At 36.2% G+C, this 247101-nt stretch overlaps 27 protein-coding genes across 46 annotated transcripts; 14 read left to right on the top strand and 13 right to left on the bottom strand.

Annotated features, from left to right (window-relative positions):
* The first annotated feature begins 4011 nt into the window (after window positions 1–4011).
* LOC109001413 (non-lysosomal glucosylceramidase-like) lies at window positions 4012–15294 on the top strand. 4 transcript variants are annotated; one of them, XM_018978679.2, is made up of 20 exons: window positions 4012–4102; window positions 5102–5169; window positions 5444–5548; window positions 6083–6139; window positions 6218–6288; window positions 6963–7062; window positions 7818–7888; window positions 8001–8101; window positions 8195–8298; window positions 8391–8444; window positions 8836–8891; window positions 9083–9121; window positions 9212–9356; window positions 10019–10197; window positions 10286–10353; window positions 10812–10884; window positions 10974–11035; window positions 11114–12041; window positions 13107–13397; window positions 14709–15294. In XM_018978679.2, the coding sequence occupies exons 2-20, from the start codon at window positions 5107–5109 to the stop codon at window positions 14989–14991; spliced, it is 2850 nt and encodes a 949-aa protein (XP_018834224.2). In that variant the 5' UTR covers window positions 4012–4102; window positions 5102–5106; the 3' UTR covers window positions 14992–15294. The 4 variants fall into 4 exon arrangements, with proteins under 4 accessions (XP_018834224.2, XP_018834222.2, XP_018834223.2 ...); XM_018978677.2 differs by having other exon boundaries at window positions 8192–8298; XM_018978678.2 differs by having other exon boundaries at window positions 4035–4102; window positions 5107–5169; window positions 8192–8298.
* Window positions 15295–16937: 1643 nt separating this feature from the next.
* LOC109001411 (far upstream element-binding protein 2-like) lies at window positions 16938–24060 on the bottom strand. 2 transcript variants are annotated; one of them, XM_018978676.2, is made up of 7 exons: window positions 23702–24060; window positions 22739–23082; window positions 22215–22400; window positions 21969–22070; window positions 21817–21888; window positions 21597–21713; window positions 16938–18381 (listed from the first exon to the last, which is right to left on the bottom strand). In XM_018978676.2, the coding sequence occupies exons 1-7, from the start codon at window positions 23940–23942 to the stop codon at window positions 17131–17133; spliced, it is 2313 nt and encodes a 770-aa protein (XP_018834221.1). In that variant the 5' UTR covers window positions 23943–24060; the 3' UTR covers window positions 16938–17130. The 2 variants fall into 2 exon arrangements, with proteins under 2 accessions (XP_018834221.1, XP_018834220.1); XM_018978675.2 differs by having other exon boundaries at window positions 21814–21888; window positions 23702–24047.
* A 1034-nt stretch (window positions 24061–25094) lies between these two features.
* Window positions 25095–51675, top strand: LOC109001267 (phospholipase SGR2). Of its 3 annotated transcripts, XM_035688867.1 has the most exons (21): window positions 25099–25912; window positions 26958–27058; window positions 27399–27593; window positions 29127–29282; window positions 29664–29735; window positions 29823–29975; window positions 30260–30310; window positions 32676–32846; window positions 33469–33618; window positions 38960–39025; window positions 39121–39666; window positions 39749–39821; window positions 39905–40026; window positions 40262–40334; window positions 40564–40666; window positions 42111–42204; window positions 42302–42364; window positions 48811–48859; window positions 49256–49359; window positions 50218–50264; window positions 50823–51675. In XM_035688867.1, exons 1-21 carry the CDS (start codon window positions 25684–25686, stop codon window positions 51064–51066), a joined length of 2862 nt encoding a protein of 953 aa, XP_035544760.1. In that variant the 5' UTR covers window positions 25099–25683; the 3' UTR covers window positions 51067–51675. The 3 variants fall into 3 exon arrangements, with proteins under 3 accessions (XP_035544765.1, XP_035544762.1, XP_035544760.1); XM_035688869.1 differs by lacking the exon at window positions 38960–39025 and having other exon boundaries at window positions 25098–25912; XM_035688872.1 differs by lacking the exons at window positions 42302–42364; window positions 48811–48859; window positions 49256–49359; window positions 50218–50264; window positions 50823–51675 and adding an exon at window positions 41273–41350 and having other exon boundaries at window positions 25095–25912; window positions 42111–42202.
* A 1423-nt stretch (window positions 51676–53098) lies between these two features.
* LOC109001266 lies at window positions 53099–53791 on the bottom strand. The gene has a single exon (XM_018978467.1). The coding sequence runs from the start codon at window positions 53789–53791 to the stop codon at window positions 53099–53101; it is 693 nt and encodes a 230-aa protein (XP_018834012.1).
* Window positions 53792–55406: 1615 nt separating this feature from the next.
* LOC109001409 (disease resistance protein RPM1) lies at window positions 55407–58927 on the bottom strand. The gene is made up of 2 exons (XM_018978671.2): window positions 56159–58927; window positions 55407–55721 (listed from the first exon to the last, which is right to left on the bottom strand). Exon 1 carries the CDS (start codon window positions 58925–58927, stop codon window positions 56291–56293), a length of 2637 nt encoding a protein of 878 aa, XP_018834216.2. The 3' UTR covers window positions 55407–55721; window positions 56159–56290.
* A 1162-nt stretch (window positions 58928–60089) lies between these two features.
* Window positions 60090–63472, bottom strand: LOC109020183 (succinate dehydrogenase assembly factor 1, mitochondrial-like). 3 transcript variants are annotated; one of them, XM_035688864.1, is made up of 4 exons: window positions 63184–63472; window positions 62372–62994; window positions 61509–61712; window positions 60090–60475 (listed from the first exon to the last, which is right to left on the bottom strand). In XM_035688864.1, exons 1-2 carry the CDS (start codon window positions 63346–63348, stop codon window positions 62401–62403), a joined length of 759 nt encoding a protein of 252 aa, XP_035544757.1. In that variant the 5' UTR covers window positions 63349–63472; the 3' UTR covers window positions 60090–60475; window positions 61509–61712; window positions 62372–62400. The 3 variants fall into 3 exon arrangements, with proteins under 3 accessions (XP_035544757.1, XP_018834218.1, XP_018834219.1); XM_018978673.2 differs by lacking the exons at window positions 62372–62994; window positions 63184–63472 and having other exon boundaries at window positions 61509–61719; XM_018978674.2 differs by lacking the exons at window positions 62372–62994; window positions 63184–63472 and having other exon boundaries at window positions 61517–61712.
* A 1299-nt stretch (window positions 63473–64771) lies between these two features.
* On the bottom strand, window positions 64772–69557 carry LOC109001408 (TVP38/TMEM64 family membrane protein slr0305-like). Its single transcript, XM_018978670.2, has 7 exons — window positions 68977–69557; window positions 67711–67763; window positions 67493–67585; window positions 67169–67392; window positions 66301–66367; window positions 65174–65284; window positions 64772–64984 (listed from the first exon to the last, which is right to left on the bottom strand). Exons 1-7 carry the CDS (start codon window positions 69443–69445, stop codon window positions 64961–64963), a joined length of 1041 nt encoding a protein of 346 aa, XP_018834215.1. The 5' UTR covers window positions 69446–69557; the 3' UTR covers window positions 64772–64960.
* Window positions 69558–70478: 921 nt separating this feature from the next.
* Window positions 70479–78781, bottom strand: LOC109001407 (bifunctional aspartokinase/homoserine dehydrogenase 1, chloroplastic-like). The gene is made up of 18 exons (XM_018978669.2): window positions 78553–78781; window positions 77219–77286; window positions 76754–77128; window positions 76346–76434; window positions 75944–76247; window positions 75678–75730; window positions 75387–75598; window positions 75160–75247; window positions 74937–75050; window positions 74347–74445; window positions 73890–74084; window positions 73365–73447; window positions 72848–73073; window positions 72398–72543; window positions 72034–72169; window positions 71527–71610; window positions 71350–71442; window positions 70479–71029 (listed from the first exon to the last, which is right to left on the bottom strand). The coding sequence occupies exons 1-18, from the start codon at window positions 78684–78686 to the stop codon at window positions 70784–70786; spliced, it is 2745 nt and encodes a 914-aa protein (XP_018834214.2). The 5' UTR covers window positions 78687–78781; the 3' UTR covers window positions 70479–70783.
* A 3638-nt stretch (window positions 78782–82419) lies between these two features.
* On the top strand, window positions 82420–85857 carry LOC109001274 (probable protein phosphatase 2C 2). The gene is made up of 5 exons (XM_018978475.2): window positions 82420–83286; window positions 83885–84058; window positions 84562–84732; window positions 84895–85074; window positions 85208–85857. The coding sequence occupies exons 1-5, from the start codon at window positions 82603–82605 to the stop codon at window positions 85364–85366; spliced, it is 1368 nt and encodes a 455-aa protein (XP_018834020.1). The 5' UTR covers window positions 82420–82602; the 3' UTR covers window positions 85367–85857.
* Window positions 85858–89942: 4085 nt separating this feature from the next.
* On the top strand, window positions 89943–103946 carry LOC109001402 (histidine--tRNA ligase, cytoplasmic). 2 transcript variants are annotated; one of them, XR_004801188.1, is made up of 8 exons: window positions 89943–91401; window positions 92273–92452; window positions 92612–92869; window positions 98055–98189; window positions 98678–98959; window positions 102072–102212; window positions 102716–103089; window positions 103220–103946. XR_004801188.1 is itself a non-coding variant. In XM_018978657.2 (7 exons), the coding sequence occupies exons 1-7, from the start codon at window positions 90067–90069 to the stop codon at window positions 103013–103015; spliced, it is 2631 nt and encodes an 876-aa protein (XP_018834202.2). In that variant the 5' UTR covers window positions 89943–90066; the 3' UTR covers window positions 103016–103191. The 2 variants fall into 2 exon arrangements, 1 of the variants encoding a protein (XP_018834202.2); XM_018978657.2 differs by lacking the exon at window positions 103220–103946 and having other exon boundaries at window positions 102716–103191.
* A 1532-nt stretch (window positions 103947–105478) lies between these two features.
* Window positions 105479–108195, top strand: LOC109001405. 3 transcript variants are annotated; one of them, XM_018978663.2, is made up of 2 exons: window positions 105479–106630; window positions 107778–108195. In XM_018978663.2, the coding sequence occupies exons 1-2, from the start codon at window positions 105677–105679 to the stop codon at window positions 107904–107906; spliced, it is 1083 nt and encodes a 360-aa protein (XP_018834208.2). In that variant the 5' UTR covers window positions 105479–105676; the 3' UTR covers window positions 107907–108195. The 3 variants fall into 3 exon arrangements, with proteins under 3 accessions (XP_018834208.2, XP_018834209.2, XP_018834207.2); XM_018978664.2 differs by having other exon boundaries at window positions 105504–106630; window positions 107787–108195; XM_018978662.2 differs by having other exon boundaries at window positions 105507–106630; window positions 107775–108195.
* Window positions 108196–109766: 1571 nt separating this feature from the next.
* On the bottom strand, window positions 109767–113319 carry LOC109001403 (C-type lectin receptor-like tyrosine-protein kinase At1g52310). The gene is made up of 6 exons (XM_018978658.2): window positions 113167–113319; window positions 112981–113084; window positions 112833–112890; window positions 111809–112234; window positions 111116–111686; window positions 109767–110579 (listed from the first exon to the last, which is right to left on the bottom strand). The coding sequence occupies exons 2-6, from the start codon at window positions 113071–113073 to the stop codon at window positions 110051–110053; spliced, it is 1677 nt and encodes a 558-aa protein (XP_018834203.2). The 5' UTR covers window positions 113074–113084; window positions 113167–113319; the 3' UTR covers window positions 109767–110050.
* A 633-nt stretch (window positions 113320–113952) lies between these two features.
* On the bottom strand, window positions 113953–117637 carry LOC109001406 (molybdopterin synthase sulfur carrier subunit). Of its 3 annotated transcripts, none has more exons than XM_018978666.2 (2): window positions 117244–117637; window positions 113953–114462 (listed from the first exon to the last, which is right to left on the bottom strand). In XM_018978666.2, the coding sequence occupies exon 2, from the start codon at window positions 114399–114401 to the stop codon at window positions 114084–114086; it is 318 nt and encodes a 105-aa protein (XP_018834211.1). In that variant the 5' UTR covers window positions 114402–114462; window positions 117244–117637; the 3' UTR covers window positions 113953–114083. The 3 variants fall into 3 exon arrangements, with proteins under 3 accessions (XP_018834211.1, XP_018834212.1, XP_035544733.1); XM_018978667.2 differs by lacking the exon at window positions 117244–117637 and adding an exon at window positions 116468–116727; XM_035688840.1 differs by lacking the exon at window positions 117244–117637 and adding an exon at window positions 115724–116038.
* Window positions 117638–117694: 57 nt separating this feature from the next.
* On the bottom strand, window positions 117695–119445 carry LOC109001404 (leucine-rich repeat receptor-like protein kinase PXC2). The gene has a single exon (XM_018978661.2). It carries the CDS (start codon window positions 119295–119297, stop codon window positions 117864–117866), a length of 1434 nt encoding a protein of 477 aa, XP_018834206.1. The 5' UTR covers window positions 119298–119445; the 3' UTR covers window positions 117695–117863.
* A 17623-nt stretch (window positions 119446–137068) lies between these two features.
* LOC109001398 (SCY1-like protein 2) lies at window positions 137069–154027 on the top strand. Its single transcript, XM_018978653.2, has 14 exons — window positions 137069–137781; window positions 138618–138722; window positions 139713–139823; window positions 144410–144592; window positions 145074–145200; window positions 147585–147646; window positions 147765–147851; window positions 148013–148099; window positions 149119–149232; window positions 150166–150294; window positions 150550–150612; window positions 152263–152424; window positions 152546–152664; window positions 152752–154027. Exons 1-14 carry the CDS (start codon window positions 137290–137292, stop codon window positions 153695–153697), a joined length of 2787 nt encoding a protein of 928 aa, XP_018834198.1. The 5' UTR covers window positions 137069–137289; the 3' UTR covers window positions 153698–154027.
* A 1217-nt stretch (window positions 154028–155244) lies between these two features.
* Window positions 155245–156063, bottom strand: LOC118344193 (14.7 kDa ribonuclease H-like protein). The gene is made up of 2 exons (XM_035684284.1): window positions 155475–156063; window positions 155245–155345 (listed from the first exon to the last, which is right to left on the bottom strand). The coding sequence occupies exons 1-2, from the start codon at window positions 156061–156063 to the stop codon at window positions 155245–155247; spliced, it is 690 nt and encodes a 229-aa protein (XP_035540177.1).
* Window positions 156064–160044: 3981 nt separating this feature from the next.
* On the top strand, window positions 160045–162885 carry LOC109001399 (endoglucanase 9-like). Its single transcript, XM_018978654.2, has 6 exons — window positions 160045–160302; window positions 160746–161249; window positions 161338–161487; window positions 161722–161833; window positions 162068–162231; window positions 162344–162885. Exons 1-6 carry the CDS (start codon window positions 160096–160098, stop codon window positions 162674–162676), a joined length of 1470 nt encoding a protein of 489 aa, XP_018834199.1. The 5' UTR covers window positions 160045–160095; the 3' UTR covers window positions 162677–162885.
* Window positions 162886–168880: 5995 nt separating this feature from the next.
* LOC109001400 (endoglucanase 9-like) lies at window positions 168881–172835 on the top strand. The gene is made up of 6 exons (XM_018978655.2): window positions 168881–169134; window positions 169542–170045; window positions 170315–170464; window positions 170712–170823; window positions 171062–171225; window positions 171344–172835. The coding sequence occupies exons 1-6, from the start codon at window positions 168928–168930 to the stop codon at window positions 171674–171676; spliced, it is 1470 nt and encodes a 489-aa protein (XP_018834200.1). The 5' UTR covers window positions 168881–168927; the 3' UTR covers window positions 171677–172835.
* A 104-nt stretch (window positions 172836–172939) lies between these two features.
* Window positions 172940–175249, bottom strand: LOC109001401 (RNA-binding protein 7). Its single transcript, XM_018978656.2, has 4 exons — window positions 175063–175249; window positions 174161–174372; window positions 173523–173694; window positions 172940–173422 (listed from the first exon to the last, which is right to left on the bottom strand). Exons 1-4 carry the CDS (start codon window positions 175094–175096, stop codon window positions 173250–173252), a joined length of 591 nt encoding a protein of 196 aa, XP_018834201.1. The 5' UTR covers window positions 175097–175249; the 3' UTR covers window positions 172940–173249.
* Window positions 175250–177306: 2057 nt separating this feature from the next.
* LOC109001396 (SUN domain-containing protein 4) lies at window positions 177307–182921 on the top strand. 3 transcript variants are annotated; one of them, XM_018978649.2, is made up of 5 exons: window positions 177307–177777; window positions 178743–178960; window positions 180334–181595; window positions 181895–181980; window positions 182631–182921. In XM_018978649.2, the coding sequence occupies exons 2-5, from the start codon at window positions 178801–178803 to the stop codon at window positions 182875–182877; spliced, it is 1755 nt and encodes a 584-aa protein (XP_018834194.1). In that variant the 5' UTR covers window positions 177307–177777; window positions 178743–178800; the 3' UTR covers window positions 182878–182921. The 3 variants fall into 3 exon arrangements, with proteins under 3 accessions (XP_018834194.1, XP_018834197.1, XP_018834195.1); XM_018978652.2 differs by lacking the exon at window positions 177307–177777 and adding an exon at window positions 178015–178047; XM_018978650.2 differs by lacking the exon at window positions 177307–177777 and adding an exon at window positions 178066–178568.
* A 1509-nt stretch (window positions 182922–184430) lies between these two features.
* Window positions 184431–186371, top strand: LOC109001265 (probable glycosyltransferase At5g03795). The gene is made up of 4 exons (XM_018978466.2): window positions 184431–184628; window positions 184725–184960; window positions 185038–185386; window positions 185615–186371. Exons 1-4 carry the CDS (start codon window positions 184431–184433, stop codon window positions 186299–186301), a joined length of 1470 nt encoding a protein of 489 aa, XP_018834011.1. The 3' UTR covers window positions 186302–186371.
* A 544-nt stretch (window positions 186372–186915) lies between these two features.
* LOC109001395 (dynamin-2A-like) lies at window positions 186916–199371 on the bottom strand. Of its 2 annotated transcripts, XM_018978648.2 has the most exons (23): window positions 199243–199371; window positions 198888–199122; window positions 198151–198201; window positions 197923–198043; window positions 197310–197402; window positions 196516–196577; window positions 196164–196281; window positions 195631–195973; window positions 194922–195069; window positions 194380–194481; window positions 194144–194263; window positions 193478–193561; window positions 193164–193291; window positions 192660–192744; window positions 192377–192515; window positions 191765–191841; window positions 191520–191576; window positions 189716–189863; window positions 189450–189598; window positions 189044–189157; window positions 188889–188956; window positions 188398–188570; window positions 186916–187657 (listed from the first exon to the last, which is right to left on the bottom strand). In XM_018978648.2, the coding sequence occupies exons 2-23, from the start codon at window positions 199041–199043 to the stop codon at window positions 187401–187403; spliced, it is 2793 nt and encodes a 930-aa protein (XP_018834193.1). In that variant the 5' UTR covers window positions 199044–199122; window positions 199243–199371; the 3' UTR covers window positions 186916–187400. The 2 variants fall into 2 exon arrangements, with proteins under 2 accessions (XP_018834193.1, XP_035544708.1); XM_035688815.1 differs by having other exon boundaries at window positions 198888–199371.
* A 5551-nt stretch (window positions 199372–204922) lies between these two features.
* LOC109001393 (eukaryotic translation initiation factor 2D) lies at window positions 204923–216357 on the top strand. The gene is made up of 8 exons (XM_018978647.2): window positions 204923–205190; window positions 205623–205734; window positions 210283–210473; window positions 210584–210678; window positions 210759–211190; window positions 211712–211820; window positions 214891–215530; window positions 215874–216357. The coding sequence occupies exons 1-8, from the start codon at window positions 205056–205058 to the stop codon at window positions 215993–215995; spliced, it is 1836 nt and encodes a 611-aa protein (XP_018834192.1). The 5' UTR covers window positions 204923–205055; the 3' UTR covers window positions 215996–216357.
* Window positions 216358–218296: 1939 nt separating this feature from the next.
* Window positions 218297–219653, top strand: LOC109001392 (probable carboxylesterase 18). The gene has a single exon (XM_018978646.2). It carries the CDS (start codon window positions 218407–218409, stop codon window positions 219454–219456), a length of 1050 nt encoding a protein of 349 aa, XP_018834191.1. The 5' UTR covers window positions 218297–218406; the 3' UTR covers window positions 219457–219653.
* A 4884-nt stretch (window positions 219654–224537) lies between these two features.
* LOC109001391 (probable sucrose-phosphate synthase 4) lies at window positions 224538–231112 on the top strand. 2 transcript variants are annotated; one of them, XM_018978645.2, is made up of 14 exons: window positions 224540–225043; window positions 225584–225676; window positions 225794–226014; window positions 226236–226299; window positions 226597–226796; window positions 226913–227390; window positions 227699–227830; window positions 227984–228115; window positions 228210–228386; window positions 228825–228878; window positions 228982–229044; window positions 229393–230235; window positions 230352–230479; window positions 230648–231112. In XM_018978645.2, the coding sequence occupies exons 1-14, from the start codon at window positions 224831–224833 to the stop codon at window positions 230919–230921; spliced, it is 3072 nt and encodes a 1023-aa protein (XP_018834190.1). In that variant the 5' UTR covers window positions 224540–224830; the 3' UTR covers window positions 230922–231112. The 2 variants fall into 2 exon arrangements, with proteins under 2 accessions (XP_035544697.1, XP_018834190.1); XM_035688804.1 differs by lacking the exon at window positions 230648–231112 and having other exon boundaries at window positions 224538–225043; window positions 229393–230252; window positions 230352–230463.
* A 424-nt stretch (window positions 231113–231536) lies between these two features.
* On the bottom strand, window positions 231537–236826 carry LOC109001273. 2 transcript variants are annotated; one of them, XM_035688802.1, is made up of 12 exons: window positions 236617–236826; window positions 236401–236511; window positions 235571–235704; window positions 234209–234267; window positions 234071–234125; window positions 233931–233981; window positions 233318–233357; window positions 232785–232825; window positions 232612–232716; window positions 232329–232376; window positions 231871–231990; window positions 231537–231751 (listed from the first exon to the last, which is right to left on the bottom strand). In XM_035688802.1, exons 2-12 carry the CDS (start codon window positions 236444–236446, stop codon window positions 231683–231685), a joined length of 768 nt encoding a protein of 255 aa, XP_035544695.1. In that variant the 5' UTR covers window positions 236447–236511; window positions 236617–236826; the 3' UTR covers window positions 231537–231682. The 2 variants fall into 2 exon arrangements, with proteins under 2 accessions (XP_035544695.1, XP_018834019.1); XM_018978474.2 differs by having other exon boundaries at window positions 236401–236487.
* A 2538-nt stretch (window positions 236827–239364) lies between these two features.
* On the top strand, window positions 239365–243806 carry LOC109001390 (glycerophosphodiester phosphodiesterase GDPD4). 2 transcript variants are annotated; one of them, XM_018978642.2, is made up of 9 exons: window positions 239365–239740; window positions 239897–239983; window positions 240092–240189; window positions 240305–240365; window positions 241814–241894; window positions 242112–242204; window positions 242480–242569; window positions 243334–243461; window positions 243549–243806. In XM_018978642.2, exons 1-9 carry the CDS (start codon window positions 239537–239539, stop codon window positions 243715–243717), a joined length of 1011 nt encoding a protein of 336 aa, XP_018834187.1. In that variant the 5' UTR covers window positions 239365–239536; the 3' UTR covers window positions 243718–243806. The 2 variants fall into 2 exon arrangements, with proteins under 2 accessions (XP_018834187.1, XP_018834188.1); XM_018978643.2 differs by having other exon boundaries at window positions 240301–240365.
* Window positions 243807–247101: the final 3295 nt, after the last annotated feature.

Here is a 247101-nt window from a genome sequence, read left to right as displayed (position 1 = left end):
ACCGACAGATGCAAAGAATTTTTCTTTATGAAATAAAGTATTGGAAATGAGATTTGGAAAGGAGGAGAGGAATGAAGGGGGCACCACCGAAAGACCTCTCAATGATTGGATTTTGGAGTGAGTCTTGAAGTTGATGAAATGATTTAAGACTTATTTAGATAATTAGATAAGAAGAAATAATTTTAAATGAGTTGAATAAAATATTATTATTATTTTAAAATTTAAAAAATTTGAATTGTTTATTATATTTTGTGTAAAAATATAAAAAAATTATAATGATAAGATGATATGAGATAAAATGAGATGATTTCTGTATCCGTATAGCTGTTACACTCATTTTAAAATGAGGAGGCAATATGATCCATAAAGTCATCATGCCAAAGAACAAAGTAATTGAGGAATGTGGTGCGGATAAAATTATATAGATAACTTTTGTATAACTTTTACACCAACTTTTCAAAAAATATTAATAATCTTTTAAATTTATTTAACTTTTGTTTGATTTTGATGGCTTTAAAGCTTGAATTCAAAAGTTAACAATATTTTTATTAAGAAATTATAAAATAAATGCATATACATCATTTTCCCATAAATTAATGTCGTGCCTTGTTAAAAGAAGCAATAAATGTCACGTTCTTTTTTAATACCATAAATTTATGGCTTATATTATTTATATCATAAATATTATATTCAAACTTATTTATAAACTATGTTTGGATGTTAAACATACCTCAATTAATCTCAAATTAATTATTGATGAGACCAATTATATATATTTTTTATACTTTTCATAAGAAAGTTAATTCCATATCAATTTACTTCATACATTCAAATACATATCTCAACATATATACATTCAAATATATTTTAATGGGACTCATAAAATATTACTATTCATATATAAACTCATATAATCTGAGATTAACTTAGCATCTAAATGCAACATTAATTTTCCCATTCTTTATTATTAACTAACTAATTAAAAGTGACTACATTTTTTTGGCATTTTAAGAGCAAGAGACAGGAGAAATGAAGCCATCATCATGGGTTCCAAGCGGAATAGGTCAAGAGTACTTAGGTGCGGTTTGGATAGTGAGTTGAGATAAGATTTAAAAATTGAATAAAATATTATTAGAATGTTATTTTTAATATTATTATTGTTTTAGAATTTAATAAAAAAGTTGAATTGTTTATAATATTTTATGTGAAAATTTTAAAAAAATTATAATAATAAAATGAAATATGATAAAATGAAATATTTTCACTATCTAAACGGGCCGAACGAAGTCTTGTGATGAATTAGAGTAAACATATAGTACTAATAAAGGAATTAACCAATAAAATGTCGAGTGGCTTTAAAGCAAAATATGTCTTTACAAACGAGGAGGGTCTGCCCATGATCATGCAATAAATCTTGGTGATAAATATGTTTGTTTGGATAGAGAGATAAGATAAAATGATTTTAGATGAATTAAATAAAATATTATTATAATATTATTTGTTAATGTTATTATTATTTTATAATTTAAAAAAATTAAACTATTTATTATATTTTATATGAAAATTTGATAAAATTGTAATGATGAGATGAGATGAGATGAGATGAGATAGATTGAGAGTGTTTCTGTATCTAAACGGATATCATTGTTCCATGCATATATCTTAGAGTTAATGAAAAATGGTTCAATTGATTTCACAAATAATCTCAATTTATCTAATTGTATCTCAATATCCAAACAACATTCAAATACAAATACTTTTCAATTTTAACTTTTTAACTTTTTAGCATTTTCATTTAATCATTATCTAATCATCACAACTTTTCTATATTTTCAAACAAAACATAAAAAATTAATTCAACTATTTCAAATAAAAAAATAAAAGTTATATTAAAAAATTATATTTTAACAATATTTTAATTTTATAATATTTTAATTTAATATTTTTTCTCATTTTCTAAAATTCTATAAAACATCTTAACTTAAATTATTTTATTACTATTCACAAATTATCTTATTATTATTTACAATTTTTTTTTATCTCATTTACGGAACTAAACGACCTGTCAATGTATTTTTCTCTGAGCTGCAACACGCATGTAATACAATTTGCTTAGGATAAAAAAAAAAAAGGATAAGAAAAGAAAAGAAAAATGCATCACCGTACAATTTGATGGAAATGTTACAATTTGCACATAACGCATTATAAAAAAAAAATAATGCTATTACATCTCTTAATTTATATCACTTAATTTATTTTTTGATATGGCATCAATCGTGGTACTATATAACTTATTAAAAAATATATTTAAAACAAAATAGCATCTAAAAATATAAAAAGATGAAAATTAAAACTTTAAATTTTAAATTTTTTCTATACCATTTTATATTTGTGTTTTTAATTTAAATTTTTTAAGAAATCGTGACATATCAAAAAAAAAAAATGATATATGAATTAGGAGGCAAACAACATTTTTTTGAGAAAATATCTTGTCGAATTTAATCAGGAAAAATCTATTTTATAAAAAATAATATTATATACAATCTTGATGTATGTACTACTAGCATACTATTTTCAAAAAACAGTAAGGATAATTATTAAAAAATATTTTTATTATATAAATTCTAAATTTATCGAATTATTTTAAAATAATTATAAAATATTATAAAAAATGATAGTTAAAATTGTGAACATGCTTGCAATCACTTTTAGGGATGAACAAATAAGCTGTGGAACCGACCTGACCCAACGTACCGGATCGACCCGATCAAATTTAACCGACTCGAAACGTAAAACGGGTAGAGAATTCTGCTTCCGCATTTTTTCGTATAAAACGATTCGATATCGGTCATTGTCCGTTACCCGAACTTTCAACCCTTTTCAGAGAGCAACAGCCACGTTTTTGTTCGTGAAAGGCCATTTGCCTTGTCTCTCGATATCTGACATACAAGTAACAACTATAAGAGTTTGGTGCATGTGGGCCCTGTACGTCCAAAAACACGTGTCATAATTTAATATCCTTATCCCAACTGGCCAAAAAAAGAGTTTATAATTTATGGTAAAATGAAATACGTGCTCCCATATACCTTGTATCCGTGTGGCAGTATTATACTATGTATGTCTCTAAGTTTTCCTTTGTTTTTACGGATAAAATAAGATAAAATCAGTTTAGTTGAGATTAAAATTAAAAATTAAATAAATTATTATATATTTTTTAATATTATTTTTATTTTAAAATTTTAAAAAATTATAATGATTAGATGAAATGAAAATAAATGAATTGAGATAAGTTGTAAAAATAAACAAAGCATTGTATGTCTTCCGTCACTCTTTTTCTTATTATTATTACTTTTTTTTTAAAAAATTAATAACTAACTCTTAAGTGATTTCTTAATTTGTATATTGATTTTGTTTTATGAATTTAAAAATTTTGTATAAAATGGTAATCGAATTCTTCTAGATTATTACTACACATAAATAAATAATTAAAATATATATCCAAAAAAAAAAAAAATCTTAAATTGGGTGGAATACCCATTTTCTCAACATATTTTTCGAGTCAGTTAATCGTTTAATCGGTCAAACGAAATTTTACATGTCCAGATCGGGTCAAAAGTGTGCCTTTAGGGTCAGGTGGAATGAACAGTCATAATCATATTAAAAAAAAATAAATATAAAGTTTACATAAAAATAAATTATTTTTTAATAATAAATTCTATTTATTTTTAAAAATAACTATATAACACTTACGATATTCTCGTAAAATTGTATGTATCCTTACTCAAATAAAATTTCAGAAATGATATATTTTTAAAAATATATTAAAAATATATTTTTTAATAATATTATGATTTATTTATTTATTTTTTTAAATATTTAAAAATATATATATAAAAAAAAAAATCCAGGGGAGCCGTAGAGCCACTCATAAAATTTATCTTTTGTCTTCAAATCAATCAACTTTTGACAACGACTTCTCTCCTTTCCTCGGCTTTCTGTCTTTGCTTTTAACCAACAAGAGCTCTACTAAATTCAGAGCTCCTCTCTCTCTCCTCTATGTGACTGTACTGTGTATCCCGAAGGAGTAGTTACATTCTTCCAGGTCAGGGACTCAGGATAGGAGTTTTGCTGTTAATCATTCTTACACATTATATATTATTTTTTTTTTAATTTTTTTAAATTTATTCTTATTGAATTAATTAATTTATTCTACTCATTATTTTTACGTGGATAAGAAAAAAAATAAAAAAATAAAAAATTATGTTTATCATATGATGCGACGAAGATGATTAGAATTTTTATAGGATCAGGTATTATACGTTTTGTTCTGCACTTAGTTCGATATTTGCATGATCCTAGTTTATGATCTTTAGTTGTTGTTGCTGTTTTTAATGTTGTTTTCTGAGAGACGAAATCCTTCACTTTTGGATGCTCCTTGAAGTTCAAGCTTCTTGATATTGGTGTTTGCAAACTTGAGGAAAATTGTGTTTGAAAGAGATGATGATCAATGACAGCAATGCATCATGAGTCTATTCTGAAAATTAACTGCCTATATACTGCCTTTTGCAAATATAATTTGAATTTTGAGTCGAAAATAGAAAAAAACTTGAGTTGTATCAGCGATCGATGTTCCAGTCTCTGATGTCAATGGTCATATCTAGAAGAAAAAAAATTATCGTAGAATTTATTTATTTTGTTTTCATCGGAGAAGCCTTTCCTGGAAACATATTTAATGAAAAAAGGGAAGGCTATAATATAAGGCCATTGTTTGAAAGTTACGAAGCATAGGCAAAAGATCAGACGGTTCATGTTGCTCGACCGTGGTTTTGGTCTGTACATTGAATATGTTTAGCATAGGACAGATTGTGGGTGACAAAAACAATGCAACGAGGTTTTGATGAATGATGTTCTTTTACCACCCAGTGAGATATATTTGTGCTCTTGTTATTTAGGCATAATGTTTTAGCACATAGATAATAGCTATCTTGGATTTTCCATTGGAGAGGTCAGACCAAGATTTATTGACGTCCAATTTCTAAGTATGAAAAGTTAAACTGCTTCGTCGACTGATGTCCTACCAATGTTTTTTCATATTTCTTAGCAAAGATGGAAATTGATTTCAAACATGAAGACGAAACAGAGCTTCCTTCCAGTTTTCCTCATTACAAGGTATGCTATTTGTTGATCCGTGATTAAATAAAAATTCTTATCCTCAGCGACTATTCACCAAACGCTCTTACATTTTATAAAAAAGTTATAGATGTAGAGTGTGAGAATGAATAATAGTTGATGTATAATAAATCCCGTGATCAAGACATACACACGCGGGCAACTTCTGTCCTAACATAAGTTGATGAATGATGTCTCCGAGGTATCTTAATGCGTTCCATTTCCTTCAAATTTTTGTCGAATTGCTTAGTTTGTGCATTCTTTAAATTATTAGGTTGACCCAGGGAAACCGGCCCCACTGACTTGGCAAAGGAAGTTGAATTTTCAGGGAAACGTGCCTTCAGAGTTCGCAGTGCCTTTTCTGGAGAAAATACAAATGGTATGCTTGTGACTGTAGCCCTAACCATCTTTGCACCTTAGAAAGATTTATACACACGAGTCACAGAACAGATTGAGAACTGAGATTAAAAATGATGCCTTAAAAAAGATGTCTGCCAAAATTGTAAAACCTTTTAAGTCGGAATGGATTGTATAGCTAAAGAATATAATGTAGTATGGTTAAAGAATAAAATATATGAGGACTGATTTGCTACTTGTTTGATTCCCCAGTTAAAATAATGTATCAGTACTATATGGTCAAAACAACAATAGGTGAAGTCATACCTTCAATTAGTAAATTGGTAGGGGTGCATAAAGTCACGATAAGAATTCTCTACATTAGAAGAGCTGGTGTCAGTAAAGTCCTGATGGTTGAAGTATAGCTTATCCTGCCTGCTTGAGAGTCACCTCTGGAAATAGGGAGATGGCAACTTGATCAGACTGGAAATATTCTAACTCATTTGGTTAACTTTTGCTTTTAAATTACGGTGTGAAGGATGGATATCTTCTCTAATATTGTTATATGGTTTTGAAGGCTCCGCTTGGCATTCGAATAATGCGTTATTCTAAGGAAGAAGTAGCCAAAGGAAGGGTAATATCACTCACCTTAAATTATGTCGGTATTTTTTTGTTCTTTTCTCTTTCTTACATCTGCTTGTCCTTCTATCAGCTGCCAATATTTGATTTTTTCAATAAGCGTACCACCACATGTCACCATGGTGTTCCTTTAGGTGGTATTGGGTGAGTATATCTTTAACTACTGGAATCAGACTTATGCTGATTGTTGATATTAGCCACTGGATTTTTTTCTCTTTCTGTTTTTTTTTTTTTTTTTTTCATATAGTAGATCAAAGATCTTATAAGCTATTACAGTCTGAAATGAATTATGACCATGTAGTAATTCACGCATGTAAGAAAACTGTTAGCCTATCTTAGTGACCACACCATACATCTCAGGCGGAATACTCAAGAGCACACTTCATTGCTGGAACCTTCCAACAGCAGGTTGGTTAGAAAGGATGTGTCTTCACACAGAGAGGTGTCTCGGCAGAAAGACTTGACCCTTCATTGACTAATTGCATGTGTGTTCTTAAATAAGGTGTAATTTGAACCAAGTTTATAAATCCCCCAAATTTATCCCTCTCCATTCAATTCACTTCACACACGCGCGTCCTCAGGAAGTTTCTATTTGAAAAACCTTTCTAACACTATCTTGCTAGGTGCAATTTGTACCAGGTTTGTAAATACCCCAAATAGTTCCCTCTCCATTCAATTCAATTTGCTCATGACCAAAAATAATTTCTATTTGAAAATCCTTTCTAACATGATCTTGCTGTAAGATTCCTAGTCTATTGTCGATCACATAGGCAAACCCTTGCGCATACCATTCTTATATTTGGAAGCATGAATTGTAGTGCAGGAAGCATTGGAAGAAGCTACAGAGGCGAGTTTCAAAAATTTCAACTGTTCCCCGGACAATGTGAAGACAACCCCATGTTAGCAAATCAATTTTCTGTGAGTTTACATATGCTGATGCCACATTTCTCAACATTTTTTTATTGATACATCTCTTACTTGTCCCCTAGACAGTGGAAAAAAGACCATAGGACAACAATGTGTGTATATATATATATAGGGAAGCTGAACATCATTTTAACATAAAAAGGCAGTCAACTTAGAGCTCCTTTGCATTGCTAAGAAAGTGCTAAGAGAAGTTCCACTAATTGCCAAAAGGATCTGACTTGAAAGAGCTTATTGGATCGAGTTTACTACTGAGATATTTTCATTGTTATGACATAATGGCCGCAGAAGGAATTCTTTTTGGAATAAAAATTTGCTTGGACAAGCTCAGATTATGATGATTATACAACCATCAACATATTTGAATCGTTTTCAGCCAGTATATATCTTATCTTCACTGTCACCTCAAACAGGATGAGTGCAAGTAGCGATCACTTAAATAGTGAAATGCCAATTGAAAATTTCATATATCAAATCCAGGAATCACTGATAAGAATCATAAGATGAAATTTAAACTTTATCACTGATAAGATCAAATCCATATTTTTAGTTGGGGGGACAGGAACTTCTTTATTCAAGTCTTCATCCATAGTTTAATACCATGCAGTTGACTTTCATCATGAACAAAATCTGTCCTCTTATTTTCAAATTTAAATTTATTTGGCTTAAAGAATAAAAATACCAGAGAGTTGTCTTTTCTATATCTTTTCAAGTAAATATTAATCTCTGGATGTCCTTTACTCTTCTAGATTTTTGTTTCACGGCCTAATGCTAAAAAATATTCTACTGTATTATGCTCCGGGAGCCCAGAGGTAACCAAGTAAGTTACAAATCATCCAGGACTTTCGTTTTTCTAATTTTTTGAGATGAGTGTATACCATCTAAAAAGCTTGAGGGAAAATTGCATTATTGACTTGTGAATTATTATGCAGAGAAGGCACTGCTTCTGGCATTGAAACTTGGGATTGGAATTTGAACGGCGAGAAGTGTACATATCAAGCTTTGTTTCCAAGGGCTTGGACAACCTACGGGGGTACCAACTTCATTACCACAGATAACAATTCAAAATTTCAAACTTGTGATATTAATGACAATTTCTGTGTTTTGTATTGATTTTTCAAAGCAGGTGAACCTGACCCAGAACTTAGAATTGTTTGTCGCCAAATTTCACCTTTTATTCCCCAAAATTATAAGGAGAGCAGTTTCCCTGTATCAGTATTTACATTTACGGTAGGAAAATAAATCTGAGAAATTTCATTCGTGGTAGAATTGCTTTTTCTACAATGCTTCAGCTCTAAGGGGTCGTTTTATGCCATCTTCAGCTATCTAATAAAGGAAAGACTTCTGCAGATGTGACGTTGCTCTTTACATGGGCTGTAAGTTAAGAGCTTCCTGCTGCCAATTCCACTTTATCTTTTTAAGTGTTTTAGTTTAGCATGGATCTCTAGCTGATGTTTTATATGGAAGTAGAATGGGGGAAAATCAATACTTTGTAAAAGAGAGAACAGATACACGAAGCTGACATGATGGTCAAATGTGCTCGGTGCATATTTTCCCATATAATCACACTTTAGACTAGACCGTAATTTTTGTGCCATATTTTTCTTCTAGAACATGGTTCAAGTTTTGGGTAAAAACCCAAAATTAATCATTCTAGATTTTATCTTACATAACTGTAATATTTTGAGTCCTGCAGCTATCAGATTGGCATGTCGTATGAAATTTGTTGATACATCTTACCTGAATTTTCTATGCCTGACTTTTCAGAATTCCGTAGGTGGGATCTCGGGATTTTCTGGTCACCACTGCAACTCAAAGATGGTGTAAGATTACCCAGTATTGGGCTTTCATGATTGGTGTCCGGGTTTTATGCATAAGTAGCTTTCATATAAAATTAATATTTTTTTGGCATGAGAAATTTTCTACTCCAATGCCACCTATTATTTAGGTTGTCTACCTGAACTTTAGATTATCGCAATGATTTAGCCATTTAGCAATACTTAACTCCTGCCAGGGGAAAAGATGGAGTGCACGGAGTACTTTTACACCACAAGTGAGTCTTTAAAACTGCAAATGAAACATCCCTTTTTATATAACTGATATCATAGCTGGACGTGTCATCTAAAGAAGCATGAATTTTCAGGACCGCACATGACCACCCTCCGGTTACTTTTGCTATCGCAGCAGAGGAAACAGGTGATGTTCATGTTTCTGAGTGTCCTTGCTTTTTGATATCTGGTGATTCCCAGGGTATCTCAGCTAAAGACATGTGGCATGAAATTAAAAAGGTCAGCTGAACTTCTCCTTTTTGCATGAGAATGAAACAGAAAGGAACTTATGGATATCATATTGATGCAATAGTTGTTTCTGGATCTTCTTTTTCTTTTTAGCTTAATCTGTAGCTTGCGAAAAGAGTGCTTAAAAATTATAATTCATAATGTTCATTGTCTAAGTTAATGAGAGAGAGAGAGAGAGAGAGAGAGAGAATTGTAGAGAGAACTGAGAAAGTGTATGAGAAGAGGATTCTATATTAAGTCTTGACACTGACAAGAAGACTAGTATACCCCTATGTGGTATATTTGTGATAACAATAATAACCTTTAGCAAACCTGTAACATCTCCACACAAGAAACATGTACACATTTCAGGCCTTTCACAGGGTGTAGTTTAAATTGAATTTGATTTTGATATTGGTTATTTGTCAACCCAATAACGATAGTAGGCGGTATTTACATGCAATTTTCCTTCACTTGAGGTGAGATAAATTATTTTCCTTGGAAGTTGTTCTTGTTATTTGCAACTGTGAACACCAGAGTACCCATGATAAAGTAGCTAGACTTGTCTATAATTTTCCATGAACAAAAAATCAAGTAGGAACTAAAATCCACTTTCAGCATTATTATAATAATTTTATCCTCCAAACAAATTCTGACCACTTTTATTCTTATAGAATGGGTCATTCGATCACCTTGACCACAATGAAACCCCAACGCCTTCAAAACCAGGATCATCTATTGGAGCAGCTATAGCTGCCTCTTTGACTATTCCTTCTGATTCTATCCGAACTGTCACATTTTCATTGGCATGGGACTGCCCAGAAGTGAGATTTGGTCAAAAGACTTATTACAGGTTTGTTATGTCAGCCCCCGTAACACATGGGAAAAAACCTAGTCCCTAAACTACACCAACTTTTTCTAACAAAATACTTTTACACCAGGCGCTACACCAGATTTTATGGCACTCATGGGGATGCTGCAGCAAGTATTGCACGTGATGCTATACTTGGTATGGATATATATATCATAACCTACATTTGAATTCTCGAAAGAACATGTTACCTTTCTGCTTTAGATTTTGTGATCCAGGAAATTCTCTGTAGATGCTTATTAAGACTTTGTTTGACCTTTTATTCTGAAAATGATCTTTAAAGTTAATGAAACATTAATTATTCTTTTGTAGGAATCTTCATTACAAACAATAATCCGCCATTTCCATTAAGAAAAATAATATACCTCTTCCCTGGAAATTCCTGATATTATCTTGTAATCAACTTGCCGTCTTTCATATTCCCCTTTGTTGTCAATCAATGTTCTCTATTTTAAGAGAACATACTTGTCCTCCGATCTTTGTTATCATGGTGTAGGATTCCCACTTGCAGTTACCATATTTTGCCAATGGTAGTATATTTGTCAGTGAAAGGAACAGATTTGATCGAGAGTACATGTATTGTGTTTTATATCTAGAGCATGCCCTATGGGAATCCCAGATAGAAGCATGGCAGAGACCAGTTCTTGATGACAAAAGGCTGCCCGAATGGTGAGATAAATACAAAATTGTGCTGGAAAATGGACATAAAATCTTCCCACTTTTTCTCATATTCTAAATGGTTAGAGGTTATTCCCCAGGTACCCAGTCACTCTCTTTAATGAGCTGTATTATCTTAATGCTGGGAGAACAATCTGGACAGGTATTTGTGAAGCTTAAAATCTATTTTAAGAAAATTTGTTTTGATCTTTAAATTGAAGTCACATTCTCATCTTCATAGATGGATCACCTCCAATGCAAAGTTTAGGAACCATTCGTGAGAGGAAGTTCTTCATTGATAGACCCCGATCAAATCTGAAGAATACTGCCGATATGTCTCATCAAAATGACACTGCTATTGATATCCTTGAAAGGATGGCGGCAACACTTGAGCAAGTACATACCCCACTAACATCAAATTCTGCTTTTGGAACCTATTTGCTCCCGAATGAAGAAGAAAATATTGGTCAGCTTCTTTATTCGGAAGGAACTGAATACCTAATGTGGAACACTTATGATGTCCACTTCTACTCATCTTTTGCACTACTCATGTTATTCCCCAAACTTGAACTTAGTATCCAAAGAGACTTTGCTGCAGCAGTAATGATGCATGATCCTGACAGGATGAAAATTATGAGTGATGGAAAGTGGGTTGAACGAAAGGTTCTAGGTGCTGTACCCCATGATATTGGGTTCAATGACCCTTGGTTTGAAGTAAATGCTTATAATTTGCATAATACAGATACGTGGAAAGACTTGAACTCTAAGTTTGTTCTCCAAGTATATAGAGATATGGTTGCTACCGGTGATAAAAATTTTGCACGAGCTGTTTGGCCTTCAGTATATGTTGCAATGGCTTATATGGATCAGTTCGATAAGGATGGAGACGGGATGATCGAGAATGAGGGGTTCCCTGATCAGACTTATGATATATGGTCCGTTAGAGGTGTGAGTGCATATTCAGGAGGGCTTTGGGTGGCAGCCCTCCAGGCTGCTTCAGCCATGGCATGTGAAGTAGGTGATAAAGCATCTGCAAATTACTTTTGGGTTAGGTATCAAAAGGCAAAAGCTGTATATGTCACACTATGGAATGGTTCTTACTTTAATTACGACAACAGTGGTGGTAGTTTCAGTGCATCTATTCAAGCTGATCAATTGGCAGGACAATGGTGAGTACATTATCTTACATATGAAGCAAACATATTATGAACACAAATAAAAAAAATATCATTCTGGTCATTACATGATATGTGTGAGCCATGGTATCAGTTTAATATTAGTGGTCTGAACCAGAATCTCTCCAAGTATCACCATTTAGCATAATGTCAAAAGGTAATATCTCTTGTGCCTTGTCCAAAATCTACGAAGTTTCGCAAATTAATATATTTTTCCTCTATTTTGCATCTTAAACACCTGTACTCACCATAGTATTGGCTTCATTACTGATCCACCTAGATTTTTCTCATTAATTGTTTCTTACTTTTGTTTAGTTAGTCTCTTCTTGTTTTAATACATATTTTCTTTTTTAAATTTGTTTCAAGTTTTCTTTGTAATAAACTATTATGCTCACCTTGCTACTATTATTAGGACATTTTACCCATTGATTGCTTTATAAATCACAGCTGATATTCTCCTGGCCTCTGTCTTTGTGTTTGTCTAAGTTACAAAGATAAATTAAGGTTTGAACCCTTGAATTTACACTCGAAACAATTACCACATCGTGTTCATATCATCTTTGCAATTGACTAAAAAGCTCAGAGTTTGCTTTACTTACAAATTTATTAGGGTGGCAGTATTTCTCTTTGTTCAAGAAAGTTTTTCCCCGGAATAATATCTTGATACTTTAGTCTTGTACATAAAGCCTTGGTATAGATGGTGTTTTATTGAAGAGAGTTTTCCTCTATCTATAAATGTCAAAAAGAGATGTATAAAGACTGATTTTCCGGGCCCCACTTAATCATGTCATGTGGAATTTTCAATGGCGTGCCTTCATATTTATCTATTAAAAACTTCTTACAATCATCCCTCTCAAAATGATGCATTAATATGATCAAGTTCAACCGCCACTTTAACTAACTAATATACTCATTACTCATCACAACAAAGTGACAATAATGGTAAGGAACAAAGAAATAAATCATGATTTCGGTTTGCCTTTCCTTTTATGTTTTAAACTATCTAAACATCATATTTTTTGAACTTGAGCTTGGACTTATGTATAAAAGATATTATAGGTATGCTAGAGCATGTGGTCTTTCTCCAATTGTCGAAAAAGACAAGGTGAGGAGTGCCCTCGAGAAGGTTTATAATTTCAATGTCCTAAAGGTTAAGGGAGGTATGCGTGGGGCAGTGAATGGGATGCGGCCAGATGGAAGGGTTGATATGTCGACAATGCAGTCAAGAGAAATTTGGTCTGGAGTTACATATTCTGTTGCTGCTGCAATGATTCATGAGGAGATGTTGGAAATGGCATTTCAGACTTCGGTTGGTGTCTATGAAGCAGCTTGGTCCCAAGAAGGTTTAGGGTAAGTTGTGAATATTCTTGAGTTCGAATTTTGACTTCACATATAATTTTCTTTCAATTAAATATTAAGATAGAGTCTCACTCACACATGAGGGGTGCATTATATATTTTGATTAAATTCACTTCTTTCCATCAACTTAAATTTTGAGACAAGTGATAATTTAACAATACTAATTGGAATCTAAAAAGAAAATGTCATTTAATCTTGTGTAATTTACAGTAGTACATGTCTCTGTATAAATAATCAATAATTTGAGAACTTTTGGTCCACCCTAAAATACTATCAGTTAGTCCCGTAGCCTTATTTATTCAAAGTCTAATTCATGAAGATATGGTAATGGCATGAAGTGCACATGACATTTGGATTTTGGTCTTGGGTTTCCAATAGCATTTTTTTGGCGCAGAGTATCAAAGTAATAGCAGAGCTGAACCAGCTAATAGAGCACATTGTTTAATTCCTTTTCCAATGCTGAAATCATTCTAACTTGTCTTGTTCTATAAATTTAAGTTAAAGCTAATGTTGTGTTTTTAGTAAGTACATGATACATATGGCTAAAAAATTTCAGACGTCCTCTCTGTGATACATCTCTATATGGCGTTGGGATTTTTTCTAATGGAAACAAATGGATTTTTTCTATGTTATACTTTGGTAGGACATAAATGGGGTTTCACTAGCATTGGTATTGTATGTACATGTGAATTAATGGCGGAGGAAAACTTTTTTCATCAGTGAACATTAACAATAACAAAAGAAAACTTTGGAACTAACTACAGATGTTGAAAAGTCGGCAACCCAGCTTTATCAAGAACAAAGATGCCTAAAAAATGCTGTGGTAGTTCTGCTAAGGATGAAAAGAGAGCATCATGCCCAGCTGCTAGCTAAATTTCCAAGCCTTCAGCAAATTGATTGCCTTCTCTGTAAACATGACTAATAGCAAAGGGAAAAAGAGCAAAAAGAGTCAAAACATCTTCCACAACTCAAAATGATCATATATACACGGGTATTTGTATATTTGAGTGTACATGTGTTTGACTTGCACAATTAGCATTGATAAAAAAAAGAAAGACAAAGGGATTTGATGTTCACTGATTGATCTATGGTGATTCCCATAATAGAAAATTATTTCCAGACACTAACACTGAAGAAAGTAAATTGGTCATTGGTTCCGAGTTTCATGGGATAAATAACTCAGAGATAAAGCTTTTTTGTTTTCCCCAATGCTTCCCTTGATTTATACCTATCCTTTATACACGTCTACACCCTATATGGACCTCCCCTTTCCAGTTCACTTACATTTAGCTCTGGAAACAGCTATTCTTTTCAAACTCCAGAAGCCTGGAACACCGACGACCAATACAGAGCTCTTGGTTACATGCGGCCATTGGCCATATGGGCAATGCAGTGGGCCTTGTCAAAGCCAAAGCTTTGTAAACCGGAGCTCAGACATGAAGCAAGGGATGATCAAGAATATTATAGGCACCATGCAGGGTTTGCACGGGTTGCACGTCTTCTAAAGTTGCCCAAGGAGGATGCTGCTGCTAAAAGTATGCTAGAAGTTGTTTACGATTCCATTTGCAAGAGACTCTCATTCTAATAGCAGCAAATGTGTGTGATGGTTCCTACAAGGTTGGTTGTGATGTATTTATCAGATATGATACTGCTTTATAGGCTTCCATATGCAAATGCAATTTTACAGCTCTATAATAGTGAAACCAGAAAACTTTGCTATTTTCTTCCAATTCTCAGAGAAAAGGCTTTCCAAAGCACACAAAGATCAAAGGAAAACTGTTTAGTGTAACAAGCATCCAATGACTTTGCATGATAGCCAGCCCCATCTCAGCCCACTGAGACACTATTGTAAATCTTTTAAAGCTTTGACATATTCATTTATATTTTTCTATTTTGCCCTGATCAAAATTCATTTTCTTTCAAAAGATTCCTTAGCGTTGTGAAATGTTGTGCAAAACACACACACACTAACAGTGGCAAATAAAGTAAAAACAATCACGATCAAGCACACGACGCACAATATACATGGTTCGACAAATTGCTTACATCCACAGAGCTGTAGAAATCTTATTAACCAGAAGAGATTACAATCACTCAATCTCAACTCACTCTTTAGGACTTTTTGCTCTCTCATACAATATGCACTTACTAGACAATTGTTATCTCTCAAAAAATGCTGAAAGTTGTACATAACAAGTCAAATATGATATATTTATAGCAAACGGCACTGAAAATCCTAAGTTAGCAAAATCTGCATTCTTCGCTCGAGCGGAGTGTTGAGTGTGCATCGAGCAAACAACATTGGCTTGAATGGGGTGTCAAGCAGGGGTTGAGCGAACACTAGAATTTGTGTTTTGCTCGAGCTCATTGTCGCGCGGTACTCGAGCAAACTCATGGGTTGAGTTTCGCTCGAGCGTACGTCGAGCAAACACTTTGTTTCTCGATTTTCAACTCCAAAACTAATCTCCACATACATCCCAACACCCAGGATGTAGATGGATGGTAGAAATATAATATTAGATTGACCGGGATGGACTTTGAACGTCTGAGAGTTTGTTGTGCTCTTTGAGCTCATGGAACAGGTGCACCGAGTTGTAAACAAGTTGGAATTTAAGCATAGGTACTCGAACTCGACTCACTGTACAGTTTAAGAGCTAGAATCTGAGTCAGATTTTTGTTTTTTGGCTAGTTATAATGGATGGCCGAACTCGGTTGGTTAGTTATAATTGAGTCGAATGCTCAATCGAGCACTCGAATCGACTTGCCTTGTCTAATAATTTGTTTTACAAAATATCAGATTTGACCATCATTATTGATTGTTTTGTGTAGTACATTTGCTTAAACCGTGAAGAAATCGGTTTTTGAACTCTGCAGAAGTTGGAATTGTGAGCACTGTGCTTTAACCGAGCGGTATAGCTGTTAAAGAGTGATAAAAAGAAGGGATTTTGACTATAAAAAGAAGGGATTTTGACTAGTGACCATTATGATTTTGAATTTAAGCCTTCTACATGTTGCACGTGAAAACTTGGTTTCAGAATGTGTCTAAAGTTGCAGGGTCTATTGACAAACACAGAATGGCTTACTCCAGAAACTTCCTCGTCCTAGAGATCAACACTATCATTGCCTCATAATAATGGTGCAACTTGAAGCTCCACCGACAAGAGGTTCTCTTTTCTTTTCACAATTTTTTTCAACTCAACTCATTTCATTTTATTTAATTATTGTAACTTTTTCAAATTCTCACAAAAAAACAATTAATTTTTTTAAATTTTAAAATAAAAATAATATTAAAAAATATATTCTAATAATATTTTATTCAACTTTTAACTTTCTTTCGTAACATCAAAGTCAAATACTAAAGTTATCTTTTATCTAGAATAAATTGCTTCGAATTGAAAATTAAATAACAACTTTAACAATTTGGTCTTATTGGAGACATGGTAGATTGAAGGGGTAAAAAATGTGATTTTTTTTTCTATAATAATTATCAAAACTCAAATTAACTGAAGAGATACTTTGATCTTGCAAGTCTTGACAGAATACTATTCTGGGAACAATTGCGTTAATTCCATCCTAAAGATTCTTTGTTAGTTCATATTTCAAACATAAATATTATGATTACATCTGAAAAAAAGGGGGCCGAAATTCCATCAACAGTCAGAGACCTAGATAAAAAGCTAATACTAGATCGCCATCCAAACTCAATGACACACTACGTCGATGTTCAACGAGATGCACTATACGCTTGGGTCGAGTCGTACTGAGCATAACCAGGCTGAGGCGACAATGTTTTCCCATAAGCAGCCGGAGCACTTGCTGGTACAGCTCCATAACCGCCTGATTGTGGGATAGACTGATCATAACTAGGTTGAGTTGATGCCGGTTGGGCATAGCCCGGCTGCCCGCTCGGAGGTGCACTGTAGGCTGCTGCAGGACCACCACTATAAGCAGCATGATCTTGAGGCCCTTGGTAACCATAGCCTACATTGTTAGCAGCTGCCTGCTCAGGATAACCTTGCTGAGAAGGTGCATATGGTCCATAACCCCCAGCAGCACCAACTTGTGCATAGCCAGGTACCTGCTGTGAACCAGATTGACCATAACCTGGCTGCACTCCTTGCTGTGGATAAATGTGGCCAGATGCAGCTGGTGGTTGACTATACCCATCAGCAGCCGGTGCAGAACCATACGGAGGATATGTTTGCTGCACCTGGGCACCAGATCCATATGGATAGGGCTGTTGAGGCAGTGCATTTGAGCCATATGATTGGGCAGGAACAGAACCTTGATAAGGCATGTCCCCAGGTTGTGTAGCCCTGGGTGGGCCATAAGATTGTGGAGGACCCTGTGATGGCATGCCATATGATTGTGGTTTCCCATACTGTTGTGCAGCATAACCTGGTTGAGTGCCTGCCTGTGGGTAAACTGGCTGAGAACTTCCATGTCCACCGTAAGGATGCTGCGGAGCATGATTTTCATATTTGGGATCATCGTATCCATGCCCATAGCTATGCTGGTGAGGTGCTGCCTGAGAAAAAGGAGCTGAATTGCCATAATCGGGACCCTGTGGATGTCCATAATTGTAGTTTGCATGGGATGGGATTGGACCCATTGCAGCTGCAGGGGAAGGGCCAGAGGCATGTGAAGGAACGGGGGTAGAAAGTTGGGCAGATACCGGAGCATCAGAGAAATGACCTCCTTGTCCGCCATAGTAATCATAACCACCGGTATGTGAAGGTGGACCATGCATACTAGGAGGCCGTTGTTCCCAACCAGCACCATAGCCACCTCTTGGTATCATTTGTTGAGGATAATTCCCGTATGCCGGAGGTGGATACTGTGAATTATGAGATGGATATGATCCTCGATGCTGGTAATCATATGCTGCAGCACTAGGACCCCACTGAGGCAGACCAGCAGATCCACGGGGTCGATAAGCCTGCTGGTTAAATCCACCATATGAAGGTCTCGCAGGCTATTCCAAGCATATGCAATAAAGAACTAAGTTAGAAAACAGAAGCAGTTCCATTCACAAATAAACTAACTCTAATTTTTTGTAAGTACAATTAAATGAAGAACATTAATAAGGTGGACAGAAACAGAAGTTGCTATTAAAGCTTGGTAACTATATCTCCAGTTCAAATCATTGGCGGGCTCCTGGGCATCACATTGGTGCTACAAGAAGAACAAATCTATGGGATCCATTTTACTTGGACAAAATCAGGGGAGAAAGTAAAAGCTGAGATCACTGTGAAGTGAAGAGAGATGTGGTATATATGAGGTTATAGAGATAACAAAAATAGCAATTACTACATCAACTTTATCATAGAGTGTACCATATGCACTATGACAATGTTGACAAGAATAGAAACAAATCAAGCATAAGAGAATAGTAGACGAGAATTGAATGAAATCAACACACAAACTATGAAAACACATCACATTTTAGATTTTTCTAAGCCTTACAAACAATGCAATGCTGAAACAAACCATCAATACAGCATACTTGAAAAAGGATTCCTTCTCGAAGTGAAGGAAGAACTATTCCTTCTGGAAGAACAATAAGTAGAAAAAGAAAGGTTAACCTCCCTGCTGGAATGGATTTATCAACTTTATCTATCAGAATCTAAACATACCATCTATCAATCACATTGATCATTCCAACATGTTCACTCCTCGATGAAACTTCTTTATTCATTCTACAAGACCAATACATCTCTATGAATACGAGACAATGGTTCAAGGTAAAAAACAGCTGGTTTTGGTCCCATGTCTAAAAAGCAAAACCATGCTCCATCTCTTCAAAATATGCAAAAGTGCATACAATGGATGACCTCCACTTGCTTGCTCCTAAAAGGAAACCAGCATGCTTCTAAATAAAATATCTGGTGATAATGACCTACAAATTTCCAATTCTTTAAACATTTCAGTCTTTTTTTTTCACTTGTCTTCTAATTGGGAAACAAAATTTTATTGAGCATAAAATAGACAGGCCCAAGTATATGGGACATATACAAGAGCGTCGCCTATGCATGCTAGTTTAGCGATTTCTCCAACATATAGATGTTATGCTAAAATGAAAGTGTAAATATATTTACCTTCATCTGAAGAGTGACTGAGGATATTACCACGACCACGGTTATATTGGTATGGGATTGTCCACAGAAGTTTATAAGAAAAAAGAAAGTAGGTTTTACTAAAAATGAAAATCATATCCACCATAACCAACCACATGAAAGTGCATTCAACAAGGATATCAAATTACTCTTTTCGAAATTTTAAGTGCCTGGTGATGCTTTCACTTGATAATCAATAAAATTGTAGAAGAGTAGCAAATGCAAAAGGCTTTCTTATTACATGCTTCTAGAGTTATTCTGCTACAAAAGTAAAATTACATGGTGCCACTTTATGGTTCTCTCACATCATATCCTGATGAATATTTTTTATAAGATACATTTATCGCGATAAAAAACGGGTGTAACCTCAGTACACAAGAAGCATACAACAGATCTCTATCCTGATAAATATTTACAGGAAATAAGTAAAATATAGAAAAAAAGATACTGCTGTAAGATGACGGAACTGAAAGATTATACCAAATCATTCAGATGATAATCATGAAAGAAAAAGCATTTCATTGAATACATCATTGAAATTCCAAGCTTAACAATGCAGATCTCAAACGTATTCAAGCGACTAAATAAAAATTGTAAGACACATGCATATACACGCTTCACATTGAATCAGAGCTTAGGCTATATAAGTTACATAGCATGTCATAGACTAGGTCACGTAACGGACTGTAATGTTCTTGCCTATTTCTCAAGTAACCATGCTTTAGGATTCATGCTACTCCTTAACGTATATCATATGATGTACGATATTCTTCATACATAGAATTGGTCACAAGTTTTAAAGTAATCTCCCACACATTTAATTATCATGGCTTCACCAGACATTACACTTTCTTCCAACGCATCTCATTCACAGACCATGGGTGGCACTAATGAGTGCTAAGGTTAATATAATGTAGTCTTACAACATTATATTTTTTTTAACTTTCAAGTCTCAAAGCAATCTTACCAACTATTAACATCCTGCAATCGCGAGATTTAATGCCTGATACCTCTCTTTTGTGGATGGGAATGAAGAGTGGTTGTCTATTGCCACACCAAGAAAGCAATGCTGACCCCATGGAAAAGGCAATAGCCAAATCTGCATTTTTAAAGCCAACCAATTCGAAATTGGCACCTTCATATTAAATAAATCATGGCAACCGACATCTTGGATTGAATATATGGTCTTCCAAACAGCATTCAAATGACCTTGGCATGGATCATATTCATCAATATCACACTCTTATGAACCTTGTTAAGAGATCAATCTCTCACTCCCATGGCAAGATTATCAAACAATTCCAGCCTTAATAAATGGAAATATGTCATCCATACAAATTTAATTGGTTGGATAGATAATCATGTTGCGACAACAGAATATTCTGCTTTGCCAGATGATAAGATACCGAGATGCTTCTCAACCAGTCCAGTGAAAAGAACAGTTCCGCACTAACTCAATGCGTGAAATTTACAAGCAACATGGGAAATCGATAGAAACCTATTCAATAAAAAAAGGACTAAAGAAGATACCAATAACACCAACAATAACAAGATATGCACCATACTACCCAGTCTCTTCAACAGCTTAAACAAAATAATATAAATAATTTGCCACAGAACTTGAATGAAATGCATACAATTATTCTCTAGACGATTTCCATCTAAGCCATACATCTGTGGCTAGCATCTAAACTAGCATATAACTTCAACTATGCAGATCTAACATGTGGCAGCCATGTAGCATCTAAAAATCTAGCTACTTCACCAGAAAGCCTTGCGGGTAGTCTACAATAGATAGATAGCAATACAAACCAATAGAAATTTACAAGCATACTCCTCCCTCAGTGCATGCAAAGTTGTGAACCTTATAATTACCATTTTTTTTTTAAAAAAAAAAAGACTAATTATTTCTCACAAAGTAACATGCCAGGTGCATTTGGAAAAAGAAGAAACTAAGAATAATTTAATACGTTCAGAGGAAGTTAGTTTAAGTATCAGAGTGGAAACATATATATCATAACAGAATTCAGCTGCATTTTTCATTGTAGGAAAAATCAATAGGTTGAGAACAAACCTGATTCATAACTTCCTTTATCAACTCTCTAGCCATTTCAATTTGCTTCTTGTCACCAGTCACCCGTACAGTCCTTTCTTTAGATTCATCTCCTTCTGGAAGGTGTTGAGGTATCAACTAAATGGAAAAGAGAGAAAGTCGGCACACATGATGAAACAATATAACAGAATAAAGAACAAAATAGTCATCACTCTTAAGAATTGGATGCGATATCAACTACCTGGATGCGTGCTCCAGTTCTAGTCTGCAGGCCTTTAATGGTTTCTCCACCTTTGCCTATTATTATACCAACCTGGACCAACAATGCCCAATATGTCAATAATGGGTCAAATCGTAGATATATATTCATCAATAGACAAAGAAACTAGTAACCTTCTCATTTGGAACTTGTATCTCGATTTGTTCAGAGGCTACAGCAGCCTGTGCTGTTGTGAGACCCCTGGCTATAAGGGAAGGAGAACCCCCTGCATCAGCCTGTCGAAAAATACATCAAAGCAAAGAGAAAATCAGGCAATCGGTTTCACATCTCCAGAATATGCATCAACCTGAAAGCAGTGCACATGGTGATGAGGAGGAGTAGCCATCGGAAAATAAAGCTAAGTTCAGTCAGCATTAAACCTCTGCAATGACAGCATTTATAAGCTTCTCAGCCTTGGTTATATTATCTAAACTTCCTATAATTTCCACAGGCCTTGTTGCGCAATAAGGATCAGCATCCGAATCCCTAGTGATCTGGATTTTCGCTCCTGAATTGTACTGCAAGTAACGTATAGTATCCCCAGCCTTGCCAATAAGAACTCCAACCTGCACCAGAATTTATAGAACTTGACTTTATAAAAGTTGAAATACAAATATGAATCCTTTTAACAAAGCTCCAAGAAATGGGCAAACAAAAACACATGGGCAGTTGGGTATGAGAAGCCTCCTTTTCAACCTTCTGTGGTTGCTTGCTTATTTTGATTTGGCAAAACACGGTAAGATGTAATTTTTTTATTTGAGTGGTTATCATCTTCAAAAAAGGACGATGAATGGCACCTCTATCTTTCCCTACCACCTATTCTCTGTCAGGGCAGTCTCATCTTCAGGGAATTAAGCCACGTTAACAGCGGTATATTACAGAAGCAAGTATTTATTCAACCCACCTTGTTGTTAGGCACCTCCATTTTGCGTGTCATGGTTTGAGAAGCATCTTCTTGCTGAGAAACCTCTGAAGACGGTTGCTGACTTTCAGGTTGATGACCTTCCTCTTTAGATGGCTCCTGAGCAGTTTCTGTCAAAGAATCCTCGACCGATGGTTGTTCAAAGTCACCTGTCTCAGGATTTTCCACCGAGGGTCCTTCATTGCCATCAACCACTGTTTGTGGAATTTCTTCAGTGGGAGGTTGAGCATCCCCCAACTGCAAACTCTCCACCGTAGGCTGTTCATTGTTCTCTCTGATAGGTCCATCGTTGTTATCTTCCTTACATTGGTACCCATTCTCAATAGCTGTAACATAAAAAATGAACTAAACATATTACTAATTGAAAACATGGAGGCAGGTTTATACAAGGAAGTATGCTACATTTAGACACATTAGCTTCACTAAACAAAATAAAGGGGTTTCAATCACTGCACGGCGCACAAGCAGAATAAACTTCCGCTCCATATCTTTCGTGGAACTCGTCCATCCACGGGAGGCCTTTCGTAGTGAGGGAACTCTATTTTTAGCTTGACGAGCGACTTTAGTTTCAGAAAAACGCAAAAACCCCAGGATTTTCGTAAAAGAGGGACGAGTGAGAAGGGACTTTCTTGCACACATTTCGTTGTACTTGGATTCCGCCCTTTTGCGCTTATAATAAAATTCTTATTAATTATATAAAGGAATAAAATATTCATGCATCAACTTCCGGTTACATTTTCTTTCATTGGACTGGGGGACATGTTTCCAGCTTCAAATATGATAGAAATAAGAGGGGAAAAACTACTTCAGAATACCATAAACACAACGTATATCAATCCACACGCATATCATACAGATATATATGCGCATATACACATGCACACATACATCTATGAAGCCATGAAAAAACCTAACTTGAAAAGAATACAATTCCTTTTAACATACCTGAGCCGTCGGGTTCTTCATTGAGGCGGGCCCGCTTCACCTCGGGCCCGTCGGAGGGGCCAGATAAATCAGCTTCCTCGTCTGGTGCATCATCAACGGGGTCTTCATTCAAATCGGCCAGGTGCTCGGTGCTTGGCTTGTTGGGTTCAGGGGCTTCGGGTTCCAAGTCCTCGAGCTTCCGCTTGTGATCCGAAGGCGCACCCATGCTCACGTCTGCCACTACAACCTCTTCCTCCGCCATAGGGTTCGTGGAAACTCAACAGTACCACCAGATCGAGAACGGGGTTCAGTTCTGTAAGCGATGTGGCGACCAAGAGGCGTAGATTGTGGCTAAGGGGGTAAGAGAGAGGTTTAAGGGCGTTATAAAGACTCGAGGAATTGGGGCTAGAGATATTTTCTACGACCCACTTTGGGCTTTCTTTATTGGGGTTGGGTTTTCGGTGATGGGTTTATTATGTTTGCGGTTGTGGGAAATATGGGCTAGTGGGCCTATCATCTAGGCCCATTATATTGATTACTCTTGAGCCCGACTGTTCGGCTTCTAATTCGGCTATGTTGTATTCGTGCCCCTGATGGTAGCATTTTACAATTTACATTAGACCCAACTACTTGAAACCAAACTGGGATTCTGTACGGAAACGAAAGTCGGATATTCTGCGTTGGATAGATTAGGGCTTTTTTTAATTGTAAGAAAGAGAAATGCTACGTCATAAAATATAATAAAAGTAAATTTTAGTTTATGAATTTATTTTATAAGATTATAAGAAAAAATGTATTAATTATTATATAATTTTACTGGTATTTTTTATTTTATTATTAAAAATATATGTTTATATAAATAAATTTATTAACAATAATATTAAATACAAAGTTTTGAGTGCATAATGCACAAGTCCGAAAACATGCTTCTAATTTTAGGCTTCATTTGTTTTTGTTTATAAAATGAGATAAAATTTAAAAATTAAATAAAATATTATTAAAATATATTTTTTAATATTATTTTTATTTTAAAATTTACAAAAATTAAATTATTTATTTTATTTTATATAAAAATTTAATAAAATTATAATAACTATATATAATACGAGATGAATTAAGAAATTTATAAAAACAATCAATACCTTATTCTTCTTTCAAATTTGCACGAATTACCAGGCTGGTAGGTTGGGCAAAAGAGAGAGAGAGATAGAGAAAACTGCATAGCCCATATCCACAGGCACAGAGTCGGAGTGCCCATTGCCCAGCCCCCAACTCATTAAAATAGTCAGAAGCCAGCTGCGTGATTGGATCAGCGGGCTCACGTTCTCTGGATATTCCAAAACCCGTGAGTCAAGGAAAATGAAAACAAAAATGAATAAAGAAGGAAAACGGCACCGCAACCGTCACTGTGTAACGTGTTTTTGTTATTTCTACCTGACATTCAATTCAGCGCCGAGCTGCCATTCTTCCTTCCGAACAATAAAGTCGTTATCGTTCCTTTCTATGGGTTCTGGGTTTTTCTTATTCCCACAAAATTCCAAACTTTTCCATCCGGGTTCCCCAAATTCCTTCCCATTCCTTCCCTTAAGATTCTTGCTATTCGAGTTGTATCTTCTTCCATTTTGCTCTATTGTTGTTCCTTTCCTCTTCCTGAGAACGCCTTTCATTTGCTTTTGGAGTTGATATTGAATTGGTGCTTCTTTTGATGGTTATGTTTGATTCACTTGAAATTCCAATTTGAAATTTCATTCTTGGTCAATTCTGTAGCACCCCCCCACCTCTTGCGAAAATTTCAGTCGGTGACTGGAGTTTGTACATTTGAGAACATGCTGAAAAAATGCACATTCTTGCTATGGAGTCGGTTTGATTGTCGATTACATCATGTAGAGTTTCTCTAGTTCATGCTAGAATCTATTGGGGAAGCTTATGTAATTTACATGATCGGACAATTCTGTTTCGGATTCATTGCTTAATTCATAACAAGAATTGCTTAACTGGCTTTCATGGCGGGTTCCGAAGCAAACCCTATGGTGGTTTCCGGAGCTTCTGGTTCTCGTGGGGTTGACGAGACGTCTCCTGACTTGTTGAAGAATACACCGTCAAACATTGCGAGATTGGAAGATTTGATTGAGCACTCTAAGGGTAGGCAGAAGTATCTTGCGCAGACGAGGAGTCCTTCGGATGGGGGCGATGTTAGGTGGTATTTTTGCAAGGTGCCCTTGGCAGAGAATGGTGAGCTATTTTTCGTTTTTCCCCTTACATATAATGCAGCATGCGGTTTATGTTGTGACAGTGTATTGCTTGCATTGTTGGCTTTTCATATAATGATTGGTTTTCTTACTGAGAAGGAAAAGTAGAATATTCAGAATCTTACCATATAGCTGATTAACCGTCAAAAGCAGAAAATTTCTCTCTGTCGTTTATCTTAGTTTGAATTTTATTTATGAGAAAAACTGTTTTTTTTTTTTTTTTCAATCTAAGTTAAATGGCTTGTTTAATAATGAAGAAAACAAAGGAGAGGAATGAAGAAGTTATAGCCAATTATTTTAGAGTATCTTGAGTATAAGGTAGAGTTATGGCATTGTGTACATATTACAGGTTTAATAAGTCTCATGAATGAAGGCTCATGATTTAAAATCTCAGTTCAAGTTTCATGGCAGATATAATTGTTAAATCATTGTGATGCTCAATTCAAATCTCATGAATTTCTGTATAATTAGATGTTAGGAGTTTCATAGATGGTGGTGCATTTGGAGGAAAAGGAATGATAGAAGCTTTGAAGATCATGAGCTGTCAATGGATGTTTTAATACTTTATTCCATTGGATTTTTCTAGTAGATTTTAGTGGTACGAATTTTCATGAATTTATTGTATCATTAGTTCATCAAGCATAGGTGATGCTCTTGTATATGTCCCGTTTACTTGGGCTATTTCCTATCCCTCTTATCAATAAAATTTTGTTTACCAATTAAAAAAACGATAGTTTCATAAGAATGAAATTTTGCTGCAGTGATTATCTGTCAAATATATCACAGGAATGGCAAGCATATGTTCATTTATTCAACATGAGTTCGGAGAGAAGTGCCTCTGAATTAATGAGAAGATTGATATTCCCCTTGTTTATTTGTGCCGATTTATGATCAAACATGTATACTGAGCACCTCTTTATTTGCTTATTTTAATTTACTATCTTTCTTTAGTTTTTAGTTCATGACCATCAGATACCCATATTAAGGACATGTATACCGATGACGTTCAGGTTCTTTTGTTTCTGCAGAACTAGCTGCCTCAGTCCCTCGCACCGAGATTGTGGGAAAGAGCGACTATTTTCGATTTGGGATGAGAGATTCTCTTGCAATAGAAGCATCTTTCTTGCAGGTCATCTTTGTAGTCTTTTTTTCTACAAGTAAATTTTTGTTGTCTTTTTAGTTTTCTAAATAACTAAGCTCTCTCTTTCATGTTCAACTTGGATTGCAAGATGTCTTTTTGAATCTATAAGTTGTGTAAATTTGTTTAGTAATAAGATTGCATACATTTATTCATGCTATGCACTGAGTTAAGATCTTCCAGACATTATCTTTAGAAGAAAAGAGACATACGTTTTACAGATGTCTTTAATTGTTATATCTTTCAGATGATTGTTATATCTTTAATTGGCAGCCATCTGACTGATTTTCTCAATTAATTGTGTCATTTGGTTGTTCAATACGTTTTACAGAGAGAGGAAGATTTGCTCTCCAGTTGGTGGAAGGAATATGCAGAGTGTAGTGAAGGTCCAATTGGACGACCGAGTTCCAGTAAGATGGTAGATAAGCAACTAGGTGAATCTTCTTCAGAAGGTGCTCGATCAGCCCAACTATATGAAGCTGAAGAGGAGAGAGTTGGTGTCCCCGTAAAGGGAGGACTCTATGAGGTACTCCTACATTTTTGCTCAGCATGATGTCTTTACGAACGTCTTTCTAGGAAGCACCTTCTTGAATGAGGGCGACTACAAATTTGATGTACATACTATTCTTTGATCAACAGAGATGAGAACTTAAACAGAACGGTAAAGTAAAAAAGAAAAAGAACAAATCATATGGATTTTTAAACTCCCAGCACCTATTCAATTAAAGAAAATTGAGAACATAATGGATGATAGAAGGGGTCCTATAGAAAATCGGAAAAATAATTCCGGACTACAGTTGATTCTGTACTTGGATGTTGATATTGTGGAAGATTTTGAAATTGGACGAGAAAAGGACACAAAAGTCATCTGAAAGATTGTATGACCTCATTATCGTATGCCAAAGTGATTTTAATATATTTAATCCCATACAAAAAAAGTAAATTGAGGTAGTCCAGTGCATCTTTTCAGGTGACAATTCTTTGTCTAGTTGACCAGTATCTTATTTCGTGACAGTTCAACACCAGGCACCGGCTTCTTGAACTTTTTATGTATTATACAAACCCACAAAAACCTAAGCCGATGCGGAGACTCTCACATAAAGTTCACAAGATAGCACAAAAATTGGTTTTGTTCTCATGGGTAGCGGAAGGTCAACTGCAGTGCTCAAGAGCATGTTTTGTAACGCTGCAATGATTTCAGAGTGTCCGTTTTAATTCATCATTAAAACCAAACTCCAAATATGTAATTATCCTTAGAGATCAACATCTGGAGTAATGTACAGGCCCTTTTTGTTGTACTTGGTTCTGACTTTTGCAGGGGAGGAGTGTATTTTGCTGGATCTGAAACTTATTTTGTTATGCAAGTGGATTGTGAAAGGAGAACCATGCATCTTCCACTGAGGGTCTAAGTTTTCATTTCATCTTAATGCCCTTCTGAGTTTCTCTCTAGGGATTATGAGTTTGGGCTTCAAGATTGGTGAAAAAAGTTGCTTTCACATTCAACTTATTGGTGCCATGATGATATTATACAAAGATTTTGTTTGAAACATGTTAGGAAGCAACCCTTGGACCTGTCAACTGGCTGTCTTGTCTTATAAAATATCTGTTCTCAATCTGATTTTTTTTTTTTTTTATGTTGGGGGGGGGGGGGGAGGTTACAGTTTGGTTAATTAGTTCATTTTGACCAATTCTTAGAGATGGGAAGTTTTTGTGACTTACTCTGTTTGCACTAGTTGCAACTGTGCAATTAGGTGGAAGGCTTCCCTCATGCCGACTGTTCATGCCAAGGTTTCACTACAGGACCCTCTCAAGCATACACTGGCCTTCCATCAACTCTGTGTCTGATTTTGTTTATAATCATCTGTTGTTATTGATTAACAATATCTTAAGCATACACGTTCCTTCACTTTTTGGAAGTTTTGGTTCATTAATTAATTAATTGTAATGTGTGAAAAGTTTCATTGAATTGATATGCCTCAACTTTTTAGGCTTTCTAAATAACTTCATTGTTTTTGTCTTGTGTATGCTTTTTAAAAGTGAAAGTACATTATATATGCAGGTAGATTTAGTGAGGAGACATTGTTTCCCTGTTTATTGGAGTGGAGAAAATCGGCGTGTTTTAAGAGGTCATTGGTTTGCACGTAAAGGGGGACTCGATTGGCTTCCTCTTCGTGAAGATGTTGCTGAACAACTAGAGATTGCATATCGTAGCCAGGTTTGCTACACAGTACTGGGTTTGATATATCGAATTATTAAGTGTCTTGACTAGGAGGATTTATCTCCTGTCCGTTACTAGTTGTTAGTTTTGTTTATGTCATAGCATGGCATCAAGAGAAATGAAAATTTTATATTGATGTTCAAGATTGCATTTTTCTGTCTTTGAGCTTACAGAATTTCAGGTTAGTGCAGCTTTCAATTATTGCAGTTTGCTGTCTTTTTTAAAAAACTGAAATCTTCTGTTATTTTTGAAATATAAATTCGATAAGCTCATTGCATCCTTTGTTGTGACATATAATTAAGCATCTTTCTTCCCCTCATATTTGTTTATGGAGGTGCGAATATAACTCATAAAGATTGATTTTTTTTTTGTATTCAGGTTTGGCACCGAAGAACATTTCAACCGTCGGGACTTTTTGCAGCTCGAGTTGAGCTGCAAGGATCTATGCCAGTATGCATATTGTTTTGTAAATCAGGATTCTGTTCTCTTTGTTGTGAATATTGGGTGCATAACTATATCGCAGGATTGTTCTTGTAGGGGTTGCATGCACTTTTTACTGGAGAAGATGATACTTGGGAGGCTTGGCTCAATGTTGATGCTTCTGGTTTTTCTAGTGTTATTGGTTTAGGTAGAAATGGAATTAAGTTGAGGCGCGGCTATTCCACATCTCACTCACCAAAGCCCACACAGGTTTCTATATGTTCTCCCCTCCAACATTATCATGGCAGAAATTTCATTACCTTTCTTTCATTTCCTGTTACATAATTGTACATAAAATATGCCAATGGACTGGGGACCAAACAGAATCTCCTCCTCCCTGAATAAAAAGGTGGAGTGTGAAGTCAAGTTTTCATTCCAAATGGCTGTGTGAGTGTTTATGCACACAAATGTACGGGAACTGTTGTTTCCACTCCTACAATAGTTGTCTGTAATCCCCCTTGTAATGGTTATTTCTTTCCTTTTTATTTTTTCAGGATGAATTACGTCAGCAAAAGGAGGAGGAAATGGATGATTACTGTTCACAGGTATGTAGTACCGTAGCATGCTGCTCATTTTCATATTTGTTTTTTTTTTTTTAATGAAGTCATTACATAATGTACGTGTGCCTTTTTTTGTTCAAAAAACCTCTCTTTACAAAGACTAGAAAATCTCCTTAATAGTTTTGATCTTACAAATGAGATGTGTGAGAATGAACTTCCAAGGGCATTTGGTTGAACTTCCTATAACTTGAAGAACTTGTATTCTTCAATAAACTCATTTGGCAAGCACATCAGTATGAGCAATAAGTTAGAAAAGCACCTTTTTCTATAGAGAGCATTACTCCAATTTTTTGGCTATGTTAGATGTAACACCCTTTCATGTAGGTATGAAATGTTACATACATTCGCAGCATAATGCCCGGTAAAGAGATTCGACTTCATTAAAATACCTAATTTATAGAATCATAAAACTAACTTAGCATAACATAGTTTCATAATTTTAAAAACTAAAAACATAATAAAATAATACAAACTAATCGTATGTGGCAAAATCACTTATTCAACTGTCTAATCATAACTAACCCATGTGGACTAACACTTATTCAAGGTCTAAGTCTCTAGAAGAATAATCTACTGCTGGCACTCCTGCTATGTATCTACACAATCATCATCTGGGACATTAAAATATAAAAACAGAGAAACAAGCAAATAAATCGAAGACTCAGTAATAGCACATCATACTATAAACTTAACTTAGCTTAACATTAGGCTTAACTTAGAAAACTTTCATGCATCATCATACATATACACATAGCATATAGATCATTCCTCAGTAACATAGGTTGAATTAAACCTAATCATGGCCATATATGTAACATGCATGCATGAATGGCTGACTCCACACATTTCATATCATTCGTACATAACTTATTTATCTTGTCTTTCACTTACTTAGTGGCCATCATACCATATGTGCATTGGTCCAATTGTCGTTGACCGCAAAAATCGTAGCATAACATATGGTGAACCACGCTTAGATCCGTGACACCTCATATATCATGGCATACATATGGTGAACCACGCTTAGGTCTGTGGCACCATATAATTCATATGGTGAAGCACGCTTAGGTCCGTGTCACTGCATAAATCGTAGCTTAGCATATGGTGAAGCACGCTTAGGTCCACGTCACCAAATACATCATAGCATACTTATGGTGGACCACACTTAAGTCTGTGGTTTGCACATCCACCCATAACATAAGGTCAATCTTAACTTATTTTTCACATGAATTCTTACTTATCTTATCATGATGCATATGCATGTTGACTTCATGACTTTCATGGCGTCTTACTTACATGCAGGGCATAGCATTGATCATGGCATATTAACATGAGCATTATATAATCATAACATAAACTACATAACATAACATGACGTAAGCGTTACATGGCATAGCATAATATAAGCATTCCATAACATAACGTAACAGACATACCATTAAGCATGGCATACATAACTGCAGCATAAACATATGATCATAATTCACTGAGGGTTCGTAAAGAGGGGCTAACCTTGAATTGGCCATACATAGCATTAGCATAGTTGCTATGCTAAGTTAGTTTTATGATTCTATAAATGAGGTATTTTTATGAAGTTGAATCTCTTTACCGGGCATTACGCTACGAATGTACGTAACATTCCGTACCTACGAGAAGGGGTGTTACATAGAATCAAGTTCCCACTTTTTTGCATAGGATAATCTCATCAAATACCTTTATACTTAAATCCATAATCATCAAAAAAGGTCTAGACTATGCCTTTCCCAGATCAGTTTGAATGGACCTTGTGATGGGCCATTGGTTTTCCTTGGGCTTTTCATGTCACTTTCTTATCTGGGTTTGTTTGTGACTCTTATGTCCAAAACAAGTGGGTCCATAATCTAAATAGAAGTATATTTAGTTTGACCTTTTTATATGAACTTGCATTTGATGATGGGGATCCGTGTGTTCCTTAGATTAATGAGGCCAACAAAAGCTTCATCTGTTTAAAAATGGCCCAGCCTTGTTGTAGCCCTATTCCTTGGGCTCTCGTAGAACTCCAATAACCCATGCTATAGAAAAGCAGCAAAAAATGTTTTTTTTTTCTTTTTCTTATTTTTTCGTGTTTCCTCTTCTTTCCTTTTTGGCATCCATGGCATGGCACAACCATTTCCAAAAGACACATACCATACAAATGTTTACGTCATATACGCCATGTTTTGTTTAGACATGTTCTTTTGAATTAAGCGACAAGTCCAGATGCATAACTAGGTTTCACGTATATGACCCAAAAACTCAACTTACTCTTTGTTATTTCATTACAATAAGCTCCTATATTGTTTTTTCTGTTTAACTGAAATTGTTGGTCTAGGTACCTGTGCGACACCTAGTTTTTATGGTTCATGGTATTGGTCAAAGGTTGGAGAAGTCTAATTTGGTTGATGATGTTAGCAATTTTCGCAATATCACAGAAAGTCTCTCTGAACGGCATCTTACTTCTCACCAACGTGGCACTCAAAGAGTCATTTTTATCCCATGCCAGGTAACATTCTCATGTGACACTTTTTTCTTGTGTAGAATTGATTCTTTTGTCAAGTGAGTGGAGGTTCTTGTACAATACGGTATGGTTAAAAAATGCATTAGTTGCGAGTGATCTTGATAAGATTAGGCTTGTTTACCATGAGAAAATAGGAAATGACTTACCAAAAAAAAGAAAAGAAAATAGGAAATGGAAAATATGAAGGTATTTATAACTTGGACAAAGCAATTTGTTATCCTCCTTTCCTTTCCTTTCCTTCCCTTTCTCCTTTCTTTTTCTTTTCTTTTTTTTTTTTTTTTTTTTGGGGGGGGGTTAATGTAGGCAGACTATATTGAATCATTCATGTTGCTTGAGTTGAATGGAGTGAGGCGTGGATTATTTCCAATTATTTCCTCAACCCAATATGCCATGAAAATTTGGAAGCACTATCCTACAATCAGAGCATTGTGGCATTCTATATCAGGACCAGTAAAAGGATAATACGTATAGTTTTTTGGCTTTATTCATTCATGTTTTGCAAATAACCACTGACCCCTTTTGTAAGGATTGGAGTATTTTGACCACTGACCCCTTTTGGGTTGGAGTTTTTGGATTAGCATTAACTTTATGGTATTTTTTATTCTAGTGGAGAAAGGGCTTGAAGCTTAGTGGTGAAACTACCGTTGAAAAAATTACTCTAGATGGAGTACGAGGTCTGCGTGTCACGTTGAGCGCAACTGTTCATGATGTATTATACTACATGAGCCCCATCTATTGTCAGGATATTATCAACTCGGTATTGCTTCTGTCTATTCTCTTACTCTCTTGTTTCTCTCTTTTAAGCATCTGTTTCGGTACTTTCTGTGTAATTGGGTTTAAAACATCACATATTGGATAAGTCTCATTTAATCTTGGTGCTTCTGGCTCTGCATTTAATTCCATTAAATATTCTGTTGGAGTCGGTATGATATGAACCCGTGGGAATGTAATCCCTTGAACCCACAATCAATTTGAAAATTCACCCAAAAAAGCAAAAAATCAAGTCAAAAGATTGAGAATCTAGACCCGTTGAGTGGATTGCACCAATCATTGCATTGCCTCCTTGATCTTCTTGGCTCTTGACCTTGTAATTGGCTCATTTGAAACTTGCAAACGATCTTTAAGACTAGGTCCATCTTGGTGCCCATCACAGTATTTTCTATTTTGTGATGCTTAAGCATATTCATCACATCAACAAATATATCAGTTGGGCTATTCTCCTGCCATCTAGAGAATTAGGAACCCATCTTTGAATTCAGTTACTGTAGACCTAGCTCATAAGTGTATTAATATTACAATGGTGGTTTAAGTATTAGAAATTTGAGGTTATTTAACCGGGCATTATTTGGCAAATGGTTGTGGCGATATACCAAGGAACCAGAGGCCTTATGGAAGATTGTGATTGAGACCAAATATGGTGATTTAGGGGAGGGGTGATGTACTAGAGAAGTTAGAGGAGCATTTGGAATGGGGCTATGTAAACATATTAGAAGAGGATGAGAGGTCTTCCATCGTTACAATAGACTGCAATTGGGGACAGGTTCCAAGATCAGTTTTTGGTTAGATGCTTGGTGTAGTAACAGTGTTCTACAAGATCTGTTTCCTTCTCTTTTCTTGATTGCAAGTGCCAAAGATGCCACAGTGGCGGAGGTTATAGAAGTCTCAGGTAGGAACATTCATTGGAACATCAATTTCAACCGAGCAGCACAGGATTGGGAGATGGAGAGTTTTGTAGATTTTTATAGTCTCTTGTATTTTGTTCGTCCAAATATCCAGCATGAAGATGAGTTGTGGTGGAATCCTGCAAGGAAAGTTGTGTTCTCTGTTTGCTCCTTCTATAAGGTTCTCACACAAGTTCCAGAGATACAGTTTCCCTGGAGAAGGCTTTGGCATCATAAGGCTCCTCCCAAAGCCTCTTTCTTTGTGTAGGCAGCGTCTTTGGGCAAGATTCTCACTACGAATAATCTAAAAAAGAGGAGGATAATCATTGCAAATTGGTGTTGCATGTGTAAAAGCAGGGGTGAGTCGGTGAATCATTTATTTTTACACTACGAGATAGCTAGAACTCTTTGGGACGAGGTATTTAAAAGAATGGATTTAGCGTGGGTTATGCCGAAAACCGTTTTGGAAGTATTGGCTTGCTGGACCTCAATTCAAGGGGTGAGACAGATCAAAGCAAGTTGGAAGATGATCTCTATCTGTATTATGTGGTGCTTATAGCATGAGCGCAATGAAAGGATTTTTGAAGACAGAGAGATCTTTGGAGGAGCTAAAAATGTTATTTTTTAGGATTTTTTGTACTTAGGCCATTGCATTAGACTTTAATGGCATGAAATTCCATGACTTCTTAGTTTCTAACGCTTCTTCATAATCAGGGCATTTTTCTTTGTAATTTTACACTTGGTGAATTAATAAATTCTTGTTTTACTTATAAAAAAAAAAAAGTGTATTAATATTACAAAACTTTTGGAAGTATAAAGATTCCCTTCCTTAAATCCGTTAGCCCTAAGTAGGAAATGAATGCTCCATGGAGAAACTGTCCTAGCCCTATTTGCAATCTCCACTATTTCAATTCATGTCTCTATTTTGGAATTGTTGACTCTCTTGGAGCTTTGGATTTTGAACTTTCTATTTAGCTTGTAAATTTGCTTTCTAATTATAAGAAAAAAAAAAATGATTGTAGGAAAAAATGATTACTTTTTTTTTTATAGGTAATCAAAGATATTGTATTAATAGAAATAGGCAAAGCCCAGGTACACAGGAAATATACATGAAAAGCGCCTAACTAGAGGTTACAATAGAAAGAAGAAGATCATGGATACTAAGACCGTTACAAACTATAGCCCCCGCCCATAAGAACAATGACTTAAAAAAGAAAACTTTAAGCTCATCCATTGTTTTCTCTTGATCATCGAAACATCGAGCATTTCTCTCCCTCCAAATACACCAACACAAGCATATTGGTACCAAGCCCCAAATTGCCGCTACCTGAGAATCGTCGTATAGTCCTCTCCAGCTTGCGAGGAAATCTACCAATCTACAAGGCATAACCCAAGACAATCCGACTCTTGAGAAAAAATTATCCCATATAACCTTGGCCATCTCACAGTGTAAAAATAGATGATCAACTGACTCCCCATGCTTCTTACACATATAACACCAATCTAGGACAATAACCCTCATTTCTCCAAGTTATCTGTAGTGAGAATCTTGTCCAAAGATGTTGTCCAGACAAAGAAAGCTGCTTTTGAGGGAGCTTTCGTCTTCCAAATGCTTTAGGTATAAGTTTGTGGAACGACATATTTGCTAGAGTGTGGCTCCATTGGGTGATGCCACGAAGCAGCTATCTGAAAGATGATACCAATCTACCTATGGTGGTGCATATGGATGGAGAGGAATGGTTGAAATTTTGAGAATTGTGAATAGACAATAGACGAGATTAGAACTTCTTCATACCTTATTCCATTGGTTGATAGTAATAGACTTTAATGGCATGAACGTACATGATTTCCTTGTATCTTTAGACACTCATGCATAGGTGTTGCTCTTGTATATGTCTCGTGTACTTGGTTTCGCCTATTTTAATAAAATTCTTATTTACTGATAAAAAAAATTTGCTTTAGGTGGTAGCACAGTGATCTCTTGGCAATATATGGTAAGATTACCATTCAGAGGAACTAATATGACAGTATTAATGACTTTCTAACATTCAAATACCAAATTAGTGTTTGATTGTGGCACCACCCCAGTTAAACGAGATTTATGTTACGTAAAATTCTTGATTGGCATGGACTACCATTTCTTTTTAATAGGATTGCATTCTTTAGCTGCTCCTATCTAGATAGTATTGTGTCTTGCACTAAATATGATTGGGATTTAGAGAAAACTCCATAAATATGAAAAACATAGTCAACATGATGAAAAAAGTCATGTCTGGTTGTTGTTGTAAAAAAGGCATCACTTGTTCAACTAATACAATAGCAGTTGTAAAGTGGAAGGTGAACAATAAAGCAATAAATTATACCAGAAGATGGTGAAAGATTTGAAGTTGAAGCTTGAAGATTCTAAGTCTCTGGGGTCTAGAGACACGAAATTCTTCAAGTCTCACATTTTGGATATCAGATGAAAAGAACTTCTTATAAGATTCTGAAAAGAGTATTATAACTAGACCAATATCAGCCCAATACCGCTAGATACAGGCAAGTTTGTGCACGAACATAAATAATTACTTGCTTTTCTTTTTCTCTTTGTTTCTGGCTACTCCAAACAGCCAAGTGCCATCGACCATTTCATTCTCTCCAGCATGCAGTGGTTTCTTTCTCTCTTTGTTTCTGGCAACTCCAAACAGCCAAGTGCCACCCACCATTTCATTCTCTTCAGCATGCAGTGGGTAATGGCAGAGAGACAGTGTATGGCCGTCTGCAGTAAAATTACCCATCGGATTTCTTTCTTCTTTTAAAGTTTTCCTTTCATTTGGCTCTTTCCTGATATATATTCCTCATTCCTGCAGGGACAGTGATTTATTCCTATTGATTTTTCTTTTGGTTTGGGATTTATTTTTCAATATTTTCCTCCACAAAACCATTTGATTCTCGGATTTTTTTTCTTCTAATTCTTCATTTTTAGCATTTTGGTTCTCATCGCTTTGTAGCTATTTGGAGGTTAGAATTTTTTTATTTGATCTTGAGCTCTGAATCACCATGGATCTGAGAGGAAGAAGGTTCTGGAATGAGTAGCGGTCGCGACGTTCCCGAACGAGGTTCTGGACTGATGGCCAAGTTCTTGTGCTTGGGCAGAAGCTTGGCGGCAAACTCATGCGGGTTCCAAACCACAAAGTTGTTGTCGCCGTCACTCCAGGAAACCACTTAGTTGGTCTCCGGGTTGTCCACCATGGCGTAAAACTTCCTAAAAAATAGCAGCAATGTATCCGTCGCCGTCACCGTCGTCATCGAAGACCCGGCATCATTAACATCTGCCATTCTTTTTCTTCTTCCATGTGAGAGAGAGAGAGAGAGAGAGAGAGAGAGAGAGAGAGAGAGAGAGAACAAAAGGAGAAGAGAGAGCATGTGTGTGACAATGCGTCTGCTTCCAAATTCGACCCCAACCCTCTTCTCTCTCTCTCTCTCTCTCTCTCTCTCTCTCTCTCTCTTTTTTTAAGTCTGAGCAGAACACTAAGGCAACATGGTGCACACGCGAGTGAACCACTGAGCACCCCAACAATGTCCAACATTTTCAGAGACAGAGAACTGGGATCCTCCCTCTCTCAGTTTCCCGCCCAGCCCAGCCCCCTCAGATGGTGAAGAAAAAACAAACAAAATGCATACCCCAATGCGCCCAAAACGCAGAGTTTCATTAATCCCAGTGGCATTCGTGAGCAAGGAGTCCACAAACTCGCCTGCATATAGAGTTTTTCATATCAGCCTTACCGGACTGTTCCAGTATACTTGCAAGTCACAGCCTACACTACCTTTCAGAAGACTATGATTATAAATATTTCCCAAAATCTATGTCAGAGTGAAGTAGTGGCTAGTCCCAAGGGAGCCTGCTGAGCTTTGAGTTTCTATCTCTGAGAAAAAAAAAAAAATTTATTCCACAATATGGGACTAGAAAGTTTTCTGATCAATTAAAGCAATTAAGTTCCTCCAACACCTCCCCCCCCAAAAGAAAAAACCCCCTCTCTCAAAAAAGTGGGGGGCATAGTTTATTTGTACTTTTAAGGTACCTAAGATGGTGAAAAGCAAGATTATTGGTGGAATTCTATTTAAAAGGTGTACCTATGGGGTATGACACAGGTATATAGACATGCAACAGTTGTTAAGGAGTTAGTAGAGTAGTTAATGATTAAATAAGGAAGTATTCATGGATAACACCTTTGTTGGAGATATCTTGAACATATACAAATACAGTGATCTGTATCCTTTGTTTCAAAATGATATTTGCATCAAGATTGCCATTTATATTGTCTTTCTCAGCAACTTGAGCTGTTGCTTTGAAAAAGAAAGATTTTTATTTAGAAGTTACCAACTCTAGCTGTTAAGGGTATTGGAGGTAACAACATTATTAAACCTCGAATTGATAAAAAAATACTTCTCCTCCAGGTGTCCAACCAATTAAATCGGTTGTATTTGAGGTTTCTGAAGAGGAATCCGGGTTATGATGGAAAGGTTTGAAGCTGAAGAACATCCATTGTTTTTTTTTTCTAAAAGAATTATATGGCCTTAAAAGTTTGATACATTTATCTCTGTTTCCATTTGTATAGGTTTCCATATACGGACATTCTTTGGGAAGTGTCCTCTCCTATGATATTCTCTGCCATCAGGAGAACTTATCTTCCCCATTTCCAATGGATTGGATGTACAAAGAACACGATAGAAATGAAGAATCATCTCCTGATATGAACAACCAGTCTTCTCCAAGCAACTATTTGACCAAGCAGGAGGATAAAAAATTCACAGTAATTAATGAAACTCAGGACAAGGTGGGTCACTTTGAAGACAAGTTCAGCGCACGAACAGCTCTTTTGGTAAAAGAGGAAGGAGATTCTGAAGATTTTTCCACAATTGTGGGTCCTGTCACTTCAAATTTAGATGAATGTACCAAGGCTACGGACTCCAACCAACAAAGTGGTCAGAAAGATTTTGATGAACTGCCTTGTGATTCTAGTGACATACTTTCTCCAAAAAGGGAATGTGAAACTACAGACATGAGTTCTGAACTCTTAATTGATGACTTGGAGAAAAAGGCCGAGGAAGTGTGTGAAGATACAAGTAATGAAGAGAAAACAATCAAATTGCTGAGGCAAGAGGTTGGAATTTATAAAAAGGATAATTTTCTCCGTGTCTTTCTCTGTGCACCATTTGTTTAACATCTAATATTTGCTGCTTTAGATTGATTCCCTAAAGACCAAGATAGTAAAATTGGAAAAGCAGTGCAGAGGTGGAGATAGGAGTTTGCATCAAGGTAATTATTGCCAATCATCACATAATCTTTTTTCCTTTTATCTATATGTGGAACTCCGTTTGTGTTAATATTCCTAGATACAGGAAATATGGAGGTTCCTGCAACTATTGCAAAGCCCCTCATACATGAGAAGCAGCTACCTGGGCAAGATGATGCACCAAAGAATTATACTCCATACATTAAGTATACGAAGCTTCAATTTGAGGTAAAACAGAGGGGGATTACTGATTCTTTGATTTTGTTATTTATTTGTTTCCTTTTTTGCATGGTATATTACCTTGGTCTATATTTCTATTTACTGCATGTTAATTTCTAAACAATATGTTTGTAACTTTGAAGGAGAGTGAAACTTGTTCTTTATGAAGTTTAGGTGCAAATCAGATCCAGATTTATTTTGGAAGGGATATTTTTCTGATTTTGCTTCAATCTTTCTACATCAGGTTGACACATTCTTTGCAGTTGGATCACCTCTTGGAGTATTCCTTGCACTTCGTAATATTCGCATTGGGATTGGTGAGATTCAATACATCTATGGATTTAAGATGCTTTTATATGGGTGCATGAATATTGTTTAAGCTGATATAAAATGGTTAGTTTAACCATTACATAGAATATGGACTTGCATTTTATTTCAGTCATCTATAAAATTATTGATTCACAAAAAAGGAGTTTCAGATATGTGGCAGTTTTTGAAACTAACAAAATCTAGATCTGATGAGTTGATTTGTCTTTTTGGTTCCAGGAAAAGGAAAGGACTATTGGGAAGAAGAAAATATAAGTGAAGAGATGCCTGCATGTAGGCAAATGTTTAATATTTTTCACCCGTTTGATCCTGTGGCATACAGGTCTGTTAAATCAACTCTTTTTCATTGCAGTTGGACATCTTTTTTCTGTTTTCGTTTGGTTAGTAGACTTCATATGTAACACCCCTCTTCCCCATGGTTAAGAACAACGTCATTTATTTGGGAAACCGGAGTGCAACTAACCTTGCCTATTAAAAAAAAAAATAATTCAATGAAGCACCAGGTATAAAAGATTTCATAATTTAAAACAAAACATACCTCATTAAAATCTAAAAGAGAGTATGTGGAAGCACTTATTAAAATTTCTCAAACTTTGTACTATAAAAAAAATCATAACTTAAAAGCTTTGTAAATGATCTAAGCCTCTGCCATGCCTCCCTGTGCCAAGTCTCATTCTGCAGCTCTATCATTATAAATATCCTTACTTGGGTGGTTAAAACAATAAAAACATATAAAAATGAGTCGAATATTCAATAAGTAGTATATCATAGAGTAAACATGATAAACAAAGTTTTCATGAAATGCATGCGTGCTTAATACTTATACTAACATAAACATGTAACATAACTTATCTTTCTTTCATTTAATCTTATCATAAGTTATCTCGACTTATCTGACTGACCAACACACCTTAACCCTGTGTGCAAGGTTGTGTACCGGTTCCACATCTTGTGGCCACAAGGGGAACCGCTATGATCATAACATATTATGGTGAACCACGCTTAGGTCCGTGACTTGCACATCCACCCCTAACTGCATTTGTACCATGCATCTCTTATGGCCATTCTTAAATCTTCTTTCATAACATGTCTTTTATCTTTTTTACCGTGTGCATGTAGAACACATAATAGCTTATCGTAATCATAAATGAAAATATATCATGATGCATATAAAACATATCTTAACATGCATTGAAACTCACTTTCATCATATCATAATTTAGTACATAAAAATGGGCTTTCAATGAAGGCATACATACATAATACTTTTTATAAAAGACATGTCGTCTATCTTACATACGTGGAAGGGTATAATCATGCTACTTACCTCATAGCGCTAATCCAAAAATGAAAAGATTTTTCTTTTATGGTAATGTTTATTCTGAGGAATGATTTTATTCCGATTTTTCAGCTAGATTTTAGCAAGATACTTGTATTATTCCGTATTTCATTATTTGGTCATAATTGTAATTTTGCCTCTTTTTCCGTAGCTATTTAAGCCCGGCTTGTGGGCTTCAGAACACATATTCGATTATTTTTAAAGAAACCCTAATCTCAAAGTTTTTCTCTCTGATTGCGTTTTGCTCAATCTCAACTCTAGCTTCCGTTGTTTAGCTTGCCGTCAGAATAATTCTTATTCTGCATTCGGCATCAGACTTTCACATAAATACACATCAAAACACTTTTTCTTTTACGTGTATATTGAAATCTGATCATATGTGGCAGTTTTACAACATATGATAGAAAGTTCCTTGAATTTCTTACAGAATAGAACCACTTGTCTGTAAAGAATACATCGGTAAGCGCCCTGTTCTTATACCCTATCACAAGGGTGGAAGGCGATTGCATATTGGATTTCAGGTAAGCCTTTTGACAATGCATAAATGTGGATTCAACACACACTCTCTCTCTCTCTCCCCCCAAGTGTGTTTTAATATGATCACACACTGTGGTGCAGGAATTTACTGAAGATTTTGCAGCTCGTGCCCAGTCACTAATGGATCACATGCACTCTGTAAGGGTGAGCCCTATCAGACCTTCAAAAGTTGTCTCTTGAGTTTATTGTATTCATGATTCAGATTAGTTGATTTGTAATTCTGGTCTTCTTTGATACTTCCTATCCGCACGAATAGTTCATGTTTATGAGGGGGGGCTTCAGAAAAATGATATAGATATGGACAGCTTGAGTGGGGAAAGTTTCTTGAGCTTTTACCAAGGGAACATAGAATACTTCTTTGCATTTGGTTCCCCATCTGTATAATTTTTGTAAGAAGCTTTTAGAAGTTTGAGAAATAGGTGGTCTAAATATAAGGTGTGGGAAGGGGTAGGCAGGTTGTTGTGGACACTGTACTCAGTAAAATTGAAAGATGGAGTTTCAGGTTGTGATTGGTTTCAACTACATTTGCACACCATGTTATTAATTTAGATTTGGAAGTCTAAATCATGTGTCCAGAAGCAAGAAGCCCCTGCCTGGTTTACTTTCAAGACTAAAACTCAAAACTTTTTTTTTGATAAGTAAAATAAGACTTTATTGAATTACCAAAGTAACATGATACAAAGAAAATGCCCTGTTTATGAAGGCATGTTGGAAACTAGGAATTCATGAAGGTTCATGCCATTTAAGTCTATAGCAATGGCCCAAGTACAAAGAGTTTTAAAAAATAACAATTTTAGCTCCTCCACAGATCTCTCTGTCTTCAAAAGTCCTCTCATTTCGTTCCTGCCATAGACACCACATAATACAGGTAGGGATCATCTTCCACACTGCTTTAATCTGTCTCATCCCCCGGATAGAATTCCAGCAAGCCAATACATCCAAAACTGTTTCCGGCATCACCCACGCCATATCCATCCTTTTAAACACCTCATCCCAAATAGTCTTAGCTATCTCACAGTGTAGAAGTAAGTGATTTACCGTCTCACCCCCTCTTTTACACATACAGCACCAATCTGCAATAATTATCCTTCTCTTTCTTAGATTATCCGTAGTGAGTATCTTACCCAAAGACGTTGTCCACACAAAGAAAGAGGCTTTGGGAGGAGCCTTATGGCGCCAAAGCTTTCTCCAAGGAAACTGTATCTCTGGTTCTTGTGTGAGAACCTTATAGAAAGAGCGAGTTGAGAATACCCCTTTCTCTGCAGGATGCCAACACATCTCATCTTCCTGCTGAATGTTCGGTCGAACAGAATATAAGAGGCTATAAAATTCTACAAAACTTCCCATCTCCCAATCCTGTGCCGCCCGGTTGAAGTTGATGTTCCAATGAATGTTTCTACCTGTGACTGAGACTTCCATAACTTCCGCCACTGTGGCATCTTTGTTACTTGCAATCAAGAAAAGAGACGGAAATAGATCTAAAAGTACACTGGTACTACACCATGCATCCTTCCAAAATCTGATCTTGACACCTGTCCCCAAGTGCAATCTAGTGTATCGCTGGAAAACCTCCCATCCTCTTCTAATGTATTTCCATAACCCCTTGCCCGCTGTTCCTCTCACTTCTCTGGTACACCACCCCTCCCCGAGATCACCATATTTGCTTTCAATCACCGACTTCCATAAGGCCTCTGGTTCCTTGGTATATCTCCACAACCATTTGCCTAGTAAAGCTCGATTAAAAACTCTCAAATTTCTGACACCCAAACCGCCATTGGAGATAGGCCGACATACCATCTCCCACTTAACTAAGTGGAATTTAAACTCCTCTCCCAAGCCCCCCCACAGAAAGCCTCTCTGTAACTTCTCAAGTCTACCCGCCACACTTGCCGGTATAGGAAATAAAGATAAAAAGTAGGTGGGAAGGTTGGAAAGTGTACTTTTGATTAAAGTAGTCCGACCCCCTTTCGACAAATACATTCTCTTCCACCCTGCTAATCTCCTTTCTACTTTTTCAATTACTGTATCCCAAATCATACGAGACTTCGGTGCTATACCCAACGGCAATCCCAAGTAAGACATAGGTAAAGACGCAATTTTACACCCCAGAATGCCCGTCAAATCCCTTATGTCTTGAACTTCTCCAATCGGTACCAACTCAGATTTATCATAATTCACTTTCAAGCCAGAAACTGCTTCAAAACACAGCAGCAATGCCTTCACCGCCCTCAACTGAGCGTGATCAGCCTCACACATGATAAGCGTGTCATCTGCAAACAACAGGTGAGAAACAGTTGTGATACCCCTACTCGGTGATCCAATCTGGAAACCACTGATGGAACCATTAGACACTAAGGCTGAGATCATCCTACTCAATGCCTCCATAACAATGACAAAAAGTAGAGGAGATAACGGATCCCCTTGTCTCAAACCACGAGAGCTAGGGAAAAAACCCTCTGGGCTACCATTAATCAACACCGAGAACCGTACCGTAGAAATACACCATCTGATCCATGACTTCCACCTCTCACCAAACCCACACCTACCCAGTAAATAAAGAAGGAAATCCCAATTAACATGATCGTACGCCTTTTCCATATCTAATTTACACATAATCCCTGCTTTGCCCATCTTCAGTCTACTGTCGAAGCATTCATTAGCAATAAGAGCCGCATCAAGAATCTGTCTACCCTTAACAAAAGCATTCTGTGGTTTGGAAACAATTTTCCCCAATATCCCACTTAATCGATTTGCCAGCACTTTTGCAATGATCTTATAAACACCATTCACTAAGCTTATAGGCCGAAAATCTGTGATCTCAATGGCTCCTACCTTTTTAGGGATTAGTGCAAGAAAAGTCGTGTTAAGACTTTTCTCAAACTTTCCTAACAAGAAAAACTCTTAAAATACCTTCAAAAGATCTGCTTTAATCACCTCCCAACACTCTTGGAAAAAACCCATAGAGAAGCCATCCGGTCCGGGAGCCTTATCTTTTGCCATCTTTCTAACCACTTCAAATACCTCTTCCTCTTCAAAAGCCCTCTCCAATCTGGTAACATCCCCTGGTTCAATAGTGTCAAAAGCTAGACCATCTAACGTAGGCCTCCAACCCACCTCTTCCGTGAGAAGCTTTTTGAAGAAAACAACCACATGGTCTTGGATAACCTCTTCTTCTCTATTCTCAACCCCTTCAATTCTCAGGACTTCAATGTTATTATTTCTTCTATGTGAGTTCGCAATTCTATGGAAAAATTTCGTACTCCGATCCCCTTCTTTCAACCAAAGAGCTCTTGATTTTTGGCGCCATGAGATTTCTTCCTGTAAGATTATCCTTTCAAGATCAGCAACCAACAAAACTTTTTGTGCTTGTTCCTCTTCATTTAGTGGCCTCCCTTCTTGTAGTCTTTCAAAATACTGAATTTCCATCAACTTGGAATTTTTGTTCTCCTCCACATTTCCAAAAGCTTGTTTATTCCACTCCTTTAGATCCTTTTTTAATGCTTTCAGTTTGTTTGCAAAAATGAAACTGGGTGTACCTTCAAATTGATACGACGTCCACCATCTTTTAACCCTTTCCACAAAACCTTCTGACTTCAACCACATATTTTCAAACTTAAAACACCTTCTGCTGTTACGTATACCTCCACAATCCAGAAGAATAGGCCAATGATCCGAAGTTATACGACTCAAACGCTTTTGCCATACATCCGGAAAATGGCTTTCGAACTCAGAAGAAATCAGAAAACGATCCAAACGGGACCATGTCTGATTATTTGACCAAGTAGCTGGACCCCCTGCTAATGGAAGATCTACCAAGTTTAAATCAAAAATAAACTCAGAGAACTCCAGACTTGCTGGTCTCAATCTTCTATTTCCCAAACTTTCACTCTGGAAGCGCACCACATTGAAATCCCCCCCAATACACCATGGGAGGTCCCACCAACTTTGTACCCCTGCAAGTTCATCCCATAAAATACTTCTATTGACATCTAAGTTAGGTCCATACACTCCAGCAAATGCCCACAAGAAATCATCTGATACACTTTTAAAAGAACACGCTACCATATATCTCCCTATGTACTCCTCCACTTTCTCTACTACCCGTCTATCCCACATTATCACAACTCCTCCCGAAGCCCCTGAAGAGGCCAAATATACCCAATCCACATAAATATTACTCCACAAACTCCGGATAATCCTCCTACTAATCATCTTCAACTTTGTCTCTTGTAAACAAACTATGTCCGCTTTCCATTCACGAAGTAGACGACGAATCCGAAGACGCTTCTCTACCTCGTTTAGGCCCCGGACATTCCAAGATAAAATCTTAGGCTTCATTGGAGAACATTCAGCCCCTTCCCATTTGCCTTCTTCCTACTAGAACTTGCTTCCGAGTTCATCGACCGCATTAATCTTTTTAATTCCCTACTCTTCTTTGTGCTCCCCCTCTTTTCTTGATGATGGCCAGCTTCCATAACAGTTAACAAGGCTATAAACTGCTCCTCATACCCAACGCATTCAATTCCCACAACATGTTGAATTTCTTTAGCTTTATGAATAACCCAATCTGATGCTTGATCTGGAAAATAATAATTTAGTGGGGTAGGGTTTCCCATTTTATTATTCTGATTCTGAAATTCACTTCCCATAGAAAAATCTTCCAAACCACATGGGATGAAAAGTTCATCTTCCACAGAATGCATGAAGTCATCAGAATCTTCTTCTACCTCAGCCAACTCTAGGTCTGCTACTGGTCTCCCCGACCCTTCCACTGGAAAGAGAGACATCCCAGCCTCCCCCAAACGCAAGCTCTGGTTCTCCTCTGCCGAAGGAACCCTAGGTTGTACGCCTAACAGAGGATTTCGGGCACAAGCCTCCGGCGAGACCACACCGGCGACTTCCACTACCTCCGTTGGCGCCGTTTGTTGCTCCTCGAACTCTGTCGGCATCGTCTGTACCCTGTCCGGCGCGAACCCGAGCCCGTGACGCTCGATGGAGTGTATCGGGCTAGAACTCGGTTTCGCGAGTTCTGAAGACCCGGATCCAGACCCGTTTACTTGGGTCCTGGATAACGACCCGCATGAATGGGCCTTAGGCTGTGGTCCGTAGCTTTGGGCCTTAACTTGAGACGGCCCAGCCCCAGCTTGATCTTCTGCTTTCGACCGGTGCCAAACATTCCATCCTTTGCTGAATTTTCCTTTCTGTTGAGCCTTTTTTCGAGTGAATCTCAGCCCATCCACCTCCTTCAGCTTATCTGCTCCCTCACAATCTTTTAATGAACCGACAAAGGCTACGATAGTAGCCATATCCTTCTGCAATGCACGTAACTGCCCCTACATTTCCAACAACTTCCTTTGCATTTCCCATGTCTGACAGTCGACAGAGGCCCTGCCATGGGCATGGTTCACCCTACCTTGCCAACGTCCCTTACCTTTGTCCAATCCCTTCGCACCAGCCACAGCAGCCACCTTCTCCTTCGCAGCTCTCGGTGTCGACGTCGCAAGAACCTCTTTATACGATCTCTCTAAGTGTTTCAGTTTCCCTCTTCCTTCATTCGGATTGGCTCCTCCATGCAGACCACCTTCTCTTGTTCTTTCTTTCCTTTGTTCTAACAAAGCCTCCCTCATCTTCCTCCATCCCCAACCATTCTCACCTTCTGGGATACAAAGCATATTTCTTCTTCCCCCCTGAGCATACTCTGATATTTCTACATATCTTCCTTTCCTATTTTCACAACGTTGGGCAATAAAACTACAATAACCCTCGTGTGTTGCCGAGTATACCTCCTTTTTTCTGCTCAAGCTCTCCTCTAACACCTTTCCAAGCCAATGTATAGAGGATAAACCCATCAGCATCGAGTTTTCTGTCTTCCAGCTTCTCTCAGTAACCCTCAGTCCACCACCTCCACATAATGCTATAATAAAGCATTTGGACTCAATAACTAGTTCTATAACACGAGCCATCTAACTAAAACCAATCATCCCACGTTGGTAAAGCTAGATTAATCAAGAACCAGACCCAATATCAAGAAGCAGACCAAGGAAAAATGCATGTGTACGGAGAGAAAATTTTCTAGGAGAGAGAAAAAAGTTATTCCTTTAAACTCAAAACTTTGAAAACCTCTCATCTCATCATTACAACTTTTCCAAATTCACACACAAAATAAAATAAACAATTCAACTTTTTCAAATCTCAAAACAAAAATAATAGTAAAAATATATTCTAACAATATTTTATTCAACTTTTTAACTTTAATCTCAACTCATCTCATCTCATCTTTCTAAACAAACGAGTAAGTTTTTTCAGTCTCCTTTATATACCTATTTATGGCTAGTGTTGGTTTCTTTGCTTGGCAGTTGAAATTAAACATTCTCCTCATTAGCTCAATAAGTAATCACGTAAATGTATATGCATATATAGGCTTTTAAGGATTGATAGCCCTGTATTGATTATTACTTTACCCTGTGAACTTGAGTTATGGTTGGATCTATCAGTGCTTGGTTCACGTTTGCCACATTGAATGTTTGTGGTCTTTGCTTTTTAGTCATGCTCAAGATGTTACAGTTTGGGGCTGTTTTCTGTTTAAACAGGTCAAAGTGCTCACGGTTTGCCAATCCAGAAATGCAGATAGCGCGGAAGGTAACATGATATTCCATCCTTCTGGTTTGCTTTGTTTTATTTCTCCCCCCTTTCTGCCTCAATATTGTCCTCATCCTGCTCATCAAAGTAAGGAGGAATCAGAATATTATGTTAGCAAAGAAGACTTCCTCCCTGCACCCATCCCTCTTCTACCCCCCCAACCCCACCCCCCCTTTCCCTTCCCCATCGTGTCCCACATATGCACATTATCAAAAAGGAGGAAAACAGAAAATTAAATTTAATAATATAACCCAGTACAGCAGAGTCCTAATTCAAACTAGTTGGTATATGTTGCATAAGCCCTTATTTTTCTATTTAAGCATATCAGGGGCTGCAACCTATATTCCTTTTCTGCATTTGTTAATGCATTCCTCCAATTTTTTCTTTATATTGCAGAGTCAGGAGGGGATTCCCAAGAAAAAGAAGAGAGATCATACGGTTCTCTTATGATGGAGAGATTAACTGGAAGTGAAGAAGGACATATTGATCACATGCTTCAAGTACATTGTTTACCAATTTGATACCAATCCTTAGAACCATACGTTTCATGTCTATTGTCGTTTAACTTCACAGACACACTCCAATATGCTCATGCACACACTAATAACTGCATGTATATATCTATTCATAGCTGGATTAGAGTAAGTGAAGAAATGTACTTGTAACAAATTGTAAAATTGATGATAAACTACTAATTGTTTGTACAAGGACCTAATTTGATCTAGGAGCAGCATTCTTGCCATACTGCTCGTGTTCCACCTTGTTGCATCCATCTTTGAAAGCAAAGGTTATGGAACCTAGCACATGTAGGTCTTTGACATGGCAGCCTCAAGATAAATGCCATCATGATGTGAATGTGGAGAGACTTGAGATGAGATGGATGACTTGCAACAAAAGGAAAGATAAAATGAGCAATGTTCATATTTTAACAGAGGTGTGGGCTGCACCAATTGAGGATAATATGTGGGGGAGTTTTTTTTACAAGTAACTTTATTAATAGGTGTGGCCAAGTACACGGTGTATACAAGAGAAAGATGTGGAGAGTTACCTTAGATGGTTCATACTTATGCAATGAAGATATACATGAGTTAATACAATTCAAAGAAATGTAAAGGGACCCAAAACTTATGTGCTTATTTTCAATGATGACTTATGTTGGATTGAATTGTATGCAAATGTTTGAAACATTTGTCACGGTAAAGAATTCTCGATAGTAACCATCTTATTCTGTGACTAGTTCCCAGCTGACGAGTTATGCCTGATTTCTTACTTCCTCTTAATTTGAAACATCCATGATAAATCGAGTACTAGCTATTTATGTTGAGTTTCAAATCAGAGTTTTGATGTTGATCCTGCAGGATAAAACATTTGAGCATCCATACTTACAAGCCCTTGGATCACATACGTAAGTATCCACTCTCTATTTTGTATCGAGATGCATAATGGCAGTACTACCGTGCTATTGAGAAATGAGCATAGGCTAGTTTTATTAATATTAAGACAACAAGCCCATTGTTATGCTTCCAAACTGAAAGTGATTTTGATGAAATTTGTGAGATTCTTTTATTTTTCTGGACGCATATCAATCATATTTTGTCAAATGGAAAGCATGTAATGTCTCAAAGGAATACCTTGAATAATTGTTTGGCTTTCTTTGGGAAATGCCACGTATAAGTATCATTTGGGCTACCTCATAAAGAAGCTCTACATTGGAATGTTCCTTTGCGGCAACTCTTGAAGGTCCGGTATCCCTTTTGCTTGCAAACGGGATGCATGACTTCATGTTAGTTGAAGTGCTTCTGTATATCCACAATCAATGGGTAGTCTGGGGCCTAAAAACTGGCAAACATGTTTTACCCATTGCTATGCTTGTGAATGATAACCTCAGTGTTAACTTGAGCCTGCATGTTTTATTGCTTTTGTATATTGGCTCTTCTTTTAATTTGTGAATTTTGGTGTACAGTAACTATTGGAGGGATTCTGATACTGCGCTTTTCATATTAAAACACTTGTATCGAGATATACCTGAAGACCCTAACTCATCAGAGGAATCCAGTGCAACCAACTCAAAAGAAGAAAGTGGTTCCACAGGCTGGTGTGATCAGCGAGAGACTGTTGATGAAGAGCTTCCTTTGACATTCTCCGACAATATTATGGTTAAAAATTTTTCAAGGAAAGCCAAGAAGATTTTTAAGAAGCGCCGATGATGGTGGCATGCATGGTACTTCTCGCCACATCATGCCTATAAATGCAAGTACAACTGGTGGAAGTTGAAGCCATTTTTGCTATTATCTTATCACTGCATTCTGGGCCAAATTACAAATTATTTCATATACTTTGCATTGCATGAAGTTCAAATTTATTATATGCCATATGGTGATGGGAATGCAAGAATCACAGTACTCAGAGGTACATTGGAAAGGATATATGCCTGTGAATATGAACGGAGTTACATAAGGCTCTCCCTTGAAAGGAAGGAAGGGGGAGAGAGTGAGAGAGAGGCCAGTTGTGCTATGTCCATGGTAGAGTTACCGTTAGTTAAAAACGGCAGAGCGATTTCTCTCTGTACCTTGAAGGAAATATGGTGGCACACTTGCTGGTCAATGAAACCGATCCCTGTGGGATTTATGTGAATTGATGGAAGTATATAACGAGTCATGTGGTGTTTCTCAATCAATATTTATATGGACAGGTTTAAATGATATGGAGGGTTGTTAATTGAGATATCTATCTCTATCCCTCTCTCCTTTATAAACCTGAGATTAATTTTTTTCCTTAACTTTGATTTGGATTTGTTTTAATGGGTTCTCGCATCATACATGTTTAGCAAGGTTGCTTCTATCGACTACTTAAACGACAGTTTCTTAAAATTTATCACATATATAGTAAGTGTGAGTCGTGACGAATTTATAAGGTAATAAATTCTGAAGTGAAGAAGATCATTACTCTACTAATAATATGTTGATGAAGAAGATGATCATTACTCTATTAATAATAGTTGCTGAAATTAAAAGACCCTTATATATGCAAGAAGACTGCTAAGTAGTAAGTACCCTTATTTAATTTGTAATTTTTTCTCTCTCTTTTTTTTTTTTTTTTTTTCTGTGGGAGAGGGAGATTTTCCCTTTCGTTTTCCTTGTCTTAATTGTTCCTCACGGAATAAAGTTGAGGGTTATGCATGATTGGGTCATGCACCAACGCTAACTCGCAGATGGGACGTTATTTGCCATGATTTTTACTGACAGCTGCCAATAATTGATTTATACCGCCCGAAAATTATGCGTAAGACAAATCTTGTTGCCTAGCTTCATGTGCCACGTACGAGGAGATTTTCTCAAAAAGACTTTCCCATAATTAAACCTACATTAATTATAGCACGTACGTACAAGGAAATTTCCTCAAAAAAACATTAATTAATTAAAGAGATCAGTAACCCAGGAGATTCGCCTCTCTCTCTCTGTGATCTGATAATCCTTGAGGGGAAAGGAATTATGGGGAAAAGAAAGTTAAGTGAATGGGTGAATGGCAAAGACGTTCAATCTAGCTACGCGTACAATCTAGCTAGCTAATTGATAGAATCATCGATCATGTAATAATTATATATATTCGATCGATCTCCCATGCATGATCAACTTCAACGTGAATCTCGCTATGATCATTATTACCGTACGTGTTAATATTTACTTTATGGTCATTATTATAATTACCATGAATCCGATTTAATTATTCGATCTGATCAGTTTGGTTAATTAATACTCTCTTTAATTAATTAATTCCTATATATATGGCCAGCTAGCTAGCAGCTCCTAATCGACTTCTTTCATGATAAAGTTCTGAAAACTCAAAATCAAAATCAAGAACGGAAAAGTACCATAATATCAAAATCAAAATGAATGATCATATCATCCCAATATTGTATCATATCTATATATAATATATATGTATGGACATGACATTGCCTGACACGAAAGACTGACTTCACTACATATATATGTACCATAATACCAACAACGTAATTAAGGCAATCAACCTCATGACAACCTTCAAACGAGTAACGACGTACGTACTAACACGAAAAACTTCTAGCTAGACAGTTAACGAGCACCTGCTAATTAATTAGGCAACCTCTCTGATCTCTCTCTACTATTAACCAAAATCGAGAGATTGTTAATTTGTTAGTGACTCAGAATGAATCGCTCGAGATCGATCCCACAACTTCCATCTCAATTCATTGCTCAATTAATTATCATTTGTGGTCCTCGATCTCTTTAAGGGCTTGAACACAGGCATTCTTCTCATGGACAAGACAAAGCAAAGTTCTCCACTGCGAACATGGCGGAACATCCACACCGTAACGAAATCTTCATACTTTCGCAGCTCATGTTCTTTGCAAAACTTATTCCACCCTTCCGTAAGAACGTGAAACTTGGAAGCCCAGCGCTTGAACGTCATCGAACACTCTTTACGGCCATTCATGTCATACACAGTGACCGGAGTTCCCCGAACAAGATCGTCGCTCTTGTTCAGCAGTGGCAAGAGGAAGTTCTCGACGTCTGCTTTGTTGAAAGACAATCTGCATTGGTCAGTCCTCACGTCAGTAGGTGTCAACTGCTTCTCAAAAGGCTTAGAGCACGCTCCTATGATCAGGCCGCTGAGGCTCGGCACCGGGGGGCAGTCTGGGGGACTGTAGGGGCCGAAATGTTGGTATGTCTGTGAATGTGAACTTTGAATGGGTTTTGGCTTGGTTTTTGCATGTTCCTCAGTAAATCTTGATCTTTTTGCACGTTCAAGCAAAGCCATGGCTATCTTTTCGTCTGCTTTTGCATGCTTTATCGCTAGAAGAGTCATAGCAGCTCTGAACTCCTCGCTAAACTCCTCAAGGTTAACTTCTTTGCCATTCACCCATTCACTTAACTTTCTTTTCCCGGCCATAATTCCTTTCCCCTCAAGGATTATCAGATCAGAGAGAGAGTGAGTGAGAGGCGAGTCTCTGAGAGGAGGCCGGCTGTGGTTCTAATTTATAACAAGCTTGAAGCCGAAGCAACAAACTAATTAAAGTACCATTGCGCGCGCGTCAATTAAAATCTGACAAGACTTCGACATTCAATTGGTCAGAATGACTTGGGGTCGTTATCCGTTCGTAACCGAATAAAATCTTCTCAGAATTTCTGAAGTATTTACACCTTTTATAATCAGGAACTCCTTTTTCAAGCTACATTATTGCATTATATAATGCATAGTTCAACTAGTACTAGGGTTAGATATAGTGATATAATATGCAACTCTCGCATCTTCTATTTAAAAAATATGGATGAAATCTATAATTAAAAAGTTTTTTTTTTTTTTTTTATATATAGATCCCATTATGGCCATTGAGGCTTCCATCCTATGCAAGCCCCCAAAAATAAAAGTGAAGGTGTGTTTTTTAAATCTTTTAAAAAAAAAATCCATTTCATTAAATAAAATTTTAAATCATTTTTATATTTTTCAATTTATGCAAAGCTCCATAATACTAAAATTAATATTTAATATAATGAATTATTTATATTTTTAAATAATTTTTTAAGATCTTGCTAAATTGAGGCACAAAATTTACATTGATGCCTCATTTTAACTTGTTGTATTAAATATAAATTCAAAAAAACTTTATTTAAATATTTAAAATAAAATCTCATTTTATTGAAAATTTTGAAAATATTTCATATAATAATTTATATTTTATTGTATTATAATTACGTATTGCTCATTTAAATTTTGTCTTGGGCCTTAATTTATATTGAGTTGTCCATGCATGATCCCATATTTACTCACTTTAAAAAAAAAAAAATACAAAACTTATACATCTTAAAACTACAAACATCGTTTATCTATTTTAATTAACTTTGTTAAATGCAACTTTTGAATTAAGTATTAGGTATCAATTCAATGAACGGATCCTGAAGAGATAAACGAAGCACACCGCTTAATCGATAGAGCTCTGAGTTACATGAGAAACCCGTTTGTTTTCAGAGATGAGATGAGATGAGATAAGTTGAGATTAAAGTTAAAAAGTTGAATAAAATATTGTTAAAATATATTTTTTAATATTATTGTTATTTTGGGATTTGAAAAAGTTGAATTGTTTATTTTATTTTGTGTGGAGATTTGAGAAAGTTGTAATGATGAGGTGAGATGAGATGAGATGTTTTTGGAAAACAAACAAGATAAATTCCTTGAAAAAAATTGGGTTCAATCAAAATTTTTTGCTGCTTGATTCTGGCACAGAATTTGATCATTAGAAAAATAAAAGAAGCGACAAATTATAGAGAAAATATACTTACAACCGTGAATTGTGTAACCGCAGCGTAATCGTTTTGAAAAAAATGAATAAAACATGGGACCTACATGAAAAAAATTAATTTTTTAATAGTGGACCCCACTCTTTTTCAAAACGATTACGCGGCGGTTACGCACTTCACGGTTGTATGTAAAATTACTCCAAATTATAATATATATATATCTACTTCCGGGGATATATTAAGAATATAATATTATTAGGAAACTGAAATATTAATGATAGCTTAAGCTTGGAGAAGACTGCACTAAAACATATATAGCTGTATCAAGTACTATAGTCACAGGGATTATTAACAAGTACTTGTCCCAGACAGGGCAAAGCAGCCATTTGAGGGAGCAGACAGATGGCAAAAATAGACAGCAAAGTGCTACATCCTAGACAATTTTTTTGCCAGAATATATCTAACCCAAGATTAATCATGTACGTAGCTCTACTTAATTTCTGCAAACATGTAGAGAACTTAGCTCTGCCGTTTGATTTTCTTCGCATGAATTTAGCTCAGCCTTCTTTCTGTTTGTCTCCAGTCTGTAACACAAAATGGAATAAATGGCAATGTGGGTTACACAATTCAGACAATCAAATAACATTGTCAAAGAAGCAAATTGAGCTACAGCTAACATACAATCTTAAAGCCAATAGTACAAATAAAGGCTATCATTTCTGTCCAAGCTACAAAAAATGGGTTTCACTCAGATGCAAATTATGCAAAGCAGAGAAGCGACTCCTACCATATAGTGCCAAGTTTCATATGAGAAGATGTACCTGCAGCTAGCTTTCTTAAGAATTAGGATAAGTGTGAAACAAATTGAGCAAACACCAATGCATTGTATATGCAGGTCGTATAACTTAGAAAATCAAACAACATTTTCAAAGAAGCAAACTGAGATGCACATAAACTTTCCTAACAAATGATGCAAAGCTGAGGAGTTGGCTGAAATAGAGAGCATGCAGTGAAGTAATACCGTCATTCTTAGGAATTAGGATAAGTTTTCATAATGCCACCCAAATGATGACCAGTAATAATGGTTAATTTTTGGGATGTGCTGAATCCTTGGGCGATCCACGCTTTCTTCTCCGCGTATGCGTTCAATGAGTTATTGCCGAACACTCGTTAAACTAATTTGTTGGACATTTGTAAGATGCTCGATACCTTGAGGCATCATCTTCAACTCCATGCATTTGCTAAACCATAGATTCTCAAGACTTTGCATAGCCCCTTTCTCAATGACTATGCCAATCAACTGAGGAAAATTACGCAAGATCAGACTTTTTAGATGACAGAAACCTGTACGAAAGCATAGCCAGTTTCCCACATAAGCATTGACAAGAGTAAGCCTACGCAGGTTAGGTAGCGATTGGATGTAAGGAAGTGGGTCTTCAGGCAGTCGTGACCAACTTAAGAACAAAGCCTTAAGGCTCTGAAGTGAGAAAAACCATGGTGGAACTTTGCCCAATTTCCCAATCAAGTTAAGTCTCCGAAGGTTGGGAGGAGGTGATGATAGTGCATCCAGATGAAGGACTTCATCCTCACTTGAAGCCATTAACATTAAGTGGCAAAGGCGATTCAACTTTTCAATTGAAGAGCACAGGACCCTCTCGTCCACTTCTCTTTCTTTCCTAATGCCAATGCAAGTGAGTTGGGTCAGTTTCTCCACATGTCTCGATATAGCATCATTCACTTTGACAAAATGCAGAACTTGAAGGCTCTTTAAATTTCTCACATTTGATGGTGCCGGTGATCCATTTATGTAGTTGAAATCATCAACTAATTCAAGATTGTAATGGCACACGATCAAATACCTCAAGTTTTGCAAATTGCATATTCCTCGGGGAAGTGCCTTTACTTTTGTCTGAAAAAGATTTAAACTCTGCAGGTTGCGAAGTCTCCCTATGGATTTTGGAAGCTCCTGTATGCAAGTTCCCTCCAAGTTCATGTTTCTTAAGTTGAACAAATTCCCTACTTCATCTGGCAACTTGCGGATTGGTACATATTGCACATCTATGACCCTTAGAAGCCTAAAACCAGATGGAAGTGAATATAGAGATGATGGAGAGTCAATTGTATCGAGGAAAACAAAGAAAGATCGAAGCCGAGAAATGCATGGCCATGACTCGAACTTCTTGTCACATTTTTTAGTCGACAATCGACGTGCCCCATTCTCTCTTAATGGTTCGCGGCCATCATGTATGAAACAAAGTTTTTCTCTTTCTGACTTCGTGAGAGCAAGTTCTCGCATAAGATCGTGCATCTTACATGATTTTGGCCGACCAGATGAGTTCTTGACAACTTGAAGCATGTTTCGGTGTCCAAGTTCGATAAGGTAGCTCTCACCAACTTCTTCTGGTGTCAGGCCTCTAACTTCTTCTATAAAACCTTCTGCCATCCAGAGCCTGATCAGTCTATTTCTCCGTATCAGATAATCTTCCGGGAATATGCAACAATACAAGAAACAATGCTTAAGTCGGTATGGCAAATCATCAAAGCTTAGCAACAACACGCTCTTGACTACTTCCAACATTGGATTGTTGCTTAATTCCCAATTCAAGCTATTCAAAACTGTTCTCCATTCCGTTTCAAACTTCTTGGAGGCCATCAGACCTCCTAAAGCTACAATTGCAAGTGGAAGGCCCTGGCATTTGCCCACGATGTCCCTTGCTATGAATTCAAGCTCGAGGGGACAGAGATTAGCAGGATTGCTTGAGAATGCTTTCAGACAAAACAGGGCCCAAGCCTCATCCTTTCCCAATGGTTGAATATGGTGAACATAGGTTTGTACTCCAAAGGAAGACGAAGCAATATTTTCTTTCCTCGTTGTAAGCAACACCCGACTTCCAAAATCACCATCTGGGAGTGATACTTTAATTTCAGTCCAAAGATTCACATTCCATACGTCATCTAAAACAACAACATACCTTAAAGGCCTTAGGAAATTAGCAAGCGTCTCTACCAACTGTCTGAAGCTCAAGGTGTTGAGATCCTTCGGTAAGAATTCCCTTGCAGCTTGGTAGAACTCCTGGATCATACCCCTAAGCAAGTCTTCAATGACATAAGTTTGGGACACCGAGATCCACGCATAGCAATCAAAATGTTGCTTCACTATAGGAGTATTGTAAACACTGGCAACAAGAGTTGTCTTACCTGAACCACCCATGCCAACAACTGAAATAACAGCGCGACGTGGTTCTTCATCCATCAATAACCGTAACAACGTTTCCTTGTCATGCTGAATCCCAACAAGCTCTTCGTTGCCCGTGAAGAGAGCCGACTCGCGAAGGTTCCGAACCCATTTTGGCTCATCATGGAGGGTTACGGTTACCCCTTCGACATGATGAACAGCATATCGCTGGTGTCTCTCCGGAATAGACTTGGTGATAGTACTGATTTTTCGTAATTTGATTGCAAGGCGATGCCTCAGCCAAATGTTCGGAAACTCGATGATTTTCTGGAGCAACCGTGTGAATTTGAGAGATTGTTGTGGCCGACTGATATGGTACATGAGCTCGTCGATGATGTCTTCGACATCGTATGCTACTTCCCTCACGTTCGCCACCCAAACCTTTTCACCTTCGGTGTAAGCTCCTTTGGTATCTGCATCCTCTAGAAAGGACCTCATGCTTGTTAACTCGTGCTTAATTTCGTGAAGCTCATAAGAAATCCCTGCCACCAAGGACACCTCGTTCTCGAGAATGGAAATTACTTTGCTAATGGTGTCGTCCACTGGAAAGGCCATATTATGCTATTTCCCCCCCCCCCCCCCCTCGATCTTTTCCCTCCGAGCACTCGACCTTCAATTGTAATTCGAGACATGATTAAGCCGGAGTTCCAGACTCCACACACACAGACCCACGTCGTTCGCGATTTTCTTAATCTAATTGGTTCCTTTCTGTTCAGATTAGTCGTGATTTTGTTTTGTTTTCTCTGCCTCCAGCATATCACTTCTAAGAATACCGATTTCAAATTCAGCATAGAGGGAGGCTGAGTAGATTTTCTCTCATAGAGTAAAAGAGTAATCATAAACACACTAGCAGTAGCAGCCGAATCGCTTACTTCCGTTGATTAGAATCTTAAAGATGGGGATTCGGTCAGTACCAAGTGTGTAAAATGGTGCACTGACTTCTTTCTTTCTTTCTTCTTTTTTCAATAATTGGAGGTGAGAATTTTAGTATGAGATTTGAGAGTCAAAATTTAATATTTACATGACGTTCTAGCTAGTGACAATAAATTATAGTGCATATGCCGTATGGGTGGGTTCTCAGCGACATTATGACTTTTGTGCGTTACTACAGATTTTTTCCAACACGGCATTGACATTTAATAGTAACACTAGGCCAGCCAGTGCCAAGAGGCAGAGAAAACAATAAGATTTGCCCACCTTGACCCAACAATCTTTTTGTCAGGTGGTGGAAAGACAAGATCTCACGTTTCATTCTTTTGAAGAGCATCCCTTTTTTTCTAACATGGCTCCTTTGGACAGTGATCACCCCATCAATTTTGGCCTTTGCGTAACCCGAATATATCAGTTTTTTTAGTTATGATTACTATTAAAAAAAACATAATTCGTAATTTTCATGTAATACTATAGAATTTTCCATTCGAATTGGGTTCATACAAAATTAGGAGTAAAACCCGAAATCGAAGTTGTCCTGAATTTTGAAATTCTCAACCTAGCTCTAGTTTCCGTACATGACAACAGAATGAGCATAAATAACCTCCAAAATTCTGTTTTGATTAGTTGAATGCCTTAAAACAATGACCTCGAGTGGGGAAAATTGATTTGGCTTTTTTCTCCTGCAAGATACTATAGACATTAAGTGTACAATACTTTTTTCTCTAAAGAATCGATCAAATCAGCTATACGTTTCATGCATATGCAACTTTGTTCGTCATAAAAGTTGCCCTTGAAGGTATTATGATAGAAATTGAAAATAAAAAATAAAATTGTGTTCGTTCAAGGCTCAGGAGATTTGGTTTCAGAGACACTGATGTTCAAAGATGACAACCCAATAGTATCAGGACTTTTGAGCTGATCAAGCTGTTTCTTACCTCGGCGAAGTAAGTACTCGATGTAGAGGAAGTTTTTGCGATCTATTTGCTTGGAATTATGACGGAACTCAGCTGACACAATGGATTCAATCTTTTGTCCATCTTCGGCAGATTTTGACCGAGCAGCTCGCAAAAACCCTCTGTATAGACTGAGTACTTGTTTCTGCATTCCAGAAAACCTCGGACCACTGGAGGCTCCCATGGCATCTTCTCGCCAAGTTTGTAACTGGATATGCTTTTCAAACAGAAGAACCAAAAAAAAAAATGCAATCAACACCCACACTGCAGAGCAATACAAAACAGTGTTTATTTGTTTTGTATACTTTAAATGATAACAATCACCAAGGAAATTCTCAAAATAAACTAAAGCAAAGCCTATTTGTAAGCAAAGAGAAGAGAACTCTTTACTTCTTACAGCTATAATGGTTACAAGAGAAAAGTTGATGAATACCAAAAGAACAGAAGATGTCCTATCCAAACTAAGACAACAAATCCAGAGGCTCAGAATGCGAGCACTGAGCATTCAAACATCTTATTAGCAATGTAAGTTAAAAGTAGTATATTATTGAATCAAGTTTCTCATAATGATGTTTTTTCTTTGAGTAGGCTAAGATAGCTTTTAGGGCTTGTGCACAATCACCAAAAATTCATCATAAGTCTCAAATTATACATGTAACGTAAGCACTTATCCACAAATACAGTCGCAACAGATACATGTTTCAAACTTCTAACCGACACATAAGTACTTATAACAAAACAAATCCAACCCACATTCAAGCTTAGGATCGTGGAAGCGCATCCATCAAAAACAGATAGCGAAAAATCCACAGAAAGTATTGAATCATATCAGCTACCATCTCGTTCTAGTCTCTTTCAATCACACAGCGTTCATAGAGGACTTTCCTCAAATATACGGTGAGCTTTACTTGTATACTTACAGAAGCCACCCGCATAGATCCATCGATCCGTGCATGCGTATATGTATAAATAGCATTCAGTCAGACCCATCAAATCAATGCGTTTATGCCAAAATGGTAACTAATACAAACTCCAAGCAATCAAACAAATCCCAGGTATTGGTACGGTGGTCTAACTTTAAGGGAAAAAAATTGACACTTCGAAACATGATGGCAAATAAACATTTGAAATGTTCTCAAAAAACAAAAAAACATTAGAAAAGGAAGTTATTCTCCACAGTGCATATGTCCGAGTCTAAACGATCTGACACAAGATCAAGAAGAATGAACAAACATGCCACAGACACATACCAACTAACCGTTCAGGCAGCCAGGTCATTCGCCTTCTCGTCAAACTACTCGCTCCTCCTCCTCTGCCCTATCAGTAGTGGAGTGTAGGAGTTAGGACCCAAGTGGAGGAGGAATCTCCTACGCCATCTTCTCACCCGGCAACACGTGACGTGACTACCAAATCTCCAAACCTCGACGCTCGAATTTCTTTGCCACCTGATATATCTACTATTTTTTTTTTAACACCAACTCTATCATATCACATAAATTTTACATTCTAAACACTACTTAAAAAATATATAATTTTATTATTTTTATTTTCATATTTTATATTTCCTATTTCATAAAATATGAAGGTAAAAAATTAGAATTTTTCTATTCTAATACGGACAATTTGCATTGATATAATAAATTATATATATTATTTTATACCCATAATCCATATTGATATTATAAATTATAAATAATTTTATAAATCAGCTGCCAAGAGCCCAGTGACTTGATGATATATAGTCTGATTCTTCAAATAAAAAATATGAATTCGAACCCCTACCTCTTATCAAAAAAATAAATAAATATAAATAAATAAATTAGCTAATGAAATAATATATATATTTAAAGAAAAATTATTTTCACCGGCCACTATTTACTACCTCATACTTAATAAAAAATATTCTTATATTCTATGAAAAATTATAAATGTGAGTGTAAGAGTAAATAATGATTGATGCATAATAAATTTCATGTTTAAATTATATAGTATATATATTATTTGTCATAAATCTCACACTAATTTTCTTGTGTGATATATACATGGGAAGACTTTTCCTAATAATAGAATTCACTGCAGAAACGTAATTATCTTTCCATTTTCCTTTTCTGACCTTGCAAATCTGTCGTCGTGAGATTTCTTTCAATTCTCAAATATTACATGAAATCTTTTGTATGATCTCCCAGTTTCGCGTTTACCGGTTGACCCGATTCTTGTCAACTCCATTCCTTCTCCTATAGGAAGAGTAACAGATTTTACACCGATATTCCTCCCCTTCAGAACTTCAGCAAATGATATTATTCCATCTCTTCTATGTTGTAGATTGCTTACTGCCACTATCGACCCACTTGGATTAAGGTTTATAGTCTTGAATAACTTGATGTGATCTTCAAGTTTGCAGTCGATAACTGCAAAATCAATGCTCTTGTATCTGTTTATCACTTCACAAGGACTCCCATACACAAAGTCGATCGTGTCTTCAAGATCATTCTCTGTAAGCCGAGCCTTGCTTTTCTCGATATCATGATCTTCATGAATAATACAAACAAGTCGCCCACTCGTTTGTTTGGCAGCAACAGCTAGTGCTAGTGTTAAGGGAGATATGCCATTTGAGGTGATTTCCACCATTAGTTTGGCCCGCTTTCCAGCTGCCAAAGCTGATATAAGCTCCACATATTTGGGTTCAATCAATCTTGTACTGGTTCCAAGTCCAAGGGTACAGTCGTGGATCTTACACTGGAGACAATTGCATGGGATCAACACATGTGGTCGATAACCTTGTTAGAAGCAAAGATGCTTTTCACCAACAAAATACAGAACTATTTGAATTATTTTTTGATATGATCGTAAAGCAGAGAATGTATTATTATATGATATGCATGCACTTTATTCACAAGTTAAAAGCAATTGGAAGCAGAAATTTACCAGCTGAATGGTGTGTAGGTAAGCTTTCATGGCATCTTCTGGAGACCAATCCATTGTCAAAGGAAATACAAGTACATGTAGAAGACTATCAAAATGGTCAAGTCCAAGATCGCTTGAAAGCTGGTTTTGGGCAAGGACTTGGGGACATACAAAGGCGATGGGCATATGAACAATTTCTTTTTCTTGGTGGCTTATTTTATAGCATTTGGAAGATTGTTTAATGTAGCCAATTTAAGCTTCTTACAACCAATTAGGGTGTTTTGGCAGCCAGACATATATCCTATGACATCAGGACAAGTGGCCGATCGAAAAGAAAACGAGGCATATTGGTTTGCATGTAGGTGAAGTCATGGCAGATTTTGAGCAGTTTCATGGGACCAATCTGGCTTCTTAAAATTCCTAGTAATGAGATAGGTCGGTTGTTTCTAGGCTATTCCGATTTAAGGAGGGACAGTTGGCACCTCCATACGGGCACGCAAAGTGAAACATGGAGACTTGTGGGCTTCAAAACCGAAGTACTTGCCCGAGAGCTTCAAAGCCACTTCATTACGCAAAGAAAACATAGCTGGATGGTTAGTTAAATCAAGACCCAATAACGCTGCATGTAGGGCTCTAAATGAATTAGTATGTTTAATAGCTCGTTCAGTTAAACTGGATTCGTAAAAAAAAAAAATCGTTCGTGAAAGTAAATATTCACTTGAATTGTAAATAATACATACTGGACAAAACTCGACTCAATTTGACTAAAGCTCGCTCGTTTATGCTCAAGTCGACTCGTTAGCTCAATTCGATTAAAACTCATTCATATATTAATAAATATATACATACACATATGTGTATATATATATACACACAAATATATGTAATAACTAATAATATAAGTATACCACTTTTATAATTAAATATATAATATGTAATCTAATTACTTATATTTATATAGTGAATATATTTCATAAATATATTTTATAATTTATATAATAATTAGTCGATAAAATTTAATAATTTCATATACTAGTATATAAAAACCATATATAAAATATATATATACTATCATATTAAGTGTATGTATTAATAATATATGTAGGCATATAACATATTGTTATTTTGGATAAATATCAACTAGTTAAATATTAATTATTTAAAAATTTTTTAAAAATTTATAATTTAATAGAAGTTCTACTTGTTAGTTGTATAAATTTAATATTAGATTTTTTATTTATTTATTTATTTTATTAATTATTAAATCTTATTCAAAATATAAAAAAATAAACAATTCGAACTCGAACTCAGCTCGACTCGAACTCGTTTGTGGGACGAACTCGAACTCGAGTTCGAGTTGAGAGTTTAGCTTATCAAGTCAAGTTCTTCGAACAAAGAATAAAAAAAAATCTCGAACTCGAGTATTTTGAATCGAGCCGAACTCAACAAGCTAAAGACCGGTTCGGCTCGGCTCGATTATAGCCCCAGCTGCATGGTTTAGTTAAAACTGAGTAGTGAGAGCTTTTCCTTTCCTAAATCTCTTTTTGCCGGTCTTTGTTTTTTGGCTTCATGCAGACGTTCGCTTTTTCCAAGGCCATCGCAAGTCAAGTATTGAAATATAATAACCATGTTTCTTTTTTATATGTACCATATATTGGATGATACACTTGAAAAAATCAAAGGGTTCCCGTTCGATTTGCTTCACATACTACAATGCACATGACCGATGCACCTGCTGCTCATGTTGCCGTTTCAAGTTGTTATCGACTCTCTGGGCATAAGCCACTCATATCTGCGTCTACTCAATGTCTTTTATAGCATCCTGCAATGTAATTATGTAAGTGCCAAAATGGAACGACTCAGCATGGTGAAAAAGTGATGGGCAAGCACTATGAATAGCTTCGGAATAAATAACACCAATCATCTACGTTGGCGAATGAGCAGTCAGGACAAGAACCACAAACATAATAGTGTTGGTGAAAAACAAAACACTGCTCCATAGGGGTATCACCTTTGCAAGCCGTGTCACATAAGTTGCAGCCAGTGCTGTGGCCAATAGTCCCAGCCCAAGTGTCAATAGCTGACCGTTTCCTCCCGGTAAACCAACTTCAGATTCTTCTTGCTGAAACATCACCCAAAGAAAAAATTAAAAGGCACGCTACCGGATTGAATCTGACTCTACCAATCATCCTCATAAATGGAAGTTCTTGATCCAAAAAAAGGGAAGAGTCTTGAATTTGATTTGTAATGTGCCGACATGTAATAAAACTTGAGAACTAAAAGGGAAAATAGTAAATGACTGCTAAATCTGGTAAAAACGAGAAGTCTTGCAGAATTTTATTTTTTCTTTTGATAAGGAATCAACTCATCTGAATGATTTAATTAAATCTAGAAGGTTGGAAGAAATTGTATTTAGCCAAGGTAAAAGGCTCACGCCTACTAAATGTAGGCTTTCTAGTTTACCAACCTATTTCTTATCTACTTTACACTATGCCCACCCATGTTAATCGTTAAAAAGACCCTATACCCACCCATGATGCTAATAAGTTGGGGAGTTAGGGCGGAATTTTTCAACAGAAGTGAATAGTGTCGATTAGTTGGTTAAAGTACTGCTGTGATTATCATATCTCTAGCCTATGTTGACTATCTAAAGTAACAAAGACCACTACTACATCTTAGGCAAACAAATCAGTCGCGTGCCTATAAATATCAGTGAAATTATAACAGGCGACACTCCTTCAAGGTATGACATCATACCATATGCATATATAATAGTATATCATTCGTGGATTTAAACTTTTCTTTTCAAATCTCACTTGAATCAGTGAAGAGTATACAATCCAGAAAACTAAACCTTGATTTTCTAATGTCTTGAATCCATAATTTTCCCCAACTATCCATCTTCTAAGAGATGTTTGCCCTATTGCATATTAAAGCTCTGACAAATGTCCACCAATGTACATTTGAAAAATGGTGACTGCACCAACCTTGCGAGGTGCTGTCTCATCATACTTTAGCCCTATTTGTCTGTGAGTGTGTGTGCATGTGAGTGTGTGTTCGTGTTATTGTTAGTATTTTGTGATTAGAATACATGCATACAGGTCTTTCAGCAAGAGGTAAAACCAATTAAAAACTCACAATAACAGCTCGCCCAAATGCACCAGCACTCACGTAAGCCCAAGTTCCTGGAAGCATCCCCAACCAACTGCACAAAAATTATTGTTTAAATTTAAATTAAAAAACAGTAAGATAGGAAGGACTTTACAAGCTCGTATGAAACCTATTACATCATAACTTATCATGCTGAATCCTATCACATTGTGCTCTTAGTTTGGTACTGTTTCTATCTTATTTATTCACCATGCATCGGCCCAATAGCAAGAATTTATGTTGGGAATTGGTAAGGAAGTTATGCCTGGTTTTTTTCTATAGGAAGAAAGTTATGCCTAGTGATTCAATAGATTACTTTACATAGCACAATCCTCCAGTCTTGGCTAGGTTACAAATCAAATTTCCTCATTTTGGCATCACCACAGCCTCCTAATTTTTTTGTTTTTGATAAGTAATAAGAGAACCACAGCTTCCTAATTCTGAATCGCATTCTACTTTAACAGGCAAAGTTTAATGAATGGACAAAATTGAACATCCCCCTTGTGTGTGTGTGTATTCTTCCCCCCATATATATAAATATATAATATTTGAAAGAAAAAGAAACAATAACTGGAGCCATGATTCAGCAAACAATGACTAGCTAGCCGATGCATAACACAGTCACATTTTAGCTCTTTATTTGCTAGCAAAGATTAGTCGATATAAACATCTCTATGAATTTCAAGCTAGAGGGGAAATTGTTTATAAAGTCTAGAGTGAAATCATCTTGAGGAATTCAGATGTCCATAAGCATGGCATTTAACTTCAGTCACTATAAAATCCAGAATCAACATTTAGAGTAAAGCAAAAACAATATTAGGCAAAAGCACTATAAGTGGATCAACAAGAAGCACACCTTCCCAACACATACGGTACAAACTTCACAGACGTTAATCCATATAAATAATTCCCCAGAGAAAATGGAAGTAAAGGGCTCAAACGAAGGAGGGTAACAATTCTGAAGCTATTTTCCCCTATTGCTTTGTCAATTGCTAGAAACTTTTTGTTTCCTTCAACAAGTTTAAGAATTCGCTCACGAGCAAAATATCTAGCAATTAAAAAGGCCACACTTGCTGCCACCTGAAACAGGATGAAGATATGAGAGAGAGAGAGAGAGAGAGAGAGAGAGAGATGGTTATCATTCATTGTTCTTTCTAACTTGCAAAAGAAAATGACTCACCGTGCCACTGATAGAGACAATGATAGTGCCAATAACAGAACCAAAAAGAAGACCAGCTGACATGGTCAGAGGAATGGCTGGAATCGCAAGTATCTAGGAACATAAACTATTCAAAGTCAGATTTATCAGATAATAGTGTGTGCCTGTGTGGGTGTGGGTGTGGGTGTGGGTGTGGGTGTTTGTGGTGCCATACTCAAGAAAGAGTTTTGAGTGCATACTTCCAATCCTGCATAAACCGCTACAAATAAAGCATATCCAGCAGGACCATAACCTGTTCAGTGAAAGAACTTTATAAGATTAAACTAAAAAGTGCATTCTTCTCTTAAGATGAGCTAATAGTTATATTGTTGTCCAGATACTAGCTGAAAATGTTGATATCAAGGGATGAGAAGAAACACGGTTTAGGAGTGCTTTTATAACCAGAAAAAAAAGCTGAATTTTTTTTCCACCCTAGTTGCTTCTATGGGTAATTTCTCAAACTATCTTCCAGAAAAAAGCGAATGAGGGTATTCGAGAGGGAAACTTTTCACGGGAATGCAAAGTTCCATTTCCTTTTCCTTTTCTCTTGGATAATTGATGCATACGCAAGCGGTCTTCAACTCATGATCTTAATTTCCAATCCATTCTTATGAGGGTAAGGAGGTGTCATTTGAACTATAATTTATTGAAAGGGGAAAGCAATTACATGCACAAAATCCCATTTTTTCTTATTTTTTCTCTTTCTCTATACTATACCTATAATCACCTTACGGGGAGGGGGTGCCTAGACAGAGGCACATGTAGACAGATATATCAAAGGGAATCCTTTTAATAAGGATTCTTTGAAATGTGAAACTTCATGTATGCCAACCATCCCGAAACACTGCACTTATGCCAACCATCTCGAAAGATGCACTTATATGGCTACTAACTACTAAGGATGTAATTATCATACCCAGCGGGATTACATACTGCTTCGACCTTCTGCAGTACTCGAATGGGTCTTGAACTTCGACAAAAATAACACCAACAAAGCAGATTCTAAAAGAATATACCAATTTCGTAGAAATCCTCAAAGAATTCTTGCAAAATATTAATCACCGAGACCCAAATCCTAATAAGAGGCAAGAAAATTATCACTAACTGAAAAATGGGTCCAAAGTTCTTCCACAAAATCCGTGAAACCCGAAGTCACAATTCCAATAGCGATCAATAAAACCGCCCCGAGTTCACATTAAAAAATGTCAGAAGAGTATTCTTGCGAAACTGCAATCGATTAACCAGAACTCCAACATTAAACAATAAAATTATCGCCAATTTCACATAAAGCCTTAAGAAGACGTGGAACTTTAATCAATCAACAGAATCCACATCAAACTCCAGCAAAACATCAAAAGAGTGGCAGAATCTGGAGAAAATCACATGGATAATTCCAGCAGAAACTAACAAAATCCAACCTGAATTGACAATAATTCTCAAAGGGTACAAAACTCTAGCAAAATTACCGTCAATAAAAGTCGAGAATTGACTCAAGAAAGCGTTGATCTGGTCCTTATAGACATACCCAACAGCGGCAAAGCCACCAACAAAACCCACCAACAACACACCAGCCAAAAGTGTACCCTTAAACGCAGTGTCACCCTCCATCTCCAACCCACCCTCATCGCCATCACTTCCTCGCTTATCACCACCTCCACCTCCACCTCCGCCGCCTTCTTCTTCACTCTTTGGATTGCTAAAGAACCACCTGAGGCTCTGTGGGGCAGTGCTGGGAGCAGTCCTGCTCCTCTGCTTCTTTGTCTGTTTCAAAGAAGAGCATGGAGTGAGGAAGTGGAAGCGCTTGTTTGGTCTGAAGCTGAAGAGGAATGAGGAAGAAGAAGAAGAAGAAGCAGGAGGAGGAGGAGGAGAAGGAGGAGAAGAGAAGCTGAAGAGGCATGGCGGTGGAGGTGGCCTGAGAGTGAGGAGGGTGCGCATTTTAAGGAGTAGGTGTGGCGTAGGATATGAGATGAACGCTCCAGTAGAAGGAATTGAAGAAGTAATGCCATGAGTGATGAGAAACGTGTGTTTAGTTTTACGTCCATGGGTTCGTTTAGATTAGATTTGGGGTGAGTGAGAGAATGTGGGGTTTCGTTTTGGGGGTTCCATAAGAAGAAAATTGTTTTGGTTACTGTGAGAGGGATTGGATTTTCATGCTTTTTACAGCGTTCGGCACCACGTGGAACCGTTATAGAAAAGGGCAAAAGGGGAAAGTTGCACGCTTTGTGTGGTGCAGTGAACGCTGGAAGCATTGGTCGAGGGAGTGCCATGTAGTGTTTGCGTCTGACTATGGGTTAATGGTCGAAGCTATGTAATGTTGGCCATCGGTATTCCTAGAAAAATATATCGTTTATAAGGATACGTGGGCTCCGCATATGCTGTCCCAGCCACCTATGGTTGGTAGTCAAGATTTTTTAAAAAGAATTCTAAAGTGTCCTGAAGTATTTATAGAATTTTTTTAAAAAACAAAAACAGTTATTATAATATTAATTCGTTTTCGTCTATTAACATTAGTAGGCCCGCCATTCCCTGAGGTGCGGAAAGTAGGCCTTTTGAGGAAAGGTTAAGAAAACTTAGAAAAGCCATTTTATGGGGCAATTGATGTTGGGGCTGGGCCGGACATACCCATAGCACTATTCAGTGCGGGGACTAACAGTAGCGTTAGAAAAATAATGTTAGAGAAAAATCATTACAACAGTATATATTTTACACTCACTACATGACTATTTATAGTTGATTATTCTTAATACTCACTTAAAAAAATATGTGATTTAGATAATACTACATCATATCTACAAAATAAATACTCTCAATAGTAACTTCTACCAGAAATTGAGACAAGGCCGACCTCGAAGTTGCAGCCTAAGCAACACGTGATAGTTGAGTCCATCACATGTTCATTTCTCCCCGTTGCCTGCGCAAAGTTTTTCATAGAAAACAGTCTTTAAGAAATTACAAAAGCATCGTCGGCTGGGCTAAAAGATGCTCACGCGGCATGTCATATAATCAGGAACTCAAAACAGCACTCACTGAATCTACATTCTTAAAAAGTTAAAAGTTACACTTTCCAATTGGGAAAATGCTTCGTACAGTTACAACCTCTCTGGTCTTTGACTCTTAAAGCCGCTTAGTAGATGAATCTACTATTAGCACCATATAACAAGACAGTGACCCTACAAACTAACTATGAAGTTATTAGCTACCAACACATTGCCCAGCAGGCAAAAAGGCCTGAAGGACAGGGGCTACAGATGGACCGTGCGTGTAATGATGTTACTAGGATGGAGCGCCAAGGTAAGAGGCGAGTTGCAATATGTCACTGAATACTCCACCAGCAGTGACTTCAGCCCCAGCACCTGGTCCACGGACTATCAAAGGCTGGTTTTTGTATCTTGTTGTCGTAAAGGCAATTATATTATCTGATCCAGAGAGTTGTGCAAATGGATGATCTTTCTTGTACCTTCGCAACTCCACCACACCTTTCACATTAACCACATCAACAACCCCGACGTATCTCAATACCTTCAAATATATTGTAGGCTCATCAGAAACAGGGTAAATACCGAAGCAGAATTTCAAAAGATAAAATCAAAAGAAAAATTCCTTAAGTCTCCCATATATGACCAAGGCTGCCACAGCAAACCCGCTGAACAAACCCTGCCCAAAGAAGTCTCATGAACTTACAGAGACACTCACACAATTAACCATGGTAAATCTAGAGATCTATGGCATACCTTCCACACGTCCCACTAACAAAGATACATATTTACCTACCCATTAATTCACCTAGTCTACTCTTTCAAATAGGTTAAAACAATAAATAGCATCTTAAAGATACTCACTTCCCCCGCATCCTCAGCATCCTGTTGGTTTTTAGCCATATCCTGATCAAATTGAGGTAGTTTTTGCATAAATTCCTCAGCAGAAGCACTAGCCTGCAGCCAATCATTGGGATATCCATATCAAAGGAAAATTTTGCTCAGTAAATAAACTCTATGAGCGTCAAAATTAGTTCTTACTCTTAATGGCTCAGGCACAAGGTTTTCAATGGGAATATCAGATAGTTCTAGCCTTAGACCAGACTCCCGAGCAAGAATTATCACCTACAACATGAAAAGAAATAAGAAAATGAGGGTAAAGTGCGGGCTTTTAGTAAGTATTATCAAACAGTCAAAGTAGCATATGTATTCAGACACCCAACTGATCCAATAAGTAGGCATAACCATGTATTCACCACAACGGGGACATGCCAGCCATCTGGCTAGCTCAAGCTCTCCAATGGAAATAATTTGAAATAGCAATAGGCATATGTCAACACAAGTTAAACAGTTTGTCTCAGAAAAGAAACATGTTAAAATTGAATCGTTAGGTAAGCATAATCAATTTTCTTAGGTATTTCAACACATATCACACTGCTTTCAAATGACCCCCTTTCAAATTTAGCAATAAGTGGTGGCTAACAGAAAAAATATTATACCATTCCACTCCACTCAAATTGCAGCTACAATAAATTAAGCATATAGTACCTTTCTAGCGACATCTGTTCCAGATAGATCATCCCTAGGATCTGGCTCAGTGTAACCGGCTTGTTTTGCTTCAGCCACCACCTCACTGAAAGCTCGTTTACCTATAAAGTTGTTGAAGATGTAACTCAAAGTCCCACTGCAATAACAAAATATAAGATAAGTATATCGGTACGCATGTAAAAATGAAATCTTTATTTTTTTAGAATCGAACTAGGTTCCGGTTTCTCTATATTTTTTTTACCTTGGGCCAGGAGAAGGGTGGGGAATGCTCAATATTATTTGAATCCCCCCCAAAAGAAATCTAAAATGCAGAAAGGCAAGAAAAAAGAAGGAAAAAGGAAATAAGGGTTCTACATAACAAAACCTGAAGATGCCTTCAATCCGCAATATTTTGTCCCCGGTTTCAAGGAGACCTCGTAAAGTGCTAATGATTGGAAGACCAGCTCCAACAGTAGCTTCATAGAAGTAATGCGTATAGGATCGCCGTTGAAGAGCTCTCAACTTCAAATACTAGAATATTGCAATATACCCATGATGAATAATTGCAAGGAAAAAGATAGCATTTTTAATTCAAGTAATTATCACTTCCTCTTTTGTAGTATTAAAAATCCCCCTTAGTTGCATTGGTTTACCCTTGTTATTTATTTTCAATCGAAAGTTGGTTTTTTTTACCATGTTTGTGGATCTCTGCTGAGATTTATAGTTGATTCCTTAAAACACAACTCATCATTTGCAAATTCTTAGGTTTATATTGCTGATACAAAAAAATGAGTCTACTAATCTTGAAAGTCTGACATCAAACTACCAAGATTACCTGATCAAGTGGTCCTGAATTTGCCTTTTTGTTGGGGGTAATTACATGAATTCCTTTCCGCAACCAATCATAGTAATGGCTTGCAACAATAGAGTCAGCTGTGCAGTCTACCAAAACAGTATTTGGAATTAAATGATTCCTATGCACATGTTGTGCAAAATTTTCCAAATCAGCCACTTCTCCTTTCTCCTTTTGAAGTTCTCTCCAACTAGATAATTCAATGCCCCTAAAACCAGAGATGATAACAATTCAAGATTAATCATCATAGGATGAGAAATGCCTGAATCACCATGAATCTTATTTGACAACTAATGCATCATTAGTTTAGCTTCAAGTCATTTCCTTTTGCCTTTGTGGTGGGCAATGCCATAAGAATGTAGTGACACAAACAGTGATTTCAAGAGAGAGCAAGATCAAGGAAAAGAGGCAGCTCTGATCAAATTACAATTTCGAATTTAAATGAGACCAAGCTTTAGAAAGTTAAAAGGTTTAATTCAATTGAAACATTTTAACTTACACATCACTCAAAAGCATTGTCCTTGAGCCAATGATTCCCATCACACGCAGATCAATATTAAATTCTTCCTTAAGGACAGCTGCCTGAATTAAAAGAAAGAAAGAAAATTTTTATAAGTAAAAGGAAAAAAAGAAAGAAAGAAAGAAAGAAAGAAAAGAAATAAACAAGATTATGTACATAAGTTCAAAAGGTTGGGGTTAATTAATAAAATTGGGGTACCATCCTCTTTAAAAAAATTTATACAAGTTCAAAAATGTAATAGCCTAAGGTCTATAACTTTAAAATCCAAAACCACTTAAGAATTGTCAGCAATATATACCTTCAGTTACTAGTCAAGAGATCAATAAAGAACAGAAAAGAAAACATTATTATGACAAGAATCGACCCCAAATCAGCACTGTAGGATCTTTCTCAAGTAATTTGATGTAAAAAATAAGACATTGTACGAGGAATTCTGACATATAATTGAAATATGGAACTAAATATTGAAGAAGAGAAAATTTCTCCAAAAAAAAAAAAAAAAACCTGATCCCTTAGCTGCTCAAGTAATGTGCTACCAATCAATCCAGGTCCAATGATACCCATTGCTATGGTGGTTCTTGAAAGATAAAATCTAGAGTGCACTGCTTTTAAGGCCTTTATACAATCTTCTCGCTTGACCACCACAGTAATATTGTACTCCGAACAACCTTGAGCTATAGCACGAACATTAATATTTGCCTGCATTGTTTACATTAAGAAAATAGATGGACAATGAGAAGGAAATCATAGGAAAATTGAAATAATGAGTATGACATGTCACTGATGAAATCAAGTAAACAAAAAAATGAAAAACAGAAAATCCCAACACAAAATTGTCCATTAAGTCTATGATTAGTTGAGCATGCACAGATCAAATAAGCTTAAGTTAGATAACAAGAACCCAAATTTATAAATCAAGACACAGCATATTGATTAATGCAAACATAGATAATACCCTCACCTTTGCCAGTGCATTGAAAAGACTGGCGCTAACACCAGGCGTACTTGCCATTTTCTGGCCAACAGCCGCTAAAATGCTACAGTCTGGAATAACTGCAACCTGACCAAGGGAATTGAAGTAGAAAAATAGGAAATCAGAAATTTAGAAACAAGTACAATTAACAATATAAGCAGGTGCTGCTCTTGTATGCGTCCCGTGTACCTGGGCTATGCCTAGTTCTCATCAATAAAATCCTTATTTATTGATTAAAAAAAACAATATAAGCAAGTGAACAAAAAGAGAGGAAAAATTATATGGCTTTGAGACTCATATTCTAAAAGGAGTTCAAAGCTGAGAAAGAATTGTCCTATGATAGAGAGTTTCCAGTAAATTGAACTCATTTTCTTACTATTATTATCTTTATAAGTACAAAATTTCATTAAAAAGTGCAAAAGGCATAACCTAGGTACATAGGATGTATAAATGAGAAATACTTATCAAGATGTAAATAAAGATATAAGAAAGAAGTTTAAGCCCATTAAACCCATTAAAGTCTTATTAGTCAATCTCTTGTAATTAGGTTGAGAAGTTGAATAAATCAAAGTATCCACCTGAGATAGACGCCCAGCATCCAAAGCTTGACGAAATCTAGACTTCAATGCCTCAGCAACTGCTTTTACTTCCTTCTCGGGCACAGCGAAACACACAGAATGCTCACTACTAGCCTACAACGCAAATTAAAGTGCATCGTCAATGTTGTACCATCACAAATACCATAAAATTAAAAGGGAAGATAAAGGTTTTTTTATCGGTAAAAACTGAAGATACAGTAACCTGAGATATCATAATAACATTAGCTCCCACATCTTTTACAGCACCAAAAATAGCATGAGCTGTACCTGGAACACCAGCCATTCCAGTTCTGAAAAGAAAAACAAAAAGTTAGAAGGAATGTAGTAAGTGGAGGTAAAAAGAAAACACAATACTTTTTATAGTGCAAGTACAGGAAATTTATCAATTCAAAAAATAGGCAGCGAAAATCACTACAATCCGTGGCTCACCCCTCAACATTTACAAGGGCTAAATTGTCTATTGTTGCAAATCCTTTGACAAGAGACTCCACACTTTGGCCATCTTCTTCATTGACCATAGGGTGGCATATCTTTGTTCCAGGAGAGGAGAGGTTGAAAATATTCCTTATTTTAATTGGAATGTTATACCGCATCACTGGAATTATGGTACGCGGGTGTAACACATTCGCCCCAAAATATGACTGCACATTTTTTGAAGTTTGTGTTAAAATGTGTATAGAAATTCTCAACTTTGAGGGAGATGCGTGTGCTCAAGCTCACCATTTCCCATGCCTCTTGATAAGACAGTGTCTGGAGAACTACTGCCTCGCTGACTGCAGATGAGATGATTATCAGCATTAAATTAAAATGACAATAATATTGTTTCTGAACATCCAGAAAGGCATTAACTCAATATTTGAATGATTTTGCAAGCAACATATGGAAAGGTAGATCCTTAGAACTAATAAATTTTTCAGGCATGGATTCAAATCTTAATGTGATTGGTAATACAGTAGACAAGCATCAATATGAGGGCCATTACAAACCTTTTCTGGGATCTGCACTGTACACACCATCAACATCTGTCCAAATTGTGACTTGACGGGCCCTGAACAGAGCACCCATGATGGCAGCAGAGAAGTCACTCCCATCTCTCTTTAAGGTAGTAGGAATATTTTGTGGTGTGCTGGCAATAAAACCTGTCGCAATGATTATCTTAGATGGATTTTGGTGATACCACTTCTCAAGTCTTTTTTCTGATTCCAAGTAATCAGGATCAACTTGGTTAGCACCAGTAGGATTTACTATAAGGACTTCTCTTGTATCCATCCATTTGCTGTCCATTCCCTTCTGCAGGAGCCAACACAAAAATAAACGGGTATGAATAAGATAGTTGGAAAAGTGACATCTAGCAGATTCTTTAAAAAATGGGCGAATAATCACCCAACCTTTCTAATAACAGACGACAACATCTGAGCAGACCACAGCTCTCCGTGTCCAACAACAAAATCCATAAAAGATTCTGTTACATGACCAGCTGTAAGTCATGAAGCATGTAAGTCAATACTATTTGTGGAAACCCTAATCTCCCCAAAATGAACCAAAATATCAATAAATATAGTGTGACTGTGTCAGTAGATGAAATCGGATAACAAAATATAAGAAGGAATCATTCACAAGCAAGTTGCAAGTAAAAGATCGTGAAACAGGCAAGGGTTTTTTTTTTTTATCTTAAGCCGAAGAAGAAAAAATTAGGCATGGGTTTGGCATATAGTAAAAGGATGGAGGTACACAAGCACAGATGTGCACGTGTGTATGTGTGTGAAGCAAAAGGGAGATTGAAAATGGTCCAATACCTATATATATTGCACGAAGCATTGCTTTAAGGTTACTGATGTCATCATGCAACTGTGATAAGAAACTACCAAGCTCATCCCCATCTAGTAGGTCAAGCGCAACTGATCTATGTTTTTCTAAAACAGCATCCAATGCAGATACATAGGAGTCATCTCGTGATTGAGCTTTTTCGATGAGGTCATACATCATATCTGTGACCTTTGACATTGCAGAGACAACCACCAACTTCCTTTCTGAATCATCCTCAACAATAATATCTGCAACATTCTTAATTCTTTCTGAGCTTGCAACACAGGTACCACCAAATTTATGAACAGACCATGTGTCACCTTTGGGGAGCTGAACTTTTTCCGCCGATTCATCCAGTAAAACATCTGCTAGTAAATAGACAACATTAGAATTATAGTCCACAAAATCATAAGCATGAGTTCAAATATCTTGTGACACAGAAGTAGATAAAGAACCTGTAACTGAAGTAAAGATACGAGTATTTGAAGTCTCTTTGCTTCCCCGACAAGAAACAAAACCCATTCTGAAAAATTAAAAGTAAAGAAGCTGGCTTCATAAATATATAAACCACAAAACAATAGAAACACAATATTTGCAGAAAACATAGAACTGAATAGCTTCTTTAGAAGAAAGGACAATATGAGGATGTCTTCATATAATTTACGTATGATATAGGATTTCCCATCTGAACTGCAAGATATTGTTCAATTAAGAAATTGCAGCAACAGATAGTGTTCAATTAAGAAATTGCAGCGACCTAATATGAATAATTGAATAAAACAAGTACAATTATCAAGCATACACATGACATCTTACAACGTGAATATTGTTCAATTAAGAAATTGCAGCAACAGATAGTGTTCAATTAAGAAATTGCAGTGACCTAATATGAATAATTGAATAAAACAAGTACAATTATCAAGCATACACATGACATCTTACAACGTGACCCTAAGCATGATAGTATCACAAACATAAAACATGGAATTACAATTTCGAAATTTGTTCTACAAATTATATACAGTTCAAGTAAAGAAAAGAAACCTCACAAACAGACTTTGATTAGTTTCTCCCTGGCAGCCCCCCCCCCCCCCAAAAAAAAAAAAAAATCAAATTCAAACACAGCTAGACACAGAACTTAAGATCAATTATGATCCCATCTAATGTCATTACTCCATATTAGTTCAGGGACAAAAGTAGAGAAGGTCATTATCTTAAAATCCAATTCAATTATTAGGGGTCAGACTTCCATTCTATCCAAACTATCTTTATAATCTGCCTCACCTTCCTATTTGTTATATCATTCTTCGCTCCATCAATCCATGTTGTTTTAGGACTCTCTCTACCTCTTTTGACTCCTTCAACTGACCTAAATTGCTCTCATCTTGTACGGTAAATCCACTTTCAAGAACTGCTCTACCTTGCATCAGGCAAATGACACCTAATTCTAATCCATCTCCTACATTAGTTCAGCTGTAGCTAGGGTCCGGTTCTACGCTTTGATGAGGTGACTGCAATTGGTATAGCGGAATAACTATAAGGAAACCACAGCCAGTCCATCCAATACTAAAGCTTATATTCAAAATTAACCAAAATCCCGTTTGCTTTCGGAGAAAATGCAGGAAAACAAACCAAACCAAAACTCGAGATCTTATACATTTGTGAGTTTTCCATAAATACCTGAGAACTGTTTGAAAATCCGTTCATTCGTTTCCTTTAGTTTCTCGGGAACCAAGCAGAATCTAAAGTTGGGAAATAATAAGGGAAAGTAAAAACAAAGCGAGCATACCGGAAAATAGAAGAACGGAGAGGAAGGAAGAATGAACGGTATTGGCAGATCTTCTTCGTCTTCGTGTCGCGAGCCAATGAGTTCGGTGACAGAATGTGCGGAGAGTGAGAGATGGCAACTGAGAGCGAAGGCATGGCTGCGTCGCGAGGAGGGGGCCGGGGGGTGGTTTGGCTTCTGGCGAGTTGGGAAACTTGGGACTCTGACTGGCAGCCTTTCGCTATGAACTTTGCTGACGGTGGTGATACGTGATACATTAATTTTATAATTAATAATTCCGATATATTAATAATCTTTCAATCTTTTCATAATTTCTATATTTTGCGGTTCAATTAGGCTAATTAAAATTATAATTTCACTTTAATTAGTAAACAAAATCTCATAATCTTAATGTCTTTCATTTTCCTTTCCATATTACTCCACTGTCCGAGATTGTTTTATAATATATGAACAAATAAAATCTTGCCACGTTAGATTCGGAGCTCAGTCATTCGTGCTACGGTGATCAGTTCAGCACTTTCAGTGGCTCGGATCAGGTGGACTGCTCTGACTCTCTGCGTGGTCCCGTTTGAATGTGACTCCACTTTTATTTCTATATATATATATATATATATATATATATTAACAGTTATATAACGTGTAAAACATGTTTATCTATTTGTTTAATTAAAAATAATGTGTTTAAAAATAATATGATTTATAAAATAATATATTTTTTTAAAGAAAATTAATTAGTTAACAAGCATCATAATGATAACAAAACGTTACAGTAATATGAGTAATATAAAAATTAAAAAATTTTGAATATTTAACGATAATTTTCTTAACAAAATATATTAATTGTGTAGAATTCAACCACAATACTCAATGACTCACGGCGTATTGAAAAAATATTGAATCTTTTATTTTTATATTACTCTTACATTTTTTCATTATTAAAGTAAATCTTTTCTATTTTAAAAATTTTAAAAATATTATAATGGTAGAAAATCAATTTATCTAAATAATTTTAGTTAATTAAGAATATTATGAGATTTAAATTATATTAAAAACTCTAATTATTTATATAATTTTACTCTCTTAAAAATATTTAATAAAAGTCTATCATTTATTTTACTGTATAGTATTGTTTGCGATCACTGTTCATACTGTAGCACTGTTCGGCACTGTTGACTACTGTAGCATGTTCATGCTATTCGCAATGTTTATTACTGTAGCACTATATACTATTTATTACTGTTCACGTCGTTTATAGCCACTTAAAGGAGATACTAGTGGTTATATAACGTGCAAAGCACGTTTATCTATTTGTCTAATTGAAAATGATAAGTCTAAAAAAATAATATGATGTGTAAAAATAATAGGTTTTTGTAAAGAAAATTAATTAGTTAATAATTTATTGCACAAGAGTAGGAAAATAAATTTTAACAAACATTATAATGATAACAAAACGTTACAGTAATATGAGTAATATGAAAATTAAAAAATTTTAGATATTTTAACAATAGTTTTCTTAGCAAAACATATGAATTGTGTATAATTCAACCATAATACTTAATGACCCAGAGATAACTGAAAAAATAGATAATCTTTTATTTCTATATTGCTCTCGCATTTTTTTATCATTAAAGTAAGTATTTTATATTTTAAAAACTCTAAAAATATTATAATAGTAAAAAATCATTTTATCTAAATAATTTTAGTTAATTAAGAATATTATGAGATTTAAATTATATTAAAAAATCTAATTATTTATATGATTTTACTCTCTTAAAAATATTTAATAAAATTCTATCATTTATTTTACTGTTTAGCACTGTTTATTACTATCCATGAGCACTGTTTATCATTGTAGCATATTACTGTAACATTGTTCGATACTGTTGATTAATGTAGCATGTTTCAAACTATTTATTATTATAGCACCATGCACTATTTGTTACTGTTCATATTGTTATAGCTACTTTTAAGTTGAAGGAAATATAATATATATATATATATATATATTAAAGAATTCATTTTTGTACAGAGAATAAAGACTCCATTTGGATTTTTTTTTTGGCTGTAAAAATGGCGTCACCTATATATGCATTGTAATTGATTATATAAATACAATTTTCAAAAATTTTACTAAATATCTGCAATTGATCAAAGCCATTCACTGTGGAGTACGCTTTTTTATCTTAAATATATCTAAGAAAAAAATGTCATTTAAAAAAAAGAAAGAAGTAAAAGGACTCTCACAGTATTTCAAAAATTATAGACAGACTTTTATTAATAATAAACAAACAAAATATGACATCAAATCCACCTAACAAGCTTAGTAACACAGCTACAAAATAAAATTGGGTAAGTTTTGACTTGACCTTTTGCTTATGTAAAGGAAATTAAAATCGAGAGTTTCTCTTAATTGGCAATGATATATTTTTATTATCCTTTTTTCATCACTATATGTAATATTAAATAATAGAAAAAATATCTCTAGTATTATTTGTGACAACGTAGAGCCACAAATAAATTAGATTGTTACTACATTTATCCTCCGTTAATATTTAAGACTCATTTAGATATTAAAATGAGTTGAATCTTTTATAAATAATAATTAATTAAGATGGTAGAGTGAGTTTTATGAAATTCACTTAAGATAATTTTAGATTTGTTTAGTTTTTTTTTTTTTTTAAATAAACTAATATATTTTAATATTAAGATGAATTTAAATATATTTATAAAAAGTTAAAAAAAATTATGAGTCTCAATATAAAGAAGTATTGAGTTGAATGATGTTTAAAGACTTAATTATATGTTTAGACGTTGAGTTAGATTTAAATTTAAACTCAATTCCGATGAATTAAGATGAGTCCATTCTGAACAAGGGCTTAATCGTCATGTATTCAAGCATGCAGCATTGACTATGGAATCGTTAATGAGGTAAAGGATGACGTTTTTCAGCCACGTAGAGAGTCACGAGACATGATTACGTAAAGTTAATGTAGTTGGTGCGTGCAACCATCGGCATTTGACACCATTTTCTTCTTTGATGGGGGAGCTTTGTCAAAAGACAATGGCAAGCAGCTCATTTCAACTAATTCAATTGGCTAAATGGAACGTAATTACAAGAGTGATTTGATTCTTCATCCTTCACTAGTACGTGTTTGTTCATTGCACAATGATCTATGAGAAACATTCAATATATGACCTTCAATAGACTGTTATACTTTGAAGTACACGTGTTCTGGAATAATTTTTTCTTGCATAAAACATGTTTGCCACTCTGTTTTATAGTGAAAAAAAAAAGGATAGACATATATATTAACGAACAAATAATTGACTAGTATGAGTACAGTAGTTACCGGCTCTTCTTTTACTTTATTTCTTAAATAATTAACCTGTCTCTTATATTAATTATTAAGTATCCAACCATTAATTTAAAAATATTAATACTGTTAGATATTAATTTAATTAAATATTTAACCTTCGTAATCATAACTACAATAATACAAGTGTTAAATAAATTAGTATAGATTGTTTTGTTTTTATTGGGTTGGGCTGCAGTATCGATAGCTTGGTCAAACATTTCCTTTCCGGATAGGGCTAAATATCGCCCATAAAAAAATGTAATGGAATTAATGAAATAAATTTGGACATTCCAAACATAAGTTTTTGCGTGACTTCTTCCTTGGCATTGAAAGTTTCAAAAGCTCCTGATTTGGGTTTCCTTATAAAACATGTTTTTGTATTACAGTTGTCAGTTGGATAGGGTCTTCCCCTCTGACCCGTCAATGATCATTGTTTTATGTTTCTCTCTCCCTCCTTAGTCCTGGCCCCCCCAAGCCAATCTATAAGGACCCCTCCCCTGTTCACACATATTTCGTTTTATGAAAACCAACCCCATTCTTCTGCGAATCCCATCACCTGCGATTTTTCTGGGATCCACGTAAAAAGTTAGCACACTTATTTTTACGCATGTGATAGAATTTAATTTCTTTGGGGTTTGCCACTATCCATATCTCTATTGCTTTATACCTTCTTGAAGCCCTCAGAAAGGCCATTTTTATGGCTCTCACCCTTACTTCCCCTTCACACTATCATTTCATGACTCCTCTTTCTCGTGTCGGCAACATTTTTGTTGGACGAAAAGGAGGGTCGTCTTTGATCTTTGAGAGTTTGAATCCTGAGATTTCAAAAAACTCAACCCTAACACGCGAAGAAAGCCCTCGAGGAGATCAGAAACTTCCTCGTGTTACATGCCAACAAGAGAATCCCCTGCAAGAATATATAGGTGGCCTTGGTGATCAAGTAGACGCAACACGTTTTTACGGAGAAAGGGCTCAAGACAAATCTGGTATTTTGATGATTGATATACCATTCCACGAAGAGAAAATCATGCAAGAAAATAAACATCATATAATATTTCAAAAGGGTATAATGCATGATATGGACACGAAAGATCAGAACTCCAGCGCTTTGGTGAATGATCAAGGATCGGATTCTTTTGAAACGACGAAATTTGGGGGGGTTAAGGCCGGGGCTCTCAAGTCGCGGAAGAGGCCTGCCAGGCTGGTTGTGCCGGCTGCATATTGTCCTGAGATCGAATCTGGTGAAATGGGTAGGAAGTTGGAGAACAAGGAATTTGAGGTCGAAGGGAGAAATTTCGTATTGGCAAGCAGGAAAGGAAGAAGAATGGTCATGGAAGATGGGTATGGGGCTATGCTTGATATTCTGGGAGATCCTAAGCAGGTAGGTAATCGTATATCATGTGCTCATAATTTCAGAAGAATGTGATCTTTAAGCTCTTCCGTATCTCATTTATAAGTTAATGATCAAAAGCGTGGCGATTATTAGTCTTGGAAAGCTTTATATATATAATTACTACGCATATATATTCCTTATTTTTGGAGTAATATTTTCGCTACATATATACTAATTATTGCCCTTAATAATATCAATGAATTCCAAACATGCAATGATCACTTGCTCAGTATCGATCTCGATAACTGTAAAACCTCTCCCTTTTTTCAGCTTCATTTGTTTTTTCAGGCCATTTGGTTTTGGAACTTAGTCTATCTTTTCATATATATGATCAACAAATTAGACTAGTTTGATTATATTCAAATGAAATAAGAAGAGATATTTTGTTAACGTATAGTTGAATAAAATATTGTACATTATAATATAATTTTTATTTTGAAATTTAAAAAAATTGAATTATTTATTATATTTTATTTAAAAGTTTAAAAAAATTATAATGATTATATGATATGAGATTAGATGAGATAGTTTAGTTTTGTATAATCAAACCAGCCCAATGAATATGGTACATATATTTCATCTGCAGGCACTTTTTGCCGTGATTGATGGGCATGGAGGTCATGCTGCCGCCGATTATGTTGCCAAAAACTTAGGAAGGAACATTGTAGAAGCCCTTGATAATGTCGGCGAAGAAGATGATCAGTTGGAAAAAGCTATTCGCAAAGGCTACTCGGTCACCGACGAGGAATTTCTCAGTCAGGTACATATAAATTTAACTGCATTTAACATGTACATTGAGCTTTTCAACCCCATCATGAGTTCATAATGGTATATATATATATATATATATATATATATATATGAAGTATTTAAGTAATTAACTTGACTCGGTCTTTATAAACTAGAAGATTCAGTACGCTAGCTTCTGGGCGGGCATTCCACGTACAGCGCATTCAATTTTATATTGGATTTACCGGCACATTCAATATTCGAAAGAACTGGAGAGAGTTGACCACGTCCTTTTCCCTCTTAAAAAAGTCTCGCCTAATTAACAAAGTGCATGCATGCCTAAAACATGATCAGTACTCATGCATGATTACAACATGTATCATAATACCACTCGATCGTAGAGAATATATATGGATTTACGTACGTACGTACGTACGTACGTACATTGAATCATCCATGAATTAATTTACATGATTTGTCGACAATACACGTAAATTTACTTGCATGAAATGATCTTTAATTACCCTCATGCAGGAGATAAGTAGTGGAGCATGTGTAGCTAGCGTGCTATTAAAGGACGGAGAGTTGCATGTAGCAAGTGCGGGTGACTGCAGAGTAGTTTTGAGTCGAGAAGGATTAGCTACTGTTTTGACAAATGACCACCGTCCAAGTAGGGAAGATGAGCGTCTTCGAATCCAAAACTCCGTAAGTATTTATTGATCAATATTCATGTCTCCTTTTATTCTTCGGTTCGTAGCTACAGCCTTTTCTTTTCCCACCCTCTGGCCTCGTAATTAATTAAGTTAAAAAGAGTATATTATACTGAGCTATATTGTATATATTTATGACGCGTACGTACTGTTGCAGGGTGGTTTTGTGCATTGCCGGAATGGAGTGTGGAGAGTTCAAGGATCACTTGCAGTATCTAGAGCCATCGGGGACCTACATTTGAAAGACTGGGTCATATCCGAACCCGATATTAAAAGCCTTCGTATAACTTCGGACTACGACTTCTTGATAATGGCTTCTGATGGATTGTGGGATAAGGTACAGTACTAATATATACCTTTCAGGGCAAAGCAAAATACTTAATTAGCGAAAACATGAACTAGACTATATATATATATATATAGTTCCCTAGCAAGTCGAATTAATTGTCCTTGCGTCTGTGATCGATCAGGTAAATGATCAGGAGGCAGTTGATGTGGTTTCGAGAGAGAAGAATCTGCTAAAGTCTTGCAAACAACTTGTAGATATTTCTTGTAGCCGAGGCAACATAGATGACATAACTGTTATGGTGATCAATCTTCAATATTTTGCTGTATCCGGTTCATGTTGATCACGCATCTCAGCTTGCATGCACCTACGGGATCGCGAAGGATATTGATGGAACAATGCTGTATGTAGATGGTTTTGCACCTACGGGCAAATGCTAATTCAACAGAGTAAAGGCAATATTAAGGGTAAAAGTGTGACTAAGGAACAATCAAGGAAGAAAAGAATTGCCAGCTTGCAGACATTGCAAGAAAACTGTTTGGCTGTGGAAGAGTCTGATAAGGGAGAAAATGAAGTACCCTTGGGTCAATGATGGGAGGAGGTTTAAAACTTGGTTTGCCCTCTTGCTTGTTCCTTTTTTTAGTCAAAAAAGTATCAGAATTTTGATGGATTTGTTTAATTCGTCGTTGCAGTCCATTTATTCAAGTTTGTAATAATATTGATGACTCAACCCATTGTTTTGTTGATGGTGTGGGTTATGAAAGTGATCTAAGTTGCTTATACTACTACCTATCACAATATTTTTTAAGGGGGAAAAAAAAAAAAAAAAAAAAAGGAAGAAGAAGAAGATGGTTTTGCACCGTCGTACCGCCAGACAATTTTGCCAACAAATAAAAAATAATAATTTTTACAGTTCTAAAATAGATAAGTCCGCTCATTTATAAAAAAAATGGATTATATTTTTAAAAAGTAAAAAAAAAAAACTATTCTTTATTAGTGATCAATTCACTTTTTTACAAAAAAAAAAAACTTATACAAAATTTATTTATTTAAAATTTGTACCAGTCATAATTAGATGGGGATAGAATTCAAGTTTATATTTATTTTAAATAATCTTTTGTTTTCTTTTTATTCTCCTATATATTGTCAAATCAATTCTTTGATTCACTTGTTACCGGAGACAAGAAAGTCTTATAGTCAAGATTATAATTTGCAATCCCAAAAGAGTGTATAAAGAAAATGATATCCTAATTTTATGGATATACCGACAATTTTAGCATAATACACGTACTTTTTATATTTGTGAGCATAGAAGTTGAAAAAAATCTCAAAACTAATTAACTATTGTAAAAATTAAATCCTCTTATACTATCATGTACATTAAGAACCAAAATGAAGAACAAAAATATATTAGGGCCTATAAGCCTAAAAGGCTAAACTCAAAAGAGGCATTATTAATTTTGGGCCCTTGGCCATCAAAAGGTCTGTTGATGTCGTAGTTTGCAGTCTAAGCAATTATGCGTTGAGTCAATCCGTTCTTATAAATATGGAGAAATGAGGGCTCGAGATCAATGTTTTGAATACCGTACCGGACGTCGTACCGGTCAAGGCACTAGAACGAAATATTTCGATACCGGTACCGTTTCGGGATAGCGTTTCGAGATAACATTTCGGGATAGTCGATATATAAATAAATTATATATATAAATATATATAAAAATTATAAATAATCTAGTCTAAATTAGGGATTAAAAAATAAATTTGTAGTTTGAAAAAATGAAAAAAAAAAAAAAACATACAGGCCGAAATATCGGCCGGTATTGGCCGGTATTGGCCAAAATATAGGCCGGTACAGGCCGAAATTCAGTCCAAAATAGCCGATACAGGCCGAAATTCAGTCCAAAATAGCCGTACCGGCCGGTACGGTACGAAATTTAAAACTTTGCTCGAGATGGTGAAAATCACCTCTAATCATGCCTAAGTCAGTTTGGGTTCTCAGTCTATAATTTAAACGCATTCAAATGAAAATGCTTATAGAGTTTTTTGCCTCTACGAGAGGGGTATATATCTAGTTAGGGTGGTTTCTTGGCAAGTCGATCGTGGTGGTGTTGCTTTGTACTCAAGTCGTGCCATCTCCCGACATTCTATCATGCGACAGGTCATCCATGCTTGATCGTGGCAGCCGCTGCCAGTCTAGGGTTCACGTTGTGATGTGTCCGTCCTCGACCTTTATTAAATACGACATGGTCTCAGCATGACACACTGATGGGGATCAAGGTGGGCCTACTCTTAAAGATCCTTTGCAAGTTTCAGATTGACCAATTACAAAATCAAGGGCCAAGAAGATCAAGGAAGCAATGCAATGATTGTTGCAATCCACTTGGGATGAAGTTAGAAAGAGCCCAACACTCAAAATGGGTTTGAAAGAAAGAAAACCAGTTTTGATCTACTTGATTCAAACTATGGAATACATGACTTAAAGATAAGGCCTATTGTTATTGGAAGCTTCCAATTTTATTAAATAATTTATTTTATTAGTTTAGAAGTGGGTTTGAAGATGCCTGACCCAGATGTCTTGTTTCTTATGAACTAAGATTTTCGGGAATGCCTTGTATTTTGGCCAATAATTTATTTGGAAAGTTACTTTTTAAGAACTAGGGTTTCAAGAGATTACTGTAGCGTTACTGTAGACGCGACATTGTTCATCCAGGGGCATTTTGGGTAAAATGGGCTTTATTTTGGTTAAGATTTTAATTATGTTTGGTTTAAATACTCTTTTATAGCCTCATTTGAAGTTTTAGACAATATTGAATTTTATTTGTGAGTTGAGTTTACTCCTCTTGTTCTTGATTGAATTTTTGAACTTATCAAAGGTAAATCACAATCTTTGTGGCGTTCATCCTTGTAATTTGAGTTCTTGATACGAGTTATTCAACGGGTCTAGATTTTAATATAATCTAGGTTTTCTCATCGAGTTTAGATTCTCCATCCATTGACTTGATTTTAGATTTCTTATGGAGTTTTCAAATTGATTGTGGGTTCAAGGGATTTCATTCACATGGGTTCATATCACACGCCCACCTTCCAGGTTTGTCCAGTCTTTGGCGCCTAAGAATCAGGATTGTCTCTGACATTGCGTATGTGGATTGTTGGCCAGTAGTGGTGTCAGGCCTTCTAACTCAAGGATCCACGTTCTGCGCGTGCAACTTTACTGCTCCTTTATAGTCTTCCTGGGCCAAACTCGCTCTTCTCGGCCTGGCTCATCCTATCATTTCATACCGATTTTCTACTATCTGGCTACCCTTAGACCCGTTGGTGTCTCATGGACTGGGCCCGTGTGGTTCCGCCAAACCCTGGGAACGGTCTTCCTCACAGGTTGGAATGCCTAGATTATGAATGCCCCCCTTTATTGTTATTACGAGATTATCTTATAATTATTTTCACATACACGTGGTATTAAAAAAAAAGTACTAAATTCCTAGTGCAATCTAAAGGGCTGAAAGTCACTCTTGTAGAAAAGGCTAGGCTTGAACTTGTGTTTTTGGTTTTCACTTTTGTTTCCACCTATATATAATGTTGTTATGTTTCGTACACTTGGAATAAGCTCCAACAATCTGGATCAAGATCTTTTAACCTACAGTCAGAGAGATGAAGGTGGACTTGATGGTGATTCGGGGGAGCTTTCAATACTAAAGTCAATACTTATTCTCAAAAAATTGTAGGAGAATTGAAGAATTTAGAGAGAGTTATTTGTACCTGAAGGACAACTGTTGTACGAGTTTTGGGGGAACATCTCGTACCTTATGTCAAGGGTTTGCGTCATGCTCACTGTTGCCAAAGTATGACCTTTAATGCAGTGTGGCGTTTGCAGTGGAACCATTAATTGGGCGTGGCTCTATGGGTGGCGTCTCGACAGTAGGTGGTCAGTGCTTCACTTCTCATCTCCATCATCAAATAATGGAAGGTTGTCCATGTTCTCCATTTATTTGCTGGCGTAGATCTTTTAATGCTAAGTGTCATATGCGAGTATTAGGGTCAGCGCATCCCGTCTTTCCTCCCGACTTGTTTCCCGTGCAATATATCCTCTTTCTACTAATACAGTTCGTGGATTGGACTCTGTTGGCGATTCTTAGACTATAGGAGAAAATGATTCGGGTCAAGATGGATTTTAGTGTCTTGTCCCGAACGAACCCAATGAGCCAGGAGGAGAATATCCATTCCAAATAAATTTATAAAATCTAATTAATAAACATCAATCTGCCAAACCTTTAGAGGCATACATGATTATTGGAATACTCCCACCCCGCTGTTTTAGCAACAGTCTATTTGACAAGACAATGAAAATGATCATGATTTACATTTGGATGAAGATGCTAAATGCTTTCTTTTTGTCTTCCTTAAAACCATTTTATGGTCAGTATTAAATAATCACTTCAAGCACATGTTTTCCATGGATATATATATTTTTAAATAGAATTAATTTCATTTGTAAGAGGAAAATTAATAACTTAATCGATCTAATGTTTGGTTCCCACTTGAATCAAAAGATATTTGGACTATGTTTGGATGTCAATATCATTTCAAATCAATTATTAATGAAATTTATTATCTTTTTAATTTTTAATAAAAAAAACTCATTTCAATTTATTTAATACGTTCAAATAAATATTTCAATATATTTATATTTAAAAAAATAATTTATATAAATTTTAAATAGATAAATTTCATACAAATTTTTATATAAAAAAAACTCCATCTAAAAAAAATATATAAACAAAATTATTATTTATTAATAAAAGTCAAATTTTTACTAGAATTTTATATAAAATTATACCTAATACTAGTCTTACATTTAAAATGCATGTTAATACAACTTCTTAAATATTACTATTAATAAATCAAAGGATCTTACATCACCACAGCGTCCAACTGACAGAGGGGTCGACTAAAGACAGCGTGAAGCCCAAGTCAAGCGAAACCCTAACGCCTGCACCAGTCGTTGCAGCCGAAACACTCTCATTTGTCTTTGAGATTCGAAAAGCAATGGCGGAAAGAGCCGAAGCCCCTGTGATAACCTTAGGAGGCAAGGGCTCAAATCTCTCATCATCCTCACTATACGCCATCGCCACCGGCCTCGCTCGGGTGAGCATAGACTCGTCTGCGCTCGATAGGCTCGTCGCCGCCTCCTCTAAATGCTGCCCGCCATCTATCAATTACCGAATCAAACTCTCCGAAAACCTGACCCTACCTGAATCCCGCGCTTTCCTCACCGTCGCTATTAACAAGCTCCTCCTTTATGGTTCCTCAAACGTTCGTACGGTCCTTCCAGTTAGAATCTCCGAAGTCCTGAATTACAACTCTAAAACCCTCGAATTCGAACCCCTCTATTGTACCGAGGACGAGATCTTTGTGCTGGAGAGATCATACGCAGCTTTGCACGGCATTTCTGCCATTTTGGACCATGAGTTCACGGCGTTATCGTCCATTGTCGATGCCGTTGCCGCGATTTCGTGCGAGGCAGCCAGAGCCGACGTGGCAGCATTCAATTCGATGGACTCGGGGGACGGGTTTTCGTCCAAGGAGGAAGTTGGGGTTGCCAGTGATATGAAGGTTTTACTCAATGGGTCTAAGTTGGTGGGTAAGGTTGAGAGAGTGTGGTTCTCAAAAATCCCCAAAGTTCACGGGAGTTGGAGGGAGATAGTGAAGTTGGTGCACTCCAAGGTGCGAATCGAGTTGAATTCGGGCATGAAGTTGGCGAATGCGGAATGTTCGGCAGTGCGGTCAGTGTTATTGCCGCTATATGACTTAGGGAAGTGTAGCTTGAGCCGCGCTAAATCGAATTTGGAGTCGACAGATGATGGTGATTTGCAGACGACTCTGGGGGACTTGTTTGGCGGGAAATGCCCGAGGAGCGACAGTTTTACAGATGGTTTTAAGTTGGTCTCGGAATTGGGATTAGAAGAGGATCATGAAAAATTTGTGCACGAGGTGAATGTGTTGTTGGGAATGGTGTGGAAGATTGTTGCGTGGGAGTCGATAACGGGTTTCTTTGCTCTTGAGGGTGTGGAATGGTTTGGAAAGAGTGAAAAGGGCGTTGACGCGAATGGAGTAGGGAATGTCAAGGCGGAGAAGAAGAGCGAGAAGAAGAAGAAGAAGGTGGTTTTGGGGAAAGGGACTAGTGTGATTGTGCAAATGATTAAGGATAGGTTGCAAAGTAAGGGAGGGGGTGGGATTGGGGGTTTGGAGTTGTTGGAGAAATGGGTAGAGGATCTTTTGTTGTTTTTGGATCCCAAGGACCAGGATTTTGGCAGTTTGTTGCTGAGAGTGAAGGAGATTGTGGAAAGCAATGAAAGTAGAAGACTGCCCAAGCTTCCAAAGGTGACAATGTTGCTGAAATTTTGTCATTCACTTTTTTGGAATTGGTGTGCATGGTTTATATTGTACATGCTTTGTAGCTAATGGGAGAAATAGAATACTGAAAACATTACTCTTATCAAATCAGAATAGTGAGGTTTTATTTTATTTTTTCCTTTTTTATTGGAAACAACTACAGCATTTATGTTTCTTCAAATAATTGAGAATGTCGCTTAGAAACAGTCTTGAGTTTAAGCTAAAAGTGGGGATTTGTTTGGGCATATTGAAAGCTTAGCGTCTTTTTTTCTGTAATTATGTTGTGTGACCCTTCGGCGTTTATTACTGATATAGGTGCTCTTTGGAGCTGTTGGTATTATGTCTGATTTTTGGTTCATAAACTTCGAATTAATTGAAACTATGGCAAAGAGCTCTTATTAATTCTCAACTCTATTGAGAAGTTTTGAAAATTGCAAGGATGGAGGTGCTTAAAATACTCTATATTTCTGGGCAGCTTTTACAGATTTTATTGGGCGGAGTTTCTGTGACTTTCTTGTCTCTTATTTTATTATTATTTATAGTCAGACATTCTTCTTGTATACCTCCCGTGTACTTGGGTTTAAGCTAGTTGTATTTTTAAATAAAATCTCCAATAAATTAAAAACAATCCGTACTCTATTAATCAATCAAAATTTCAATGCTCACAATTCATTTTAACTTTTGAAGTGCCTTTTGTTTTACTTATCAAAAAAAAGTTTTTACAAAGATTCTGTTGTGTTGATTCTGTTTTTTTACTTGAGATATTTTTAAAAAGAATTTATAACTGTATTAGTTTTTTCTCTTGCAATGCATCACTAACTAGCATGCTGACTTGTGAGCATATTATTTTACAAATTAGGGTACTCGTGATTTTGCGAAAGAACAGATGACAATAAGAAAGAAAGCTTTTTCAATTATCGAGGAGGTCTTCGAGAGGCACGGTGCTACGGCCTTGGATACTCCAGCTTTTGAGCTGAGAGAAACTCTTATGGGAAAATATGGGGAAGATTCAAAGTTGATTTATGATCTTGCTGACCAGGTATATATTTTATATTCAGTTGGTTCAACTAAAATCACATTTCTTTTTTCATTCTATCTATGAGTTGGTTTAGTTTCCTATGATGATAAAAGGTGAATTAAGTCACTCCATTTCATCTTTTGGCACATAAATGTAATTTTATGTTAAGCTTGTTGGCAGGGTGGAGAGCTTTGTTCTTTGCGATATGACTTGACGGTACCGTTTGCTAGATATGTGGCTATGAATGGTCTAACATCATTTAAAAGGTACCAGATAGCTAAGGTTTACAGGAGGGACAACCCATCTAAGGGAAGATATCGTGAATTTTATCAGTGTGATTTTGACATTGCTGGCCAATATGAAAAGATGGGGCCAGATTTTGAGGTCGTTAAAATTTTGACTGAACTTCTCGATGAACTTAACATTGGAGACTATGAGGTAACCTCAATTTTCCTCCTATCTATGTTAGTACAGAATTTCATTTTTAACACGCTCTTCTTCCTTTCAACAACTTCTATAGACTTTAATGGGCTTAACTTTCATGATTTTTTTGTATCTTTTTCTCTTCCTAGATAGGTTCTCTCTTATATATATTCTGGGCACTAGGGTTGCACCTTTTGTGCTTTTCAACAATATTTTATTAAAATTTGTTATTACTTATAAAAAAAGTGTAATACATGGAATTTAATTACGGGTCACATATTATACTTTATTTTCTCTTTTACATTGATACTGGCTCGTGGTTGGGCATATATGATACATCTAACATTTAGCTGTACAGTGGAATTTTAAACATGAATAAATCTAAAGTATTAAAGCATCAAAGAATAACTTTAAAAAAGTGGAGGAACTTCAATCTGTTCTTGGGGTGTCTTGTCCGTGATTTGAAGAACAATTCAGGGCTCTTCTTGTTGCCATCGAAGATAGTCGTTCGAAGTCCGCCACTAAGAGAGATAGGAAACTTAAAAGGCTTGAATGCTCTATAAAGTATGAAGTGAAGGAGGGGAGTAGCGGAATGGATAGAATGAAAGGGAGGGGAGTTTCTATTGTCCATGAAACCTAAGATCCTCTCATGGAACGTGCGGGGGCTTAATGATCGTAATAAGCGCCTTCGCATTAAATATTTATTGCTATCGTGGAAGGTTGATGTGGTATGTATTCAAGAAACAAAATTGAGGACCATTGATAGAAGACTAATTTGCAGCTTGTGGGGATGATTGTATGTCGGTTGGTCTTATTTGCCTTCGGAAGGAGCGGCCGGGGGCGTTCTCTTAATGTGGGAGAAAAGGGTTGTGGAGGTGACTGAGGAATGCATTGGGACTTATTCAGTTGCTAATCTTTTTAAAAATGTAGTAGATGAGCCTAATTTGGATAGTGAGAGGAGAAGACTTTGGGAGGAGTTGGCGGGTGTACATTGTCTATGGGACGTGCCATGGTGTATGGGTGGAGATTTTAACATCACTTGCTTTCTGAATGAGAGATCAGGCAACTCTCGCATTTCTACAACTATAGAGGAGTTTTCTGAGTTTATGTTTGATTTGGATCTTATGGATCTTCTCCTTATTAGGGGTGAGTTCACATGGTCCAATAGCAGGGGATGGTCGAGACTTGACAGGTTTATTATTTCTCCTTCTTGGGAAGCTTACTTTCCGGACTTGAGGCAGAAGCGGTTGGCTCGGGTCTGTTCGGATCATTTATCTATCTTGTTAGATTGCGGAGGAGTTCATAGGGGCCGCCAGTATTTCAAGTTCGAAAATATGTGGTTAATAGCGGAAGGATTTGGTGAGAAAGTTCGTTCTTGGTGGTCTTCTTTCCAGCTCATGGGTACACCTAGCTTCATTCTTGCAGGCAAGCTTAAAGCTTTAAAGCAAGATTTAAAGAGGTGGAACATGGACATCTTTGGCAGTATTGACAACCAGAAGACTACCCGTATGGAGGAATTACAGGAGTTGGAGGGGCAGGCATCAAGGGGAGATACTTCCGAAGAGGCTCTGTTGAGGAAGAATGTGGTGGAGACTGAACTCGAGAGGGTGTTGTTGATGGAGGAGACCTCGTGGCGACAAAAATCCAGGGCTCTTTAGTTAAAAGAAGGAGATAAATGTACAAAGTTTTTTCATAGAGTGACTAACTCACATAGGCGCAATAACACTATTGAGACACTCAGGACAGGTAATATAGTTCTCTCTTCCCCTATTGAACTAGAGGATCATATTGTGAATTACTATGAGAATTTGCTTACGGAACCGGCTAGCTGGAGGCCGAAGCTCGATTTGCCTTTTGAGTCAATTGACATACATAGTGTGAATTGGCTGGAAATATCTTTTGAAGAGGATGAGGTGTATAAGGTCATTAGCAGTTTGGCTAAAGACAAAGCGCCTGGGCCGGATGGTTTTTCGATGGGTTTTTTCCAACATTGCTGGGAGATTGTGAAAGGTCATGTAATGTAGGTTTTTCTTGAATTCCATGCTTTCAAAAAATTTGAGAAATGCCTTAATGCGACGTTCCTAGCTCTCATACCGAAGAAACGTGGGGCGATGGAAGTGGAGAATTTCCATCCTATAAGCTTGGTTAGTGGGGTTTACAAAATTATTTTGAAGGTTCTTGCTAATTGGTTAAGCGTGGTGATGGAGCAAATTATTTCAAAACCCCAAAATGCATTTGTACGGGGGCGGCAGATCCTTGATTCGGTTCTTATTGCCAATGAGTGTTTGGATCACAGGTTGAAGGAGGGCACACTGGGTATCCTATGTAAGCTTGATATGGAGAAAGCATATGACCACGTAAATTGGAATTTCCTTCTATACTCTATTGGGAGATGCGGTTTTGGTGATAGGTGGATTTCATGGATTCGCCATTGTATTACTACTGCTTGATTCTCAGTGTTAGTTAATGGTACCCCTGCATGCTTCTTTAATAGATCGCGTGGACTGAGGCAAAGGGACCCTTTGTCTCCATTCCTTTTTGTTATTGTCATGGAGGCACTTGGCCAGATGGTGAAGGCTGCGGTTGAGGGTGGTTTCTTTTCTAGACTTTCGGTGGGTAATGAAACAAATGGTTCTATTATGATCTCACATCTTCTATTTGCAGATGATACACTCCTTTTTGTGATGCGGAGTTGGCTCAAATTCAAGCTCTACGAGCACTCTTGTTATGCTTTGAAGCCGTGTCAGGGCTTAAGGTCAACCTTGGCAAATCTGAGATGGTGGCGGTGGGTGAGGTGCCTCAAATAAGCAATCTAGCAGCTCTCTTGGGGTGCAATGTGTCTTCTCTGCCCATGAAATATTTGGGCCTCCCTTTGGGGGCGCCTTTCAAAGCAAGAGCTATTTGGGAAGGGGTTATTCAGAAAGTGGTGAAAAGGTTGGCTTGGTGGAAACGGTTGTATCTTTCTAAGGGAGGGCGGATTACACTAATCACAAGCACTTTATCTAATCTTCCGACCTATTTCTTATCTTTTTTTTTCGTTGCCTGCTGGGGTGGCTAACAGGATCGAGAAGTTATTTCGGGCTTTTTTGTGGGGTGGGTTGGGGGAGGAAAACAAATTTCATCTTGTCAATTGGAATAAAGTTTGTTCCCCAATAGCGAATGGAGGTTTGGGTGTGCGTAATGTAATCTAAGGACTTTCAACAAAGCGTTATTGGGGAAATGGTTATGGAGGTATCATTTGGAGGGTGAGTCTTTGTGGAAGGAAGTTGTTAACTCTAGACATGGAGGTGCTTGGGGTGGTTGGTGCACTAATTTAGTGAGGGGGCAGTATGGTGTGGGTTTGTGGAGATATATTAGGGGGGTTTGCCGTGTTTTGAAAACAACATCCGTTATGTGGTTGGCTAGGGTACTAGAATCAGGTTTTGGCAGAATGTTTGGTGTGGTGAACGCTCTTTGGAGAGGGCCTTCCCAGCGCTCTATAGCATTACAGCTAATAGGGAGGCTACGGTGGCAGATGTGTTAGTGTTTGCTCATGGTATCTATCAGTGGAACATTCTATTCACTCGGGATAATCATGACTGGGAGCTATCTACCGTTGCAGAATTTTTCGGCTTACTACATTCCTCAGGAGATCTCGCAAGAAGTTCTATAGCACAGGTTGATAGAATACAATGGAGAACCAGTAGTAGCAAGAAGTTCATAGTGAGGGCATACTATAAAAGGCTAGCTTCACAAGGTAATGTACCTTTCCCGTGGAAGAGCATTTGGAGATCACGCGTACCCTCCAAAGTAGCTTTCTTTGTGTGGACTGCAGCCCTGAGGAATATTTTAACCACGGACAACTTGCGGAAGAGGGGCCTCATTGTGATAGATTGGTGTTATATGTGCAAAAAACACGGGGAATCAGTAAACCACCTTTTATTGCATTATGAGGTGACAAGAGAGTTGTGGGATGGGATATTTAGTAGAGTGAATGTTGCTTGGGTTATGCCGTCAAAGGTGGCTGATATGCTTGCCTGCTGGAAGGATATTCAAGGTTGTCCCCAGGTGGCCGCAGTTTGGAAGATGATACCTTTATGCATTTTGTGGTGTATTTGGATGGAGAGGAATGCGAGGTGTTTTGAAGATAGAGAGAGAACAATAGCGGAGCTCCAGAATTTTTTTCTACACACTTTACTTCAATGGTTTTCAGCTATTGTCCTTAATGGAAACAATGTGCATGATTTCTTATCTTTAATGTAGTTCTTTTAGAATGTATTTAGGCGTTTTCTTTTGTATACTCCCTGTTTACTTGGGCTATGACTATCTTTCATTCATATCAATGAAACTTACTTCTTACTTATAAAAAAAAAAAACTTTAAAGTTATGAGTTGTAACTAGAAGTAGTTTTGATATTTAAGTCTTTTGGAAGTTAGAATTTCCTTTATTTTCAATGAATAGAAATTGAAACCAAGATGCTTCCTGTATTCATAGATTCCTTTACTACTGTGTGATACATCAATGGTGTTGAGTTAGGCCTCGTTTGAGGAATGAGATGAGAAATCTGTGAATAGTAGTGAAATAATTTGAATTAAGATATTTTATTGGGTTTTGAGAAATGAGAGAGAAAAAGTTGAATTAAAATATTATAAAGTTAAAATATTGTTAGAATATTATTTTTTAATATTATTATTTTTTTTAAATTTGAAAAAATTGAATTGTTTTTGTATTTTGTTTGGAACTTTGGAAAAGTTGTAATGATTAGATATAATTAGATGAAGAAGTTGAATATTTGAAATTAAAAATTGTTTGTGTTCGAGTGATGTTTGGGAAGGCCTTAGGTATCGTTTGTTTTCGCATATGAGATGAGATGAGATGAGTTGATATGAAAGTTGAATAAAATATTGTTAGAATACATTTTTTTAATATTATTTTTGTCATGAAATTTTAAAAAGTTGAATTGTTTATTTTATTTTGTGTGAGAATTTGAAAAAGTTGTAATGATTAGATGAGATGAGTTGCGAAAACGAACGAGACCTTAGTCTTTTCATACTTGCAATCTTGATATAAAGCAATTTGGACCCAGACCTTATCTTGGAACCATCACCTCATCAAATATGCTTATTCGATATGTTTCCTTGCATATCTGGGTTTAAAATCTTACCTAAAGTGCTTTGCTGAACACTTTTTAATAATTGATTTCTTTTGTATTCTTCCACAGATAAAATTGAATCATCGAAAGTTACTCGATGGAATGTTGGAAATATGCGGAGTGCCGCCAGAAAAATTCAGAACCATATGTTCTAGTGTTGACAAGTTAGATAAGCAATCTTTCGAGCAGATAAAGAAAGAGATGGTAAGAGCACTTGCATGCATAGGGTGTTGTCGTCTGTATATATGTGACTATGCCCTGCTGCTGCTTATAGGGAGGAGTATAGACCACAATGTACTAATGACCTATCAATAAATATTGATTTTATTCGATAAGGATTTTTTTATATAGTGATTTCTTTTTGTTTGATAATGATTATACTATGTTCTCTTTTCTTAACTGTTTTTAATATATTTATCAAGAGCAATAATAATGGATCCCAGTTATTTTCCATTTTTACTTCTATAAGGATAGTTCTGTTAATATATTTTTTATAAGAAAATTCTATTTATAAGCTAGTGTGTAGATCATACCATCCAAAATGCTTACATGACATAATTTGATTTGGAAGATAAATTTTGAGAATAGAATAACTCTTTTTATAATATGTTGATTTAATATCTTTTATTATATGTATCTCTGCATGAAGTATTTTTGTTTTATTCATATGTATTTCTTTTACTTATTGTTAGGTGGAGGAAAAGGGTTTAACTGTTGAGACAGCTGATGCAATTGGCACTTTTGTGAAGGAAAGGGGATCCCCTTTGAGCTTATTATCTAAACTTAAGCTGGAGGGAAGCAAGTTCCTAGGACACAATGGATCAGTTGATGCACTGAATGAACTGGATATTTTATTCAAAGCTCTTGAAAGATCGAAGTGTATTGGCAAAGTCGTTTTTGACTTGAGTCTTGCTAGAGGTCTTGATTATTACACTGGAGTTATATTTGAGGCTGTTTTTAAAGGGGGTACACAGGTAAGTTGTAGGAAAAAACATGATTATTAATTGCCTTCATTTTGCTTTCTATGGGAATGTATAATTGGTGTGTTATGTTTCATTTATATGTTCAAACATTGTGCAATAGGTAATCTGCATTCATTTTTCAGAAAAAAGTAATAGGTTAATGGTATTCCTCTAGCATATCTTTTCTCAATTATTTTACATTTTAGGAACTTGAACAACAAAGTTAAACTGACAATAATCTTGTATGCCCATTTATAGTTGTTGTATTTAAAGGACTTTGTGCTGTAGTAGGTTTTCGAGATTTATTGTCCTTAATTTGTAGTGCAAAATGCTCTCTTAGGTCTGATAAGTCTCAAAATTGACCAAGCTCTCTTAGGAAAATGGCTATGGTGTTATGCATATGAAAGAGTGTTTTGATCCAGTGAATGAAATGCTCATAGGGTTAATTAATTAAGTAGTACTCTTCATTATCCCAAAGTGGTGGAGGCGGAAGAGGAGTGTGTTGGTACTTTCTCGGTCGCTAGCCATTTTAAATATGTGGTAGATGGGTGGGAGTGGGCTTGGGCTTTTGTAGGCATTTATGAGCCTAACATGGATAGAGATAGGAGAAGGCTTTGGGAGGAATTGGCGGGTTTATATTGGTTATGGGAGGTGCCGTGGTGTATGTGTGGGGACATCACTCGCTTTTTTAACGAGCGATCGGGGAATTATTGAATCTCTCTAGCCATGGAGGAGTTCTCAGAGTTCATTTTTTATCTAGATATCATGGATCTCCCCATGGTGGGCGGTGAGTTCACATGGTCTAATTGTTGGGGTTGGTCAAGATCAGATAGATTTCTTGTTTCTCCTTCGCGGGAGGCCCATTTTATGGGGTTGTGTCAGAAGAGGCTGTCCCGTATATGCTCGGACCACTTTCCTATCTTGTTAGATTGTGGGGGTATTCATGGGGGGCATCGGTATTTTAAGTTTGAAAGTATGTGGTTAGCAAATGATGGTTTTGTAGAAAAGGTGCATATTGGTGGGCTTCTTATCAATTTACAGGCACTCCTAGTTTCATTCTTGCAGGCAAGTTTAAGGCTTTGAAGCTCAAACTTGGAAGTTTTTGGTAACGTTGACAACCAAAAGACTACTCTTATGGAGGGACTACAGGAGTTAATGGGGATGGAGATGGGAGACACCTTGGAAGAGGTATCATCTAGGAAGAGTTCGACAGTGACAGATTGGAGAGGTTACTGTTGATGGAGGAGACTTTGTGGCGACAAAAATCCAGAGCCCTTTGGTTGAAAGAAGACAATAAATGTATAAAGTTATTTCATAAAGTGGTTAATTCATATAGGTGCAACAATGCCATGGAGATATTTCTTTCAGGTACTCAAGTGCTTACTTCCCCCTATGAATTAGAAAACCATATTGTTCATTACTATGAGAACCTCCTCATGGAACCGGCCTATTGGAGGCCGAAGCTTGATAATCTGTTGTTTAAGTCTATTGATTCACAAAGTGCGAATTGGCTGGAAAGACCTTTTGATGAAGATGAGATTTATAAGGTCATTCTTAGCATGGCCAAGGACAAAGCACCAGGTCCGGATAGCTTTTCGATGGGATTCTTTCAAGCCTGTTGGGATATTATAAAATGTGATGTATTGCAGGTCTTTGGGGGAGTTCCACTCCTTTAAAAATTTCAAAAAGTGCCTCAATGCGACATTCATTGCTCTTATTCTAAAGAAATATGGGGTTACGACAGTTGAGTAGTTCCATCCCATAAGCCTTGTAAGTGGAGTATACAAGATCATTTCGAAGGTTCTTGCTAACCGTCTAAGCCTGGTATTGGAACAAATTATTTCTAAGCCTCAAAATGCGTTTGTTTGGGAGAGACAAATTCTAGACAAGGTTCTTATTGCCAACGAGTGCTTGGATCATAGGCTGTGGGAGGGAGTTCCTGGTATTCCATGCAAGCTTGATATGGAAAATGCTTATGATTATGTGAATTGAGATTTTCTTATATACTTGCTAGGGAGGTGTGGCTTTGGTGATAGGTGGATTTCATGGATTCATCATAGTATTTCCATCGCCCGTTTCTCTATGCTAGTGAATGGCACCCCTGCTGGTTTTTTTAATAGTTCTCGTGGATTGATGCAAGGAGATCCACTATCTCAGGAGATCCACTATCTCATTTTCTCTTTGTTATAATTATGGAGGCACTTGGTCGGATGGTAAAGGTGGCTGTTGGAGGTGGCTTTCTATCAGGATTTTCGGTGGGTAATGGTATTAATAGCTCAATCATAATTTCACATCTCTTGTTTGCAGATGATACTCTACTTTTTTGTGAAGCGGATCATGGTCAGATTCAATCTCTGCAAGCACTGTTATTACGTTTTGAAGCCGTGTCAAGGCTTAAGTTGAATTTGAGTAAGTCCAAGATGGTTGCGGTGGGTGTGGTGCCCAGTATCAATAGCTTGGTGAGCCTCTTGGAGTGTAAAGTGTCCTCACTGCCTATGAAATATTTGGGCCCTCTGTTGGGGGCGACTTTTAAGGCTAGAGCCATTTGGGATGGGGTTGTGGAGAAAATAGAAAAAATATTGGCTGGTTGGAAACAAATATATTTATCGAAAGGAGGTCGACTCACATTACTAAATTGAGAAATTATTCCCACCTATTTTTTTTTTATCTTTGTTCCCTTTGCCTGCAGGGGTGGCGAATAAGATTGAGAAATTATTTCAGACCTTCGTGTGGGGGGGAGTGGAGGAGGAAAAGAAATTCCATCTTGTTCAATTGGGGGAGTGGGCTTCAGAATTTTTTTATACACACTTTAATGCTTTGGTTTTCAGTCATCGTACTTAATGGAAACAATGTGCACGGTTTCTTGTCTTTAATCTCTTGATCTTAGAATTTATTTAGGTGTTCTTTTGTATACTTCATGTGTGCTCGGGCTATGCCTATTTCATTCGTATTAATAAATTTACTCTTACTTATCAAAAAAATAAGTAATATCATCTCACCAAAATATGTTACTCAAATTACAATTTATAACTCTTAATGTCATCTCACTGCTTGCATTGGCTTGTATGTATTTCTAGGTATGTATGTATTTCTAGGTATGTCATTGATTTTTGGATGTCCTCAGGTTGGTGCAATTGCTGCCGGTGGACGTTATGACAACCTTATAGGTATGTTTGGCACAAAGCAGGTGCCAGCAGTTGGTGTCAGCCTTGGGATTGAACGTGTATTTGCTATAATGGAGCAGCTTCAGAAAGACCAGAACCAGGTGATAATAATACTCGGTTTGGTTTTCATAATACGTGCATGTGATTGCTAAACCTGTACTTGGTTGAACTTCTCACACTTACAGATATATGGTATTGTAAAAAAAAAAACCATTAGAGAGTACATTTCTGGACTGGTCTTCAAATAAATTCACTTTCTTCTTCCTAAGAAGGGTTGAAGGTTGATATCATGAGTTATAGGTATGCGGTTTTCGGGTGATAGGTGCACAATAAGAGACATATACATGAATGAACATACATAATTACGCATCATAAAAAAAAAAAATTAAATAACAATTACATCATGAAATTTATGCATGCCGTGGGAAGAATCTTGCAATTGCTCTTTTTTGGAAATCATTCTAGCAACAGTTGCATTTGCCCTTTTGGCAAGTCTCTCATTTGTTTATTTATATATTTTTAGCAAGATAATAAAACATTCCAGCAACCTCTGGTTGAGGCTGATGTGTTATATCTTCCACTTCTTGTTTGGGTGTTTTGGCAGACAACACGAGCTACAAAGACAGAAGTTCTAGTGAGTATACTTGGGGATGACCTGACTCAAGCTGCAGAACTGGCAACCGAACTGTGGAATGCCAGACTGAAAGCAGAATATCTGGTCAATAAAAGAGTGATGAAGCACATTGACCGTGCTAGAGAGTCGAGGATCCCATATATGGTAATTGTGGGTGAGCGGGAACTGAATGAAGGGATTGTGAAGCTAAAAGACGTCGAGGCTGCTAAAGAAGAAGAAATTCCTCGGAGCAAACTTGTGGAGGAACTCAAACGGCGGTTGAACCAATGAAAAATAATATTTGGCCAACCCACAACTCCAAAGCCAGACTTTTGTTCTCTGTATTAAGACAATGCTTTTGGAGGGTATGTACACATTATTCTTTACCCATAATCATTAAGTGGCGTATGTTTGTTGTTATATGGTTTATAGAGAAACACTGTTTATTTTATTTGTTTGGGATGAGAGACCTCATGAATCTAAACTATCAACTAGGCCTGTGCAAAAACACAATGGGCCCGACCCATTCGACAAAATCGATCCGACCAGCTCCGATAAAATCGAGTTGAAATAGATGCTCTCTCGCGCGAGCAAAAAGACCCTAGTGGATGAAACCTCTCTTCGAAAGCCATCTCTTGTGGTTCTCTCCTACTCTATCGTGTGCTTCTCACACATTCTCATCCTCACTGAGACCGGAGCGTTCGAGAATCTTGTGCTGAAACTCCAATGACAAGTTGAAATCCCCAGTGAGTTTGGAGTGCTCCATGAACTGTTGAAACTTGACCTGGAGATGCGACGGCGAGCGATAGCATGAGTAGTTGGCGAGAGGTAAACAGATCTCGGGCGGCTCATGATGTAGCGAATACGAGAACAAGGAAAAGATAACGATGGTGACTAGGTTGTATTGGAGATGGAGTCAGAGTTGATGAACATTCAACTGGGTTGAGCTAGGAGCCTTGGATGATAATGATAGCTATGAGAGGGACCAAATAGAGGGTCAAGAGATGGGTTTTTTGGGATTTCAGATTTGGGTTCGAGATTTGAGGTGTGTGTTTTGGAACTGCGATGGGGCTAATACATAACATTGTTTGACGTATTCGAGATTTGTGATTTGATGTATTCGAGCCTTTGCTTGACGGTTTTATTTCAAGCCTTTGCTTTAGTTTGTTGTAGATAACATTGTTTGCCTGCTTATGTGTGCTTTATTCATGATATGTTGTGAGTTGATCACATGAAAGTTTCCTACTTTTTACACCCGAGTCTGATTCTTGAAATTTCTGAAGCCTGGTTTGACAGTCCTGCAAAAATTTGGGTGTCACACTTCGGACCATGCTTATGACATTGGGGGCAAATTCTGACTAGAAATTGGGACACTTATGCATACACTGAATTTTTAAAAGGAACAGAAGCTATCATGGAGCTTGGAATTTCTAATTAATAAAGTTATAGATACACATTAAAGTATCCTAGGTTGACAACCTCAAGCTCTTTGTATAAACTGATAAACAAGGATGGTACATGATCCACTGGCCTTATCTAGATTCTTATGTTGGGGTTGTTTCCATGGGAAATCTGTTGACGTGCAGCTCAGTAAGAAATTGGAAAACTCCCCTGGTGAAGAAGGTAGCCACGTCCTATTTTCTTTACTGCTTTGATGGCTTATCTTTCTTCATTTCTTTCTAATTATTTCATCTTTCTGAATCATTTTAAATACACATGACTATAAGTATTGGTAGTCCTCAATTTCTTTCTTCCCAGTGTATGTGACAGCAGATTCCCACACCTAGCATGCACATGGACCTGCTTTCACTTTAGTTCTGCTTGCTTTTCTTGAATTTATTATTTAGTTTTGGGTTGATACGCGATAGTTAGTTGGATTAATTCCTTTTATGCTTGAACCACCATGGAAAAGGGCTTACCGTTAGGAGGATACAAAATTGAAAATATAATGCTTACTTATGTTATGGATGTTTATTGTTTATGTCATGAATGGCCTATGGGATGTCTGTTTGATATGATTTTTGAGTTTTCAAGATTGGAAATAGAGAAGGGCTTTTAAGCAATGATTTAAAAAAAAAACAAAAACAAAACAATAAAATTTTAAAAAAATAAAATAAAATAAAAATTTTGAAAAAAATTGTTTACCCAACCTGAATCGTATGGGTCGGGTTATTTTTCATGATCGTGGGTGCGGGCCAAGTCGGGTTGGGCCAATGTGCAGGCCTACGAGTATCAATAATAAGTTTCAAGAACTTCCATTCACGAACGTCCATCAGGCAAAAACGGGTCCATGACATAAACAGCAAAAACGGGTCCATTCACAACCAGGTTCAAGAGTTTTACACATGACACACACACATATAGATGCGGGTGGGCAAGCAGCAAAAACGGATTCAATTGGGCAGTCCAGCGATTACCCGATAGCGCCTAGCCGTGTCATCTACGTTTGTAACAAAAATTTTAAACATAAGCTTCACACTCTACACACCCACTTAAAAATATGTGATTTTATTTTTTTATCTTTATATTTTATATTAAATTCTTTGTATCACAACTCACGTTTGTAATTTACCCGCATTATACTTCGTCGGTTGTCTTGTTCCCCTCCTCTTCGAGATTCCTGTCTGTCAAGAAAACGATGTCCAAGTCTTTCCACTGTAAAATTCCATCACTTGTGATGTCATTCGTCCTCGTCACGTGTCTTCTAGCTATTGGTCTATATCCAAAAAAGTCCGTGTAATTATCTCTGACCGTCTCTAAGTGATGGAGAATCTATAGAGTAAAATCTAGAGAGAATGTGGAGTCGGTATGAAAAGCATCAACTAACTTTACCTTTTCCTACCAATAAGAGGGGCTTCTATATCTAATTGTTAGGGTTAGGGTTAGGGGTTAGGGATTTTTTCCTTTGTTTGTTCGGTTTGATCCTCTAAAACAAACAAACCAACAAACAGGATGGAAGGAGAGGCTGGCGAGTTCCAAGACTGGGAGGTGCTTCACAACTCCGATACTGTACTGGTTAAGTCGGACGGTGCTGCTACTGTTGACCCGTCCAAGTCGGATGAAACACCCAGAAATTTTGAGGGAATCGATGGTGATTCGGAGGGCATGATCAGGTCCGATTACTTCTCGCTTGAGAGTAAGGAGAGGTATGCCAAGACTGCTACAGAGGGTGATGTGAGCGGAGTTGACTCTGACAATCCGAGTTGGATCGATCCCGGGTGCGAGACACGGTATGCGAGGAAGAACTCGGGTGAGTTCTGGTCCGATTCGAGCAGCGATCGTTCCGATGATCGTAAACTTGGTGATTTTGACGCTAAACACGGACTAGGTATCGCAGCAACTGCGAAAAGCCAAATGGCTTTTGAAGGATTTGTGGAAATAAAACCCGAGAATGGAAATTTGGCTAAGTTGGCCACCTATGAGACTAAATTTAGCGACTTTGATGTGATACGGGAATTTGGCTCCGCGGAAAACGCGAAAATCCAAGGTGGTTTTGAAGAATTCGGAGAAATTCAGACCGAGGATAAGCCTTCGAGCAACTTCTGGTCTGATTCTGGCGGAGACGCTTTGGTTTCGATGAAATTTGGGGAAAATTACGAGAAACAACGAGACTTTTCAAAGATTTCGGGTGATTTGGACGGTGGAAATAGTTCGATCGAGCACAAAGCTGATGCGATTACAGAATTGAAATCTGATGCAGAATCGGGCGGCGAGGGAGAGAAGGGGAGGGGAGTTTGGTGGAAGGTTCCTCTTGAAATCTTGAAGTATTGTGTTTTTAGAGTGAGCCCGGTTTGGTCGTTCTCCGTGGTGGCTGCTGTGATGGGGTTCGTTATCTTGGGACGGAGACTGTATAAGATGAAGAGGAAGAGCCACAGCTTGCAGCTGAAGGTTACGGTTGATGATAAGGTCAGTTTTTGCATTTCGTTGACTTTTTATTGTTATTTTAGGTGGCTTTGTTTATTGCATGGCGTGTTACGTGTTTTCTAGATCACATTCTGCTATTGAGGTAATCGAGGAAGTATGCTAGCGTATTGCTAAACACGATGTTTTATGTTCTCATAAGCAGTTGTTTGTACTTGTAGCGATGTATTTGTTAGTCGACTAGAGCAGACTAAGAAAAAAGATACTGTGGTGGAATGAGTTTTACGAGGTCTGTCAGAATACTTTAGACTTTACTTGTTATGGCCGTTTGATGTCTGATGCCTAAAATATGTCTTAAATCCAACTTGGTATGTTGCTGAAGGCGCATGTTTTCCGCTTGACATTTGTAAATTGAAAATTATGAATGGTGGGAGCTTTGACCGGTGGAAATCAAAACAGAGTGGGTCTTTTCTGGTAATCTTGATATATTGATTATTAGGAGATATCCTAGTGGTCCTTGAATTGGGGACTTGAAGCAAAGCCAGTTGGCAAGAAAAGGGAATTTTGAGTTTATGTGGAGTAGTAGTTGTATTGAGGTTCTTATAATCCATGTCAAGTGCAAGTAAGTTGCTGATTTAATCATTCTTTTTCTTCTCTTTCCTTGCCTTTTCTTTTATTCTTTTTTACTTGTTCTTCTCTTTTGTTGGCTTTTAAAGGGGGTGAGTATTTCTCTTCTTTTTTTTTCATTGTCTTCATTTTTGGACAGTAGTTCTACACCTATTTTAGTGAAACTAGGCTCTGGAAACTTTTTGGATCATGGCATATGATATCAGAAATTACTTCAGATACATTTTCCTTTGATTTGGAAGCTGTTTGATAATTATTAGGTACCTTTTTCCTCTATTTCACCGAGTGCTTTTCTTAGTTCCATTTATCTCATCTTGGATTTGACATGAATGCTGAAAGCATCAAGGCATCAAAATGTGTTGTCAGTCATCCAAGGAAATGTGGTTTGTTTCATATTTCGTGTGGGTGTTGCTGGGTCTGATTTTTGATGCAGATTAGTGATTCAATTGTTACGTGGCACAAGCTACATTTTTTGCGATTACTTTCTGTTCAAAATAGTCTTGTGAGATTTGATGAAAGGTAGATTGTCAACCTTGCATATTTTACCGAACACTTTATGCAGAAGATGTCGCAGTTCATGAGCCGTGCTGCACGTCTTAATGAAGCGTTTTCTGTGGTGAGGCGGGTCCCAATTATACGACCTCAGCTGGCAGCCCCTGGCGTGACTCCGTGGCCTGCAATGAGTTTGAGATAAATTCTTGTAGAACAGTTGGGAAAACAACGCAGTATCTACCAAGATGGTATATAAGATTTATATGTGGGTTTGTGTGAGATAGTGTGAACCAACTTTCCCCTTCATGTTTGATCTCTGAAGTCGTCGAGACACTTGCGGATCAAATCGTGTACACGTGCAGACTACTTTTTATTTCTTTCGGTGCACATTGTTTACTTCCTCTCTGTCATGATGCTTAAATTATGCATTCAACTCTTTTATAAGATGTGGTTATTTTATACCAATTTAAAGCTAAGAATGTTATCTGGTATCTGGTTTGTGACATTAAACAAACTCCTCCGGTCCGAAGATCTGTATCTTTGTCCATTCTGCCGTTTCGGCGGAAAAGGATTGTCTTGCAGATATCTTTCAGTCGAGCTATTTGCTCTTTGGAATAATTCTTATTTTTTCTCGAGTGTCTAATGCTATTTCTAAACGAGGCGAGGAAGCTTATTTGGTAGAGAAAACTATAAAATGAATGTAAGGAGAGCTCGGTAACTTTGACGAGAGTATGAATTGCCTAGGGTGATAATAAAGTAAAACAATATGCATTTTGTTGGCATTTGAGCATTCATGGCATTGGGATTTGGGCGGAACTGTTCTAGGATTAGGAAGTGTTTTTCTCAAAAGAAAGGTGGGGTGCGTGGGTGAAGATTGACGCTTTTACGAAAGCTCATTTTTTGTCAACCAGACAAAACGAGTTATATGGTCTTGAGTGGGTGGATTGCCGCTCACAAGCATTTGTTTTAGGTAAAGAAACACACAAAACACTCGAGCAAATGGTTGGCTAGTCTAGCTCAGGCATTTACTAGCCGCCCCTTTTTTTGGCCTTTTTGCGCAGGGAATAGTAATGGTTGATTTTAATGGGTGCTGGTGAACGTGATGGTCGGGGGTGGAATATTAGCCACGTCTCTTCTTCTCAAGAGTTTAGTGGGTGCAACTGTTTGAAGAATAAATGCTTTCAAATTTAAAGAGGACCACCAAATCTGACCTAAATATCCAATTCCAAGCTACAGGAGATTTGACTCCTTTGCTATTACCCACTGATTTCTATCGACTCTTTCTCACGATCACCACTTCCAGATCATTGGACTTGTTCACCTTCCTCAACTGCGTGCTTGTCCTTTTAATAAATTTTCTTCTTTTTCTGTTGTTTTTTTCTTTTGCCGACTACAAATGGGTCCTGAATGATGTATTACAGCCTAACTAGTTGAATGACTTGTCTTCAATATCAGTATCTTTATTTCAAGTTGTTTCTACTTTCTACAATAGACGTGTCGTTTAACATCTTCACAGGCATTTTCTTTTTACCACCTCAACTGCAACGGTGATAAGTATTTTTATAGATAAGATAAGATGAGTTAAAATTAAAATTAAAAGAAATATTGTTAAAATATATATTTTTAATATTATTTTTATTTTAAGATTTGATAAAGTTGAATTATTTATTTTATTTTGTTAAAAAAATTGATAAAATTATAAAGATTAGATGAAATGCGATAAGTTGTAAGGAATTGTGAAAACATACGAAGTCTTGAGAGTTAAATGGACTGGCCAAGACAAGAAAAGAAGGACAAAATATATATTAAAAAAACAATCAAAGATACTGATGGAAGATGTCTCTCATCAATAACGAGATGACCTTCAAAGGAATTCGGTGAATTCCGTCTTTTTTTAGCTTTGATCTTCGGCCAGAGTTATTTCTTTTGATATTGGGAAAGACTTGAACCATATTCATATACTTTTTGTACTCAACTTCAACTAGTTCGCAGAGTAAACAGTAGGAGCTCGGATGACTTTCATAGCCATGATTCAGAGCTACGGTGCCACTGTGGATCTGAATAGGGGCAAAGAGTAACATGGGGCACTTTTGTTTCTAATGACTGAAGATTGTATCCACTTTCTAATTAAATGGATGTCATTTTTAAAAAAATAATACATAGCTGATACTACTATATTACTCACAACACTGCAACAACTACGTCTTACAGAACTACACTAGTGCTGAACCCTAGTTGTTAACATGGTTCTGCAAAAACAACTTAGCTCAGAAAAAAGATTGGGGGGAAAATAATCCCCAATTCATAGTTAGTTATGGAATGCTAAAGAGTCGTTGAACTTAGTACTTACTTTACAATAGGTGTCTGGGCCAACTGTTGCAGCTGATGAACAACATGAGACATTCTGGGACGCATAGATGGAACATGCTGTGTACAAGCATAAACAAGATCTACCACCTTCTGAATAACACCAGCCTCAGGAATATCCAAGGAGGATGAAGAAGATATGTGAGGATCCAAGAGGTCTGGGTACCGATGAGCCTGAACCAGAGGTGTGGCCCATTCAAATATACTCTGCCAACCAACTGAATCAACTGCCTGTGCAGGCCTGCGGCCACTTACAATTTCAAGCAGCAGTACACCAAAACTATACACGTCACTCTTTGTTGTAAGTTCATTTCTGTAGACAAATTCAGGGGCTAGGTATCCATATGTGCCACCAGCCATCACAGTCCGCTCTTGCATCACTTCATATGGGACAAACTTTGAGAGGCCAACCCCCATTAAATGTGCTCCAAAGTCTTCATCGAGTAGTACATTACTGGCACGTATATCTCGATGCACGACATGCGGCTTAACCTTGTCATGCAGGAACCTGTTTCGAATAAAAAAGTGAGACTACAATTTAAACCACATTATGTATCAACTATACCACCACACCAAAATAAAATTATTTGGTCATATTTGAACAACTGCATAAGAAGGAACTTCGAAGCAAGGAAATATAACATATGGTTCACCCATCATTATCGATGTTGTTCTTGTCACTATGGTTACTATTATCCGTTGTGTAATTGTTAATCTGTTGCTACTATCATTATTAAGCAGCTAGAAGCGCTCACTTTTAGCCCTGGAATTTATTATGGCTAAAGATTTCGATGTGGGAAACAGTAACACATTAGAAGCATCCATCAGTTGTCAAAGTTTGGAAACAAGATGCATCATATCCGATTCTTACAGATAAAACATGTGACAAACGCACCGACTCAAGTTCTGTACAAGAATACCATGCCTAGAGACTTGAGAGCGACCATATAGTGTCAACTACCCGTAACTAATATGGATAAAACTAGAATTACAAAGTAAGAAGTTCCTTTTTTACTAAAGAAAGAACTAAGGATGTATACTTACGCAATTCCTTGAGCCAGAGTCGTGGCAATTTTCATTCTCATAGCCCAGTCTAAGCTCCGACCCCCCCTTGGTATGTGGTGTAGCCATCTATCCAAGGGCCCATTAACTATGAACTCATAAACAATGTAGCGATCACCATGATCATAGCAGCATCCTTTCACAGCCACCAAGTTTGGATGGTGAAGCCTTGCAACCCTTCCAATTTCAGAATAGAACTCCTTTTTCCTCTGAAAGCTAGATCTCTTCAACCTTTTAACTGCCACTCTTGAGCCATCAGGTAGAAGGCCGCTAAATGTTCCACCTGTCTTGGCATCTCCGACTAGACGGTTTCCTTCACTAAAGTTCTTTGTAATTGACTTCAGTTCCTCTTTGGTGAAGACTTTCCATGACGGGGGCACTAATGCAGAAGCTGCTGGATTAGATAGCTTGCGAGACCGCCTGCGCTTCTTGCTCCGCTTGTATGCGAGAAGCCAAACTACAACAGCCAACGTAGTACAGAGAATCAATGCACTTACAACTGCAAGGATGATAAGATATTCCTTGTGGCAGTGCATGTGGTGGCATATGCTCCCTGTAAGAAATGGAAAATTAGGTCCACGTAGTTAGCATGTATACATAGAAAATAACAAATCATAACGGATAAGAACAATATTGAAACAAGCAAGCAACTTGAGAGAGATAAAAAGTGCATACCTATATCAAGCATGCATATAAAAGCATGAGACATGTTGCATCTCTCACTAATGAGAGATGTTGATCCATTAGTTACCAATGTACATAGATCAAACGAATTGTTGGTGTGGCAGGAAGAATTGGTGCAACCGGATGGAACAGGTGCCCCAAGAAAGATGGACTCGTTCCAATATGAAGTATTATCTGACCATGTCCAACCGAAACCAACAGTAGAGTTGATGCCTCTTCCTCCAACCCAACAGCCATTAATGACTTCACCACATAGCTTAAGAGCAAAGTTCAGTTCTTGAAATGATGTTAATGCCGCCAAATGCCCACCATATTCGTTACAGAGGGCCTCTGACTCATTCCATGACTTGGGACTTCTCATATAACCAAAGCATTTACTTTTATCAGGGTCAGATACCCAACCAGCAGGACATGGTGCTGTCCACAGGAGAGGGAGAGAGAGGCACTTCAATATAGTAACTAGTGCAAAGTTGAGAGAAACATAAACAGAACACAAATACAATACAAAAAGACATTTCTATATCTGCAATTATTCAGAATACCATTTATTGTGCAAGATATAAATATGTTTTAGCTGCTGAATCAACAGGTTGCATGTCATTAGAGTTGAGGATTTACATTAAAGAACACAAATAAGCACAACATATGAGGAAACAACAGCATTCCTCTCTCAGTCCAGCTGATCGGCCTTATGCGAATCTTGTTAATGTATTCATGCATTGCATAGCTACACTAGCACTCTAGTCTCTCGGAACAGCAAGGGTTTATCCTGTATAAAACTTTTGCTGGTGCAAAGTACCTAATGTGTAATGCAAAACATATTTACCTCTACTTATGCTTATTTTGCCATTCATTATACATAAAAACTACTCTCATTTCATTTTTAGGTGGTAACTAAAAATTTCCGTGGGAAGAAAAAGAAGAAGTAATTTTTCTTAAAGACTTTCAAGTACAAACAAAAAGACTAACTCGACAAAAGAAAAAAGGAAGCAGTAAGTTACACTTTGACAAATACCTTTACTGGCTTGACTCCCTGAAGCAGCAACGTTACCAGGATCCGAACCGTTAAATCCCTAAAAATCCAAGAATAGAAAGTTCGATTCAGCTTTTATGAACAATGTGAATTCCTTCAATCGTAATACACAGAGAATGTTCTTTTTTACCGTATTCACCGAAGCTTGTAGGTGGAGCACGGCGCAAGAAATCAGAAGCAAAAAAAGTTGCATGGCAGATACTTTCAGTTCCATCAGAACCATTTCGAAAAACCCTAGAAAGGAAAATTGGAACCCTCAGTCACCATGCAAGTTGCAGATAAGATTAAAAACAATTCCACAAAGTAAATTACTTACCAGAGCAAGAATATCAGCACAATCCGACTATTTTTTTTTTTTTTCACTTTATTGGGAAGTAAATAGAGTACTACAAGAGAAAATCAGATTGAACGGACTTCCAAGCTCGTTTCCCTTTCTTCCAGTCAGACTGTCGGTACACACTGTAATCAACCATGGGTGGAGGTAGGTCTGACCAAGTGCTAGGCTGGGCCGAGATCGGGCCTACTGTGGCCTGGTTCTTTGAAAACTACCCAGCCCAGTACATCCATTCGTTTTTTTCTTTTTTCGGTAGATATTGAAGAAAAATTATATCAATAAAGCACCCTTCCCACCGATGCGATTTATAGCTTTTCTCATGGAAAGAAAATGATATATACTCTGCCCCAGTTCGTCACATTGCAGTTGCACAAGTCAATATTTAGGAACGCTAGTATATAAGATTATTACAGAAAAGTTATTCTATTCTCAAGTGAGCAGACAGTTCACATCATATTTTTTTTTTTATAAATGACGACGATATTTTAATTTTATTGATTGCTCTCGCTTAAATAATAAAATTTATTATAATATGTAAATTTTAAAATTTATCTTTCAAATTAAATTATATTATATAAATATTTTATTAAATGTACTCTACGTATCGATTTGATAATAGAATTATATCGTCCCAACTTTCAAGCCAAAACGTCCAAACGTAACATCCTTGTCAAGTTGTCCATTGATTATATATGTAGACATGCTGTGTGCTTATAAGTAAGCAAACAAAGGAAAACTCTTCTAAAAGGAAAAACAATGGTTTGCATTTCCAAAACAATAGTAAACAAACTTAAAGTGGCATCGTTTTCATGAAATCCGAGGTTTATTTCGAATGAAATATTGAATGGACACATTTTGCAGTGAACGTTACATGAGGAGAAAAAAATAAATAAAAAAAACTAGCCACCACTAATGGGAGGTATAATTGCCAACTCATCTCTGTCTTTGAGTATTGCCGACTCGGTGGTGTATTCTTCGTTTAGTGCAAGAACCATACAGCCACGGATCTCTTCCAAGCTTGGAAACCTGGCGACGAGATCGTTCAAACAATCCTGGACAGAACTACCTGACGACACCTCCAATGGCATCTCTGTCAAGCCAGTAAGATCTCGAGCTCTTGCAAAGAACAGAATCTTCGTCTTGACAGATGAAGCTTCGTTTCCCTTGTCTGTAGGGTCCGCGGTTTGAGTGTTGATCTTTCCTTCAACTGTATCCATTACAGAAAACACGAACTAATGGCTTATTGGAGATTATACATGTTTCCCCACGACAGTAACTCTGCAATTTCAAATTTAGAAAACCATGGCAAAGATTAATGCCCATAAACTATAGATTCAAATTACAAAACAATCAAAGCAAATGGGCAAATTGATTTTCATGTAGGAGTACCAATCACGAAGATGCTGAATAGATTCTGGCCCTACGACTTGAAGAATAAATTAAAACTCAAGCCTATCTAAAATATGGCTTAGGATCGTAGAAGGAAAACCCACCCAAAAAAATATGCCCACCTTGGGATAACAGGACATAATTTCTACATTATCAGGGGTTCTGACAAACATATTACAGTATATATCATCGGTGCCACAACAGGCTAAAAGTTCCATTTCTTCAATGAAGATAAATTTAAAATGAAAATGAGGGAAAAGCAAACAACACTGCGGTATTCTAATCAGCATTCAACGCATCTTTATCTAGACTACTTCTCAAGATATTTATAGAATGACCACCATACTGGTGAGAACAAATAAAAGCTTGGAGCTTTAGCACAAGCCCGAGAAAAGAATTGAAACCCAACTTTGATTCAACACAGACACTCACATGTATCGTCACGAGTCTGGCACAGAGAGATGGTGCAAACCAGAGAACAATTTGGATTGCAGTAGTCATTGCCCAACAAATTTTTCATAGAGAAATACTACGTCTATACAAGCTTCTTACAAAAGGTAAGTTACTGACTAGGTAAATCTTAACTTGGTAAACATATAAGCTAAAAATTCAACTCATAAAAAAACCGACTTGATAAATCAGTGTATAAAATCTGCGAAGCTCATGGTTTAATGTGCTAGTGATTCCAATGGAAGAAAAAGGATGAAGCAAACTTGAGACAGATTCGATCGTTCACAAGACTTAAGATCAGCTTATATATATGTTTCACAATTATATTATGTCTGAAACATGTAGTGCAGAATCCGAGAGAGAGAGAATTGCGCATTTGGGAAAAAGCTATACACCCAATAATCAATTAGTGTCACAGTGATTTGCTACAAATGCCAACAGACACATAAAGGTTCTCTAAACTCCACCCTGCATTGTGTTTACTCTTCCAAATCCATAATTTTTTTCAGAACACTCTGACTATAAGCACATCCACCATCTTTCTGAAATATCGTGTTCATAAGGCATGTAACAAATCCAACGTAACAAAAGAGTAATTTACCCATAATCTAATTAGCGCATCTGTTAGGAAATATGATTGTAGACGCTTTAATGCACAAGAAGTTTGTAACAAAAAATGCCCATATCACAAATACCTTACCTGAAACAAGAAGAACCGAGAGCCTAGATCTGGACAAGCTCAAACTTGGGTGCCCATATCACCAAATCCAAGAATCACAACTTATGAGGAACAATTACAAAATTATTGGAAGCTCATCCTAATTTTTTTAGGAATTTTTTTTTTTTTTAATAAATGGAAGCTCATCCTAACCCAAGGAACACCTAACCCCACCTCAAAGAAGCTCCCAACACAACTTATGTCCCAAAACAGGACGGCAAGATTAATTCACTTACAGCTAATAAACAATAGATTTTGGGCATAATAGAATTTACATGAGAGCGGAGAAGCCAAAGAACACTCAAATGAAGTTTCAACTTTCAATTAGCTTCAGTTTGGATTGGAAACTCATCTTAATTCATATCATCTCATAATTACAATTTTTTCAAATTCTCACACACAATATAATAAATAATTTAACTTTTTCAAATCTTGAAATAATAATAATATTAAAAAATAATATTTTAGTAATATTTTATTCAAATCATCTAAAACTATTTCAATTCATCTCTAAATCCAAACGGAACTAAATCCCTGACATTTAAAAGCTCTCTTTAAACCAAAAATCTATTACTGAGATAGCTCAAACTTCCACAACTATATAATCGACAAAATAGCATCACAAGTACATGAAAAATTAATACCTAACAAAGCTGCCCTTCTGATCTGAGAAAGGAGAACAGAATCCAAAGGACGAAGAAGTATAGAGAGAGAGAGAGAGAAAACCTGAAACAGCAGAGAAAATATAGAGGGGAGAGGCTGTGTTAAATCTAAATTCCAATCAAGTCCTTTTTTTCCCTTCTTATCCCCTTGCATTATCATTCGATTCATTCCACATCTCTCCCTCTCTCAGTTTATTGATTTTCACATGCTCGTACCGATCTAATTTTGGGTTTTTCCTCTCGAATTGAGCGTCTTAATAAGCTCTTGTTTTCTGAGCGAACCTTGTGATGTTGGTTAGTATAAGAATATAGATCATCTAGTGGACTGTAATTTGTAAAAAGGGGCAAAAACTAAAGCAGGGATGAAATATATATATATATATATATATATATATATATATATATTATAAGTAAAGCTGGGTAATATCGTCAATCGTAATGATTCCATGTTCGGTGAACAATTATCATCAAAACAGAGTAACTGTTTTGCTTAGTATCATTCATAAGTACAGTTTCGGCTCAATTATGCTAAATAAAACAAAAAATTCAAGCTTTAGACTCGATTCAAAGGTGCGTCAGTATGGACAGAGTAATCGTCCCAGTTTCTCAAAGTGCAGTAGCACAAAAGAAAGTCAATTTCTTCACTATTTGATTTCAAGTTTCAATATACCAGCTACATATGTTTGGTGAGACCCAATCAGAAAAAATTACAAATTTTTGTTTCAATAAAGGCAAGTCGGGGAAATCTCAATACCCGGCTGAACGACAAAGTAGAGAAATTTGATCAGTACGTAGTGAATCAGAAGCAAAGAATCTACAACAAAGTGATAGAACGGTTACCTGGAGGCTGAAAGCGGCAAGGGAGGGTAAATGCAAGAGCAAGAGGGGGAACGAGAGGCCACTACAGAATAGAGGTCCACGAGACGATCGGGAGAGGAGTGAGGCCTGTCATTTGTCAGCCGAAGTCTCCAGCTAAAATTAAATTGTATTACCTTCTTTTTTTAATTTAATGGTCTCCACGTTTCATATGCGCATTTAAGGTCCCAGCTAAGGGGAAAAAATCTCTCCTTTTGTTTACTCTTTCGCCAGTGTAGCATCAACGTTTTCCTATCATCATCTCTCCCACATCCATATCTGGTCCAAAAGCTATTATCTTTTGTTCGTGTTCTTTTGTTTTTTTTTTTTTTTTTTTTTTTTTTTCCTTTCCTTGAGACCCAATTCTTCTGTCTGAAAGATCCCCAGCCCCAGGAGCCTAGAAAATGAAAAGAGTCGCAGAATAGAATAGAAGAAATGAATGATAAATGGCAATAGAAATTAGCACTTCTTTCGATAAAAGCATTTCCAAAGACTATATGCCTGTCAAGACCATATTAACTTCAAACGAAAAGGAAGAGCAAACGTGAAAATTTTATTGGGTTTTCCTAGGTTTCTGGTGTCTCCGCCAACATGTTCCACTTTTGCTACACTTTGCAAATAGCTAGCGGAGAGCCACATAAACAGTCATTTCCCAGAAACGCACTCTTCGGGAACTTCGTAACCGGAAGTTGCCCACACAAGTGATTATAACTAACGTTCAATCTCTCAAGCCCGGAAACAGCCTCGGGCACTTTCCCATACACCAAATTCCTCGACAGATCCAAGTGCTTCAACGTCTTTACAATCCTCAAATCCTCCAATTTGAACCTCAGCCGATTCCCCGAGGCCCAAAACCCAACCAGGTAATCGGTACTGTTCAGCAACCCAATTGCACTCCCCGATATCTCATTCTCCGAAAAATCAATATAATCGTAGAAATAAGTCTCCGACGGCTTCCAATCCTCCAAACTCATTTTGATTCCACACTTGGATAGCTTTAGAGAGTAAATTATCCGTGACGACGTTACCCATTTTGGGATTGCCTTAAGATGAAAATTGTTGTACGACAGATCAAGGGATTCTATGCCTTTCACGTTCATCTCCGGGAAAGGGTCGACCAGGTGATTGTAAGAAAGATCGAGGTTAAATATCTTTGTCAGATTCCTGAAGCTCGCGGGGACGACTCCCGAGAACCCGTTGGCTGAGAGATCCAACGTGTCTAGCGCCTTGAAATTTCCGAGAAAATCTGGGATTTGGCCCTTCAGAGCGTTGTGGCCGAGTTCAAGGTAGGCCAGTTTGGGCGCGAGGGCAGCAATGGAGGCCGGGATTTTCCCGGTAAATTTGTTATGGGAAAGTCTGAGGATTCGGAGATCCGGGAATGACTGGAAAAAATCGGGTATGGAGCCGAAGAGGCGGTTTCGCTCGAGAGACAAAAAGGTAAGGTTCTTGAGTTGACGAATCCCGTAAGGTATCAGGCCGTGGAGGCGGTTTTGGCCGAGCTTGAGCTGAGTCAGTCCAGTCAAGTAGGAGATTGAACTCGGGATCCGCCCGGTGAAGCGGTTACCGGCTAGACTGAGTGCACTGAGTCGGGTCAGGTTGCCGATAGATGCGGGTAGCTGACCCGAGAGCTTGTTGTTTTCAATGTAGACGTAATTGAGCGCTGGTAATCCGAAAAGGAGGCCTGGAAAAGGACCTGAAAGGTTACGGAGATTCTGGAGGTAGATTCCCCATACGAATTTAAGTTTGGAGAGGGAGGGTGAGATTTCGCCGGATAAGAATGAGTTGGGCTTGTCGAGTTGGCCGTAGAGAGATAGACTTGTGACCCGGTTGCCCGAACATGTAATACCCGCCCAGGAGCAGCAGTCGGTACCTGGCTTCCAGGAGCTAAGCATCCCGGACGGGTCCGCATTGATGCCGGATTTAAACCCCAAAAGACCAGCCTCGTCGTCGACGTGACAGGTGGTCGATACGACTGCGAATAACTGGAGAATGAAGATAAAGGAGAAGAGGAGGAGGTGAGAGAAACAGAGCTTCTTCATGCTGGTTTTGTTGTGGGAATGGAACTGGAAATGATTTTGGGAGGGAAAGAGCCATGGGCATTTATAGGGATTTTGGGTACACAGGTTTTGACTCCAGTTGCTTCCGAGTTTGGTCCATCCCACCTAGATCTATCGATAATCGTATTGTAATGCTGGAGGAAGGACGCCCTGGCATCTGGCTTCTTAACGCACTTGACTTGAGTTGAATAAAATCTAATGATTGCTAAAATTTTGTTGATTAATTACATTTTGTCTTTTGAAGTCTTAGTAAATTTATAATTTATTTTTTAAATAATGTATTTTTTGAATTAATAATTGTATGAGAAAAACTTGGGCCGGATGATTGTGAAAAATACTTTTCTATCGGCCAATAACAAATAGACATAGAGACAATCTATTTATCACTAAAATGCACTCGTATGTATGAGAAAAACACCCATAGCATCCTCTCCCTCTCCCTCCCATATTCATTCTCTCTTTCTCGCCTAGCCCTCTTCTTTCTCTTCTTCCCATCTGCGACGCACCATGCCGACGGATCCACATCGATCCCATTTTGTGTTTCTCTTTTCTTCCCTTTGTTTGATTTCGTCCGTCTGGCCGAGTGCATTTGTTTGGTCCCTTGGTTGCGATTTCGTCCTTGGCTGACCGAGTACGAGCTCGGTTTCTCCTCTTCTTCGTTCATCAACTCTCGTTTGCCTATTTCTCTCAGAATTTTAGGAGGAGTTTACTTTGAGGAGAGATTTGTCTTTGTAGTTGTTACTTCAGGTGGGTGGGGCTAGCACTATTCATCCAGGCCGGGTTTTTTCCCGGCCTGGTCCGAAACCCAGGAAACCGGATTCCGGTTCCGGGTTTCAGCCCGGATCATAACGGATCCGAAACCCGGACCAACACGGTCCGGGTACGGGTTAGGGACCCGGGTACCGGGTCGGGTCCTTTAAAAAAAACCAAATAAACCTCACATGCAAGCTCATTAATTACTCTCGGAATTCTGGCTCTACCTCTCTCTCTTCTCCTCTCGCTTTCACGGGCTGTCCACGCTATCTCTCTCTCTCGTTTCGCTGCCGAGCAGAAACCCTAGTCTCTTGCCGCTGCCATCGCGACGCCGTTGCCACATCTCTGTCGCCGTCGACCTTAGATCGTTATTCCAGTAAACCCCCCGACTCATATATATATATATATATATATCTCTCTCTCTCTCTCTCTCTCGTTGCGCTGCCGCAGAAGTAGAAACCCTAGGTCCCTAGCCGCCGCCATCGTAATCCCGTCGGGCGCATCTCCTTCGCCGTCGCTGCATCTGTTTGCCGTTGAGATGGGTCGTGCAGTGGTGGATGGCTGCTTTGATTTGCTGGTGACCGTGTATTTTTGGAATGTTTGGAAACTTGTTTTTTGTTTTAATCTGTATTGGGTATCGACTTTCTATATTTTATCTGTTTGGTTATTGAGAAACTTGAAGGAAAAAAACTCAAATTTATTTCCTTCGTCATTTTCACTCTCTGTTTGTATAAATAATGTACTCATCCATGCTTGTTTCAGTCCAAGAAAATTTCCATAAACATCACAGTTGAGTCCAGTGTATCTGGAAATTTTTTTTTTTTTGAAAGTGTATCTGGAATTTGAAGTCAATGAAAGGCTTCTTTCATCTTTGTCTAAAATCCGGATACGATCCGGAACCCGGATTTCCGGGTTTTAAAAACCCGGATTCACCCGGGTTTCGGCCCGGATCTGACCCGGATCAATCCGGTCCGGATTTGAGATCCGGGTTCCGGTCCGGGTATACCCGGGTTCCCGGGTTGGAACCCGGACGAACACGCCTAGGTGGGGCCGTGCTTACCTTTTTCTTTTTCTTTGAGTTTTTGATTTCTTGAGAAAACCATTTGGATCTGGAAAGGGATAAAATATTATTTGTAATAAACAATGAAAGTCTGAAACAACAATTCAAAAATAGAAAATGACGAGCAGCGAACTTGGGCAAGATAAATAGGACTAACACAGTGATAGAGAGGGACAGACACATGGAGTTCGAAATAGGGAGCCGGTTTGGTGTTGCCGAGTGCAGGAAAATTGTATTAGTAATGCCTATGTGTCACGATATTAGTGGTTGGTGTGAAAATGGGATTCAAACTCATCCGGTTGTGAGCTTTTCTCTAATTGTATTAAAGTAGACACACTTACTTTTAAAACTTACCGATCCCCCATTCATCTACCAACAACGTCAAATGTAACAGAAATTCACTACACGTGTTGCTCATGTACATAACATTTACTGTAAAGATGTAATTTTTATATAATTTATTATCATTGACCATGTAAAATATAAAATAATATATGTTATCAATTAATAATAAATCATAAATCATTAACCATATATAAAATTTATGATATTATTAATAATAAATTATACTAAATAGTAAAGTCTAAATTAGTAAGTAGTAACTATCAACATCATAAATGTAATTATAGTAAAATATTTTTTAAATGAGTTAGTTACATAATCCACATTAATAATTCACTTAATTTTAATTTAATAATTTAAATAATTTTTTTATTAATTTATATATGGTTAATGAATATCAAATAAATAATTTTATTGTGTATATAGATTATTCATACTTACTTACAACTTAGGTATCAAATAATTTGATATATGGTTAATGATTTATAATTTATTATTAATTGGCAGCATATATTATTTTATATTTTATATGGTCAATTATAATAAATTAGATAAAAATTACATCTTTACAGTGAATTTTCTTTAGATTTAACGCTGCTGGTAGACGGAATGAGGGATTGCAGGATTAGTAAGTTTTGAAAGTAAATGGGTCCACTTTGATGCAATTATTAGTTTTAAAGGTAGAATTAAGTGAAAGTTCGAGAGAGTAAAGTGTAATTAACTCATTTAGTTAATATGTACCAAAAAGACTCCACATTGAATGGCTTATTGCTAAAAAGATTTAGATGTTAACTACATTAAAATACTATTTTCTCACTCCAAGCAAATATGCGAGAACCCTCCCGCTAAAACCCTTCCAATTTATTCTCTTCATTCTCCCCCTCAACTCCCGTAACTCTCTCTCTCTCACTCCCGCTCTCAATTCGCTCAAGCACCCCGATTGAGCCATTCCACTCTCACTATCAATCACTCACAGCGAGCCCCCACGACCGGCTGAGTCCCCTCCCAGCACCACTGAGCCCCCTCCCGTAACATTCACGACCAACCACGACTAAGCCTCTTCCTACCGTAAAACGTCTCCTCCTTGAAGACAACCACAAAACCCTCGACAACAGCACCAATTGTTAATTTTTGTGGTTTATCTTTTCTCCTAACTCTCTCATAATTTCGATCATTGTTTGCTTTTTATTATTGTGATTTGTAAAATTTCTCTTTAGCATAGTTATTATTGTGATTTGGAAAAAAAAATTATTTACTGGTGACTAAGGTTTTTTTTTGTGCCTATTTTTTCTAGTTTCTTTCCATATCTGAGATCGACCAGTACTTTAATTTACATGTAATTGTAAGTTGGTAAGTGTTAGGAGCTACAATAGGTTTCTTTCCATATCTGTACTTTAATTGCCATATTGATCAGTGCTTTAATTTACATGTAATTGTAAGTTTCTTTCCACATCTCAAATCAATTAGTACCTGGGTGTGTGTGTGTGTGTGAGAGATATGAATGGAATATTGTGGTGGCGTAGGTTGGGACCCTGTGTTGGAATTTTGGTTTCACAATTAAGTTTCAGAATTATCTTTTGCAATATTTCACATTCCAAGCATCTGAAATTGAATTTAAAAACTAAACAATCGGTATGAAACAAAACAAATGTAAAGCAAAAAAAATTACAAGTTTTATCATTGAAGTTGAAAAAGAGATTAGAGAACAAATCTTCTGGGTACTAATCTTAAAGCATGATCTGCTTGATGTAGTGGCTACAGAAAATCATGCTCTATTTGTTGAAGTTTTCCAAGAAACTTTGTCATGGCAAAAACTAAAATTCAAGCATACAACATCACAAAGGGGAATTGTTGTCATGTATAGTACTTTTATGCTTTGCTGTTTTATGGTTATATTATTATGCTTTTGAAAGTAATTTTATGGGGCTTTGTGACTTTGTTGCTTGCTTACTATTTTATGAATGATTAATTCACAAATAATAGAAGATTTTTTTTTTTACAACACTCTTGCAAAGTGGTGGATAATGTATTAGTCACCCCACATGGCTAGTGTCTTGTAAGATAATGTTGAGGTCGAGGTTAAAGTGACACAACTTGAAGGGAAAATAAGAACACAAACTAAAAAATTTTAACGGGGTGTGTCATTCACTATGGAGGAAGACAACCTCCTTGTATCAGGGTGGCTTAACATTAACATAGACGCTATTAGGGGGATTGACTAAAAGTCAACCCAACTGTGGATAAGAATCCATGATTATTTCGATACTTTTAAAAAACCTAATTGGCCTAAACATTCTATGGGCTCATTGACTAATCAATGTTTAACCATCCAAAAAGTCACAAACAAGTTGTGTGGTTGCTTGACCCAAGTTGAATCAATGCATCAAAGCGGTACCAATGAACAAGACAAATAATGTTTCGAATTATTATAAATTTTCATTGAAATATGTATTAATATTTTTATGCTTATTGTTTAGATTGAGAATGCAAAGGTAATGTACTGATCAACACAAGAAGCCACCTATAATTTGGACCATTGTTGGAACCTATTGAGGCACCGACAAAGTGGTAAGTGCATATGCATAAGTTGTCAACAAAAAATAAAGGGAAGTTGTTGTACCGTTCCAGCTGCCAATGCTAGGGATGACAACATTTGTGAGAACATGTCTATCAATGTGGAGAGGCCACTAGGCAAGCAAGCTAAAAAAGAAAGGAAAAGAAAAAAGAAACGTAAAGAATCTTCACCTCCCGAGTTTGATGAAAGGTTGAGTCACATAGAAAGTGATAGGAAGATAATAGTGATTGAGCGATGAGAAGCGATAAGCCAGACTGAAAGGGACAGAACTGAGATGATAGACCTAACAAATAAGAAGATGGAGATGAAAATCATGAGTTTGAATCTTGATAACATGAATGCGGTGTAGCGAGAATACTTTAGGTCACTTCAAGTGAAAATCCTAGAGAAACATAAGAATTGATCACCATCTCAATCTTAATATATTTTGTTTGGCTGTTTTTGTATAGTGGCTAGGGTAACTTGATGTTTTAATCCATCTACTTTGAGTTGTTGTTTTGATCCACCTACTTGTTATGCTGTTTTGATGATTTGCCTATACTTGGTTGGATAGAAATGAACTTTTGATGAGCCTATACTCGATGTTTTGATGGCTGGACAGATTTGGTCATAGTTGGATAGTAATGTAGTAACTTGATGGTTGTTTTGATGGTATGATAGATTATGTATTAGATTGATAGATGGAAATGTATGAAATTTTGATATATTAGTATGAAGTTACGTAATAACTGTAAATGTATGGATTTTATGATAAAAATCCATACATTTTATTGTTTGTTATGGTTTTTATGTAATTATTTTTTATGGTTTTTTGATGTATTGAGTATATGGTTTTTTTAATGAAAGCGGTACCAATGGTATGATATGGTTTTTTATTGTTTGTTATTGAATTGTATGTAAGTGAAACATGATTGTTGTAGTCGGCTGATCAGTTTTGTGGATGATGAATATCAGAGATTCCATAATCATCTGTGATAGCAGCAAGTAAAAGATAGGTTTTTAGGATTGATAATCTCAAACTTTTTTGGTTTGAAGAAGAGTGATGGAACTGTGATACTAAAGCCTGCAGGATTAGTTTTTAATGGGGTTTTTGATGTATTGAGTATATCTGTCATTTTCTTGATATAGAGATGGTTGGAAATTATGAAAATTAAAATAAAAAATATTTTAAAATTAATTAAATAATGCATTAAAATTATATACAAAAATTAAAAAATTAGTATGATTATATTATTATAGAGAATAAGATAATTAATCCAATGTAAAGTCTAAATTTTGAGTGATTAGTGTAAGGCAGAAAGTGACATATTAGTCAAATTTGTTTTAAAACTTTGCTCAAACTATGTTCTTAGTAGCATGCACTTGTTTCTATTATTTCAGAAAAGGAACACACAATAACATATGACAGCAAGTGCAATTTTCAAACAAAAAACAAAAGGATCCTAAAAATAACATATATTGAAAAAAAATTAATATTATTTTATAACTCTATTTTAAATATATGAAAATTAAAAATTTCAATAAAAAAAACTGTATAATTATCATTATATTATAAAAAAAATCTATATTTAAAATAAAGTTATAACGAGATTATGCCTTTATCTTTATTGCTTAATTAATTACTCATGTGCTTAAAATTCTGTAAATGGCAATAAAAGAGAGACGTGCTTTCCAATTTGTAAATTTTTTTTTTCATATACGTTCAATAATTTAGAGATATATAAATACAAAATATAAATATTTAATATTATGAATGGCATCTTCCGTAAAAAAAAAAAAAAAAAAGCAACAACAACAACATCTAATACTTTAAAATTCACAAATTGTATTAATCTCTCTTCAAATTATTAAATCTAGATCGTGAAATGGTAAAGAGGATTTCGATCCATTTAGCTTGCAAAACAGAAACAAAAACAATGCAATGCCCAAGACCTTGAGACGAATGCGGGATATAATTGGCAGACGAGGCGTTGCCCGATGAGACCGAGTTACAGAGGATAACAACCAGCATTTCAGCGAACCAAATCCCAATGATTTTTTTTTGTTTATAACAAATCCCAATGATTTGACTGTACGTATATATTGGCATATTGCTGAAGGGAAGAAATGAGGAACCGAACTGCTTTAAGGGTAGTGATAGGCTTACAACCTATCTACTACCCATCTATTATTTGTAGTGTTTTTATTTTTTTATTATTTTATTTTAAGCATTTTTTTAATATGTTTTTATTTTTTTATTATTTTATTTTAAGCATTTTTTTAATATCTTTAATCATTAAGAAAAAATTAAAAAAATATATAAATTTACTAATTATCACTTCTTTAACTATTAAGTAAAATAAAAAATTATAAAAAAAATTAAATATAAAAAGAATAGTAAATAAGTAGTAAGAGGGTAGTAATTCTATCATTTTTCCTGCTTTAAATGGTGGACACTGCACATTGAATGGTCAAAGTCAATCCCGTCGGCTTTGCTCATCATAGTCAAACTCAAAATTCATTTGATGTCCTCTTTTTTTAAAAACAAGCGTTCGATATTGTTTGTCTTGTGAATAATGATAGGATTACTATTCTACTACTACTTATTTATTATTTTTTTTTATATTTAATTTTTTTTAATTTTTTAATTTTACTTAATGATTAAGGAATTATGTATTAGTAAATATATATATTTTTTTAATTTTTTTTAATGATTAAGGATGTTAAAAAAATACTTAAAAAAATGATAAAAAAAATAAAAAAAATTTAAAATACCTTTTGGTAGTAGATAGGTAGTAATAGGGTAGTAGGCCTATCACTACCCTTATCCTATTACGTATAGTTCTCTTTTATATATGTATTTCTCTTCCAGCCAACATAAAATTATGTGAATTGTGCCTTATTTGAAGATATAGTTACCTAATAATGTTAGATATAGTTATGTAGTATATAAATTATTAGAATGCGCAATAGAAAAGTATTTCAAGTTCAGTTTATAAAATTACTTCACAAGTTTTTTCAGATTAATAAATCTCAATAGTTTTTACTTAGTGGCGAAAGTGTACTACGTAGTATAAAACTAGAACAACACTTAATAAATTCACAGTCTAAATATTTTATTAAGAGAGAACAAAAAGAGAAAGAATTTTCTTTTATATATCAGATGATGCCAAAACACAATTGAGGAATAGTCCTCCTCTACACGACTGGCCTTAAAGGTCAGCCTTTAATTACGTTTTTAAAAGACAATAACGCATGCGTTACACTGCAGGAGGGGGTCAGCCCCACGTGGCCGGCGCCCCTCCATCTAACATAAATATTGTATAATTCTTATAAAAAAATAAGATCTATTGTTAAAAAATTTAATTTCTTTTATATGAATCTTTGTATTTACTCATATGCCTAACAGTTATACTTGACATATATTTGTGCATCAGTCAATTTAAATCTAGCCGTGGGTTACAAAATGAAGAAAAAAAAGAACCATATTAGAGGAGTATGGGATAGTGAGGGAAGATGGCAAGACGGTGAAGGGAGAGATGATGTGATTCTGCAGTTATTTTAAGAGGTTGTTTACTGCATCAAAACAGTGGGATGACATGAATATTATGAATGGATTTGAAGGAAGAGTCAATGATGAAATGAACATGGAACTGATCCAACCTTTTTCTGAAGAGAAAGTGTATAATGCCTTTCAATAAATGCATCCTATCAAAACACCTGGACCTAATGGCATGCCGTCCATTTTCTATAAAAATTATTAGAGCATTGTGGAGAGAGATGTTATTACTGCTGTGTTGGAAACTTTTAATTCTGGTGTGTTTCATAATTCTATTAATCATACTTTTATTTCTTTGATTCCAATGAAGACAAAATCTAAGTATGTTGCTGATTTAGACCAATAAATTTTTATAATATCTTTTATAAATTGGCCTAAATAATCTTAGCTAATCGGCTGAACAGTATCTTATATGTTGTAATTTTACAGTCTCAATGTGCTTTTGTTCCGAATAGGGTGATTATTGATAATGTTATAATAATTGATGAGATGGTACATTATTTTCGCCATAAGCGAAATGGCAAAGATATTTATATGTTTCTAAAACTATATATGAATAAGATCTATAATAGAGTGAAGTGTGATCGTAATCGAGCTAGCTACCACTAATTATGTCCCAATAAAGAAATTTGTGTGCCCCTATCTCACAAACAACGACTAGGACGGAAAAATTGATATATATGTTAGCTATGTCTGAAAAACGACTACTGATCAGTCCCTAAAAATAAAAATAAAAATTAAATTAAATTAAATGAACTCGAAGATCAAAATTAATAAAAAAAACTAAGCTCGTTTTTATTTTTAAATACTTATCATCTTATTTAATTATTAAAATTTTTTAAAATTTTTATTTAAAATAAAATAAAAAATTTAATTTTTTAAAATTTTAAAATAATAATAATATTAAAAAATATATATTTTAATAATATTTTATTTTAATTCATCGTGTTTGTAAAAATAAATAAAGCGTAATTATTAGCTATGAGAGATTTTTTAGCATGTGCTAGCTAGCTATAGGGAGAGAGGATCGAAGTAGCTAGTGGAGTTAGAGCGAGTGTGTAGTTCGGCAAGATCAGATAGGCAGATATTTAGGGTGAGTTTAGATTTTCAAACCATCTTAATTAATTATTATGATTTTTTTAAATTTTAATATAAAATATAATAAATAATTTAATTTTTTTAAATTTTAAAATAATAATATAACAATATTTTATTATTTCAATTCAACTCATTTCAACATCTAAACACAATTTTATAAGTAGATATCAGTAGAGATCTCGTTGATCCCTTTCAAACATCCCGTACAAATTATTTTTTTAATTATTTTTATTTAATAATTAAGAAAATATTATTTAATAATATTATAAAAAAAAATTTAAAAATATTTTCTTGATCATTTGTAAAAAAAACTAAAAAAAATTAGAACGATATTTGAAAGGGATCCCAGCGTTTTTCATTTGAGAAATGATAAACTATCAACTAATTTATTACTCTTAAATTATTATTGACTAAAATAATATTTTTTTAAATTTTAAATTTGATTTGATATATCTAAAATTTGAAAAAAATTATATTTTATAAGAAAGTAGTAGATAAATTATAAACGAATTGTCAATGTATCATTACTCTTTCTATTTATTATTCAACTGAATTTAGTTGAATTTAATTTAATTTTAAGTTGAGTCTAACATTTAAACACTTAATTATCAAATTATTAAATTCATCTAAATTCAAAACCTTTTTACACATAAAATCTACAATATTTTTTAATTTAAAATATTTTTATACGTAAAATTTATAATTTTTTTAATTTTTTATAAAAAAATATTAAATTTATCTTAATATTTAAATATATTATAAATTTAATTTAAATAAATATTAATACAATTTAACTCAATTCAATATCAATCGATCAAAATGAAAGCCAATCTATCTATAGCAAAAGAGAGTCAAGATTGGAGTCTATGTTTGGGAGAAGAACACGCGTCTCGGAGCGTCATTAGCTAAAGTTAAATTTATGGTATATTTAATTATTAAATAATAAAAATCTACTGCAATAAATTAGTTAAAGTCAAAAAATTTGGATTTTATCTGCACTAACTTCCAAAATAAACTGGCACCATCAGAGAAAAATTAGGGTGGGATCGGTCTTTTTGCTCCATGTTGTCGGCATATAACTGTCGGTGAGAGAGTAGCATTTTTCTTATCTTTCCTTTTTTGGTGTCAGCATGACAGGAGAGCAGAAAAATATTGAAGATTCCAAGGCATGCAGCGCGTGTAATGCACGTGTAATTATAAAGGTGCAAGCTAGAGTTTTTCAAAATATTTTTTCATAAAAATAATTTCGATATTTCAAATACAAAAAATCTACTCAACCTCCTACTATTCACACAATCTCCACACTCCACATTATTTTTAATTTTTATTATTTTTTTCTTTTATTAAATATTTATTATATAAATAATGAATAAAAAATTTGAAATAATTTAAAAAGAATAAACTCAAAAAAAAATTTTAAAAAAATATTAAAAATTTAAAAAATTTAAAAAAGTGTGGAGTGTGGAGTGTGGTGGAGGTTGTGTAGCAAAGCTCTTTCAAATACGGGGGAGGAATATTTTCTTTTAACTAATTTTCTAAAATATACATAAAAAATTATTAAAAATAGACACAAATAAAAAACAGATTGGCAATAATGTTCGATTCACTACTACTTCTGCGCTCCATCCCTCAAGTTTGGAGTTAATTATTAGTTGAGCCTGTTGTGTGTATTAGTTTTAGATCGTCATTGTTGTAAAGACTTTTGGAAGGTCTAGAGTAAAATTAAAAATATGCATGTGACTCGTGTATTATAAATTTCATAAAAATTAATAGGATCAACTATAAGATAGAGCTAAACTATTATTTTACTTTTAAAAATCATGTAGATAATAACAGAAGTTGCGTGTTGTTTTCTTTGTAACGCAAAAATTAATTGCTCTTATATTTGAGGTTGAATATTATAATATTGAAATAATTTAATTTAACTCACAGATAAACAAGTATTCTCTAAAACTTGTTAGTATGTATGGCAAGTGAGGACATTAAAATCTAAGTGTACAAGAGTGTTGAGGATATTCTTGATTGTTATATTCATTTTAGAAGTTTTAACAATGCACCCATCTCTGGTATTAGTACTGGTAATCTTATTTAAGTTTTATTTCTCTCTTTCGAGAACAAATAGGTTCTTACAAATATATGAACTTAAGAGCACCCATTGAAAGTAATGTAATACCAAGCACTTTTGAGGTTTGCATTGTAATTGTGGCAAAAAATAATTAGGTACAACTTAATTAAGCCTAAAAATATTATTCGTGGTTGCACTGATGCAATATAAGTTTTAAGCTAAGATAATTTATTGTACAATTTTTATTTTCTATCCTACAGTGGATTGGAGAATATAAAAATTATTAAATAAGTGATAAATATGGATATATCGCTAGTTAGCAGTTAAAACTTCACATACTGCATTTGTTGCACAAAACGATATTTTTTTAGCTCTTTTAATGCGATATTAGATAAGCCTATACCGAATTTGATTTAGTACTCATTGAAAACAGTGGTATTAGTGAGAATTTCTATAAATTTTTAGAAGTTAGATGGTCACTTATTGAGCCAGTGATATTATTTCTTGAGTTGAAAGATGATATGCTAAAATGTGTTATGAAGACATATGATGAAAGATGTGAAACTTGAGAAATTAAATGTATTATCGCTAATGAGATTTTTCTCATTTATTTAGAAAAATCAAAGAGAAAATACAATATGTACATTTTCTACGTTAAAGTTCGTATACATGCACACTAAGGACATGAAATAATAAATATGATCTATAAACGCGATTCCAGAGTTTCTTTTTTTTAACCATAAGGAAAATATATTTTTTAGATAAAATATTTTATAAATTGTAAATTGTATAAGTTATATGATGAGACTAATTATCTCACAGTTTTATGACTTTTTGAAAATGAAGTTATAAGTGAATTATAGCGCAAAACTATTATTACATCACACTTGGGTTGATATAATAAGGGGTTGCGACATTAATTATGACTTGTGGTCCTTAAATCAAGTTCATTCACCTTTAAGTAAGGTTGAGTGATTATTTTTGAGTATACGTGAATTCAATTAAGATGGAATTGAGAAGGATCTAAGATTGAATATTTTTGGTTGAATAAAAAAAATTACTCATATTTTCGACGATGATGGGATATTGTGAATTTTTGTAACACTTATTTTTTGGAAAGAACATTTCGTTACGTTTCATTCCACATTACCTTAATATTATTTTTTCAAAACTTTTTATAAAAGAATGCATAAAATAGTGTGAGTAATTCATCAATTAGCAAAGATGTATCATTAGTGATAGTGACTTCCAAAAGTTATAGTATATAAAGATTCTCATATATAGCGTTGAAGCTATATATAAGTAATCTCCAGTCTTTTAGAGATTATATGAGAATATTTGTAATATAACTCCGCTAAAGGTATTGATTTCACATAGTAGGAACCCCAACATAGAATTTTAGATTCACTTCACTTATATGATTCAACTTGGGGCTGTTGATCTGATTGACAAAGGAAAAATAGAGTTAATATAGGTATAGATCCATCTCTTGGCATTAACTGAGTTACATTTAGATAACCATTGATCACGCATTTATTGACACTTTTCTAGAAAGAGTCAAATACTTGATTCTTGCATAAAAATTATATGGTTAGTTTTTTGTGATGTTCAGTGGCAAAGTACTTTAAGTGTATAATTGTTGCTTATACTATTTTTGTACAAAAAACGAATGAATGATGCTGGTACTTTTTTTGTGCGACCTAAGCCAATCATCTATTCAAAGATATCCAATATACCTAATCGTTTTTATTAATGAACTATTGAATTAAATGGGTTCTTTGAACACTGTTGGCAATCCTATAAAAGTGTTTTTTTAAGGAGAGTTGATGCCGATGACGATTTAGTTGTCTTAAATTATTAATTGTTGCCTAATGAGACGTTTTGCATACTACGGAGTAGTGGATACGAGTTTATGAAAAGTAGCTCAAATATCTTTTATTGTGATACTGTTTATGAGAAAAACAACATCTAGGAGCTCTTGTTCAGAATCTATAGACAATTAATGAAATAGAAAATACTAAATAATCTAGTTTTGCTTATACTATTTGATATTTCCGTTATAGTTTGCTTGGGAGTTAGAGGTTGAAATTTTGTTAAGGGGTAAATATAGCTTACTTGATAAATTGAGTTCGTGATGCGATTTAGACAAGTCATTATAAGTAATGGCTAGATTGTTATGATTGTCTTTGGAGGCAAAGACCCTAATCATTTTATCCTTGATGAAAAAAATAAAAATTGGTATCTCACATGCTGTTGTTAAGTGCAAGAGATTTATATGAAATCTTGAAGTCGCAAATTTAGTTTGCTGGATGACATTTGAGGTCACCTTGTAGATTCTTAAAAGTCACAATAAGACTTGCTGACTAAAATTTAAAATTTATATTGTGAATTTGACCTTAAATGAGATTCGCGATGAGTCGTCGCTGACTTCATGCTTGTGCGAATAATTTTTATATATAAAAGTAGAATCTCTTGATCATGTGGTGTTGTTAGAAGTATTTTTTGGTAAGTATACACATTCACCATAAATATGATAGTTATGGTGAAAAATGTATATCAATAGGTTTAGATTGGCCCACTCAAACGAGTGATCGTCTTTGGCGCTACAAAAGGGCAGCGAGCAAAGATGAGATAATGTGTCACTCGGTACTTGTCCAGAAAGGAATAAGTTGTAAGACACAAAAGATATGTCGCCTTAGTGAGAGTTAAGATAAGGTTCATCATATTTAAAAGGATCGTACATGGTTACCCATAATCCATGTAACCAGTGGTTTAGTCAGATGTGAGATCCTATTTGACGCTTTGGATATCAAGTAAATGGAATGACTCAGGTTAAGTGCTAAGATAGCGACTAGAGATTTGTACGGTGTATTGAGATTAGATATACGCTATTTCTTTAGAAATAGAACTCCGTCGTAGCATGTATTTCATACTACATGTGCTTTTGCGACAAATAATCAATGTTTTGAATACCGTACCGGACGCCGTACCGGTCAAAGCACTGGAATGAAATATTTTTGGCATCGATACCGTTTCGGGATAGTGTTTTGGGATAACATTTCGGGATAGTTGATATATAAATAAATTATATTCCAAAATAATAGTCTATATATAAATAAATTATATATAAATACATATATATAAATTATAAATAGTCTAGTCTGAATTGGGGGTTAAAAAATAAGCTTGTAGTTTGAAAAAATGAAAAAAAAAAGGGCCGAGATATCGATCGGTACAGGCCGAAATTGAGGTCGGTACAGGCCGAAATTAAGGCCGGTACGAAACAGATATAGTACCTGTACCGGCTGGATGGCCGGTACGAAAAATTTCTACCGTACCGACCGGTACGGTACGAAATTCACAACTATGCAAATAATAGAAGTGAGTGAATGGATCCCTGCTTCCTCACAGTGTGTCCTGTAGGTCATAATTGATGACTTTAATTTATTTATGCCCTTAGTATACCTTTGACTATGTCACGTGGTTGATATTTTAGTGTCTGTTACTTTGACATGTTATCTATGACCATAAAAGATACGGTCTAAAGAGATATTGCTGGGAAAACGACTGGACTAAAACTGAATAACATAAAGGCGAAGAGAAAATTATTTGATAACACATCGATAATAGTATGTACTCACTGCTGACAAGTTATGTTGCTTATTGGGAATTGCGACATAGCTATAAGTACATAATATTTTATGATGATTGAGTATTGCTCTGAGTCAATTTGACTCAAAATGGATTAAATATGCTTAATTTGATGTGATCAAATGAGTTGGGGTATAACGAGACACTTTTAGAGATGTTGCTATATCGATTTTCTCTTAGAGATATTTGGTATAGTGTTCCCATTTTTCTTTTATAGGTGTGCTCAATGGTCGTACAACCTATTTGCCAGTATGAACAAGATTGAAAATATATTAAGAGAATCAAACCTGAGGTCTTACCCACTGTGTGCGAGTGAGAGATGTAATATAGAGGCACCCTTAGTAGACACCCCTTGCTATTCATATGCATAGTAGTTATGCTTGGCATATTTATTTGTGCATTATGGTTGGGCATTTAAGCCCATATGTGTGTTACAAAATGGAGGGCTATATAGCCCCTCCTCCCTTAGTGAAAAAGATGGATATGTGGCATAAAAGTAAAAAATTTCTCTCTAGTATAATTCTATCTAATCCCGGCATTTAGGATGTGAAATATACGGGTGTTGCTCTGGTCTTACCACGTAGTACACTCCATTATCGATACGTGAAAATCTCAGATGAACAATGATGACGGAAAATCTGTGGAATAACTGCACTAGATCTAAGATATTTCTGACGAGGTAATATCACTTCCACTGTATATTATAATCTAATATTTTTAACATATTATGTATCTGAGTCCAGAATGGGTGAGAAAAGCAAGGCAAACATGGGACAATGAGATCACTCTCTTATAAATATAGTGCCAAAATTTAGATTAGTTTGGGTGATTGGAATGCACAATGACTGATTGGGTGGCACAATTTCCTTTGGCAAATTTAGTGAGGTCAATTCCGTTTTTTAACCAATGAATTAAGTTCTATACGGGGTGCTATTGTTTTTTATTGCTCTCAGGTGGACAACGCATATCAATCTCATTACTTTCGATCTTCATGCTTCAAATGCATGAGTAGTTACATTATCTTCTCTAATGAATTAAGCTTTATTTGGACGAGCAATTCCCGATGGTGCTTGGACGGTGGTGTAGTGTTTGAAATGTTCCTCTATAGTTTGAACACTTGGTAAAGTTCAAGAAATTAAGTTATTAAAAGTTATAATAATCTGCATGATTTGGCACACTAAGGCTTACATTCACGAGTCTTGTAAGCATAAACCTACTACTTGTTGTGTTTATACAAACTTCCATAATCACTTTTAACTCACTAATATAATGATGATGGAACTAGAAATGAAAGGTAAACGAAAGGTTAAAAAAGATGTCCAAATTGTGTATAAGTGAATAAGTAACATCGTGATATGTGTCGTGCATTTTTAATCTTATTTCCCTTCTTTTACGTCTTTTTTTTTTCAAGCTATAATCAATTCAGCCATTTTTAATTACTATCTGCCACATTGTTTTAAATATATTTTAAACTTTGGGTTCGTTTAAATAGTGAGACGATATGAGATTAGTTGAGATGATTTATAAATAATAATAAGATTATTTGTTAAAATTAAATGAGATGAGATGAGATTACCTCTGTATCCAAATAGACCCTTTATGTCATCTTATAATTGTTAGAGGTGTACGGGAACTGCCAGAACTGGCTTGGAATCGATCAGACAGGCTGCTGAAGCACAGAACAAGCCAGAACCAGTCGGCGGGCGAGAGGATTTGAGGGAAAATCTTTATTGGCAGTTTGGCACCAGTTTGAACCCTTCGGCCGATCGAGTATATTTTTTTTGAATATATGTATATATAACGGTGCCGTTTCACTAATTACCAAGTGGAAGTTAAAAAAAATATATATAGAAAGTCAAACGACACCGTTTTGAATTAGATTTAATAATCCCCATTCTTTTCTTTTTCTTCCTCATGTCTTATTCTTATTCCTTTGCAACCCTAAACCAGCCTTCTACTCTCACTTGACAATAGATGCGACATTCCTACTCTGCCACAGAGATGTAGACGGCAGACAAAAGAATCGAACCGCGCCGCATCGAGACCAATAATATCGATTTTCTTTTCCTAATCGACCCATTTCGGTGCTGAGCTCTCATGAAAGATGTCGGTAGGGTCTCGGTTTTGCTTGAAAACTACGTCGAAGACGTTGGTTGACACCCCTAATAACTGTATGGTATACCTCTCTTTATCTTATTTATCTTTCTCTCCCGACTTCATCATGAACTTTCATTCTCTCGGGCTGGAGATACATTTTGATCTTTACTCAATTTAGATCCAACAAACTAATTATTATTAAAAAACTGATTAACAACATTTAAAAAATAAAAATAAAATATGAGATAAACATAACGAGAACTAATACGCAATCTTTTGTTGGGGGTAGATCCGTTTAGACGGCCCGAGTCGACGTGAAGTTTGATAAACACTTGTCCTGCCGCGGTATTAAGACCTTCTTAAGATGGGCCGTGGCCTAAGCTTATCGAGCCCACTATGAGGCCGACCTGGGTGGGCTCCCACGTGTGACCGAGTCATTCCACCCAATGAAGAATCAAGCCAACCGAAAACAACGAATGAACCATGCTGACAGACAGGGAGAGAGAAGGTTCCCAAAAATTAATAATTAAAAGAAAAATGCAACAATAGAAAAACAAAACAAAATAAAATACACTTCAGTTCCGCCAAGTCGCAGAGAGAGAGAGAGAGAGAGAGAGAGATGTGGAAATGTTAGCCCTCTTTTGATCCAGCAACAAAGCTTCAATTCCCTCCATCTTCTTCCTCCTCACCCTCCTAGATATATTGATTGTTTATATTCGTACATATATATAGACCAAATTGTATGCCATTTATTCATTTCGTTCTTGTATATATACGGTCAATCAAGCAAGAACAATGTCTCTGAACATGAAAACCCTAACCCAAGCCTTTGCGAAGACCGCCGCGGTCATCGAAAAGACCGTTCAGACCACCGTACAGGAGGTCACCGGACCCAAACCCCTCCAGGATTACGACCTACTCGACCAGATCGGCTCGGCAGGCCCTAGCCTCGTGTGGAAGCTCTACTCGGCCAAGGCTCGGGATTCCACGAGGCCCCAACAGTACCCGATCGTGTGCGTCTGGGTCTTGGATAAGAGGGTGCTTTCGGAGGCACGCGCGCGTGCGGGGTTGTCCAAGGCGGCCGAGGATGCTTTCTTCGACTTAATTAGGGCCGATGCGGGGAGGCTGGTGAGGCTGAGGCATCCCGGGGTTGTACACGTGGTGCAGGCCCTGGACGAGAACAAGAATGCGATGGCGATGGTGACGGAGCCGCTCTTTGCGTCGGTGGCGAACGCGCTGGGGAATGTGGAGAATGTGGCTAAAGTGCCTAAGGAGCTCAAGGGAATGGTAGGTACCAAAGCTTCAGTGGGCGATCTCGTTTTTAGTTTGAATTTTGGAATCAGTTTCTAATTAGAGAGCTTCCTTCTGACTATCTTAGTACCTTTTTTTGATTCACTAAACCCCCATTTGAAAAACAACTCTCTTTCTGATCGTGTTAAGGCTATCTCAAGTGTGAGACCTTATAAGCGCTTTACTGGGCATCCGTTTGAAAAAGTATGATTGATTTAGTGAATGCCCACTCGAAGAAATCTAATATGTATACCTGAATTATTGGATGCCCATTAGAAAAGCTTAGTAGTGCTACCTGAACTTCATTTTGTGCGGGTATGTTTTGATTGATGATGGCGAATATGCACACCATAGTTGTTTAGGACAGAACGACTTGAAAGCTTTTAAAACATATATAACACAGCGTGGGCGTGTTCTTTGGTGCGAGGAAAGAGAAGTCACAGGATTAGACAATATTTTTCCAAAAATGGAAAAAAATTATATCTTAAGAAAAATGCATTATCTTAATGTTTTTAACTTGCTATTTTGTGTTTTGGATTTTTGTAGTGGCCTGTAAACTTTTCAGCTGTTTCTTTTAGGGCCTGTTTGGAAACACAACTGTTCTTAGATATCCTTAGACTACTTTGTTATTATTTACAAACCATTCACAACTATTTCACTATTATTCATAAATTATTTCGCTAATATTAACAGATGATCTGAAATACTCTTAGCATCTAAACGGAGCCTTAAGCTTCTTTCTGTGAAGTACTGATCTTTTCTGCACTATGTTCTACCTTGGCAATTCATCAAGTCAGCAATGTAGTTAACTGGAAATTCTTTTTACATTCCAGGAAATGGGTTTGTTGGAGGTTAAGCATGGTTTGCTTCAGATAGCAGAATCCTTGGACTTTCTACACAACAATGCGCATCTCATTCATCGGGCTATATCACCTGAGGTTGCAACTTGTTTACTTAATTATTTTTTATCAATAAATTTCCTGCTAAGTGGAAGGTATAAACTTTATAAGCTGGAATCACATATTTATTTTTCATTTTTCTTGATTTTGCAAGTTGTTCTAATAAAGAGCATACTGTTTAATACCATACTGGTTAATAGGGATTTATGTTTCTGGTTCTGGTTTGGAAAGAAAACTTTATCAGAAGAGAAGGAAGCACATATCCATACAGGGAGTGTATCAAAATTACTTTTAAGCAATTATATTATGTAATTCAGAAGATATAAACATTACAAAACAGTCGTGGAATCATATATAATGAAGACTTAATTATATGCTGAGGAAGTTCAGCACCTGTAAAAGTCTACTATTTCTCTCTCCAGATTGTCCACATAACATGCAAACGAATCATATTCAAAATGTATGACTCTTAAGTTGGCCAAATTTCCCTTGCAAATACATGAGTGTCTGAATCAATTCTTTGACATTGCTAGAAGACACCAAATAAAAACACAAGTTACCAAGTATCTCTTGTAGAGAATCCTATATTTGTAAGATGATTCCTCCGTGCTTGATGTGGTGCTTATGGTTGGAGAGGAATCGGAAGTGCTTTGAAGATAGTGAAGGCTCGATGGGAGAACTTGGGGAGTTTTTCTTTAATACCTTGAGTTTTTGGGCTAAGGCTCTTGTATTGAATGGAGATAATTTTCTTGATTTGCTTTAGTCATTTTCAGTTTCTAGAGTGTATGTTGGTTTTTCCTCTTGTATTCTTCCTGTGTACTTGGGCTATGCCTACCCTTGGTAATAAAATCTTATTAATTATCAAAAGCAAGAATTATTAAAAGAAAGAATCCTATATTTTTTTGATAAGTTAATAGAGAATCCTATATTATTTATAATGCTTTTCTAAAACTCCTGGTCTTTGTACTTTAGCTTGTGTTCATTATGTATTGGATATGCATGTGGAATGATGTAGCACATACTCTGCAGAATGTTCTTATTACTTCAAGTGGAGCTTGGAAGCTTGGGGGGTTTGGTTTTGCAATCTCGACAGATCAGACCTCTGGCGATATGGCAAGTGGGCAGGCTTTCCATTATGCTGTGAGTGAAGCTTTTTATTGGATTAAGAAATAAAATATTCTTCAATTTGATTTTACCTAGATACTTTTTTTGTTCATTAAATAGGCTCGAGTTATGGTTTCTCTGGTAGATCTTTTATTTACAAATAGTATTTGGGATTTGTTTATCTTTTATGTTAGTGCCAGGAATACTAGGAAAGATTATGGAACATCTGTTTCCACATGTTCAAGGTGTTTTCTGGGTTTGAAAATTCCTAATCTAAGGGTTTGGATTTTTAGAGGTGTTCAGGTTTTGTAGTTTGAACATCCTGGACTTAAGGGGCAAAAATGATCTGAAACAGAGGATGAAATTTTTCTGGAATTCAGGGGCACCACTGGGACCTGTTTCGTTGGTTATTTGGGGGGCTACTGGAGAGGAAATTTAAGAGGGAAATGATCGAGGGTTGTAAAGGTGTGCAAACAGGGTTGTAACTTGAATCTTTCTGGGGGCATGAACAGTGTACTCACAGTAACCCACAGAGAGAGGGAGAGAGAGATTGCATTTGGGCATGCATGTCATCCATAAATTCTTATTATCATTTTTCATATTGTTTGGAGTATAATGGTTTATAGGACTAGAACTCATTTTTACTAGTAAACAAACTAATAATGAGACAACACGAAGGCTTATTTGGAGTATATCGGTGCCGAATTTAAGGAGCTTTTCCTCAACTTCAATATCTCCATGTCTTTAGAATTTCTGAAAGTATACATCTTGTGGGTATTGACAAAATGATTTATATGGACAAGTAGGTCATGATCCCATATGCATGTGCGACTCAAAAGTATGTGATAAAGCTTAGGAGGCTGCACATCACTCATAATGGTGTCTTTTAGGCTTACCAGTTTCAAATGTGACTAGGCACTACTTATCAACCTTCGACTTGGTATTATTAATCCATGCCACATGCTAAGGTTCTAGATGTGACTTTAATTTCAAGTGTAACCAAGGCTGAGCAATTCGGGTTGGGTCAAATGGGTTTGTGATAAGTTAGTCAAATTCGGGTCATACGAGTCAATCCAAATCCAAATAATTCTTTTTGATTCGAATGTTGCTATACCTTTGTGTTAGTTTGTTAAAAGCATCCTAAAATACAATGATCATCTACTTTTTTAAGTTTGAGCGTTTTAGTTGGGTTCAAATATTAGTTTTACGTTCAAATGTTGCTATACCTTTGATTCAAACTGGTCAACTATTTATCTATCAAAAATATTTAAACTGCTCAAACTCCTTGATTCAAACCTGTTCCCCTTTTCTTATTCGGGCTTACCAACCTGTTTGTTCACCCAGGTTGGGTGGCTGGTCCAACCCAACCCCGACTCGACTCATTCAAATTTTCAATGAATGTTAAAACAAAGAATTGGTGTTGACTTTTTAAATCTGACACACTATAGCACAGCCCATTTAGTTCTTTTTTTTTGATAATTAAAAAGATATATTGCTCAAAGAATAGGCCTAGCCCAGTATTTACAATATCGGACCCTGACTAAGAGGGCGCCAAAGAGACAAGAAAATCATGAAGGACCATGCCATTAAAATCAATTGCAATAGCCCAAGAACAAAGAGTGCTATAAAATAATGCTAACAGTTCCTCTAGCGATCTCTCCTTGTCTTCAAACGTCCGCGCATTTCGTTCCTGCCATAGACACCACAAGATACACATTGGGATCATCTTCCAAACCCTTTTAATCTGATGTATACCTCCAATGTTTGGCCAACTAGCCAGCACTGCCACCACTTTCTCCGGCATGACCCACGCCAATTCAACCCTACTAAGTACCTCATACCATAAAGCCCTTGCAATCACACAATGCAACAGAAGATGGTCTACCGATTCACCCCCACACTTGCACATACAACACCAATCTACTAAAATAACCCTCCGCTTCCTCAAATTATCAATCGTGAGTATTTTACCCAGCGATGCTGTCCACACGAAGAAAAGAACTTTAGGGGGCGCCTTATTCCTCCAAAGCCTTCTCCACGGAAATTGAGTACTTGGCTCATGGGAGAGAGCTTTATAAAAAGACCGAACCAAGAATGCACCTTTTCCATCCGGTAACCACCATAACCCATCTTCTTGTTGATTGCTTGGCTTCACAGAATACAAAAGCCTATAAAAATCTGCCAAGCTGTCCATCTCCCAATCCTGTATTGCCCTACTAAAGCTAATATTCCATTGAAATTGCCCCCCCAACATCTCCATAACCTCCGCCACTAAAGCCTCTTTAGCACTTGCAATTTGAAATAGAGGAGGAAAACGATCTTGTAAAGCATTATCACCACACCATATATCTTTCCAGAATTTAATCCTAGAGCCATCACCCAACTGAATACGGGTTTGTCGAAGAAAAACCTCCCAACCTCTTCTAATGTGTTTCCACAAGCCCACTCCATAAGTTCCTCTAACTTCTTTTGTGCTCCAACCCCCCCCTGACTCACCATATTTGCACCTTATCACCTCTCTCCATAATGCATCCGGTTCATGACTATATCTCCACAGCCATTTACCGAGTAGCGCTCTATTGAAGGTCCTCACATTTCTAATGCCCAGACCACCTTGAGATATAGGGCGACATACTATCTCCCACTTAACCAGGTGAAATTTGAACTCATCCCCTAAACCTCCCCACAAAAAATTGCGTTGGAGTATCTCAATTCTGTGCGCCACATTTGCAGGTATAGGAAATAATGAAAGGAAATAGGTTGGTAGATTTGAGAGTGTACTCTTAATCAGTGTGAGTCTACCGCCTTTCGACAAATACAGTCTCTTCCAGCTTGCTAATCTCTTCTCAATCTTCTCAATCACTGACTCCCATAAGGAGGGTGTCCGTGCTCTTACCCCCAACGGAAGCCCCAAATACGTCAACGGTAGAGAAGCTACCTTGCAACCCAACGTACTCGCCAGTTGTCGAACATTTGGAACCATACCAATTGGCACCAATTCGGATTTGTCGAAATTCACTTTTAACCTGGAAACTGCTTCGAAACACAATAGTACTGCCTTTAACGTACGCACCTGACTTTGTTCTGGCTCGCAAAACACTAGAGTATCATCTGCAAACAACAAATGGGATATGTTAATGACCCCTCTATTCGGGATTCCCACGGAAAAACCCTCCAAATAGCCATTATTCGTCAAAGCCGAAATCATCCTGCCTAATCCTTCCATCACAACAACAAATAACAGAGGTGACAACGGATCTCCTTGTCTCAGACCTCGCGTGCTATGAAAAAAACCTGCTGGACTGCCATTTATTAAAACAGAGAATTTCGCCGTTGATATGCACCAACGAATCCATGTTATCCACCTCTCTCCAAACCCACATCTCCCTAGTAGGTAGAGAAGGAAATCCCAGTTGACATGATCGTACGCCTTCTCCATATCTAACTTACAGATGATCCCTGTTGAGCCTGCCCTCATTTTGCTATCTAAGCATTCATTAGCAATAAGTGCCGCATCTAAGATTTGTCTACCTTTTACAAAGGCATTTTGAGGCTTTGTTATAATCTTCCCCACCACCTCACTTAACCGGTTTGCTAACACTTTGAAAATAATCTTGTAAACTCCACTTACCAGACTAATGGGGCGGAAATCCTTAACCTCACTTGCCCCCACCTTCTTTGGAATCAACGCAAGGAATGTATTATTTAGGCTTTTCTCAAATTTACCAACTACAAAGAGTTCTTGAAACACCTTCATAATGTCTTCCTTAATAACGTCCCAACATTCTTGAAAGAAACCCATAGAGAACCCATCTGGCCCTGGAGCTTTATCCTTAGCCATTTTCCTCACTACTTCAACAACCTCCTCTTCCTCGAAAGCCCTCTCTAAACGAGACACATCAGTCAGACCAATAGAATCAAATACCAGGCCATCAAGAGACGGCCGCCAACTAGCGGGTTCAGTTAGTAGTTGCTCATAAAAGCCAACTATATGGTCACGAATAACATGGTCTTCTCTGCACTCCTCACCTTCAATTCTCAACATCTCAATGTTGTTGTTAAACATCTCAACATCTCAACATCTATATGGTCACGAATAATTGGTAAACGTGACCAGATTATTAATCAGGTCAATTCAGAGTTGAGCTGAACCCAATTATGCCCAAACCTAATCCTATGATTTCGTATGGGGTCCAGTTGTGCTCATAGATCGTGCCTAAAATTGCCAGCTTTAAATCTAACTCTCTTCTTCCTTGGACGAAGGGAGTTTCATGCGCATATAATAAAAAAAAGAAGTTTCTTGCTTGGTTTCCCCATTGTTTTGGGCTTCCATAAATACTGATATAAAAAAGTTTAAGCTTCCATAAATGGTGTTTCTTATCTAGCCGTGCAAGCAGGTTTTTTTGCAACAACTTTGTAGTGTTTGTTTTGCACTCTTAACTGACAACGTATAATCAGAGCACTCTATGCAATTTCAGGAGTGGTATAATGACTGTTGTATGTGAGGTGTTGATTTTTAAAGTTTAGGTCATTCAGTTCCATTATTGACATGCATAATAATACATTTCTGAACATGAGCCATATATACCTATAATCTTTTTAATATGTTATGGATTTCACAGGAATATGATGTCGAGGATTCATTACTACCGCTTCAGCCATCACTAGATTACACTGCTCCTGAACTGGTTCGGAGAAATGCATCTTCAGCTGGATGTTTTTCTGATATTTTCAGTTTTGGGTGCCTTGCCTACCACTTAGTAGCTCGCAAGCCATTGTTTGATTGCCACAACAATGTCAAGATGGTGTGTTTTATTTTTAACTCTAGCTCCTCAATTGATTTTTTTGCTTGTACCTTTAAATCAAGCTTTATTTTTCAAAACGCAATTTTGGAAAAAAAGGTCTCAGTTTACAATTTTACAAAAGGTGATTTTTGTCATTGAATGGGTTTACAATCACGTTTTTTTTTTCTTGTATAAAAAAAAAACCGTTTTGTAGAGGGGTTTCAAACACTCATTTTCAGCTTAAGTTTTTTGATAAGTAATACATAGCCTTTCTATTTTTACTCTGTATTGTACGCATCAATTTTTTTTTATCATGTATTGTGTTTAAAGACAACTCAAAGATTCCATGTAAAGATGGCATTCCATGTGCCTACTGTACAATGCTTATCGCCGTAAACTTATCCACAGATATAACTGAGGACAAGTACACCCAGCTTCTTGAACTTTTACTATTATTCCCTCTTAACTAGAGATGTTTAATTCTTATGTTCTGTGTCTGCAGTATATGAATACGTTGACTTACTTATCCAATGAAGCTTTCTCATCCATTCCACCGGAGTTAGTTACTGATTTGCAGAGAATGCTTTCTGGAAATGAGTCTTTGAGGCCAACAGCGTTGGATTTTACAGGTAAAACGTGAGCCTTATGGACCTTATAATGTTAAACCTTTGTTCTCATTTCTTCAGTTTGTAGTTTTTAATTACTTCTTATTTATTTTATCGAATACTGATATAATTTGAGAGTAAATGTAATGGTACAAAGATTGTGACATGCATAAATGGGGGATTTTCTCATGTGAGGAAAATCAGAAATGCATGATGGATAGGGGTAATGAGTTTCTCATAGCAATTTAACGTGGAGAAGCTTTAAAAGTTGGAGAGTTTGATCATCTCTTTGCAATTTGCAACCACAAGGAGCAGTCCATCTATAATGTTTGGATTGAAGGTTCTAGTTGGATATGATATATCACTTAAAATCCTATGAATCTAGTAATCTACCTTTCCCCTTTTAGTTAGGTTAAAGGACTTTCAAGATAATTCTAAGACCCTAAGTTATTGAAAGAAGTACTTCCAAATCTTTTGTTTATCAATAAAAGAAGTACTTCCAAATCAATCTAAAAAATAATGGATGCTCACTCAATTGTTTTTATGAATTCCATTCGTCAAAGACACTAGCCATTAGTAGATTATCCATAAATTAATCATCACAGTGCTATGTGAGTTATGGAGTAGTTCCTATCTTGATACAGGATTGTGTCATTCTTTAATTGTTGATGATACTATTTGTAGAATGTGAAAGTCTTATTACAGCTAGCAATGGGTTTTGCTGGTCATACTTAATCGATATTGTAGCACTAAACGTATTAGATTGAGAGGATTGAAAGTGAATCTCGCCAAGTCAGAATTAGTTCCTGTTGGAAATGTTCCAAGTGTTTTGAGCTTTGCCAACACTATGGGGTGCAAAGTCTCCACCTTGCCAATGAAGTATCTTGGCCTTCCCTTGGGTGCCTCTTTCAAGTCGCAGTCCATTTGGGATGGGGCGTTGGAAAAAATGGAGCGGAAACTGGCGAGTTGGAAGAGGATTTATTTGTCCAAAGGTGGTAGAGTTACGTTGATAAAAAGTACTCGTTTCAATTTATCTACCTACTCATCTCTTTTTCCAATCCCATGCAAGGTGGTTTATCTGTTAGAGAAGTTGCAACGAGATTTCCTATTGGGGGGAATGGATGAAGAATTCAAGTTTCACTTGGTGAACTGGGCTGCAGTTTGTACCCCAATACGTGAAGGCGGGCTGGGAATTCGGAATTTGTTGGTTTTCAACTAGGCTTTATTGAGTACGTGGCTATGGAGATACCATGAGGAGAGGAGAGCTTTCTGGAGAGTTATCATAGATTTAAAATCTGGTGGATTGTGGGGAGGATGGTGCTCAAATGATGTGAACGGACCACATGGGGTGGGGCTTTGGAAACACATCAGAAGAGGCTGGACAAACATTCATCAATACACATGTTTTGCAATTGGAGATGGTTTCAGGATTAAATTTTGGACTGATCTATGGTGTGGATATCGAGTTCTTAAGGAAGCTTATCCAACAATATACAACATCGCACGAAGATAGGAGGCTTCAGTAGCATAACTCATGGATTTCTCTAGTGGCTCTCCCCAATGGAATATCACGTTCCCAAGACTGAGAAATTGACACATTACATATTTCTTCAATCTTGTGTATAATTGTAGAGTGAACAGAGGAGCTTATACGATTTTGTGGTCACCGTTCAAGAATGGAAGATTTACTGTATAGTCATATTATAAGTCCCTTGTGAGACATTCTACAAGGACGTTTCCCATGGAAGAACATATGGAGGACTAAGCCCGAAAAAAAAGAGGTCCTTTTTTTGTATGAACAACTTCATTAGGGAAGATTCTCACCTTAGATAATCTACAGAAACGCCGACTCATTGTGTTGGATTGGTATTATATGTGCATGTGCAAGAACAGTCGGGAGTCGGTAGATCATTTATTACTGCATTGTGACATAGCCATGAGTTTGTGGAATGATATATTTGCGCCGGGGGGGGGGGGGCGGCGCTCTCCATTGGGTGATGCCATGAAGGGTTGTGGATTTGTTGGCCAGCTGGCAAGGCATCCGAGGTACCACTCAAATTGTAGCTATGTGGAAGATGGTACCGATCTATCTATGGTGATGCATATGGATGGAAAGGGATTAGAGCTTTATTTTTTCATACTCTATTCCATTGGTCGATTGTAATAGACTTTAATGGCATGAATGTACATGATTTCCTTGTATCTTTAGACACTCATGGACAGTTGTTGCTCTTGTATATGTCCCGTGTACTTGGCTTTGCCTATTTTAATAGAATTCTTATTAACTAATTAAAAAAGAAGATTGAGAGGATCCGATGGTCTCAGTTTTTAGTTAGACGAATTATTGAAATTAACTCATTGTTTGGATTTATTTGCCATTTTTTAAGATATATTTTCTATCTTTGCAGGTTCTCCATTTTTCCGGAATGACACTAGGTTGCGTGCTCTTCGCTTCCTCGACCACATGCTTGTATGTGTTTTCATTTTTGACTGGCTAACACTTGGTTTTGGCATGTTGTCTCCCCAAGTGCTGTACTAAGAAATGGTTAAAATAGCACTTCCTTATTGACAAAGTTCACTGCTTGCAGGAAAGAGATAACATGCAGAAGTCTGAATTTTTAAAAGCATTATCTGATATGTGGAAAGATTTTGACTCACGTGTATTGCGGTATAAGGTTTGATTTTGTTTTCTTGTCCCATTGATACGAAGGGCACTGTTATTTTGTCATAAACTCTTAACTAGTTTTTTAGGTCTTTGTTGAGTCATTAATATGGATGCTTTGTTCTTAATTTTTGTTTTTTGTTTTTTTGTTTTAACGATCATCTTACTTTGCAGGTACTTCCTCCTCTTTGTGCAGAACTTCGGAATCTGGTAATGCAGCCAATGATTTTGCCCATGGTTCTTACAATAGCAGAGTCTCAGGTACTATTTTTTATCTGCATTTTTAACAAGTAACCGAAGCTTTTATTAAAAAAACTCAAAAGGTATACAGGAATTATACACTATTTTTTATGTGTTGAAATCAGAAGTTCACAAATCTACACAGTACAAAAATATTTAATTATTTCCAAAATTCATTTTAGAGAGTGAAATGAACAGAAAATAGATTTACCAATTTATCAATTTGCTTTGTCCAACAAAACCATATATTTACCAGACAATCTGAAAAAATTGGAATGATCAGATGTGCTAGATAATTTAGAATTTCACGCTAGAACTTTTAGGTTGCCCTAAAAAAGGGGTAACATAAGGTTATTAATAGAAAATAGATGTTCACCTTTGAATTTTACTCGTGCATACTACCTGTGTATTAGGCTATACCTTTTTAGAATAATATTTTTGATACCCATAAAAAAATCCAATATTCCATTACTTAATTTATTCAAACCACTTGATTCTATTGATTATTTCCTGTTTGTTAATATCATGCTATGTTGGATCCTGTATGCCGTGCTTTTGCAATGAGGGAAATAACAATTAGGTTTTCAGCATATTGTCGCCTAGCAACTGAATTGGTTTATAAACCTCACATGCACTCTACAGTTTTGGAAATGTGGGGTTGCGTGCCCAACTCCCTTTCGAACTGCAACTGATATGGCTCCATTTTCCTTGATTATTCCTTAATTTCTAGCACGCAACATATACTACAATTCATTTGTAGAATATCATAGCATTGCACAACTTCTTTTCCCTCTGTTTTAGTTCCTTGAGGGATTTTTTTTCAACCGGGGGGTGGGGCACAATTGACTTGCAGTTTCCAGTGTTATTATGATCAGCAGTAAGGCTAAGGATTAATATTTGTGTTTCCTGCTCATCAAGGGTTTGTTTCTTGAGTACACAAATTAAATGGATTTGCATACGATACTGCATATCTTATATGTTTTGCCTATCTTCATCAGAAATTGAGATTTTACTTGAAATTGCATGTCTAAAACTTGTAGGATAAAAATGATTTTGAGCTATCAACACTACCAGCTCTTGTTCCTGTTCTGAGTAGTGCTGCAGGCGAGACACTATTGCTGCTTGTGAAGCATGCAGACCTTGTAATCATCAAGGTAACTATTAGTGCAAATTCGTTGTATTAGAATATTGTTCTCAAATAACAAGCTCCATGTTTGTTAAACAGATTTATTTTGATCCCAAATGTGTCTTGGGTGTATCCCACATGTATTGTGAAGGTATCATGCTGCGTTCCAAACGTGTCAAAATTAAATTAAAATTTTAAATTCATGGATGTCTGAGCTGTATCCATGTCTGATTGCCCTTTGAAGTATCCATGCACTGGCAGCTCCTTTTACATTTCCAACAAAACACTATCAATACCATGGTTTAAAAATTGGACTGGCTTGCTACAAATGCATACCATAAAAAACTGTTGAGTTGGCACCTGTAGTATTTGATGGTTGTATCTATGAATTTTCTAACTAATAAGCATTAAAAAGGAAGATTGAGAGTGGTTAGTGGATGAGCTTAAAATGTATTTTTCAATACTTTACTCCATTGGTCGATTGTGATTGATTTTAATGGCATGTCTTTTCATGAATTTCTTGTATCACTAAACTAGCATGCATGGGTGATGCTCTTTCATATGTCCTATATACTTGGGTCTTTGTATATTTTTAGGATCAATAAAACTTTGTTACCGTTTAAAAAAAAGGTTCTTTTGTTCTGAAGTTTTCCAAGAAAAGGTGGAGGAACCAAAGAATATATAAATTCATTCGAATGTATTGGCAAAGTTAGGTATTTGTGCTGGATTTTCCTCATTTTATACAGAAATGACCAACACGCCATTGACCTAATCTCTAACTAGGGTTCTATTTGCACCTATAAAAAAAACTATGGTTCTATTTGTTATAATTGAGACAAATTCACCCTGGAATGGTGCTGCTGTTCTTTTTCTCTATTCTTTTGGTTTTTTTCTTCCCTTTAATGAACATGCTTCCCATCTTGAACTTTACCAAACTAAATTACTCTCTTTGTGATTATAGACTAGTCAGGAGCACTTAGTATCACATGTCCTGCCTATGATTGTTCGGGCATATGATGATACCGATGCTCGAATACAAGAGGAAGTTTTGAGAAAATCAGTATCGCTTTCTAAGCAACTGGATCCTCAGGTGACTGTCACTTACGATTCTTAAAGTAGTTTTTCCATTATAGATTAAAGTTGCTGCCATAAAGTTACATGTGTTTGCAAATCTATAACTCAGATGCTTTATATATATATGTGGTTAAAAAAAATGAGAAATGGTATAGAGCAAAAATATACGAGATTATCAAACAATATAGAAAAATCTAGTCTTTCTTCTTGACATACTTTTATAGTGAAGGCATTGATATTTATGGATATCTAAATATTTCATCCTTGACAGCTAGTGAAACAAGCGATTTTGCCTCGCGTTCATGGCTTAGCTCTAAAAACAACAGTTGCTGCGGTATGTAGATTTACTTACATTTATTTATGTCTGTTTGTTTATTTGTCTGTTTATGCTTATTATTTGGGCATTGTTCTGTTCTTTCCACTATAATCATATCTTATTTTTTTTTATAAGTAATAATTTTATTCAAAGAAATAGGCATAAGCTCAAGTACACAGGACGTATACAAAGGAAACACCTACAACTTCCAAAAACAAAAAGAAACTGACACCAGAAAACTAAAACAGATGCAGAAAATTATCCACCATTACATAAGCTTTAGCCCAAGAACTCAAGTACTCAAGAAAAAATCCCTAAGGTCTCCCAAAGAGCGTTCTTTATCTTCGAAGCATCTTCGATTTCTTTCAAGCCATATGCACCACATAAGACAAGGAGGAATCATCTTCCACACTCTCACTGCCTTCTTACAGCCCTTCAAGCCCTTCCACCCTACCAATAAATCCACCACTTCTCTAGGCATTACCTAATGTAATCCTGTCCAGCTCAAAACCTCATTCCACAAGAATCTTGTCACTTTGCAGTGAAGAAAAAGGTGATTTACAGATTCTCCATCCCTTTTACACATAAGACAGATATAATCATGTCTTATGAAAGTTGTAATCTATATATACAACTACCAAAAGAAGAGACATGCCTGTTTATCATGGTTTGAAGTTCTGTGCTCTTTCTGTAGGTAGTTGCACAATATTGGCTTAATTGGAAGTTGATTGTCGAGTATTAACAACATTACTGTTATTACCCACTGCCCTTTACCCTATTGCTAAGAGCATTGCGTCTTAGTAGAAACTCTGCAGAAGTTATAATTTTAATGTTGTGCTTGGATCATTCTGCCTTTTTTCATTGGTTATTTTGTTGGGGGTGGCGTATAAGTGGGATTTGAGCTATAGGCATTGGAAAAACATCAAATCTAGGGAAGCAGGAGCTACTGTCCCTAACCCCCCTTGGTCCCTCTTAAAGAAATTATTCTTCCCTCCCCCTCCCCCCTTGCAGGAAGAAATCTAAAGTTTGGCCCTATAGTTAGGAAAAAACTATGTATGTCAACAAAGAATCGAGAATGTAATATTTTTCTATTCTCCCTCGAGTCCTCTTCAAATTTTTTTCTGGCTCCCTTGGTTCTTTTTCTTTTTCAAGTCATAACTTTTCTTTTTCCCTTGAGTTCCCGCTAAAGATATTAAATTTTTGGTTCAAGAGAGAACACCCTTATATGTAATTTGGGATTTTTTTTTAAACTATAAATGCATGCCATATATCCCTAGAATGACTAATATATTGATAACAATTTTTTCCTATCTTGAATTATGTTTATCATACTTTTTTGTATCGTATATAACCCAATATATTTTATTAAAAACAAAAATATATAATTATTATAAAAGGAGTGTTATTTTTCATCCTGAATTTTATCATTCCTAGTCACACCAGTTGACGAGTCACATTTTGAAAGGCTTTTCATTCAAGTAGTTTATTTGTAAAATCACCTTAATGTCATATCAACCGATGTGACTAGAGATGATAAAATATAGAATGAAGATTAGTATTACACTTATTATAATAGTTCACCCCCAGGGCCCAGAAAAAAAACATAGTAAGCATTTTGTTGTGAAGAATGCCACTGCTGATAACTAAACAGTTTGGCTTCATTGACAGGTGAGAGTCAATGCTCTGTTATGCTTGGGAGACCTGGTGAGCTCACTTGATAAACATGCTGTTTTAGACATCTTGCAAACAGTTCAACGTTGTACAGCTGTTGACCATTCTGCTCCTACGCTTATGTGTACCCTTGGTGTTGCAAACTCGGTACTTAAGAAGGTAACCATCTCCAATGCTTGACTGGTTTTGTTGTGTTGCTTTAGCAAACCTCCATCAGCAGTACACAAGAAAATTGTTACTCCTAACGAGCATTCATTTTCCTGGTGCTCAATTTGTTCAGCATGGAGTAGAATTTGTTGCAGAGCATGTCCTTCCACTACTCACTCCTCTTCTTACTGCTCAACAATTAAATGTTCAGCAGTTTGCTAAATATATGCTATTTGTCAAGGATGTTCTCAGGTACTACTGTGTGGTCCCATGCATGTGTTTTTTGAGAGCAAACCTGACTATTAACGAATCACTGAATGCATCTTAGTTTTATGACAGGAGAATAGAAGAAAAACGGGGAGTAACTTTGACTGATTCTGGAATCCCGGAAGTTAAACCATCTATGTCTGATAGTGGCCTAATATCCCAAGCCTCAACTAAAATAACTGGAACTGTCAATTCCACGACAAAGAGCAACCCGGCATGGGATGAAGATTGGGGTCCAGCCAAAAAGGTTTATGCAACCACCCTTCAAAGTTCTACAAACAACAGTCACTCCTCTCAGTCTGATTTGAGTTTTCAACCAGTTCAAGTAAATTCAAAACAATCAAAATTTTCGATGATACCTGCACTATCCAGCCAGCAAACGGCGGCTTCATGTCCTCCAGTTGATATTGAGTGGCCTCCTCGAGCATCGTCTGGAGTTGCCCCCCAATTTGGAGACGCTGAGAAGCAGTTGAATGCAGGAGCATCATCCACCTCGAGTTTCAGTGATATAGATCCTTTCTCTGATTGGCCTCCACGGCCTGCTGGCTCAGCAAGTGGGGCTGGAATTTCTAACAATGGCACAATGGGACACCCCCTTAACAAACATGGGTCTAGTCCAATCTCGAATACACTAAACAACATGAGCTTCCCAATGAACAACAACAATAACAGTTGGGCCTTCAACACACACAGTTCTGTTGATCCTTTAAGACAGAGTCAAGGGAATCCGACTCTTACTATTGGTAGTCTGGGAAGTGTTAACGCCCAAAGCTCTATTGGGTTTTTGAAACAGAGTCAGGGTGTACCAGCTTCTAGTAATTACACTGATAAGAAATCAACAGATCTTGGATCCATATTTGCTTCTAGCAAGAATGAGCTGTCTGCCCCTAGACTTGCTCCGCCCCCAACTACTGCTGTGGGTAGAGGAAGAGGAAGAGGGAGGGGGGTCTCCTCAGCCTCTCGATCTAGTCATACCAAAACACCATCTGAACAGCCGCCCTTATTGGATTTGCTATGATCAGACCTTGCAGGTCAGCCATTCCGTGCTGCAGAGAGAGATTTTGTAAAGTGTGTTGGAGGTGCCACTTGGTATAAATGTGCAGGGGAGTGCTGCGGCTCTGGGGGATGGCAAGATTGATTATGTTGTGGTTTGTTGTGCTTGGCTTGTAGGTTATTGTGACATATTCTTGATAATTTTCTTGATAATTTTTTTTCTTCATATATTTTCTTGTTTAATTTCGTTCGTATCATTAGATGTTGAGAATTTATTTTTCGGAATAGTGTCTTCTTAAAAAAGAGTCCTGTATCCGATGACTGGGGTTGGAAATAATAGAAAATTAGGAAGCTTGATAGGGTGCTCATAAACCTCTTCTCAAAGGTCTGTTGATGGCCGACTGTGGGAGTACTAATTTTCGACTTCTCATAAGCTGTCGTGACATTTAAATCAGGTGAGCGTGCAGATTTTTATTGGACGAGATATATAATATTGTTTTTTATTTTTATTTTTAATTTGCCTCCTAAACTATTAGAACTGTCAATTTGCACTCTAAATTAATGTTGGCAATTTTCGCATTTTGACTAAGATCTTACTGTCAAGATTGTTGTATCCTATATCTAATCTTTCCCCATCTGAATGGTTGGGTGTTAACAGAGGTTCTAATTTAAATTCGACAATTTTTGTAATTTAGGTTAGAAATCGACAATTTTAATAGTTTAGATTATATATTAAAAGAAATTGTTGAAGTTCAAATGTGTGTGTAAATATAGTTTCTCCTTTGTTTTAATTATAGATGAATTAAGGTATTTTCAAGCATTATGTAAATAGTAGTAAAAAAATAATGATAGGTTGAAAAGTAGTGAAAAAGTAATAATAAAATAATAGATAGTAATAAAATATTCTCAGTATCCAAACTAGCGAATGAAGCAAATTGGAGGAAAGCAAGTGATTGGGGGGTAAAATAACAACTTCGATAGCATGCTGATCATATTGCAAAAAGAGCAGTTGTTTGAGGGGATGAAGGGTAATTTTTCAAAGTCAATTCAGGGGATAAAGTTTAATTTTTAAGGTGGGGGTGGGGGCTTGGTTTGTTTTAATGCTATCATCTACAGCGTTTCTATGCGGCGCCATTGAATATGTATGGTGGAGCAGTAGAAGAGATCAGCAACCTCTGTTGACAGAAACCGTTGGAACATGTTTACATGTCCGTGCATGCTAGGAAACACTCATTGTATATATAACGTGCTGGCTCTTAATGCATCGATCTGCTGTTCAAAGACCAGCAAAATCGCAATACAATTTTCATACATAAGAAGGAAACAGAGGATACAAATTCCATCTTAAGGTATGATCATCTTTCACGCATGTAGCTAAAATCCTAGCTAGTATAACCCAAGTGTCAAAACCCTAAACGGCTAAACCTAATGCTAAGCACAGTTACTTTTCTTTTTCCTCACATTTTTTTTTTTTTTTAAAAAGAGGACGAGACCCCAATTTTATTGATTGTCCTCACTTGTGGCGGAAGGAAACCGTGGTTACAAGTACGACACCTGGGACTTACATAAGCGCTAAATAAAAACCCAGGCATCAAAATCAATATAACCATATAGGTTACACGGCCTTAAATAAGATACATAACCTACATCCAAGCTAGCCAAAAGAGGGGCACCTGCAAAAAAAAAAAAACCCAGTACACAAGGCAAACAGAGACGCAAATAACTTGAGAACAACGAGAAACAAATAAACAACGAACAACAAACCTGACACGAAGCTTATGATATCCTCAGGTAGGGCATACCTAGCTTGTCCATGCGGAGAAGACCCCTCACTAGGCTAGGCAGCATGTGAATGTCATCCCAATCAGAGTTCAACCCTTCCGCCCCACACTTAGCTAGAAAGTCAGCCACGGCATTACCTTCACGAAAGATGTGATTCACTGTGTACTCCAGGCTATTCAGATGTTCTTGTAGCTCCTCCCAGAAATCTTCTAAATACCAAATGGGGCACTTATTCTTATCAATCCAATTAACCACCAGTTGAGAGTCGGTCTCTATTTGAACCCGATAAAATCCAAGCGCGTGGCATCTGCGAACACCTTCCAATAAGCTTTTGAGTTCAGCAAAGTTATTGGTACCCAAACCCAAGGGAATAGAATAAGCCACAAGTAATCTTCCATCCTCATCCCGAATAACACCCCCAGCGCCCGAGGTGCCAGGGTTCCCGAAACTACTACCATCGGTATTGAGTTTTACCCAGCCTTGACGGGGCCGGTGCCATTTTACCACCCGGACCCTCTTGGGCTTAGGGAGTAAAACGGGGATATCTAGTCTATTCAAAATATCCATGTCCTGGACGGAGAGGGAACGCACTTTCATGATCTGGTCCATGGTGCACCGGAGCCAAAGTTTAATAGCGTGCCAAACCGACTCTTTTGAATGAGCTTTATCTTCATACCGGGCTTTACAGCGCCTCTCCCAAAGTTTCCAAGAAATAATAGAGGGCAGAAGGCCAAAGATGATTCTAACCTGTGAAGACTTACCCGCACGACGAAACCAAAAATTAATTTGATCATTCCAAGTGTAAAAAGAGGCCATATGAACCCCTAGGTGAGTGGCCGCTAGACGCCAAATGTATCTTGCGAAATCCCCCGTGCAGAGCACATGGTTCAGGTCCTCAATATGGCCCTTTTGAAAACAATTACACTTGGAGGCCATTGAGACGCCCACCATTCTAATATTTTTGTCAACACTGAGGCAATTGTTAGTAGCCTTCCACATCATGATGGAGATCTTCTTGGGGAGATGAGTGTGCCATATCCACTGAGCCCAGGGTAAGGGGGGCCCGAACCCTTATACAGTCCCAGACGCTCTTAGTAGTAAACTTTCCCTCATTATCCTTCAGCCAAACAAGCGTATCTTGACCCTCCTTCCGTCTAGCCAAAAAATCATACAATTCATTGGCTTTCTGATGGCCCACTAATCTATTCAGGAGGGAAATATCCCATTCATTCTCAATGCGACACTCCTTTATCTTAATCAATGGGTGTTCAGTCACAAGATATTGACCGTAGAGCGGACCTTCGTCGTCCCAATTTTCTTTTTCCTCACATGATATGCTTCATTGCGGTTGCTAGTCTGATCGGTTATTTCGCCTACCCAGAATCTTACATGCATGTGGGCTATTTCAATGAATGTTTTCATAGTTTATACTTTATATTGGGCTTCAAAATTGGGTACTATAGCTGCATGGACAAAGATTGGGCTCATGAAGTCTAGATACTTAAAAAGTCTTGATGTTACGTGATAATACAAGTCCCTCAAAACATATATTGTAGAACCCCAAATTGAAAGAATATTCGACAATATGACCTGAGTCCAGTAATCGGTCCATGCTTAACTATCAGATCAGGCATTTACTGCTCTTGGCTCTGTGGGAGCTAGCTAGACAATTACCAAACAAGCACTCGAGCTAGCTAGGAAAGGTATATATAACTTAAAAATAATTATTAGAGTAATAAAACGTGATAAAATGATGAAAATCCTATAATTTACCATATCATGATGCCAAATTACAATTTACCATAAAGATCTGATCTTTAGGCAAGTGAAGAGATCATAGAGGGTTGACGAGAAAAAAAAATATATAAGATGGTCAAATTAGCACATGCACCTTTTTAATGCTCCGAACAGGATTAATAATGCATAGAATGGCCGTCACCAAAGTGTATAAGCAATTTCAATTGCTCATGTAAGGACTAATTAAGGTTGCTGCTAACTTGATCAATACGCAAGTACGTACGTACTCAGTATCAAATTAACATTGTAATTATATTTGGATCGAGTAATAGCTTGGATCAATAAGGTACTATATTTATTATAAGCAATATATATACAATGCATCAAAAGACGTAAAAAGCATTCAATTCCAATGATCTTGTTGCCAAGAATTCCATGGAAAATTTCAAAGGCTTGATCAGTTTGCAGCCATCATGACTAAAAGAATCTTGTTATTATGAGGAGGAGACTTTCACCGATTATTAATTGCTATAGCTTAATTTCCTCTAATCAGCCAAACAATCTTTTGCTAATTTTGCGCCAAACTTACTTTTCTGCATGATTAATTATTTGAGTACTTTATGTTGCTGATATGCACGCGCATGCTGCAAGGACATGTATATATATATATATATGAAGGAGCCACATAATTAATTTGTTCAAAGCATGCAAGTCTATGAGCTAAAATGTGAACGTGTCACATGTCCTCATAAAAATTCATAAAACTGTAGTATAATAAAAGATATATGCAAATATATATATATAATTACCCTAAAATTCGAAAAAGAAAATCCTAGATGATCATATATATATATATATATATATATATATATACTAACATATATAGAAGATCATATCTCTGATCTCTCAAGTTATATCTGAAACCAAAACGTACAAAAGGAATTAAGAAAATTTACAAGCAAGCGGCGGGGAGAATATTTGGGAATGGCAATTAAGACTTGGTCCTAAAGAATGGGAAGAAAGGGGAGAAGATCCCAAGAAGTTAAGAGAATCAATTGAAAGCAATTACAAACTACCAAAAGCAATATTCACTCGTCCCTACACATGACAAATCAATTTTATCTTAAAACCATATTGGCGCCGATTTTGGAGCGTGATCCAAGGACCCTTAAAGGCGCGCCATTTGCGCCTTCCATTTACTGATCTACAGTACTTTTGGACAACGAGAATATATAGAATTAGGTACATAGAGAATTTCGAGATACTTGCCGTTGTTTTTGTGATGTTTTTTTTTTCAGTTATAGTTTCTTGATAAGTCCCTCGAAACAAGACCCATAATCAGAGACTTTTCTTCCACATTCAAAGGCAATTTTGTACACTAATTGTCTGGCATAAACCAAACACACGAGGATTAGTAGTGCACGAATGACTCGATGTGTTTCTTCAAATTAATTAGCTCTAAATGGGTCCTACAATGGTCCAATGCATGGGAATAAACTGCTATCATATATATATATATATATATATATCAATCTAATTTCAACTTTATGATAAAAAAAAATTAATATTTTGGTGCGGCGCCATTAGAATCAATGTAGTACTAGCTAGCTTCAGTTACGAAACAGTGACAAAACTGTGTAAAAAAGTTGCTGGACTCGCCGAAATAGATTGGACATGTCACGTGGATACATATGATTAAAAAAAAAAATTGTAGACATTACAGAAAGGTAGGTAAAGATCATTAGACATAGTCCACCCAACAAAAAACATACATGTTTATCAGTTATTTGTTCATTAAATGATCCCAACAGTTACGAACTAGTTGATCAATCCCTAGTAAACCTTTTTTTTTTTTAAAAAAAAGGAGAATAAAGAAAAATAGAAGAGCAATGTAATCTATTTAGTTTTCCCCTTTCTGGTAACCGAGTTCCTATAATATCATGATTCGTGACATGTGCATGAATTATGTGCTTAAAGTCATGATTGTAAAATAAAAAAGGAGATAACATATTAAGTTCAATAGCCAATGCCACTGTATACCATCTCAAGTGAAGCGGGATGTGCGGTACTTTATACATATTGGGATTTGGCCAAACCCTAAAACGTGCAGTCAAATGACTAAACATATCAAGATCCAAGTTTGAAACTAATTACAACTTGACGAGAACAATTAAAAAGAAAAAGAAAGAGTAATTGGCCGGTGTTGCAGTACTACATCAAAGCATATGTTTTTTGAGGATTGAACACCCTAGCTTATAGAGAGGTTAATGGAGCTACGGATTTCCTTAGAACGAGGTCATAAAGGAGTTGTGAAGGACTGGCTTCAATTTCAGAGGCTTACTAAAGAGGTTAAAGGACGTCTAGTTTTATAAAAGAAAGATTAACTGGGAGGTGTTGGAGGTTTGGGATGAGTTAATATTATTTCCTGTACTTAAAAACATAAGCTCGAGGATAGCTAGAACACATTTGTAGGAATGTTAATTGGAGCTGCAGGCAGATAAACAAGATCTAATGGAGTTGTGAAGGAATGGCTTCAATTTCAGGGGCTTCCCAATTAAAGAGGTTAAAAGGATGTCTAGTGTTAGAAAAAGCTGGCAGCCCTTATATCAGGTGTAAATATATAGCATTTGTTTTGTACGTCTTCCATTGACATACAACGAAATGGTTGTGCGTATTTTGTTTTTTGTTACCAAAACAGGAAAACAAAAAGAAGGAAAAAAGTGCTAAAATATGCAAGTTGACAAAGACAATTAAAAAAGATATTTATTAATTGAAAGAAAAGCCTTAATTTGCACTAAATATAGTACGTTAGGCCTTCGGGTTCTTATATATATATGAGGGCATCATGTTATCATCCAAGCAAAGTTAAAAAAACAAACCATATTGAGGCTTTAACGAGTACGAATGGCAATGGTAAGGGGAGCTTCTTTCTGCCTCTTGTTTTTCTCTTCTTTCTTGGTTTTGGAGAGCGTCCAAGGCAACCCCAACTACAAAGATGCCTTAGCAAAGTCCATATTGTTCTTCCAAGGCCAGAGGTCTGGGAGGCTTCCCAAAACCCAGCAAATTACTTGGAGGTCCAACTCTGGTTTATCTGATGGACAGCTTGCCCATGTATGTTGTTTGTTCTACTATTTTGTTTTGGTCCTGTCACGTCTCATTAGAATTGAAAACTTCATTTCTTTACTATTTTTTTATACAAAATATTTTCTTTTCGTTCTTAGGCAATATTTGACAGTGTGTTCATGCAGTACTCCATTTTCTTTTTTTCTTTATCACCTCCATAATATTGAACCTAAGATATGATCACCCTTTTGTGTTAAATTTTATTTTGGTGTCATTTCCACCACTGACCAGCTTATTGCATTCGTTATATATGCCATTCAACTTCCTTTGACCATACACAACTCTCAAAATATCACTTATATTTGCATGTGTGCAGCCAGCCAGGCCGCTGAATAAGGTCATTTTGTACACAAGCCTATGTTTTATTGTCTTGCTGTCTCAAAAAGTGATAATAGTTTGAGTTTTTTTAAAAAAGTTTGTGCCATTGTCAGGTGGATTTAACGGGAGGTTACTATGATGCCGGAGACAACGTTAAGTTCAATTTTCCAATGGCTTTCACGACCACCATGCTTTCATGGAGCGCACTCGAATATGGAAAGCGAATGGGCCCAGAATTACAAAACGCAAGGGCCTCAATCCGATGGGCGACAGACTACCTCCTAAAGTGCTCCATGGCCACACCCGGAAGGCTCTACGTCGGGGTTGGTGACCCGAATGTGGACCACAAGTGTTGGGAAAGGCCTGAGGACATGGACACGTCCCGCTCTGTGTATTGGGTCTCTCCTTCCAACCCTGGCTCCGATGTTGCCGCTGAGACTGCCGCTGCTTTAGCTGCTGCTTCCATGGTTTTTAGAAAGGTTGATCCGAAGTACTCAAGGTTACTTTTGAAAACTGCCAAAAATGTCTTTCAATTTGCAATGCAATATCGTGGTGCTTATAGCGATTCGCTTGGCTCTGCTGTCTGCCCATTTTATTGCTCATATTCTGGATATAAGGTACAATGAAGAATTCAAATATAATGTCTTTCTTTTAAGGCATACACTAGTTTTAACTTTGAAAAAGCATTCATAATGTAATTTTCAGGACGAACTGCTGTGGGGAGCTGCTTGGCTTCTAAGGGCTACCAACGATGTTTCTTACTCCAATATCTTGAAATCACTAGGAGATGATGATGGAACCGATATGTTCAGCTGGGACAACAAATTGGCCGGTGCTCGTGTTCTTCTATCACGGGTAAAATAGCTAATCATGTAATTTGATAGACAAGAACACTACTAGATTTGCACAGAAATCTGCCAATTATGCGAGAAAATTACAAGTTTTTTTGGGCTCTTCTTCAAGTAAAATCTCAGCTAAAATCTCAGCATTGATCTCTATAAACGCTAAAAATTAGGTCAACGATCTTTGTAGTAATTTTCCCTTATTTAGACTTTTTAACAAGTTGACGTGGTGGTTACCTTCATACAGCAAGCCTTGCTTAGCAATGATAAGAACTTCGATCCATTCAAGCAACAAGCTGAAGATTTCATGTGCCGCATTTTGCCCAACTCTCCCTTCTCAAGTACACAATATACACAAGGTAAAGTCATAATTTCATAGCTTACTGATCTCCAGAATGGATTGGTATAATTCCACCAGTAACACCACATCTAAATTGTTTTTCTATATAATTAATTGCATTGCAAAGGCCTCGTAACCTTATATTTTGAAGGTTCCTACAGCCGTTCAAGTTTTCATATAGCTTGGGTATCCTTTTCCTAGGCCCAATGAATTGTGGGTTTCATTAGTAACCATCAATTTCTTTGATGTGAAGGTGGGCTTATTTACAAGCTACCAGGAAGCAACCTTCAGTACGTTACATCCATTACATTCTTGCTCACGACTTATTCCAAGTACATGTCCGCCACGAAACACACATTTAACTGTGGCAGCCTTTTGGTCACTCCGAGTTCCCTAAAAAATCTTGCAAAGAAACAGGCAAGTCATTGAAGATGCTATGTTCTTGGAACAACTCCATATGGTCACTATTCTTATTCCTCTTTTCGTTTTTTTCCTTTCGTCTAAACAGAATAACACATGGATATTGCAGGTTGACTATATATTAGGAGAAAACCCATTAAAACTATCGTACATGGTTGGATATGGGGCATATTTTCCAAAGAGAATTCACCACAGAGGATCCTCATTGCCCTCATTGGCAAGCCATCCACAAAGCTTAGGTTGTGACGGCGGTTTTCAACCATACCTCTATTCATCAAACCCCAATCCTAACATCTTGACTGGAGCCATCGTTGGTGGTCCGAACCAAAACGATGGCTACCCTGATGAAAGAACTGACTACAGTCACTCGGAACCTGCTACGTATATCAATGCTGCTATTGTTGGACCTCTAGCATTTTTTGCTGGGAGCAATACCCGTTGATGAGTGTTTTCTTAAGACAGGAGTTGGTTCAGTATATGTCTGTATAATTTAGCCCCAAACTAGGTATGTACCACCAAGAAATAGGTACTGGACTATGTAGTTGTGTTTGAATTCTCTCCGGGATAATCCCGTGTTCCCAATATGAACAAATTACGTGTCAAAAAATGTAGTGCGACACAAAATAATGGGGAGATTTCAATTCGAAGCTTTATCCGCATGCTGGAGCATGAAATTTTTTATGACTTCCTGAGATCAGCAGAGGTGGCGAGAAGAAAACTACTAAAAATGTACATAGCCTTACCCACAAGGTCCCAACCATGGAACCATCACAACCATAATCATTCGGTCAACTGTCAAGTAAAGACAGAAGAAATTAAGAATAATCACAGCACTAGATTTCTCCAAAATGATAAGGTATATAACTATCAGATCAGGTATTTACTGCTCTTGGCTCTGAAAGTTTGGGAGCTAGACAATTAGCAAACACGCACTCGGGCTAGGAAATTAAGGTATATAACTTAAAAATAATTATTAGAGTAATAAAACATGATAAAATGATGAAAACCCAATAATTTACCATATCATGATGCCTTATTACAATTTACCATAAAGATCTGATCTTTAGGCAAGAGAAGATCAGAGATCATAGAGGTTAGGAGAAAAAAAATTTAAAATATATATAAGATGGTCAAATTAGCACACCTTTTTAATTTGTAATATTATATATGGCAATGCATGTACGTAAGAAATGCTCCAAACAGGATTAATAATGCACAGAATGGCTGTCACCAACGTGTATTAGCAATTTCAATTGCTGTAAGCTGGACTAGAGTTGCTTGATCAATATGCTAGTTATACGTACTTAGTATCAAACATTAATTGTAATTATATTTGGAGAAACAGGCAAGCTTATAATTAGCTATTATTGATAGCTTGGATAAGGTACCATATTTAGGAAAAAACTATTTTGCCTCTCCACTTTGACCACTCTATTTGACTGCTGATCAAATTTTTCTTTTTATTTTTTACTTAGTGATCATTAAGGAAGTAATTTTAAGTGTATCAAAAGACGTAAAAAGCATTCAATTCCAATGATATTGTTGCCAAGAATTCCATGGAAATTTCAAAGGCTTCAGTTTGCAGCCATCACTAAAAAAAAAAAAAAGCAATGCTATACAACCTCCTTAACCTCCGCACATCATATTTTTTAAAATTTGTTTTAAAATTTTTTTGAGTTTATTCTTTTTAAACTATAATTCAATTCTTCTATTCATTATTTATATATTAAATATTTGATAAAAGAAAAAAAAATAATAATTAAAAAAAGTCATGTAGTGTGTGGAGGTTGTGTGAAAAGTTGTGCAAATATTTTCTTAAAAAAATCATGTTATTATGAGGAGGAGACTTTCACCGATTATTGCTAATTAAGCTTTTCCTCAAATCAAGCTAATTATGATTAATATCCAAAAGGATGAGGCTACCTAGCCGTCATCTCAACCAAACAATATTTTGCTAATTTTACGCCAAACTTACTTTTCTGGCTGATTAATTGTGTTTATGTCGCTGATATCAGTATGCGCACGCTGCAAGGACATATATGAAGTAGCCACATAATTTGTTCAAAGCATGCAAGGCTATGATCTAAAATGTGTAAGCGGTGTCACATGTCCTCGTAAAAATTCATGAAACTATAATATAAAATATATGAGAAATGCTACATATATAAAAATATTATACAAAAATAAATTCATAAACTGACGTAGTTTTATGGGATCTGTTAAATCTACTTTACAATAAAAATAATTTTAAAATCTGATGTATTACATCAAGTCACATCAATTTATAGTTTACTTTTATGTAATCTTTTTGTGTTTAAAATATTTTTCAAAAGATATATGCAAAAAAATATAATTATCCTAAAATTCGAGAAAGAAAATCCTAGATGATATATACTAACATATATATAGTAGATCATCTCTCTCTCTCTCTCTCTATATCTATCTATCTGGGAAACTAAAACGTACAAAAGGAAGAAAATTTACAAGCAAGCGGCGGGGAGAATATTTGGGAATGGCAATTAAGACTTGGTCCTAAAGAATGGGAAGAAAGGGGAGAAGATCCCAAGAAATTAAGAGAATCAATTGAAAGCAATTACAAACCCAAAAGCAATATTCACTTGTCCCTACACAAATCAATTTATCTCAAAACCATATTGGCGCCGATTTTTCAGGGTGATCCAAGGAGACCCTTAAAGGCTCGCCATTTGCGCCTTCCATTTACTGATCTACAGTACTTTTGGACATTGGGAATATATAGAATTAGGTAGATAGAGAATTTCGAGAGACTTGCCGTTGTTTTTCAGTTATAGTTTCTTGATAATAAGTCCCTCAAAACAAGACCCATAATCAGGGACTTTTGTCTTCCACATTCGAAGGCAATTTTGTACGCTAATTGTCTGGCATAAACCAAACACACGAGGATTAGTAGTGCACGAGTGACTCGATGTGTTTCTTCAAATTAATTAGCTCTAAATGGGTCCTACAATGGTCCAATGGATGGGAATAAACTGCTATCATATGTATATCAATCTAATTTCGACTTTATGATAAATAAAAGAAAAAAGTAATATTTTGGAGCGGCGCCATTAATGGATTCAATGTACTAGCTAGCTTCAGTCACGAAACTGTGTGAAAAGTTGCTGGACTCGCCGAAATAGATTGGACGTGGATGATGCATATGATTAAGAAATTTGTAGACATTACAGAAAGGTAGGTAAAGATTAGACAGGGTTCACCCAACAAAACATATATATGTTTATCAGTTATTTGTTCATTAATTAATCCTTGTTTAATGTTTGGTTCGCGTCTCTACTTCAAGACGTACGTTTGGTACTGGAAGTATAAGGTCAAACTACTACAATATTTCAGCTAATTCATTTGAGGAAGCATCCGTAGGTTTTCTACGTCAAGAATATCCCCCTTACAAACCCAATCTCCCAACAGTTACGAAGTTGATCGATCCCTTGTAAACTTAAAAAAAAAAAAAAAAGAGAACAAAGAAAAATAGATAAGATAGAAGAGCAATCACTACAACATAAATGAATTTTTATGATAGTTTGGCAATTGTGACAATTCCTAAACCATTATCAAAAAACATTTTCTACGACGGTTTGTGGAAACCATCACTAAAGACAACCAGGAAATTGCATTACGTTTCAGTGTATACATATTCATGTTCGGTCGAGCCCTGGACATTTGAACATTGTGGCTACTTACGTGCGAATGTGAAAATTTTTTGAGCCAACATTCGAATGTTAATTCATTTAATATTAAAATTGGATATTTCAAATTAAAAAAGATTGAGAATTGAAGTGCATTAATTTAAAATTAAAATTGGATAAACTAACATTAAAAAAGATTGAGAATTTTTGTTCATTACATATAATAAAAATAAAGTACAAAATATGATAAAATTTTGAAAACAACACAATAAAAGTAAAAAATTATTCAGTACGAATTGTTTACATATGTATTAAATTCGTCAGTCAATGAGTTGACATTTTCATTTAGGATATCTAACTGATGGCCAACCTTGGCGAAACTCTATTGTACTGATGCGATTTTTCAGTCGATGTGTGCAGTAATATCTGAGACCATCGCATCAACCTAAGCATGGCGCGCATATGAGTTCATCGAACTCGTTGATCAGGACTTCTCGTTCGGACATTACTGTTTGAGCCCTGATTCGAGACGTGTCCTAACTTATTCCTTCCCTCCTCATTTTCCTAGTCGTCAGAAGATGAGTCATTTCCCGAAAGAAAAAAAAATTTAGTAATATTAGTACTATGATGCATATTATGTATTATAATCTAAATTATTTTTGAAACATGTTTGAACGTTAACCTTATACGTTCGAACATTTTAGACTTTACTTCACATGTTAATTTCCTCTAGGATAAGCATTCGAATGTAAGATGAGTTACGTTCGAACGTGATACTGGCAAACACACGTTCGAATTAAACCATGTATACGTTTGAATGGTATTAATAAAATAAACAGAAAATTATTACATTAGAACGTACAAAACAAAAACATTCGCATGTGAGCAAGCTCTTGAACGTATTTATTAAGATGTTCGAACGTACATTAACTATTAGTTTGAATGTTTCTAACCTTTCTAGAAGTTGAAAGGCTTCGAGTGGATGTGAAATAAACGTTCGAATGTTAAACTAACGTTCAAACGTATGTGACACTAAAGAATATGAACGGTCTGACATGCGAATGTTACAAACGTACATTCGAATGTAAAATACACATTCGCACATATTGTAGAACGTTCACATGTTATTTGACTAACGTTCGAACCTGCTTGTCGTCTTTCTCATTTTAAAGGTCTAACGTTTGAACGTGACACTGTAACGTTCGAACGTTATGACACAAAAAATGGCTGAGTCAACTCAGTCATTCCTTAACACCTCAAACATAATGAAAGTGGTCAAAAGCTACCGTAAAAATGAAGTATACACTTCAAACTTTATATGGTGGCTGTTTGGCCATTGACAATTCATGGTGGCCGAAAAATCAAGATAAAAATTTGACCACCAATGGATTTCGAAAACTCTTGAAACCTCCATTATACATTTAAAAAAAAAAACATACTAAGGGTTAAAGAGAGATGCCTACCTCTTTTGTGACATTTGTGGTGGTGTTTGACTGGGCGGCGACGGATTTGGCTGCGGTTGTTGACGGTTGTGACGAATGAATAAAGGTTACGGATTTCGTTGGAAATTTCATTTCACGTTCGGACGGAAACTTATATACACGTGATATTCGAACATTATAATAACGTCACTTAATGAGCGAGAGGAGTAATGCTACATACAGTCGTGGAATGCGCAAACGCCGTGCAGTCGCTTTGAAAAAGAGTGGGGTCCACTATTAAAAAATTAATTTCTTTTCAGGTGGGTCCCTTATTTATTCACTTTTTTCAAAGCGACTGCACGGCGACTGCACGCTCACGACTGCAAGTATCATTTCTCCTATATAATATATACATTACTATGTCATATATAATTATGACATAGTAATTATAATTACTATGTTAGATAATTATGTTACATATTGTGTGTAATTAGAATATTATATAAATCACTATTATTTAAAAAATATATAAATATATGATTCATGTTCAAACAATACAAATGTACGTTCGCACGTGTTGATGTGACATTCAAATGTGTTTAAAAATTTGGTAGGACATTTTCCGCATTAATTATTAGACAATATGTATGGAATTTAATTTCATTCACGTTCAAACGTGTACAACTTAATGTTCTAACATTACATCTTGATGTTCGAACGTTAAACTATATGTGTGAACGTGAATGAAAATTTTTTTGGGTAACCTAGTTCCTACAATATCATGATTCGTGACATTATGTGCTTAAAGTCATGATTTTAAAATAAAAAAGGAGATAATTAATATATTAAGGTCAATGGCAAATGGCCCAATGCCACTGTACCATCTTAAGTGAAGCGGGATGTGCGGTACTTTATATACAGTGGGATTTGGCCAAACCCTAAAACGGGCAGTCAAATGACTAAACATATCAAGATTAGGGTTTGAAACTAATTACAACATGACGAGAACAATAAAAAAAAAAAAAGAAGAGTAATTGAGCTGGTGTTCATGCAGTACATCAAAGCATATGTTTTTTGAAGATAGAACACCCTAGCTTACAGAGAAGTTAATGGAGCTACAGATTTCCTTAGAACGAGGTCATAAAGAAGTTGTGAAGGACTGGCTTCAATTTCAGAGGCTTGCTAAAGAGGTTAAAGGATGTCTAGTTTTAGAAAAGAAAGATTAAACTGGAAGGTGTTGGAGGTTTGGGATGAGTTAATATTTCCTGTACATCAAAACATACGCTCGAGGATAGAACACATTTGCATGAAGGTTAATTGGAGCTGCATGCAGATAAACAAGATCTAATGGAGTTGTGAAGGAATGGCTTCAATTTCAGGGGCTTCCCAAAGAGGTTAAAAGGATGTCTAGTTTTAGAAAAAGTATATATCAGGTGTTAAATATAGCATTTGTTGTGTCTTCCGTTGGCAGACAACGAAATGGTTGAGCCTTAATTTGCACTAAATATAGTACGTTAGGCCTTCTGGTTCTTATATATATATGAGGGCATCATGTTATCATCCAAGCAAAGTTAAAAAAACAAACCATATTGAGGCTTTAACGAGTACGAATGGCAATGGTAAGGGGAGCATCTTTCTGCCTCTTGTTTTTCTCTTCTTTCTTGGTTTTGGAGAGCGTCCAAGGCAACCCCAACTACAAAGATGCCTTAGCAAAGTCCATATTGTTCTTCCAAGGCCAGAGGTCTGGGATGCTCCCCAAAACCCAGCAAATTACTTGGAGGTCCAGCTCTGGTTTATCTGATGGACAGCTTGCCAATGTATGTTGTTTGTCTACTATTTTGTTTTGATCCTGTCACGACTCATTAGAATTGAAAACTTCATTTCTTTACTATATTTTTTTTTTATACAAAATATTTTCTTTTCATTCTTAGGCAATATTCGACAGTGTGTTCATGCACTCCATTTTCGTTGTTTCTTTATTACCTCGATAATATTGAACCTAAACTGATACGATCACCCTTTTGTGTTAAATTTTATTTTGGTGTCATTTCCACCACTGACCTACTTATTGCATTCGTTATATACTTATATATGCCATGCAACTTCCTTTGACCATACGACAAAATAAGGTCATTTTGTACATAAGCCTATGTTCTATTGTCTTGCTGTCTCAAAAAGTGATAATAGTTTGAGCTTTTTTAATCAAGTTTTGTACCATTGGCAGGTGGATTTAACAGGAGGTTACTATGATGCCGGAGACAACGTTAAGTTCAATTTTCCAATGGCTTTCACGACCACCATGCTTTCATGGAGCACGCTCGAATATGGAAAGCGAATGGGCCCAGAATTACAAAACGCAAGGGCCTCAATCCGATGGGCAACAGACTACCTCCTAAAGTGTGCCACAGCCACACCCGGAAAGCTCTACGTTGGAGTTGGCGACCCGAATGCGGACCACAAGTGTTGGGCAAGGCCTGAGGACATGGACATGTCCCGCACCGTATATTGGGTCTCTCCTTCCAACCCTGGCTCCGACGTTGCCGCAGAGACTGCCGCTGCTTTAGCTGCTGCTTCCATGGTTTTCAAAAAAGTTGATCCAAAGTACTCAAGATTACTTTTGAACACTGCCAGAAATGTCTTTCAATTTGCAATGCAGTATCGTGGTGCTTATAGCGATTCACTTGGCTCTGCCGTCTGCCCATTTTATTGCTCATATTCTGGATATAAGGTACAATAAAGGACTCAAATATAATGTCTTTCTTTCGGCATACACTAGCTTTTACTTTGCAAAAGCATTCGTAATTGATAAATTTTACCAAGAAATTTTTTTTTGTCAAGTTGAACCAAGTAACATAAAAAAGCGTGCAAAATGTTCTCATGTAGTACAAACATCAGGTGGAAATAAACATAAGTTCAAAGTCTTGAGAGAGATTGTCTCTAAGAGAGCAGTTTTTATAGAAGTTGATCGATCGATTATTTCTCTTGTATAATTTTCAGGACGAACTGCTGTGGGGAGCTGCTTGGCTTCTAAGGGCTACCAACGATGTTTCTTACTTCAATATCTTGGAATCACTGGGAGCTGATGATGGAACCGATATGTTCAGCTGGGACAACAAATTGGCCGGTGCTCGTGTTCTTCTATCAAGGGTAAAATAGCTAATCATGTATTCTGATAGACAAAAATAAAAACACTACTAGATTTGCACAGAAATCTGCCAATTACGCGAGAAAATTAAGCCTTTTTTTTGGGCTCTTCATTCGCTTCCAACGAATTTGATTCAAGTAAAATCTCAGCATTGATCTCTATAAACGCTAAAAATTAGGTCAACGATCTTTGTAGTTTTCCCTTATTTAGACTTTTTAACAAGTTGACGTGGTGGTTACCTTCATACAGCAAGCCTTGCTTAGCAATGATAAGAACTTCGATCGATTCAAGCAACAAGCTGAAGATTTCATGTGCCGCATTTTGCCTAACTCTCCCTTCTCAAGTACAAAATATACACAAGGTAAAGTCATAATTCCATAGCTTCCTGATCTCCAGAATGAATTGGTATAATTCCACCATGCAGTAACACCACATCTAAATTGTTTTCCTATATAATTAATTGCACTGCAAAGGCCTCGTAACCTTAAATTTTGAAGGTTCCAGCTACAGCAGTTAAGTTTCCCAGAGCTTGGGTATCCTTTTCCTAACCCCTATGAATTGTGGGTTTCATTAGTAACCATCAATTTTTTGATGTGAAGGTGGGCTCATTTACAAGCTACCAGGAAGCAACCTTCAGTACGTTACATCCATTACATTCTTGCTCACGACTTATTCCAAGTACATGTCCGCCAAGAAACACACATTTAACTGTGGCAGCCTTTTGGTCACTCCGAGTTCACTAAAAAACCTTGCAAGGAAACAGGCAAGTCATTGAAGATGTTATGTTCTTGGAACAACTGATCCATATGGTCACTTTTCTTCTTATTCCTCTTTTCATTTTTTTCCTTTCGTCTAAACAGAATAACACATGGATATTGCAGGTTGACTATATATTAGGAGAGAACCCACTAAAACTATCGTACATGGTTGGATATGGGCAATCTTTTCCAAAGAGAATTCACCACAGAGGATCCTCATTGCCCTCATTGGCAAGCCATCCACAAAGCTTAGGTTGTGACGGCGGTTTTCAACCATACTTGCATTCATCAAACCCCAATCCGAACATCTTGACTGGAGCCATTGTTGGTGGTCCAAACCAAGACGATGGCTACCCGGATGAAAGAACTGACTACAGTCACGCGGAACCTGCCACATATATCAATGCTGCTATTGTTGGACCTCTAGCATTTTTTGCTGGGAGCCATACCGGTTGATGAGTATTTTCTTAAGACAGGAGTTGGTTCAGTATATGTCTGTATTTAACCCCAAACTAGGTATGTACCACCAAGAAATAGGTGGACCATGTAGTTGTGTTTGAATTCTCTCCGGGATAATCCCGTGTTTCCAATATGAACAAATTAAGTGTCAAAAAATGTAGTGCGACACAAAATAATAGGGAGATTTCAATTTGAAGCTTTATCCGCATGCTGGAGCATGAAAAATTTTATGTCTTCCTGAGAGCAGAGGTGGCGAGAAGAAAACTACTAAAAATGTACATAGCCTTTACCCACAAGGTCCCAACCATGGAACCATCACAATCATAACCATTCAGTCAACTGTCAAGTAAAGATAGAAGAAATTAAGAATAATCACAGCACTAGATTTCTCCAAAATGATAGCCCATGGCAGACATTCAAAATGCTCACTTCATTGAAGTCATAATTATCCAATAAAACTATTGCATAGAAACTACTGCAAGTAATTTTGCAGGCTAGAAAGGCTCTTACTCTAAGAACAAGATTCACAAATTCCCGTATCACATTCTCTCAGTCCGCAAGATTAGTCGATTGGGAAGGATCCAAACATTCGACACGACCAAAGTAAACCCACTTCATGTGCCATATTAATGACCTTAGAGACATCATATAACTTAACAATATAGACATTTACCAGGGGTGTTTAAATTATTCTCGTTTCTCCATTTTATTCTCATTCATTCCTTTTATTTGACGAAATTCTACTTGTGCCATACATATAAAGACATCAAAGAAAACACATAGTTAGCCAAGTGATTACAAACAAAGACCTTCAACCCAGTCTCTTAGAAGTCACAGATCTTAAATGGTCAAAATCTCAAGCATTGTTTTTTAACTGCCCCTGCCATACAAGACCACACAATTACACCTACTCGTTTGACCTTTCTCACATCCCATCAAACATCCTTTGATCTCTAATAGAATCCCCAACCCCCCGCGCGCGGGGGGATTCTAAACCATTAGTCATTTGGGTGAGGCTATCATGAAAAGTGGTTTTTACCCTTCTCACATCCCATCAACATCCTTTGATCTGTAATAGAAATACTCATTCCAAATGTCCAAAACCCCTATCGCCCTGCAGATGCACATGAAGGAAAGGGGGGGAAGAAAAAAGGAGGGGGGGGGAGGGAGGAGAGAGAGAGATAGAGAGGCGGGCAATTAAAAGATAAAAGGAAAGAAGTAAAAGTGACAGAATAGCATGCAAATAGAACCAATATCAGGTGCTACAAAAAGGTTTTAGAACCAATCACTAGGAAACATGGTAAAGAAATATTGGAGTCAAGAGCAACTTTAACTAGATGAAACTACAACACCAAAGAATAAACAAAGAACTACTCCCATTAAGTCTATGTTACAGAGAATAACAAACATGATGGGCACAACCTACGAATAAGGCTTAGGGCTAACACAAATTAACTTACTGGTTAACACATCTTCAACTATGCTTCACAACAACAGTGTCACTAATGCTGATTATATTATTAGAACGACTCACCAAGGTGGGAGTTCAATCTCTAACAATCTAATATGGTTAACTGTAAGATGGAAAATAGATTGGGTTACTTGTATCGTGGCGGCGAGACCTAAAATGGCTAATGCTATCCAATGTTGTCCCCAAAACTCTCCGACTGTATTCATAATTGTTGCCATTGAAATGGGATCCATATCCATTAGATTGATTAATTACACCAGGGGTGTTCGGCACTGTATTAAAAAGAAGCTCTTTTAGAACATGTACAATTACAACTTTTTGGGTGTAAGGAGAAGAAAATAAGGAATTAGAGAGAGGAAAAGAACATGTAACCTTGAGAAGGACTATCGTGGTAAGCTGAAAGTCTGCAATGTGCTGACAACTTCATGGAGTGCTGAGAAATTTCCATATCGTTAACTGGCACAGGGTGGGACCTTGGTTTATGAGATGAATTTGATGTGGGTGTGACCGCCATTGGAGGTGAGGGTTTGTCTTGCCCAGATATCTATTCACCAAGGAACAGATGTCATAATGAAAAGCATCAACCAAGCTTTGGTTTCGAACTTTGCAAACCCATATAGATTTGTATCTTTCAAATTTTCTATGTAAGTAGACCCAGTTTTTCAATATATTGCTGCAAATGCTATTCTACTACCAATCAATTAGAAGACTACTACTTGCACACATGCCTGCCATTTCATCAAGGGCACAAAATCAAACTAGTGATTCCTCAATCTGACTAGGTTAACTACAGAATACGTCTCCATCACATCAAGCCTCGTGTACTGATTGGATACAGGCTTGGTTAAAGTACAGCGAAAAGAACCCAGAACATAAAAGTGCTAGGGAACCTAAGATAGTAAACTAGACTGATACAGAACAATATCAATCCCAGAAGAATGACACTATGTAATGCAAAATGGCGTTCAAAAAATTACAGCAAGTGAAAGCCATAGGTAACAAGGACGTACCGCAAATTTCAGTGTTCGGCTGTAGAGTGTCACAAGGCCAGAGAAAAGCCTGACAGCATAGCCTGCAACCTCCTCAGTTTCATATTCTGCAAAAGCATAACCTTTGGGTTTATCTGTTTCCTTGTCTCGGGGAATGTACAAGTCGACCACCCGCCCTGCTTGAATCAAAATATCATACAAGACCCTATCACTCACCCTCTCATCCAGATTACCTGAGTACAAGCAAATAATATACAAGTCAGGAAAGAAAATTCTGCCTACGAATTAAAAAGGATGGCAACAGAAGCCAAATCTCAATAAACCACATCATAATATACTTATTTCAAATGAATGAAAGTATCAGGAAAGTATAAACAATGCAGGGAAAAAATAGGTCCACAAAAGATCCTTTATTGACTCAAATAGAGATAACTTGTCACGCGCACACAAGGGCTATAAATTCTCAACAAAGTTTCATCTCCAGGATCAAGATGTTTTAATGAAAATAGAAGATAATCATCTTCAGAGTCTTTAGTTTTTTGGAACTAGAAAACGAAAAACCCTCCAATAACAGGACCGTGGCCTAATTCGGCTGTTACAGGCTTCATTCCAGAAACTTCAGCACAAAATTCATAATCAACCTATAAATTTTCTCTTTAAATACCCAAAAATAAAAATTCCTCGGCTTTCTAGTCAACCGAACCAATCAACTTTATTTTCCAACCAAAATTACAGGTACCTAAAAAACTATCGGGTCCATTTGTTTCCAAAGAAATTTTCTCAAAAAAAAAAATCTTTATTCTTTGATTGTTCATATATCTCGAATTCTATGAAAAGAAAAAAGTATCTCATTCTCGCCTAATCAAAGATAGCGAAAAATAAATCGAAAGCGAAGAATGTTAAAGGAATTCTCTCGAACTTACCAACGTACACGGTGGAACCTGAGCTTCCGGACATGGTTGATGTACTCGAGACAAGAACGTGATGCGCAACCCTAATACGAAAGGACACTGTTCAGAGATGAGATCCAGCGAGAGACTGACTTCCGAGAATGATCCGTCAAACACGTTTGATCTTTTTATTGCAATAACCGACATTGGATAGTGGAATGATTTAAGTACAACGGTCCTTATCCTATTAAAGAGAGACACGTGGCTAGGATTATCATCGTGATGTCCCCGAATTATCATTGCGATCCCCGGTCACATATTAACTAAAATCGAAAGTATATAAAATTAAATTTATAAATTTACGTGAATTCAATTAAGTCGAATTAATTTATAAATTAATTTTTATATAATTATTTTATGATTAAAATATTTCTGTTATTCGTTTACCTCTATTTCTTAATCTATTGTTCATTTTGCTTATCAAAAACAAAAATCTAATGTTCATTTAATTTTCTAAGTATTATTTTGTAAGATGTTAATTGCTTTCATAATTATAATTTGATGGTTTATTAAATAAATTATTTGTAATAATATTTTCATCTGATAGCACTCATGAGTCATGACACCACATGCTAGGAACTAAAGTCATGACACCATTGCTTTCATAGTAAATGTTGATTGCTATAAGCAAAGGATTTCAAATTATAAGATATTCAAAATTTTAAAATATTAAAAAGTTCAGATTTGATAAATCTCTCGGCTTCTTTGTTTGTATTGAATAGTCCGATTTTGAGGGAAAAATATATAATATTATATACTCGTAATTGGGTTTATATTATATAAAAATTTTACTCAAACAAATATCAAATATTATAAGATCTACGTGTTATGTCTATTTATTTTTAATAAAACAATCCAACTGGAACCAAAATAATTGAAAATAGCCTCTATCCAAAACTATGAATGCATTTTACAGGCTGTTAAACATAATTTACTAATTAAAAGTTTGAGTCCAAAATAAAATGAAGAAATCATAAATTTAGGTTGTGTTTGGATGTTGAAATGAGTTGAGTTAAGTTAAGTTGAGTTGAAATGATAAAATATTATTAGAATATTATTTTTTAATATTATTATTATTTTGAGATTTGAAAAAATTGAATTGTTTATTATATTTTGTGTTGGAATTTGAAAAAGTTGTAATGATGAGTTGAGATGAGTTGAGAGGAGTTAAGGAACCAAACGAAATAGTGGTGTGTTTTTCACGTTTTGATACGGAAAAAAACATTTATGTCTTCTAATTATAATTTTTATTTCACGTACATCAAATTATTATAAGTGAAGAAAAATAAATTACACCAAATCATTTTGAGTTAAATGGAAATGAGTTGAGTTATTTATAAATAGTAATGAGTTGATATAGTAGAGTGAGTTCTATGAAGTACAATTAAGATGAGTTTTTTATGTATTTGAATGTTAAAGAATAATTTAAATGTATTTATGAGAAGTTGAAAAGATTGTGAATTCTGCATATAAAAATATGTTGAGTTGAAAAAAAATTATAGATCTTACGTATAAAGAGATTTCAAATTAAGATAAATTTAATAATTTAAGGAATGAGCGTTTAGAAATCAGACTTTAACTTAAAATCTAAACGGGACTTAATCATATGAGCTACTCTCTTTCTTACAATATACAACAAACTCGGAGTGATGGTCTTGGCAGCAAAAGATTGTATTAACATGATTCATGAACGATATATCGTATGACACGTCTTCCAAGCGTGTAAAAAAAAAAAGAGAAGAAAATCCAGTGACATTTCGCGTGGCCTCCGTGGCTCTCTGTCTACTCGATAGAAGCGTGTTGCGGGAGATCTCGACCTTTTATCGTGATACTTCTACCACCCATGCCCATGGGACATGGATCGTTCTTGCTTACTTAGGAGTAAAAACAAATCCACTTAAAAAAGAAAAAAGTGAACGCAGAAGTGAACATGGGGGGGGGGGGAGCTAGATTGTGCTGAAGGTTACTGAATTTCATTCAAGTATATATTATCTTATAAGATACGAAAATAAGTCAATAATAACAATCTTGGAAGAGATGGTGGGACATGATGTATGTCGAGGGAATTGGTGGATGTGCGCGTCGACGAGGCAGAGTGGGAGACCAATCACCAGTGGACTCGCCGTCAGCCAGCATCGCCCCTAGCGTGGCGTTTCTTTATTTGTGCCAACGCTGCAGCACATGAGAGCGATTGACCTCCCTCTATAATTATTTGAAAACTTTTTTTTAAAACGTCGACATAAATGACAAAATCCAATCCAAAAACCAGAGGGATTCGGAATTCCCTTTGTAAATCGCAGGGGGAGAGAGAGAGAGAGAGAGAGAGAGAGAGAGATTAACTAGTAGTAAAAGTAAAGAATAGTGTAACAACAGACATTCGGTGGAAAGAAATAGGAATCAGGAAGCCGTTACTGGAGAAAGCGACAAGGAAGAGGAAGAAGAGGAATTGACGAGTATAAAAAACGGCGAGTGGGAGGAGGAATGAAGATTACATATGCCCAAACCACAAGGCAACGCGGAGACAAATAGAATCGCCTTTCGTTAAGCCTTGTACAAGACGCTGATTCTGCCTTCTCCGATCTCCATCCTTCTCCAAATTTAAATATTCATATCCCAGTTTCTTTTCGTTGTTCACAATCCTCTGTTGGAGCCAAACCAAGCCGAAAAAAAACAAAAAACAAAACCGAGGTGATTTGAATTTGAATCTCACTGTTACTGTGTACCCATCTATTTTACTTCGTTTTAATCAATTTTTTTTCTTGATTATGTTTGTATTAGATCTAAGAGTAATTCGATATATGTGCTCGAGCTGAGTCGCCCACCGAGATCTCCTTTCTATTTCTCTATATATGGGTTCCTGTTCTAATCTACCTATATATTGCATGTATGTTTGTTTTTTTGGTGCTCCGTCTTTCTTTAGATAATGAAAAGATCAACTCAGTTAAGGGAAGTAATTGGGTACGTGTTCTGAACCAATCGAGTGTTCTTTCTTTAACGTGTTTATATGGGTGGATATGCTGTATTCGAAAATTTTGAATTTTGTTCTGCCGTATTTTTGTCATTTTATTTAGGTTTTCTCTACAACCAATCGAGTCTGAAGGAATGCAATCTCATTGGTTGTGGCCTGTGCTTGAATTTAGTCGAGAAAACTGGTTAGGTGTTGTCTCTTTCAGTTTTCACCATCGGTTCGGGTGAGATAGTATTTCTTCTGAACCAAGCGTGATTTTGCCTCACTACAAAGATGGAATACTAATCGAACAATTCCCTTTGTAATTACTAAGCATCTGTATATATACGAGGAGTCCTGATTTTGAAGCTATTTATTATGGTCTTCCATGGAAGAATGCCCATTGTCGCTTCAAAACGTGGAAGCAATGCTGCTCTAAACATTAAAATGGATACATTTGCGTGTATTTGAAAATCGTATAAAGTTATTTAGCTGAATCTACAAGCTAAATGCTATTTTGTTTAATTCAAAGGTAAAATTTACGAATTACAGCCATTAAACCTGGATCGTAGCTTCATTTACAACCAATACAGCTCATTTAAATGTTTTTCTTTTGATTCTGTTCATATTTATGTTGTATCATTTTATTTGTTAGAATTTGTGTAAATATTGAAACAAAAGAAGGTTTCTGTATTATGTGGTGCAGGGGATCTCCTGTTTTCTTTAATTGTTCACTTGTCAGCATTGGACCGGATTGATGAGTGATGCAGAGGTCACGTAGAGCTATTCTTCAAAGAAGAGCTTTGGAGAAGGCTATAAGTGGAAGAACTAGATTGTACAAGGTTTCTCTTTCTTTGGTGTTTGTTTTGTGGGGGCTTGTCTTCCTTTTTAGCTTATGGATCAGTCACGGCCATGGTTATAGAGGTAAGCTTCTTAAACTATATTTTCTTTATACTTAGGGTAATAGTAGAGGCCTTTCAGTGTTTCTTCCTGTTTTCTGGTTAGAACTTAGAACGGTATTCCTATGCTTAGCATAAGCGTATTAACCATATTTGGCAATCTAAAGTCTACTTTCTTTCTAGCTCCTTGGCTATGCCCATGATCTATCATTTTGGACTGAGTAGCCTCCTCTTGATTACTTTTACTGGAAACATCGACCTGATTGCCAAAATTTAGCCTTTAGCCTACTTCTTCGAATCTATTTATTCATGTTATGCTATTTGCTATGTGCTGCTTCTTTGAGTCTATTACTAATAAGCTAGGGCTCTGTTGAGAACCTAAGCAAGCTGCGTTTTTAATCTGATTCAATATCAATTCATGGCTGGTACTTGGGGAATACCAAGAACCAATCATTTTTTAATTGTATCTTTGAGTTAAAGTTTGCCTTTCAAAAGAAAATTTGACACTATGAGCAGTGCTTTTTTTTTTCGTATCATCATTTTTTTAAAGCAGATTAACAGCTAGATATAAACTTTAGAACATAATAGACTGAAGAAATTGATAACTAGAGGCAAATACGACAGCAATTATGGCAATAGCCTAGATGAAAAGGAAAAAGCAGCCCAGAATTTGGAAAACCAAATCAATAAAAATAGGAGGCTAAATGGAGAAGATTCTTTGACGGCAACTAATAGCTCAATTGGTGCAGATGCAGTGAGACTTCCAATAATATTTGATAGGACCGAGTTTTATTCTAGTTCTTTCTTTTCGTTCTTCAATTCTTAAACTGTTGCCGTGGAGAACATTTTTTTTTTCCAATTTCTTTGTTTCTTTTCATTATCCTGTCATGCAGTTGCAAGTGTCATTTCTTGTTGTGTATTGTTATAGAAATTTTAAATGGTTGTGTATATGAGATTTTTAGAAGTTACACACATATATAGTGCTATTGACTGTGTCAAAGATGCAAAACCATTCCATAGCGCACATTTCTCTTATCTTAGTTTACAGCCATACTTTTGCAGAGTAATAGGTCGGGCATATTTTCTTGCTTACTACTTCCTGTTATTTGCATGTAACAGAAAGTAGGTAGCAATAAAGTGGAATTTAGCATGGGTGTATTTTCCTCTTCCCAATCCACCAAAAAAGGGAGATGGTCCTTTAGGTTAGAGCTACTTCACTTTCGGTGTTCGATGTTTCCTTTGAACTAATACCCAAAGATTCCCTGTAACTGGGCGAATATTTGTAATTGTTAAGGATGCACCCATCTTTAGTATTATTTTCAACAATGCATTAAATTTTGGGAAGTACTACATTCATGACTTCTTATTAGCTGATCTCTCTAATTTCTTTCGGCTTAGATGAACCTGCTGTAATTCTGGCTGGCACATCAACTTGGGATGAAGCTAAGGTGGGATGTAATGACTCAGATACTACAGATAATCATCCACCAACGGAGGCTTTGTGTACAAATGCTGCTGAAACCAGAGGGTATGGTAGTAAATCAGTTGCTGATGATGACAGCACAAATTATGTCTCAGTTGAAGTGAGTAGAAATGATGTCTCAACTGTTGGAGAGCAACCTGCAGTGGAGAACTCCCTTTCTGCTCTGAAATCGGAAAATGATGCTCCAAAGAATGATCGTCTCTCTCACACTGTACCACTTGGTCTTGATGAATTCAAAAGCAGAGCCTTTAGTTCTGTAAGTAAATCTGGATCCGGTCAGGCTGGAAACGTAATACACAGAGTTGAGCCTGGTGGTGCTGAGTACAATTATGCTTCAGCATCAAAGGGGGCAAAGATTTTGGCATTTAACAAGGAAGCCAAGGGTGCCTCTAATATCTTAGGTAGAGATAAGGACAAGTATCTTCGGAATCCCTGTTCTGTGGATGAGAAATTTGCCATTATAGAGCTTTCAGAAGAAATCTTAGTAGATACAATTGAAATAGCTAATTTTGAGCACCACTCTTCTAATTTGAAGGACTTTGAGTTGCTTGGCGGTTTGGTTTATCCAACAGATGAATGGGTCAAACTCGGGAATTTCACTGCTTCAAACGTTAAGCATGCACAGAGGTTTGTTCTTCAGGAGCCAAAATGGGTAAGATACCTAAAGTTGAATCTTTTGAGCCACTATGGTTCAGAATTCTATTGTACATTGAGTTTTGTTGAAGTTTATGGTGTGGATGCTGTTGAAAGAATGCTGGAAGATTTGATATCTGCTCAAGATAAAAAATTGTATGTGACTGAGGAAGGAACTGGTGACAAAAAGGAACTACCCTCCCAGCCAGAGCCCACAGAGAGTGTTGACCTTGATCAAGATATCACAGAAACTGAAATTACTTCTGCACATGAAACTGTAAAAACGAACGGGCCTGATCCAGTAGAAGAGATGCGTCACCAACAAGTTGGCAGGATGCCGGGGGATACGGTTCTCAAGATATTGATGCAGAAAGTGCATTCACTGGATTTAAATTTATCAGTTTTGGAGCAGTTTTTGGAGGAATTGGTTTCCAGATATGGCAATATTTTCAAAGATATCAAGGAAGATATAGGAGAGAAAGATGTAATTTTAGAAAGGATCAGAGAGGACATACGGAATCTTCTTGAAAATCAGGAAGTCATTGTATGTGATACTCTTTCCTTTTAGAATCTGGTTTCATGTTACCACTATTGTGTTTGGGAAAATGATAAACCTACAACTAGTCTACAACTATTTTACAACTCTATTTAAAATGAAGGGTAATTATGTAAAATTGAAAATATTTTTTAATGAAGTGGCACAATTACATTAGTTGATTTGAAGTGAGTTGTAAAAGAGTTGTAGGAGTATCATTATCCTTGTGTTTGTATATACATCAAGATCAATTTTGGTGTTATCATTATTTGTGTGATTAATTTTGTAATGGTTTGTTTTAATTGCAGGCTAAAGATGTTGATGATTTTATTTCTTGGAGGTCCCTTGTTTCATTGCAATTGGATAATTTACTCAGGGACAATGCTGTTCTCAGGTAGAATACGTTTTCTAGTCAAATTATTATCTTTTTTTTCAAAATACCTTAGGCAAACACATTCTACAGCTCCTGATCTTAGGATCTGTTTCTGTTTCTGGGTGGGTTTCTTTGGGTTTTGACTTGGTCGGATAAGGAAGAAAATATAGTGCAATAGGGCAAAGCTGCTGCTTGTTTAGTGTTCTCGTTTCTATCAACTCTGGCACAAGTTAGGATTTTCCTTGTGTGTGGGTTGGGATAGCCTCCCATTCCACCTAACTAGATAGCTAGAAGGTAAAGACCCAGATACGATACTGGATCAGAGCTGAAATGTCCCATGAGTCTGGCAGAGAGGTAATTGGACTTGAATCTTTTTGATCGGTAAAGAAGAACTTTATTGACGAGAGAAGTAGGCATAGCCAAAGAGGGGCGATTGAACTCAAATTTGAGATGGACAATTTTGGTTGGCAAAAGGAGGTGAAAAATTGGGGACTGCTCATGCAAGCCCCCAATTTGGGTAATATATATATTTATATATATATATAGCATTATACATTGGTTAGAAGTGTAAATTAAAAAATACTACTGGTTTATCAAATTGTTTTTTATGGTGGGCTGCTTATCTAGTGTATGGGTATATGCAAGAGCTGATAAATGCTATTCATTTGCAGATCTCAGGTTGATGAGGTCAAGGAGAATCAGTTTTCAATGGAGAATAAGGGTATTGTGATATTTGTTGTATGTTTAATTTTTTCAGTTCTAGCTCTTGTGAGACTATTTCTAGATCTGGCGGTAAGTGTTTATATGGCATTGAGTGTTCATAGAACAAATGAGTCCGGGAAATTTTGTTGGATGAACTCGCCCTGGCTGTTCTTGCTATTGAGCTGTAGCACTATTATCTTCATACTATCAATATAAAACACATCTTTGAGTTACCCAGTGAATGATTTTTATTTATTGCCCCTCAGTGTGCACGTGGCTTTGCTTCATAAGACTTCACCATACTGGTTATTTCCTCCGTGGGTGGGTTTTGCGGCAAGTTTTGTCGCTTTTTTCGAAGATACTGTACAGAATGGTGTCCATTCTCTATTACGGAACAGACTTTAATCTTGTTTTGGAAAAGATCGACACAAATATAATATTGTTCATTGTTGTGTATTAAGACTATTAATTATTCGTAGAGTACTGCTATTCTAATTTTTTATTTGTGTCGATCTTTTCCAAAATCTGATTTTTTTTATTTTTTTATTTTCCCCCTAATTTTAAGACATTTTGGGATGGTATGCATGCATGCGTCCAATTTACAGCCATACATCTGATAATAACATGTAAATTGCCATATATAATTCGATTGTTCTTGTTATATAATGGAAATAATCTATTATTTAATGCTAATAATCTTTCCGAAACGAATGCCATTTATAAGATTTCTTTACCATTTTGTACTAAAGACACGATATTTTCCGAAATTTGATTCTTATTTTTCCCCAATTTTCAGAGATGTTAGGATACTATGCATATTGCTTTAATTTAACAGCCCTAAATTGCTATCGAAAAAAAAAAACGGCCATAAATTGAATAAATGCGAATTGCAACAGTTCGATTGTTGCTGTCTTAGTAAAAATAGTCCAATATTAATTGTGCTATTATTATTATTATTATTCTCGTAAACATTTTACTCCACGTAAACATTTTAATATATATGATCAATAAAAAAATGACAGGTTTAAAAAAATAAATAAATAATTCAGCCTCTCTCCGGGGACCGTATTGCAACTTTCATCCCAAAATTTCCATCTCATCTTATCTATTTCTCAAATATAATTCAAATATAACTTTTCAAATTAATCATTACAATTTTTCAAAACTTTCAAACAAAAAATATAAAACAATTCAACTTTTTTAAATTCTCAAATAAAAATAATATTATAAAACTATATTCTATTAATATTTTAACTTTATAATATTTTATATTCAATTTTTTCTCTTATTTTTTAAAATTTTAAAAATATTCAACGCAAACTATATTATTATTATTTATAAAATTTTTATCTCATTTCACTCCGCTTCAGACAGTCAAAAGTTTTGCAAAACGTTTAAGGTAATAAAGAGTCAAAATACAAACTAAAACTGTCGATAATACCAAATAGGAAACACTGGTTAATGGTTATTATTGGAAGAAGATCCATACTCGGGATTTTCTTTTTTTAATCTTATTTGCCATACTGGGGATTAACAAACCTTACTCTCGACGAAGCTTTGCATGCAAGAACCCCAAAAGAAAAGAAAAAAAAAGAAAAGAAAAGAGCAAAGCAGCATATAAAATATCTTCGTGGCTAGCATTCAATGCTCATAACCATGCAAGTTGCGATGAGCAAAAAAGGAATGATCCTTTCCTTGAAGAAATGAATCCCTAGCAGACGATCCTTCTGTGTCATTCACAGAACAAAGGGTACAGTGTATACAGAGAAATGCCATCTTCTGACAAGCGGACTTTCTGTTCATTCTACCGACCGTACTCTTCTTTAATATTTTTGGTTTTATTTTTTGTGCTAGCCTTGGTTGTTATGATCTCAGTGATACAGTGCACACTTGGTGATGAGAGGTCTTCTGAATTTTTCAAAACTCCAGATTCTCCGTATGGTTCTTCCTCCTCCCTCCCTCAAACCGTAAGTCTTGTTTAAGAAACACATATATTCGCTTAGTTTCTATGTTGATATACTCGGTTTTCTATTTAATTTTTGTCTTGGTTGTTGGGTTACAAGGGAGAAAAGCAAGACAGAATAGAAAAGAAGAAAGAATCAGATAAAATCAACGTGACTACAAGGAAAAGCAGAGTAAAGAGACAATACAGTACGTTAGAGAAAATTGAAGCAAGTTTGGGTAGAGCCAGGTCGGCCATTAAAGAGGCTGGTCGAACCCACAATCTGACATCAACCCATGATGATCCTGGCTATGTTCCTCGAGGTCCAGTATATAGGAATGCAAATGCTTTTCACAGGTACCATTCGATTCATCATTACTGAAATTTTTTTTGTTATGGTACTTGGTTCATTAAAAGAGAGAAAAAAAATGTAGGAGTTATTTAGAGATGGAAAGGATTTTCAAAATATATGTATATGAAGAAGGAGAGCAACCATTGTTTCATTATGGTCCATGCAAGAGTATATATTCCACCGAGGGAAGCTTCATTCATGCTATGGAAATGGAGAATATTTATAGAACCAAAGACCCCAATAAAGCACATGTATATTTCATGCCATTTAGTGTGGTGGAGATGGTTAAGTATCTTTTCGTGCTCAATTCCCATGATATGGATCCCATTGGAGCTACTGTTGCTGACTATGTCAACGTCATTTCCAAGACACATCCCTATTGGAATCGAAGCCTTGGTGCCGATCATGTCATGCTCTCTTGCCATGATTGGGTAAGCAATATCTCTCTCTCTCTCTCTCTCTCTTCCCCTCCTTGTTCATTATTTTGGCTTTGATTAAAAACGTGTCTTATTTGAGTTGCCTATCTCCTTGGTAAAAACATTTTAAAGTAATATAAAGTAATAGTAAAAAAACTAGTAGCATGGTATAAGTACGACCAAAATTATAGTGAAATTAATGCTCTATATAACTTTGCTAGATGCCTTTTGCTAATTTTATAGGGGCCTTATGCATCTTCATATACTCCTCACCTATACAACATGTCCATTAGAGTATTGTGTAATGCAAATACTTCCGAAGGATTTGTTCCTTCTAGAGACGTTTCATATCCAGAAATCCATCTCCTAACAGGGGAAGTTAGGGGGCTTCTTGGCGGCCCCTCTCCATCTCGCCGATCCATTCTAGCCTTCTTTGCAGGCGGTCGACATGGCCACATTAGACCTATACTGTTGAAACATTGGGAAGAAAAAGATGAAGATGTGCTAGTATATGAGCGTCTTCCCAAGCCACTGAACTATAACTCGATGTTGCAGAAGAGTAAGTACTGCCTATGCCCAAGCGGGTTTGAAGTAGCAAGCCCAAGAGTTGTGGAGGCAATCTATGCAGAGTGTGTTCCGGTGCTGATTTCGGATGGCTATATTCCCCCTTTCAGCGATGTTCTAAACTGGGAGTTATTTTCTATCCAGGTGAAAGTGAAGGACATTGCCAATATCAAAGACATACTTACGACCATCTCTGAAAATCAGTACAGAAGACTGCAAAGGAGGGTGAAGCAGGTGCAAAGACACTTCGTAGTGAATGGACCTCCAAAGAGATTTGACATCTTTCACATGACTGTTCACTCAATTTGGCTTAGGAGGTTGAACATCCGCTTGAAGGGATTAGGCTCACCATTGACCATCATATAAATCTTCTATCTACAAGACTCTGGAAATTTTTTCTGATGCTGGGATAATTTTTGGTGAGTCTCCGAGTAAACTAGTCAGAGTAAAACACAGGAAAAAAAAAACTACTTTTCCTCGCTTTTGCCTTTTGACAAGCACATTGACTTTGTCGAATAGATCAGTTCCTTTTTTTTTTTTTTTTTTATTGGGAGAGGGGATTTCGAGTTTCGATTCCAGACCTCTACTTTAGAGGTGAGGTTATACTAATCGGTTAATTCTGCATTTTTTAAGAAATAAATTTACTAACACTGATCAAGTTCGCTTCTTGGGAGATGCTTATCCAAGATGGTGGGGATGGATGTTCAACAGCATGCGAAATTGTTTTATTTGCTCAAAGCTTTGGTTTAATGTGAAATGGAAAACCTGCTCTGCAATATCTTGGACATAGGCAGAAGACAAAAAAAGGCAATGATTGGAAAATATAAAGGCACCATATTCCTTCACAAACCAGATTTATTGGAAATGCAATAGCTTTTGGAAACAACAAATCCCAATCTATTATTGAACCGAACTTTGAATTGTATCGTGAAATAAAAATCTATAGTGAGTTTACACTAGTAGCAATTAGAGAAAAAGGGTGAGAAACACAAGTAAATAGACAGTAAAATATACCCTTTAACTTGGAAAAGATATTCCACATGTTACAAGGCCATCAGATATGGGTAGTACACATGAAATCCAAATCAATACAAACAAGTACATCTATGGCATCCGAAAATGAGCAGAGAAATGGGAACATAAACTCTATGAAAAGAAGAATATTGAATAGAATATAATAAAAGTGGATTTCAAGTGAACCCTGAAATCCATCTATGTGACACCTGACCAAGTCATCTAACACTGGGCCAAGCCATGAGCACTCGATACTGAGGACCTGTAGTCTTCTATGTACACAAACTCTCTCTCTCTCTCTCTCTCTCTCTAGTCTCTTCCCCATCTACTGATTCTAACAGGAATATAGAATTTAAGAAGAGCAAATGTTCGGATCATGAAGTGGGGCTGGGCTGTCTCACCCACCAAAAATGCAATGAAAACATGAGTCAGTCGAACAATACAATTCCATTTAATAATATTTGTAATTTGAAGAACCAGACTGCGGTGGAGGAGGGGGCAACCGATTAGGAGTACGTCGGCTGCCGGAATTTGAACCAGAGTTCACATCACCATTTTGTGCCGGGTCACTGTGATGTCGGCTGTGACCATTGGATCCAGACCTAGAAGAATCGCCAAAGGAATTATAATCAACAGAGCCATTAGCAGCCGCATCAAATGCAGACCTCCAGTCATCACCAGATGGACCACTGGTCCTAGGGCTGCTTTCTGCAAAGGTTATAGAGATTACAATGTCAGAGCTTCAGGACAACTATATATTTAAGATCAACATTAGAGCACTGTAAAAAGAGACTTCGCATAGCATCATTATTTGAAAAACAATAGAAAACAACCCCAATAAATCCATGGCCTTCTGAACAACATCCAGGTCTTGCTTTTCAAAAAAAATTGTGAATGAACAAATCAAAGTTCGATGGCTTAATATTACAGTAACTCTTTGATTGTGTGTAGTTGACCATGCAACTGTTGAGGGGCTTGGTTCGTCCGCTATGATAATGACATTATACGTACATCCCTGCTTAACATTGATCTGTAAGTCCTTGGTTACTAGGGCCCATGATCCACCACCAACAGGTGGCAAACATTTATGTTGACTGGGAACTCAAACATGAACCCAATCTAATCATCTATCAAGGTTAAACACACTCACCTTAAACATTCACAAAACAAGAAAGAAATGAAGCCATGGTAAAATTTATATTCTTCTGAGTCTTAATGCTTGGAAAAAGAATGCTCTGATTACAACAATGATTTAGAAAATGTTTGAGAGATACTAACAAAGTTTTGAGTCCAGTTATAATTCATGATATAGCCTAAAACATATTTGCTTCTGGCATTGTTCATCAAAAACAGACTTCTTTACGTGTTTTGAGAAGAAAAATATCATCAACTTGAGATCTTTTGGATTCAGACCATTGAGAGAAATGGAACAGTTTTTAAATACAAACCTGCCCCACCACCATTAGACCAGCTGGAGGCAGCAGAAGCTTGGTTGTCATGAATGCTAAGTTGGCGCGTTAGTTTTGAAAGAAGAGAAGACTGCTTCTGGTAGCGCTCCCTCCTACGTTTGACATTCTGGTCCTCCTGGAGCAACTCTTCAATCCTTGCTGTGCTTTGTGCACTACCCATTCACAAATATAAACATTATTTTTTATACGAGTAAATATAAACATTATTTTTTAATTACCCCAAATATAAACATTATTAAAATTATTCTGTTCTATGAAGATTTAGGAATTTTGCATTCCTGTGACTTTTTCACGACTGTACAGTTAAAGAGACACAAATTGCACGGAAGTATGAGGTTACATTCACCAGATAGAGCTAAGAACACGAAGGCAGCCTGTCAGGGCCGCTTGGACAAGCACATTTGTAGAAAAAAACATCAAAGTTGTGCAATGCAAACAACAAATGAAGAGAAAATAGAGAAGCATTCCACCTGACGTTGCTATACAACTGATTTAGCATATCTTCCTTCGCTTTCTCTACTTGGCAAAGAACAACTGCCTGCTCAACCAGTCAATCCCAAATGTATCAATCATTCACCTACTGATTTTAAGGATGAAAAATGCAAAGGTGATGATATAAGCTTACTTTGGGGACATTTGCAGCCAAACTGTTCAAAACTGCTTCCACATAACCTCGTACTTCTTGAGACATCCACCGAAGCTCTTCCTCAGGATCAGCAGGCTTTCGAGCCATCATATCCTTGAAAGGGGAACTTTAAGATTTAGTGCAACAACTTTTAGTAAAATAAAGGTTAGCAGGTCCTTCCATCTAAATTGCAGTGGGAAATTGAAATTCAGGAAATTTCCAAAAAATTATGAAGACTGAAACAAATGAGAAAACTAGAGGAAATTCAACATTGAAGATACCAAACAAACTGAATCAGAAAATGGCATAATTCCAAAATATTTGCAAGAAGAAAAAGTCATACAAGCAGCTATTTGCCATTACAAAGTAGAAATTGCATAACATCAGCCATGAATCAGTAACTTACAAGAGAACCATCGGAAAGGCTTTGTCGCATACCACCACCTTCACCCTTTACTTGTCCTCCCCTAGAAGGTTGAATAACATTTCTTATTTTATTCATCCATTCAATCTTATCGGCCATACTCTCAGCCTTCAATACAACGGCACTATGGGCTGCAAGATGAATGGAGAATGAGTTCAACATATGCTAGTAACTCTAAACAACAAACATCGGGGTGAGGGGTATCCACATCTCAGAAACTAAAGATGAAAGAAAGAAAAAGGACATGCCTTTCAAAACAGTTTTATATGGAACCTTGCTAGTGATCTTGAACACAAGACTGGGTGCTTTTCCAGAATCTGGCCCATTAGCCTTCTTATCCTTTGAGCCCTTTGATGGAGGTTCTTCCTCATCTGATACCTCTTCAATATTACATTCCTGCACAAGAATTATATAAGATGGGTGACGACTACTATTAGCATGAAGTACACTAAATGGTTATCTGAGGGATAGACTGCCCTTCATGGGCATCGGCAGGCACATATAAGCTGTGTGCATGTAAATATAGATTGTCCGTAGATGTATCAAGACGGAAAGGCTAAAACAGCATGCTAATGAGATATGTCCAATTCTACAAAAACCATCTGTGATACATTTTTACCAAAAGCAATTGATCTTCTACAAATGACTCTTAAACATTCAAATAAAGTAGCGTCTCAAGAGACCAACTTTGATCCACGATTTTATAGTGTCTAAAATCTAATCAAGATAGTCAACAAGAGATTTCACTTTCTTCTCTATTGCTATTGAGGATTGCAAATGGAAAAATGAATATCAGACTAAGGGTTCTGAATTAACATGGTAAAAACAGAGTTCCTGCATTAATTTCCCTTAGTACTTCCAGCTGCTTTCAATCTCTACGAACAAAACTCAATTTATTTTGCCTCATTTGTTTTCACAAGTCCTCTCAACTCATCTCATCTCATCTAATCTAATCATTACAACTTTCTCAAATTCTCACACAAAATAAATAAACAATTGAACTTTTTCAAATCCCAAAACAAAAATAATATTAAAAAAATATATTCTAACAATATTTTATTCAACTTTTAACTTTAATCTCAACTCATCTGCGAAAACAAACAAGACCAAGAGTTTGAAAGTTTTTCACCGTTTTACAGAAATAGCTTGCCTAGAATTGATATCTGACAGCCTACCATAATTTTAAAAAAAAAATAGCTTTACAACTACTCAAGCTTCTTTCTTTTCATAGCTAGCTGGTCAATTTGGTTTAGGCCATTTAGAAATAATTTTTTTTTATTATTAAATAGAATTTTTATTAAAATAGACAAAGCCAAGTAGGCCATTCAGAAATAATAAATAAATTGATTAGCTAAAAGAACATTTTTTCCCTTTGGTTTGGTTCCTCAGATTAACATTTTTTTATAAGTAAATAAGTAACACTTTAGACATAACATTGCAGAGAAAACTAAATAAAGGATAAGCGTTAAAGTGAACATATATGTGTTCACTGCATCCAACTTATGTGTTGCTTTTTGGCAAAGGGAAAACAAATACAAACTGTATTTCATAAACGGATTGCAAAAACCCAAACCCATAATCCCATACCATCAGATCTTTTCTTTTTTGAAAGGTAAACAATCCCATACCATAAGATTAGAATGAATATTCAGATAAGAGATCAGCAAAAAGTTTTTGATAGGCAAAAAGAAGTTTATTAAACAAAGTAATTAGGCATAGCTCAAGTACACAGGGAGTATACGAGAGAGAACGCCTAATTACAAGAGCCCAGGCAAAATTCTCCACAATAACTTTTTTTTATGGGTAAAAATAACGTTAATAATACAAATGAAAATTCCCCCCACTAGCCCATATTTTGATACACCCGCCAGAATTAATGAAATTTTCATTTTGAATGCACAGTTTATTACCCGAGAACCCTCGATACATCCTGTCCAGCATTAGTGACAATGATAGAATCTTAAACAGTAAAAGGCTTCATAAAAACTTGGGGAACAACATAGTTACAAAATTCAGATCTAAACGTAGAAAAGGATGAACATTTGAAATTACCTCCAAAGTGATGACTCCTCGAAAATGTCTTTCCTCCTGCTTTTTGGTGTAACCAAGCTGTGGAATAAAGGAGAGGTCAAATAAATCCCAAGATCACAATTCTGATGATGATAGTAGATGAAAGTAGTTGCATTAGCAACAAGTACACATCTTATATTACAAGGGCTATGGTGCCTCAATGTAAGAGAACCCCAACTTATAGATTGAAGCTTGAATTTGGCAGGCTTTGAACTAACGTTACAAACCTTTCCAGTCTTCTCGTTCAAAACAAACCACCGACGGCTCCAACCATTAGTTTTTGCACTTTTCTTTAATATAAAACCTGCAGTAAAATAAAATGCACAGTTAGTATAATGTAACTCCCCAAAGAAAGCTGGGCTACAGCTCATGTGAGTCTTTTAAGTGCTCTCAAGACATTGGCATGCATAGTTGCCCCAAAAACCGATATGACCCCAGGAAACAGCTTTGCTAATTGCATCATGAATTCTATTTTGGCACAAAATGCACTTTCGTCAATAGAAAAGAAAATTCCCCATAAAAATGATCTAGGACAGGTAAGTCTGCAAATATGCGTCATTCACCAAGAAGAAGTAATTTATCTAACTGCAAAGTATCTTCATAATCTGAAACATTGTAACAATGTGATATGTAGCATGCAATAAAACCAGCTTCAATCTCATAACCAAAATGTTGTCCCCATTTTATTTTTAATTGTAGCGTTTTCCATAAATAGAGAAATGAGGAATAGGAAATCTAAATTAATTAAATGTCTGAATCTTGATTTTGAAATACAGGTATCTAGATTCTTATATAATAGAACCTATTGTCACAAATGAGCATGCATTTTGCAGACAAACCTGCTGTTATTTCTCCTTCGGGACCTGCAGTCTTTAAACCTGAATTCTCCTGAACTTCTTTCTCTGTCTGCCCTGGTTTTTCCTTCATTGATTTCAAGCTTCCACCAGTTTGCTGACCACCTGTTTGAGGACTAGTTGCCTGACAAGGAAACAAGATACGCATAATGAGCAAGGTATAGGAAGACCAAAATGACTTCATTAACAAGATATACAGTTCAGGAAAATAAAACAAAATCAACTCAATGTAATTGTTCTACAACAAACATCAGAGGAAATATCCTACTCTGTTTAGTGTTGCCTGCTCTGCCTCTTGCCCCTTTTTTGAAGATCGAGTTTTCAGCTCCTCCTCTCGGCGCTGTCTCTCCATCCTAAGATTTTTTATCACGTAATTGAAGATTTTATTTAAAAAAAAAAAAAGTAAAAGCCTGAGAAAAAAATTAACAGATCATCCTAATAAGCTCCAGATAAATATTGCAAAAGAAAACACTAACAATGACACAACACACTCAGGAACAAGACATTTTTTTCCCACAGGAGGGGGGAGGGGGATAAAAGAAACTTCATCAATCTATGTAGCAATGACATGGAAGTTAAAGTATCTTCCTGAAGAAATTATGCAAGGCATGCCATTCTGTTACAAATGTTTACAGTTAAACTCAACAATTTTGCAGGAATCACATGCATTTAGCAAATGTCAACTGTGTTATAATCTCAAACCAGATGCAACATAACATGCTTTGGTATGAAACCAAATGTTATTTTCAGGCAAAAAACATGTCAAGAATACCTCCTTTGCACCAAACGGATGAAATGTTGGGGGGGCACAAAAGCTCGCTCCATGTCAACTAGTGCAACAACCATTTTCTTTGCCTCATTCTTAAAACCATCTAAGGCAGCACTTGCAATGGCCACAACCTTGTATAACATTAAAATAGTTTAAATTCGCAAATTTAAAATACCTTCTTACTTATCAAAAAAACAAATTTAAAAGAATAACAAGGACGTAAATTTTAAACCACGCAGACTTGTAGTCATACTATTAAACATGGTAAAATTTAAAAGAAAAACAGCAAAAATGAATATTTTGACAAGGCACCATACCTCTCTCTTGAATGGAGGGTATCTTCCAAGACCTGGTGTAGCATTTGCTGCAGCAGAAACTATATCAACCAGAACACGGTGTACCTAATTTATCAGTCAGAAATCAATGTATAAGGAATTGATTAGAGCATTGCACAGATTGATCCCAGTAAATATTATAATGCCTTGCTAGATATAGGTGTACCTCTTGTATAACTTTTAGTGTACTTGATATCACCCTTTCTGATGATTAATAAAGTTTAATTTGTTGAAAAAATATATACTATTTGTTTGTTTCTGTTTTAGTATTCGTGTTTTCTAGAGTGTAATAGGTATTTCCTTTGTATACTTCCTGTGTATGCCTATTCGTGATGATAAAATTCTTATTAATTATCAAAATATATACGACATTAACTAACTGTAGACAAGCAATTCCAAAACAAACAAATAAAAATACTAGTTGATCATCATTAAGTATGAAAAGGAAGACTGAGAAGCTCCAGAAATGATATCATTCAGCAGCCCAACTCAAGCCTTCAAGAGTAAATATACAGTAGAAAAAGAGAATTTGGAAAGCCCACTAAAGATCATAAGTTAGAATCTAGATAATAAACCCTTATAAACAATGCTGAAGCTACAAAAATCCAAATCATACTACAGAAAACGGCACCGAATGCCTAGATTTACCTCATCAACACAAAGCCGTGATGGTTCTTTAGCAAGCTCCAAGACACCTTTAATTAAGGATCTTAAACCCTTTTCAGGGGATATGAGATATGGCTGATAACCATCTGCTTCCAACACAATCTAGTACAACAATTATAAATGAAAAGGTCATAAGAAGCCCCCAAAAATGTCCAGAAAGCAATAAAAGGTAAGCTGCAACAAGGCAATTTGGGAAAACGGGGAAGGATAAAACATACCCTCTTAACATTGTTGATATCAAAATGTTTGTCTAAAGGAAGTTGCTTCATTCTATTTGGAAAACTCCCCTCAAAACTGGCAACAATTTTCCAACCAGAACCCTACAAAAAAATAGTAGAACAATAGATGAGGGTCATGAATCAGGAAAATGATGGCAATAAATTACTCTAAAGGATGAGGCAACTGTTGCTGCCTCAGGCAATTGTCAATCACTATAAAGAAATGTGGGAATGGCACCAGATGATAGTTTGATAGAAAAATAACTTCCAATAAATACAAGTACTCAAAAGTGAAATACCAAATCATACACAAAGCTTCACAAGTGAAAAATGAAGGAAAAGCAAAAGAGGAAGTGAAGACAATCAAACACTAATAATATCCATGTTGATCAATGAAACACAAAATTAAGCAATTAGGAAAATATTTGCAATAAAATCTCAGTAATTGGCAGAGCCCTGTGCTTAAGGCTATATTTTTTATAGGTAAAATTAAATACTTAACGTTATTTTGAAACTAAATGTATATATTACAAAAAACAAACCTCCCCAGATGTAACATGCTGGAGGAACTTATCCTCAAATTCACGGCAAAGTTCCAGGGCTAGAGCTCGGGTGCCCTCGGAACTTTGAACCAATTGCTCACCAAGCCTCACCAGCTCATCCTGAACTATTTGCGACTTCCCTTGTAACCTGCAGAAATGAAAAGAACAGGCATTGATAGGAACCCAATTTCATCATGCTTGATAGGAAAATATGTATATGAATCCATTCAAAAGCAGTAGTTTCAAGAAAGGTATGTGGCTAATTATGTGCATGGTATCAAATTTTGACATGCAAAATACTTAATAAACTGGATCTATACAACCTAGAAAGCTGGATTTATTGGTTCAATGCAATCTGCCTGTCAGCAGTACTTGATAGTGTCAACTCTAATCAAAGTAGACAGCTCAAAATCTGGGAGACTTTTTGAAACATTTGGACGTGACTTTGTTTCCTCTATATTGTATTTTTTGTATGCTGAACTGGATTGTGCCTTTCGATAAAGTTCAATTACTTATGAAAAAAATCCCATTAATATGACTTGAAATACTTTTTTTATAAGTGCATAAAAAACTACACTAGAAAGATGCATAAAAAATATTAGGCACTACAGGAACTAAACTTGCAAGTTAAAAAATATATATCTAAAAGATGCATAAAAACATGAAAAGATCAAAATAGAATGCCGTATAGCATCAGCAGAACACACACCCAGAGAGGACGTTTGGAAGCCGAACTTTCATGCGATTCCTAATCTGCTGCGCCAGAGCATCAACCAAAGCTATTCTCCCAAGTTTAGTTTGTGGGGCTCCAGTTAGTATGGATTTAAGACTTTCACTCTCTGCTCTCCATGCAGTTTCTAAAGAATTCTCTGAGCCAATCGATCCTGATTGTGCAGATGCTATTGAGACTGATTGGCCTATTAAAGCAACCCATGGGATATCGGATGCCCTTGATGGCCCCTGATTTAACAGAAGAGCCTGAACTGCAGCAAGTGATTTCTGATCCGATGCAGCTTGATCTATTTTACTAATTACACCAATGGTTCTGGTACCTATAATCAACATTTAAATTACTAATATTAAAGAAAAAGAGGAAGCAGAAGAGAAGATCGCATAAGAAACCAAGGAGATAATAGCATATGAACATCTAAAAAGCAATATCTCATATGCATTCATATAAAGGAACATAATCAAATTTAACCTCCCCCTAGTAAAAAGGTCACAAACAAAAGAGCAAGTTACCATCTCCATCATATTCCTTGGCGATTCTGATGGCTCGACATGAAGCAACTTCAGGTGCCTGTGCGGCAGGTACTATAACTAGTAGAATGGCATCGTTGTGCTCTGCATATTCACTAACCTATACAAGGATCCTTAAGAACATTATCAATCGAAATTGTTTTGTTTCCAAAAATAATTCAAATGCACCAAAACTATTGTAAGAAAATTCATTTAGAACCTATTTGTAAAAAGTAAAAATATAAATGAACTGAAACCATGGAAAAGAGTCTATTGCAAGAATGATGAACTCTTGGGCCTAGGCCACCTATGTCCTTGATAAACAAAAGGTCTAGACATACTTTACACCACTTACCAGTGAGTCATCCATGATCCGTTGATCCAACCCAGGTAAATCAATCAACTTCAAAGGAGGTGCTGAGGAAAAATCACGTCAGATTGAAATTTAAAATCAAAGGAACCAATAAATCAAAGAATACATGCATGACAGAAGGAAATCAAATGAAACATGCACCAACCCCAACACAGATGTCAGTATAACATGGATTAAATTTTTTTTTATCAGTAACATGGAGTGAACTTTAAAAAACTTTTAATGCAGATCATAAGAACATTAAACAGATGCACACAAAAATAGAAATCTAGTGAAGAAACATTCATTGTTACAATATATGGACAATATTCATCAATGCAACCAAATTTCAAGATATGCATTCTACACAAGTAACAATCTAAGACTGATCCCAAATAGATATTTGGCATTACTGTAATGTGAAATGGCTTGTCAATGACCCATCTACTTAAATTTTATGCATCTATAATAGAAAAAGAGAACAAAAGGATATAATAATAATAATAATAATAATAGTCAAATTATTCAAAGTTTCTTTGCACCACAAGATACTCTTACTTTTAGCCGTTACATATCATACATATCCATTACTTATCAAAAAACATATCCATACACTATCTCTTCACATCCAAATGTTAATTGATGCCTCCACAAACTTTATACGTATTCCAGAGCCTCTCTCAATACCCATACCATAATTTTAGGAACTTTTCATTTTCCAGGAGACAAACATTTTTTAGTACAATCTTTAATCACATAAGTAAAGAAAGATGAAAGACTATTGATTATAAACGAACCTGTACTTGTGCGTAGCTTCAAATATATTTCATCTCGACTCTTGCCAGAGGAACCCTTACTCAGTCTATCCTGGAGAGAATGTCGTAAAGCGCCTGCACAAGCGCCACATTAATCAAACAAAGCACATCAACAGATAAACAGAATTTCAAACACCCTAGCATTTGTTATATTTTTTTTATAAGTAATAAAAGATTTTATTGAAACGAATGTATAGGCGAAGTCCATGTACACATGAAGTATACAAAAGAAAACACCTGAATACATTATAGAAATCGGAAAGTGACATCAGAAAATCATGAACGGAAAGACCATTGTTCCCTAAAACTGAAACCCAAGACAGTAAGGAATGAACAAAAAAATTCCAGATTTGTTCTAAAGAAAACACCCTAGCATTTGTTATATTATCACTAAACACCCCGTAACGTAGGGATTGTAATTGATGCAGGCATCACAAAGTCACTTGCTAAGCAGATTTCATTGGTCATTCTAGAACTGCAGGGCCAAGTCAGTGGTGCTTTTGAAATCCTCAAAAGAAGCTTCTGATGTTTGACATATTAAGTAAAAGCAGTTTTAAACATGAAGTAATTATGACTACGGATTGTAGTTACTGACTTGCAGAAACTTGTTGAGATTTATTGTCAATCTGCAAAATAATCGATTTGCTGCTCAAAGAACCATCCCTCTGCAAATCTATGCTTATGGGAGCTCGAGTGGCACCGTTTTCACCAGTCGGCTGGACGAAGAAGAGAAGATATCTTAATAAAAAAGGTAGATCTTACTAGTTTCTATGCTATATAAGATTTTTTTAAAGAAAAACAACATATTAAACTCCAAACTTACCAAAACAGGATGCCCAATTAAACTGTTCAAGACTGCAGATTTACCAGCACCCTATTCAATTTGTGGCACACCAAAAAACAAAATTACATCAGGATCTCCCGACAATGAAAGCAGTATTGCACAGGAAAAGAGATGGTTACTATCGCCTCGCGTCTGACGGTTTCTTATAAGTTGTAAGAATAAATTAAACACAGTATTTCAAAACTTCACTTGACGCCTGAAATTGAATAATCATATACATCTCACAGAGAATTTCAGGAAAAATTCTAGTGGCCATCAGCATTAATCCTCCAGTCAAAAAGTATAAAATAAGCTTACACTTATAAGTTCAGAACTCCCTCGTTTCAAGTTAATATCAACACATAGTTGCATTTTAATGATATTAAACCAGTTAAACGCAAGTAATCAATCAAACAGGTCAATCCTCTATCCTTACTTTTCGCAAGCCCCAATAACACCTTTCAAGTAGTAAAACCATAACTTCTCTTAGTAAATCATCTACATGAATTAAGGCAGCATGCAGACCGCAGTGCCATTAAGACATGTATAGAGGGCCACTTCCAATCCAGAAGGAAACATCTCCCTTCCTATAAAAGAACTGAAAATCTAAAAGCTTGTGCATAGAGAAATCGAGGCGATCTCCCTCTCTGTAAACACATAAATCCAGTATATCGTCACCCACTCACACACGTGTGAGAACGAGAACTACAAGTAGAGAGATGAACGGGTAGACTTACGACATTTCCAAGAGCTACAACATTGAGGAAAGTAGAAGCCCTTCTAGAAGAACCGGAGGAAGAGCCGGGGTTTTCGTCAACGTCTTCGTCGGCAAGAAGAGCCCCGGCTTGCCGCATCGACTCCGACAGCTGAGACAACTCCTCGATCGCCTCCATCGATCCGAGATTTCCAAGATCAAAGATCTGATCCCAAGAGATTAATAGATAGATAGAAAGATGGATAGATGGGCACCTCCTGAGAAAAATAAAAGCCCCAAAAAACGTGAGAGAAAGAGGTGGATGAGGATCGATCGGAGTGAAGACCGAAAATAATGGAAATAAATCGGAGAGATCAGACGGAATAGGTATTTCTTGCCCTGCGTTCCTCTCTGGTACCGAAGGATTTAGGGTTTGAAATTCAACGATTGGCAGACGAAAAAGGTCGAGAGGAAATGCGCAAGAGGAACCTCTCTCTTCTCTCTCTGTCTCTCTCTAATTTTGAATTTGTATTAACTGCCCTTTTTGTTCAATTTTAAATCTGTCAGCCCAACTCTGTTTTTCTTTTTTTTTTCCTTTGGTTTGGATCTGGATCTGGTGTTTTTTTTTTTTTTTTTCTAATATCTGTCCTATTTGTTTCAATTTTTTTTCTTGCTATTTATCACCCCGTCAAAAACATGCTACAAAAACCTTTTAAAAAAAAAAATCTTACCGTCGAGCTCAATGCTACCGTACCAGTGTCCGAAGGTATCCCACTGTAGCCTTTACGTCTTTGTTTTTAAAAAATATTTTATTTCATTTTATTTTATCTCATTTAATTATTATAATTTTTTTAACTTTTAATATAAAATAAAATAAATAATTTAATTTTTCTAAATTTTAAAATAAAAATAATATTAAAAACTATTTTTTAATAATATTTTATTTTATTTTTTAATTTTAATCTCATCTAACCTCATTTTATCACTAAAAATAAACGAGTATTTGACTTTTCCCGGGCATAGACATTTCCTACTTATAAATCAGCTTTTTCCTTCACTAAAAAATAAAAATAAAAATAAAAATAAAAAAAGGTGAAGTGATAGTGATAGATTGTGGAATGTTTGTCCACTATTTTTAAGAAATTAGATAAATATAAAATTTATATAATAAAATTAATTTTTTAATAATATAGCACTTTTTTAAAAAAAATAAATATATAATATTTATAAAATCTATAAATATACTTAATATTACTCAAAAAACTCGCTAAGCAAAATATGGAAGCATAAATATAATCAATTCTTCTACGTACAGTTGGTTTATGCAAACGGTACGGAGTCGCTGAGGCCACATCAAATAATATATATATAAATATATATATATAAAGAAAAAAAAATAAAAATAAAAGACAAAAGACCATACCCACGCGAAACCGAAATGAGAAATAAAAAATCCAAACAAAAACACTGAAACAGAGCTTGGGGTCCTCTGGATATTTGTCTTCTTGCTCGTTTGGGTTTTCAGTTGCCAACTTGATTTGTATTTTCTGCTTCCATTCTTAAATCTTCCCTTTGTAGCTTAGCTAATTTTGACAGATCTTGAGAATGAGCTTTTCTCACAAACTGAATACTCTTTTCAGAGCCAGCGACATAGACTTTTCATCTTCATCAACAGACAATATTCTAGGACATATGTTAATTGGAGGTTGCATTTGGTTCCTTTTTTTTGGGATCTGGCTTCCAGCTGACTTGGTCCCAAGTTTTGAGTCTTCAAGTTTTTTACAGCAAATAGAGGAGGCACCAAAATGGAAATGAAAGAAAACCCAGAAAACCCATTACCAAAAATCCATATACTCAGAAAACACAACAAAAAATAAACAAACATTGAAATGAAGAGGGAAAAAAATAGATAATCAGAATCTTATTTCTGGTAACTCATAAATAAATCAATGGAGAAAAAGAGACGTACTTTTTGAGCGCTGGCATAGGCTTCAGCTCTGCGTTGTTGTATTGCAAGGAACCTACGAAGCAGATGGAGGATTCTGGAAGAATCAGAGCAACCTACAGTATTTTCAGCCTCCATTGGTTCTGTAGTAGAAACCTTATTCTCGAAATCTTCCATGATCATCTTTAGAGAGATAAGAACTATATTGGTTTTGTATTTTCTCTTTTCATTTTGTCTTCAGACTTCTGAGAGCTAAGAACTCGAGGGCAATGAAAGAGAGAGAGGGAAATGGAAGGAGGGATCACTAAACGGGGCATTTTGATTTTTTGCCACATCGGCTGGTGTTTGCATCGCGCTTACACAAAGCGACTGTCTTTAGCTTTTTTCAAATATAATTAAGAAAACATCACTCTCTTTCATTTTCTGATTCCTTAGCCCATACACAGTTGATCCTATGTCGCCATCGATTGAATGGCGATAGAAAGTATAGAAAACTTAAAACACAAGTTTTTCAATAGACATGGTCGATAAACAATTCGAAGTTAAATCCATGAAACAATTTTGATTAGAAAAGGAAAATAAATGGATAAAAGCTTATGGGTGGGGGGAAAATAGTTAGTTCTTTCTATATTTTTGTTGAGATATGTGGTTCTATATTTATGAAAACTTTACAATTATCTTAAATTATGAGACACGTTATATGTAGTCACTTTTACGTATTTTTTGAATTATATTAAAAAAAGAATGCAGTCAATCACATTAGTGAAGTATATAAAAATACACAAAAATAATTATACATAGAATTGTTATTCAATTATAGGTGACATCCTCTCTTTATATTGTTTTCTGGCCAATTTTGTGATTACAATAATATCATTTAGGGACTTTTTGTGAAATGTGCACAATAAGCACATGAACAATTACTCTGACTTCGTATGTGAAATGTGTCATTATCAAAAATGAAAATTCTATACATCATATTATCATATTACTTTTCATCTCATTAAATATGACGTGACATATTTATCACTATTAAATGATCATTTATTACATGTTTCTTTATCATCTAATTGTGATTGATGTGTCATACACTATTTAATATGATCAAAATAAAATGAGAGTGTGGTGTATAAAATTACTTGAATTGAGAGCCGGAAGTGAGGTTCAAGTTGAGCCCAAGCTTGCCCAGAGTTTACTTTGTACGCCCAACCCAGCCAATGCGTGCGCGCGCGCGCACACACACATATAAATATATATTAACAATATATTTAATAAAATGACGTCGTTATATCTTATGTTTTATTATGTTTTTTAAACAAAATGACGTCGCTTTGGAGTTAAGTTTTGTTTAAAACCTAACCCCCCTCTCTCTCGCCAGTGCCATATTCTCTCCTCCTTCTCCTGTACTTTCATTTTTTTTATCCTTCTTGAAGCATGGTCATGGATTTGCAAAGAGGCTCATGACCATTTGTGGCCGTGATTGTTTGCTTCGATCCATAGCCACATCGTAGTCTGCCGGAGTAAAAGGTTAAGATTGTTTTCAAATTTGTGTTAAACGGCACGGGTAAATTTGTAAATTCGTGGATTTATTGTTAAATGATGTATCTCTGGATATAGGGATGGATCTGTAGATTTGTTGTTATTTTTTCGAATACTTTGAATTTTTTTATTGTTTTTCGTTGTAGGTGGACGAGATGGGACAAACTATTGTATGAGTCAATCTGTCTCTCAACATTTGGACAGGAGCACCCACCCAAGAGAGGCAGTGCAGGGATTCGGGGGGCACTAATTATCCCCTGCCCATGGGCCCATCACTCGTTGGGCTTTATGCCTTGGCTTCTTTTTATGCCTTGTTCTTTTTAGGTTGCTTAGTGAATATTAATTGTATCCAGAGAGAATATAGATGACTATAAGTGAAAAATGATTATATTATTATTAACAAATTAAATTTCATAATTAAGATTGTTTATCTGGGTCAGTTTTTTTTTTGGTTCGACCCGATCCAGATCTCAGAAAACCAGATTCCAGTTTTGGGTTCCTGCCCAGATCGAACCTATCCGGTCCGGGTACGAGTTTGAAACCCAAGTACCGAATTTAAAACCCAAGTACCTGGGTTTCAAACCCGATACCCAGGTCTTTTTTAAAAACATGACCCGACATCAATTCGCTACCATTTTGGACTTTTCAAGCTTCAGCTCCTTCCACTTTTCTTTTATGGGACTCTTAAATTTTCCTTTTCCATGCTTTTATTTATTCAACGATTTTCGATTGCATTTTGTTGGCCTTGTATTGTAAGTTTAATGCTATCGGATCTGTCGGGTGCCTTTTTTATTTGTACAAACTCTATTTGAAACTTTGGTTGCCGAGAAAACTCAAGTTAAAAAAAGTAATAATACTTGAGATTTTTCATTGTGTTGCAATGAAGTTTGATGGTGGAACCATGCTTTTAATTGGTAAAGGTGTTTGTTAACTTCAGTGTGGAACAAAAATAATTTTGAGATTCGATTTTCATGTGGAATGATTCAGGTTTAACCTGAAATCCAGGCTGTTCAAAACCCAAATTCATTCGGGTTCCAGCCCGGGTCTAACCTGGGCTAACCCAGAACCCGGATGAACAGTCTTATTCATAACTAATTTATATTGATTTGTTCCTCAACATAGTTAAAGGTTTTGAAGTTATTAAATGTTAATACTATCTGTATAAATGAAAAATGATTTGTGTCATTGTAATTGACTCGGCTCAATACCGATCAGAGTCATCGCCATTTAATAATCGAGTAATGTTACTCATTATCTTAATTTTTATCATCTAATGACCTAACATTATATGATTGAAAACTATTTATCATATTTCACTTATGAACCTATCATCTAATGATACATTATGGGATGATGAATATATTTTTTCATTAATAATCACATTCAAACGAGACCTAACCCTCCTATCAAACTCTAGTTAATGGAAGGGTTAGATCTCGTTTGAATATCTAGACAATCTTAGTATATTTATGAATAGTAGTTAAATATTTTGAGTAGAGATATTTTATTGGATTTTTGAAAAGAAAATATACAAAATTGAATAAAATATTATAAAGTTAAAAAGTTGTTTGAATATAATTTTTTAATATAATTGTTGTCTTGTAATTTAAAGTGATACTATTGTTTGTGTTTTGTTTGAGAGTTTGAAGAATTTGTAATGATTAAAAAATAATTATATGAAAAAGTTAAAGATTTTAAATTGAAAATATTTTGTACATTCGTGATATTTGAGAATAAAATATGTGAGAATATTTAAAAATATATGAGAATACTTGAGAACAGTTGTGTCGTCCCTTAATGAGAGGGAATCTCTTGTCATCACTTTTTTCTCGTTGGGTATTTACTCAAGGCTTGTGTTCTCTGGTTATCAATAAGAAAAGTATTACAATCATAAATATATTTTATAAAGATAAATTTATAAATTTATACGATTTTATGTGATATATTATATTTATTTTATAATTTGACATATCATATGAAACTATATCAGTTTGTAAATTTATTTTTATGAAATATTATTGGTAAATCATTTCTCACCAATTAAGGTTACACAAATATCCTTTTATATAATGATATTGTGAATAAAAATTATAGCAATAAAAGAAATCAGCAGATGCCCTAAACGATACAAGTAAACACAAAAAAATATGTTTAATAGTACATAAATGCTATTTATCATTCCATTAATTATTATTATTTCATCATCAATCGATATAATATTAAATTTTTAAAATATAATCTTTTTATTTTCTTATTTATTTACTAATTGTTCGATGTCATATTTAATGAAATGAGAAAAATTAAAAGAATAATAAATAATTTTTTTACTAACATACATCAGCATATTGGATTGCATAAGCAATTTCAACGGTTCGATTCAAGTTTATACTTTCAAGACGAGTAAAAGAAAAGAAAAATATTATTTCATATTTAAGTGGTTAGACTTATATCTCTAAAATTACGTAGAAGTTGCTTGACCAAAGAAATAAATTAATAATAGAATAAAATCTAACGATAGTATTATACATGAAGATAATATATGAGTTCCGGAATGATTAAGATATTTTTCTTCATTTACTATTGTTAACAACTCAAGTAACATCCCGACATACTTTGTTTCCCAGAACGTTCGTACCCCCAGAATCCCTAGAGACACACCCGCACTCTATCGCCCTCTATCTCCCTATCTCGCTCTCTATAGCGCGCGCTGGCGCACACATTGAGAGAATGTTCAAGAAGAAAGTAGAGGCCAAGTCACACCAGAGGCTGTCAGGGGCAGACAGGAAGAAGCTTAAACGTACAGTCAAAGACCGCTTCCCCAGAGCCTCCGATGCCGATATCGACGTCTTGCTCCCTCCCAAGGTTTTTTATTTTTCTCTAGTTGATTACAATTTTGAATATTTTATAGTAACGAAGCTTGCGTAGGTTGAACTCGGCATAAAAATTGTTATCGTTTCCGGGCACTAAATATTGTGCTGTTGACCTTGTATGAAGAGTATTACTATCTAGATGGATAATGTTTGAATAATTATCTGTCCTGGACCCTGGTTGATGCTATTGACACAGTAATGCTTTTTGCTGCATATTTACAGCCGGGGTTGCATGATTAAACTGGACGCCTCAAGTACTTAATTTGTTGTAACGAGCAAGGGAGGATTGAAATGTTCAAGTTTTGATTGCTTTTTTAGCATGATATATTCTTGTATTCATTTTCCCTTTTATTTTCAAGAAATGAAAGAACCTAGTTTGCTTAGGTACTAATCCGGTACTATTTATTTAATTGTAATTTTTCAGGCAGAGATAACTGTCGCAAAGCTTCAAAATCGAGTCCATGTATATGGTGTTGAAGGAGGCTTTCCTATGTTTTTTGATATTGATGGGCGAGGCACAGAAATATATCCCACCGGTATTTTATCATTCATTAGCGTTTGGTTTAGATTCCTCCCGTTACATTTGCATTCGAATTGTCTAACGTTTCCTCAGTGATCTTGATTCCTGCCCCTTGGTATACTAATGAGAGAGTTTAAAGTGTAATCGCTATTGACATCATCTGTTGTTCTTGGATATGGATGGTTCTGATTGTGTAGAGTTGTAGAAGTCATTGCATAAAATATTTCCAAGAGGCTTACACTTTATTGGTAGTGCTTTTTTCCCCTTTGATGTGAATGTTCATTACTAAAAAAAATTCTAGTTGTACAAATTGAAGTGCTGGATTTCACTAGAGAAGGAAAGTAAGAAGTGAATGGCGCTATAACATGCTACAAAGTGAAGGGCAATATAGGTTAGGGCCATTCATCAAGGAATACGGTGACTACTAATTATGAATGAGCTGCAAATATAGAACCCAAATTTAGAACTCAAACAGGCGGTGTTATTTTTACATCAATGGAATATTTTTATTTTATTTTTATAAGTAAGAAGTAAGTTGATTGATATAAAGATAGACATAGCCCAAGTACACCGGAGGTATACATATGAGTACACCACATTAAGAACTAGAAACTGTTACAAGAAAATCATGGAAGTTGAGACCATTTAAATCTAAAGCAATGGCCCACATAAATAAAGTCTTACAAAAAAAACTCCTAAACTCCTCCGAGGAAAGTTCACGATCCTTAAAAAATCTATAATTTATTTTTCTCCAAATACACTAGAAAATACAAATAGGAGCCATCTTCCACACAGCTGCAATCTGTGGTATCCATGTGATCCCTCTCCAGCTAGCTAGTAGTTCCACCACCATTCCTGGCATTATCCATGCTACTCCCATTCTGCAGAATAAATAATTCCATGTCCCGTGCAAAGTCACAATGTAAGAGTAAATGATCTATCGTTTTTCCACTATTTCTACACATACAGCACCGGTCCGTAATTATAAGTCCACGCCTTCTTAGATTATTAATGGTTAGAATATTCCCTAGAGGTGCTTTGCTCCTCCATATGTTCTTCCAAGGAAAATTGGGCTTAGTTTGAACTGTAAGTATGTCATAGAAAGAGCGTACTGAGAAGTTCATTTTCTTAGAAGGTCTCCATTCCATCTTGTCTTCAGCTGGAACAGCAGCAGTGATGTTATACAACAAGCTAAAGAAATCCACCAGAGCACTCACTTCCCAATCTTGTGCCTCCCCAGTGAGGTTGATGTTCCACTCTCGTGAATCATGTCTAATTGCCCTCACGTCAGGCACCATAACTTCATTTTCTTGTGCAATTATGAAAATATTAGGATAAACAACCTTAAGAGCCGTATCTCCCACCCACACATCATTCCAAAAGTTGATTCTGTTGCCATCTCCCAAACACAGCCTAGTATTACTCGAAAAAGCCCCCCACCCTTGCTGTATATACTTCCACAACCCCACACCATATGCCCCCTCCCCTCATTAGAGCACCTGGCCCCCTGCCATATTTTGCACCAATCACCCATTTCCATAAGGCTTGCCTCTCAGATTATAACACTACAACCATTTCCCTAACATTACGGACCCCAAACCCACTATCTCTCAAAGGAGTACACACTTTATCCCATCCAACTAGATGAAATTTAAACTCATTACCTAGACCACTCTATAGAAAATCACGTTGGAGTTTCTCAATCCTAGATGCAATGCTTGTTGGAAGGGGAAATAAAGGCAAAAAGTATGTGGGAAGGTTAGATAGAGTGCTCTTAATAAGTGTGGTCCGCCCCCCTTTCGATAAGTATAACCTTTTCCACCCGGCCAGCCTACGCTCTAATTTCTCTAACATCTCCTCCCAAATTGTCTTAGATTTGAAAGTTTCTCCTAGTGGGAGACCAAAGTACTTCAACGGCAGCGAGGAGACCACACATCCCAATATGTTGGCCAACCCCCTAATATTTCTTACCTCACCCACTGCAACCATCTCTTTTTAGCAAGATTTATCTTTAACCCGGATACCGCTTCAAAACAAATTAAGATAACCTTCAAAGATTGAATATGTCCTGCATTATCCTCACAAAACAACAACGTATTATTTGCAAACAAGAGATGAGAAATAGTGATGGAGCCGTGGTTAATAGCTCCCGCTGAAAATCCTGAAAAAAACCCCCCTCTACAGTAGTCGATACCATTTTACTAAGAGCCTCCATCACAAGAACAAATAAGAGTGGTGATAGTGGATTGCCTTGTTGTAGCCCCCGTGAACTATTAAAGAAACCCACGGGATCACCATTTACCAAAACTGAGAAACGAGCTGTTGACGCACAATGCATCATCCACCCCCTCCATCTTTTCCCAAATCCACATCTATTTAACAAATGCAACAGAAAATTTCAGTTGACGTAGTTATAGGCCTTCTCCATGTCCAGTTTACATAAAATACCCGGTATTCCCGACTTGAGCCTGATGTCTAAGCACTCATTAGTTATAAGAACCGAATCCAATATTACTTATCAAAAAAAAAAAAGAACTGAATCCAATATTTGTTTACCTCTCATAAAAGCATTTTGCGACTTAGAAATAATTTTATTCATGATTGTGCTCATCCTATTGGCAAGTACCTTGGCGAGTATCTTGTACATGCTGCCCACAAGACTAATAGGCCTGAAATCTTGCACCTCTATTGCACCAACCTTTTTAGGGGCAAGTGCAATAAAAGTAGCATTTAAACTTTTCTCAAATTTTCCAAACGAGAAAAACTCCTGAAAAACCTACATAGCATCCTCTCTCACCACTCCCAACAAGTCTGAAAAAATTCCATAGTAAAACCATATTGGCCCGACACTTTATCCTTATTCATTTTTCTAATTACTAGTCGTACATCTTCCTCTTCAAATGGTCTCTCCAACCAAGCCATACTGTTTTGATCAATGGCCTCAAAAGCTAGACCATCTACTGTTGGCCTCCATGCATAAGGTTCTGACAACAATTGTTCGAAATGTCCAGCAATATGATCATTTATTATTGCTTGATCTGAAGATAAACCTCCATCTATGATCATGGACTCTATGGCATTAAACCTCCTATGTGAGTTTGCGAGTCGATGAAAATTTTTTGTACATTTATCCCCCTTCCTAAGCCACAATGCTCTTGACTTTTGCATCCACGAGATCTCCTCCATTAAGTTCAATGTTTCTAACTTTGAGACTACTTGGCCTTTGCGATCATTCTCATCTTCTACAACCTCCAAGCTTTGTAATTCTTGTAGGGGATTCTTTTTTTGTAATGCTACATTACCAAATACCTGTTCATTCTATGTCTTCAATCCATTTTCAAAACTTTCAATTTTCCAGCCAATACCTTGCTCGGAGTGCCCTGTAGTTGATATGAATTCCACAAACCCCTCTATTTTTAATCACATATTCTCAAATTTGAAAGGTCTTCTACCTCCTGGAATTCCTCCACAGTCTAACATTATGGGAAAGTGATCAAAGCATACCCGAGGAAGTTTTTTCTGACATAAATCTGGAAATTGCATTTCCCATGAAGGAGATATGAGGAATCCGTCTAGCCTTGACCAGATTTGGTTATTAGACCAAGTATAATCACCTCCCATGAGAGGTAGGTCCATGAGTTCTAGCTCGAATATTAAATCCGATGTTAGAGCACTCTCATTGGATTAGCTAAAAGTTAAATCTATTGAGTATTTAGCTATTAGAGAGCAAAATATGCTTACAATGGATTAGCTTAGTTACAGTGACTTTCAAAAGTTTTTTCAAATTTGAAGGTTACTGTACATACACCAAATACATATTTTATTAATTATTTCTCTCTTTCTTTCTTTCTATCACATATTTTATCACAATTGGTATATTAATTTGAGTTAGTGATATATTAATTTAATAAGAATATGATTATTAATTAATGTATAATAGGTAGAATAGTAAAATATGATAAAATAAATAAACTAATAATTAAAAAAATTAAATATTTTTGAAATTATTAGTTATTCATTACTATATAATGAATAAATATATAATCTAATGTGGAGACTTGATATGAATAACCAAAATTAAATTCATCTTATATTATTTTATTATTATATATTGAAAAAATAGCTATTCCAATTTGGAGATTTATGTGAAAGGAATAGCCAAAAGTCAAATTTCTCTTACATTCATAAAAAATGTCCTTTAACTTTGACTAATCCAATGAGAGTACTCTTAGGCCTCGTTTGTTTTCAGAAAATATCTTATCTCATCTCATCTCATCTAATCATTACAACTTTCCCAACTTCCAATATAAAATAAAATAAACAATTCAACTTTTTCAAATCCCAAAACAAAAATAATATTAAAAAATATATTTTCACAATACTTTATTCAATTTTTTAACTTTAATCTCATCTCTGAAAATAAACGAGCCCTTAGACTCACTAATCGGGACTGATGAATTTCTGAAGAAGTGTTTTCTTTAGAAGTGATGAAATGTGTGAAATGTTCCTTTCGATTGTTCTCTTATATGCTGTAGTTGATCACGGCTTGTTTTTACTATTGCAGTTTTTGCTCTTTGGATGGTCCCTGAGCTCTTGCCTGCTTTCATACTGAAGGGTGGTGAGGTTTCACGATTTGTCATTGGAGGGGCAGATTTGATGTTTCCTGGTATCAGTGTACCTCAAGAAGGTCTAGCTTCATTTCTAGCTGGGGAACCATGGGCAGTCAAAGTCCCTGGCAATCCAGCTGCCATTGCAGTAAGCATTTTTGGAATATACATATATATATATATTTTGTGGGATCTTGGACCGTCAAAACTCTTCTGTAAAGTTAGTTTTTGCCCCATATTTGACTGATCTTGGTGCAGGTTGGCGCAACCACTATGAGCAGTACTGAAGCCTTAAAAGCCAGTCTGCGTGGAAAGGCATTAAGAATAACTCACTATTATCATGACTTGCTTTGGTAACTGTAGCTGTAACAGTAAATATGAGATTGATTTAGAATTTCAACTACTAATCCCTGCTTATGCACTTCTGTTACAGGGAATCAGTTGAGGGCCACTATGTGCCAAATGCTGGCTTCTTAGAAGATGTTGTGTTTGAGGATCCTGCATTTCTGCAGTCATGTCAGACTTCTGGGTCATGTGAAGGTGCTAGTGAGGCCTCAAACAGTCAACAGAATGGCAGTGGTAGTCAAGAAGTGGGGGAACCTGTTGATGTAACTAATTCTCTGTCTGAAGCTAATCAAGCTTCAAGTTCATTGACACAGTTTGATGTCGAGAATGTTACTGCTGAAGAAATAATTGCAGGCGTCGGAGATTTGAAGATAAAAGAAAATGTTCCTTCTGAGGAATTAACTGACCATCATACTCTATCCACTGAGGATGTGGATGCCCTTTTGGACAAATGCCTCTTGCAAGCCTTGCATACAACGGTTAAAGACAAAGACCTTCCCTTGCCTGGAAGCACACTATGGTACGAAAAATGTGTATCACTTAAATTGTAATTGTTTTTTTTCTGGGTTGGAGGGAGGAGAGAGTCCACCCCTTGAAAATTTGAAATTTAGGAAAATAAAAATGTCATCTGAGATGGTTGTCTTGAAGTTTCTTCTTACCCAAATAGAAAACTAGCAAATGGAGCTAAGGCTAGAAAAAGAAAGTTGAAATACTGTCACTTGAGAGTAAATCGGATTTCAAATATGATTTTCATCTCAAGTGTTTGTAGTATATTGTGCCTCTTGTGCAAGCACAATAATTGAAATCGAATTCAGTCATCGATATGAAGCCAAGCTAGAGTTGAGTACAGCGCACCAAACCTGTACTTGAGTGAGCCAAGGAACTTCACTGGGACAAGTCGAGCAAGGGGAAGATAGTACCCACTCCCATCTATTTATATTAGTGTTTCTCAAGCTCAAAATTCTTATAAGTCTTTTGCATTGTTTTGTGCATTCTTCCATTAAATATCTAACAAATGCTGTTGTCTTGTGAGTGGTGTAGGTCAAACCATATATTACCTTGCAGAACCCCAGGAATCACTCTTGACATCAAGAAATCATCCTACAAAAAATTATCAAAGTGGTTACAGGCTAAATCATCCACAGGACTGGTGTGTCTCCTACTGCTTTTCCGTGAGTTATAATTTATATTTCCTCTAGCAAACAGAGTATTTATTTAAGGCAGTTCTATTTTCGTAAAAGTTGGAAACTTCATAGATGGTGTTTAAAGATTTCGTCAATGTTTCAATAAATGAGGTACTTTTACCTATAAAAAAAAGATTTCGTCAATGTTGTTAGCTGGTTTGTGGTTATTTTAAAGATTTCTTCAATGGAGTTAGCTGGTTTATGGTTTACTTATAAAAAAAAGAAGAAGGGTTAGCTGGTTTTATGGTTGCTTTAAGAGTTCATCAATGGAGTTAGCTGGTGTGTGGTTGCTTTAAAGATTTCATCAATGGAGTTAACTGGGTTGTGATGACCTGTTTGGCATGAATATCGAAATTACCGGGTTTGATTTAGTTATAATGGTATGATATGTGAAAGATGAATAGTACTATTTGTGATGCCAAAGCCCTATACACACAAATGCACAGCTATAAATGGAAGTCGATAATGTATTGTACAAGGGACCCCAGCTGATCATTGCATTTGCTTGACAGAGTAAGGTATTTATAATCTATGGTGGGAGCTTTTGCAATGTTTTTGTTTGCCTTAAAATCAGAGCTATTTTGCTTTTGTAGTTATTTCTGTGTTGGTATATTTGTGTGTTTTTATTTGCCTATAATAAAATTGATGTGTTTGCAAATGCAATGCACCTAAGTTGTTTCTTTTGTCATGTGGTGGCCCATGCATGATGGTTTGTTGACAAGGATGAGTTTTCTTCTTGTTGTTTTTGGGGACACTAATTACACACTCAGTATGTTGATTCTTTTACCATTTGTTTTTTCCTTTTCCCCCTTTCGGTTTGAAAAAAGGGGCGGTTGGGTGTGGAAAATTATAGGTCTTATGTGAAGTGGACTGCATGACCAGGATGAATTGGAAATTGGAAGTGGGAGATAGGTTATTTTTTTGGTAAGTAAGAGTAAAATTTATTGATAATAAAGGCATAGCCCAAGTACACCGGTAGTATACATCGAACAAGCCTAATTACAACTAAGCACTAGTGAGACATACAAGCAAATCATGGAGATTATCCTCATTAGAAATAATGGCCGAAGCCTAGGAGAGTAAAGTTGTGTAAAAAAATCTCTTCAGCTCCTCCAAAGAACGCTCCATATCTTCAAAGTACCTCTTGTTTCTCTCCATCTACAAACACCACATAATGCAATGAGGGATCATTCTTCACACAGCAGCGATGTGGGCACCTCCCCTTATACCTGTCCAGCTCTTCAGGATATCGTTCACACTTCACTCTTCTAGGCATAACCCTTGCCACCCCGGTCCGATTAAGGATCTCATTCCATTAAAACCCCTGGCCACTCCACAATGTAACAAAAGATGATCTACTGTTTTCCCGTCTTTCTTGCACATACAACACCAATCTAAAATGATAATACCACGTTTCCTCAAGTTATCCGAGGTGAAATCCTCTCTAGAGATGCAGTCCATATAAAGAAAGCAATTGTAGGAGGTACCTTGGAGTTCCAAATGCCTTCCAAGGAAAACAAGGATCATTAGACAGTCCCAAAAGAGCCTTATAGAAGGAGTGCACCAAGAACTTTTTATTTCCTCCAAGATTCTAAATCATCTTATCCTCCACCTCAATGTCAATCGACATATCATACAACGAGTCAAAGAAAACAGCAAATATATCCAATTCCCAGTCTTGAGCCGCTCTAAAAAAACTAACGTTCCAACGGAACAGCACCATCAGAAAACACCAAAAGATCAGCCAGAACAACCTCCTTGTTGCTAGAGATTTGGTAGAGCATGGGAAACACCTGCTTTAGGCCCTGTTTGGATGTTGAGATGGTCTCAACCCATCTCAATATCCAAACACCATTCAAACACAAACACAAACACAAACACTTTTCAATTTCAAAATTTTCAACTTTTTTATCTAATCATTACCTAATCATTACAACTTTTTCAAACTTCCAAACTAAAAATATAAAAAACAATTCAAATTTTTCAAAACCCAAAACAAAAATAATTTTTTATAATAATTTATAAAAAATTATTTCTTACAATCTTTTAACTTTATAATATTTTTATTCAACTATTTCTCTCTCCTTTCCCAAAATCCCATAAAATATTTAACTCAAGCTATTTCACTACTATTCACAAACTATTTTACTAATATAGACAAATTTCTCATCTCATCTCAACATCCAAACGAGCCTTAGAGCCCTTTCACCGCCCCAGAGATCATGCCAAAAATAAAAGTTAGATATTATTGATATGTTAGTTATTATGAAAAACTAGAGACTTTTGCCCACGATGCAAACACAAGTAGGAAGTTCTGATCAAGCAGCCATTGCAAACTCCAAATCTCATGTCATTGTACTAGGAACAAGTGTAAAGAAGCAAAATAAAATGTAAATTTGTATTTTTAGCCTCAACATTCTCTTTGGAAAATTGTGTTTGAGGTTTTTATTTAAATTTGATAGATCTCTTCCAAATTTTGTTGGTTTGACTAAAAATAATGAATTTCAGTAGGGAAAAGATTTTGTGGTTAATATGCTCCTGTAAATGTAAAACATCGATGCTAATTTCTATGACCGTAGATAATTGTACACTTCCATGGAAACTATGACCTGATGATTAGATTCTTTTCAGTGTACTTGGTTACTCCTGTTGATATATATATATATATATAATATTATTACTAATAAAAAAAAATTAGATTCTTTTCAGTTTGTCAATAAACCCCATGCACATCCCCACTTATCTGTACTCATCACAAGACCTCCAGTTAGGGACTGGAGTGGTTGATGGCCTTCTTGTGGGAATTAGCAGGAAGTAAATATAAGGTGCTGTTTGGATAGTGAGTTGAGATAAGATGAGTTAAGATGAAAGTTGAAAGTTGAAAGTTGAATCAAACATTGTTAAATAATTGAAGCAGGGTTGTAGACTTTCATATTGAAGGGACTTTAATGCACCATGCTTTATTGTTTTTTTCATTGTTAATCCTTTATGTAGCTAGTTTCTTTTTCTTTCTTTATGATGATCCTGCATGGACAGATTGCAGTGAAGGAAGATAAACATAAAAAGGAGGTTATGCTAACTTCTTTTGACCGCAATCATGTTGAGTACTCATCCTTCAAGCCTGAGAAAATAGAGAAAAAAAATGAGATTAGTGATCATGCTGCCAATGAAAGCCGGTCGAATAGGATGCTAGATGTGGCAGAGATCTATAAACCGAGCATACATGTCAATCCCATTTTTGCGTCTGTAGGAGCTGATAAGGGAAAACTTTTTAGTGCTTCAGAAGCTTCTGATATTGCTTTCAAATACATCGAGAAAGAAAATCTGGTAAAGCCGACAGACAAGTCCATTGTGGTTCTGGACGCAATATTGTGTGATGCTCTGTTCAAGGGGGTCATTAAAAAGGGATCAACATACCCAGCAGAAATTCATAAAAAAGATTTAGGGCAACTATTCATAAGCCGGATGCAAGCTCACCACCTTGTGACCAGAGGAAGCGAGTCGGTTGTTCGGAAAGGTGCTCTGAAAGCAATTCAGATACTGACAGAACGGCGGCAAGGTAACAAGAAGGTGACTAAACTCTCAGGGATGGAAACTTTTTTGATGGATGCTGAAGCCTTGGCATCAGAGCTTCAGAAAAAGTTTGCTTGCAGTACATCAGTGGCAGAATTACCAGGTATCTTTTATTGTCAGTCTACTGAGAATGTCATGTTTGGTTGTGGTTATCGGTTGGTAAACATAGTGAGGTATTCAATATATTTATTTTCTATTCTAGGGTTTTTCAACTTCTCATTAATATGGAAAACAATGATTCAAGTTTTTCTTTGTATCAAGTCAGTGTAGCTTGTCAGTGTTATCTAAATTTTTCTTTCTAAGATCTGTATTTTTTTTTTTTTTGTTTCACCCTGGAAAGAATTAGAAAGTTGTGTTTGTGTGACTTCTAATATCATCTAGCAAATGCATCGAGATAAATACATATTCCCGCTGATCTGAAACTTCGCAAAATTATATTTTCTCAGGTAAGAAAGGACACGAGGTTCTGGTGCAAGGTGGTGTGATTGATGATCTCGCAAAGCATCTTGTTGAACAGTATGGAATCCCAAAGAGATACATTGAGGTTCTTGATAAAACCAAGAAATAAGAGTGGATAAAAGCTAAGCTTTCTACCTATCATCCAAGTTTACATGAGCGGAAACAAATAGATTGCTTGTGGCGCAATAAATTGCTGTGGGTGACAGTGGGGGTCAATATGTTTTTTGGTTGCCTCTATTTGCTTGTGCGGGTAATTTGACATAAAGTGATGCCGTTTCTTGCAAGCTAGTACGGTTGAAATTCTTAGGATTTTGTACTGGTATGAGAATTTCTTGTATGAATTTACATACATGCCTTAATTTTACTGGTTTGTACAAATACCATTCATATCATACCGTTCAATTTTGTCAGAAATGATTGTTCTTTTTATTGGATCAAACAATGACTAATGACTAGACCTTGCTGGCAGCCTGGTCCATGTTTTCATTGGATTCTTGTAGTTTTGTAGTGGTTCAGCTAAGGTTAGGGTCTTTCCTAGGGCAGGGAAAACTCTACCCCTTATTCCTTCCCGGTTCCAGGTTCCAGGGGTGACCCTATGTCTGTGGGCCTTTTGCAATTGTTCTGCTATGCTATAGAACTTATGGAGACAGCACATTTTGAAGCTGTATAAATTATATCAGTTGATTGATAATTCATTTAGTTCTTTTGGTTGTCTTCCTGTTTTGCTTTGGTGGGGATGCTCCAGGAACGATGCTGTGATAGATTAATTAGTGCGGATCGCTTAAAGGCATGGTTTGTTTTTGTATATGAGATGAGTTGAGATAAAAATTGAAAGTTAAATAAAATAATATTAGAATATATATTTTTAATATTATTTTTATTTTAAGATTTGAAAAAGTTGAATTGTTTATTGTAAATTTGAAAAAATAGTAATAATTAGATGAGATGAAATGAAAATTTTTATGAAAATGAACTAAGCTTAAAACTGATATCTTATCCCAGACTATGTTATGGCGGTTGTTTGGTGAAAAATAATAAATCTTATCTATTAAGTTACTGAAGAACATGAAACGTAGCAATTTCAAAATTACTTCAAGAAACATTACACCAATAAAACGATTAGATGATTAACAGCATCAACACGATCGATCCTGCATTTTGAAAACCCCAATAGAAAATAAGTAAAATCCAAAATAGATCGAAACTAATTTTTTCTTATGCATCCAAGGAATCACGATCAAAGATTCAGAACAAGGCTAAACTATTAAAGAGGTTGTTTGGGGCTCATCGCTTATAAATATGTCAAATTGGTCGGTGTAAAACATGAGTTAGACACCAACTTCATTTCGAAGATTCATTCAAGATTAACATTTTTTGTACACTTAAAATTATTAGAAATTTTACCCTTCTAGTCAAAATTACGACGATGATACACTTTAATCATAAAAAAAATTGTCATCTTGCACTTTCTATTTAGATTCGATTGAAAAAAATTATATCCTATCCCCTATTTTTATTTAAATTTGGGTGTAAAAGCACATTGTCTAACAAACGAGGATAAGAGCATTTACAATAATTCCTTTATGTTATCCTTTAAAATAAATCACCAAACTTCTATTTTTCTATTTTATATACTGACTTTTACAATATATCATATATCAACTTATCTATTTTTTCTTCATATCATTTAAATAATATTTTATTTTTATTTTTTTTAAACATTTCCTTTCTATCAATAAATTTGTAATATTCATATTTTTTTTTTATATTTGCAATATATTATTATATAAAATGTGTGATATAATTCAGTCTTATGCACACAAAATAAAATTATATAAGTCAAATAAAAATTAAAAATAAAATAGAAGTGTTTTAAATGATGAACAATAAAAAAAATTTGTATTGAAATGTAAAAATAAAAATAAATGAGAAAGTAAATGAAGTATAAATAATAATAAAAATATCTACTATATATAGTGAGTTATTGTAATAATTTATATTTTACGTATTTTTAACATAATCAGATAAAACACATTTTTTAATAATTTATATATTTTTTTATCATACATGAGCGACTGAGGGTACGTTTGGATAATGAAAAGTATTGAGAAGTGTTAAAAATATTTGTGAATAGTAATGAAAAAGTAATAATAAAATATTAAATAGTAATAAAAAATAAGTAAAAAATAATAAATAATAATAAAATAAATATAAAATAATAATAAAATAAAAAATAATAATAAGAATATTTGAGATATCACTCGCCAGACATATCCATTCCTGAGAGTGCTCTAACGAGAGGTGGCTCCAAACAAATAATAATAATAATAATAATTTACAGATAGTTGTTTCTGCTCACGGGACCCGCCTTTTTGTCCCTCTGGAATTTTTATTATAAAGAGAGAGAAACTGAGGTGAAAAGAGCCTGCAACTGGTTTGTGTTGATAATTTGACTAACCACACCTTAGCCTAGAATTAGATCCACCATCACTATACGACGATCGTATTCCCCAGAGAGCTATGTCATCCACTCCTCAATGTGTCGCAGAAAGAGTCCATCCCAAACCCAACCTCCCATGGAAGACGAAGCTCCTTCTCAAAGCAATGTCCTGGATCGTCCAACCCTCTCTCCGCCCCAACATGACCGTCAACCGACGCCTCCTCAACTTCCTCGATCTCAAAGCCCCTCAATCTCCCAACCCCCACCCCCGGTCTGATGGTATTGCCTCCTCCGATACAATTGTTGACCCTTCTCGAAACCTCTGGTTCCGCCTCTTCAACCCAATCCACCCTACCACTGGTGGCAACGAGGTCGTAGGCATGCCCGTCATCGTCTTTTACCACGGCGGCGGCTTCATCCTAGGCCACGCTAACTCGATGGCGATGGACATCATGGCACGCCGACTCGCCCGTGAACTCCATGCCATCGTTCTCTCCGTTGACTACCGCCTCGCGCCGGAACATAGGTTTCCGTGCCAGTACGAAGACGGGTTCGACGCGTTGAGATTCATCGACGAAATGGACAGCCGCAATCTACCTGCCAGCGCTGATCTTGGGCGTTGTTTCCTCGCCGGAGAGAGTGCTGGAGGGAATCTGGCCCACCACGTGGCGGTCAGGGCTGGCGAGTACGACTTCAAGCGGGTGAATCTTCTCGGGCTCATAGCCATACAACCATTTTTTGGAGGGGAAAAGCGGGTGGAATCGGAGATGGAATTTTGCCAGGGTCCGGTTCTGTCATTAGAGTTGACGGACTGGTTTTGGAAGGCCTTTTTGCCTGAAGGGTCAGACAGGGACCATCCAGCAGCGAATGTATTCGGGCCGAATAAGGTTGACATCTCTGGGCTGAGGTTCCCTCCCACGCTTCTTTTCATTGGAGGATGCGATCCGTTGAGGGACTGGGAGATTAGGTACTATGAGGGGCTAAAGAAATCCGAGAAACAAGTTTACTTAGTGGATTACCCGAATGCCGTCCATGGATTTGCAGGCTTCACCGATACGCCCGAATCATCTTTATTTTTATCGGAAGTAAAGGATTTCATGCAAAAACAAATGGCCAAATTGACGAGGTGACTCACGAAACTGCACCTTCATAATTTGCAAGTGATATGTATGGTTGTGTTATAATTTTCCGGATTGTGTAGCCCAGCAGTACTCTTGTTTATTCTAGTGATCATGTATTGTATTGTGAATTACTTGTTAAGATCATATGTCTGATACTATTGAATCCTAACGTCAGATAATGACGATTATAATGTTTGGAAGGAGTCGATCTGTACCATATCCTAGCTAATAGGTATTTATGCATTCCAAGTCAAAGATCCTAGAGATCTGGTTTTGTCGTAGGGTAAGATATTCTTAGAAAAATTCAATTTATAGCTTCCAAACACAACACAAACTTCATTTTTTTTTACCCTTTTTTTTTTCTCTTACTAAATATAAATTTTAAAATAAAAAAAAATATGATGTATGGTGTGTAGAGATGATGAATAGCAAAGCTTGTAGTGGGCACTATAAAAAACTAGTCTAATTTCCATACTTGTTGCTACAAATATTTGGGATTACTCTGGATCTCTTTAATTAATAATTTAATTTCCCATTACAAAACGACGCAAGAAAGAATGGCAATGCATTTTGGTAACACATGCATTTTGGCTTATTGGCAGAATGGAATTTTAGATTTTTATTTATTTATTTATTTTGAATAAGTTCTGATCTGTTTGTTCCATAGTACGTAGTTGATCGAAACTGGCCGTACGTACAGCACTGTCATGCTTTTTGCGTTAACTGCTCTGAAGTTGATAGGTAGCCTGTATTCTGATGAGGGAGATTATCAGGGAAGTGACGAAGTAGGAGATGTACGTAGCCATCGGTGTACCAACTTCGATGAGGAAGACCTTTAGGCCGCTGGGGGGAAGAGGAAAGGGAAACCCTGTTTGAAAGGTAGCTTTTGTTATTTCTGCGTTGACTCGCAAAGCTATTTGGTGAGGCATATCTTCATCTTTCACACGCATCCAATATCAAACAATATGAAAAAAATAACATGCATGGAGGCACAACAACATCCTTAGTTTTGGTGGGTTTTTCAAAAGCCTAAAACCCGTTTTTAATGATACCTTTCGAACTCATTTGGGCTTGCATCACATGGTCTTTTGTGTCCTATATATCTGTGCTTCTGCTTATTACAAAAGAAAATGCGGTCTATAGAAAGGAAAATAATTTATACATAATATTTTCTACGACACATTTTACAATAATGTATTAAATGAAGTGTAAAACACTTTATAAAAATATCTTTATTTTACAAAAATATCTTTATCTTACAATATTATTGTGAAATGTGTTGTGAAAATGTATTATGTGTGTATCAATACTCAAAATATGAAAGCAATCAGTACGTAGTGATCAATATAAAGTCAAGTAGAAGGGAATCAGGGATGCTTGAAAGCCACCCATAATGGAAGTGTTACTCTATTGGTCAAGGTCGAGCTACGTACGTACGTTTGTTTCCTTGGTGTCTTCTTATTTCGTTTTGTAGAAATACTCATAAAACTAGGTTTACAACGGTAAAACCAGATCGTACTGAGAAACTCAATTGCAATTTGAAAAGAGTTTTGTTGGCAATGCAGCCAAGCTATCTGGGAAAAAAAACCCTGCAGGTAACGCAGTTGCAGAATATGTAATTCTAATGCTAAAAATACCGACAGTTTCCCTTTTGGTCTCTAGTGCCAGTCCTCCAAACGAATGAATGGTCTGAGACTTCAAGTCATCTTCTGACGAAGTTCGCACAGGTATTTCTTGGTATCGCAAAATCAAGTTTTAGGCTACGTTTGGATTGCATGGTATGATAATACTCCACTGTTATTTATTATTTATTATTTTATTATTACTATTTACAGATCAACTTACTACCAAACGTAAGCTTAGGCTTCAAGCCCTATATATACCTTCGGAGGTGGATGGGGGCCAAGAATCCCCCAAGAAAATCTGAAACTCCAAAATACAAACATGAACCAAAAAAAGATGATTTTTTGAATAGAAATTTTTTTTCATCAATTACTATTCAATACTTACATCCCACATTCTATAAAAAATACTTTCACATCTTATGAAAAATATATTCACATGTTATAAAAAAATCTATAAATATAGAATGTGAGAGTGAATACTGACTGATGTATAGCATTTTTCTCTTGAAATAACTCTTAGTCCCAAAAAATGAGAAATCCATAATTTCTAATGGAAATAGAGTTTTTCATCGAAGAGGCAAAATCCCAATTCATCTAGCATTATGCATAAAAATATAAACTATATACAAAAATTATTATTAGAATATGATCAGTGTGGTTTTTTTCCAAAGATAAATTTCTGATTTCGCCGTCGTCTACCTTCGTGAGGAAACTGTCTGGTGCCCTAAACATTGTGTACGTGGCATTTCAGTTGTCTTTGATGCATGAGCTGACTAGCCAAGTCACAGCAGCTCATTTAAACAAGCTGGCGAGAAAGATTCGCAAAAATATATAATATATACCTGTTTTGATATGATGAAGGTGATCATGCCCTTAGATTAGTACGCGGTAGTCATTAGATGAAGTGATACAAAGCCTACACCGTGTAAAAGCATTTTTCTTTCAAATCAAACACTACAAATTATATACAAGTAAACACTATGATGTACTAATTATATGAGTAATGTTACTCATCATCTATTTTATTATCATCCTCTCATCATCACATGACATGATATTAAATAATTAAAAATTATTTATAATATTTCACTTATGAACTTATCATTTAATGTCACATCAAACTATATGTATTCACCCAACAAAAGCCTTTCACGGTCTGATTCTATGTACGTGGTTTCATTTGGTGCGTGCATGGTATATATACATATATATTTCGTGGCATCTAACTTTATTTCATTTCTTTCTTTTTTCCGTTCTCTTTATTATAATTTTATTTAGCACAAGTGTCACCCATTTGTATCGGAGAGATACACATATCAATGGCATCTTTATTGGTAGTAATATCCTTGTGATGATCTGGAATAGCTTTTAACTCCTAATGATATTCTCGTGTCCTAGAATAGAAGTTCGAATCCTTGTGACCATATTGAAGTTTCATGGTGGGGACAATTCCAAGCATATTGAAAAAGATTAAAAAAATAAGGAAATAAGTATTATTATATCATGTGTAGCCCAAAATTAGTGGCTGTGATGCCAAAAAGTGCAAGTGGCCATGCATTTCATGGGAAGTTTGGGGGTGAGGAAAGAAGATACAGAGAAAAAAGAAAAAAAAGAGTCGAATGGCCACAATTATGATAAGACTCGTAACCAATTGGATATTCCTAGAAATATCCATTGGGTACCGCCATTCTTTCTTCAGCCCCATATACCTCACAGCATGCCGCCCACTACTTGATCTCTTTGTGCCTAGCTAGCTATATGATGTAACCTTCCCAACTCCCATGTCCATACATTACATCTTCTTCTATAGCCAGCTTTTAATTTCCTTTTTCATTTTTTTTTCTCCTGTTTTCTTTCTTTCTTTCTTTGTTTCCTACCTTGCATATATATTATTATTATTATTATTTCATTTTTCTGATCTTTAATCTCCCTTAATTGCCTTGGAATATTCTTTACTTCTTTCTTGTACAATACAATGGTCTTTTAGGCAGCGTTCACATTTTACAGCATATATATCCTCGTCAGCCCAAGTGAATTGTTCCCCTTATATATGCTGAAGTATCCGATGCCGCCAAAAAAGTTTTATGTTTATTCAACCATGAATGGAAAAATATAAAAATTAAAAATTAATTAGAGGGCACGTGGAGAGGTGTGCCGTGAAAAAGCATGCAATTATTTCATCCAGTTGGAGCCCTGCATTTTCTTGATCATCAAAGTCCATTAACATTACATTTGAAAGCAGCAACCTTTGAAGAATCATTTCTAATGGGAGCCAGCGAGAGCCATAGTTTTTTTTGTCTCTTGGGGCTCTCACTTAGCTAGCTAATAGCTAGTATATATCATTTTATGATTTGAATTCTGCTACGTATAGTTATTTTTATATATTTTTTGTATATTTTACTGATGTGATTGTTCAAAATAATTATTTTATATTAAAAAAAGTAACGTAGAATCAAATTAGTGAAGTGTATAAAGAATACGTAAAAATGACTACATATAAAATTTTTGTTATGATTTATCCACCACAAACTTATAAATCCTATGGAGTACTATATATAGAATATATATATTTATATATATATAAAAAGCTGGTTTTCAAACTTCTCTCTTTCTCAGTAGTTTTTATTAGCTTGCATCCTAATTATTTTGAGAAGATAGTACTTCTTTAGGGTCTTGAATTTCCTTTTGTGGGAACCAATTAAAATACTTGGACATACTTTTTTTTTTTCCCACGAAATTAAAAAGACGTGCCGTGATAAATGAATAGATACCAAATATTGGAAACTAATGCAATTATTTGGTCGTCCTTCAAATATAACCTTGACGCGTTCGATTGGCGGCTGCTGTGATTGCAACAAGTACAAGGTGACAAGGATTATTGAGGGGAATCAGACATGCTCGACAACGGAAACCCTTGTCTCTTTGTGGGGAGGAAGACAAGAAGCACTTAATGGAGAGTAGTGTTTCTACGTGCATCATGCAAACAAATCAAACATATTGTTTATTTTATTAATCCTTCCCTTTTGTTTTCATGCAAACAATCACAGGACTGTGCGATGCATGCAAAACAAAAATATTGCTAAAAACCACCCCAAATATCTCTTGCATGTAATAATATTATCAAGCATAATTATGCTAATAATTTTATTATACACTTATAAACTGTTGAAAATAAAAAGTTAAGCCTTGAGGATGGATAGCAAGGAATGGTAATTGGTATATTTAAAAAGGATTCTCCACAATGGATTAAAATGAATTTTTAGTGTCTGTACTGAAGAATAAGGATGTTTAGGTAAATATGCTTCGTGAAAGAATATATAAGAGAGAGAATCGAAGCCACCCAATGTATACATATATATATATATAGTCATTAATTTATTTGTCTTATTGTTTAGATGAAAATACTAAAAACTGCAATTCCAGGTCTTTTTAAGGAGCCCATCTCCTTTGTCCAATTCGTTTCACGCTACAAAGTCTTTGAAACCATACCCTCGCTCTCTCTCTCTCTCTCTCTCAACTCTCAAGATGCTTCTTTTTCTAGCAAAGGGATTTTATAAGACTATGAAACTTCAGATTACCACTCATTTCTCATTGCTTTTATAAGCTTAAACAGCTATAAAAGCCATTCATTTCCCTCTTCCCTGACATACCCAGAAGCTTTTACGCAAGTCAGTACTTTTCATTTTCTCTCTTCCCAAACTCAATCCCCACAAAGAAGCTCTCAAGAGGAGAGGGGAGGGGAGGAGAAGTTAAAAGTGATGGCAAGAAATGAGTGGATTAATGGATATTTAGAGGCGATTTTGGACGCGGGAAGTAAAACAAGGAAGAGGTCTGACTCTGATGGGAAACCGACTATTGCAAAGTTCGAAGAGAAAGAAAAAGAGGAAAAGGTGTTCAGTCCCACAAAGTACTTCGTGGAAGAAGTTGTTAATAGCTTTGATGAATCTGACCTCTACAAGACTTGGATCAAGGTTCGTTTCCTATCTATCTCTATCTGCAATTAAATTTGCATTGATTAACGCTCCATTAATTGTGTTTGGAAATTAAATATCACTGAGTTCCTATACGCACTTCCAACATCCCATAATTTTTTTCCCAAGTAACACGTAATTTATATGGTTATCTTACCATAACCTAATCACACAATTAATTAATGAACATAGGGCCAAAAGGGAATTAAAGATAAATTTAGCGAGCATATATCCTAAGTTTGTGTGGCGATTTTTGCACCAAAGTTGTCTCTTCTATTTCCTGGCCCTACGAAACAAGAGCATGCAAATTGAAACACTAATAGATGGGGAATAGGGACCACACTCTCTTTCAAACTGTCAGTTTAACTTTTCTCATGAGGGGGCACGATACAAGACATGATCAAGTACTTATGGTTAATTATCTTACCAAAGCCCCAGATACCGATCGATCAAAAATAACTTGAATCTCAATTGAGTTAGTAAAAGGAGATAAATATGAATGAAAATAACTTGTGATTGGCGGTGAGCTATTACGTACAGGTTATAGCAACAAGGAGTGGTACCCGTGATCGCAGTAATAGGCTGGAGAATATGTGCTGGCGCATTTGGCATCTCGCTCGCAAAAAGAAACAGGTGAGCCACTATACATCATATTCCAATATCAATGGCCGGTAAAGTGTACTGTACTGATCGAATTTTATAGCAGAAACTAATAATAATAATAATAATAATCATATATTGCAACTGCAGATAGCATGGGACGATGCAAAGAAGCTAGCAAACCAGCGCCTAGAGCGTGAAAAAGGCCGTAATGATGCTGCAGATGACCTCTCAGAGCTCTCAGAGGGCGAGAAGGAGAAGGGAGAATCCAATGTCTCAGAATCTGTGAAGAATATTTCCAGGATCAACTCCGATATACATATCTGGTCAGATGAGGAAAAGTCTCGGCGACTTTACGTTGTCCTCATCAGGTATTTTGGATTGCTGGCTAAACTAATTGTTATTTTGGAAAAAAGAGGCTGTCCCTGAGACTAATTTGGTCCAAACTTGTTTCAATGATCTTCCCAAGGTACCTTTATTATGATCCTTCCAAAATTTTAAAGAGAAAGGAGGAAAGATACGCAGGTGGTTCTATAATATGTGGGAAATGAATAACTTTCGGTTTTTAATACTACGGTATTTATTGTTGTAGTATTCATGGGTTGGTGCGAGGAGAAAATATGGAACTTGGAAGAGATTCTGATACTGGTGGTCAGGTGGTTATTTCATACTGCCCCTACTTCCTTCCATTTAAAAATTTTCAGATGTTTTTACAATAAATAAAACAAAATTCAAGTTCTATATAAAAATGGCCAGCCCAACCAAAGAAAAACTGGGCTTCTCAGTCACTTATCCTCACAATAAGGACCTCCCTTCTGATATTAAGGAACCCCATATAAAGGCCTATGTCTGAGCCCACCAAAGGCCTTGACTGAACCATGGCTAGTGGCCACAGCCGAATCAGTCTCAAATCTTTCAAACCTAATACCGGTCTCTGTTTTTGCATATTTAAGGTGAAATATGTTGTGGAACTTGCTCGGGCTCTGGCCAACACAAAAGGAGTCCATCGAGTTGATCTTCTAACCAGACAAATCAGCACACCGGAAGTAGACTCTAGCTATGGTGAGCCCAATGAGATGCTGTCATGCCCATCTGATGGAAGTGGTAGCTGTGGAGCTTACATTATCCGCATTCCTTGCGGGCCACGCGATAAGTAATTACCTTTTCTTTTTTTTTTGGTCCTAAAGCTATTCCTAGTGAGTTAATTTTTCGGATAAAGGAGCGGAAATACTGATCCACGAGTCTAACAAATAGGCAACTTTGTGACAGGTACATACCAAAAGAGTCACTTTGGCCTCATATACCTGAATTTGTTGATGGAGCTCTAAACCATATAGTTAACATGGCAAGAGCTCTAGGTGAAGTGAATGGGGGAAAGCCAACTTGGCCTTACGTGATTCATGGCCACTACGCTGATGCTGGGGAGGTGGCGGCACGCTTATCTGGGGCCTTGAATGTGCCAATGGTGCTAACTGGCCACTCATTGGGCCGGAACAAGTTTGAGCAACTGCTTAAGCAAGGGAGGTTTTCTAGGGAGGACATAAATGCAACCTACAAAATAATGAGAAGGATTGAAGGTGAGGAACTAGGTCTGGATGCTGCTGACATGGTGGTGACTAGCACGAGGCAAGAGATTGAAGAGCAGTGGGGATTGTACGATGGGTTCGACCTCAAGCTTGAGAGGAAGCTTAGGATTAGGAAACGGCGTGGAGTTAGTTGTTACGGGCGACACATGCCAAGGATGGCGGTATGCACAATCTCTTGCTGATTGTGGTTTTTCCTACAACTGAAAGAATGGCTTGATTTTTTAGTAATTTATAGTCAAATCAAGACTAAAGGTATACTGTGTGAACTCACATAAAACTAATTACTATGAGGCATTGCCGCATAGGTACATTGTAAAAGTTACCTTACCTAAATTCTCAGGAGTTAAAAGGTTTTGAATTCGCGTCAAACTTCCTTGGTCTTTGTAGGACATATTGAGCTTAGCTATAGTAAAGAGTATATTGCAGCATAAAGATCCACAACTGCATACTAATTACTAAGTGGCATCAGGTTATACCACCGGGCATGGACTTCAGCTATGTCACCACCCAAGATTCAGTGGAAGGTGATGGTGATCTCAAGTCATTGATTGGCCCCGAGAGATCTCAGACCAAAAGGAATCTGCCTCCAATATGGTCCGAGGTTGAAATACTTCTGCTAATCTTTCTTACCATTTACATTGTCCATGAAAATGAATCTACCATGTTACATAGAATGCGATCAACTACGAGTGAAAAAAAAAAAAGAAGCATTTAAGAATGTGACATTTGGTTTAACTCGATTTTATAAATGCAGATAATGCGATTTTTCACGAACCCACACAAGCCCATGATACTTGCATTGTCCCGTCCTGACCCAAAGAAAAATGTCACTACATTGCTCAAGGCTTTTGGGGAATGCCAACATCTCCGAGAGCTAGCTAACTTGGTAATTTTAACGTTGAAGTAAATTTCGCAACTGTTCAAACACGGTTCAACAGAGGTGGGACTAATATACTTGGGGCAAATTTTTACTTTTGCAGACACTTATACTAGGCAACAGAGATGACATTCAAGAAATGCCCAATAGCAGCTCGGTCGTTCTCGAAACGGTACTCAAGCTCATTGACAAGTACGACTTGTATGGTCAGGTGGCCTATCCGAAGCATCACAAGCAATCTGAAGTTCCTGACATTTATCGTCTGGCTGCAAAAACAAAGGTACGTTGCCCAATGACGGATCCAATGCACCTAGGATGGCCATGACCCCAGCCCCTTGCTAAATCTTTTTCTTTATAAAACGGGCTTCAACAGCCCTTTACGGCCTTCACAGTCCATGCGGATGGCCTGCCAAATCTTCTAGAAGGCCACTTGTCAAGGCCCATTATATATCAGATAGATTACTATTCTAAACGTGAGAGAGTGACAGAAATAGAAATGCATTTCACGGTATTTATAGAGTAATAGTTAACCCAAATGTGAGACTATTTGCCAACTGGCCTGACGGCACAAGACCCAGATCATGGTTCGACCCCTTCTCCCAATGTATCAAAAAATGGAGACTTATTTATATATTTATCACTCTTGCCTCAAAACGTTAGATTTCGTTCAAATCCCACTAAATTTGCTAACGTAAGACTTGGGGGTTGTCTCTTGAAGGGAGTTTTCATCAACCCAGCTCTCGTGGAACCTTTTGGTCTCACACTTATTGAGGTAAGGCTCGGTTTATGTACTCAGAAGCAAAAATCTGATCATAGAAGTTATTAATTTCCTATAATTTGCTTATCTTTTATCCCGTATAATAAATATCTTGCAGGCAACTGCTTATGGTTTACCTGTGGTCGCAACGAAAAACGGAGGACCTGTTGATATTCTAAAGGTAATGACGAACCTCTAATGTTTTTTCCAACCTACTAAAGCTATACTCAATTGTGTTTCCTATTTAAAGATGCACTTCATTGTTTCCTGTATATAATCTAGCCAGATCTCGCAATCAATTGCGTTGCTGTTCTTTTAATATAATCATTCGAACGCTGGGATATGCACCACATGCATCTTCATCTCTATTTCAATCAACTAGCATAGGTTTAAACCTAATCTAGTCAATCCCTCTGATCCTACTTATAATCAGCACTCTAGAAAAAAAAAGCCTGCGGAATGCATCCCTTGCCTATGATCACCCAATGGCAATATTTCACCAAACTAATGGAGGGCTCTGTTCTACCAGGCACTAAACAATGGACTCCTCGTTGATCCACATGATCAGAACGCCATAGCAGATGCATTGCTAAAGCTTGTCGCTGAGAAAAATCTTTGGCTCGAATGCCGAAAGAATGGCCTAAAGAATATCCACCGTTTTTCATGGCCAGAGCACTGCCGTAACTACCTCTCCCATGTTGAGCACTGTCGAAATCGCCACCCCACCACCCGTCTTGAGATCATGCCAATTCCTGAAGAACCGATGAGTGATTCTCTACGGGATGTGGAAGACGTTTCTTTGAGATTCTCCACAGACGGAGACTTAAGGATCAATGGAGAGCTTGATGCAGCAACCAGACAAAAGGAACTCGTTGAAGCCATAACCAGAATGGCTGCCTCCAATGGCCATCACGGTGCCAATTACTGTCCAGGTAGAAGGCAGTGGCTATTTGTAATAGCCATAGATTGTTATAACAGCACCGGGGATTGCACTGAAATGTTCCAGGAAACTATCAAGAGTATTATGCAAGCTACACAGTCCGGTTTTGGCTTGGGTCGGATAGGCTTTGTATTGTTAACTGGTTTAACTTTACAAGAGACCATAGAAGCATTGAAATGCTGCCAGGTAAATATAGAAGCCTTTGATGCCTTGGTGTGTAAGAGTGGAAGTGAAATGTATTATCCATGGAGAGATATGGTAGCTGATGTGGATTATGAAGCTCACATAGAATATAGATGGCCGGGTGAGAATGTGAGGTCGATGGTGACAAGGCTTGCCAGGATAGAAGATGGAGCTGAGGATGACATCGTGGAGTATGTGGGTGCATGTAGCTCTAGGTGCTACTCTTATAGTGTGAAACCGGGAGCAAAGGTGAGAAATTTCAGATGGTATGAAAATGTCTAATAAATAGAAGGTGGTACCTTACATAAAGCATTTTCTGATCCTATAACATTTCTAACTATGATTCCAATTTATATAAATGGCAGACTCGAAGGATAGACGACCTCCGCCAGAAGCTGAGGATGAGAGTCTTTCGATGCAATCTTGTGTACACACATGCAGCATCGAGGTTAAATGTTGTACCTTTGCTTGCATCAAGAGTGCAGGCACTAAGGTCAGACCACTTTTCTTAAATATATAAAGTATGACATACGGACATACACACAAGCAGCATCGTTATGCCCTTATATGAAACATATGCATTAATCCACATAACAAAATCAGTTGGAATACCAGAATAAAAGTTGAACAGAAAAAGTTTTCAATCATTCGTGTTATGCAGGTACCTTTCAGTTATATGGGGTATTGATCTATCCAAAGTGGTTGTGTTTGTGGGTGAAAGAGGGGATACAGATTATGAAGACCTGCTTGCCGGCCTCCACAAAACCCTTATTCTAAGAGGTTCTGTGGAGTATGGCAGTGAGAAGCTTCTTCGCAGTGAAGACAGTTTTAAAAGAGAAGATGTAGTTCCACAAGATAGCCCCAACATCGCCTTTGTAGAGACTTATGGAGCCCATGATATCTCAGCAGCTCTAAAAGATCTTGGAATCAAGTGAACAGACCTTCCCTTCGTTTCTCTTTTCTTTCTTTCTTTCTTTCTTTCTTTCTTTCTTTCTTCCTTCTTTCTTCTTTTTGACTATTATTATTATTATTATTGTTGTTGTTGTTGTTGTTATTACTATCATTTTTAGGATCTTTAAAGCAAATAATTATATAGTTAACTCAAAAGTGAGAATGTAAATATCGAAGAATACTGAGTCTCAATATCTTGTTAAAAATTTCTATTTTATCTAAGATTATGCATCTAAGCTTTTCAAAAACTTCGTCTTGAGCATACACACGATCTTTGATATGATTCATAGAAGTAACAAAATAGCCACTCGCAAACAAAAAGAACTCTCCGCAAAATGTTTAAATGCATTCTTGATGTGCCTTTGTGCGTGCACTTCTTTGGCTAGTTTGGGCATTGAAGTTTAGGTGTATAATATATAATCTTTTATAATCAAGAACCGGCAATTTAGGATAGGTGATGTGTGGGTATCAAAGCATTTTTCTGTATTAAATTATTGACCTTGAGTGCGTATTCCCTTGTTTCGTTCACAAAGAAACAGTTCAAATCACTAAAATATTTTTTTTAATAGCAAGATTATCTATAAAATTGGCCTTCAATGACTAATAGTTTCATCACATTATGTTTCAACGACTTGAAAGTATTGAATTCTTTAAAATTTGAAGAATTACCTGTAGAGCGAGTCACTGATGCTTGCTTTCTTAGTCTTTGAGTTCTCCAAGTTTCAAGTACTTATTTCACATTTTTTCATCCATGAATGTCCACACCCACCTCGTATTCCTCTCCGCAAGCACATTTAACAACATGGGAAATTCCCTGCAAATAGCAGAGGCTTCCATAATGCAAGGGGATGACTTTACATGGAAAATACAAATTGTGTCGAAACTTGCTTAATATCGGGAAGGTAAAAAGCAAAAGCTTATCACTGTATTTACCTTCAGTTTTCCAATTTGGTCTAGCAGAGACTGCAAATACTCAGTTTCTCCTGCTTTATCTGATAGAAGGGCTCTGTGTTCCTCTTCCAGGGTCTTAATATCCATTGCTCTAAGTTCTGGCTGTATTCATCCACACATCAAGAGAATGCAATAGTTGCATAACATAGTATAAGAATATTTGAATATATTGGATTCAGTCTCTCTCACTGCCCAATCGGCTTGACTTGCAGAATCTCAATTTTTCATCAATTTTCTTTAAAACCCCCTGTTGAGCATGCCAAATTACTCCAAATACAAGATAACTATATAAATGGTTGTAAAATAAAACGATGCAAGTGGTGGCATCTTAATCGAGCCATTATTTAGGCATCAAATGGTCCATTCTTAAACACTTCTGCATTACCATGTAACTAAAAGTGCATACATGCAGTCATATTTGTGCTGAGTAAACGACTGACCTTAAATTCATTTGCTCTGCACCTCACTTGCTCAAGAAGCTGCATCATCTGAAATACAGAGGGATGCTTGTGCAAAGATTCGATATACCAAGATAAACGAGCAGCTTTTAATTAGAAATGCTACTGAGGACTATTATTCCCTCAGAGTTATACAATCAGCATATGCACTATCTTTACATATTAGTTACTAGACTTGAGATATACAATCAGCATATGCACTATCCAAATTGATAAATCAATATACATCTCATTTGGTTGACTAATAGGCATATAAAGATGTAACCTTGCTGTTCTCCATGACAAGGTTGGATTTCATTTGTGAAATTGCATTGAGGTTGGCTTTAGCAGAGTCTAGTTTCACCGCCAGGTTCATCTTTGCTTCATTCCCCTGTCACTCCAAAGATGAGTTATGACCTTCCACCTCCAAAAGTATTAAGAGAAATGGAAGAGTTGTACCAGATTGTCCATAATGAGATCGCTATTAATGCTAGACTTCCCTGCAAGAGAAACCCAATACAAGAGGAAGACGTGAACGCAATATTTAAGTAAAAACAGTATCCTTCAGAAAATCAAACCTTGGCTCAAAAAACATTTTCTTCCCCCATAAGAATGGGTTGGGGGTGAGGTCGAGGTTTCAAGATCCACTAGATGTGTCTGAAACTTACCAATAGAAAAGAAAAACAATGTTGTAAAAAGGATATGGTGCTTCTTTTTAATTCTTCCTTGTTTTAGGAAAATCGACACTGTTGCATTTTCTTGGATATACATGCAACATGTGAAAAGTTAACAGCTAACATTTTCCAGAGTTTCAGATGGAAGAGAGAAATTTCAACTAACAGATACAGTCCCTTATGGCCCTTAGACATTAAGGAAAACTTCGAAGGCAACAAACACAACAAAAATTTGGCTGCATGTCCCCACAAACTGGAAGGGGTTAGCTGAGATGTAAACCGCTATCTCAACTGCATAAAGAATTCCAAGAGCCATACCTTCAGTTTCACCTGTTTGCTCATCGACTCTTGTCTTGACCTGTATAAAATCTAATTAGCAGTATAAAATATAATTAGCAGTCTACACCATAATTTTCTATCAATAGGACTTGAGAACTTCTAAATACTTTGTGAAATCATAAGCAAAAATACAACTGAAGAAAGTAGGAAAAAAACTAAAAAGTGGCATCTTTGACAAACAGCACTTCAACTAGTTTAGTTCATGCATACGTTGTTGTGACTGCATGATTTAAGTGTCTAAACAAAATATAGTATAGCAACACACATACAGACACGGTAGAAAATCAACATTCACGTTATAAAGTGTATTCAGGAGAGGACTTTGTAAATGGAACAATTTTAGTCTATGATACTGGGGAAATCAAGAATAGACTTCAGCAAATGCAGACTCCCGAGATTATATCAGCTTGTGGATGGAACAACACATGTACCCACACAAGCATCAGGCAGCTGATTTGTCGCCTAGAAGATGCCTGTTGAGTAGTACTATCTAGCTGAAGCTATCACAGCTATGCTGAATAAGAAACAGAAGAGGGAGCTGGGCCCCGGGGGGGCGGGGGTAGTAAAAACAGTTTGATCTAGACAAACGTACCAAACCATGTTCTCCCAACTCTCTGCTAATGTTGTGAGAATTGACCCAATCCTACAAAAAATTTAAGGAGATCATCAACTACAGCTTGGAATTTGAACAGAGGGCAATAGATTTACAAGAAAGAGCTTCCGGAACCGGACCTGTTGTTCCTGTAATTTGCAATTGATGTCCTCTGCAACCTTGGTGTAGTAGATGCTGTTATTGTGAACAAATTGCATTGATAATGGTTGAGCAATATCTCATGCACTACATTTGTTGCAGGTTTTTCTTTGAAATACCTTTTCTCTTTAAGTTTGGCGGACAAGCTGGCTTTTTCTTGTTGAATAAAGTCCAACGTCTGTTTGTTATAGAATCGTGGTTAAAACCAAGAGAGTGGCACAAAAAACCGTTTATCCATAACTAATCAGGCGAGTGACGTACGTGCTTATTTCTTAATAAAAACAAAAAGTAGCCGCATGTGATATCCCTTACATGCGATCCACGATCCATTTCAACCTTTCAAGGCCAGGTCTATGGTTATAGTAGAGTAGTTAAGGATCGTGATTCTCAATTTGACTTGTTTCTGTTTCACACCCCATTTTGACTCTAGGCAATCCACTGAAAAGTAATAAAGTAACGCCATGAAACATGCTTAGTTTATTAAGCATGGACCCCGTGCAGCTATGAAAATTGTTTTGCGCACAGGCTTGAACATGAGTGTTTCCACTGTTCATACGAGGGTGTCTACATAGACCCTGTGCAGCTAGCATAATTCTCTGTTTATATAGAAGGACAATGTTAGTGTGACTATCACCCATCAAATGTGTCCACTACTATAAATGAGTTTTTTTGTTTTTCTTTAATATTTTTTTTAAACATCCTTAACCATTAGGAAAAAAAATTAAAAAATATATAAATTCACTAATAGTCATTTTTTTTTAAAATAAAAAATAAAAATATATGAGTGAGCAAACTATCATCTTCCTATATAGAATGCGTTCATTGAAGGATTGTCTCTCTCGTCAAAAATAAAATAATGAAATAATAATAATAAAAGAAGACGACCCCTGTGATTTAAAAACAAAAATCATCCAGAGAAAGGCTTCAACCTTCTTCGTTCTGTCTGTACAATTAACAGCTAAACAATAACTTCAGTCACTAAAATCTTCCACGTCACTTTCTTTCACCATTCATATCAAAACAAACAGATCCCAAAATATTTACAAGCTCGTACTATAAGGAATAAGCCGAAGCAAATCCTGGAATAATGACCTTATGAAGTAGAATGTTACAATTGCGTAATAATATCCGGTTAAAAGCAACTCTTATTACGAACTTACGAAGTAGCATTTTGCAATTGTGTAATTACAATGACCTTAAAATATTACAATTGGGACGCACAAAAGGGACGGCATCCCAAGAATGCAAAGCAGTGCATGTTTCAGGAATGGAGAAAAATACTTGATGCAAAATAATTGGTCCCTTTCTCTCTATGAGTATTTTTAAAGAAATTTTCCTCTTTCAAATATTAATTACTTCTTTGCAAATGTTTCTACGTTGTCGTGTAACACATGAGCTCACTAACTAAGGGTTTCGACGAAGGGCTTCAAGTGCGCACACACGGATAAAAACAGACAGACCGACGAGGGAGAGGTTAGTACCTGTGTAAGTGTTGATGAATCAGACTCCAAAGAGGCAATCCTTCTCCGTTTTTCTAATATCTGTAAGCATATCTGACCCTTCGCTTTCCTCATTTGCTCGGCATCTTCTTTTAGTTTCTTTGTTTCAGATTTTGCTGCAACATAATGATAACCAGCGCACGAACGTCACCGAACGAGGATTGTAATTATTAGATGGTGAATAAAGAGGAGCATTTCATATGCTTTCGATTCCAGAAAATAAATTTACTTATCTGATGATCTGAAAAAGGATATTTGATAAAGATACAACAACGCCAATATTAACAATAATAATCATACAAAAAGCACTAGTAATTTTAAAAGACAAAAACATTAGTACTAATTGCAAACCGTCTGTCGATAACCAAGGTTTCAAAACCTAAACATTTGGGAAAATGGAAGAAAAATGAGAGAAAAAAAAAAAAAAAAGGAGTAACAGGCAGCACATAAATAAACGATAACCTATGAAATTTAACCTCTCTTTACTACTTAGGTCATGCAACCAAACGGAACACCAATGGAAATTTTATTTTAAAATTTCAAAAGATTTATAATAATAGTTGCTTCCAAATTTCCATTAATAGTTAATTCATTTAACGAAAGTATTACAAAATGAACAGCCTAATGCACTACAAGCTTTTTTTTCAGAAAAAAAAAAAAAAAAAAAAAAAACACCAAGAAAATATACACATGTAATGTAATTACATACACCTGAAATATAATTACATAAACACACAAATGCATTCCTGCATACGTGCATACATGTAGGAAAGTAACACGAAGAAGAAGAAGAATAAATTAAGCAGACTAACCCGAATTAAGATCGTTTTCCATGGTTTGAATGGTGGTTAACTGCATTTGCTCTTCGACTGAAATCTTCGCCGCTTGATCCTCCACATCTATTAGTATCCATTCAAGTTAAACTAGTATCCATTCAAGTTAATGTTACAAATCGCTGTAATTCTCTAATTTTCTTAAATATTTCTTGACTTTAAAAGAATAAATTAGAGAGAGAGAGAGAGAGGTACCGTTCATCTGAGACCGCAAGGTTTTCATGTACTGCAAGTACTCGTCCATCTTCGAGTTCCCGCGGATTCACAGAGAAAATGAAATTCGCTTACACCAAATTTGGCTTGTACAAAGAGGGAAACGCAAAGATTAATCTAATCAATCGAATCAACCTTACGGTTGCCCCCAAAGTAAGGCAGAGAGATAGAAAAATCTAGAGCGTGCGTGAGTTTTTCGACCTTTCTGGTCTTTGCGAAATGAATTAATAGAGCGTGAGCAGATTTTGGAGGGAAAAAGCCATGGTTTTTTTGCTTAACTTATGCGCAATCTTTTTAAAAAGGAAAATATTCCAGTAACAAATGTAATTCATAAAAATAATTTTATATATGTTGTAATTTGTCAGATTATGAAATTATTTTTTATTATAAAATAGATTTAATAGATTACATAAAATCACTTCAATTGATATGATTATTTTATATAATATCTTTGTTACACTTTTAAAAATGTGTGATTTATTATTAAAAAATAATTTTTTCATGTAAATTTTGTATTTATTTATTTTTTTAAAATGAGTGTACGAAACTTTCATTTTCTAAGTTTTCTTTTTTCCAACGGAATAACTTTTCTATTCATCATCTCTATATATCATATTTTTTTTATTTTTTTATTTTTATTTTTCTTAAATTAATTAATTGATTCTACTCATCATCTTTGTACCATATATTTAATAAGAAAAATAAATAAATAAATCACGTGTGATATGTGATATAAGAATAATGATCATAATTTTTCAAAAGAAAATGGTTGGATAAGTAAAATTATCTTACTATACAGTCTACAAACTTTTAAATATAATTATCCTTGGTAAAAATAGAAAGTTAATACGTAAACTTGCAAATAATTTGTTTTTTATAAAAGTTTATGTTGGATTGTTGTGCAACTAAAAAATCTACACAACTTTTTATTATTTACATAACTTTTACACACTATATTTTTTTTAATTTTTATTATTTTTTTCTTTAATCAAATATTTCATATATGAATAATGAATAGAAAAATTGAATTAGTTTAAAAAGAATAAATTCAAAACAAAATTTTAAAAAAATATTAAAATTTTTTAAAATTTTGTTTAAAAAAATAGTGTGTAGAGAATGGAATGTTGTGTAACATTCATCTTGTGCAACACATTAGATAATACAATTTATTGTATTTTAAAATGTGTTAATGAATAGTGTCACTCCGATAAATGGGGATTGTTCATGTCAATTGAGTGTATAATGTGACAAGTAAAATGATAGGTACATTAACACTATCATTTGTACGGAGAGAAGACATTATCTATCTAAAATTCAAAACCCTCTTCCTTCTCTCTAAACTCCCTCAAACTCAGATTTGACTAAAGGGGATGAGAGTTTCAGCTCCTTCCTCATCCCTTCTCTCGTGTATGATTTTTTTTTTTTTTTTTATGTAAAGTTTTAGTTTTGTTTTTGTGTTTTCCAATCCTAATAAAGGGGAAGTGACGTTCGGGTCCTTCCGACGTCTATTAGCCATCATACTCCATTGGGATGCTGCCTAGCCGCCGATCTTCAAGACTACTGAATACGGCGCTAAATGAAGTGGAGTGTAGCCCGTACGCGCGGGTTGAAGCCTCGGAGCTTGTCTGTGTGTGGCCCTCACGCGCCACTGATGAGTCTTTTGCAGACGTAACACTGGACTTTTTTTGGACCTTTAACTCCGGGACTTCAAGGATCGACCGTCAACCTCCCTTCTAGAGTGGTTTTGTGTGTTGTACCTTCGTTTGTTGCATCGTTTTCATAGTGTTTTCCATTATTTTTTTAGTACATAGCTTTTGTTCATCTTCTCCCTTTCTCTTTGACCCGAGTGAGGTGTTGAGTTATCTGGATTGGACGCAGTCTAGGGTAAAAGTTGGTCGAGAGGGGCAGGTGATGCTATGGTCGATGCTCGTGCATAGGAGCCACCTGCGCAACGGATGCTGGTGTCTGTGCGAGAGCTGGGTGCTCTTGCCGTATGGGCTCATGAAGTTGATGCTTGCAGTGGGCGTGCCGTCTGAGCTTATGCTGGTGCTCGTGGAGGGTAGCGGCGATAGAGAGTTTTTGTTTTTTTTTTGTTTTTATTTTTTTAATGTGTTTATTTTTGCAGTTTTTGTTTTTTGTAATTAATAAAAAAGAAATAGGTTATTGAACTTGGTGTCTATAGTAGCAGAATCTCATACTCCTCCTTCCTGTGAGACAAAGGGGGCAAGTGCTTCTCTTATTTGAAATAGGGGTCGTGTAGTTCTGTTTTTACAGAACGCTTTATCTGTCAGAAGAGAGTGTTTAGAAGTTAAGACAATGTATATCACAAATGAATTTGTGTGAGGGAGGTGTCCCAGAGTAGATGCATAGGTTGGTTTATAGTCTGAATTTTTTCCGTATTGATAAGTCACAGCTGTAACTTCGATTTATTGAATGATATGAAATTTGTTTCCATAAAAAATAACAAATTTTTTTTTTTTAAAACTATCATTTGTACGGATATATTTTTTAATATTTATGTTTTTTTATTTTATAGTATTGTGTTTTTTATTTTTTGTGTTTTTTTTAAATACACAAAAAAGACTTTAAAGAAATAAAAATAAAATTATTTAACACTATCAGCAAAGTGTCGGTAAAATTTATCGGATTCAGGCGATTACAGATGCCCGCCCCTATAGCTCCAATTGTCGTCTTGAAAAGCTTTATGTAACGCACTTGTCAAAGACGCCGTGTTGAAGGTCATCTTGTAACGCATTTGTTAAAAAAACACTTCAATGCAACATGTCCGAAATGGCGTGACGTCTTCAATGCAACGCATTTGTTAACAATACGGAGTGACGTCTTTATCATTGGAGCTGCTGTCACTGAGATTGAAGGGAAGGTGCGGGTGAGGGAGACCGAAATGGCGATCCCAATGAGATTGGGAAGGAGACAACGAGGACGGCAATTCCTACAGAGTCAAGTCGGTCTCGGTGGTCGATTCCTTCATCGCTTCAGATTAAGATTTTCTTCGCAAAGGTTCTTCCGTGCTATTATCATATGCCTGGCCTTCGTCGCTCTGTTGCCTCCCTTATTCTTCCACTTCCGGCTCAAGCGCTTCCATGAGGTCTGTCAGTTCCTCAATCAACTCAAACCCTCTACTCTTCCCATTAGAATTCCATTTCTTTGCAAATACAATTACGCCGTTTCTTTAAATGGGATATGGATATTGAGAATGAATGGATGATTAAATGAATTTGCTTTTGCTACGCTTGCAAAATAGATACGAGAAAGAAATTGCGGTTGGCTGAATGATCCTCCTCTTGTATGTGCTCACGGGGGTGACTCAACTAAGGCCTTCCCCAACACGGTGAGCATCCCCATGTTTATTTTTTTTCTTGATAAGAAGATGTAAGCCTCCCATGTTATGAAATTAAACTTTGAGACCTAAAAATACTAATGTTGAATTTCTTCACAGATGGCTGCGTATCATATGGCACTTCGTTCTCAAGCAGACTGCATTGAGATCGATGTTTCTCGTTCTTCTGATGGGGTTTTGTTCGCTCTGCATGATAGGTAAAGTTAACTAGTACCATCCAGGTGTCAAACAACATTCATCTTTGAATGTTATAATTGTATATTGTTATCTATTTAACTACTCGGGGATTTGATTCTCACTTGGCACAGGCAGGGATTTGCAGCGGATGTCTGGAAACAGTACTTCTAAAGTCGGGTACTTGAGCACAAAAGAGGTAAGACTAGGTGGCTTAGCTTTCTTTTCAACAATGTTAAGCAACTTCTCAAGTATTTGTGTTGTCAATCTATTAGTTAATGAATCTCAGGAACATCCATGAAAGTTGTAACTGTAAATTTATACACTTTTAACTGTAGTCTGTAGATGAAGACTCATTTGGGTGGTGGGGTTGGTTTGTCGGGGGGATACTAGTCTAACACTAATCAGCCACTACTTTTCATTACCTGACTGTACTGAATAAATATGTTGATTGATCCTGAGCAAAACAGCCAAAAGGGAACGGATTGATTTGTTCTCGGGTTGAGGCTGGCCAAGTTATGTCAGGGTTGATATCTTAAACTTTGCTAGGCGTATCATTAATGTGTCTTAGTGGATCAATGTTGGTGTGGCATGCATGCAAATGAAGAAGTTACATATGAATAAACCAAACAAGACTCTTATTCGGGACCTAAGAGATCAAGTACCAGCTGTTCTCCTAACATAGTAGAGGTCATAGTTTCATTAGTTTTACCCCTCAATTTCAATGTTGGGGTTCTCAGTTGTAAAAGTAGTGGTGGTGGCATGCATGCAAATGAAAAAGTTACATATGAGAAAAACCAAACATGACTCTTAGTCAGGACCTAACAGATAAAGTCCAGCCATTCTCCTAACATAGTAGAGGTCATAGTTTCATAAATTTTACTGTAGAAGCATGGTCTACGATATTTTTCCCCTCAATTTCAATGTTGGGGTTCTCAGTTGTAAAATTAGTAGTGATTCAGGTTAGTTAACAGAATTCTCGACACAGAGTGAGGAGGGTTGGACGAATTTTGCCTCCAGTAATTGCTCTCCTCTGTATCATCCATATCAACTAATTTATGCTGGTTTCTAGTGTTTTCTTTTTCACATGATCTTGTATAATTTGAAACATCTGAAAATTTTCAATTGTCATATCATGTTAATCTTTTGTGAAAGTGAATAGTTTTAGTTTTATTTGGGGTTTATTTGTTGAAGAAATAATGATACCTTTTTAGATCTAGAACTAATTCACCTGTGGTTTAGGTCAGATCATATTTAATTAAACGACCTTTGGTTTAAAAGGTTTCACTTTACCCCTCTGAGATCACATACTTAATGTTTTTATTTTTTTTGCCTTCAATCGTAAATATTATCATGTGTAAATCACGTACCTCAAAATAAAACTAAAAAAAACACAATAGCAACTTCATTGAACTCTGAATACTTTGACTGATTAAAAAAAAATGAACTCAGAGAATCAGAATACTTTGAACTCGTGAATCAAAAGCAGACATGACTATATTTCAGTTGGATAATGTGCAAACTTTCAAACTACAGGCTGGATTTCAAACTTGATCCAAACCACAGGTGGATAATTGCATATATTATATGCATCAAAAGATCTATGAGTAATTTTGACTGAGATTGTATTTTAGTTTGTTGCTGTAGATACGAGAACTTGGCAGTGCTCATCAATCTTCGCAGAAGTTTCATGATGAAAGCATTCCTACTCTTGAAGATGCTTTGATGGTATTTTCCTGGATTTCCTTAATCCTCTCTCCATAAAGTTACATTCATTATCCTCTCTTTTTACAGTATTTTTTATGAACATATTTCATCAACCTTACTGACCTTTTTTGTTTGCCCTGTGAGACTATTCTTGACATCTATCAGCACTCTATTTTCCTATTTCCTGTTAAAGCTTTGTTGTTGAGTTTTCTGACCATTGTTCTAATCATGTTCTTAGTTGATATCAAGTTCTGTTCGGCAAGTGATTCTAGATGCTAAGGTTGGGCCTCCATCTTATGAAAAAGGGCTTGCAAAGGATATTCTTTCTGTTGTAAGTTTGTTGTTTCCTTCCCCTTCCCTGTTTCTATCTTATATTTTCAACCTTTTACTCTATGTCTGTGTGTATATGATACGCATTTAAAATGACCTCTAACTTTATGGTTTTAGGAATATTGCACGTTTAGCAATTGTAAAGTTGACTCTTTGTTTTATTCCCAATGAAAAAAGGTTACCTTTTTGCTTTATTGTTTGCAAGCATTCAATTTTAAACTAAAATGGTTTTGCAAGTCCTGTAGCCTTATGATTTTCAGTGCCTTCATTTTACAGGTTGAGAGGACGCAGTGTAAGAATTGCCTTGTATGGGCTAAAAGTGACAATTTAGCAAGGGACGTAATTAAACTATCACCGGATATTGTGGTAGGAATCAGTTCACTGATTGTACATCTTCAGGATCTTTTTCTACATAATTATTTAATCTTACAATTAGATTTTTTATCCTGTTTGCTGAGTTCTTTCAGCATCTTTTTCTACATAATTATTAATCTTATGATAGATTCTTTGTCCTGTTTGCTGAATTCTTTAGTGATGATCATCTGGGGAAGATAAACACTTCATGTTCATCAATGTGAGGAGACTTTGGCAAAATTGTTAGGTTTAATTGTTAGCTTCTTTGAAAGCTGAAACCGTACAAGTCTGTGGTCTATTGTATCCTGTGCACTATATTGTATTGTGTAGGAATTATCCTGCATCCATCACATATGAGTCTTCCTTTGTTTGCATCTTATTTCTGTTTTTTTTCTTGGTGGGTTTCAGGTTCCGGGGGTGGGGAGGGAGTCAGGGTTATTGGAAAATATGCTTCCTTTTCTTAATGGATATGGTTTGTCATCACCATATGCAGGACTGGACTTAATTATGTTTGCTCGTTCAAAGCCTTTTTGGTCCACAAGTCTTTAACAGTCTACTAGTTGAATTTTAAAGTAATAGGATAAGTTGCTACAGATTGATGATCTTGTTACCAGCAGGACTAATTCACATAAAATTATCACAAAATTCTTCTTGTTGATGCATGACCTACTCGACCGGTATGGCACATAAAGCCAGATGTTTTGGTACAGAAATTGGTGATGTTGGTTTATGAGTTTGTTCTCTTTGCATGTTGAAAGGGTGAGATGTCATTTCAGGTGGGCTACATTGTGATGAAGGATCCTTCTACTGGGGCTCGAACAAACTTGTTGAGGATGAGAGGTGCTGGAGTGGTTGGTGTTTATCACCCTCTGGTTGATGAAAAGCTTGTGAAAATTCTTCATGGGTATGAAGTTCATTTGATGTATATGAATTTGCAGGCTACATAGCATCCGAGCAGTGCGATTTCACATTTACATCTGTCTCTTTACAGGACGAATAAAAAGGTCTACGCCTGGACTGTTGATGATACAGATTCGATGCAAAAGATGTTGATTGAGCGTGTGGATGCTGTTGTTACAAGCAATCCTACTCTACTTCAACGTCGAATGCAAGATATCAGAACCCAATGTCTCGAGGAAGGCTTTTTTTTGTCACGATGACATTCATTTGTTTCAAGTACAGAACATAATTCCTATGACGGAACCTTGCCTTCCACTTACGATATATATTGAGTGCTAAATACTTTCACTGACTTTTAGATTGAAAAATACTTTAATCACAGATATTTCATAAAAATAAACTCACAAATTAATAAGACATAATGATAATTACTTTTATTTTAAAGTATATCACATTAATCCATTTATGAATTTATTTTTATAAAAAAATTTTATGACTATAACACTTCTTTTTCAGATTTAGAATAGTGTCCTTGCTATGATGGTGCTGATGGGTTCACGTTAAAAGATCACTTGTCTTGTAAAATTTATTTGCATGCTTGAAAATTTATATTTTAATTTTTTTAAAAAATTGAAATGAATTATTTGGTTTATATGTCGACTTTAAACTTTTAAAAAATATTGTATTCCTCTAAAAAATTGTATTCCTGTTGAGGCTTTTCGTGCTTTTAAGTTAGAAAAGTTCTATTCTCATGTTTGAGTGTAGAGTACATCTAATAAAGCAATTATATGATATAATTTAATTTAAATATAAATTTTAAAATCATTTAAGTGTGTTTTACGCACCAATTTAATAATATCTTTAGGCTATAATGATTTGCTTAGTAGTAAGTCTCACATTGCTTAAGGATGACTATTGTATTGCCTTGACCTCCTATATAAAGATTGGCTTAGGAGGCCAAAGCAATCCAATGACTTGAATATAATTTTAAGTCTTTTATAAATTGTGTATATTTATATACAATATATTTATTTAATATATATAAATAAAAAATCTTTTTAATGTGGGGCGGGGCGGGGCCCCGCTGGGGTCATCCCGCCCCCCGCCCCCGCTATGCCCTCTCTATGCGAGGCGAGGCGGAAGCCGGGCGGGGCAGCGGGGGCGGGGCCCCGCTGCCCACCCCTATTCGCCCTCGCTGCCCACCCCTATTTTCAAGCTCAATGCCCATTAATTTTCCAAACATCATAGATCTACAAATTAACCTCCAAATCAATGTATCTAAAGCCTACAATTCACAAATCCATCACTACAATACATAGATCTTGCAAAAACACATACAGATCCAATGAAATATAAAAAAAAAATAACATTCGAGTCATTCGACCCACCCATGGCCACGACGTGTCCGTGGGTTTTTGAGCCATGACATGTCCATGGGTTTCTGAGCAGACCTATGACCATGTTGTGATCGTGAGTCATGGAGAATTAAAAAAAAAAAATTAAGAGTATATCAAGAAGAAAAGGAGGAGGAGAGGATGAAGAAGAAGAGAATAATAAAATGAGAATAAGAATTCGTTGAAGAGAAATACTTGACACCGGTCCGTCCGAGGTTCTTCGATTAACAGCCCGCAAATAATAAAGTGACACCTAGGCTTTCCATCATTGTTATTTTGTATATGCACTACATTAGATTCTCAACTATTAGATTCACAGCCCCTTTGTACCCCTCGAACACCCACACTCTGCCCCCAAATCTTCTCCTCACCCTCAGATCTCTTTGTCCCCTAACAGCTCCCAACAAAGCAGTAGGCCCAAACCGAACTTGAAGCTGCCTCCTCCAAAAGTTGCACAGCGTAAATGTTTGCCTTAATTTGCTATCCCTGTGAACGTAATGAAAAAACCATGGCCGCTCAAAGAAGAAGGCTACGAGGAAGAAGATATTGAAGAAACAGAGGAAGACCGTGACAATGTTGAGGATGGTTGGAGATATGCGGAAAACAACGAGGAGGAACTATTGCAATGGAGAGAACTGATGAATGCATTTATTACTTTCAACCACCGTCTATGAATTAAATAGCCATGGCAAGATTCTACCTTGGAGGATTCACCAAGCTTTTTTATACATCATATTTTTTTCTGTTTTTTTTTTTAATTTTTCTGGGTTTTTATATTAGAAGTGTGAAATCTGGATTTTTCTGGGTTTATATTAGATTTCTGGGTTTTTTTGGAATTTGAATCTGTAATCAAATGAGACAGTTTCGTGGGTCAGCAAGGGGCGGTGCAAGTGAGAAGCAGGAGAGGGGCAGCGAGGAAGAGAAGGGTGTGATTTGAGGGGGTGTTTCTAAACTACGTTTTTGTCGGCGTCGGACTGAGATGCTTGTGTCGGCGTTGGTGTCGGACTGAGGGCAGAGAAGGCAAATGACAGTGCTGAGGAAACGAAGGCAGGGCACGTACAGGGTGATTGCCTGTGGTAGGGTGTATTTCTCTTATAGTGTTTTATCCATGTGGCTGGAGATTAATGGAGGGCTGTTTTTGGGAGAAAACCAACCCGACCGGTGTGAAGCGGCTCTGTTCGTTGAATTAAAGAGAAATGAAAGAGGACTCTATCCCCAAAAAAAAATAAAACAACCCAAACCTAGAGAGATACTCAACTTCTCTCTAATTGTATTTGAATGTTGAAGTGAGTTGAGTTAAGATGATAAAATATTATTAGAATATTATTTTTTAATATTATTATTATTTTGATATTTGAAAAAGTTGAATTGTTTATTATATTTTATGTTGGAATTTGAAAAAGTTGTAATGATGAGTTGAGATGAGTTGAGAGATGTTTAGTAACCAAACGAAGCTTAAAAAAAACTTCTTTCAATTCGAATCTTGTTTTGAGGGGGTGGTAGTTTTGGCTCCTCCCCGCTCACTTCCTTCTATCTATATTTTCAATCATGTTTATTTTTATTTTTGTGTTTTTTCAGATCTGTTATAGGTGAGCACTCTCGGGTGTTTGTTGTGTGTTTTTTTAGATCTAGCATTTGTTCTTCTTCTTCTTTTCAGATACCTTTTTTCATATTCTTCATTTTTGAAAAACTTTTTTTTTTTTTTTTCATTTTTCCCTTTGACCTGAGTAAGGATTGAGCCGCCAGGATTGATCACTACTGGGGCAGGTGCTGGTCAAGAGGGGTAAGGGACGCTACGGTCGGTGCTAGTGCATAGGAGCTGCCTGTGCAGTGGAGGCTAGTGCTCATGCCGCTTGGACTCGTGAAGTCGCTGCTTGCGGGGACGGGATTAGCAGCGAAGGGAATGGGTTGGGGAGAGAGCAACAGAGAGGGGAGGCAGTAATGTAGAAACCGTATGAAGAATAAGAAGAAGAAAGATAAGAGAAAAATAAAAAATAAAAGAAAGTGGACGGTTTGGAAAAGATGAAACTCTATGAGTGGTTTGGATTTAGAGATGAGTTGAGATGATTTGTGAATAGTATAATAAAAGTTGAATTATTTATTATATTTTGTGTGAAAATTTAGAAAAGTTGTTTTGAAATTTGAAAATTTTGAATTGTTTATTATATTTTGTGTGGAAATTTGAGAAAATTGTAATTATGAGATGAGATGAGTTGATGTGGGTTGAGATGAGTTACGAATACAAACGAG

The sequence above is a fragment of the Juglans regia genome, chromosome 1 (assembly GCF_001411555.2).
Source record: "Juglans regia cultivar Chandler chromosome 1, Walnut 2.0, whole genome shotgun sequence".
Classification (NCBI taxonomy): domain Eukaryota; kingdom Viridiplantae; phylum Streptophyta; class Magnoliopsida; order Fagales; family Juglandaceae; genus Juglans; species Juglans regia.
This window is presented reverse-complemented; position numbering and strand designations above follow the sequence as displayed.

What these genes read in the sequence shown, in the direction of transcription:
- LOC109001267 (XM_035688867.1), top strand. Translation starts at nt 25,684, where the DNA reads ATGGCGGGTTCCGAAGCAAACCCTATGGTGGTTTCCGGAGCTTCTGGT. An exon ending in AGATAGGAGTTTGCATCAAG is followed by an intron (nt 39,822 to 39,904) that starts GTAATTATTGCC and finishes TCCTAGATACAG; the next exon opens with GAAATATGGAGGTTCCTGCA. An exon ending in ATCACATGCACTCTGTAAGG is followed by an intron (nt 42,365 to 48,810) that starts GTGAGCCCTATC and finishes CTGTTTAAACAG; the next exon opens with GTCAAAGTGCTCACGGTTTG.
- LOC109001392 (XM_018978646.2), top strand. Translation starts at nt 218,407, where the DNA reads ATGTCATCCACTCCTCAATGTGTCGCAGAAAGAGTCCATCCCAAACCC.
- LOC109001398 (XM_018978653.2), top strand. Translation starts at nt 137,290, where the DNA reads ATGTCTCTGAACATGAAAACCCTAACCCAAGCCTTTGCGAAGACCGCC. An exon ending in CTAAGGAGCTCAAGGGAATG is followed by an intron (nt 137,782 to 138,617) that starts GTAGGTACCAAA and finishes TTTACATTCCAG; the next exon opens with GAAATGGGTTTGTTGGAGGT. An exon ending in GCTTCCTCGACCACATGCTT is followed by an intron (nt 147,647 to 147,764) that starts GTATGTGTTTTC and finishes CACTGCTTGCAG; the next exon opens with GAAAGAGATAACATGCAGAA.
- LOC109001390 (XM_018978642.2), top strand. Translation starts at nt 239,537, where the DNA reads ATGGCGATCCCAATGAGATTGGGAAGGAGACAACGAGGACGGCAATTC. An exon ending in GGCTCAAGCGCTTCCATGAG is followed by an intron (nt 239,741 to 239,896) that starts GTCTGTCAGTTC and finishes CTTGCAAAATAG; the next exon opens with ATACGAGAAAGAAATTGCGG. An exon ending in TTGTTCGCTCTGCATGATAG is followed by an intron (nt 240,190 to 240,304) that starts GTAAAGTTAACT and finishes TGGCACAGGCAG; the next exon opens with GGATTTGCAGCGGATGTCTG.
- LOC109001403 (XM_018978658.2), bottom strand. Translation starts at nt 113,073, where the DNA reads ATGGTTCTGATGGAACTGAAAGTATCTGCCATGCAACTTTTTTTGCTT. An exon ending in TACAAGCTTCGGTGAATACG is followed by an intron (nt 112,891 to 112,980) that starts GTAAAAAAGAAC and finishes TTGGATTTTTAG; the next exon opens with GGATTTAACGGTTCGGATCC. An exon ending in ACTCTGGCTCAAGGAATTGC is followed by an intron (nt 110,580 to 111,115) that starts GTAAGTATACAT and finishes TATTCGAAACAG; the next exon opens with GTTCCTGCATGACAAGGTTA.
- LOC109001411 (XM_018978675.2), bottom strand. Translation starts at nt 23,942, where the DNA reads ATGGCGGAGGAAGAGGTTGTAGTGGCAGACGTGAGCATGGGTGCGCCT. An exon ending in TGAAGAACCCGACGGCTCAG is followed by an intron (nt 23,083 to 23,701) that starts GTATGTTAAAAG and finishes TTTATGTTACAG; the next exon opens with CTATTGAGAATGGGTACCAA. An exon ending in CTGGAGCACGCATCCAGGTA is followed by an intron (nt 21,714 to 21,813) that starts GTTGATATCGCA and finishes TTTTCCATTTAG; the next exon opens with TTGATACCTCAACACCTTCC.
- LOC109001273 (XM_018978474.2), bottom strand. Translation starts at nt 236,665, where the DNA reads ATGGACGAGTACTTGCAGTACATGAAAACCTTGCGGTCTCAGATGAAC. An exon ending in CTTGCGGTCTCAGATGAACG is followed by an intron (nt 236,488 to 236,616) that starts GTACCTCTCTCT and finishes GGATACTAATAG; the next exon opens with ATGTGGAGGATCAAGCGGCG. An exon ending in GCAAACAGGTGAAACTGAAG is followed by an intron (nt 232,826 to 233,317) that starts GTATGGCTCTTG and finishes TTTCTCTTGCAG; the next exon opens with GGAAGTCTAGCATTAATAGC.
- LOC109001413 (XM_018978677.2), top strand. Translation starts at nt 5,107, where the DNA reads ATGGAAATTGATTTCAAACATGAAGACGAAACAGAGCTTCCTTCCAGT. An exon ending in GGCTTGGACAACCTACGGGG is followed by an intron (nt 8,102 to 8,191) that starts GTACCAACTTCA and finishes GATTTTTCAAAG; the next exon opens with CAGGTGAACCTGACCCAGAA. An exon ending in GACAAAAGGCTGCCCGAATG is followed by an intron (nt 10,885 to 10,973) that starts GTGAGATAAATA and finishes GTTATTCCCCAG; the next exon opens with GTACCCAGTCACTCTCTTTA.
- LOC118344193 (XM_035684284.1), bottom strand. Translation starts at nt 156,063, where the DNA reads ATGGACCAGATCATGAAAGTGCGTTCCCTCTCCGTCCAGGACATGGAT. An exon ending in TCTCCGCATGGACAAGCTAG is followed by an intron (nt 155,346 to 155,474) that starts GTATGCCCTACC and finishes TTTTTTTTGCAG; the next exon opens with GTGCCCCTCTTTTGGCTAGC.
- LOC109001408 (XM_018978670.2), bottom strand. Translation starts at nt 69,445, where the DNA reads ATGCGCACCCTCCTCACTCTCAGGCCACCTCCACCGCCATGCCTCTTC. An exon ending in GTACCGTATGTGTTGGGAAG is followed by an intron (nt 66,368 to 67,168) that starts GTGTGCTTCTTG and finishes ATTTTTGTGCAG; the next exon opens with TTGGTTGGGGATGCTTCCAG. An exon ending in ATGTGACACGGCTTGCAAAG is followed by an intron (nt 64,985 to 65,173) that starts GTGATACCCCTA and finishes ATTACATTGCAG; the next exon opens with GATGCTATAAAAGACATTGA.
- LOC109001391 (XM_018978645.2), top strand. Translation starts at nt 224,831, where the DNA reads ATGGCAAGAAATGAGTGGATTAATGGATATTTAGAGGCGATTTTGGAC. An exon ending in TCGCTCGCAAAAAGAAACAG is followed by an intron (nt 225,677 to 225,793) that starts GTGAGCCACTAT and finishes TTGCAACTGCAG; the next exon opens with ATAGCATGGGACGATGCAAA. An exon ending in TCAAGAGTGCAGGCACTAAG is followed by an intron (nt 230,480 to 230,647) that starts GTCAGACCACTT and finishes CGTGTTATGCAG; the next exon opens with GTACCTTTCAGTTATATGGG.
- LOC109001399 (XM_018978654.2), top strand. Translation starts at nt 160,096, where the DNA reads ATGGCAATGGTAAGGGGAGCTTCTTTCTGCCTCTTGTTTTTCTCTTCT. An exon ending in CTCGTGTTCTTCTATCACGG is followed by an intron (nt 161,488 to 161,721) that starts GTAAAATAGCTA and finishes ACCTTCATACAG; the next exon opens with CAAGCCTTGCTTAGCAATGA. An exon ending in AAAATCTTGCAAAGAAACAG is followed by an intron (nt 162,232 to 162,343) that starts GCAAGTCATTGA and finishes TGGATATTGCAG; the next exon opens with GTTGACTATATATTAGGAGA.
- LOC109001274 (XM_018978475.2), top strand. Translation starts at nt 82,603, where the DNA reads ATGGCTCTCACCCTTACTTCCCCTTCACACTATCATTTCATGACTCCT. An exon ending in TTCTGGGAGATCCTAAGCAG is followed by an intron (nt 83,287 to 83,884) that starts GTAGGTAATCGT and finishes TTTCATCTGCAG; the next exon opens with GCACTTTTTGCCGTGATTGA. An exon ending in CTGATGGATTGTGGGATAAG is followed by an intron (nt 85,075 to 85,207) that starts GTACAGTACTAA and finishes GTGATCGATCAG; the next exon opens with GTAAATGATCAGGAGGCAGT.
- LOC109001266 (XM_018978467.1), bottom strand. Translation starts at nt 53,791, where the DNA reads ATGGCCGGGAAAAGAAAGTTAAGTGAATGGGTGAATGGCAAAGAAGTT.
- LOC109001401 (XM_018978656.2), bottom strand. Translation starts at nt 175,096, where the DNA reads ATGTCCGGAAGCTCAGGTTCCACCGTGTACGTTG. An exon ending in GCCGAACACTGAAATTTGCG is followed by an intron (nt 173,695 to 174,160) that starts GTACGTCCTTGT and finishes CTTGGTGAATAG; the next exon opens with ATATCTGGGCAAGACAAACC. An exon ending in CCACGATAGTCCTTCTCAAG is followed by an intron (nt 173,423 to 173,522) that starts GTTACATGTTCT and finishes TTTTTAATACAG; the next exon opens with TGCCGAACACCCCTGGTGTA.
- LOC109001393 (XM_018978647.2), top strand. Translation starts at nt 205,056, where the DNA reads ATGTTCAAGAAGAAAGTAGAGGCCAAGTCACACCAGAGGCTGTCAGGG. An exon ending in TTGCCTGGAAGCACACTATG is followed by an intron (nt 211,191 to 211,711) that starts GTACGAAAAATG and finishes TGAGTGGTGTAG; the next exon opens with GTCAAACCATATATTACCTT. An exon ending in ATCAGTGGCAGAATTACCAG is followed by an intron (nt 215,531 to 215,873) that starts GTATCTTTTATT and finishes ATATTTTCTCAG; the next exon opens with GTAAGAAAGGACACGAGGTT.
- LOC109001402 (XM_018978657.2), top strand. Translation starts at nt 90,067, where the DNA reads ATGGCGGAAAGAGCCGAAGCCCCTGTGATAACCTTAGGAGGCAAGGGC. An exon ending in TTAACATTGGAGACTATGAG is followed by an intron (nt 92,870 to 98,054) that starts GTAACCTCAATT and finishes ATTCTTCCACAG; the next exon opens with ATAAAATTGAATCATCGAAA. An exon ending in TTTTTAAAGGGGGTACACAG is followed by an intron (nt 98,960 to 102,071) that starts GTAAGTTGTAGG and finishes GGATGTCCTCAG; the next exon opens with GTTGGTGCAATTGCTGCCGG.
- LOC109001395 (XM_035688815.1), bottom strand. Translation starts at nt 199,043, where the DNA reads ATGGAGGCGATCGAGGAGTTGTCTCAGCTGTCGGAGTCGATGCGGCAA. An exon ending in ATCTCAACAAGTTTCTGCAA is followed by an intron (nt 197,403 to 197,922) that starts GTCAGTAACTAC and finishes GCGCTTGTGCAG; the next exon opens with GCGCTTTACGACATTCTCTC. An exon ending in AGCATGTTACATCTGGGGAG is followed by an intron (nt 194,482 to 194,921) that starts GTTTGTTTTTTG and finishes ATTTTTTTGTAG; the next exon opens with GGTTCTGGTTGGAAAATTGT.
- LOC109001407 (XM_018978669.2), bottom strand. Translation starts at nt 78,686, where the DNA reads ATGCCTTCGCTCTCAGTTGCCATCTCTCACTCTCCGCACATTCTGTCA. An exon ending in CTCCGTTCTTCTATTTTCCG is followed by an intron (nt 77,287 to 78,552) that starts GTATGCTCGCTT and finishes TTAATTTTTCAG; the next exon opens with AATGGGTTTTGTTTCTTGTC. An exon ending in TTGTGCCTGAGCCATTAAGA is followed by an intron (nt 71,443 to 71,526) that starts GTAAGAACTAAT and finishes GATTGGCTGCAG; the next exon opens with GCTAGTGCTTCTGCTGAGGA.
- LOC109001265 (XM_018978466.2), top strand. Translation starts at nt 184,431, where the DNA reads ATGCCATCTTCTGACAAGCGGACTTTCTGTTCATTCTACCGACCGTAC. An exon ending in CCTCCTCCCTCCCTCAAACC is followed by an intron (nt 184,629 to 184,724) that starts GTAAGTCTTGTT and finishes TTGGGTTACAAG; the next exon opens with GGAGAAAAGCAAGACAGAAT. An exon ending in AATGCAAATGCTTTTCACAG is followed by an intron (nt 184,961 to 185,037) that starts GTACCATTCGAT and finishes AAAAAAATGTAG; the next exon opens with GAGTTATTTAGAGATGGAAA.
- LOC109001406 (XM_018978666.2), bottom strand. Translation starts at nt 114,401, where the DNA reads ATGGATACAGTTGAAGGAAAGATCAACACTCAAACCGCGGACCCTACA.
- LOC109001396 (XM_018978649.2), top strand. Translation starts at nt 178,801, where the DNA reads ATGCAGAGGTCACGTAGAGCTATTCTTCAAAGAAGAGCTTTGGAGAAG. An exon ending in TCACGGCCATGGTTATAGAG is followed by an intron (nt 178,961 to 180,333) that starts GTAAGCTTCTTA and finishes CTTTCGGCTTAG; the next exon opens with ATGAACCTGCTGTAATTCTG. An exon ending in AGGGACAATGCTGTTCTCAG is followed by an intron (nt 181,981 to 182,630) that starts GTAGAATACGTT and finishes ATTCATTTGCAG; the next exon opens with ATCTCAGGTTGATGAGGTCA.
- LOC109001405 (XM_018978662.2), top strand. Translation starts at nt 105,677, where the DNA reads ATGGAAGGAGAGGCTGGCGAGTTCCAAGACTGGGAGGTGCTTCACAAC. An exon ending in AGGTTACGGTTGATGATAAG is followed by an intron (nt 106,631 to 107,774) that starts GTCAGTTTTTGC and finishes CACTTTATGCAG; the next exon opens with AAGATGTCGCAGTTCATGAG.
- LOC109020183 (XM_035688864.1), bottom strand. Translation starts at nt 63,348, where the DNA reads ATGCCCATCGCCTTTGTATGTCCCCAAGTCCTTGCCCAAAACCAGCTT. An exon ending in ACCTACACACCATTCAGCTG is followed by an intron (nt 62,995 to 63,183) that starts GTAAATTTCTGC and finishes AATTGTCTCCAG; the next exon opens with TGTAAGATCCACGACTGTAC.
- LOC109001400 (XM_018978655.2), top strand. Translation starts at nt 168,928, where the DNA reads ATGGCAATGGTAAGGGGAGCATCTTTCTGCCTCTTGTTTTTCTCTTCT. An exon ending in CTGATGGACAGCTTGCCAAT is followed by an intron (nt 169,135 to 169,541) that starts GTATGTTGTTTG and finishes TACCATTGGCAG; the next exon opens with GTGGATTTAACAGGAGGTTA. An exon ending in AAGTACAAAATATACACAAG is followed by an intron (nt 170,824 to 171,061) that starts GTAAAGTCATAA and finishes TTTGATGTGAAG; the next exon opens with GTGGGCTCATTTACAAGCTA.
- LOC109001409 (XM_018978671.2), bottom strand. Translation starts at nt 58,927, where the DNA reads ATGGCCTTTCCAGTGGACGACACCATTAGCAAAGTAATTTCCATTCTC.
- LOC109001404 (XM_018978661.2), bottom strand. Translation starts at nt 119,297, where the DNA reads ATGAAGAAGCTCTGTTTCTCTCACCTCCTCCTCTTCTCCTTTATCTTC.